Consider the following 288,358-nt stretch of genomic DNA (forward strand, 5'->3'; position numbering starts at 1 on the left):
CAGCAAAATAACACATATGATAAGTTTTGTGTCAGTCTGGTTGGGTTAGGAATGTCAGGGTAAACAGTTAAGCCTTAGTAAATCCCCATGAAATGTCCTAACACAAAATAATAAACTCCATAATGACATCTGCTGTAAGCAGAAAATGATACCTGAGGCAATCAGGATGAAGTGCAACATTTGTATTTAGTCTGCAGCATTGATGCTATTAAAGGGAAGTTTCATGGGCAGTGCGTCCTATTTCCTATATAAGGACTCTGTGGATAAGTCTGCTCACTTTCTACTGAGTCTTGATTCTTCATACGGCTTTTTTAGCTTCTGATTCTTTTCACTTAAGCTTATGTTCTGTCGTCTTGTCTCCAAATTCTGAGAGTGATCAAATCCCTATGGGTTCTAATGACTCTAAAGTTTAGAGTCATTCTGTGGAGCCACTAGTGATCTTCCTGTTGGTCTTCCCTAACCAACAGCTACACAAAAGAGAAGTCTTCAATGTAACATTTGATCCCCAAACTTGGAACTTGTGAGGCTGTGAACTTGCCTAATTCTGGAACTGGGTGAGCATTGTCTTGATGTATATTTTCCATGTATGTATATCTTTAAACGTTCCTGCTTATTTTTCCATAAGTAATACTGCCTAACACATTTGTAATAAAATTTGTTATGAGGAAACAAAACTCATTTTATAAATTGCTTCTCCGGTCTTATTAGGTTTCAAGGCCCCCAAACCTTGTCTCTAGTAGACTGTAGTCTGCCTACATTAGGATTGATAGCTCTACTGGTATTAATACAGAGGGTAATTTAATCCACAGCATGAAGTGGTAATGTTGATAAGCAGCATATCACCACCATGGAGGAAATATTGATGAGAAGAAGACTGAATATTTTGTGTCCTGTATTTTTAAGCAATTTAAATTTTGATCCTATTTACAACAAAGTGTTAAGGGAAAGAGATAAACTCAGAGTTTCATAGTCAAACCTCAGTGGCTGCATAAAAGACCTTTTAAAAACTTGTGTGCCTTTTAAAAACTTATTTTTTGTACTATCAGAGTTGTCAAAAACCAAATGCAGAATCTTATTAAAAGAATGGCTGAATTACAATGTCAATTGCATTCTCAACTTAAAATGTTTTGAAGTTAAATTAAGGGCAATATTGGACAGAAATGGGGCCTACAGGCAACATCCATATAGTTGCCATGTGGACAGCAGAGTCAATGTACTTATCAGAATAGTTTGACTTGTATGGAGTTATAGTGTTGATTATTTAGGTAGGGAGTTCCAATGAAGGAAACAAATGGGAATCTACTAAATGTTTATTTGATCTGTACAAGAAGAATTCTAGGCTGGTGTATAGCAATGTATCTTTATTTATTCAATCAATCCCCACATTTGAGCCAGTTTGTTGACCCCCAAGCCCTTGAATTAAGTACTTTGTAGGAATGATCTCACATACTGTCATAATTTTATACTGTTAGTCTTTCTCAAGCCTTCCATAAAGAAATCTACAACCTTTTACAAGAGTGACTATTCAGTGGGGGAAAGAAAATTGTGTTAGGCTGGGTTGACTAAGAAACAAATCCAATAACATCATATATGTGTAAGAAAGAGCTTTGTATCAAGAAGCTTTATGTTTTAGAAAAAGATCCCAGTCCACTCCAACTCAAGTCCATAAATTTAATACTAATCCAAAGTCCCTCTTCCAACTTCACATAACCACATGCAATGATGCAGAATGTAGGAAGATCACCTGCCAGTGGGCACAGTCTTTTGGATCCAATGGCGGAGTTCATCACAGCGATCTCTCTGGTCTCAGGTTGGCTCACCAGCAGGAAGGTGAAGGCAGAGAGAGGTGGGTGGGCAGGTCTCCAGAGAGCCATTTATCTCAGATGCACCTCTAAAGTAAGTCTTCAGTCTTCAACTTGATTGACAGGCTACCCACGACCCATATCTTATTGCAAGTACCATGTTGGCACAAACTCTGTTACAAAAATCATCAGAATTGGGGTAAATTACTGAACAGTGTCTCTAAATTTACACTAATTCCTTTAGACTCAAAATGTTTTGCAGACTTACTAGTCAGAATGCTTACTGGAAGCATATGGAGGTCAAGTTATTAATAAAATCCTAGCAAAATTAATCTCACAGTGGGTCTAGTGGGTCCCCAAATACATCTTATAGTGATTACCCTAATTCCAAAGAACCCCAATATTCAATATCTGGCATGCGGAATAGGAACTATTATACTAGGAAAAGTTAAGTACAAATACTAGAATTTCCACTATCTAGAAAAATAGAAAACCAAAATAAACATTGTATTCCCAGAAAGATTAGTAGTACTACCCAAACATGTAGGATACAGGTGTGGTTATTCCTATCACATTCCAATTTAATTGTACAAAACTCAGGACAGAATAAGTGAATTCTTTTTTATTTAATTCGGTGGTATGTCCAGTAGCAGCTGCTATTCTAGATGCATGCCCATTGCTTGTTTAAATTAATACAGTACATGGTCCACATTTATTAGTCTGGTCAATGCCTTTTTCCTAAAATTTTGTTTATAAGAGTCACCACAAATAGCTTACTTTCATCTGTAAATGACAACATTTACATGCACCTTTTTACCTGAGGGGAACTTCAACTCTCCAGCACTGCTGTCTGAAGCACAGAGACATTGTCTACAAAATGTCATGCTGATCCATTGCATTGCATATGTTGACTAAGATGTATACCTAAGTGACTCCACTTATTCTGTAAGAAGTATATCTAAGTGACTCCACTTATTGGTTTATATTAGAAGGTTGAAAATTAACCTAACCAAAATTCAGTCTCTTTTCTCCATCACTGAAATTACTAAGTGTCCAGTGATGTCAGGCATGTTGAGATATTCCTACTAAAATACAAAACAAGTTATGGCACAACTGAAAAAGAGGCACAACACCTGCAGCGTCTTTTTAGATTTTGGTGGCTACATGTCCCTCATTTGGGCGTGCTACTCAACCTATTTATCAAGTGACTTGAAACTTTGCAATCTTTGAATCATGTCCTACAAAAAAGAAAGATTTGGAGAAATTTCAGGCTACTGTGAAGTCACTCTGCCACTTCAGTCATATGATACTCAGCGATCCAACAGTTCTTTAAGCATCTGTGGCAGACAGAGATGCATTTTGGAGTCTCTGGAAGGACTCTGTTGCTAAATTGCAGCACAGAACCTTAGGATTGGGGGCAAAGCACTGCCATCTTTGTACAAGCACTGCCATCTACTTCCCCCTTGAGAAACAGCTGTGACATGTTACTGAGTTTTAGGAGAGATTGAATCTCTCACCATAAGCCACTAAGTAACCCTGCAACCTGAATTGATCATCTGGAACTTGGTGTTGTCTGATGCACAGACTTATATAGTTAGACATACACAACACCAGTACATAATTTAATGGAAGTGGTAGATATGAGATCAGGTTTGAGTTGTACCTGAAGCAATAAGTAAGCTGCATGAGGCAGTGACCCAAATGACTATAGTTTCCACGCCTGGAATTCTATGCATTCAGTCATTATTTGACTGACTAAGGCCATGATATTTTTCATAACAGATCCTTTTCTGAATCAGATAGCAGTGTACTGTTGCAGCCATTAAAAATGATCTCTATTGATATTTTACTTACATGTGATATTATTTCCACCATTAGGTGAGGAAATTATTTCCTCTATATATCCTCATAATCATTTTTTATGTTTGTGCCCATTGATACAGCCATTTTGTCACCATTTCCTTATTTCTTCTGGATTTTCATAATTTGTGGGAGGGATTTTTGTTATCATTTCAGTAGGTGTTGTTGTGACATTCTTGCATTCCTTAGTTATATTTGAATTTTTTCTTCTTTACCTAAATAGAACTACCAGATGTTTGCTTATTTTGTAACTATTTCTAAATAAACAAACTTATTGTTGATTCTTTTATTTAACTTTCCATTTTCTGGATCATAATGATCAATTGAAATTTATTCCAGATTTGCAAATTGGATCAGCATTAGGAATTCAATGTGATACACTTCATTAATATAAAACAAAAGTAAAACAAGTGATTTTATTAAAAAACACTTAATTTTAACTCTATTAAAAACCATTTAATAAAATTCAGCATTCTATCCTGATGAAAATACTCAACTAGCTGGGAATTGGTAAAAGAGCAATTATTATTTGGAAGTTCTATAATTATCCTATTATGTTTATTTTGAAAATGTCTTGATTAAAATCGATAGCTCTGGTTTCCTATTTTCAATCTCAAAATTTGTTTTACTTTTGATATTTTAAAATATCAGTTGATTTAGAATACTGTTGCTGTGTATGATAATCTAAGGTTGTTGTGTACTATCATTTATTCACTTCGCAAAGAACTCCCCTTAATTTTCTTGTAAGATTTGTCTATATTTTTCTTCTCTCGTCTTCCTTTCTAAAATGTATTGAAAACATTTATTATACTGAAATGTGTACAACCCATTATTTTTTTTAAATAGCAAATTTGCTGTGCCATAGTTTAACCTGGTTCATTAGGACAGATTGATGCTCAATACTGCTCAGTATAGCTTTACGCTTGATGAGATTTTAATTTTATTTTTATTCCACTTTTAAACCTGATGAGGGATTAAAAATATCATGTAACATGAAGTGGAATTTGTTTCCAGAACTTGCACATGGGAGCAGATGAAGGCAAGAGTGGAGCACATCCTGGCCTACCAGGCCATGAGGACAATGTTCCCGATTAGAAGAGCCAGTCCACAGAAAGGACCACATGGCCAGCACCACTAGGAGACATGACGCCCCTCACTGACCCATTGCCCTACAGGAGACACCACCAGAGACACAGTGTGGGAATTTCACCCGATCTGATCCTGCCACACCCAGGCAAAACACTAAGGGGTGCAACAGAACATCAAGGGAATGGAATGGCAAGTCCCCAGGGAATGCTGAAGGTAGACTTTAGGTGAGGCAAGGGCATGGTGGCCCAAAAGACTTGACTGGAAAGCACTCCTAAAGGCCAAAAAACAATCCTTGAACTAACTACAAGCTTTTCTTTCTTGTTGTCATTGGTTTGCCATTGTTGTTTTGCCGTATATTGTTGCGTGGTTGTGTTCTGTCTTGTTTTTGTGCATGTTATTATCTCTGGAGGTCTGTCTAAATAAGATAGGCTGGGTGAACAATCTGGAGGAGGAAAATATGGGACCGACAGTCCTGGGGGTACATGGGAGAGGAAGCGGTGGGTGGGTGGGGAAGGTAGCGGTGTTAACAAATCCAGGGACAAGGGAACAACAAGTGACCAAATTGGTGGTGAGAAGAGTGTGGAGGCGTGGTAGGGCATGATCAAGGTTAATGTAACCAAGAGGAATTGCTGAAACCCAGGTGGAGACTGAGCATGATAGTGGGACAGGAGGAAAATCAAAGAAAATAGAGGAAAGAGCTGGGAGGCAAAGGGCATTTATAGAGGTCTAGATAAAGACATGTGTATCTGTAAATATATTTTATATTAGGATAGGGAAATAGATATATGTGCATATATTTATAGGTTTAGTATTAAGGTAGCAGAAGGACATTGGGCCTCCACTCAAGTACTCCCTCAATGCAAGAATACTTTGTTCTATTAAATTGGCATTCTATGTTGCTCACCTTCCGGACATAACCACTGAAGAAAAATCAGATGAACAAGCAAATGTGTTGAAGAAAGCTGATGGTGCTGCCTATCATAGAGACAGCGACTGCTGTCTTAAAGGCTTGAAGGTAAACAAGCGACTATCTAGCTCAGAAGAAACAAAGCCCACATGGAAGACACACTTTAGTTTGTGTGATCACGAGGTGCCTAAGGGATCCGTTATCAGGCATCAAAGAACTAAAATCATATAATTGTGTGCTAACCTCCATGATATACTTGCTGAAGAGAAATGGGTGCAAAAGCAAATGTGGCTAAGAAAGATGATGGTGCCCAGCTATCAAAAGATACAGTGCCTGGCGTCTTAAATGCTTGAAGTTAAACAAGTGGCCATCTAGCTCAGAAGCAACAAAGCACACTTGGAAGAAGCACACCAAACTGTGAGATCACGAGGTGTCAAAGAGATCAGGTACCAGGCATCATCAGAACAAAAAGATCTTACCATAGTGAATGAAGGGGTGGAGTGCGGAGCTGAGACCCAAAGTCCATTTGTAGGCCACTGAATACCCCTTTACAGAAGTGTCTCAGGGAGGAGATGAGCCAATCAGTGTGCGATGTAGCAACGATGAAAATACAACTTTCTTCTAGTTCCTAAATGTTTACTGCCCCTCCCACTACACAAATGCAAACTACTATCATGATCCCAATTCTACCTTGCAAGTCTGGCTATACCAGAGGATGTACACCGGCACAGACAGGAACTGGAAACACAGGGAATCCAGGGCGGATGATCCCTTCAGGACCAGTGGTGTGAGTAGCGATACAGGTACGGTAGAGGGAGGGTGTGTTGGAAAGTGGGAATAGATTACAAGGATCTGCATATGATCTCCTCCCTGGGGTATGGAAAATAGAAAATGGGTGAAGGGGGATGTCGGACAGAATAATAATTTATAAATTATCAAGTGTTCAAGAGGGAGGTGGAAGTGAGGAGAGAGGATAAAAAATGAGGACTTAAGTGGAGAGCAAATGTCTTGAGAATGATGAGGGCAATAAATATACAAATGTGCTTTACACAATCGATGTATGTATGGACTGTGTTAAGAGTTGTATGAGTCCCAAATAAAAAAAATTTAAATCTGCACACTGACAAACCAACAATGGAAACATGTTGAGATAGTGCTGCTTTATATTAAAGAGTTAGCCCACTTTTAGGATTGTTGAATGTCAATGCTGTCACCCTTTATTTTGCTTTGTGAAAAAAAAATTTCTAACACAAAATTCCTTGTTCTGATTTCCCTCTAAACAAATGATTAAATAGTACTTTTAAGCCAGAACACTGGACAGAGAATATAATGAAAGTGAGATGTGTGAAAGGCTCTAAGTAGTTCATGGAAAATGGAATTCTCAACATTTTAAAAGTTGAAATTTGGGGTCTCTTACAGCTCTCATCAAAATCCATACATAAATCTATTTTGTCGAACACATCTGTACATACATATATTGTCACTACCTTTTTGTAAACATTTTCTTTCTATTTGAGCATGAGCTCATTATTTTCTCCCCTCCTTTCCTTGCATCCTTCCTCCATGGCTTCTTGATAATTTATAAATCTTTCTTTGTTTTTTTCTTCATAAGGTTTTCTTTAAAATTTAGTCTATTACACTACAGGACTCATAAATATTTGATGAATTTTGGAAAGGTATTGGGTGAAACGAGATGGTAGAGAATGGAGAATTCTTTAAAAAGTACTTGGAATATTGCTTCTCGGCCTTTTGGCTAAGATCAAGGTTAGTAAAAGTACTTGGTACACAAGCATTTGTTTTTTATGAAAGAGGCATTCTTTTTTTATAACAAATCAAGCCATTATGTGTTATCTAAGAAGTCCATAATTCATAGCTAAAATATTCATGATTGCCCAAAAGCTTGAGATTTGAAGGGAGAGTCAGAAATTTTTACAGTATATTCTAGTAGTTCAGGAAGAATTTCATCTTCTTGATAACTAAGCCTTTTTAACACCAAGGCAGAAGCTGTCAAGGATATTACTTCCCCTCCCTGCTGAGGCCACTGATTTTTAGTGTCTATGGTAGGATAGGCTTTTAAAAGTACATGAGAAGGGACAGGAGACCCCGATGAGTTTGTTGCTAAAACTGGAAGCAGAAACAAAATATTTATGCAATAAAACTGAGAAACAGAGCACAAAAGTCTTTGTACCTGTTAGGATTTACACTGATCCTCTCACCAATGTACTCCTGATAAAGCTTCAAGCCAATCTTTCTGGCTTGATTCCAACAGATGCACACATTTAGACATGATTTCCTCTGAGAAGTTACAGATCTTCACAGCCTGACTGCTGGCTCACTATCATCACAGTTTTCCCTGAAGATTCCATCATGGCTCCACATACACTTGCCCTTCTCAGCCCCTGATAGTCAGGAGAAGGTCCAGGCAATAAAAGTCAAATAGGCAAAGAAAGATAGTGCCCACAGTGTTTTTACATTAATGTTCAACCCATATACAGTGTAAAAGTAAGGCTGCGTTTAGGAATTTATGTATTGGCCTTTGCCAGAGAAACAAATTGCTGTGTCCACAGTTGTCCTATAGGCTGACGTAGGCACAAAATTATGGGACTGGATTCATGGATCAGGACCACACAGGTGGCTTATCTCTGGACATTGGCTTCTCCACTCCTCCCTGCTATCCATCTACACACCATCTGTAACTAGATGGATAATCACTGCCATATGCTAGATGGATTCCCTCAGACTGTGGATTAGACCTCCTCCCATAAGAGCGTATTGGAATTTCTTTCATGGTTAGCTCTGTATTTTGTGCAAGGTCTGCTTCCTCAGTTAAATATGTTATTGACCTAAGGATATTGTGTAGTATAGCACTCAGAAGATTAGATGACAGAGTGCTTCTTTGCCACTTTGTTAGTGAACTGTTCTAGAATTTTCCTGACTGGTTTGGTGAAGTCCTTAACGCAACCATATGTTTGAGAGTATTATATACTGTCATGGCTCCTTTGATGATGTGTACTATCAGTTACAAACTATTGTAGTGGCTTATGTGTTGCTCTGGTGCTGTAAGCTATGTCACTGGTAACAGTAAGGCCCTCAATGAGATAGCTGCAGCAAAGAGCTCAAACAATTATGAGCTCAGACAAGAATCAATGTGGTTGAATTGTGGTGCTGGCTAAGAATCTTCAATTTGCCATGGACTCACAAGAAGGACAAACAAGTCTGTCCTGAAGAAGTAAGGCCAGAGATCTCCTTAGAAGTAAGGATGGTAAGATTTCATTATATATATATTCATTATATATATATAGATATATAGATATATATAGCTATATCTATCTATCATCATAGGAATAATTGGGACAATGGCACAGACCAAGAGATGTTTACGTCTTTTGTGCATAACGTTGTTATGGATAAGAACTGACTCAATGGCATATAACAGGAACAACAACATCCTATGAATAATTGTATTGCTGTTGGGGTTTCTATAGGCTTCAACATTTCTATAAACCAAAAATATGTTCGGAGAGATATATCAAGAATACCACTTAGAAGCTAGGTTGTTGAGCCATTGTCTCATGTAATTCCACCTCATGGACAGATTTTCTTTTTACCATTTCAGATATTTTTCAGAAGAGACTAGTCTCTCAAAAAGGACGACATGCTTGGTAAAGTGGAAGGGTAGTGGAAAAGAGTAAGGCCCTCAGTAAGATAGCTACAGCGCAGAGATCACACATAATTATTCTGATATGGCACAGGATCAGCTAGTGTTTCATCTGCTGTAAATAAGATCACTAAGAGTGGAACTGACTAGGCAGCACAACCACAACAGCACTTCTTCTATTACCTCCATTGCCTGTATCCACGCCTCCTTTTCCTGGCCCTTCTGATATTTGTCCTTAAATAAATGAAGCCAAGTTGATTTGCATGGCTGATTATTCTACATGTGCCTATCTAATGTTATTTTTCCTTCTATGTTATAGATGTTAGGTTCCATTGAATTACTTCCAACCCAGCAAACAAGAACAGAATGAACACTTTCTGGCCCTGCACTATACTCAGAATTGGTTCTGTGGTGCTTGAGCCAATTGTTGGGACCCCTGTGTAATTTCATCTCATTGACACTTTATTTATTGATATTTTTTTACTGCTCCTCTAATTTGCGGAGCATGATGTTATTTCCCAGGGAGAGTTTCTCGTGTTACTATTTCTAAAATATGTAAGAAAAAGTTTTACCAATTTCGTTAAATTTTTTTAACCTTTTATTAGGGACAACTCATCACAATCTATACATGTACATACGTCAATTGTATAAAGCACATCTGTATATGTTTTTGCCCTAATCATTTTCAAAGCATTTGCTCTCCACTTAAGTCCTTTGCATGAAGTCCTCTTTTTCCCCTCCCTACCCGCTCCCCACTCCCTCATGAGCCCTTGATAATTTATAAATTATTATTTTGTCATATCTTGCCCTATCTGGCATCTCCCTTTACCCCCTTTTCTGTTGTCCATCACCTAGTGAGGAGGTCACATGTAGATCCTTGTAATCGGTTCCCCCTTTCCAACCCACTCACCCTCTACCCTCCCAGTATCATCCCTCACACCTCTGGTTCTGAAGGTATCATCCGCCCTGGATTCCCTGTGCCTCCAGCTCCTATCTGCACCAGTGTACAACCTCTGCTTTATCCAGGCTTGCAAGGTAGAATTCGGATCATGGTAGCGGGCAGGGAGGAAGCATTTAGGAACTGGAGGAAAGCTGTGTTCTTCATTGGTGCTATGTCACACCTGACTCACTCATCTCCTCCTCTAGACCCCTCTGTGAGGGGATCTCCAATGGCCGACAAGTTGGCTTTGGGTCTCCACTCTGTACTTCCCCCTTCATTCACTATGGTAGGATTTTTTTCTGATGATGCCTTATACCTGATCCCTTTGACGCCTCAAGATCACACAGGCTGGTGTGTTTCTTCCATGTGGGCTTTGTTGCTTCTGAGCTACATGGCCACTTGTTCACCTTCAAACCTTTAAGACCCCAGACACTATCTCTTTTGATAGCCAGGCACCATCAGCTTTCTTCGCCACATTTGCTTTTTTAAGGCACACCCTTGCCTTATTTTTTGCAAGATAGATTTGTTTTTACACTTCCATGACACTTTCAAAATGCTTATTCTTCACCAGCACCATAATTCAAAGTGCGCTGATTCTTGTTCAATGTTCTTTATTCAGTGTCCAACTTTCACATGCACATGAGGTGATGAAAAATATCAGGCATGCCTTATCCCTCAAAACAACACCTTGGTTTTCAATTCTTCTTCCTTTTCAATTCTTGAAGAGGTTGTTTGCAGCAGGTTTACCTGATGGGCTACAATTTTTGATTTCTTGACTGATTTTCTTTTATGTCCAAGTGACTTTTAAGAGTGAAAAGAAGTCTTGGGAAGTATAGTCTCAGATAGTCCACATTGTCTCTGGAAAGTATATAAGGCTGCATAGGTAAGGCACTGGAGAGTCTGCAACTATATATGGGCTGATCCTGGGAAGGTGGAGAGACATGTGTAAATGCCTGGAAATAAGAGGGAGTAGAAGGGAGAGAGAAAATGCAGGAGTCTGCTTCTGCTTTTATCCTTTCCCACTCCTACTTGGGGCGCATGGTTGAGAGTATTGTCAGCGTTTTAGTGGATGCCTTTAAGTATTTGTATGACATAGGGCTGCTCTGTTCTAGTACCCATGACCAGGTGGCTTTAAGCCGTGCGTGCTTAAGTTTTGGGTCTTTTCACTGTAGGGCTCTCCCAAAGACTTCTAATGTGAGCCTGATTTATTTTATGCTTGATCTTCGTCAAAAGGCCAAGAAGCGATTAGGCCTGATTTCTTTTAAACCCTATTATTGACTGCTGCTTCCAAAAGAAATGATTGTGGATTTAAACAAGACACATTCCTTGACAACTTCAATCTTTTCTCCATTTATCATGATGTTAACTATTGGTGAAGTTGTGAGGATTTTTGTCTTTACATTGAGTTGCAATCCACACTGAAGGCTGCAATACTGACAAGTGCTTCTTTCTCCTCACTTTTTGCAATCAAGGTGTGTCAGCTGCTTGCCACAGGTTGTTAATAAGCCTTCCTCCAATCCTGATGTCACATATTTCTTCAGACAATTCTCTGCTACTTGGATTATTTGCTCAGCATATGCACTGAGTAAATACAATTAAAGGATATAACCCTGTCACACAACTTTCTGGATTTTAAACCATGCAGCATTTCATCATTCTGTGGGTATAATGAAGTGCTCTGGAATTCCCATTCTTCTTTCATGGCCAACAAAATACTAGTAAACATCTTTTTGATATTCTCTCCTTTCAGTCAAGGTCCATCTGACATCAGCAATGATATCTCTTGTGTTACTGGAAAAATGTGTTTGCTATGAACAAGTCATTGGTCTTATAAACATTTTAGCATAAATTTGAAGAACAATAGTAGTCAAAATATTTCTTTAAAGTTGGATGATACAATTATATCACACAGTATTACAGGATAGATCTGAAAATGTTCCTTTTTACTATGAATGCAATTCCATTCCTCTTGCTTATGTCATTCTCAGTATAGTAAACAATATGATTTTCTGATTCAAAATGGCCAATTGAAATCCATTTCAACTAATTCATTTCTAGGATAGTAATATTTATGCATTCCATTTTATTTTCCATGATGTACAAGTTCTAATTATTAGTAGATGTTTTGAAGGTTTTTCTATTTACATTGAGTTGTTCCTCGTTAACAAGTAAAAATACAGAAGACTTCCATTCCCACATACTTTACACATTGACAGTAAAATGGTCAATAGTTATATTTCAAGTGCTTTTGACTTGAGGGGCTCATTCTCCATCACTACTTCTAGTAATGTTCTGTTTCTTTTCCTTAGGCTTTAAGTATCTGACAATATTTTCACGCTATGTGTAAGTTTTTCAGTGTCAAGTTACTATACGAAGTGGGTCCACACAAAGCATGAGAGACAAAAGCTTCCCATCTTCCCTTTAAATGAGTATTTTGGGGTACTTCTTCCAAGGCAGATTTATTTGTTCTTTTGACAGTCAATGATACTTTCACTGTTCTTTTCCATCACCAAAATGAAATGTATTGATTCTTCTTCCTCATTCAGTGGCCAACTTTCACATTCTAAAGAGGTTATTGAAAACCCCATAGCTGTTGAAAACAACAAAAGATCAGGTGCACCTTCATCCTCAAAGTAATACCATTACTTTCAAACACTTGAAAAAGTTTGTGCAGTAAATTTACCCAAATGCAATGCATCATTCATCTCTTGTCTAAAATTTCCATGAGCATTGATGGTGAACCTAAACAAATTGAAATCCATGTCAAATTTAATACATTTTCTTGTGTCATGATTTTATGAGACCTGGGAGCTAGTGGTTATGTATTGGGATGCTAATAACAAGGTCATGTTTTGGATCTGCTATCAGAAAAGACCAGTTCTTTGAGCAAACGTGGCAAAGAAAACTGATGGTGTCCAGCTATTCAAAGATATAGCATCAGGGGTCTTAAAGGCTTGAAGGTAAACAAGTGGCCATCTAGCTCAGAAGCAACAAACCCCACATGGAAGAAGCACACCTGCCTGCACAATCACAAGGTGTCAAAGGAATCAGTTATCAGCCATCATCTGAACAAAATATCTTACCATAGTGAATGAGCGAGGGATTGGGGAGTGGAGACCCAAAGCCCATTTGTAGACCACGGGACATCCCCTTACAGAAGGCTCTGGGGGAGGAGATGTAGCAACAATGAAATATACAATTTTCCTCTAGTTCCTAAAGGCTTCCTCCCCACTCCCCCACTGTCATGATCCGAATCCTACCTTGAAAGTCTCAGTAGACCAGATGATGTACACTGGTACAAACGGGAACTGGAAACACAGGGAATCCATAGTGGTTGGTCCTCTCAGGACCAGTGTTGTGAGTGGTGATACTGGGTGGGTATGGAGAAGGTGAGTTGGAACGCGGAACAGATTTCCAGGATGTACATGTTACCTCCTCCCTGGAGGACAGACAACAGTAAAGAGGGTGAAGGGAGACGTGTGGCAGAGCAAGGTATGACAAAATAATAATTTATAAATTATCAAGGGTTCATGAGGGAAGGGGGAGTGGGGAGGGAAGGAAAAAAATGAACACCTGTTGCCAGACACTTGGGTGGACAGCAAAAATATTTTGAGAATGATGAGAACAACGAATGTATAAATGTATTTACATAATTGATGCATGTATGGATTGTGATAGGAGTTGTATGAGCCCCTAATAAAATAATTTAAAAAATGAAAATGTTATCATGTTAGTAATAGGGCAGCAAAAGTTAAATATCCCTTGGCAACATTGTGCAAAATTGGGCTCAAACATATCGATTAAGAGGTTGTCCCAGGGCTGGGCATTGTTTCCTTCTGTGCTACATGGTAGAGTCACTATGGTTCCAAAGTGACACCACATAACAACACCACTCCACCAACCATCAAGAGAAAGATAAGGCTTTCTATTTCTGTAAATAGTTATAGTCTCAGAATCCCAGTTTCTAAGGAGAAGCTTTACCTCCTCCTGGAGTGTCAACTATGAATCTGAATTGACTCAATGGCAATGAGTGATAGTGAGATTTCCTCGGGGTCCAGTTGTGAGGGTTTTGCTTTCCTTTACATTTAGTTGTAATCCACACTGATGGCTGCAACTCTTGATCTTCAAGTCTCTCTCACTTTCAGCAAGCAATGTTGCATCATGTGTATATTGCAGGCCGTTACTCAGCTTTCCTCCAATCCAGATACCACCTTCTTCTTCATATAAGCCATCTTCTTTGATTATTTACTTAGCATATGGTGAAAGGATGCAACCCTGGCACACATATTTCCTCACTCAAAACCATACAGGATTCCCTTGTTACGTTGTTTGCACAAGTGATACTTGATGCATATACTAGTTTTGCATGAGCAGTACTTAGTATTTTGGAATATTTTCTTCTCAAGGTTATCTATAGCTTATTATGGTTCACACAATCAAACACCTATGTTTTGTCTATAAGTACACATCTTTTTGGTGTTCTGATTTATGCCAAAAATCCATCTGATGTCACCATGTTCTCTTCTGACTCTAGCTGAATTTCTGGCAGTATTTCCCTGCCTGTATTTCCACAATTCTGTTAGTTGATGCTTAACAAAATTTACTTGCATGTGATGTTAATGATATTGTTCTATACTTTGCATGTTCCGTTGTTTCATATTTTGTTGGTGTGGATGCAAATATAGATGTATTTCAATCAGTCAGCCCATAGCTGCTTTCCAAATACCTGACATAGAAGAATGAGTGTTTCCTGTGTTTTATCAGGTTGTTTAAATATTTCCATGGTATTTCAACAATTCATGGAGCCTTCTTTTATTGCTAATGCCTTCAATGTAGTTTACATGTCTTCCTTCAGTTAATTGGTTCTTATTATATGTTACTTCTTGAAATGGTTCTGTCATCTACATCTTTCTTTGAACTGTGTATTTTTTCAACCTACTTTTGATGTTTCCTACATCATACAATATTTTCCCCATAGAATCTTGGGATTTTTTAACTTGAGGCTTGAAATTTATTTAGTTCTTAAAGTTTAATATATGCTCAAATGTTCTTCCTTTTAGGTTTTCTAAAAGGTTTTCTCTAGTTCTTTGGACCTTTTATTATAATACTTTGTCTTCTCAAGTTGCCCATTGAAATTCTCTTTTCAATTATTTTCTCCATCATTTCTTCCATTTTCTTTAGCGATGCTACCTTTACAAGTATGTTTCAAAGTCTCTTCTGACAGACACTTTGGTTATTTTTTTCTTTCGTGTCTTTTAAATTGTCTTTTACTTTCATAATGTATGATGATTTTGATGTCATCCCACAGCTCATCACATCTTCAGTAATTAATGTTCAGTGCTTAAAATTGTTCTTGCGACCCACTCAAAATTTGTATTTTTCCTATTTGATGTTTGTTTTGATTTTTTTCAGCTTCGCATTGTTCCTATGTATAAACACCGATTGTCTATTCCACAGGAGCCCTCTCAATGAGTTTAAGCTGCCGATACTTATCGTTTCCATCATGATTTCCTATAGATGTAGTCGATTTTATATTGTCTATTCCATCTAGAGAAGCCCATATGATTTTGTTTTGTCAAACAAAAAGAAAGGATTTGTGATGAAATAATTTGTCGGACTTGCAATACTCTATAATGTGATCTCCAGTTTCATTGCATGGAGGCTATATTTCCTTACTACCATTCCTCCCTTTCTGTTTCTAATTTTTGCATTCCAATCACTAATAATTGTCAATGCATTTTAATCGCATGTTTGATTAATTTTGGATTGAAAACACTAATAAAATTCCTCAATTTCATTAGCTCTTGCTTTAGTGCTTGGTACACTAATTTGTATAATAGTAACACTAAGTGAATTTACTTATTTGCAGATAGTTATTTTCCTTTCACAGTCAGCATTGCACTGCACGATAAACCTTTTAAATAGTGACTTTGAAATATAATTAATAAATTAATAGTGCAATCATATTTTAAAAGTTGTACCATCATCCCCACAATCAGTTTTAAACATATTCTTCTTTCTTATTCTCACTGCTATTAGCTCAAACACTATTCATTAATCGCTTGACTGTTTTTATTGCCTTGTTCAGGGTTCAGGGTTTGTGCCGTTATTGAGTATAAGAAGCGAAGTCTTCTCTTTCTTCATGTTATAAGCACAAACAAGCCTGGGAGAGTTGGGTTAGTCAGTTTTCATACTTTATAAAATTGGTAAGGTAATTAAACTAAATGACCTACATGAAATACTTAACAGTGTGCGTGTGTGCTGTATTATTTATTAATATTACAATTCTTATTTTCAGTTACAGGTAGGGATAATTTTTCGGGCATTTAAAAAACTTTTGCTTAGAATTGTTTTGGTTAATAAAAAGGGGAAAGTGAATTTCTTCTCTTTTACTATAAAAGTAAGATATATATGTATGTAAATATAATATATATGGATTCACACATATTTGACTCAAGTAAAATGTGTCCACTTGTGATATCATTTAAATATATTTATATTAATTAGAATTTTGTCATAATAACTAATTTAAAAGGTCAAATGAAACAACAATCCATGGCAGATATTAAGAGGCACGTGCATAAGTAAAAGGTATCGCAGATAATAGTTTTTAGTAATATAATGGGATTAACCACTAAGATTAGATTTTACCAATATGTCCCTAGAAGTGAAGAAATGATGTTGCCAGGTGGCACTCTGGGTTACCTGCTGGAATACGAAGCCAAGGTTGGTGCTCCAACCCTTCAAACACAGCTCTAAGGAAAATGAGGCTGACTGGTCCTAATTAGTTTTAATCTTGAAGTCCTATATATGGTTTGATGACAGCGGTGTTCGTGGGATCCACATATTAATTGATTAAAATAGATTGCAGTAACAGTCACGATGGTTCTTCTGCAAAGGAAGACAGTAATGAATATAAGTCTAGTATGTTTAATTAAGTTGATTAGTGCTTACTTTTACTTCACACGCTCAGTTTCTGGCTGAAGATGCCTACCTAGTCTTTGTGGTTTTCCCTCCCGCCTCCGGAATGCAGAATGGATTTACCTACTGTTCCACATTTACATAATTTTAATGCCAGCTTTCATTTGCGTTAGCATTAATTGACCCTTTCCCTATACGTTAAAATGATTGACTGATTTGGACACAGCTCTAGTGTCCAAACTTGATTTGCGAAAGGGTTGTCTGCAAAATGTGAGACTGCGTCATAATGGAGATGTTGAAATCAGTTCCTTCCAATGAAATGTTAAGAGTTCCCATATCGCGAGAACTAAGACTGCGCGAGATCTCAGGTTAGTCGATGCTCGCTGCTGAGGTGGTGCTTCCGCGTCTCTCGAGGCAAGTACATTAATACGAATGAGGGAGATCTTACTAATCCATTTTGCCTTAACCTTGAAGATAAGACGTGTGAGCACTTCTAGCTCTCTGAACTTGAGGATTGTGAAGTAGGTTGCGTAGGGATGGCGCTTATGTAAACCTGGTGTTTTCTACTTTCTCCCCCCGAACTTGCCCACGTGTAAAACTGCCCCCTTCCGCCACAAGTTTTAAAGTATATTTGTGTTTTTCCCCTCAGGATTGCGGACTTTGATTTTTGTGGTAAGTCATGCTACCTGTTTTGTCTGGTGGACTCTGATTTTTGTCTGGTAACAGGGACTCAGTTTCTCAGAAACTTCTCAAATTTATCTCGGCACGGTCTTTTTTCAAATTCAGGGTTTCTTTTCCTCTCCTGATAGCTGGTAGCTGCCCTGAGTGGCTTGTTTACTTTTTTTTCTGTTTGCACAGTTTTGTGTGTTTTGTGCACCCAGTTTATCCCTCAACTTTAAAGTCTTTGTTTTTAATATAAAATATTTTACTAGTGTCTCTTTTGTGCTGTGCTTCCCTGTTTTTCTCAAACCTTTTTTTTCATTTTCTCTTATTAAATCATTGTCCTTATAGTAGTTTATCTTGTTTTTACCCTGGTCCTTGAGTCTCATTTTTCTCACCATTCTGCCATTCTTTTGAATGTAAACTGTTTTTGTCTTCTAAGCCCACACTGTTCTTTTTTGGGGTTTTTTGCTTACATATTTTCTCTTTCCTTCCACGGACTGAGGTGACTGAGGTTTGTAGAAAATTCTGCTATATTTTAATTTTTTCCCTTCATACTCCTTCAAGCTTATTTATAGTTTAATCTTGGTTTCATTATTGGTGTTTAACCCCTTTTTCTAGCTCTGTCATTTGTCTGTTATCTCAATTGGAGTTGTAATCAGTATAGTCAAGCACTTGACTATTACCTGAATGGCTGGAACCACCTTAGGAATCACATTTCTATCATAATACACAGTAGATTGACTTGAAACAACTGCCGGTGCTTTGTTTCATTGCTAACATTTTTCATGATTCCAGGAGTCTTTATTTATGTCTCGACTTATTTTACTCTCTCATTGTTGTCTTACTTTATTATTTTTATTTTCTGTTATCGTTCCTTTCTTTAAAAATCACAAATTCATCAATTTATCATTTTATTCTTTTAAAAAAAGGTTTGTTTCCTTTTGTCAAGTCAATCTACTTTCTTAGTCTTTTGAGTTATTTCTTTTGCTTTTCTATTGCTCTTTTTCACTCAAAGTTTATTGTTCTTCCTCATCTACTTTTGCTTTCAGTGTTGCTGTAGCTCATTCTTCATGTACATTTCAGTTTAAATCTGTCTGTGCTCTTCATTCTTCCTTTCTCCCCCTCTTTTATCACTCTCCTGTTTTCTTTAAAACCCTCCCCCACCCATGTAATTTCCTCACTTCCTCATACCTCTTCTCTGACTTTTAAAAAATTTACTTCCCTCATATTCTTATTTTTGCTTTATTTTACTATTTTGTGTTCATTTTCTGAGTTTTTGTTTAAGTCTTGCATGTGTTTTGTGTAGCTTCTGATTTAAAACTTTTTTTTGACTAATTTAATCCTTAAGGTGGCGTAGTGGGTTTTATGGTAACTGCAAGGTCATCATTTGGAAACCACCAGCTCCTCTGAAGGAGAAAGCCTTTCTACTCCTGTAGAGAGTTAAAGTCTCTAAAACTTCACAGAGGCAGTTCTGCCCTGTTCTGTAGAGTTACTATGAGCAACATTCACTTGATGCCAAGGAGTTTCTAAAATTTTTATTCAGAATTGTCTCTTTCATAGTGTATGGTTTATATGCTATGCTTTTGGTTCTCACTGTTACATTCAAATGTATGATTGTTTTTCAGCTCATTTTTTTTGTGGTCAAATTAGGGGTCTTGGCTGATATTTGGGTTGGCTTATACTTGAGTATGTACGATAGTTTGTTGGTTAATCTCCTCACCTTTCTCCCTTTCTATTAGTAAGCTCCAAAGTCTGTTCCCTTTTGACCAGTCTTTATCCTGGTATTTATCCTTGTAGTAGGTCAGCATAATATTCTGTAGGTCCATCCATGAGATGAAGTAGGTGCTTTATGGTTTCATTATTATTATTTTTAAGCTCCTAGTATTTTCCCCCTTGCATTAACTGTCCTTTAATGCTATTATTTATTTATTTCTACTTTGCACTCGCTTGTATTTCTATGTGTTTTGCTTGCTTTGTTTCAATTACCCCTATCTTCGATCATTTTTTCTATACTTGCAATCCCAGGACATACAACGATTAAAAAAAAAACTTTCTTTTGCCCTTTACCTCTCATGTTTATTTCTGATGTTTAGATCTTTCTGTGTTTTGTGACTGGTTAAAAATGTGTTTTTCCTGACCTGATCCCACCACACCGAGGCAATGCACTGGGGGAGTGCAGCGGAACAGCAAGGGAATGGAGTGGCAAGGTCCCCAGGGAATGCTGAAAGTGGACTTTGGGGCCAGGGCGTGGTGCCCCAACAGACTGGACTGGAAAACGCTCCTAAGGGCCAGCAAAGATCCCTGAACTAACTACAAGCTTTTCTCTTGTGAACTGTTTTGTTCTGTTCTTTTTCAGTGGTTTGTTTTGGTTGTTTTGTTGTCTGGTTGTATACTGTTGCTTTGTGTTCCTCTGTCTAGTTTTCGTGCATGTTAGTGACTCCACAGGTCTGTCTGAATAGGACAGGCTGGATGAACTATCTGGATGAAAAACAACGGGACCGACAGTTCCGGGGGGACTTGGGGTGGGGGGTAGGGGGGGTAAGGAAGTGTTGTTAACAAACCCAGGGACAAGGGAAAAACATGGGACCCCAAAGGGTAGAGAAGGGGGAGTGGCAGGCCTGGTGGGAAATGATCAAGGGTAAGGTTGCTTAGAGAAGAGGTATACTCTAGCCCAGGTGGCAATGAAGCATGGTAGTAGGGCAGGAGGAAGGTCAAGGGAGATGGAGGAAAGAGCTAGGAGTCAAAGGGCATTCATGGAGGTCTAGACAGACATGTACATGCAAATATATATAGGAGGTTGGGGAAATAGATCTTTGTGTCTATATTTATAGGTCATGTATTAAGGTGGCGGAAGGACCTTGGGCCTCTACTCAAACACTCCCTCTATGCATGTATACCTTCTTTTATTAAATTGGAACTCTATGATGCTCACTCTCCCGACACAACAGCTGGAGCCAAAATGGGTGAACAAGTAAATGTGGTGAAGAAAGCTGATGGTGCCCGGCTATCAAAAGAGATAGTGACTGGGGTCTTAAAGGCTTGAAGATAAACAAGCGGCCATCTAGCTCAGAAGCAACAAAGTCCACATGGAAGAACACACCAGCCTGTGTGATCGAGTGGTCCCAAAGGGATCAGTTACCAGGCATCAAAGAACAAAAAATTATATCATTGACTGCACACCTCCATGATAGGATCGCTGAAGACAAATGGGTGCACAAGCAAATGTGGTGAAGAAAGCGGATGGTGCCCGGCTATCAAAAGAGATAGTGTCTGGGGTCTTAAAGGCTTGAAGGTGAACAAGCGGCCATCTTGCTCAGAAACAAATAAGCCCACATGGAAGAAGCACACCGGCCAGTGCGATCACGAGGTGCCCAAGGGACCAGATATAAGGCATCATGCAAAAAAAAAAAAGATATAAGTGTGTGTATGTATGTGTATTTATGTGTATATGTATATATGTTTGTGTATATATATATTATATTAAATGAAGGGGGAAGTGCAGAGTGGAGACCTAAGGCCCAAGTGTCAGCCAATGGAGATCCCCTCATAGAGGGGCTTAGGAGAGGAGATGGGTTAATTAGGGTGTGAGGTAGTATCGATGAAGAACACAGCTTTCCCCCAGATCCTGGATGCTTCCTCCCCCCAACTACCATGATCCGAATTCTACCTTGCAGGGCTGGATAGGACAGAGGCTGTACACTGGTACATATGAGGGTTGGAGATACAGGGAATCCAGGGTGGATGATACCTCCAGGACCAAGGGCGTGAGGGACGATGCTGGGAGAGTGGAGGGTGAGTGGGTTGGAAAGGGGGAACTGATTACAAGGAGCCACATGTGACCTCTTCCCTGGGAGAGGGACAGCAGAGAAGGGGGGAAGGGAGACCCCGGGTAGGGCAAGATATGACAAAATAACGAGGTATAAATTACCAAGGGCATATGAGGGAGGGGGGAAAAGGGAGGGAGGGGGGGGGAAAAAGAGGACCTGATGCAAGGGGCTTAAGTGAAGAGCAAATGCCTTGAGAATGATTGGGATAGGGAATGTATGGGTGTGCTTTATACAATTGATGTATGTATATGTATGGATTGTGGTAAGAGTTGTTGGAGTCCCTAATAAAATGTAAAAGAAGAAAAAAAAATAAAAAAAAAATAAAATTCTGAAGAAAAAAAAATGTGTTTTTCTCTCTTTGGCCTCTCTTCTGTTAACTCTTAATTTATGTTAATATATGTGTTCTAAATCATGTATGTGCAAATTCTTGGCCTATAATTTCTCTGTCTCTACCTTTATGAGAATTATTTTACTTTACTTGATTTCACTGTGTATTTGTTCTCTTTCCCTCTGTTTTCTCATATTGGCTTTTAAATTCTTACTGGTATTTAAAAAAATTTCTTTGACTTTTGCTTTTATCACTTGTGGTTTCAAAAAACATTTAATCTTTTACAATAGATACTATATGGAAGCAGAGAACTTTCTTATTTTACTGATACCTATAATTTTAGGATAATCAAATATTTATAGAACTAAACATAGACTCAATGGACACATAATGAACATTTCTTATATTAAAAGTCGGTTGGTGGTGAAAATAATTTGTTTATCTGTTAACTGAAAGGCTGGCCTATTGAACTCAGCCAGTGCTGCTGAAGAAGTGAAGCTTGACAATATGATTGTATAAAAAGTAAAAGCAAAGAGAACCCTAGAAAGCAGTCCTACGTTGTCACATTTAGTAACTGAATTGGTAACACCTTTACAGCACTGAGTATGTTTTTCTTAATTAAATTTTTATTAGGTTACATTGGCTTATTTCTACTTCCTTTACTCCATTTCTTAGTACGTATATATATTTATTGTCTCTGCACCTTTTTGCTGCTTATCTGTCTATGATTGTGGCAAGTTTTAAAATGACATACATATCAGTACCTTTTCTTTATTAGCTTGTATTTCTGAATTCCTCATTTGACTTTTATTATCTTTCTCTCACTAGCTCATATTCATTCTGATTATATTCTCGGTGTTCCTTCCAATTTTTGCATGTGTGACATCAATTTACCATTTCCACTATGTTGTAACTGTCATTCCAGTGTATGGTTTCTCTTAAGTCTGATCTTATTCTTACTGTTTTTTACTTTGTAGTAACTGTTCATTTTCCCCCTAGCTCCTCTCAAGAGTTTCTCATTTTCCTTGAAATTAGAGAGTTGACTTGTTATGCTGTGGTGTTTTTCTTTTGGGGTCTGCCTTGTTTGGGTTTCTCTCAGATTCTTGAATTGTTTGTTTCTACTCCTTTATGGTGTTGGGGAAGGTCTATTTCATAATTTATTTTAGTATTTTCTTTGGTTTTAATGGTTGGTTGTTTCCTCATGCTTTAGGACCCCTGTGAGACTTTTATTGTTCCCAGTAAGCCTTTTACTGTAAAAGACTTTTATTGTTCCCAGTGAGACTTTTACTGTGGATATGATATCCTACATCCTTAAACTTTCTTTGTATTCCTTTGATTCATTTGTTGCTTTTTTCTCTTGTTGGAAGCAGTGCTTGCAAGCTCATACATTTGGTTTTCCTTCCATTCTATGAATCATTAAGGTCTTTTATTGTGTTTCTAATTCTACTGTTGCTCTTGTGGAATGACTTTTGGTGAAGGATTTCTATAGTTTTGAAATTCCTTTCCTACAGCTTTTGAAGGCACTTGAATGAGTTTTGACTATATTCTATTTCTGACAATTGCATGCAAGGCCTGTTTTTCAGTGTACTCCATTGGTCTTGGGTGATTTTCATTGTTTGTGTTTGTTTTTCTTGATTGTTCTCTGTGTGTGTGTATTCATTGTGAATGCTGATGTTCCTGTGCAATTGTGGTGCAGTTACTAGTGGCAGAGGGGAACTGCCCCTGAACAAAACAGCTAGCGAGGTTTTCTACCTGTGCATGGACACTGGAGACTTTAGAAATATTAGCTGCAGCTGGGAAGAGGGTAGGCAATAAGATAAGGGAAGAGGCACTCTGTGATGGCCAGCAGTGTCTTGTACTGGTAAACACTTCCAAGAGTCTCACTGATCAGTGGAGGAAGAGAGCCAGCAGAGGCATTGATCCCTGGTGCATGCCTTAAGGGTTGCCACTTTCAGACACAGGAGTTAATGAAAATAAACGCAGAATTTAGAGAAGGGGAAGACTAGAAATAAAAGGAAAATAGAATTTATGTAAATAAGAAACTTTTAAAGAGGGGTAATAAAAATAAGTTTATTAAGAGGGGTAATAAAAATAAGTTTAAGGAAAATATGTTTTACAAGACGTAGATAACAAAGAGTTGTTTGGAAAGAGAATAGTATAGCGAACCATCAAACAAGAAAACGTGTACACACATGTGCATAGTAAAATTATAAGGGGAAAGATAAAAGATGAGAAGAAAAACAATGAAAAAGAAAGGTAGCATTGCTTGGATAAGGTTGCTAAATCCTTTTGTTTTAGCAGCATGCTCATGTTGGTCTGTGTCATTGGAATGCCCAGTGTGGAATCAACAAAAGCTGCTTGTAGCAGCCAGCTGGGATTGCTAAAAATAAAAGAGAAGGGGGGATGGGGTAGGTTAGGAGAGTGGTAAAAGAGAAAAACAATATTTTATGACTGGCTCAAGAGGTGTATAAAAATAAGGGAAATGTAATGTAAGGGGGGTAACAAAATGAATATGTATACTGAAATATTTTTTACAAGGGAAAGAGGGCACAGTAAGAGATGGTTGGGAGAGAGAAATAAAAAATCTTGTGTGAGGATTATATATGTATTTTATCTATAGGTATGTGTCAATATATACACATATCTCTATCACCGTGTATCTCGTCTATCTACTTGGGGGGTGAAAGATGGAACTTCCTACTCCTGTAAAGAGTTATAGTACCTGAAACACCCAGGGGCAGATTCTACTCTCTCTTAAAAGGGCTAGGATTGGTTGTGGTAGTGACTTGGATGGCAATCATTGTGTTAAATATCCTTTTGTCTACAAGCCCTGGAGGAATTGTGGTTATGTACTTGGATCCAATCCACTTACTAAGCAGTTTGAAACTACCAGCCCTGTGGGAGAAAGACTGGACTGGGTTTTCTACTCCTGTAAACAATTACAGTCTCAGAATCCCCGTCAACATTGACTTGATGGCTATGAAAGTTGTTTTTGGGGGATGGGGGTGTGTCTGTATTTTGTTGTTTTAAATTGGTGTTTTCTACTTGAATGTCCATTGAAGGGGTCCACAGAACTCACATGCAAAACTCCTGATTAAAGTATTTGTTAGGAAGTTTACCAATTGTAATGCCAGTAAAAAATAATGCTCAGGAAAAGAAAACAATGCTCAGGACATGTTGCAAAGTTCTTTCAGGTCTGATAATAAATGTCGAAATGGGCACATTCTCCTGTAAATTTCAACTCAAAGGCAATCAACTAAAACTGCTGACTCAGTAAACACAGCTCCCTTAATTAATTTTACAAAAACACACCCCTGGAGTAAACCTCAGCTATACTTTTCATGGGTAAGCAAGCCCAAGTTTCCCAAGTAAGTTCCAGGAAGTATCACATTCCACAGGCCAACCTTCTGCACAAAAGTACTTCGCTGTATTTGCTTCCTCTGATTATTGGTCCACTGCTCTGATCCATGGTCTGGATCTTAATGCTGCAGCTGTACCTCTGCTTATGCAGTTATCTTTTGGATCCAGGAGGTTCACTGCATGGGGGTGAACCTTGCTTATACACATATCACATACATATATGTGTCTGTATGTATGCATGTATGTATATCTACCTATGTCTCTGTATCTACCTATAGTTATGCATATATATCTACCTATATCTATAGTTATGTATCTGTATCTACCTATAGTTATAGAAATATATTTTTAAGTATTTATGTTTGCCAAGGCTTTATTCCCATCAACAGTGTTGTCTTTCTTAACACTCTAGTCATTTGATCTAATGCTGTTGGTTCTTTCATCTACCTCCACATATGCATATGTATGTATACATCATCTGTTTCTATCTACATCTATATATATCCCTGTTTTCAAGCTACGAAACGCGGAGCTATAGGTATTTAGAAGAAATAGAATCTTAAAAAAGAAAAATAAGGACTTGGAGAGAGAAGAAGAACATAAAAAGAAGAGAAAACAAAAAGAGAAGCTGTGGGGTGGTTGTGATGTTAAATTTTGCTATAGCAATGTACATTCTAGGGTCTATTTTGACCTGCGTGAGAAGGGGGAAAACATGGTTAGGTGGGAATGTGTTATGTCAGAGTACATGTACATTTACTTGTTAGGGGTACATGTTTTCTTTGAGTTCAGGGCACATGGAAGAAGGAAGGTAGCAGAAATAAATACTAACTTTAATAATCAGGAAGTACTTAGCAGGGTTGTGGCATTTTACAATCTGTTTTCAGTTTATTATCTCCACTAAGCCACCAGAGGTTTTACAGGTGTGTGTGTGTGTGTGTGTGTGTATGTGTATGTGTGTGTGTGTGTATGAATATGAGAGAGAGAGAGAGAGAGAGAGAGAGAGAGAGAGAGAGAGAGAGAGAGAGAGAGAGAGAGAGAGAGAGAAAGCAAGGGTGAGACCTGCAGAGAAGCAGCTTGGGCTACTGGTTAGTGGTTAATAACGTACAAGAATGGAATAAACAGCTAGCAGCTGTGCTCTCTACTTTTGCTTTGTTCATTTCCACAAGTTAACTTGGAGTAGAAGAAAGCTTGCACTACTACTTCTCTTTGGATTTTTTGGTCATTGTTGAAAAAGTCTTCCTGTGCTTGTGTCCGGGAGATCCTGTTTCCCTGGAAGTCACACCGACTGTAACTGAAACTTGATTTCCATTTTTCTTTCCTTTCCTCTAGGTTATTTGCTTTTTTGTTTGGACATGTATTCATTCATATAGTAAATGGCATTATTCTCATGCCTACTGCTGTTCTACTCATCCCTCTAGGGTAGATTCAGTACTGTTAATTCTTATTCATCTACTTCTACATATTATTAAAATGTAAAAACATTGCTTATTTTCTTCTAGTTAATTATCTACTTCATATCTAGCTTTAACTAAACTTATTAGATATCTCTATTTAACCTCCTTTAATCTAGTAAATTGGATTAAAACTGGATTATCTTTAATATTATAGGATTTAATAGAAATGGCTGAAGAAGACTCATCTTCCTTTTCTGCGGACTCTGAGGACCAGGAACAGTTTAAAGATGAAGGCTTGATAATTTTTTCTAGTCCTACAGAACACCATGTAGATTACTTAAGAAAAGTTCTCATGACCTTGTCCAGTTTTGCAGAAAGTAAGCCTTCCAGTGGTACTGCCAAAAAGTTGGTAATCAAAAACTTTAAAGGTAATCTAATTAAGAATTAAATGTTTAAGTTTTGGTTCTTCATACTCCATTTTAAATTTTAACTTCATCTTTAGCTTTATATTTTTAACTTTCATGCATGTTAGAAATGACATTGGTTTTGGCCTTTGATTCTTGGATTCTAGACTTGACATTGCCACAGGATATACTGTGATTTTACACATCATATCTTTGTTTCCCCTCTCAAAGTAAATACTTTAGAGTTCTTAAATAATATTGACAATTTTCATTAACATATTTGTGTTAGCATCTTAATCATTAGAAATATGGTATAAAATTGTGAGGAACACATTGAATTGAGGTAGACAATCAGTAGTAGATATGCTGAGGTTATGCCTTAAAGTGCTCTTCTGAAATACTTTATAGCTTAATCTCTTATTTATTTCTTAGACAAACCCTTAAGATTGAAAAATTACAGTGAAGAAACATGGCAGAAATTAAAAGAAGCTATCTGCGCTATTCAGAACAATACTTCTATTAAATACAGCTTAGAAGAACTCTACCAGGTACATGTTAACAATTTGCATGCAATTGTAAAGATTTTTGTGACTTTGTAATAACTGATGAATTCTTTACATGTTTGTACAGTCATTTTTCAAAGTTATGCCGGTTTAGCAGGCCTAGTTTAAATTTTTAATAGGAGTCTAGAACGACTGTTAAAACTGAAAGTTATATGAAGTCCTAAATGAATTTCAAGGCTACTCAGGTCCTTGATACTAATTTTAAAAAATCATTTTATTGGGGGCTCGCACACTTCTTAACACAATTCATCCATCCATCCATGTGTCAAGCACATTTGTACATTTGTTGCCCTCATCCGCAAAACATGTGCTTTCTACTTGAGCCCTTGGTATAAGCTCTTCATTTTCCCCCTTCTTCCCTGTATCCCCCTCCCTCATGAACCCTTGATAATTTATAAATTATTATTTTGTCATATCGTACACGGTCCTACATGTCCCTTTACCCACTTTTCTTTTGTCCGTCCTCCAAGGAGGAGGTTATATGTAGATCCTTGTAATTGGTTCCCCCTCTCCACCTCACCTTCCCTTCACCTTCCAGGTATCGCCACTCTTACCACTGGTCTTGAGGGATTATCCTGTATTCCCTGTGTTTCCATTTCCTATCTGTACATCCTTTGGTCTAGCCAGATTTGTAAGGTAGAATTGGCATCATGATAGTGGAGGGAGGAAGCATTTAAGAACTAGGGAAAAGTTGTATGTTTCATCGTTGCTACCCTGCACTCTAGCTGGCTTATCTCCTCCCTGTGACCTTTAAGTAAGGGGGTATCCAGTTGCCTACAGATAGGCTTTGGGTCTCCACTCTGCACCCACTGTCATTTACAATGATATAATTATTTGTTCTTGGCTGCCTAACACCTGTTCCCTTTGATATCTCATGGTCACACAAGCTGGTGTGCTTCCTTCTTGTGGGCTTTGATGTTTCTGAGCTAGATCACTGCTTGTTTACCTGCAAGCCTTTAAGACCCCAGACGCTATCTTTTGATAGCCAGGCACCATCAGCTTTCTTCACATTTGTTTATGTACACATTTGTCTTCGGCGATTGTGTCAGGAAGGTATGCATCATGGAATGCCAATTTAATAGAACACAGTGTTCTTGGATTGAGTAAGAACTTGAATCAAGGTCCAATGTCCATCTGCTGCCTTAATACTAAAACTGTAAATATATGCATATAGATAAATTCCCCCACCATCCTATATAAATGTATTTACATATGTACATGCCTATATTTAGACGTCTATAAATACTCTTTGTATCCTCGTTCTTTCCTCCATTTCCTTTTCCATTGCTTTTGTCCCTCTATGCTGCTCAGGCTTCATTTGGGCTTCAGTAATTTATCTTGGTTACATTGCCCTTGCTGAATCCCTACTAGGCCTCTCACACCCTCCTTGCCACTAGTTTTGGATTATTTGTTGCTCCCCTGGGTTGGTCAACACCACCTCCTTTCCCTGCCTCCCCCTCTCCCATGCTAGTAATTTTTAAAGTATTTTAGATATGAATTGTCATGAAATATTTATAGCTACTTTATTATAGTTTTGATAGTTTGATAATATATGTATAACATGTATTAGTCTTTGTCATAGCATGTTGCCATAAGAAACTATTGTCATGTCATCAAGCAAATATTTCCTATGTTAATAAAGTAAAATCTAAGATGTAATATTCAAGAGTAATATTTTTAATTTGATCTGTTTTATGATCAATCAATTCTCAGATATCCAGAATAACTCTTTCTTATCCTGTGTTAATTTCTTTGTATAAAGGAATTCAGAATCTTCGCTCTCTTTTCTATTTTCAGTTAAGTGCTCTACAGGCAGTTCCCTGCAATTTTTTTCCTTTTCCATTCTAGATATACCATTTGATAATATAGCCCATTTTATTTTTGAAATGATTTGATTGGGGGCCCTTACAAATCTTATCAGAATCCACACATACATCTATTGTCTCAAGTACACTTGTACATATGTTGCCATAATCATTTTGAAAGCATTTTTTCTCCACTTGAAATCTTGGTATCAGCTCCTCATACTTTTACCCTCCCTCCCCCTCATTCTGTCCCTCATGAACCCTTGATAATTTACAAATTGCTGGTTTTTCATATCTTGTACTGTTTGATGTCTCTCCCTCCCACACAACCTTTCTCTTGTCCATCCCCTTAGGAGGGGTTTATAGGTAGGTCGTTAACTGGTTTCCCTTTTCTCCCCCCACCTTTCCTTTCCCCTTCTGGTATGACTACTCTCAATATTGATCCTGAGGAGTTAGCTGCCCTGTATTCCCTGTGTTTCCTGCTCTTATCTGTACCCATGTACATTCTCTGGTGTAGCCAGATTTTTAAGATAGAATTTGAGTCATGGTAGTGGAGGGGGTGAGGGAGGGAGAATATATTAAAGAACCAGAGAAAAGGTATATGTTTAATCGGTGCTATACTGCACCCTGACTGGCACATGTTCTCCTCACGACCCTTTTGTACCCTTTTGTCCAATTGCCTACATACTGGCTTTGGACTTCCACTCTGAACTCCCCCACTCATTCACATTATGATTTTTTGCTCTGGGTCTTTGATGCCTGATACCTGATTTCATCAACACCTCATGATCACACAGGCTGGTGTGCTTCTTCCATGTGAGCTTTGTTGTTTTACGGCTAGATGACCCCTTGTCTATCTTCAAGACTTTAAGACCCCAAATGCTATATCTTTTGATAGCCGGCACCATCAGCTTTGTTCACCACATTTGCTTCTGCACCCACTTTGTCTTCAGTGATTGAGTTGGGAAGGTGAGCATCTCAGAGTGCTGGATTATACGAACAAAGTGTTCTTGTGTTGCGGGAGTACTTGCATAGGGACCCAATGTCTCTCTGCATCCTTAATACTAAACCTATAAATATAGATCTCTCTCTCCATCATCACATATTAATATATTTACATATTTAATGCCTTTATTTAGATCTCTATAAATGCTCATTGCTTCCTAGTTCTTTCCTCTATTTCCTTTTACTTTCCTTTGTCCACTGTCATGTTCAGCCTTCATTTGGGTGTCAGGAATTCTTCTCGGTTACATTATCCTTGATCAAGCCCCACCAGACTTCCTACACCCTCCTCACCATCTATTTTTGGTCACTTATTATTCCCTTGTCCCTGGGTCTGTTAACACCCACTTCCTTTCCCCTGCCTCCTCTTCCCCTAGACCCCCCTAAACTGTTGTTTCATTGTCCTCTCTTTCAGCTTGTTTATCCCACCTATCCCATCCACAGAGACACACAGCGACAACAATATGCACAAACACAAGACCAAGCAGAACAAAGCAGCAATAGAAAATAAAACAATAGCTCCCAACAAAAACAAAAAGGCAATGAAAAAATATAGCCTAAAAATAGTTTAAGGTCTATTTGTTGTCCTTTATGTATGATTTCCAGTCGAGTCTGATGGTGCACATGCCCTAGCCCCACACTCTGTTTTTGGTGTTCTCTGGGGACTTCATTGCTCTGTCCTCTTGCTGCCGCATTGCACACCCCAGTGTCTCCTCTGGGTGTGGTGGGTTCAGGGAAGGCATAATTCCTGCAATGTGTCTTCAGTGTTGTCCCCCATGGTGCTATGGGTCAGTGGGAGCGTTGTGTCTTGTGGTGGGGCCGGCCCTATGGTCCTCTCTGTGCATTGGCTGCTCTGAGCAGAAATACTGTCCCCAGGGTCTGGTGGGCCAGGATTCATTCTTTTTTTCCTCCCACCTTGTTGGCTACTGTGTGCTCTGCTCAGACATGTCCCTCTGAGCTGTAGCTTCAGTGCTGCCCTCTGAAATGTATTCTTTGTGTGGGGAGGATGGTGCTGTCCACTTAGTTGGTAGTGGGGCCAGCCCCTCAGGCCTCTTTATTGGTTCCCTGCTTCACGTGTTGCGTTCTTGTCTTGGAGCACTGGATAACCCATTTTCTTTTAGACATATATTTTCATTTTAATCTGTATGAAGTTACTGCTCATACTACATTTTTTTGAAAGTGCTTACCTTGAATTAGAATTGACATGATGGTAATGGGCTTGGTTTCTTAGTATAATGCAATCTGAAAAATCTGGTGAAAGACCTGGCAAATGATCTGATCATTTATAAACAAAGCTCGATGTTCTAAATCTTGATAAAGTGAAACCCACTGCTGTCTAATTCATTCCAATTCATACTGACCACCTAGGGTAGAGTCATACTTCCTGATAGGTTGTATTCTTTCTAGAAGAAAATTGTCAGGGCCATGGTACCACTAAGGTTTATATTATAACTTTATGGTATACTTTTTTGAGGAATAAAACTGACCACATTTCGCGGATTTCCAGTAAAATAGTGCCTTGTATAGATATGTTATTCCAGATCCTTTAAAAAAATACAGGCAGTCAAATGAAACAGATGGAGGGTCATCTTAAATTTCTGTGTGTGATAGAAAGGGCACAGAAAAGACTTCAATACTAATAGAAAAAGCTGAATAGAAAATAATAGAAAAAAGTTGTTAGAGGAGACAGATGGCCATTGTGAGTTGTGAGCTGGTTGACATTGCTTTAACAAGCAGAATCCATTTAGGACAGCTACCTGTCAGCACAAGCACCTGTGTTATTGACTAGGAAGCAACTACATCCATACCACTCCTGTGCAAGTTGATAATCACTATACAAGTACTCAGCCTTAGACAGATTTACCCGCAGTTATGTTACATGAACATCAAACAGAACTGTGCATGCACTCCTCTTCTCATGACAGCTTAAATTTGATAATTGGTGAGTGCTTATGAACATTACCAACATTACAATGATCAGTTAAATACAGATATGATACTTGAATTTTTTGGAGACAACCGACAATTTCAATTCATGCTGAGACCAATTCAAAAGGCACTTAAACAAGTGACAGAGTTATAAAGCTAGAATATACATATATATGGAGAGAAAACTTTTCATTATATTTCTTTCCACTTTCTTTTTTTTAATAAATATTTTATTAGGGGCTCATACAACTCTTATCACAATCAATACATATACATACATCAATTGTATAAAGCACATCTGTACATTCTTTTCCCTAATCTTTTTCTAAGCATTTGCTCTCCACTTAAGCCCTTTGCATCAGGTCCTATTTTTTCCCCACTCCCTCCCTGCTCCCCCTCCCTCATGAGCCCTTAATAATTTATAGATTGTTATTTTGTCATATCTTGCCCTATCTGGAGTCTCCCTTTCCCCCCCTTTTCTGCCATCCGTCTCCCAGGGAGGAGGTCACATGTAGATCCTTGTAATCAGTTCCTCCTTTCCAAATTACTCACCCTCTACTCTCCCAGTATCGCCCCTCACCCACTGGTTCTGAAGGTATCATCCACCCTGGATTCCCTGTGCCTCCAGCTCCTATATGCACCAGTGTACAACCTCTGCCCTATCCAGCCCTGCAAGGTAGAATTCGGAAAGCTAGAATATATATATATATATATATATATATATATATATATATATATATATATAAACAACTTATTGGGGCTCATACAATTCTTATCACAGTTCATACATATACGTACATCAATTGTATAAAGCACATCTGTACAGTCTTTGCCCTAATCATTTTTTTCTCCTCTTTTCTTTTTTTACATTTTATTAGGGACTAAGCTAGAATGTATTATTGAGAAAGAAATGACATTGAATTTATTTGATTAAAGGAACGCTGTGTAATGCCATTCATTAGCTTCAGAGAAAAAGCGGTACTATAGACAACATCAAGAAGGTGCAGAAACAGAAGAATGCAGGAAAGTTCTGTTAGAACAAAAACAATAAACTTAAAACTAAAATCCATAGAAAAACAGCAAGAAGGAATTGCTAGGATTAGCATTAAGATTTCAGTAGCAGAATTGATCAGTTAATCCTAATTTATCAGTTAGTACCATCAAGTTTGTTTTGAACCATGGTGATCAATACTAAGCAGAATAAAACATTGCCTGGTCCTACATCGTACTGCAAACTGTTCCTGTGGTCGAGTCCATTGTTGCCGCCACTGTGTCAATCCATCTTGTTGAGGGCTGCCTCTTTTTCATTGCTCTTGACTTTACCCAGCATGATGTCCTTCTTCAGTGATCTCTCCTAACAAAGTGTGTCCAAAGTATGTAAGGCAAAGTCTCCTGATCTTTGCACTTCTAAAGAGGACTCTGGCTATACTTCTTCCAGGACAGACTTGTTTGTCCTTTGGACATCCCATGATACCCGGGATATTCTTTGCTACCAACACAGTTAAAACTCATAAAGTCTTCTTAGTTTCACATGTTATGAGGCAATGGAAAATACCGTGGTGCACCTTAGTTATTAAAGTAATATTACTGCTTTTCAATTCTCCCCAGAGGTTTGTGCAGCACATATACACAGAACACTGCATCTTTTGAACTCATGACTGCTGCATCCGTGAGCCTTAATTGTGGATCCAAGCAAGGTTAATTCCATGACAACTTATAAATCTTTTCTCCATTTATTGCATTGTTACTTATTAGTCCGTATGTGATGATTTTGGTCTTCTTTATTTTATTTGAAATCCATACTGAAGGCTGCAAGTGTTTCAAGTCCTCACTTTCACCAAGCAAGGTTGTGCCTTCTGCACATCACCAGGCGCTAATAAGCCTTCCTCCAATCCTGATGGTGCATTCTTTATATAATCCAGGTTGACTTATTACAAGTAGAATAAGTATGGTGAATAGGGCCAAACCTAATGCTCACCTTTCTTGATTTTAGACCATACAGTATGCTTTTTTTGTGTGTTCACACATCTGTCTTTTGATCCCTGTAGAAGTTCCACATAAGCACAATGAAGTATACGGGAATTGTCATTCTTCTCCAGGCTATCCATAGTTGGTTATGATGTACACAGTTGAAATCCTTGTCATAATCAATGAAATACAAGTAAACATATTTTTAAAAAATAAATCATTTTATTGAGGGCTTGTACAACTCAAATCACAATCCACAATACATTCATTGTGTCATGCACTTTTGTACATTTGTTTCTCTCATCATTCTCAAAACTTATGCTTTCTACTTGAGCCCTTGGTATCAGCTCCTCATTTTTTCTCCTCCCTGCCCACACCTCCCTCCCCCCATTAACCCTTGAATCATTTATAAAGTATTGTTATTTTGTTATATCTTACACATCTTTTTGGTATTTTCTGCTTTGGACCAAAATCCATCTGACATTAGCAGTGATATCCCATGTTCTCAGTTCTCTTTTGAGGATATCCTGCACCTCTCGCAGCTCCCAGTCAATATATGTTCACAACTGTTGCTGATCTTCCACAGAATCTTACTTGCATGTTTTATCAGTGATACTGGTTTATAGTTGGGGCATTCGAGTGGCTCACCTTTCTTTGGAATAGGTGCACATATTGATCTCTTCCAGTCAGTTGGCCAAGTAGCTGTTTTCCACCTGTGCTGGTATAAATGAGAAACGTAATTGCTTCCAGTGCTTTATCTTCCTGTTGAAACATTTCACTTGGTATTCCATCAACTCCAGGAGCCTGTTTTGGCTCATGCTTTCAGTCACGTTTGGAATTCTTCCTTTACTATCATTTAGCTCGTGTAGAGAGGCTATTTGCTGAAGTGGTGAAATGTGTTGGTTTTGGTGCAGTAATTCTGTGTATTTAGTCATCCTTTAATGCTTCCTGTATAATTCAATATTTTGCCCACAGAATCTTTCCATATTGCAACTTAACACTTGATTTTTTCCTTGAGTTCTTTAGTTTAATATATGTGGAGTGTATGCTTCCCTTTCTGTTTCTAACTAGATGTGTGTATATTTCCCCTTAATATTTGAGTTTGTCTTCTTGAGCAACCCTTTGAAATTTTCTTCAATTCCTCATCATTTCTTCCAGTATCCTTTGTTGCTCTGTAATCAAGAGCAAGTTTGAGTGTTTTCTGATGGCACTTTAATCTTTTCTTTCTTTCTTATGTTTTAATGACATTTTTTTTTCATGTAGAATGTTATTGATGTCATCAGGTCTCTGTCTTTAGTGCTCAGTGCAGCCAATCAGTTCTTGAGATGTTCTCAGATGTCCAGTGTATTTTGGCTCTCTAGGATTTAAAAATTTTTTCTTCATCTTCTTTATAAACTTACTTATGAGCAATTGATATTTTGTTCCACAATCAATGCGGGACCTAGTTTTAGCTGCCTATACTGAACTTCATAATCCAACTTATCAGTGGAAGGACAAACTTTTGAGATTAGAGAGTTATAATATTGATAAATTTCTCAATACTAGTTGGCTATAATATCAAATGTTGGAGCCAAAAAACAAATCCAAAAATGAACAAAAATACTGTAGAATTTTGAGAAATATCATTAACTTATGTATGAATGGGATTCCAAATTCAGAAAATAATAATAAAACTATCTAGGAGTTCCTTGGAGAACACTCTTAATATTATGAAGATGAGAAGATATTCAAGAATCTAAATGAACCCAAAACAAAAAATCACCAAAGCCATGTTATAAACAAACTTTCCCAAACCAAAGACAAGGAAATAATACTGAAAGTGGTTTGGGAAAAACAAAAAACTGAAAAGGAAAGGCAAGAAGACTACTGTGGGGTTTCTTTTTTAAAAACAATCATTTTATTAGGGGATCATAGAACTCTTTTTACAATCCGTACATACATCATTTGTGTCCAGCATATTTTTATATTTATTGCCATCATCATTCTCAAACCATCCAATCTCCATCTGAGCCCCTGGCATCAGCTCCTCATTTTCTCCTCCCTCCCTACCTCCCCCTCACCCCAAACCCTTGATAATTTATGGTGCCCGGCTACCAAAAGATATAGCACCTGAAGTCTCTGAAGACAATGGGTGCACCATGTCATATCTGACACCATCCAACGGCTTCCTCACCCAATTCTCTGCTGTCCATCCTCCAGGGAGGAGGTTACATGTAGACCTTGTAATCTGTTTCCCATTTCTTCCTCACCCTCTCTCCACCTTCCCGATATCTCCACTCTCACCACTGCTGCTGAGGGGCTCATCTGTCTTGGTTTTCCCATATTTCCAGTTCCTATCAATGCCAGTGTACGTCTCCCAGTCCAGCTGATTATGTAAGGTAGAATTTTGATCATGATAGTGGTCTGGGGGGAGGAAGCATTCAAGAACCAGAGCAAAATTGTGTGTTTCATTGTTGCTACACTACACTCTGACTGGTTCATCACCTGCCCACAACCCTTCTGCAAGCAGATGTCTAATTTCCTCCAGATGGGCCCTGGGTTCCCACTTTGCACTCACCCTCATTCACAATGCTATGATTATTTTTGTGTGTCTTCTATGCCTGATACCTGATCCCTTCGATGCCTTGTCATCTCACAGGCTGCTGTGCATTTTCCATGTGGGCTTTGTTGTTTTTCAGTTAGACAAACTCTTGTTTATCTTCCAGCCTATGGGACCCCAGATTATATATTTTGACAACTGGACACCATCAGCTTTCTTCACCACACTTGCCCTTGCACCCACTTTGTGTTCAGCGTTTGTGTTTGTGTTGAGGTAGCCTTTTGTGCTTCTTCCATGTGGGCTTTGTTGTTTCTTAGATGGCCACCTGTTGTCTTCAAGCCGTTAAGACCCCTGATGCTGTATCATTTGATAGCTGGGCACCATCAGCTTTGTTCGCAACTTTCGCTTTTGCACCCACTTTGTCCTCAGTGATCTAGCTGGGACAGGCCGGTGTGCTTCTTCTAAGTGGGTTTTGTTGTCTCTCAGCTAGATGGTCGCTTGTTTATCTTCAGGTCTTTAAGACTTCAGGTGCTATGTCTTTTGTTTGCTGGCCACTATTAGCTTTTTTCACCACATTTGCTTGTGCATCCATTGTCTTCAGAGACTTCAGGTGCTATATCTTTTGGTAGCCGGGCACCATCAACTTTCTTCACCACATTTGCCTGTGCACCCATTGTCATCAGCGATCGTGCCAGGCAGGTGAGTATCTCAGACTGCCGAATTGTTAGAACAAAGTGTTCTTGTGATGAGGGAGTACTTGAGCAGGGGCCCACTGTCCATCTGTTTCCTTAATACTAAACCTATACATATATGTACATAGATCTATTCCCCCCCCTTTGTTGTATATAAATATATTTACATCTTTTTATGTCTGTATTTAAATCTCCATGACTACCCTTTGCCTTCCAGTTCTTTCCTCTGTTTCTTTGTAACTTCCTCTTGCCCTACTATCATGTTCTGCCTTCATTAGGGTTTTAGGAATTCCTCTCAGTTACATTGCCCTTGATCCAGCTCTGCCAGGCCTTCCACACCCTCCTTGAAATTGATTTTGGATCACTTGTTATTCCCTTGTCCCTAAGCTTATTAACATCCTTTTCCCCCCCCCCCCCCGCCACCCCACCTCCATATCCCCCGGGCACTGTCAGCCCGCTGTTCTCTCTTCTGGCCTGATTACTCCACCTATCCCTTCCAGGTAGACACGCTATGTACCATCACAAGATTTAGTACACGAAGCACCAACAGAAAGTAAAACAATATCTGCAACAACACACACACACAAACACACACACATATGAATTGTTCAGAGTCTGTTTGTTTTCCTTCACAGGTGCTTTGCAGTCAAGTCTTATGGGTGCCATGCCATGGCACCTCCTCTATCCCTGGGGACTTCATTGCTCTGCCTCCCCCGCCACTCTGCTGCATGCCCCCAGGGGCTGGCTTCAGCGTGGTGAGCTCATGGCGGGCACAATTCCCACTGTGTGTCTCTAGTGCTGTCCCCAGTGGTGCTATGGGTCAATGAGGAACACTGTGTCCCATGGTGGGGCTGGCCCTGTGGTCATCTCTGTGCATTGCTGTTCTGAGCAGGAACATTGTCCTCAGGGCTTGGTGAGCCAGGATGTGCATCAGTCTTTTCTTTTTTTCCCCCTGTACCCCCTTGTTGGCTCCTGTGTGCTCTGACCAGACCAGTCCCTCTTCCCCTTTTCTTGAGCTGTTGTGTCAGTGCTGTCCTATGACGTGAATTCTTCTTGTGGGGAGGGTGGTGCTGTCCACTTAGTTGGTAATGTGGCCAGCCCCTCAGGCCTCTCTGTTGGTTTCCTGCTTCATGGCAATGTGTTGTGTTCTTGTCTTGGAGCTCCGGGTTGAAGTCTTATTTCGCCCTGTGGAAACACAATCAACACCCTCCCCATGTGTGGGTTAGTGCCCTGTTCCCCCGGTTCCCCATACCTTTTTCCATCCTCCCTTTTAATGGGTTACCATATGTATCCCTGGGTTTATTCTGGCCCCTGCCATATTACCTGGGCCTCATCCCAGGGTCATATGTATACAGCATCTTCTTCCCTATGCTCCTCTTCAATTTTTTTTGAGCTTACCTCAGCAGACTCATGTAGTATTTGTCCTTTTGTGCTTGGCTTATTTCACTTAGCATAATTTCCTCCAGTTTCTCCCATGCGGCGAGGTGCTTCATGCGTTCATCACTGCTTTTTAGCGATGCATAAATACTCCATTGTATGTATGTACCAGAGTTTTTAATCCATTCGTCTGTTGATGGGAATTTGGACTGTTTCCAACTCCTTGCAATTGTGAACTGTGCCGCGATGAACATTGGGGCACAGATGTCTGGCCCTGGTTTGTTTTTTGTCTCCTGGGTATATACCCAGTAGGGGGATTGCTGGATCATAAGGTAGCTCAATTTCCAACTGTTTTAGATATCGCCAAATCGATTTCCATAATGGTTGTACATACCTACAGGTCCACCAGCAGTGGACAAGAGTACCTATCTCTCTGCATCCCCTCCAATACTTGTTACTTTCTAATTTCTTGAATTGGACTGTCTTTGAGGGTGTTAGGTGGTATCTCATAGTTGTTTTAATTTGCATTTCTCTTATGGCTTGAGATCTGGAATATTTTTTCATATATTTATTGGTCATTTGGATTTCTGCCTTGAGAAAGTCCTGCTCAGGGGTCCTTTGCCCGCCTCCTGAGTAGACAATTTTTTTCTTGTTTTAGTTTAGCAGTGTATTGTAGATTTTAATAATAAGGCCTTTGTCTGATGTGTCATTGCTAAAGATGTTTTCCCATTCTGTAGTCTCTCTTATTACTCTCTTGGTGAATTCTTTCGATGTACGTAAGTGTTTTATTTTTAGTATGTCCCATTTGTCAATTTGTGCCTCCTCCTTGTTGGTGACCTTCCCGATATATGATAGCCAAGGTTCTCAGGTTTGTCCCAATTCCCTCATTGATAGCCCTAATAGTTTGGGGCTTTACCTCGAGGCCTGTGATCAACTTTGAGTTTATTCTTGTGCATGGTGTGAGGTAAAGGTCTTGTTTCATTCATCTGCAGCTACGTATCCATGTTTTTAGCACCATGAATTGAAGAGGGCATCTGCTTCCCATTTGATACTTTTGGGCCCCTTATCAAAGATCAGTTGTCTGTATGCTGATGATTTTATTTCTGGGTTTTCAATCCTTTTCCATTGGTCTGAATATCTATCGTTATACCAGCACCACACTGTTTTGACCACTGTGGCTGTATAGTAGGTGCTAAAGTTGGGTTAAGCCAGCCCTCCGGCTTGGTCCTTCTTCTTGAGGAGTTCTCTGCTAATTCTCGGTTTCTTCCCCCTCCATATGGAGTTGGTAATCTGTTTTTCTAACTCTTTGAAGAAAGTTGCTGGAATTTGTATAGGGATAGCCTTGAACTTATATAGTGCCTTGGGTTGAATTGATATCTTTACAATACTGAGTCTGCCGATCCACGAGCATGGGATCTCCTTCCATTTGTTGAGGTCATCCTTAATTTCTTTCAATAGTAATTTCTGGTTTTCCTCATACAGATCTTTTGTTTTTTGAGTCAGGTATATCCCTAGATATTTCAATTTGTGCTTGGTTATTGTGATGGGTACCCCCTTTTTGATCTCTTCTTCTGTGTCCTTGTTCAATGTGTATAGTAGTGCAATAGACTTCTGTTGATCTTGTACCCTGCTACTCTGCCACAGTCCTCTATTGCTTCCAGTACTCTTCTTGTGGAACTTTTAAGATTTTTCATATATAAAATCATATCATCTGTGAGTAATGATAGTTTCACTTCTTCCTTCCCCAGATGAATACCTTTGATATCATTTCTTTGCCTTATATTGTTGGCTAGGACCTCCAGCATGATGTTAAATAGGAGTGGGGACAGGGGACATCCTTGTCTAGTCCCCTTTTTCAGAAGAATTGATGTTGTCTTTTCTCTATTGACTACCACAGTGGCTGTTGATTTTTCATCTATAATTTATATTATATTGAGGAATTTTCCTTCCATTCCTATCTTCTTGAATGTCTTAAACATGAGTTAGTGTTGAATGTTGTTGAATGCTTTTTCTGCATCTATTGATATTATGTGGTTCTTATGTTTCTTTGTTTCAATGTGACGAATAATACTAATGGTCTTTTGTATGTAGAGCCATCCCTGCATCCCTGGTATGAATCCCACTTGGTCATGGTGAGTTATTTGGTTTATATATGTTTGTATTCTCTTGGCTAGTATTTTGATAAGAATTTTTGCATTGATACTCATTAGGGAAATTGGTCTGTAGTTCTCAATTCTTGTGGAATCCTTGTCCGGTTTAGGTATTAGAGTTATACTTGCTCCATAGAAGGAATCTGGAAGTTTGCCATCATTTTCTATGGTCTAGAAGAGTTTGTGTAGGTTTGGTGTCAGTTCTTACCTGAATGCTTGATAGAGCTCACCAGTGTATCCATCTGGTCCTGGTGCCTTCTTGGTTCCTAATTCTTTGATAGCCTTGTCGATTTCTTTTATTGATATGGGTCTGTTGAGGTTCTTGATGGCCATTGGGGATTATCTAGGGAGGGATTGTTTTTCCAAGAATTCATCCATGTCTTCCAAGTTTTTAATTCACTGGAGTACAGTCCTTCATAGTTCTGGGTAATTATCTTTTTGATTTCACTATGGTCCATTGTAATAGTCCCTCTTTCATCCCTCATCCTTGCTATTGAGATGTGTTCCTTCCTTTCTTTGGTCAAATTTGCAAGAGGTTTGTCTATTCGGTTTATCCGTTTGAAGAACCAGCTTTTAGCAGCATTGATTTTCCCCCCATAGTTTTCTCATTTTCTCTTTCCTGAATCTCAGATCTGATTCTTATCTCTTTCCTTTTTCTGTTAGTTGGATTGTCTTGCTGACTCTGCTCTAGTTGCTGTAAATTTTGTGCCCGTGTATCAATCATAAGCCTCTCCTCCTTCTCTATGTGTGCATGTAATGCTATGAGACTTCCTCTGATGACTGTCTTTGCTGTGTCCCATAAGTTTTGGTATGTTGTGTTTTCATTCTTGTTGGTTTCTAGAAATTTCTAATTTCATCTCTGATCTGAGGCAGTATGCTCTCCTTTTGCAATAGTTATTCATTCTCCAATGGTTTGCCCTTGATTTCTTTATCTTCCTTTTGTTTTTTTTTTCCAATCTTATTGGACAGTGGTCAGAGAGAGAGGTCTCTATGATATCAATGTGCTTGAATTTATGTAGATTTGACTTACGCCCGAGCAGGTGGTTTATTTTCATAAATGTACCATGTGGACTTGAATAGAATGAGAATTCTTTTTTGTTTGGGTGGAGAGCTCTGTAGATATCTATCAGGTCAAGTTGTCTAATTGTACTGTTTAGATCTTTCGTCTCCTTGTTGAGTTTCTTTCCGAGTGATGATCTTTCTCAGAGAGTGGTGTATTGAAGTCACCAACTATAATTGTTGAGGCTGTGATTTCTTTCTTCATCCTTTTCAGTGTTCGCTTGAAGTATTCTGCTGGCTGCTTGTTTAGTGAGTAAATGTTTAGAATGCTTATTGGTTCTTTATGCAATGCTCCCTTGAGCATTATATAGTGTCCATCCTTATCTCTTTTCATGGTTTGCACGTTGAGGTCAATTTTATTTGAGATTTTGATTGCAACCCCTGCTCTTTTTGATTTAGAGTTTGCCTGATAATGTCTCTATTCCTTGATTCTCAGTCTGTTTTTATCTGTAATGTTGAGATGTGTCTCCTGTAGGCAGCAGATCGACGGTTTGTGTTTTTCAAGCCAGTCTATTAGCCTCTGTCTCTTACGGCCAGAGTTCAAACCATTAATATCCAGGGCTATTACATCTATCTGTGGACCTTGTGATGTCATTTTATCTCTCTCGTGGTGTGTGTTTTCCTACCTCCCTTTCTTTTCTGTGGGTTTTGCATACATGTGTTTGTGGTTCATTCTTGCCTTCTTTCCATCGTTGAGCCAGTTCTATCTTGGGGGCTGTTTTCCCTTTGATGGGTCTCTGAGTGGTGTTGTTCTGTGTGGCGGTCTCTTGTATGTGCTTGGCGAGTGTTGTTCTTCCACCCATCCTGGGTCAGCGAGGATCTTTTGTAGTGCTGGGTTCCTTTCAGCATATTCTTTGAGGCTTTCCTTGTCCAGGAAGACTCTCACTGCTCCATCAATTTTGATAGATAATTTGGCTGGATAGAATATTCTTGGGTTTGCATTATTTTCCTGTAATTTTTGGAATATGCTGCTCCACTGTCTCCACTTCTTCATCGTGTCTGCTGACAGGTCTGAGCATATTCTTATCTGCTTGCCTTTATATGTGGTTGCCCGTTTTTCCCTCACTGCTGTCATAATTTTCTCCTTTTCTTCAAAGTTGGTGTCATTTTCCGGGGTGTATCAGAGCCCTGGGCTCTCTTTGGGAAGCTGGTGCTGGTGTTGCAGCTGGTTGCTTTTAGCCCACTGTCTTGTTGTGTTTCGCTGTTGTCCTACTGGGGATTCCCTCTGGACTTGGTCTGTGGTTTGTACTCCAATCACCTTCAGGTCCCCTTAGGTGTTGTTTGCAGCTGTGCACACTGAGGTCTGATACAAAGTATTTTCCCCAGTGCTTTAGGTGATGGGTTGGGGGTTGGGTGATCTGTTTCTGGCTGGGGGCATTTCCCCCAGGTAGGCAGGTGGGAGTGGAGCCCCTGACTGGTGTGCAGATACACTGCTTGGAGCCCAAATGGTGGGACAGAGTGAGCAGGGAGAAGGGCGAATGGAGTGAGCAAGCCAGAATGGCTTGGGTTACTATGCCACAGCTGCAAAGACTTCTGCCAGACTTGGGTCCTCTGCCTGGCAGGCCTGAAGCTGTGTGTGGCAGGATGGAATCTCTGAGCGCGCGCGTGCGTGCGTGCGTGCGTTTGTCCCCGCGCAAGGGTTTGCGCTTGTATGGGGTGAGGGATCAGGGTAGGGGATGCCCAGGAAGGGGGCTAACTTTAGGATCTGCAAGGACCCCTGTGATGGGCGGGCACCTCTGGACTGAGGCCTCTCAGCATGCAGCATCTCTGATTGGCGGTTCTCTCTCGGGTGCAGGGGGGAGGGTCTGGTCCGCTGGACCTCGAGGAGTGCCTCGTGGGTCCGGAATCTGTTGGGGGTGTGGGTTATGTTGGCTGGAGCACACACACAGACCCCGTACACCCTGAGGCGGGGTGAGGTTACTGACTAGTGGGTTTGCACGGAGCGCCGAGGCGGGCGCAGCCTCCGCAGTGCACCTGGCTGCCCTGTGGCGCTGGTCACAGCAGAGCGGGCTCCCTGAGCGTCGTACCAGAGACCGTGAGTGTCCACGGAGCCCTGGCGATCAGATAGTGGTCCACGTCTGGGTCAGAGAGATGTTCTGAGTGGTCTTGGCAACCGAACAGGCAGATTTGATACCCCTAATCCGCCCCCAACTCTCTCCACTCACCGATCTCCTCACAGCTCTGGGCGTGAGCTACCTATCTGGCGGCCATCTTCCTGGAGGGAGGTCCCCCTAGTGTGTGATTTCTAAGCAGAAGAAATTGCAAGCAAAAGGAGTCATTCCCAACAAAATTTTCATTACATATATTTATTAGATTTTATGGTGAAACTAGTACATATGCAGACAAACTGAAATGAGAAAAGCTTGTAAGAATCAAGTCAATCTTATGAAAAATACTAAAGTTTTTCAGCCCCAGAAATGACAGTAACCTGAAATTAATTAACATGCATACAAAACCACCCAGAAGTCAATAAGAAGTAACCGAAGGAAAATATACCTAGAAGAATATGTAGCGAATAAGAAGAATTAATTGTAAATGAGGACACACAAAACTTCCAAACAGAGTTAAAATTAAGCCAAATTCAAGCCGGAAAAAAACCTTTTAATACGAGACTGAAATGCTAGCCTTGCTGTCTTTTTCCAATTTGCCAAAATGGAGCTGGGTTGACCAGAACCAAAGGTTTTGGGAGTAGGAGGTTGATTTTGGGGAGTTTAGGAAAATTCTCCTTGGGGAGATCTAGATTTTATCAATTTATTAAATTATTGAACTCTGTTCATTGGTGTTCAGAGGAATAGGATAATGAGTCATTATAAAACTAGACTGCATGAAGATGAATATGGCATCAGGATTTGAGGAAGGCTCATTAAGGACTAGTGACATACCGGTGACATAACCTTACTAAAAACATAGAAGATTTTAGTTACTTGCTGATTAAGATGGTACTCCCCAAAAGTCCTCACAATTAGACCAAAACAGAACATCATGATAACCGTAGGACAAATTGATGTTGCCAAGCATTTCATTGTACTTGAATCCACAATCAATACTCTTCAAAAGAGTAGTTACTATAATATATTGCTTGTTCAAGTAAATGTGATAGAAGACCTATTTAAAATACAAAAGAGCAAAGATGTGCAGTCTGCATTTAGGAAAAATGCAAGTTTTGGGGAAAATATTAAGATTAGGAGACAAAAAGAAGTTAAAAGGAACCAAAGCAGCACTGTAAATCATGTGTTATATTTCTCATTGACACAATCACAAAATTAACCTTTGTTTAGAGGAACGAGCAAGAACACTGCCATTGTAGAAAAATACCAATGAAACCTGTGCATTTTTATACTAAATCATGGACTGGGAAATGTCAAAATGCATTGAGCATCCCCCCAAAAAACTGTTCCCATAACTTTTAACTCCTGAGCATTGGAGAGGAGGATTGTGCTGTGCTGTTCTACCAATATCTGTTAAGACTTGGCTTATGTAGAATTATTCAAATAATCAGTTTTCTTATTCACCTTCCTTGTAGATATTCTGCCCATTATTGGAAGTCTTGTGTTGAAATCTTCAACCATTGTTTTAGAACTTTCCCTTCTTCCTCTCATTGTCAGTGTTTTCTCTGTTTATACCTGTACTTATATGAAAATTGCTAGGGATTTGTTAACATTTGTTGTGAATTGATAATTTCCTTAGTGTATGATGTTTTTTTTGCTTTTAGTAATTTTCACGTAAAAGTCTATTAAATCCCAATTACAATTAATCAGCCTTGAAAGTCTATATAATCAGTCTTATTATAGCAGCTGACCAGGGGTGTGAGGGATGATGCTGGGAGAGTGGAGGGTGAGTGGGTTGGAAAGGGGGAACCGATTACAAGGATCCACATGTGACCTCCTCCCTGGGAGATGGACGGCAGAGAAGAGGGAGCGGGGGAGGGAGACTCCGGATAGGGCAAGATATGACAAAATAACAATCTATAAATTATCAAGGGCTCATGAGGGAGGTGGTAGCGGGGAGGGAGGGGAAAAAAAAGAGGACCTGATGCAAAGGACTTAAGTGGAGAGCAAATGCTTAGAAAATGATTAGGGCAAAGAATGTACGGATGTGCTTTATACAATTGATGTATGGATTGTGATAAGGGTTGTATGAGTCCCTAATAAAATGTTAAAAAAAATAGTGGCCAAAATTGCATGAAAAATGTCCCCATAATTTCACTTTTAAAATACTACTGTCTTTAAATCTAAAGCAGAACTTATTAAAGCACAACATTTTTTTTTACATTTTATTAGGGGCTCATACAACTCTTATCACAATCCATACATATACATATACATACATCAATTGTATAAAGCACATCCGTACATTCTTTGCCCTAATCATTTTCTTTTTTTTAAATTTTTAAAAAATCTTTTTATTGGGGCTCATAAGGCTCTTATCACAATCTGTACATACATCAAATGAGCAAAGCACCCTTATACATTCGTTGCACTCGTCACTCTCATAATTCACCTTCCACTTGGGCTCCTGGAATCAGCTCGGTTTCCCTTTTTTTCCCCCCATCTCCCTCCCTCCCCGATCCCACCCCTGGTCCCTTGATAGTTTATAAATAATTATTATATCTTATCTTACACCCCCCGGCGCCCCCCCTCACCCGCCTCCCCCTTGACAATCTCCCAGAGAGGAGGTTACACATAGATCTCCGAGATCGGTTCTCCCTTTCTACATGCCCTTCCTTCCTGGTGTCGCCACTCCCACCGCTGGTGTTGAAGGGTTCGTCTGTCCTAGATTCCCTGTGCCTCCAGATCCCCACTGCACCGCTGTACATCCTCTGGTACAACCAGGTCCGCAAGGCAAGGTAGGATTGGGGTCATGATGATTGGGAGGGGAGGAAGCGTTCAGGAACTAGAGGAAGGTTTTGAGTTTCATTGTTGTCACACTGAACCCTGTGTGGCCCATCTCCTCCTCACTACCCCTCTGGAAGGGGTGTTCAGCTCTCTACAGGTGGGCATTGGGTCCGCATCATGCACTCCCCCTCTTTCACGGTGATGTGATTCTCACCACCACCCCATCTTTGATGTTGGAGACCTGGTCTCCTCTGTCCTTCATGGTCACCTATGTTGGTGTGCTGCTTCCGTGTGGGCTCGGTTGCTTCTGGGCTAGATGGCCACTTGTTTGCTTTCAAGCCTTTAAGTCCCCAGACGCTATATCTCTCAGTAGCCGGGCACCATCCGCCTTCTTCACCACACTTGCTTATGCACACTTTCGTCTTCAGCCATTATGTGAGGAAGGTGATCACACAATGATTGTTTTTGTTCCTTTGTATCTGCTACATGGTCCATTCAACACTTTGTGTTCGCTTAGGCCGTGTGCTTCTTCTCTGTGGGCTTTGTTGCTTCTGAGCTAGATGACCGCTTATTTGCCTTCAAGCCTTTAAGACCCCAGACGCTATATCTTTTTTTGATAGCCGGGCACCATCAGCTTTCTTCACCACATTTGCTTACACACACGGCTGTCTTCAGTGATCATGTCGGGAAGATGGGTATCCTGCAATGATGCCATGGACAAAGATCTTTTTCACAGTTAAATGGGCACTTGGTCTTTGAGAGTCTTCTCGTGAGACAGCCCTCTCTTTGGTTCCTCAACTCTTCCATTGACATTGTGTGCCTTTGCACTCATGGCTGCATTCACCTCTTCCACAGTAGAATAAGTGACTACACCTTGAAGTGCTTGGTCTTGATATTTCTCATTACCACACAATCTGTGAACCTACCCCATTGCTCAAAATGTCGCTGCCAACTCACTCTTGCCTGTTGTTTAAAAGCTGAAACCTTTGATAAAGATTTTCTGCAGGGGTTCCGACTCTTTAAGAGACTCTGACTTACACAGGATGGCAGGGAGGGGTTTGGAGGGGGCACACAGAGGAACACTCTTAAGGAGCTTCCTCTGCAGCTTCCACAGGTAGAAAACCACAGTTATTTCTTATCTCAGGTTTTCTTGAGTATATTTAAAATATATGGTCTTCTCTGAATTTTTCTACTTGGAATTTGTTGAGCTTTTTGAATGTGTAAACTTATGTTTTTTTTGTCAGGTTTGAGAAGTTTTCTTCCATTCATTAAAAAAAACCAAAAAACCTTTAACTAGGTGAAAATTTACAGAACAGATCATTAATCCTACACTCAACAATTCATACACATTTTTTTAGACCTCTCATCCATCGCAGCCCTTTAGTGTAGCACCATTTATATTTTTGTTTTCTTGATCCATTATTAGTACTTTTCGAAGTCCCTGGCATTGTGTTTGGGTGTTTACATTTTTTTAAAATGGATGATTTTTCTACCACAGGGTTGGATTTTAGTTCCTGCCCGCATGCATGATAGCCATAGTCTATTTTCATCCCATCTATGTTTGGTCCGTTATCCTGGTTTCTCTTATGCTTTTGAATATTCTCCCATGTTTTCTTCCACCCAAGACTTTCTAATGTGATCTTCTTAAAAGTAGTTGCCATTATTATTTTATATACTTTCTGATTCTCATTTTTTTACTTCTAGACCAACCATAACATGTTTTTTATTGGGTGACTTCTCATAGGTCTTGTAAGCTCTATTAAATTTTTAATCCTTCTATAAATAATTTCCCCCAGATTTTTCTATAGATTTATTAGGAAAAGAGAAAACTATTCAATAGGGGTTCACTCTTGTCCTATTTATGTTGAGACTAAATATACCCAAGAAAGCTTAAAAGTCAGTGACTTCATGCCTTTATGATTCCCCATTTTAGAAAACCAGTTTATAAATTTCCATCAGTCAGTACTCTGAGGGAACAATCATGTTCTTTGATGTAAAGAATCTTCATAAAACTTGAAAATTTGAGGATCTGGATTCATAATAGAAATCCAGCCTAGATTAGGGAATTGCCAAGGCTGCTGTGCTACATTTGATTTAAGATTTGGTTAGCCCAGCGCTTGTCATACAATATAGATTAACTTATACTGTTTGGAAGCTTGGGAGTACACTCACACCTTCTTGCACTTCTAATTGTCTGGCCCTGTACTTACTCTTTTTCTCCAAAGTTCCCTTGGCGAGGTTGTGTCTTAAGACTCAGAAGAACTCTTTGAACTTCAGATCTCTAACTTCACTGTCATCTTTCAGATCAGATGAACAGGTTCCAAAGAAACATCCAAATTCAGCCTAAGTCTTTGCTGCATCATTCCACTTCCCTTTAAGAGTGGACCCATACAAAATGAGTGTGTTAGTCCAATTGCCTGTTCTTTTTAATTCGCAGCCTTAGAAGCGGTTTGCGTTTATAGGCATAGCACATTTCCTGCCAAGATTCAGCTAAAGACAAATTGCTTGCTCAAAATTAGGGAACTAAAAACTTTTTCCTCTGGTATTTCCTAGGAGAGGAAAGGGGTGAAAGGGACACGATGGGTTGGATGATAGGTAGGTGCTAACTTGAGGGAAGGGAAAAATAATGTCCTTTAAGAGGGTTATGGGCAAAAGCAGTGAGGCAAATGGGGAATAGGACAAGGCATTGGGTGTTTGATAGGGGTTTGATAAGTTGTTTAGTTGCTGAATGCAAAAATGATGTTCTTGTATATAAACCTCCACCTAATTAATGGTAGAAAGGTTTTTAAACAGAAAATGTAAACCTTAGAATTTCTAGAGATGAAAACACGCTACTAAGTACACGATATTTTAATTATTATGAGAGTAGATATTTATTGTAGCACTTTAGGAAAATATAGAAAACAAATAAGATAAATGTTTTCTATAATCTGGTAATATTGTAACTTCTGGATGTATATATGTTCATAAATGTAGTTCAGGTAGGGGAAGCTTCTGAATGTTTCCTTTGAACGAAATTGTGAATCCTGTGCATTGTACTGATTTCTCTTGGCATTTTTAATAAAATATTTTTCCAGTCCCCCCTTCCAGAAAAAGAAAAATAATTACCATATACACTCGTGTATAAGGGGGTTTGGCTTATACACGGCTCAGTGGTACCCCAGCGAGGTGTAACATCTTTCTGGGACCCCTGAGGTAACTGGATGAGCGCCCATTTTCTCGCGGGTGATTGCCATTTCTCCACTGTTCATTCGAAGCCCCACTGACACTGCAGGGCTTTGAATGTTTGTTTACTCAAATCTAACTAATCAGAGCTGTCCTACTATGTGTATCTTTGAATAAGCCTTTTAAAGCCGTGTACAAAGGATGTGGCATGAGTGGATGTCATCTGGTCAAGCCCAACTAACAAAAGGAGGAAATCTCATGAAGCCTGACATAGAGTTAATAGCAAAGTGGGTTCAAGATGGGTGGGAAGACATTCCAGAAGACATGGTGCGACGTGCCTTCCAGAAATGTAGTATTACAAATGCTATGGGTGGCAGTGAAGACTGCGCTTTGTATGAAAATGACAGCAGTGATGGTAATGACGGCGATCTCAATGAGGACAGTGTCTATGATGACCTCACACCAGCTGAAACTTTGTATTGGGATATGGATGATGATGAGAATCAAATTTTGAAGGATTTTAACTCTTTACATTTTAGCTTGGTTGCTGATTGAGCTCAGGGAATCATTGTTGATACCTTATTGTTTTTGTTGAACCTATTTCCCACTTAGGACTGTGCTGGTTTACTAATGTTAAATGACTTGTTGTCCTTTTATTTATGTTTTTTATTAAAAATAAGTATTTAAATACATTACCCCACTGATGTCTCAATTTTTAGCAATTTTATTTTAATTTGCTTTGATTATTGAAACTCACCAATAGCTTCTGCATTTTCCACCCTAGGCTTATACTGAGTCAATCCGTTTTACTGGTTTCCCAGGTAATAATTAGGAACCTCGGCTTATACTGGGATTAACTTATATTTGAGTATATAGGTAGGTCTAATCTGTGATATGTTCTGAAATATTTAAGACTTAAATCTTTAAAAATCTTAGTAACTTCTGAGATAATTTGTTCTAAGATGAGATGTCTTATAGCAGAGAGCTTACTTATTAGAGGCATATGTTGAAACCAACTATTGTATAAAATTAGCAATCCATCAGAAAAATGTGGTGTATTTCTATATGCCAATGAATTCACTCAGAATTTTGACATAATTCAAATGATAATTAAAATTTTGTTAAATGGTTACAAAAAACTAACAACCTTTTGCATTACTTAAGTCTTTCCCAGGCATGCTCTGGTACAACACAAACTTCTGTCAGATGTGACTATCCAAACTGTCCAAACATCATGCACAACACCTGGGTGGCAGCAGTGCACTGCACACCTCCCACTGCGGCCTGGCTGGTGTACGATGTTTGGAGCATCTTAAGGAGTATGAGTAGGATCGGGAGTAGCAGGAGGAGGGAATAGGAATCAGCGTGAGTGCCTGGCTGGGATGAGGTCAGCTGAAGTTGTGCAGCCAGCCTGAACATCTCGTTGGTGCACACTCAGGTATCGTTGATGTTCTTTAGTAGGAACATCTGGTGATAGCCCATGACACGGGATCTTCATTGGCCTTCAGCTGGCCCACAGCCTTGCTGAGGATGCAGCTATCTGGCGTGGGCTTATGGTCCTGTGACATCATGCTGTGCTGGATTTTCTGGAACAGAAAGCTACACAACTTTTCCACAGTGGCAGCTTTCCCCTGGAACTGCTGTCCTTCCCACACAAGGCATGAGGCGTCAATATAAATTGCACCCGATTGGGTTCTGTCATCAAATAACTGGTAGTAATGCTGAATGAAGCTGGACCCAATCTGTTACCAAATCGGCCTGTCTCCAATTCTGGGGCAACCCATCATTAAGATTTACTAAGTCATTTTCCTTTAAGGAAATGTTTCTGTTATAAAAATTAGCACAATTTCATTTATGGTGAATATCTTATTTCATTGAAATATTTTGCTGTATTGTGGGGAAATGCAAATCTTTTTCACAGTTTCTATCAATATGAAATAAAATTTAATTTTCTCTCCCACACACAAGAGGTTAATCTGTTAGTAATTCTGGGTGAGTCTTCACAGCTTCTCAAGTACAAACATTCTTTTTAAAAAAATGATTTTATTAGGGGCTCATACAACTCTTTTTACAATCTGTACACACATCATTTGTGTCCAGCACATTCGTACATAGGTTGCCATCATCATTCTCAAAACACCTGCTTTCTACTTGAGTCCTTAGTATCAGCTCATTTGTCCCCTCAGTCCCCACTAACCCCTCACCCTGAATCCTTGATAATTTATAAATAATTACTATTTTATCATATTTTACACCATCCAATGTATTCCTCACCCAGTTCTCCACCTCCTCCAGGGAGGAGGTTACAAGTAGACTTTGTCATCTGTTTCCCCTTTCTCCTTCACCCTCCCTCCACCTTCTCATTATCGCCACTGTTCTTGAGGGGCTCATCTGTCCTGGATTCCCTGTATTTCTAGTTCCTATCCATGCCAGTGTACATCTTCTGGTCCAGCTGGTTATGTAAAGTAGAATTGGGATCATGATAGTGGGCGGGGGAAGAGAAAGCATTCAAGAACGAGAGGAAAATTGTATGTTTCATCATTGCTGCACTGTACTCTGACTGGTTCGTCACCTCCCAATAAACCCTTCTGCAAGTGGATGTCTAATTTCCCCCAGATGGGCCCTGGGTTCCCACTCTGCACTCGCCCTCAATCACAATGCTATGTTTTTGTTTTTTTTTTTTGTCTTTGATGCCTGATACGTGATCCCTTCAATGCCTTGTCATCTCACAAGCTGGTGTGCATTTTCCATGTGGGCTTTGTTGTTTTTCAGTTAGATGGCCCCTTGTTTATCTTCCAGCCTATGGGGCCCCAGATTCTATATATTTTGACAACTGGGTGCCATCAGCTTTCTTCACTGCATTTGCCCATGCACCCACTTTGTCTTTAGGGTTCATGTCAGGGTTGTGCTTCTTCCATGTGGGCTTTGTTGTTTCTTAGTGAGATGGCCACCTGATTGTCTTCAAGCTGTTAAGACCCCTGATGCTGTATCATTTGATAGATGGGCACCATCAGCTTTGTTCGCAACTTTTGTTTTTGTATCCACTTTGTCCTCAGTGATCTAGTTGGGATAGGCCGGTGTGCTTCTTCTAAGTGGGTTTTGTTGTCTCAGCTAGATGGTTGCTTGTTTATCTTCAGGTCTTTTAAGACTTCAGGTGGTATATCATTCATTAGCTGGGCACTATCAGCTTTCTTTACTACATTTCTTTGTGCACCCATTGTCATCAGCGATTGTGCGAGGCAGGTGAGTATCTCAGACTGCCGAATTGTTAGAACAAAGTGTTCTTGTGACGAGGAAGTACTTGAGCAGGAGCCCACTGTCCATATGTTAAAACTTTACCTTTAAATATATGTACATAGATCTGTTCCCCTGTCATATATAAATATATTTACATCTTTATATGTCTGTATTTAAACCTCTATGACTACTCTTTGCCTCCTAGTTCTTTCCTCTGTTTCTTTGTAGTTTCCTCTTGTCCCACTATCGTGTTCTGCCTTCATTAGGGTTTTAGGAATTCCTCTCGATTACATTGCCCTTGATCCAGCCCTGCCAGACCTCCCACACCCTCCTTGAGACTGATTTTGGATCACTTGTTATTCCCTTGTCCATGGGCTTGTTAACACCCACTTCCTTTCCCCCGCTCCCCTACACCCATGACCCCCTGGAACTGTCATCCCGATGTTCTTTCTTCTGGCTTGTTTATTCCGTCTATCGATTCCAAGTAGACATGCTATGAAGTACAAACATTCTAATGCTTAAGGTTGTGTGTGTGGCTCAGCTTCAATGTTTTAGGCCCTTTATTTACCTGACTTCAAACAAAAAGCCATTTTTTGTGGGAAATTGTTAACTCTGTTTTTAGAAAACATAAGTATAGGCTTAAATTTTATTGGCACTATCCCATATTTCAATATTCATTCATCTTAAGAGTTTTACACTCACAGTCACATCAGTTTTAAGACATTTTATTCTTCTTTGGACATAGTGTAGTTATTTTGTTTTAATTGTTGCAAAAATTACTCAATAAAACCTTCTCTTCCTCAATAACTTCTATATGTATAACTCAGTGCCATTGATTATATTTTTTGTGCTGTGCATCCATTTTTATATCCTTTTCCAAATTATCCTTTCACCATTAACTTAAACTCAATTTACCCTAAGCAAAAAATTCTTCATCCTTTATCCATGGTAACCTTTAGTCAAATTTGGTTTCTTTCTTTTTTAGTAGTTTTCTTGATATTAATTTTACATACCATACACTTCCAAACTTAAATAATTTTAAAATCAGTTCTAGTGATCTGCCTGCTTCCACTTTTATTATCTGCTACCCAATTCTCCAACTTCATCACTGATAAATCATTGCATCAGTTATTGTCTCTATGTATCATTCCTTCTGTGCTTCATAAACTGTGGAACCTGACAGAAACAATTAAAAACAAGACAAAATAAAACAGAAGGAAGGAAAATACAAGTAAAATAAAAATAAAAGGTAAGAAAGAAAAGACCACTAGCCATATTAAGTAAGCCAGTGAGGCAATTTCTGTTGTGGGAAAAGTGAGAAATATTTAAGCCTTGAACAAATTCAGGTTCGGCCAAGAGACAGTTCAACTGCTTAAGTATCATATTATACCTTAGTTCCATCCACCGTAATCAAGTTTAAAGTAATCTCAGTCTAATTGTAAAGCTGTACCATTTCCTTGCCCATAGCCAGAGGGGATCTGGTAGAGGTGTAATCTGACAGGATATACACTGGAGATGGATTTTGGTTTTCCACTGCCCTCCATAGCCTTGTACAAATTGGGTGTTCACAGTTTAAACTCTGATAACAGTCCCATCGTCTTATTTAGATTTTATCATCTTTGGATCGCACTACTGACACCCCAATTAGAGGTGTTAAAAAAAACTGTTTGAATTCAAGCTTTTAAGACCCCAGACATTATTCCAGTTGGCAGTTGGGCACCATGTGCTTTCTTCCACTTTGCTGTAGCACCCTTATCTTCAGTGATCGCGTCATGAAGGGGAGTATTGAGCAGGACCATGTTATCTGAACTATTCTTAGACTGTGGTCAGAATTAAGTAGCTCAGTGTCCACCTGCTTGTCCATGGCTAGTTCATACCCTTTTAAAAAACACTCAACATCACTATTTTTTTTGTACCCAAGGCTATTCCATGCATATGCCTCTCACTTTGGTGTACCCTCTGAGAACTATTTAATTCCAGGAACCTGGCTTGGGAGCTCTTTTACCGCTATTTTACAAGAGCACCCTCATTTGGGACAATCAGATTTGTTGCTTTACTAGTCTTCTTAACATATCCCTCACTGTGAATACTGGCATTGGCTAATTTAACTGTGTGCTCTCTGAGGAAGCTTAACAATAGGCCTTTGCCTGAAGTTGTCAGCTGTTATTCTTTGTGTTTTTTTTTTCAAGAAAGAAGAGCATGTAGTTCGTTCAAAGACTGTTTGTTGGCCTTTAGGAATGTTTTCCAGTCCAGTCTGTTGGGGCACCACGCCCTGGCCCCAAAGTCCACTTTCAGCATTCCCTGGGGACCTTGCCACTCCATTCCCTTGCTGTTCCGCTGCACTCCCCCAGTGCTTTGCCTCGGTGTGGTGGGATCAGGTCAGGTGCAATTCCCACACTGTGTCTCCGGTGCTGTCCCCTGTATCGCCCTTAGTCACTGAGGGGCATCATGTCTCATAGTGGGGCCAGCCATGTTGTTCTCTCTGTGGACTGGCTGCTCTAATCAGGAACATCATCCTCACGACCTGGTGGGCCAGGCTGTGTTCCACTCTCTCCTCCTGCCCTTCATCTGCTCCCGTGTGCTCTGATCAGATATGTGCCTCTCATGGAGCTGCAGAGTCAATGTCATCCTTTGAAACAAATTCTTCTTGGGGGAGAGCTGTTATTCTTTGAACACCTCTGTTTCCATTGCCAATCATTGTTGCCTAGGATGGATGCACTGAATTGGGTAGGTAGTAGAATATGGAACAGTTAAGAATAACTGACTTCCTATTATTCCTACCATTCCTAGCTCAAGTTTTTTTTTAAATTCACCATTTGTTTAAACTCTTCAGTATCTAGAAATCTGAGATAATTGCTTTCATCTATTACTTGTAATACATACTAAAAGTAAACTCTTCCGTATTCATTTGTAATATCTTTATGTTCATTTCATTTTTAGCTTTAGAGAAGTTCATTTCAACTTCTCTCACTGTGTCTTCCAGCTGCATTTACTTTTCTATGTTAAAGAACAACTTTCAGAGTCTCTTCTAGTACACATTTCTCCATATCACAGGCTGTCAATGAGTCTTCTTCAATCCGTTTGTCACATTTTTCTTCATGTAATCTGGCTTCTCTTCATTATGTATTCAGCAAACAATTTGAATTAACTATGCTGAAATGTTAGAACCGTGATGGATACTACTTAGTATCCCCGTGTTCTGTTGAAACAACTGCTTATTAGTCTATGTATAAGTTCCACAGAAGCACAATAAATTGTTCTAAAATTTCCATTATTTGCAGTGCTGTCCATAGATTGTTGTGTTCCATGCTGTGGAATACCTTTTAATTGTCTATAAAATAATGAATAAACTTCTTTTTAGTGTTCTGTTTTCAGACAAGAGATATCTGATGTCAGCAGTAGTAACCCTTGGTCCACCACCTCTTCTGAATTCAGCATGACTTTTTGGCAGACAACTGCTCACGTACAGCTCTAACTGTTGTTAAACTCTGTTTAACATAATTTTAATTGAATTTATTACTAGTGTTAGTTTTCCATAAGTTTAAATTCTGTTTGGTTACCTTTATTTGAGATGGACACATATCTACATCTTTGAGAGTTTTTTGTCAGTTAAGACCAACATAGGCATGTTAGTGCTTTCTGTGCTTCTTAAGTTTGCTAAACTTCAGTTGCTATTTCATCAGTTCCTGGATCTTGGTGGTTTTTTTAAATTTAATTTAATTTAATTTTATTTTTTTAACAATTTATTGGGGCTGATACAATTCTTTTTACAGTTCATACATATACATACATCAATTGTATAAAGCACATCTGTACAGTCTTTGTCCTAATCATTTTTTTTCTCTTTTCTTCTTTTACATTTTGTTAGGGACTCAAACAACTCTTACCACAATCCATACATACACATACATCAATTGTATAAAGCACATCCATACATTCCCTGCCCCAATCATTCTCAAGGGATTTGCTCTCCACTTAAGCTCCTTGCATCAGGTCCTCTTTCCCCCCCCCCCTCCCCTTTCCCCCCTCCCTCATATGTCCTTGGTAATTTATACCTCGTTATTTTGTCATATCTTGCCCTACCCGGGGTCTCCCTTCCCCCCTTCTCTGCTGTCCCTCTCCCAGGGAAGAGGTCACATGTGGATCCTTGTAATCAGTTCCCCCTTTCGAACCCACTCACCCACCACTCTCCCAGCATCGTCCCTCACACCCTTGGTCCTGAAGGTATCATCCACCCTGGATTCCCTGTACCTCCAACCCTCATATGTACCAGTGTACAGCCTCTGTCCTATCCAGCCCTGCAAGGTAGAATTCGGATCATGGTAGTTGGGGGGAGGAAGCATCCAGGATCTGGGGGAAAGCTGTGTTCTTCATCGATACTACCTCACACCCTAATTAACCCATCTCCTCTCCTAAGCCCCTCTATGAGGGGATCTCCATTGGCCGACACTTGGGCCTTGGGTCTCCACTCTGCACTTCCCCCTTCATTTAATATAATATATATATACACATACATATATACATATACACATATATACACATACATACACCCACTTATATCTTTTTTTTTTGCATGATGCCTTATATCTGGTCCCTTGGGCACCTCGTGATCACACTGGCCGGTGTGCTTCTTCCATGTGGGCTTATTTGCTTCTGAGCTAGATGGCCGCTTGTTCACCTTCAAACCTTTAAGAACCCAGACACTATCTCTTTTGATAGCCGGGCACCATCAGGTTTCTTCACCACATTTGCTTGTGCACCCATTTGTCTTCAGCGATCCTATCATGGAGGTGTGCAGTCAATGATATGATTTTTTGTTCTTTGATGCCTGGTAACTGATCCCTTTGGGACCACTCGATCACACAGGCTGGTGTGTTCTTCCATGTGGACTTTGTTGCTTCTGAGCTAGATGGCCGCTTGTTTATCTTCAAGCCTTTAAGACCCCAGTCACTATCTCTTTTGATAGCCGGGCACCATCAGCTTTCTTCACCACATTTACTTGTTCACCCATTTTGGCTCCAGCTGTTGTGTCGGGAGAGTGAGCATCATGGAGTTCCAATTTATTAAAAGAAGGTATTCATGCATAGAGGGAGTGTTTGAGTAGAGGCCCAAGGTCCTTCCGCCACCTTAATACTTGACCTATAAATATAGACACAAAGATCTATTTCCCCAACCTCCTATATATATTTGCATGTACATGTCTTTGTCTAGACCTCCATGAATGCCCTTTGACTCCTAGCTCTTTCCTCCATCTCCCTTGACCTTCCTCCTGCCCTACTACCATGCTTCATCGCCACCTGAGCTAGAGTATACCTCTTCTCTAAGCAACCTTACCCTTGATCATTTCCCACCAGGCCTGCCACTCCCCCTTCTCTACCATTTGGGGTCCCATGTTTTTCCCTTGTCCCTGGGTTTGTTAACACCACTTCCTTACCCCCACTACCCCCCCCACCCCAAGTCCCCCCGGAACTGTCGGTCCCATTGTTTTTCATCCAGATAGTTCATCCAGCCTGTCCTATTCAGACAGACCTGTGGAGTCACTAACATGCACAAAAACTAGACAGAGGAACACAAAGCAACAGTATACAACCAGACAACAAAACAACCAAAACAAACCACTGAAAAAGAACAGAACAAAACAGTTCACAAGAGAAAAGCTTGTAGTTAGTTCAGGGATCTTTGCTGGCCCTTAGGAGCGTTTTCCAGTCCAGGCTGTTGGGGCACCACGCCCTGGCCCCAAAGTCCACTTTCAGCATTCCCTGGGGACCTTGCCCCTCCATTCCCTTGCTGTTCCGCTGCACTCCCCCAGTGGTTTGCCTGGGTGTGGTGGGATCAGGTCAGGTGCAATTCCCACACTGTGTCTCCGTTGCTGTCCCCTGTATCGCCCTTAGTCACTGAGGGGCATCATGTCTCATAGTAGGGCCAGCCATGTTGTTCTCTCTGTGGACTGGGTGCTCTACTCAGGAACATCATCATCACGGCCTGGTGGGCCAGGCTGTGGTCCACTCTCTCCTCCTGCCCCTTCATCTGCTCCCGTGTGCTCTGATCAAATATGTCCATCTCCCATAGCTGCAGAGTCAATGTCGTCCTTTGGAACAAATTCTTTTCGGGGGAGGGGCAGGAATCCACTTAATTTATGGTGCTGGGGCCAGCCTCCCAGACCTCTCCACCGGTTCCCTCCTCCACGCCGGGATATTGCATTCACACCTTGCGACACTGGGTTGAAGTCTGGTCCCACTTTCCCTGTGGGGATATAAACCATACCCCCCCCCCCTTTGGGTGGATTAATGCCCCATTTCTGTCATGCTCATTGTACTTACCTCAGGGGACTCATGTTGTACCTGTCCCTTTGGGTCTGGCTTACCTCGCTTAACATAATTCCTTCCAGCTCTTCCCATGAAATAACGTGTTTCATGTGCTCATCGGTGCTTTTTAGTGCTGCATAATACACCATTGTGTGTATGTGCCAAAGTTTGCTAATCCACTAGTCTATCGATGGAAACTTAGGCTGTTTCCAAGTCTTTGCTATTGTGAATTGTGCCGCAATAAACATTGGAGCGCATATGACTGGTCGTGTTTTATTTGCTGCTTCAAACGGGTATATGCCCAGTAGAGGGATGGCTGGGTCGAAATGTAGATCAATTTCCATTTTCTTTAGGTATCGCCAGATTGCTTTCCACAGTGTCTGTACAAATCTGCACGACCACCAGCAGTGGAGGAGGGTTCCTACTTCACCACAGCCCCTCCAACACTTGTTGCTCTCTGATTTACTGATCTGGGCTAGCCTCAGGGGTGTTAGGTGGTATCTCATTGTTGTTTTGATTTGCATTTCTCTTATGGCAAGGGACTTCGAGCACTTTCTCATATATTTATTGGCCATATTGATCTCCTCTCTAGTGAAAGTTCTTCTCATTTCTTTTGCCCACTTCCTTAGGGGGTTAACTGTTTTCCTCTTTTTGCAGGTCATGATGGTGTTGTAGATTTTAGTAATGAGCCCTTTGTCTGACGTGTCATTACTAAAAATCCTCTCCCAGTCTGTGGGTTGCCTTGTCACCCTCTTGGCAAAGTCTTTCGAGGTGCACAGGTGTTTTATTCTTTTTAGATCCCATTTGTCGATTTCCAGATCACCTGTGTGTGTCCCCTTCCCTGTTGCAGTGAGCCTATGTGCTCCCTGGGCCAGTGCTCTGAGATTAGTCCCGATTCCCTCCTTAATGGTCCTGATGGTTTGGGGTTTGACTTCTAGATCTGTGATCCACCTTGAGTGTATTCTTTGCATGGGGTGAGGTAGACGTCTTGTTTCAACTTTCTACATGTGGATATCCATTGTTTTCCAGCACCACTTATTAAAGAGGGCATCTGCTTCCCACTTGACGTTTTTGGGACCCTTGTCGAAGATCAGTTGTCTATATGCTGATGATTTTACTCCTGGGCTTTCTATTCTTTTCCACTGGTCTGAGTGTCTATCATTGTGCCAGTACCATGCTGTTTTGACCACTGTAGCTGTGTAGTAGGCATTGAAATCAGGTAGGGCGAGTCCTCCAATTGTGTCCTTCTTCTTGAGGAGTTCTCTGCTAATTCTGGGTTTCTTCCCTCTCCATATGAAGTTGGTGGTCAGTTTTTCCAATTCTTTGAAGAAGGTTGATGGTAATTGGATTGGTATAGCATTGAACTTGTAGAGTGCTTTAGGAAGAACTATCATCTTTACTATGTTCAGCCTACCTAACCATGAGCAGGGGAGGGTCATCCATTTTTGAAGATCACTTTTGGTTTCCTGTAATAGGGTTTTATAATTATGCTTATAAAGGTCTTTAGTATTTTTTGTTAAATATATTCCTAGGTATTTCAGTTTGTTCTTGGCTACTGTGAAGGGTACTTCCCTCTTAATCGCCTCTTCCATGGCCCTGTCCGATGTGTATAGAAACCCTACCGACTTCTGTTTATTGATCTTGTATCCTGCTGCTCTTCCGTATTCCTCTATTGCTGTAAGTATTCCAACTGTGGAGTTTTGGGGGTCTTCAATGTATAGGATCATGTCATCTGCAAATAACGATAGTTTCACCTCCTCCTCTCCCAACTGGATCCCTTTGATGTCCTTCCGCTGTCTTATGTTGTTAGCCAGAACCTCCAAAACGATATTGAATAGAAGAGGGGACAGGGGGCATCCTTGTCTTGTACCCTTTTTCAGTGGTATTGTTCTTGTCTTTTCTCCATTGACTATGATGTTGGCTGTTGGTCTTTCATAGATAGCTTGTATGAGCTTGAGGAACTTACCTTCCAATCCTATCTTCATGAGTGTTTTGATTAGGAATGGATGCTGGATGTTGTCAAATGCTTTTTGTGCATCTATGGATATTATCATATGGTTTTTATCCTTTTTCTTCTCGATGTGGTGTACGATATTGATGGATTTTCGGATGTTAAACCGTCCCTGCATCGCTGGGATGAATCCTACTTGGTGGTGGTGAATGATATGTTTGATGTTCCTTTGTATTCTATTGGCCAATATTTTGTTAAGGATTTTTGCATCTATGTTCATTAGAGATATTGGTCTATAATTCTCTACACCTGTGGGGTCTTTTCCCTGTTTGGGTATCAAAGTAATGCTGGCTTCGTAAAATGAGTTTGGGAGCTTGCCGTTCTTTTCTATGTTCTGGAATACTTTGTGGAGGATCGGTGTCAGCTCTTCCCTGAATGTTTGGTAAAATTCTGCTGTGTAGCCATCTGGCCCTGGGGCCTTTTTCCTTGGTAGGTTTTTGATGACACTCTCTATTTCTTCATTCGCTATGGGTTTGTTGAGGTTCTTGATCTCTGTCTCAGATAATCTAGGGATAGATTGTTTTTCTAAGTATTTATCCATGTCTTCCAGGTTTCTGAATTCATTAGAATACAAACCTTCATAGTACTTTGTGATTATCCTTTTTATCTCATTGGGGTCTGTTGTTATTGCCCCCGATTCATCCCTCATCCTGGCTATTGATGATTATTCCTTTCTATCTTTGATAAGCTTTGCCAGAGGAGTGTCAATTTTATTAATTCGTTCATAAAACCAGCTTCTAGTTGCGTTAATCCTTTGCATTGTTCTTTTGTCTTCCCACTGGTTTAACTCCGCCCTGATTTTTATTATTTCTTTTCTCTTGCTATTGGAGTGGTAGTTCTATTGACTCCGTTCTAGTTGTTGGAGGTTTTGTGTTAACATATCTGTCATACGCCTTTCTTCTTTTTTCATGTATGCATTCAGTGATATCAAGCTACCTCTGATAACTGCCTTTGCAGTGTCTCATAAGTTTTGATATGTTGTATGCTCGTTCTCATTAGTTTCTAGAAATTTCCTGATATCCTCTCTGATCTGGACCTTAACCCATTCATGTCGCAGGAGATCGTTGTTTATTCTCCAATTGGTGGCCCTTGCTTTTCTGGGTGCCCTCCTATTAATCTCCAGCTTTATGGCATGGTGGTCTGAGAAAGACGTCTGGATAATATCTATGTGTTTGAATTTACTCAGGCTGGCCTTGTGCCCCAGCATGTGATCTATTCTTGAGAAAGATCCGTGTGGATTGGAGAAGAATGTGAAACCTTTGGCTCTTGGATGAAAGGCTCTATAGATGTCTATCAGGCCCTGTTGCCTAATTACATTGTTTAGCTCTCTGGCCTCTTTGTTGAGCTTCTTTCCCTGTGACCTGTCTTTCTCTGATAGTGGAGTGTTGAAGTCCCCCACTATTATTGTTGTTTCCGTGATTTCTTCTGTCATTTTTTTAATAGTTTGTTTGACTAAGTTTGCCGCACCATTATTAGGTGCGTAAATATTCAGTATGCTTATTGCTTCCTGGTTTACTGAGCCTTTGAGCATTATGTAATGTCCCTCTTTGTCTCTTTTTATGTTTTGGATCTTGAGATTTTGTCGGAGATTAAGATAGCCACTCCTGCCTTCTTGGAGTTACCATTTGCTTGGTAAACTTTCTGCCAGCCCTTTATTCTCAGCATATGCTTGTCTGCTTGCTTAAGGTGTGTCTCTTGCAGGCAGCAGATTGATGGGTTATGTTTTCTAATCCAATCCTCCAGCCTCTTTCTTTTAACATATGAATTGAGCCCATTTGTATTCAAAGTGATTATTACAATCTCTGGCTTCATGGTTGCCATATTCTGGTTTGTGTTTTGGGTCTTTGCCTATCTTCCTTCATATCAGTGTACTGCGTTTGATTGGAGGGTTTCTATCCTGTCCTCTTTTCCATCTGAGACCGTGTTGTCCTGGTAAGTGTTGCTGGCATGTTGACTTCTAGATGGAGATGGGCTATATGGTGGTCTTCTGGTGGTTCTAGTTGGAGCTTGATCTTCTGGCCATAGTGAGTCAGCCAGTATGTTCTGCAGGGTCGGGTGACTTGCAGTATATTTTTTGAGTTCTTCCTTGTCCTGGAAGACCCTTATCTTACCCTCTATCTTAATGGATAACTTGGCAGGGTATAGGATTCTGGGGGAGGCATTTTTATCTTTCAGGTTTTGGAAGATGTTGCTCCATTCTCTCCTCCTCTTCATGGTTTCTGCTGATAAGTCTGAGCATATTCTTACCTGCGCTCCTTTGTATGTGACTGTCTTCCTTTCTCTTGATGCTCGTAAAATTTTCTCTTTTTCCTCTAAGTTGGATAATTTTACAGTTATATGCCTTGGCGTGTTCTTCTTGGTGTTTAGCTTAGTCGGCGTCCTCTCTGCTTTCTGTATGAGAGTCGGATTCTCCTTTGTTAGGTTGGGGAAATTTTCTTCCAGGAATTCCTTTGCTATCTTGGCGGTCGATTTGTGTGTTATGTTGTCTTCCGGTAGACCGATTATTCGAATATTATTCCTCTTCATAGCATCTGTCATTGATCTCAGGCTGTCTTCTGTTTCTTTAATTTTCCTATCTGATTGTTTTTCTCGCTTGCTTCGTTTGGTTTGAGCGTCCTCGAGTTCACTGATACGGTTCTCAGCCTCCTCAAGCCTAGATATAGCTTCTGTGACCTTTTGTGTGGCCTCTGCTACCTCCTCTGTTAGTTTCTGCAGTTCCTTTTGGTGGATAGTATTCATCCCCTCTATTGTGGACTTCATCCCCTCTATTGTGCATTTCATCCCTTCTATCGTTGCATCCTTATTTTGGTTTGCTTCTCTTAGCTCCTGTATTACTGCAAGCAGAGTTCTGAAGATTTCCTTTTGTGGCTGATCTATATCTGTTTCTTCTATGAGTGACGTTAGGTCTGTTAAAGTGCCTCGTTTCTCTGATTTTTTTGTTGGGAGTGATGTGGTCTGTTGATTTTTCCTTGATCCTTTCATAGGCCCCATGCTTCTGGGAGATAGGAGTAACCTTATTGTGTGGAGGCTCAGGCCACTGTGCCGTCTCCTGGGGTGGCTGGGGCGGGCTGCGGCAGGCTTAGGGCTGGCACTGGGGACCCAACAGGGCCCCAGGTGGTGAGAGCTGGCTGGAGCTCACTGACGGCTCCTCAGGGACTGCAAAGCCGAGACCCAGGCTCCACTGCAGGTGGAATGTTTGATCTGCCCGGGCTGTGAGCGGGCGCGGGGAGGCCCCTTGGATAGCTGCGCAGGCAGCTGCGGGACACTGCAGGGAACAATGGTGTTCGCTCTCCGCCCTTTTGGCGCGAAACCGCAGGGGGTAATGGCGCCGGCAACGGAGGCTTGGTGCGAAACCGCAGGGGGCAATGGCGCCCTTCCTCTGCTCAGAGTCGCGGCCGCCGGGGTCCCCGCAGCACCCTGGGGAGGGCACCTACTCTTGTGCCTTGCGCAGGTAGGGGCCCTTGGTGGGCAGACTCAGCAGTGCGGGGCCCGGCGCTCTGCGGAAGCTCAGGGTCAGGGACAGGCGCGGGTTGGGCTATGGCTCCTGTTGGCGGGAAGTGCTCAGCGCAGTGTCCCCGCCAGGAGTGGAGCTGGCGCTAGGCTGCCAGGGGCTGGCGGGGGCGGGCGGGGGTGGGAGGCCGGCGCACGGAGGGCAGGTGGAGAGGTCTGCGGCAGCGGTGCGGGTGGATGGTCCCCCGTGGGGGTCGCCAGACAACCCGTGGTCCGCTCCCCTGAGCTTGGATGAATGGATGGAGGGACGTGGGCCCGAGGGCAGATCGCTGCCCTGCGGGGAGAGGGGAACTGCGGGAGAGGAAAGCTTCTCTCCCAGTGGGGATCTGCGAGTGGGGAGTGAGACTCTGGAGTAGGGGAGCGTGACCTGCTGCGCCTGTCTAGGCAGGGCAAGCAAGCGGCTCTGGGCTGGCGTTCGGTTTGGGGATGGAGCCTCGGCCGGTCGCCAGCGAGCTCACGGCAGCTTAGTGGCCAGAGATGTCCCACTAGTCCGGTCCTCTTTCACCTAGACCCCTGCTCCGGACAAATACGTGGGGTAGGACTGGGGAGCTGTCCCAGGGGGATATTTCACTCACCAGACTTACTATTCAGCTACCTGGTCGCCAATCCCGCTTTGTTTGGAGGAGCTCTCAGAGTATGCCGGTGTCCCTGTCGGCCATCTTCCCTGATTCCCCCGGTGTTTTTTTTTTTTAACAGTGCTTTAAATGCAGTTTGGATTTCTCCAGTACTATCATATGTTGTTTATCTTTAGTACTAAAATATACTTGATCATATGCTACCTCTTAAAATAGTTGACTATTGACCATTTTTTGTTTTGTGAATACAGTGACTCTGTATTCTGTTTTTTTTTTTTAATGTTTCCTGTACCATTCAAATTTGCCCACAGAAATTCATTATTTTAACCTGAGGCTTAATTTTTGTCCCTTCAGTTATTTCAGCTTGAGATATGCTTAGTGTATTCTCTTTTAATTTTCTAACTTTAGATATTTGTATGCTTCAGCATATACTTTTTTTAGAATTCCTTTGAAAATTTTAACTCTTACTGTTTTCTTTCCTTTTTTTGCCCTTTTGCTTCAACTATGATGTTTTTGATGTAATTCCACCCACTCACCTGGTCAGTTATATTCTTGAGATAGTCTCTTACATCAGATGAAATTTACTCAATGTTACATTTTGACTTTTGCTAAAGTGTTTTAATTTCCTTCAGTGTGAACCTGGGCTTTTATGTAACCAGATGTTGGTTTGTTTAGTTCTTCCCTTATTTTGGCTGATGATATTGAGCTGCTCCATCATCCCTTTTCACATGTACAGTTAGTTTGATTCCTGCACAGTTCATCAGTTGAAGTTCACATTTGTAAACTCTGGTTTATGTTGTTGAAAAGAGTTATTTGGAGTGAGTAAGCCATTTATCTGCAAAATTCAGTTCTGTGTTTACCATTATTTCTATCATCAAGGCCATCTTTTCCAAATCCTTTCTGTCCCAAATTTTGCAGTCAAATCACCAGTAATTATCAAAAGCATATTCATTACACATCTAATAAAGTTTATACTGCAGAATTTGGCTTCTATAACTTCATTACCTTTGGCTTTCATGTTTGGTACAACTCTAAATAACTGGTATTCCTTTATTATGCTTCAAGATCCTGCAGTGTTCCTTTTGCCATTTCTTTTTTTTTAGTTTTTCAACTTTTGTGAATTCAGTAAGGGTTTCTATTTTAGACCACCATTTTGATATTCAACAATTTATCAAACCTCTCCAAAGCTTTCTTTGTTTCTCTTTGCTTCTCTTCCTCTTCTGGAATTATCTTCTCCTTCATCATAGCTAAATATTTCCCTGCTTATCCTAGATTATTGCTTTTATTCTCTATATTTTTCATCCCACGCATTGACATCAGAGTCTGTTCTTTTTAGTGTGAACAGCCTTCATCTTGATTTTTTTAATATAAGAATGGTCTCATATAATATTTTTCTCTTTATGTGTGACCAACCTCAATCAGCAAAATGTCCTCAAAGTCTATGTCATGAAGTACTTCAGTTTCATTATTTTTACGTAATGATATAGCTTAAGTTTATTGTGCCAACCTGGCCAATAAACACATGTGGGGTTAATTAAAGGGTGGAGAGATAAATGGCTCATTGAACCTTGCCTTTCTAGTTCTCCGGTCTCTTGCTTTGTGACGGTCTAACCAGGGTGCAGCTGACTTACCCAATTCAGGCAAGGCTCACTTTCTGCAAGACATGCCCAAGGAGAAGCCACCTGGACCTACCCCAGTGCAGCCCTAGGTGCTGTAGCAGTCGTGTGGAGACCCATGCCAGTGATGAGATGCTTACATGTTCACTGACTTGGCTTTCCTCCTGCAGTTGGCATCATTGCATGTGTTTTGTTAAGATGGAGGAGGACTTTGTGGATTGGTATTGGACATATAGGTTACTGTTGGATTTGTGGGCTTCGGCAGCACTGGCTTGGGATATTGTCTTGATGTGCACTTAACCTTTATATACAACTTACTTATACATGAGTTTCTGTGTATTTCGTTCTCTAATGTACCCAGACTAATACACACATCATTCAATTTACATACCTACCAAAGTTTATACTTTTTTTCCATTGTAATGATGGGCTGATAGGGGTTATTTCCATCTTACTTTTAAAAATGATGCTGCTGTGAACACAGGTGTTGCTCAGTCCCTTTTCAATTTGTAGTTTGTGGCACAATAAACAAGGTTATTGACCAAACCACAATGACCAACTAGTTTATTTAAGCTTGATATGGTATAAAACTGTAGACCTTATCTATTTTCTTTCATTTTTGATGGTTTCTAATTTTCCAAGTTAATATTTTGATCAGTAATTATGTTCTGAATCACTGCTATCCTTAGAGGGTTTAGTGAATAATTCTTCTGAAGTGGACAGGCTATTTGGTCTGTTCTCAGTGTCGAAGCTCTGCATAAACCTGTTTTAACTTCGTGTGACCCTGCTGGTATTTGAGATACTAGTGAAATAGCTTTTGGTATCATCACAGCAACACCCAGACCACCACAGTAGAAGCAACTGACAGACAAGTGGTAGAATGCTCCTTCGAGGTAAGTATGGTGAGACTTTGTCTTGCACACTTTGCACATAGTAATAGGAGAGACCAGTACCTGGAGAAAGATAAAATGGTTGGTAAATCAGAGGGCATATGAGAAAGGGAAGTCTCTTGAAGAGATGGATTGACATGACCTAGTAGCTGCAGTGGTGAGCACAAACATAAGACAGTTGTGAAGATAATAGCATCGGGTTTTGTGGGTTTTTTTTCCATTTGTCTTTTTAAAATACCATTTAAAATAATTTAATTATAATTATTAATACTTATTTCATCGCTTTGTTATTTATTCTGCAGCTTTAAGCTTAGAATTGTACCTCTTGTTCCTTGAATTATAAAGCTAGCTTGCTGATTTAAAATTTATTTTTTAAATTATTATTATTTTTTTTAACCTTTTATTAGGGACTCATACAACTCTTATAACAATCCATACATGTACATACATCAAGTGTATAAAGCACATCTATACATTCTTTGCCCTAAGTTTCTTTTTTAATGCAAGACTATTAAAATTTTCTGCATAAGTTTTCATTTTCATTTATATTAAAATATTTTAATTTTGAATTGGTGAAGTATTGGGGGAAGGAGGGCCCCCCCACAAATCATCATTTGTCTGGTAGGTTCAATTGTATGGTGATAATAAGTAAAGATTGTAGTGAAGTCATAGAGCACATGAGAGATAGAAGAGAGATTGAAATGATGGGAGTCAGACACATTTCATGGTAGCAAGCTCACCTCAGCCCTGCTTGGTGCCCCACATGGAGAGAGCTCGAGAGCAGGAGAGCTCAACTTTATTGCTAAGGGTTATAACCACTTAGGGGGATGTGATTACAGGTAACCACACATCACAGGAAGAGAAAGTACAATAGGCATACACACCATAGGAAGGCGATGTATGATAGGCATAAGTGTGACAGGAAGGGGATGAGCTAGGGATATGCACAGAGGAATGGGAGGGACTAGAGTTGTACATGTAACAAGATGGGCAGACCCTAGACTCATGATGGTGACCTAACCTTGGTCACCCTTGGGTGGGCTTTACCTCTCAGGGGTCTCCTATAAGGAAATAGTCAACTACTATCCTTATCAGTAGGGAGTGAATCCTACTTGTTGTGGGATAAACAGTGATGACCTCTTGTTCTAGATGGCTGACAACTTGGGAGAAATCTTTGTTTCCCACAGTGAAGGTATAAGTGTAGATAAATTTTCTGTTCAACAATTCATACACCTTTGTCTTCTGTCATAAATTTCAATTCCGTTTGAAGTATACCCCACTCCCACCTGAATAATGTTTCTATTCAGATTCCTTTTCTAACTACTCTAGGATAAAAGCTGCCTTTTTGCTTAAATACAGTATATATTCTAAGGCGTACATCCATAGTTTTACTTTCAGGTAAGGAAGTCTAATGAATCAGGGGATCTTTGTCCACTGAAGAATATGCAGAAATGATACTTAGATTATAAAAGGCCTGGGCAAATTTATTCTTGTTTTCAGAGTGAAGGGAGTGATGATTACTCCTTAGAAATAGGCTGCCTTTCGTAGCAGATGTAAGGAAGGATTAAAAACAAACAGATAAACAAATTTTATTGTAAATTTGATGAGGCATTTCAGATAGATGGCCATTTTAAAATCCAGCAACATATCAACCATCCTAATGACTTGTCCTGTTTTCTTACCCCCATCTCACACTTGTTGAATATTATTCCCTCTTCACCCAAGTTAATACATGTCTTTCCTCTTTTCTCTACCTCCCACCATGTGTAACCATAAAAGTCTATATATTTTAGTGTGAAAGGCTTTTTTATTGCTTTTTATACAGTGGTCTCATAAAATACAAGTTAAGGTTGACTAATTTCACTCAGCATAATGGCCCCTAAGACCATCTATGTGAAGGAATGTTTCATATTCCACTTTGTGTACGTACCAAAGTTTATTATCCATTCTTATACTGATGAGCAATTGTTTTCGTTTTATTGCTGCCCTGAGTACTACTTCTGTGAATACAGGTATCCATAAATCTGTTTGTGGTATGTTTCTTAATTCTTTAGAGTATGTACCAAGTAGAGTTACCACTCGTTTGTCAGTTTGTTGTACTGTGGTGACTTGTGTGTTGTTGTGGTGCTGAAAGTTTTGTCAGTGGTACTTAATATACCAGCAGGGTCGTTCAGAGTGAACAGGTTTCAAGGGAGTTTCGGGACAAAGAACAGATTACTAGAGAGAATTGGCTTTCCACGCTGGAGGAAATAGTCACTGAAAACCTTAGGCATAGCATGGAACTTTTTCAGATACAAAACACTTAATGTATGAGGCTGAACATTGTCAGACCTAGTGCCAGAAGGTGTGCCCCTCAGTTCAGAAGGCATCCAAAATAAATTAGAGTCTACCATGGTGATGTGAATGGAATGAAGCCTGTGGATGAAAGCCTTTTGGCATCTTCATTTGTCAATGAGGCATAACTCAAAAAGAGAATAATACATCACTACAAACATCTATGAATAATTAGAACTTGAACTGTATACAGTATTAAAGGAAAATTGGAAGCCATAAAAAATTAAAAGAAATTGCTTAAAGATCAATATTCTGGGGTTAGTGAACTGACCATTTTGAATGAGAAAATCATATTGTTTGCCAATCACAAGGATATATTCAGGAGGAATTGGCTTGCATATAGTGTCAAAAGGACATTTTAAAATCTATCTTGAAGTACAATACATACAATAAACATACAATACAGATGCACTGATAATTTTTGACAATTGGGATGTAAAAGTTGGAAATAGAAAGGGTCAGTAGTTGGAAAAAATGATCTTGAGGCTAGAAATGAACCTAGAAATTGCATGGTAGAATTTTGGAAACCAACATCTTGTTCACAACAGCACAGATGGTGACTATAAACATGGAGTCTCCAGGTGGAATACACAGAAATTGAATTGCTTTGATTTTGTGGAAAGAGACAAAGAAATTCATTATTAGAAGCTAAAATCATACCAGGGACTGACTCTGGAACAGGTAATCAATTGCTCATAGGTAAGTTCAGAATAAAGTTGAAGGAAAAAGTCCATGACAATCAAAATATGGTCTTGTCTCTGTCCCATTCGAATTTTGAAAACATCACATGAACACTTTTGACATATTGAACAAGAATGACATAAAACCAGAGTGCTGTGGTGTGACGTAAAGAGCATTACAGATGAAAAGAGCAAAAGTTCGTTAAAAAGATAGGAAAGAAAAGATTAAACTGGATGTCAGGAGAGACTGGAACCTGCTCTTAATCAAAGGGTAGCTAAAGAAAATGGAGGAAAGAGTGAAATAGAAGAGCTGAATAGAAAATTTCAAAGGGCAGCTCAAGAAGACAATGCATCAAATGTGCAAGGATTTAGAGTTAGAAAATTAAAAGGGAAGAACATGCTCCGTAAATCTATAAGTGAAAGACCTAAAAAAATCAAGTCGAGTTAAATATTGAAATATTATATAGGAAAACCATTGAATGATTCAGAAAATATCCAAAGGAGATAGGAAGAATACAGTTATTGGACCAAAAGAAGTAGTTGACATTCCATCATTTCAGGTGGTAGCCTATGAATATTAATCAAGGGTTCTGAAGGAAGTAAATTCAAGCCACACTGAATGCATTAGCCAAACAAACTTCAAATGAGGGAATATCAAATGAAATATGACAACAAACTGATGAAGGAAAGACAGCTAGAGATCCCTATTTGTACTGATTTCCAAAAAAGGTGATCCAACTGTATGCTGAAACTATAGAACAATATCATTGATATTGAAAGTAAGTAAAATTTTGCCAAGGGTCACCCAACAACAGTTGCAGCAATATGTTGACATGTAGCTGCCAGAGGCTCTGACCAGATTCAGAAGAGAACTTGGAACACAGGATATCAATGCTTATGTGAGGTGGATCTTGGCTGACGGCAGAGAACACCAGAAAACAATACCTGTATTTTATTGACGATGCCAAAGGATTTGACTGTGTGCATCATAACAAACTATGGATTTCTTTGAGAATGGGAATTCTATAACTCTTCAGTGTTTTCCTGTGAAATTTGTACATGGATCAAGAGACAGTTGCATGAAATGTATATGGGTACAGTGCAAAATGAAGAATGGTATGTGACAGGGTTGTATCCCCTCACCAGATTTATTCAGTATATATGTTGAGTAAAAAATAAGAGAAGCTGGATTATATGAAGAAAATGTGGCATAAGGATTGGAGGAAGACATATTAGTAATCAATTATACAAATGACACAACCTTGCTTGTTGAAAGTGAGAATTCAAAGCACTCGCCGATGAAGATCACAGATTGCAGCCTTCAATACTGATTACAACTCAATGTAAAGAAGACCCAAACCCTCACAATTGAACTTATAGGTAACATGATGATACATGGTGAAAAGTTTGAAGCTGTCAATAATTTTTTAATGTTTGGGCCTACAACCAATGCTCATGAAAGCAACAGTAGATTAAAAGATGTGCTGCGAGAGGACCACATAGCTGGCCCTGCTATGAGACATGATGTCCCTCACTGACCCATGGCCCTGTAGGGGACAGCACTGTAGACACTGTGTGGTAATTGAGCTCGACCTGATCCCACCACACCTAGGCAAAGCATTGGGGGAGTGCAGCAGAACAGCAAGGGAATGGAGCAGCAAGGTACCCAGGGAATGCTGAAAGTGGACCTTGGAACCAGGACATGGTGCCCCAACAGACTGGACTGGAAAACACTCCTAAAGGCCAACAAACGATCCTTGAACTAACTACAAGCTTTTCTTTCTGGTGTGTTTTGTTTTGTTCTTTGTCAGTGGTTTGTTGTTGTTTCGTTGTATACTGTTGCTTTTGTTTTCCTCTGCCTTGTTTTTGTGCATGTTATTATCTCCACAGGTCTCTCCAAATACGTTAGGCTGGATGAACTATCTGGAGGAAAAACAATGTTACTGACAGTTCTGGGGGAACTTGGGATAGGGGGAGGTGGGGTTAAGGACGTGGTGTTAACAAACCCAGGGACAAGGGAACAACAAGTGATCTAAATTGGTGGTGAGGTGGGAGTGGCAGGCCTGGTAGGGAATGATCAAGGGTAAGGTAACGAAGAGGTATAGCTGAAACCCAGGTGGGGACGGACCATGATAGTGAGACAGGAAGAAAGTCAAAGGAAATAGAGGAAAGAGCTAGGAGGCAAAGGGCATTTATAGAGGTCTAGACAAAGACATGCACATGCAAATATATATATATGAGGATGGGGAAATAGATCTATGTGACTATATAGGATTAGTATTAAGATGGCGGAAGGATCTTGGGCCTCTATTCGAGCACTCCCTCAATCCATGAATACTTCCTTCTATTAAACTGACATTCTATGATGCTCACCCTCCCGACACAATTGCTGAAGCCAAAGAGGGTGAACATCAAATGTTGTGAAGAAAGCTGATGGTGCCGGCTATCAAAAGAGATAGCATCTGGGGTTTTAAAGGCTTGAAGGTAAACAAATGGCCATCTAGTTCAGAAGCAACAAAGCCCACATGGAAGAACACACCAGCCTGTGTGGTTCTGAAGGGATCAGTTATCAGGCATCAAAGAACAAAAAAATCATATCATTGAGTGCACCGCTCTATGATACGATCACCAAGGGCAAATGGGTGCATAAGCAAATGTGGAGAAGAAAGCTGATGGTGCCCAGCTATCAAAAGAGATGCAACAAAGTCCACATGGAAGAAGCACACCAGCCTGTGTGATCACGAGATGTCGAAGGGATCAGGTATAAAGGCATCATCAGAAAAAGAAAAAAAATCTTACCATAGTGAATGAAGGGGGAAGTGCAGAGTGGAGACCCAAAGCCCATTTGTTGGCCGCTGGAGATCCCCTCGCAGAGGGGTTTAGGGGAGGAGGTGAGTCAGTCAGGGTACGATGTAGCACCGATAAAGAATACAGCTTTCCTCCAGTTCCTAAATGTTCCCCCACGCCCCCAACTACCATGTTCCGAATTCTATCTTGCAAATCTGAATAGAGCAGAGGATGTACACTGGTGCAGATAGGAGGTGGAGGCACAGGGAATCCAGGGCGGATGATACCTTCAGGACCAGGGGTGTGAGGGGTGATACTGGGAGGGTAAGAGGGTAAGTGGGTTGGAAAGAGGGAACCGATTACAAAGATCTGCATGTGACTTCCTCCCTGGGGGACAGACAACAGGAAAGGGGGTGAAGGGAGATGCCGGACAGAGCAAGATATGACAAAATAATAGTTTATAAATTATTGAGGAATCATAAGGGAGGGGGGAGCAGGGAGGGGGAAAGAGGACTTGATGCAAAGGGCTTAAGTGGAGAGCAAATGCTTTGAAAATGATTAGAGCAATGAATGTACAGATGTGCTTCATACAATTGATGTATGTATGGATTGTGATAAGGGTTGTATGAGTCCCTAATAAAATGTTTAAAAACAAAACAAAGCAAAAAAAAGATGTGCTGCATTCCATAAATCATCTGCCCAAGACCTATGTAGAATGTTGACAAGCAAGGATGTTACTTTGAGGACTAAGGTGTACTTGATAGTTCCTAGTATTTTCCATTACCTTATTATATACATGTGAAAATTGGGTATTGAATGAAGAAGACTGAAGATTGATGCATTTGAATTGTGGTTTTTGAGACAAACATTAAAAGTACCATGCATTTGTAAAGTAGAAACTGGTCTGTCTCAAAAGGCGTGCAGCAGAGTGCTCCTTAGAGGTCGGGATGGTGAGACTTTTGTCTTAACACTTCATAATACTTTGGATATATTTTCAGGAGATACCAGTCCCTGCAGTAGGACATCATATTTGGTAAAGCCTAGGTCAGTGAAGGAGGTAAATGCCCTCAAGAAGAAGGATTAACACCATGGTTCCAACAGTGCGCTTTTGATAGGAACAACTGTAGTTTGGTACTAGCCTGGGCAGTGTTTTGTTTTGTTGTGCAAAAGATCATTATGTGTCTGAACTGACTTGATGGCACCTAACAAGAATATAAGGTCACGGAGTCACAATTGAATCAATGACAAGGAATTTAATACATTATTCATGAAGACCTGGGCTATCATTCAAAAAAGGATGGAATACATTTTGGCAGTGGGATTTTTCTCTTTTGAAATGGGTGTATGCAGTACAAAATAATACAATTCTGGTAATTTCCAGTTCCTTGTCATGAGTTCTAAACATTCTTAAGTTACTTTGCAGAACATGGTCATGTCTCCTGCACACAAATAAAATCAGTTTCTGATTAGCTGTCACTGAAGGATAATAGCCATTTGCTCCTCCATCTTTTTAGGTCAAAAGAGAAACTGAGGAGTATAGTCATTCAACAAGAGTGTCTTTGAACCAATTTATCTGTCCAGATGGGGTTCAGTTAAGCTAGGAGAATTTTTATTCTCATACTGACTCTACCCTGTCTCAGTGTTACTTCGTTATAGAGTTGTCTGTAATTGGCTGGGAATTGATTCATGGGCATGATTTCAGTTTCAGACCTGAAGGGTGACAAGAGCACCACAGACAGGAATTCCACTGCCCCTTTCAGGCCAGTAAACCACTTGCTGCTGTTTTATAAAAATGAATGTGAATAGTGTTCTTCACTTTGCTCCCATGCTGTCTAGACCTTTCAATGTGCTCCCTTCCAGAGTAGCTGTCCATGAACTATTTCTTTGGGTCTTGATGATGTAGATAGATGTTCATGTGGTCCATTAAGACAACTGAATTAAATATTTCCATAAAGGTTCGATTTCCTCTATTATTCTTTGCACTGGATAGGGAAAGACCAATAGTTAGCTCATGAGCTTTTAAGCCCCTACTTCACTACTTACCAAAATAGGATATAGAACATAATCTTTGTGGATTGTGTTTGGTTTCTGGAATTTCTTATAAGTCCTGGTGCTGATTAGTTATTTGTATCTATTTAAAAATCTTTTTTCTTTCAGTGTATGACATTTTCTGTTGTTTCCTTGACATCTTGGTGTTCATTATTAGAGGTGTTAGGGAGGTGGACTGTGTCAGGTTAGTTAACTCTGGTAGGTCGTGCAGTGGAAGAATGGTAAACACTTTAGAAGAAATATTTGGGGCAGAATGTTGGAATGTTAGTGGTAATTTCAGATATCAGTAAGAGGAAGGGTTAGAGAATGAAGAACAAAAAGGAAATTCAAAATGTGAAGAACAGGTAATGTTAATTGGTGGGTTAAACAAAATAAGCTAGACAAAATATTACCTTGTTTTGCAATGACTGAGGAAATGCTAATATTTGAAAAAAAGAGGAGTGTCAGCATTTCGTCTTATGAGGATGAGGGAAACAGAAGAATTAATGTGCAAAAGATATGAAATAAAAGTTTAATGTTAAAGAGGAGACAGAAGTATTAATAATTATAATAGAAAAAATAATACAGAGTAAGAAGCAGACAAGCTATTAGTATATGTTTGTTTGGGGTGTAAACTTTGCCCAGGAGCTTTGTATCTGATGTTTGCAAGAGAGATTTGTTTTCCTGAAGACTGCATAAGGGCTTTGTGTGGATTCTGGACTTGGGCTTGGAGCACACTGGCTGAGGACCTGTCCAGCAGTTATGTTTAGTATTTGTGGGTAGTGGTTCCTCCTGTTCAGTAACTTGGGGTGACTTTATATTATTTGGTGCCCTGGAGTTAAGGGGGTTGGTGGAATGTCAGAATATGAAGAAGTTTCTTTGTGTTATCTTATGGTATGTGTATGTGAATGAGATGAACTTAGTATTCCAAGAGCGAGAGGTTTGAAAGAAAGATTCAGGGATGTTTTGGGACTGGACTCTCATTTTGGTGATGGTCTAGGAGAAAGAGGTGAGGGATAAATGGTCCCCCGGTGGGGGGGGGGCGGAAGTCTGCTGCTGTGAACCACAGTGTGTACTAGATACTAATTGAGCTCATAATTGAGAGATGGAGTATTGCTAACTTGTGGATTGATGATGTACATGGGGGGGGGGAGTTAAAGTGAAAAAAGGTAAATACTACTCTTTCCCCTTAGTTAGACTTAACAGATGGAGAAGAATGAATTATAAGAGTAATGCACAATTTTGTTTTGGCTGAGTGTTCTGTATTTTTTGATTTAGGTTAGTGATCTTAAAGGTATGGGCTTCTGGTAGCTCAGGCCAGAAGAGGCAGGGTTCACTTTTCTGGGATTGGAGGTCACACAGACAGGTGGGTCTAAACTGCCAACTACCCAGCTGGTTTAGGAGGGAGGGGGAAGCAGGTTGTTGCTCTCAGTGGCTTCGGGTGGTCTGTTGGGTTCCTGGCTAGGGAGTGGTTTCATGAGACATCTGGGATTCTATCCAGTAACTCATCAAGAGGAACCCACTGGTCCTTGGGATTAACTTTGTTGGGTGGGGGTGGTGCTCCCCTGGCTTGTGCGGAAAGTAAACTTATTCACTATTTAAGGACACTCCAAGCTGCTCTGTTGTTACTTTCACAAGGTTCAATATGCTGTGTTTTCCTTGGTATTGATAAGGGCTGCATGGGATCAGAAAGGACATCCTCTACTTGGGTAGAAAGCTGAACCTATTTGTATTTACATCTGCCCCAGGCTCGTCAAAACAGATCTCAAGTCTTTGCAGCTCTATTGGTCAGGCGAGTTACAGAGGTCCTGTACTGGGAAAAATTTTGTTAGGCCACGTTGACTAGAGAAACAAACAAATTAATTAACGTTCATGTATTTATTTAAGATCTTTATATCATGGATTAATTGGCTATCAATCCTTGAGCTCTTGTTTATGAGTGCTGTCTTTCAAGCCAGAGGAAGATTTCAGTTCTTCAGGATGCATAATACCCAGATATACACTCTGAAAATTAACCAGATATTTTTCTTCAGAATCAAATATTGGAAATTGCCTCATGAGAGATTTGGGTCATTTCAATCTTTCTCCGATGCAGTCATCCAACTGCAGTGATGTTAACAGGAATGGTGCACATTGCAAGACACGATTATCATTTGAAATTTGTGATTTTTATTTAAGTTTAATTTCTCATACTTAATAATTTTAACATTCACATTAGACTTAATTAGCATGAATGACATTTCTGTTCATTAATTCTTGTGAAGTAAGATCGTAAGTTTATTTAGTAATAATGTGGAAAAGAATTAAAAATAGTTTTAACTTTATTTTTTAATAAGCACTTTTACTTCCCAGAATGCTGAAAACCTATGCTCCTACAATTCATCTGAAAATATATATAAAAAATTGAGGCAACTTTGTGAAGATCATATCAAAGCGCAAATACTTCAATTCAGAGAATATCCTTTTGGAAACGCTTATATTTAAATTTTGCTAACTGTTAATATGTATTTTTAGACTTTAATTATGGCAGCAAGAAAGAGAAGACTTCCTATAAGTTAACTTACATTTTAAAAGCTTTTTCCCCTTGTGCCCTATTTTTGTTCTATTTAGTTGTCAGCAAATGAAATAACATATTGGAGGCAGATTGCCTTATTACCATTAGATTTATAATTTCTTAAATGTAGCACTTCTAGACTTTGACTAAACAATATCTTTTGTTAAATATGATTATGATTAGAAGTCACATTTTCTTTTTCCAGAATATGTGTTAGTTTGAAAATGTGTATTTTTCTTAACATTCCCTCATGGCTTCTTTGGATAGTGAACTTTTTCTAAACAAAATGGATAAGTGCTGGCAAGATCATGGCAGACAAATGGTAGAGTGTAAAAACTGTTCTTTTTAAAGTTGGGATACTACTAAATGTCAGCTTTGTTTACATATTGACATGCTTCCAAAGAGTGTGGTTAAATTTTCTTGTTTCTTAGCAGCAATTGATATAGTGACTCTATTTCTATTTAATGTAATTGTGGTATTTACAATTATGACTCTTACAGTAAAAACTGGATAGCCAGTTTTTCGTGTGAAAATAATTAATAATTTTATTAAATCATGATCCTTGCATATGTGAGTTTTTTGTATTTTCTGTAATGAGATGGGGAATTTCTATGAAGGAATATTTGCTGTGCACTGAGTGACATATGGAGGGTTTTCCTCTTTTTATATGACTAACCATTTTTTCCTATTGCTAAATTATTCATTTTATGAGAACCACAGATAAACTGTGGTTTTATGTAATTGAATATATTATACATTTTTTGGAAATAAGTGAAATGAATGTATCCTTTCACATAAACCATTGCAATGTTTGTTACCAATAATACTATTTGAAACATCCAAGCATTAAATTGGAATTTTGGAGAATGGAATGCACTAGAATGAATGTCAAGACTTTTCTACTTAAAGACCTTTCTTTGAAATAAGTGGTGAGATAGCAAGAGTGAACTTTTCATTCATGTCAGCATTGGGAGGATCAAAGCTTTGCGGACTACTGTTTTCAAAATTTTCTATGATTGTACAAAACCATGCCGTGCCATGGTGCTATAATGGCTTACATGATAGGCTGCTAACCACACAACTGAGAGTTCAATCGCACCATAGGTGCTTTACTCTGGAGAAAGATAGGCTGTCTACTCCTGTAAATATTTAAAGTTAAAAACACTAAGAGGTTGCTCTTCCCTATAGGGTTTTCATGAGTCAGACCTGGGTAAAGTGACTCTTGAGAAAAAGTGAGCCAGAACTACAAGGCTAGTATATTTTTGAATTTTAATGAATTTATAAAGTACACCTGGTGGTATAGTAGTTGTGCTTCGAAGTTGCTATCATTGTGATGGATCTCTGAGCCACTCTGTGGGAGAAAGATGAAGCTTCCTAGTCTTTTAAACAGTTAAAGTCCTGGAAACCCACAGGGGTGGTTTTACCCTGTCCTGTTGAGTTTCTTCTTGGAGAGAAAGATGAGGTTTTTTAAATAGTTACCTCTTGAAAATCGTAAGGGACAGTTCTATCCTCTTCTATAATATCCTTAAGAGTCAGAATTAACTTGATGTCAGTGAGTTTGGTTTTGGTTTTTAATTGTGTTGCTATATCAGAGTAGAGTGAAAGTCAGTGAGAGTGACCTTACACTTTAGTGTTATCCTTGTGGATTAAAAGTTACTTTTGTCAATGTTATGTTTTCAAAGTAGGTCTCTTATTTTACCATTTAACAATTAACATAATTTTTGTTATAGAAGTGGTGTTAGAATTAATTAAAATATCACTAGCAAGATTATTTCCTGAATTTTAATTACTGTAGATAATGGTAAAAAATAGTTCAAATTAGAAGGAAATAACTATGTCAAAAAAATTTCTCTTGGTTCATATCCTTGATTTAGCAGAATGGTAGCACAAATATCAAAAATAATTGTTTATAAAATTAAGATTTCATTAGATAGCTGATAATTTTAAAACAATGTTCTTTAATAATGTATTTTTTTTCTCCCTTAACAGATCATGATTAGGAACATTTTTCTGTTCCTAGATAGAACTTATGTTTTCCAAATTTCAGTGATGCCTTCCATTTGGTAAGGATGGCAACGAGTACTTTAAAATTTTGTATTTAAGTTATGTTATTCTTTTAATATTCTTGGAGTGGATTCGTAGGTTAAGTATTGGGGCTGTTGACTGCAAAGGTAGCAATTCAAAAATACCAACTATTCCATGGGAGAAAGATGAATCTTCCATTCCCATAAAGTTTTATAGTATTAGAAACCCAAGGGAGCAGTTCTACTCTGCCACAAGATTAGATTTGAGTCTGAATTTACATAATGACAGTGAGTTTATTAAGAATACTGTAATAAAAACTATTAAGTGTTTAAGTCTGTATATATTTTTAATTCAGTTAAGAACTTAAGGGGAATAAAGTAAATGACTAGTATAATGAAATATGTAAAGACTTGGAGTTAGTAAACAAAAGTCAAGAAAATACACAGACTTTCTCAAATTGCAAAGCTGAAAAAATATTTAAGCTTTGAGTTGTGTATTGAAAGATTTTATAGTCAAGGTTCTGAACGATTCAGGAAATATCAAAGGATGATGGAAGATTCAATCGCTGTATCAAGTCAGAATGCCTAACGTTCAGTCATTTCAGGAGGTATCATGGAAAATGTTGATAGTCTGGAGTGAAGAAATTCAAGCTAAAGTGTTAAAGGCACTGCCAATAAGCAAGGCTCCAAGAATGGAGGAAACAGTAGTTGAGAGGTTCAACAAATCTGTGCAGTCCTCAAAGTGCTCATTCATCGATGCCCAGAAACTTAGAAAGGAATGATCTGGCCATCTGACTAGAAGAGAGCCATGTCTGTGCCTACTCAAAGAAAGGTAGTCCAACAGAATGTGGAAATATTAAACAGTCTTATCCAAGTAAAATTTGTCTGAAGATAACTGAAAATGGTTACAACAGAACATTGTCAGAGAAGTATTAGAAATAAAAACTTGACGCAGAGGGCATGTGGAATGAAGCACGTGTCAGTTTAATGTTGTGTGAAAGGAGGGACTTCCAGAAGGTTGTAAGGTAGGCTCAATGCTTTATTGAGCAATCCAAGATACTTAACTGTATGGATCATCACACATTATGGATTATGTGAAAACCATGTTGTAGACCACTAGATTTACATCTCTTAGTGTGCAAACGATAATGTTCATATTAAGTTGAGGCATTCTAAAATTAAAAATTTAGGGAATCTGTATAAGGCAAAGTTAGAAACAAGCTATGCTAAACACTGTTTTATTTCTTAGAGACCTTAACTCTTATAAAGTTGAAACAAATCTTATTGTGTATTGTATATTCTATAATGTACACTATTAATTGATTAGTTGGAAGAAGATGCTTTAAGAAAATAATGGAATACTAAAATTAAAAGATAATGGAATTTTTCATGAACTTTTGAAGCCCCCATTCTTGTTTCTAATTTTATTTCTGATACATTATTTTTCCTAACTCCATAAAAATTCTGTTAACTATAGTTAATGTAAGATACAGAAATGTTAATACTAATTAAAGTTATTATAATTACTAATAAACATAGTTAAATGTTCAGGATTGAAATTTGCCTGCAGCATTTATTTAGATGCTTTTTTGCCTTTTAGGGAGATTGGGCTAGAATTATTTAAAACATACATAATTTGTGATGAGAAGATTCAGAAAAGGACTGTTGATGGCATTCTTCTGTTGATTGAAAAAGAACGAAATGGAGAAATGGTTGACAGGTGTTTGATTCAAAGACTTTTATCTATGCTTTCTGACTTGCAGGTGAGCAATGGCTTAACTCTTAAAACATGGTGACGCATTTCTGATCTTTTATTTTAAAGGCTGATTTTAACTGTCATATGTTACTCCTTAGATTTATGAAGAGTCTTTTGAAAGTAAATTTTTAGAAGAAACAAGCAGATTCTATGCAGCAGAGGGGAAAAAGCTCGTAGAAAACAGAGAGGTATTTCAGATGAAGATGACATTATAAACCCTTGCTTAAATTGTGTATAAAGACATGTTTTTTCATATATAATTTAACTACTTTTTTATGCTGCTACTTTTCATGTCTTTTGGGGGGGTCAGCTTAGCTATAACCTTGCCAACCTTGTTTGTAGTTTTCGGAACCAGGCTTTGGTTCTCATTAATTTTCTGTCCTGTTTCTCCCTTCTCTACTCTGATCCTTACAGCCTCATTAGTCTATTTTCTTGTTATGTTTTGTGTACTTGTTGCTATAAAGTAAAGGATGTTACTGATTTGAGATCTTTATATCATAGGTATAAATTTATATAATAGTTATAAATTTATTTCAAGGAACTGTTTTACTTGGTGGCATTACCATGAGCTTTAATGTGTGTATTTTTGTTTTAATCCATGTCGTTGCATTTTTGTTTTTCTCTGTGCAGCTGCCTTTGATCCACTAGTTATTTCGGAGTATGGTGTAAATTTCTACTTAATTGTAAATATCCTCTATCACTGTTTTCCAGTTGCCACTGTGTAGGTGTGTGTCAGCCTATGGCCTGTTTCACTCTGGTGTGTGTGTGTGTGTGTGTGTGTGTGTGTGTGTTTGTGTGTATAGCAAATGACTTATTGAATGATCCTAAGGTACTAGAGAAGAATGCTTATTGTCCTGTTTTGTCCTATTTATTTTTTAACTCTAATTGCTTTAAATGTAAAATCATCCATTATTTGCTTAATGTTTTATTATTGAAAGTTTTGAATATTATAGAATGTTTATAAATTCATTTCATTCTTTGCATTGTATATTTTGTGATTTTATGTTAGATTTTTAAACTATGCCTGTAAATGAAGGATTTTACTCCATTTTTCTATATTTTGCCCTTTTAATGGTAAAAATAAGTCAAACATAATGATGTATCTTTTGAGCATGAAAAAATAAAATCATGTAAGAAAATGATCTTTTTGCTTTTCTTTTGTTTGCAATTCTTCCACATGAAATCTTCTGACTCTTGGTAAATAATAAAGTTAAATTCCTCTTTTCAGATTCCAGAGTGCCTTTACCACATCAACAAGTTCTTAGAAGAAGAAATAGACAGAACCTACCTACATATGAATACAAGGTAAGAACTGTATATTTACTTAGCATTATTTGTATTTAAATGGAATAAGAATGTTTAAAGTATTAGAATAAAACTTTAAAACTTTCCCTTTCTCCCTTCTGTTTCATCAAAGAGATCTCACTGATAAACAGAAAACTGTTCTTCAGTATTTTTTCAATTGCTAAAAAAACAAAGCTGAGAAATTATGTGTAGAAATTTTATTATTCAAACCGACATGTTTGTTACTAATTATTTTTTAGTTTATAGTTGAATACGTAAAGAGAAAAAATAGCTACTTGATTATAGAAACCTTTGCTAACAAAAATATCAAAATATGAAGCTTTTGTTTCATTGAAGAAAATAGCATAGGGAATGTTTATATTTTCAGGTACTTTATTCAGCTCCTTGGTTTCTCTTCTTTGTACTGCTCCATGAGTTTTCTTCTTCATCCTGTTAATCATTACCCCTGCATTTCATCCAGGTCAACAGTGATTAACCATCTTTATTTGCCATTTCTCCCTTTTCCTTCCCCCTTTGCAAACTCCAAACTCTGTTGCCTTGGCAGGAAATTATTCACTTTATTTCATTATTTTCCGTATAACAAGCTATTGTTTCTTGATATAACATTTGTTTATACTTTTCTCTAATACCTCACTAAACAATTCTGTAGTCTTAGATTTATGCTTTATCAAAATAGAAGCTTTTTCTTTTTCATGGGACTGAAATAGTTATATTTTGAAATGTTCTTTGACTTTTGGAAACAAGAAGTCTTAAACAGGCCTTATTGTACTGTAAGAAATGATGTAAGATTTCCTTACATAGTTTTCATATGACAGCCTTACCTCTCCTTGACATACAAGCACATGGATTAGCCTGATAGGGAAAACATTCCTCTCCATACTGTTACTGATTTTTCTCTAACCCATAGTTTTCAGTTTTTAAAAAATTTCATTCTAGCAAATCACAGTAATTTCCTTTGTCCTTCCAGAGAGTTGACCCCTTTGCAGTCTCAAAAAAATTGTCAAAACCTTTGGAACTGACCCTTCTGCTTTGAAGTTAACTGGTCTAGTAAAATTCTTTAGACCCTTTGCCGTTATTGGCTCTTACTTTTGAGACATTCTTAAAAACTAATATAAATGCATTACTGAGACACCTTGTCTATAGCCATTCACAGGTCCCAGAGACATGTTCCTATAGGTCTTATTTTAAATAAACCTGGTTATGTATGCACTAGAATTCTAGTAAAAATAATTTTTACTTTTTGTTGTATTAGTGTCAGAATACATTTTTGGATCAGCTAGTATTTCATATTCTTTATTAAAAAATATGAAAAAATCCAAAACCCATCTCATTTTTTCTGACTAAAGGAAAATGTAGAATGGACCCACAGGGTGTCTAAGACTCATCTTTACCAAAAGCAATGCACATTTTTCTACCACCAGATAGCTGGTCACATCAATCGCTTAACCACCACTAAAAGTGTAGAAGGTTTGTATTAAATTTTACTCAAGTTAGAAATATGTGGAACCTAAAGGAATGCAAGTTTTAAAACTTTGATGTTAAGAATTATTTTAATCTAAGGATAAAAAATTTATATATTGACTTCTAGTTTTACTATGTTGCTTTTAGATATGCCATTTATAACCTATCATTGAGAGAAGGCAAAGCTTGTTATAAATTTTTATCTTCCTTAAGATCAAATTAGCAGATATATATAGTGCAACATATTAGTACAATTTAAAATGTGAAGACAGATATGGTAATCATTCATACGTTAATTAAAAGTTTTTAATAGAAATTTGAACCTTTACTATTAAAAGATTAGTGATTTTTTCAAGAAATTTAGTAATTTTTTTTAACAGGAAACTACTAATTCCTGTTGTAGAAAAGCAGCTTCTTGGTGAACATTTATCAACAGTTCTTCAAAAAGGTAAAAGAAAAACATATGTTTAGCAAATTAACAAATCACAATACACTGGGACTGATTTAATGATAGGCATGTACTCACCGACATGGAGTCATTTCTGACTGAGAAGAACCATATATTACATAGAATTGAACTTCTGGGTTTCTGAGAGTGTACTTTTTTTTTAAAATGTAAGTAAAACGTCTCCTTTTTCTTTTGTAAAGACATTGGCAGTTTCAGACTGCTTTGGGTTAGCAGCCCAACCCTTGACCCAGTATGCCACCTAGGGGTCAATGAAATAGAATTTAAGTAAATTCACATAGCACTGGTTAATTCATATTTTACTAGGGTTCTGTCTATTAAATATAGATAATCTATTAAAAATTCAAATGAGCAAACTAATTGAAATTTTTAAAATTAGACACTTCAATACCACTTTCAATAAAAGATTCTTAAATAAACAAAAGCACAAGCAAACAATTAGATAAAAGATTAATTGGATTTTTATCAAACTTAAAACTTTTATGCAGTAATGAAATTCATCAAAACAAATAGTAGATGAATGAACACGCAGGCTTAACAGGCATGGGAGAAAGAATGGGAGATTATGATCAAGTACACACATGTGTGGTGTGTATGTGTGAGACCATGGACACTGTGAAGTAGCAGAAACAGCAAATATATAGGTAAATGGACATAAACAGATAAACTATATAGGAAACAAACAAGTATATCTGTGAAAAGATAAAATGGAGACCTTTATTATCATCACCCAAAATAAGACGAAAGGCCAATTGTAGAACAAGTGCTCATCTGCAAGCTCAGGCTAAAGTTGAAGAAAATTAAAACAAGTCTACAAAACTAAAACACAACTTTGAATACAGTTCCAACTCCCAAATCGGAATCATATCTACCTAAAGAGTAGCATTGCTTGTTTTCCAGTTTGTTTTCCTTACTTTGGTGGCTGGTATGTTGCTGAGATCCTGGAAACTATGTCATTAGTATTTCAAATGCCAGCAGTGTCACTTAAAGTGAACTGGTTCAGAGAAGCTTCCAGACTTAAGAAAGACTATGATTTAGATATCAGCTACCCTACTCAGAGGAAGGAATCACTGAAAACCTTATGCAGTTTCCAAACATTGTCAGGTACTGAATTCCTCATGAACAGAAACAGAACGTTGGCAGAGGATGGGCTCTTGGGATCACAGGGCACCTGAAATGTGACTCGGGAACAGCTTTCTCTTAATTAAATACAATGTAAGGATATGAATGGAGTAAAGCCTGTGGGATCTTCATTTGGTGATAGGCATGATGCAAGGAGAAACAGCTGCAAAAATTTACCAATGAACAAGTACTTGGAATGTCCAAAGTATGAATCTAGGAAAGTTCAAAGTGGTCAAGATTGAAATGCATAGTGATCCATATCCTAGGCATTAGTGAGCTGAAATCTACAGATATTGGGCATTTTGAGTTAGAAAGCATAACACTAACTATGCTAAAAATAACACAACCAAGAATTATGCCATGACTTTCATTATCAAAAAGTATATTATAAAATCAGTCATGATTACATTGCTCTCTGTGAAAGGATTGTATATGTAACTTCAAAGATTTGCAATAAATATACGTTAAATTTATACACCAACCACAAAAATTAGTGATGATGAAAATGAAGAATTCTATCAGAACTTCAGTTTGAAATTGATCAAACATATAATAAATGCTAATTATTGGCAATTAGAATGCAACAATTGGAAACAAACTTTCTTTTCAACAACAAAAGGTGGCAGTGCACATGAACTTCTCCAGAAGGAATACACAAATTATATTTAGCATGTGTGGGAAGACATGATGAAGAAATTTAATAGCAGCTAAAAGCAAATCAGAGGGCCAATTGAGGGATAGATAATCAATTACTCATATGTAAGTTCAGGATAAAGCAGAAAATTAAAACAAGTGCAGTAAAATCAAAATATAACTTTTGAGTCTTTCCCACCTGTATTTCAAAAAATGCCTCAAAAACAAATTTGAAATATTTGGACACTAATGGCAGAAGACCTGGTGAGCTATGGCATGACATCAAAAATGTCACGAAGGAGCAAAAGTTGATTAAAAAGAAGATAAAGAAAAGATTAAAGTGGATGTCAGATGGCACTCAGAAATTTGTTATTAATCATAGAGCAGCTAAAGCTAATGAGAGAGCTGAATAGATATTTTCAAATAGCAGCTCAAGAAGATAAAGTCAAATATGAAATCTGAAATGACCTAGAATTAGAAAACCTGAATGATTATCTGATCAGCAAATCATATACTGAAAAAAACTTTAGATAAAATCCTTTTGTTGCAATATTGAAAGATTCTAGGGTAAAATGTTCAAAGATTCAGTAACAGAAGATGGAAAGAATATACAGTGTACCTAAAAGCAGTAGTCGGCATTGCAACATTAGCAAAAGCCATGATGAAGGAAGAAGATCAAGCTACACTGAAAGCATTAACCAAACACAGGGCTTCGGGAATTGATGCAGTACAAATTCAAATGTTTCAGAAAGCGGAAGTGCTGAAATCAAGTTGTCTGTGCCAGGAAATTCTAACAGTTTCTTGGCCAACTGACAGAAAGAGATCAATTTGTAGCTATTCAAAAGAAAGGTAATCCAATTGGATGCTTAGACTATAGAACAATATGACTGATATCACACTCGAGTACAATTTTGCTGAAGATCATTCAACAATAATTTGAATAAGACATTGACAGGGAGCTGCCATTGTTTTAGGCCAGATTCAGAAGAGGACTTGTAGCAAGGATATCAATGCTGGTGTCAGATGGATCTTGGATTAGAGCAGAGATTATCAGAAAGATGTTTACTTGTGTTTTATTTGCTGTTCCAAGGCACTCAGCTATGTGTGCCATTACAAGCCATAGATAGCCTTCAGAAGAACGGGAATCCAAACCATTTCATGGTGCTGACTTGTAACTTGTACATGGATCAAGACACAATTGTGCAAAGAGGACACTGCATGGTTTAGAATTAGCAAAGGTGTGTGTCAGGGTTATATTCTCTTACCATACTTTTTCAATCTTTATGCTGAGAAAATCAGAGAAGCAGTATTATATGAAGAAGAATTGGGTCTGGATTGGAAGAAGCTTATTAACAGAGATATGCAAATTAATAACTTTGCTTGCCACAAGTGAGGAGAACTTGAAGCATTTGCTGACTAAGATCAAGGATTGCAGCCTTCAGCATGGATTACAAATCAATAAAAAAAAGTAAAGCTTCACAACTGGCCAAATAATGGTAGTGGAGAACAGTTTGAAGTCAATAATTTTAACTTGTTTGAATCCATAATCAATGCTCACGAAAGCATAGTCTGCAGATTTAAAAAATGAGTTGCATTAGTTAAATCTGCTGCATGAGACTCCTCTATAAAACCCTTTTCGAGTATTGAAAAACAAGTAGTTTACTTTGAGGGCTAAAGTGAGCCTTACCTAAGCCATTGGTATTTTCCTTTACTTCATGTGTGTGTGAAAGTTGGACTTGAATAAAGAAGCAAGAAAAAGAGTGGATGAATTTGCCTTAAGGTGCTGGAGAAGAATGTTAAAAATGTCATGCATTGCTAAAAGGACAAACATGTTCTGGAAAAAGTAAAGCCAGAATGCCCTTTAGAGGCAATAGTTGCTTTTGTAAAACTTCATTTTACGTATGTTAGGTATGTTGTCTGGAGACATGAGTCCCTTAAAATGACATCATGTTGGGTGAAACAGAGGGACAGTTGACATAAAGGTCGGCTCTCAACAAGATGGATTGACAACGTGGCTGCAGCCAGGGCCTCAAACATAGTTAAGAATTGTGAGGATGACTCAGGACTGAGCATTGTTAATTTTATTGTGCCTAAGGTTTTTATGGGTTGGATTGACAAGATGACACCTAAGAACAGCAACATCCTTATCATTTGTGCAGTGAAATGGACTGGTGTTGGCCATTTTGAATCAGATAATTAAAGGCTTAATATGCTATGAATGACATCATTATATTTATGTCAAAAATAACACTAAAAGATTATCTGGAAGTCTATTTCTGTCTGAATCCAAGCAAATCCAGTGCATATAGTATTATTCAAATTTCTGCACCAATATCCAAGGCTAGTGATGGATAAAGTGAAGACTTTTACCAACCTTCAATCTGAAATTGATCAAACATGCAACCAACATACATTGATTATTACTGATCACAAAATTTTTAGGGGAAAAGTTGGGAATTTGGATTGCAACTTAATGTAAACAGACCTGAAATCCTCACAAGTGGACAAATAAACATGATAAATGGAGGAAGGTTTGAAATTGTCAAAGATTTCTTCATGCTTGGATCTTCTATCAGTGTTCATAGAAATGGTAGTCAAGAGATCAAAAGATGTATTGTACTGGGTAAATGGGTTGCACAAGGTCTCTTGAGAGAGGGAGGTCAGTAAGGTGGACCTAACTGAAGCCATGGTATTTTCAGTTGCCTCATATGCATGCTAAATTGGACATTGAATAAGGAAGACCCAAAAATAATCAGTGCATTTGAATTGTGATGCTGGGATAGCATATTGAACATATTATGGTCTGTCAAAAGGACATTCAAATCTGCTTTGAATATATATGGCTAGAATGTTTCTTATAGTTAAGAATTGTTACACGCACTTAGGACATATCATAAGACCAGACCCTGGAAAAGGACGTAGAGGGGAAGTGTAACCAGGAAGTCTCTTGTGGTAGTTGACTTTTTTTGTGAAGACACTCCTGGCAAGGGGTGGAATGAAACTTGTCAATCAGATCACAGCCTGAAGCTGTCTCCCCAGTTGTTTGGTCTTTCCCCCCCTCCCTGCTTACTGTCCATAGGAGCTGCCAGTGCTCTGCCATGTTTCCACCAACCTTGAATCCACACAACTATGCACCCAATGACCTATGGTCTTTTTGCATTCTGTATCATTAATCTGAAGAGAAATTTATAGACTAGTACCAGACTTAGTGACTTGAGTTGGATTGGACTGGGATATTTACTTGATAAACAGTCACTACTTGATATTAAAGCATGGAGTCAACTTTGCCTTACAGAGCCCTCAACAGGATGGATTGATACAGTGTGTGCAACAATGGTCTCAAGCATCGGGACATTTTTTAGAGAATGACACAGGATGGGGAAGAGTTTTGTTCTGTTGTGCAGATGGTCACTATGAGTAGGGAATGCCTTGATGGAGCCTACCAATAACATAGAACTTTAAGTACTGTTTAGACAAGGAAAATATACAGTGTAGGATAGGATCTTAGACCACATGGGTTGTTGTCTCATAGGTAAGGTGACCAGATTTTAACATTGGTAAAGCGGGACACCAGCGGACACTGCTGATAAAACTCATATCCTGGAAAAATAGCCACATGGCAGTTGAAAACCCTATACCTTAGCTTGTCATGCATTCTTTCCAAAAATCGGGACTTTTTCAAAATGCTGCCGGACATGGGAAAACTTGTTAAAAATCAGGATTGTCCCACCAAAAGCGGAATGTCTGGCCACCTGACTCGTAGGGATTAAAAAGGTAATGACTTGATAAGAGTTAAGCAAACAGTGAGGATTGGAGATAGGGACAAACTTTAAGTAGTGTTCATTCACAAAGGCAGCACTACTAAGACATTATGTCATAATGAAGCAGAGTGTGTGAAAATCAATGGTAGTTTGAGTTGCCATTTATGGGCACCCTTAAAGCAAAATATTTATATTGAAATCTAATGCCTTCGAAATCTATAAACTGGGGATGATAGCTATCTGTTGCTTTTCACACTAGGGTGCTTCAGTCTTGAGAGTCTTTAATTTCTTTTAATATTTTACAGTGTGTTTAAAGTTCAATTTTTTAGTGATATTTTCAAATTGGACCCTTCTGGTCTGGCTTATGCAGGATACTCACTTCTAAATTACAGAGATTAGAACATGTGACATGCGTCATAAAGGCCAGGCTAGAAACTCAGTCAGAATGTTTGATTAAGGACAATACCAGGCATAGTGACTTACTAGGGGGTCCTTTTTAATATTTTTTCCTAGTGGAAAGTTGCCCAACCTGGTTTATTTGCTAACAGAAGTTTACTGGCCACCCATGTAAGAGGGTCTGTTGAATTGTGTTGACTGTAGAGCAGTTTAATACGACAGAAACTAATTGGTCTTTTTTTCCTTTCTCCCAAGATGAGAGATTTTCCCAACCTGAATTGGGGCCTTTTATGTTGAAGTGGGTAGTAAGATGTATAAATAAATATGGATCATGAACACCATGTGGCACACTACCTTGTTGCTTTTGATAATGGATTAGTAGATCACATTACCTAAGAACAGGTTCCTATTTTATCTTGGTTGTCATCCATAGAGTAGTGGCCTCATAAAATGTTTGTCCATTTGTGAGTTGATGTTACTCAGTATAATAAATTCCAGGTCTATCCATGTCATGAAGTACTTCATAGTTTGTATATTTTGTATGTACCAGAGTTTCATTACCCATTATTTCATTGACGGTCATTTGGAATATTTCCAGCTTGTTGCTCCTGTGAAGTGTGCTCTGATGAACAAGGAAGAGTGTATGTCTGCTTATGACCTTCCTCTTACTACTTTGGGGTATACGAGGGGGTACTCAAAAGAAGTCCTGCTGGGAAGAGCTATCATAGTATGCAGGTCTCCAATAGGCGACCATTGAACAACTCACTGTGAACAACATCACCCAGTGATGTCAACTGGGAAAGTTTTCTCTAGTCATAGTGAAATTTTTCATAAAAGCAGTTTCATTTGAACCTCATTTTTGTGGTGGTCGATTTAAGAGAACAAAATACAAAGTGTTATTTCCTGCACAGGAAGAATGCCACAGAAACTGTTCTGATGTTGAACACAGCTTACAAGCACAGCATTATGGGAAAAACTCCCGCGTACGAGTAGTTTTCTTGTTTATAAAAAGATGAAATGTCAAGTGATGACAAAACTCATTCTGGACATCTGTCAATTTCCTGAACTGTTGAAAATTTTGACAACACTTGTGTACTTGTGCTTGAAGTCTCACGTTGAATGACTGTTGAAGAGATGGGGAAGTTACCTGGACTATCTCAGAGCTCAGTTCAGCTGATTAATGGAAGATTTGGGAAAGAGAAGGATTGCTGTGAAATTTGTACCTTGGGTTGTGGCTGACCAGGAAAAACAGCATAGACTTCCTATGCATTTAAAGAACAGCTCCGAAGCAATTCAGCCTTTTTCAAAGGTGGATACTGATAAGGAGACTTTATGGTATTCTGATGACTCCGAAAACAAACATCTAACAAGCCAGTGGAAGACACCATCATCACCTCATGCCCCTCAGTTCTTCAAGTGAAATCAAAGATCAAGATGATGCTCACTTGTTTTTTTGATGAGTGCATATGGAGTTTTTTTGATATAGAGCATTTGGAGTTTGTTCCACCAGTCAGACTGTTAAATCAACCTTTCTATTCAGAGGTTCTGAAAATATCACAGTGTGTGTCAAAAAAGGCTTTATTTGTGGCATATGGGGACCGATTTTGCTACCACAACAATGAGCCTGCTCCTGCAACCAGCTCCATGCACCATTTTTTGGCAAAACAAAAACAAAAAAATTTAGCATGCCTCTCTTGACTAATGCACTTGACTCCCCAGACCTTGTGACTTCTTTCTGTTTCTGCAAATGAAGATGGACATGAAGGGACATGAAGAAAGATACGAGGGAGATGCTGTCAACCATTCAAACAGATGAGTTTGAAAAATGCTTCCAAGAACACAGGGCACAGGGACTACATAAGCTATCGGAAATAATGGAAGGGTACCAATACAGATGAGACACAAATAGACAAGTGGGATATACTGAAGATAAGAAACCTGTGCACATCATAAGAATTCACCAAGAGAATAATAAGAGAGCCCACCGACTATGAAAACATCTTTAGCAATGACACATCAGACAAAGACCTTATTACTAAAATCTACGATACCTTGCAAGCTTACTATAAGAGAAAAAACTCAATGCCCACCAGGAGGTGGGAAAAGGACCTGAACAGAAGTTTCACAGAGTTTGAAATCTGAATGGCCAGTAAAATATGAGAGAATATTCCTGATCATTAGCCATAAGAGAAATGCAAATCAAAACAACTATGAGATACTAACTAACAATCTCAATGATAGCCCAGTTCAAAAAATCAGAAATCAATAATTGTTGGAGGGGCTGTGGTGAGATAGGAACTCTCATCCACTGCTGGTGAACCTGTGGGTATGTATAACCACTATGGAAATTGATTTGGTGATTTCTAAAACGGAAATTGAGCTACCATACGACCCAACAATCCACCTACAGGGCATTGAAACAAACCATGACCAGATATGTGTGCTCCAAGGTTCTTTGCAGCAAATTTAACAATCGCAAGGAGTTGGAAACAACCCAAGTTTCCCTCAACAGATGAATAGATTAAAAAACTGGTACATACATACAATGGAGTACTATGCATCACTAAAAAGCAGTGATGAATGCATGAAGCATATTGCCTCCTGGGAAGTAGTAAATGAAATTATGCTAAGTGAAGTAACTCAGGCACAAAAGGACAAGTACATGAGTCCGCTGAGGGAAAGAGGAACCAGACTTAAATCCAGTGTTCTGGGATGTGATTGTGACATGCTGGCATAGAGTGGGGAGCCAGTGGAGGGGCATAAGGGCTCAGTTCCCATACCAGTTAAGTGAACAATTGCCCCTCCCCCCAGAAGAATTTAGAGGATAGCACTGAAGCTGCAGGTAGGGCAGAGGGACATGTCTGATCAGAGCACATGGGACCAAATGAATGGGGAGGAAGAGAGTGGAGCACAACCTGGCCCACCAGACCTGGAGGACAATATTCCTGCTCTGAACAGCCAATGCAGAGTGGACCATATGGCTGATCTCACTACGAGACACGCCATCCCTCACTGGCTCAGGACCCTATGGGGGACAACACTAGAGACTCACTGTCGAGATTGGCCCAAACTGATCCCGCGACACCAAGGCAAACCACTAAAGGCATCCATCAGCGCAACTGGGGGAGCAGAGCAGGTAGCTCCCGAGGGAGTACAAAGGATAGACTCTTGGGACAGAGTGTGGCACCCCATTGGACTTTACTGGAGGATACCCCTAGAGTTAAAAAATCTTGATCTATTTACAGGTTTTTGTTTCTTTTAAAATTTTTTTTCTTTTTAAAAATCATTTTATTGGGGCTCATACAACTCATCACAATCCATACATACATCAATTGTGTAAAACACACTTCTACATTCGTTGTCCTCATCATCTCTTATGAGTCATTGGTTTTCCTTTTTGTTATAATTGCTGTGTTCTCATTTGTCACCTCTTTTGAAATGCCTTGTTTTTTGGTGCATAATATTACCTCTACAGATATATCTAGATAAGATAGGCTGGATGAATAGTCTGGAGAAGAAAACCATGGGTCTAATGGTTCCGTGGGGACATGGGAGAGTGGGAGGCGGGAGTGAGGAGATAGTGTTGACCAACCCAGGGACAGGGGAGCAACAAGTGATCCAGAATTAGTGGCAAGGAGGGTGTTAGAGACCTGGTAGGGTTTTAGCAAGGACAATGTAACAGAGAAATTACTGAAACCCAAATGAAGGCTGAGTATGATAGTGGGACAGGAGGAATGTAAAAGGAAATAGAGGCTAAAACTAGGTGAGAAAGAGTATTTATAGAGCTCCAAAATACAGTTATATACATTTGTAAATATATTTGTATAGGATGGTGGGGAATTGATCTACATGCATATATTTATTTGGGTTAGTATTAAGGCTGCAGATAGACATTGGATGTCCACTCAAGTACTAAGTCAATGCAAGAACACATTGTTCTATTAAATTGGTATTCCATGATGCACACCTTCCTGACATGAGCACTGAAGACAAATGTGTGCATAAGCAAATGTGAAGAGAGCTGATGGTCCCCAGCTATCAAAAGATCTAGTGTCTGGGGACTTAAAGGTTTGAAGGTAGACAAGTGGCCACCTCCAGCTCAGAAGCAACAAAGCCCCCATGGTAGAAGCACACCAGCTTGTGTAGACCATGAGGTGTTGAAAGGATCAGGTATCAGGCATCAAAGAATAAAAATCCTATCATTGAAATGAGGGTGAGTGCAGAGTGGAGACTCAAAGCCAATCAGTAGGCAACTGGACAGCCCCTTACTGAAAGGTTGTGGGGAGGAAATGAGCTAGTCAGGGTGCAGGGTAGCAATGATGAAACAACTTTCTTCTAGTTCTTAAATGCTTCCTTGCCCACCCCCCGCAACTATGGGGATCCCAGTTCTACCTTAAAATCTGGCTAGACTAGAGGATGTACATTGGTACAGATAGCAACTAGAAACACAGGGAATCAGGACAGATGACTCCTTCGGGACCAGTGATGAGAGTGGGGATACCTAGATGGTGGAAGGAATGTGGGGTGGAAAGGGGGAACTGATTACAAGAATCTATGTATAATCTCTTCCCTGGGGGATGGACAACAGAAGTGGGTGAGAGGAGATGTCGGACAGTTTGAGATATGACATAATAATTTATGAATTTTGAAGTGTTCAAGAAGGATGGTGGAGTGGAGAGGGAGTAGGAAAATGAGCAACAGATACTAAGGGCTCAAGTAGAAGGCAAATGAGAATGATGATAGCAACAAATGTACAAATGTGCTTGAAGCAATAGATGTATGTATGGATTGTGATAAGAATTGTACGAACTCTTAATTAAATGATTTTTTAAAAAAGAATGTTTCCAAGAATGGAATCACAGATTAAACAAATGTATTGTGTATAATGGAGAGTACTCTAAAGGTGAAAAGTTGTTTTGTAAAAACATCATTTTCAGCTCTCTTTGTTTTTTGTTGTTGATTGCTTCTGTCATCAGTTCAGCTGGAGTAATAGTCTTCAAGCTCACTCATTCAAGATTCCTTTTTCTTTCATTCTGCTCCCTTTGGAATAAGAATAGGTTTTTTCATTTAGTTTTATTCTTCTCATGAGTATTCCCCATGTCTCTTAAAAGAACTTAACTACGATTATATTGAATCCTGTTTCTGAGCATTTCAAATCTTGTTTTTCATGGTGTATCATTGGATTTGGGTAATGTTTGCTTCTTTGTTTGTTTTCTTATTCCCCCCCCCCTCTTTTTTTACCCCTCTGTGGTTGAGTCCTGTTTCCACTGCAGGCTGTGGTGCCGCTCTTATTTGTCTGTAGGAAGTTTGGTTGCTTAAAGGTGATTGACTGAGTGTAGTGACATTCAAGAGATTTAATATGGGGGAAATGGAGATTAAATGAGAGCTAGGTTAGTGGGGAATGTGGTAGGAAGAAGAGAATAAAATTAAATTAATAATACTCTCATGAGTATTTCCCACTTCTCTTAATAAGCCAAAATGTTTATTAGAAAAATAGGAAATATATTTTAAGAAGTGTAATAGTAATTAATAGGTATAGTGGAAATACATTTCACAAGCAGGGCAGGAGAACAATGTAAGATGATAATCATACTCCACTCTCTCTCTTTCACCAGGTCCATAATTTAAATGAATCATTTTTTCTTCAGTCTTTTTCATTTAATGTCCAGTTTTCACATCCATATAGCTAATAAGGTCACTGAAATACTGTGGCTTGGGTCTGGCACATATGAATATTTAAAGTAACTTACTGACTTTTAAAGAGCTCTTGTGCAATAGATTTATCTCACGTAGTGGCTATCTTGAAACTGCATCTGTAACGACTGATTATAGATCCAATCAGATTATAGATTGAATCACTGAGAACTCCAGTCTTTTCACTGTTTATGAGGATGTTATCTGCTGGATTTTGCTTTTCTTTACATTGGGCCATACTTTATATAAAATGCTACAATCCTTGATTTTTGAATAACAAGTTAATAAGCCTTCCTTCAATGCTGATGCTGCATTCTCTTCACATAATCTTTGATTATTGCTCAGCATAGATTGAATAAATATGGTAAGAGATTGCAATGTTTCCACACACTCCTCTGATTTTAAACTGCAGTCGTCTCTTCTATTTGAACAGTTGCCTTTTGACCTATGTATAATTTCCAAGCACAGTGAAGTGTTTTTGAATACTCATTCTTACCATACTTTGTTACAGTTCACACAATTGCATGTACTTGCATAGCTAATAAAATGCAAGTAAATATTTTTCTGGTGCCCTCTGCTTTCAGGCAAGACCCTTCTGACATCAACAATGATATCCCTTGCTCCACACATTCTTCTGAATCCAGCTTGAACCTCTGGCAGCATTCCTGTCAGTGTTTTGCTGCAGCTGTGATTGGATGATAGTCAGCAAAATTTTACCTGCAATTTATTAACAATCATGGTCTGTAATTTGACCATTTTGTTGGGCCACTTTTTAAACTATGTTTCAAATTTCATGGCATAGACAAGTGAGGATTTCCAGTGCTTCTTTAGCTTGTTGAAACATTTTAATTTGTATTGCATCAATTTCTGAAGTCTTGCTTTTAGCTAATATATTTAATGAAGCTTGAATAGATTCCTTCATGCCATTCAGTACCAGTTATTGCTCATAGATAACCTCCTGAAATGGAGGAATATGGACTAGGGCATTTTCGTACTGTGACTCCTGTGTTCTTTCTATCTTTGGATGCTTCCTGCATCATTCAATATTTTGCCCACCCAGTCTTCGAGTTTTGCAACTGAGGTTTCAATTTTTTCTTGAGTTCATTCAGTTTCAGATATGCTGAACATATCCTTCCTTTTTGGTTTCTAATTCGAGGACTGTGCACATTCATTATATATTTTTTGTTTTGTTTTAAACGTTTTATTAGGGGCTCATACAACTCTTATCACAGTCCATCCATACATATACATACATCAATTGTATAAAGCACATCCATACATTCCCTGCCCCAATCATTCTCAAAGCATTTACTCTCCACTTAAGCCCTTTGCATCAGGTCCTCTTTTTTTCCCCTCCCTCCCCGTTACCCCTTCCATCATGTGCCCTTTGTAATTTATACATCGTTATTTTGTCATATCTTGCTCTATCTGGAGTCTCCTTCCCCCCCTTCTCTGCCGTCCCACTCCCAGGGAGGAGGTCACATGTGGATCCCTGTAATCAGTTCCCCCTTTCCAACCCACTCACCCTACACTCTCCCAGCATCGCCCCTCACACCCTTGGTCCTGAAGGTATCATACACCCTGGGTTCCCTGTGCCTCCAGCTCTCATATGTACCAGTGTACAAACTCTGCCCTATCCAGCCCTGCAAGGTAGAATTTGGATCATGGTAGTTGGGGGGAGGAAGCATCCAGCATCTGGGGGAAAGCTGTGCTCTTCGTCGGTACTACCTCGCACCCTGACTGACCCATCTCCTCTCCTAAACCCCTCTATGAGGGGATCTCCAGTGGCCGACACTTGGGCCTTGGGTCTCCACTCTGCACTTCCCCCTTCATTCAATGTGGTATATATATACACACACACACGCGCGCACACACATACCTGGTCCCTTTGGCACCTCGTGATCGCACTGGCTAGTGTGTTTCTTCCATGTGGGCTTTTTTGCTTCTGAGCTAGATGGCCGCTTGTTTATCTTCAAGCCTTTAAGACCCCAGACACTGTCTCTTTTGATAGCCCGGGCACCATCAGCTTTCTTCGCCACATTTGCTTATGCACCCATTTGTCTTCAACGTTCCTATCATGGAGGTGTGCAGCCAATGATATGATGAATTTTTGTTCTTTGATGCCTGATAACTGATCCCTTTGGGATCACTCGCTCACTCAGGCTGTTGTGTTCTTCCATGTGGGCTTTGTTGCATCTGAGCTAGATGGCCGCTTGTTTATCTTCAAGCCTTTAAGACCCCAGTCACTATCTCTTTTGATAGCCAGGCACCATCAGCTTTCTTCACCACATTTACTTGTTCACCCACTTTGGCTTCAGCAGTTGTGTCGGGAGAGTGAGCATCATAGAGTACCAATTTAATAAACGAAAGTATTCATGCAGTGAGGGAGTGCTTGAGTAGAGGCCCAAGGTCCTTCCGCCACCTTAATATGAAACCTATAAATGTAGACAATTAGATCTATTTCCCCATCCTCATATATATGTTTGCATATACACGTCTTTGTCTAGACCTCCATAAATGCCCCTTGACTCCCAGGTCCTTCCTCCCTCTCCCTTGACTTTCCTCCTGCCCCACCACCATGCTCCGTCCCCACCTGGGCTACAGCTATATCTCTTCTCTACGCAACCTTACCCTTGATCGTTCCCCATCAGGCCTGTCACTCCCCCCTCACTACTATTTTGAGTCCCATGTTGTTCCCTTGTCCCTGTGTTTATTAACACCACTTCCTTACCCTCCCCCTCCCCCACCCGGATCTGCCTGTCCCCCCGTAACTGTCTGTCCTATTGTTTTTCCTCCAGATAATTCATCCAGCCTGTCCTATTCAGACAGACCTGTGGAGACACTAACATGCACGAAAACAAGACAGAGGAAAACAAAGCAACAGTATACAACCAGACAATAAAACAACAAAAACAAACCACTGACAAAGAACAAAACACTTCACAAAAGAAAGGCTTGTAGTTCGTTCAAGGATCGTTTGCTGGCCCTCAGGAGCGTTTTCCAGTCCAGTCTGTTGGGGCACCACGCCCTGGCCCCAAAGTCCACTTTCAGTATTCCCTGGGGACCTTGCCACTCCATTCCCTTGCTGTTCCACTGCACTCCCTCAGTGATTTGCCTCGGTGTGGTGGGATCAGGTCAGGTGCAGTTCCCACACTGTGTCTCCGGTGCTGTCCCCTGTATCGCCCTTAGTCACTGAAGGGTATCATGTCTCATAGTAGGGCCAGCCATGTTGTTCTCTCTGTGGACTGGCTGCTCTACTCAGGAACATCACCCTCACGGCCTCGTGGGCCAGGCTGTATTCCACTGTCTCCTCCTGCCCCTTCATCTTCTCCCGTGTGCTCTGATCAGATATGTCCATCTCCCGGAGCTGCAGAATCAATGTCATCCTTTGAAACAAATTCTTTTCAGGGGAGGGGCAGGAATCCACTTAATTTTTGGTGCTAGGCCCTACTCCACGCCGGGATAATGCATTCACACCTTGCAGTACTAGGTTGAATTCTGGTTCCACTTTCCTTGTGGAGATATAAACAATACCCTCCCCTTGGGTGGATTAGTGCCCCATGCCCCCACTTCCCTTTTCTTCCTTATATTCATCCTGTTGTTTTCCTTTCCTCACCTCCTCCACTGTTGTCTACCATGTGCATCCCTGATTTTGATCTGGTCTCTGCCATACTACACCGTCTTCTCCCCAGAAATGTTTGTATACAGTAGCTTTTTCCCCTATGCCACTTTTGCATTAAAAAAATTTTTTTAATTAAAAAAAATTTTTTAATACTTAACTCAGCGGGCTCATGTTGTACTTGTCCTTTTGTGCCTGACTTACTTCGCTTAGCATGATTTCCTACAGTTCTTCCCATGCCGCTATGTGCCTCAAAGGTTCATCAGTGCTTTTTAGTGATGCGTAGTACTCCATTGTATGTATATACCACAGTTTTTTAATCCAATAGTCAGTTGATGGAAATTTGGATTGCTTCCAACTCCTTGCAATTGTGAACTGTGCTGCAATGAACATTGGAGCACGGATGTTTGGTCTTGGTTTGTTCCTTGCCTCTTCTGGTTATATGCCCAGTAGGGGAATTGCTGGGTCATATGGTAACTCTATTTCCATCTGTTTTAGGTATCACCAGATTGATTTCCATAGTGGCTGTACATACTTACAGGCCCACCAGCAGTGGATGAGAGTTCCTGTCTCCCCACAGCCCCTCCAACACTTGTTGCTTTCTGATTTTTTGAATTGGACTACCTTTGAGTGTGTCAGGTGGTACCTCATTGTTGTTTTAATTTGTATTTCTCTTATGGCTAAAGATCGGGAACATTTTCTCATATGTTTGTTGGCCATTCGGATTTCTGTCCCTGTAAAATTTCTTTTCAAGTCCTTTGCCCACTTTTCTAGTGCACTATTGGTTTTTTTCTTTTTGGAAGCTATCAGTATTGTAGATTTTAGTAATAAGACCTTTGTCTGATGTGTCATTACTAAAGATGTTTTCCCAGTCTGTGGAATCTCTTATTACTCTCTTGGTGAATTCTTTAGATGTACACAAGTGTTTTATCTTCAATACATCCCATGTGTCGATTTGTGCCTCCTCAATGTTTGTGTCCTTCCCTATTTCTGATAGCCTGTGTGTTCCCTGCGCCAAAGTTCTCAAGTTGGTCCCAATTCCCTCATTGATGGCCCTAATAGTTTGGGGTTTAACTTCAAGGTCTGTGATCCACCTTGAGTTAATTCTTGTGCATGGAGTGAGATAACGGTCTTGCTTCATTTTTCTGCATTTTTTCCAGCACCACTTGTTAAAGAGGGCATTGGCTTCCCATTTGATATATTTGGGGCCCTTATCAAAGATCAGTTGTGTGTATGCTGATGCTTTTATTTCTGGGTTTTCAGTTCTCTTCCATTGGTCTGAGTATCTGTCATTGTACCAATACCATGCAGTTTTGAGAACTGTGGCTGCCTAGTATGTGCCAAAGTCAGGTAAAGCAAGCCCTCCCACGGTGTCCTTCTTCTTGAGGAGTTCTCTGCTAATTCTGGGTTTCTTCCCTCTCCATATGAAGTTGGTAATCAGTTTTTCCATTTCTTTGAAGAAAGATGATGGTAATTGTATCAGGATGGCATTAAACTTATATAGTGCTTTTGGCAGAACTGACATCTTAACTATATTAAGTCTCCCAATCCAAGAGCATGGAATATTCTTCCATTTGTTGAGGCCGCTCTTGGTTTCTTGTAATAGTGTTCTATAGTTTTCCCTATATAGACCTTTTGTTTTTTCAGTCAGGTGTATCCCTAGATATTTCAATTTGTGTTTGGCTATTGTGAAGGGTACCACCTTTTTGATCTCTTCTTCTGTGGTCTTATCTGATGTGTATAACAGTCCGATGGACTTCTGTTTGTTGATCTTGTATCCTGCAACTCTGCCAAACTCCTCTATTGCTTCCAGTACTCCCCTTGTGGAACTTTTGGGATTTTCCATATATAGAATCATATCATCTGCAAATAACGATAGTTTCACCTCTTCCTTCCCCAGACGTATACCTTTGATGTCACTTCTTTGCCTTATGCTGTTAGCTAAAACATCCAGCATGATATTAAATAGGAGTGGAGACAAGGGGCATCCTTGTCTGGTCTCCTTTTTCAGTGGGATTATATTAGTCTTTTCTCCATTGACTATGACTTTGGCTGTTGGTTTTTCATATATAGCTTGTATTGTCTTGAGGAACTTTCCTTCCCTTCCTATCTTTGCTAGTATCTTAAACAGGAATTGGTGTTGGATGTTTTCGAATGCTTTTTCTGCATCTATTGATGTAATCATGTGATTCTTACACTTTTTCATGTCAATGTGACGAATAATACTAATGATCTTTCGTATGTTGAACCATCCCTGCATCCCTGGTATGAATCCCAATTGGTCATGGTGAATTATTTGTTTTATATACTTTTGTATTCTGTTGGCTAGTATTTTGTTAAGGATTTTTTCATCAATGTTCATTAGGGATATTGGTCTGTAGTTCTCTATTCTTGTGGGATCCTTGCCCGGTTTGGGTATCAGAGTTATACTAGCTTCATAGAAGGAGTTTGGGAGTTTGCCATCTTTTTCAATATTCTGGAAGAGTTTGTGTAGGATTGGTATTAGCTCTTCCCTGAATGCTTGGTAGAATTCTCCAGTGTAGCCATCTGGTCCAGGGGATTTTTATGTTGGTAATCCCTTGATAACCTTTTCTATTTCTTCTATTGCTATGGGTCTGATGAGATTCTTGATGTCCGCCGAGGATAGTCTAGGGAGGGATTGTTTTTCCAGGAATTTGTCCATGTCTTCCAAATTGTTGAATTCATTGGAGTACAATCCTTCATAGTACTGTGTAACTCTCCTTTTGATTTAATTAGGGTCTGTTGTAATGACCCCTCTTTCATCCCTTATTCTTGCTATTGAGATTTGTTCCCTCCTTTCTTTGTTTAGGTTTGCCAGTGGTCTATTGATCCTGTTTATCCTTTCAAAGAACCAACTTTTAGCGATATTAATTTTTTCCATAGTTTTTTTATTTTCCCTCTCCTGAATCTCAGCCCTGATTTTTATAATTTCTTTTCTTTTGCTATTAGTAGGGTTGTCCTGCTGACTCAGCTCTAGTTTTTGTAAATTTTGTGTCAGCATATCCATCATGAGTCTCTCTTCCTTTCTTAGGTGTGCTTGTATTGCTAAGAACCTTCCTCTGATGACTGCCTTTGTTGTGTCCCATAAGTTTTGGTACGTCGTGTGCTCATTTTCGTTGGTTTCTAGAAATTTCCTGATTTCATCTCTGATCTGCACCAGTATGCACTCCTTTTGCAGTGGAGAGTTATTCATTCTCCAATTATTTGCTCTTATTTTCTTTGTCTTCTTTTTGTTGATTTCCAGTCTTATGGCACAGTGGTCAGAGAGAGAGAGGTCTGTATTATTTCAATGTGCTTAAAGTTATGTAGATTTGCCTTATGCCCCAGCATGTGGTCTATCTTCGAATATGTGCCATGGGGACTTGAAAAGAATGTGAATTTTTTTTTATTTGGATGAAAAGCTCTGTAAATATCTTTTAGGTCAAATTGTCTAATTGTGGAGATTAGCTCCCTAGTCCCCTGTTGAGTTTCTTTCCCTGTGATCTATCTTTCTCAGTGAGTGGTGTGTTGAAGTCGCCCACTATAATTGTCGAGTCTGTGATTTCTTTATTAATCTTTTTTAGTGTTTGGTTGACGTATTGAACTGGTCTCTCATTCGGGGAATATATGTTTACAATGCTTAGTGGTTCATTGTCTATGATTCCCTTGAGCATTATATAGTGTCCTTTCTTATCTCTTTTAATGGTTTGCACTTTGAGGTCAGTTTTATCCAAGATAAGGATTGCAACCCCTGCTTTTTTTGTATTGCTGTTTGCTTGGTAGGTCCTTCTCCAGCCTTTGATTCTCAGCCTATTTTTGTCTGTAGCCTTGAGATGTGTCTCCTGTAGGCATCAAATTGATGGGTTGTGTTTTCTAAGCCATTCTGCTAGTCTCAGTCTTTTAATGCCTGAGTTCAGGCCATTGATATTCAGGGTTATTATCTCAATGTGTGGACTCTCTGATGCCATTTTATACCTTTTTTGTTGGGAGTTTTCCTACTTTCTTTTATCGTTAGTATGTGTTTTGTGTGTGTTTCATTCTTGACTTCTTTCCATCCTTAAGCCATTGCTATCTTGGGGCCTGTTTTCTCTTTGTTGTGGTCTGGGTGAAGTTGTTCTATAGGTTGGTCTCTTATTTGTGCTTGGGGAGTGTTGTTCTTCTGCCCATACTGAGTCGGCGAGGATCTTTTGTAAGACTGGGTTTGTTGTAACGTATTTTTTGAGTTTTTCCTTGTCTGGGAAGACTTTTACTTCTCCATCGATCTTGATCGATAATTTGGCTGGGTAGAGTATTCTTGGATTTGCGTTGTTTTCCTTCAACTTTTGGAATATGTTACTCCACTCTCTCCTTTTTTTCATAGTTTCTGCTGATAGGTCTGAACATATCCTTATGTGGTGACCTTTCTATGTGATTGCTTTTTTTGCCCTAGCGGCTCTCATGATTTTCTCCTTTTCCTCAAAGTTGGATAGTTTAACTATTATGTGCCTTGGGGATTTCTTCTTGGGGTCCGGTCGTGCTGGTGTTCTTTCAGCCTCCTGGATGGTTGCTTGGTTTTCACTCATTAGGCTGGGGAAGTTTTCCTCCAAGAATTCTCTCGCTACTGTTCCAGATGGCTTCTTTGTTGTGTCTTCCCCGGGTAGGCCAATAATTCTAATGTTGTTCCTCTTCATAGCATCAGACATAGCTCTTAGGTTTTCTTCGGCTTCTCTGATGCTCTTATTAGATTTTTGTTCACGTTTATTAAAGTCTGCTTGGTTGTCCTCCAAGACACTGATGCGGTTCTCTGATTCCTCCAGTCGATTCTCAAGGAACATGATTTTCCTATTGTTTTTCGTTATTTCCTCCAAGCTCCTGTATTTCCCTTTGGTGTATGGCTTTTATCTCCTCTATCGTTTCATCCTTTTCTGTATTGTTTCCTTCATATCCTGCATGACTCCAAGCAGCATTCTGAGAGTTTCTTTGTATGGCTTCTCAATGTCTGCTTCTTCTATGTATGTTGCTATGTTCAGCACATCTTCTGCCTTTGTCTTTTGTTTCTCCTGTTTTTTCGTTGAGGTCGTTGGGGCTGATGGCTGTTTGCGTTGAAGTGTTTTTGAGGGGCCAGGTGCCATTTTCTAATCTCTCTCTGGAAGACTTATAGGAATGCTTCTTTGAACTGCCTACAGCTGATTTTGCTAGGTTATTAACCTACCACTTTATCTTCCTGTGGCTTCCCTATTAGGGGAGTGCCCCAGATGGCAGGTTGGCTGCCTGCTCCAGTGTTGCAGGGGCTGGGCTGAAGTTCCTGCTATTGGTTTGAATATTGATATGTGTTCGCTGAGCTGGCTTATGTCCCCAGGTACACAGGCAGGAACTCCCTGGTGAGGAGTCAGAGGAGTATCCCCTGGAGAGCAAGCAGGCCTTTCCCTAGCCTTGGGCTATCTATGCAGGGTGGAGCTCACCTAGCTGGCTGTGGCCCAGGTGCAAATGCCCTAGGGCAATGGGAGTATCCTGTAAGTCTGCAATGGAGTATGAGAGAGCAGTTCAGGAACAAAAGGGGGAGCAAAATTAAACAGTGAGACCGGACTGTGCCAGGGTACAGGGAAGCGAGGGAAGGAAAAGCAACTATGCAGCTGAGTCCCACTCCCTGCCTGTGGACCTGCAAGGGCCCACTCCCTGCCCCAAGCCCCAGCGGCAATCCGCAGCTGAGCCCCAAGAAGAGTCACAAGAAAGCTGCTGAGCAGCCCCCAGAGAAGTGGGGGTGCAGAGAGCAGAGATGTTAACTTGCACCGCAGTGTAGCTGAAGCTTGATCCCTGCCTATGGAGCTGTGGGGGTTTGGGTTCAGTCCCGGCTCAGCCCATGCGGCGCAGCAAGCTGTGGCTAGCCCGGAAAAAGCCCCTGCACAGCCCTCCAAGGCTGCGAGGGAATATAGAGCAGAGACACAAACAGAAGCAACAATGCAGCTGAACACCAATCCCTGCCGGTGGAGCCTCAAGCGCCCTGTCCTTGCCTTGAGGCAGGCAAGGGAAAACTGGCTGTGCCGAGGCCAAGCCCTGCTATAGGCTCCAAATGGTCCCGGCTTTTGCAGACACAGTGGCTAGGCTAGGGTCGAGCCCCAGTCGGCTTCCACTGAGGTAAGCCAAAAGCCCCCAGCCCCTCAAAGCCCCGTGGATCTGAGCCTGCTTATCTTTATGATGCGCCCCCTGTGATCCAGTGGCATTGAATTTCTCTCTGAGCAACTCTCCTGGGCTGGATTCTGCGGAGTCCCTCTGGTATGTGTTAACTCCGTCGCCATCTTCCTGGAAGTCCCATGATATTTTATTTTGTTGTCTTTTGCTGTCCTTAGAAAATTTCTGTTTAGCTTTTTGATTTCATGATTTCTGAGCTACTGTATGGTTGAGAGCAAGTTCCAGAGTCTCTTATGACCCACCTGCATCTTTTATAATTCTTCTTGCCTTTTTACTTTCTTTATATATGATATTATTGATTTCACTGTACAGTTTGAGTTTTTTGAGTTAATTTTGTCAAATTTGTTCTTGAGATGTTTTGAAATTTCCAGTGGGACAGTCTCAAGGCTGTATTTTGACTCTTAAGGACAAGTTTTAATTTTCTTGAGCTTCATCCTGAATTTATATATGAGCAATTGATGGTCTGTTCCAGTCATCAGCCCCTGGCCTTCTTTTAGTGCTGATATTGAGCTTCTCTATTGTCTCTTTCCACAGGTATACTTAATTTGGTTTAGTTCGTTTAATCTGGAGAAGTCCATGTGTATATTCATCATCTATATTGTTGAAACAGATATTTACAATGAACAAGTTGTTCATCTTGCAAAATTCTATCCTTGGATCTCCAGCTTAATTTCAATCACTTATTTTCCAACTACCCTTCCTTCCTCTTTGTTTCCTGCTTTTGCAGTCCATTTGACCATAATTATCAGTGCATTTTGATTTCATGTTTGATCAACTTCATTATGAAGTCCTGGTAGAATTCTTCAATTTCTTAATCACTAGCTTTTGTTTTTGGTGCACACATTTTTTCTTTATCAACACCTTTTTTCTTTATTCTTTTAAAAATAATTTTATTGGGCTCATAAAACTCTTATCACCATCCATACATACATCAGTTGAGTAAAGCACCCTTATACATTCGTTGCCTTCATCATTCTCAAAATTTGCCTTCTGCTTGGATTCCTGGAACCAGCTCATTTTCCTTTTTTCCCTCCCCTTTCCTCCCTGGGCCTTAATAATCTATTAATTATTATTTTATCTTACCTTATACTGCCCAGCGTCTCCCTTCACCTACTTTTCCATTGGCCATCCCCCAGAGAGAAGGATATATGTAGATCCCCGAGATCGGTTCCACCTTCCTACCCCACCTTTCCTCCCAGTATCACCACTGTCACCGTTGGTCCTGAGGGGTTCATCTGTCCTAGATTCACAGTGTTAACTAGATCCCAACTGTACTGCTGTGCATCCTCTGGTCAACCAGGTTTGCAAGCTAGAATTTGGATCATGATAGTTGGGGGGAGGAAGTGTTTAAGAACTAGAGGAAGGTTGTGAATTTCATTATTACTACACTGAACCCTGAGTGAATCATCTCCTCTCTACTACCCCTCTGCAAGAGATGTCCAGTTGTTTACAGATGGACATTGGGTCCCCATCATGCACTCCCCTCATTCACAATAATAGGAATTTTTTTCCCACCTATGTTGCTTGAAACCTGTTCCCCTTGGCCCGTCGTGATCACACATGTTGGTGTGCTGCTTCATTGTGGGCTTTGTTGCTTCTGGACTAGATGGCCGCTTGTTTACTTTCAAGCCTTTAAGTCCCAGATGCTATATCTCTCAATAGCCAGGCACCATTAACCTTCTTCTCCACTCTTACTTATGCACACATTCGTCTTCAGCGTTTGTGTGGGGAAGGTGATCACACAATGATGGTTTTTGTTCTTTTGGGTCTGCTACCTGATAGCTTCAACACCTCGTGTTCACTTAAACTTGTGTGCTTCTTCTCTGTGGGTTTTGTTGCTTCTGAGGTAGATGGCCGCTTTTTTTCCTTCAAGGCTTTAAGACCCCAGATACTATACCTTTTTTTTAAAAAAAAATCTTTTTATTGGGGCACATAAGACTCTTATCACAATCTGTACATACATCAATTGAGCAAAGCACCCTTATACATTCGTTGCACTCGTCATTCTCATAATTCACCTTCCACTTGGGGTCTTGGAATCACCTCGGGTTCCCTTTTTTCCCCCATCCCCCTCCCTCCCCGATCCCACCCCTGGTCCCTTGATAGTTTATAAATAATTATTATATCTTATCTTGCACTCCCCGGCGTCTCCCCTCACCTGCCTCCTCATTGCCCATCTCCCAGAGAGGAGGTTACACATAGATCTCTGAGATCGGTTCTCCCTTTCTACTCCCCCTTCCCTCCTGTTGTCGCCACTCCCACCGCTGCTGTTGAGGGATTCATCTGTCCTAGATTCCCTGTGCCTCCAGATCCCCACTGCACCGCTGTACATCCTCTGGTATAACCAGGTCCGCAAGGCAAGGTAGAATTGGGGTCATGATGATTGGGAGGGGAGGAAGCGTTCAGGAACTAGAGGAAGGTTTTGAGTTTCATTGTTGCTACACTGAACCCTGAGTGGCCCATCTCCTCCTCACTACCCCTCTGGAAGGGGTGTCCAGCTGTCTACAAATGGGCATTGGGTCCCCAATACACACTCCCCCTCTTTCACGGTGATGTGATTCTCACCACCACCCCACCTTTGTTGTTGGAGACCTGATCTCCTCTGTCCTTCACTGTCACCTATGTTGGTGTGCTGCTTCCGTGTGGGCTCGGTACTTCTGGGCTAGATGGCCGCTTGTTTCCTTTCAAGCCTTTAAGTCCCCAGACGCTATATCTCTCAGTAGCCGGGCACCATCAGCCTTCTTCACCACACTTGCTTATGCACACTTTCGTCTTCAGCGAATATGTGAGGAAGGTGATCACACAATGATTGCTTTTGTTCCTTTGTATCTGCTATATGGTCCATTCAACACCGTGTGTTCGCTTAGGCCATGTGCTTCTTCTCTGTGAGCTTTGTTGCTTCTGAGCTAGACGGCCGCTTATTTGCCTTCAAGCCTTTAAGACCCCAGATGCTATATCTTTTTGATAGCCGGGCACCATCAGCTTTCTTCACCACATTTGCTTACACACACGTCTGTCTTCAGTGATCATGTTGGGAAGATGGGTATCCTGCAATGGCTGTTTAGCAGGGCGAGGTGCTATTGTGGGGGATTATGCATGAGGAGGCCCAATGTCCATCTGCTACCCTACTACTGAACCTATAAATATATGCATATAAATCTATTGCCCCCTTAATCATAAATATATTTACGTATGTACATGTCTGTATTTAGGCTTCTCTGTATGCACTTTGCCTCCTACTCCTTTCCTCTATTTCCTTTCGCTTTCCTCCCGACCCATTACCATGTTTAGCCTTCATTCTGGATTCAGTAATTCCTCTCAGTTACCTTGCCCTTAATCACTCCCTACCAGTCCTCCCCTCCCCTCCCTCCTCTGGTTTTGAACCACTCGCTGTTCCCTTGTCCCTGTGTTGGGCGACACCTCCTCCCTCCCCTACCTCCCACGCTCTCATGTCCCTCCAGGACCGTTGGTCCTGTTGTTTTCTTCTCTCATTATTTGTCCAGCCTATCTTGCCTAGGTGGACCTGCTGACATAGTAATATGTGCATACAAATGCATATGACTTTGACTGTGCCCAAGTGGCACATAAGAACATGGCTTTGACAGAAGCAACATTGACACGCTGATAAGCAGAAAAAAGCCACTAACATACAAAATTTACAAAGTAAAAAACAAAACCAATTAAAAAAAGACTAAACAAAAAGATAGCAAATATTAAAAGAAAAATTGCTAGTAGTTCAAGGTCAGTTCGTTGGCCTTTAGGAGTGTTTTCTAGGTGTAGCTTGTGAGGCACCAAGTCCTGGCCCGGAACACCATCCTTTATACTCCCTCAGGATCCCTTTGCTCTGCTTCCTCCAGTTCTCCTTTGCACGCCCCCAGTGTTTGCCTCAGTGTGGTGGTGGCAGCTCAGTCACCCATCCCCATTGTGTCTCAGGTGCTGTCCCGTGTAGGGCCATGTGTTGGTGCAAGATGTCCCATCTCGTAGTGTGGTCAGTTGAATGGTCCTCCCAGTATGATGGGGCCTTCTCGCTATCTCTCTATCTTGGGCTTGGTGGACGCAGGTGTACTCCACTACGTCCTTTCTCCTTCTTTTGTTTCAGCTTCCTTCTGGATGTGGTGTGGTGGGTCAGTTCCTTTCCCACTCCAGACGATCTATTTTTGTTTTCTGTGGTATTCCTTTCGAGTGTGGGGGTCGGCCTAATTCTGGTTTGGGCCGACTTGTCGTCCAGCCTCTTTGTGTAGACCTCTGTACTTTGCGTTGCCCTCCTTGTTTGGTGTTTCGTGGTGGGGTCCGTATGCATGTTCCAGCTCTGTGGGGACACAACCGATACTCTCCCCCGGGTGGGTTAGTACCCTGCCCCCCCATCCATACCATCCATTCGCATTCTCCCCCTCCCGGTTCTCCCTCTCCCTACCCCACTACACCTTCTTTATGCTGGGCTCTCATGTACCTCCCTAGGTGTGGCCTGCCCTCCCTCCAACTATCTATGCTTCCTCCCATTTATTGTGGATTGGATGTTTATTCTTCTATTTCTGTCATGCTGATTGTACTCACCTCAGGGGACTCATGATGTACCTGTCCCTTTGGGTCTGGCTTACCTTGCTTAACATAATTCCTTCCAGCTCTTCCCATGAAATAACGTGTTTCATGTGCTCTTTGGTGCTTTTCAGTGCTGCATAATACTTCATTGTGTGTATATGCCAAACTTTGCTAATCCACTCGTCTATCGATGGAAACTTAGGCTGTTTCCAAGTCTTTGCTATTGTGAAATGTGCCGCAATAAACATTGGAGCGCATATGACTGGTCGTGTTTTATTTGCTGCTTCAACCGGGGATATGCCCAGTAGAGGGATGGCTGGGTCATAAGGTAGATCAATTTCCATCGCCAGATTGCTTTCCACAGTGTCTGTACAAATCTGCAGGACCAGCAGCAGTGGAGGAGGGTTCCTACTTCACCACAGCTCCTCCAACACTTGTTGCTCTCTGATTTACTGATCTGGGCTAGCCTCAGGGGTGTTAGGTGGTATCTCATGGTTGTTTTGATTTGCATATCTCTTATGGCAAGGGACTTCGAGCACTTTCTCATATGTTTATTGATCTCCTCTCTAGTGAAAGTTCTTCTCATTTCTTTTGCCCACTTCCTTAGGGGGTTAACTGTTTTCCTCTTTTTGCAGGTCCCGATGGTGTTGTAGATTTTAGTAATGAGCCCTTTGTCTGATGTGTCATTACTAAAAATCCTCTCCCAGTCTGTGGGTTGCCTTGTCACCCTCTTGGTGAAGTCTTTCGAGGTGCACAGGTGTTTTATTCTTATTAGATCCCATTTGTCGATTTCCAGTTCACCTGTGTGTGTCCCCTTCCCTGTTGCAGTGAGCCTATGTGCTCCCTGGGCCAGTGCTCTGAGATTAGTCCCGATTCCCTCCTTAATGGTCCTGATGGTTTGGGGTTTGACTTCTAGATCTGTGATCCACCTTGAGTGTATTCTTGTGCATGGGGTGAGGTAGACGTCTTGTTTCAACTTTCTACATGTGGATATCCATTGTTTTCCAGCACCACTTATTAAAGAGGGCATCTGCTTCCCACTTGACGTTTTTGGGACCCTTGTCGAAGATCAGTTGTCTATATGCTGATGATTTTACTCCTGGGCTTTCTATTCTTTTCCACTGGTCTGAGTGTCTATCATTGTGCCAGTACCATGCTGTTTTGACCACTGTAGCTGTGTAGTAGGCATTGAAATCAGGTAGGGCGAGTCCTCCAATTGTGTCCTTCTTCTTGAGGAGTTCTCTGCTAATTCTGGGTTTCTTCCCTCTCCATATGAAGTTGGTGGTCAGTTTTTCCAATTCTTTGAAGAAGGTTGATGGTAATTGGATTGGTATAGCATTGAACTTGTAGAGTGTTTTAGGAAGAACTGTCATCTTTACTATGTTCAGCCTACCTAACCATGAGCAGGGGAGGGTCAAACATTTGTGAAGATCACTTTTGGTTTCCTGTAATAGGGTTTTATAATTATGCTTATAAAGGTCTTTAGTATTTTTTGTTAAATATATTCCTAGGTATTTCAGTTTGTTCTTGGCTACTGTGAAGGGTACTTCCCTCTAATTGCCTCTTCCATGGCCCTGTCCGATGTGTATAGAAACCCTACCGACTTCTGTTTATTGATCTTGTATCCTGCTGCTCTTCCGTATTCCTCTATTGCTGTAAGTATTCCAACTGTGGAGTTTTGGGGGTCTTCAATGTATAGGATCATGTCATCTGCAAATAACGATAGTTTCACCTCCTCCTCTCCCAACTGGATCCCTTTGATGTCCTTCCGCTGTCTTATGTTGTTAGCCAGAACCTCCAAAACGATATTGAATAGAAGAGGGGACAGGGGGCATCCTTGTCTTGTGCCCTTTTACAGTGGTATTGTTCTTGTCTTTTCTCCATTGACTATGATGTTGGCTGTTGGTCTTTCATAGATAGCTTGTATGAGCTTGAGGAACTTGCCTTCCAGTCCTGTCTTCCTGAGTGTTTTGATTAGGAATTGGTGCTGGATGTTGTCAAATGCTTTTTCTGTATCTATGGGTATTATCATATGTTTTTTATCCTTTTTCTTTTCGATGTGGTGTATGATATTGATGGATTTTCGGATGTTAAACCATCCCTGCATCGCTGGGATGAATCCTACTTGGTCGTGGTGAATGATACGTTTGATGTTCCTTTGTATTCCATTGGCCAATATTTTTTTAAGGATTTTTGCATCTATGTTCATTAGAGATATTGGTCTATAATTCTCTACACCTGTGGGGTCTTTTCCCTGTTTGGGTATCAAAGTAATGCTGGCTTCGTAAAATGAGTTTGGGAGTTTGCCGTTCTTTTCTATGTTATGGAATACTTTGTGGAGGATCGGTGTCAGTTCTTCCCTGAATGTTTGGTAAAATTCTGCTGTGTAGCCATCTGGCCCTGGGGCCCTTTTCCTTGGTAGGTTTTTGATGACACTCTCTATTTCTTCCTTCGCTATGGTTTGTTGAGGTTCTTGATCTCTGTCTCAGATAGTCTAGGGATAGATTGTTTTTCTAAATATTTATCCATGTCTTCCAGGTTTCTGAATTCATTAGAATACAAACCTTCATAGTACTTTGTGATTATCCTTTTTATCTCATTGGGGTCTGTTGTTATTGCCCCCGATTCATCCCTCATCCTGGCTATTGATGTTTGCTCCTTTCTATCTTTGGTAAGCTTTGCCAGAGGAGTGTCAATTTTATTAATTCGTTCATAAAACCAGCTTCTAGTTGCGTTAATCCTTTGCATTGTTCTTTTGTCTTCCCACTGGTTTAATTCCGCCCTGATTTTTATTATTTCTTTTCTCTTGCTATTGGAGGGGTAGTTCTGTTCACTCTGTTCTAGTTGTTGGAGGTTTTGTGTTAACATATCTGTCATACGCCTTTTTTCTTTTTTCATATATGCATTCAGTGATATCAAGCTACCTCTGATAACTGCCTTTGCCGTGTCCCACAAGTTTTGATATGTTGTATGCTCGTTCTCATTAGTTTCTATAAACTTCCTGATATCCTTTCTGATCTGGACCTTAACCGATTCATGTCGCAGGAGATCGTTGTTTATTCTCCAATTGGTGGCCCTTGCTTTTCTGGGTGCCCTCCTATTAATCTCCAGGTTTATGGCATGGTGGTCTGAGAAAAACATCTAAATAATATCTATGCGTTTGAATTTACTCAGGCTGGCCTTGTGTCCCAGCATGTGATCTATTCTTGAGAAAGATCCGTGTGGATTGGAGAAGAATGTGAAACCTTTTGCTTTTGGATGAAAGGCTCTGTAGATGTCTATCAGGCTCTGTTGCCTAATTACATTGTTTAGCTCTCTGGCCTCTTTGCTGAGCTTCTTTCCCTGTGACTTGTCTTTCTCTGATAGTGGAGTGTTGAAGTCCTCCACCATTATTGTTGTTTCCGTGATTTCTTCTTTCATTTTTTTAATAGTTTGTTTGACGAAATTTGCCGCGCCATTATTAGGTGCGTAAATATTCAGTGTGCTAAGTGCTTCCTGGTTTACTGAGCCTTTGAGCATTATGTAGTGTCCCTCTTTGTCTCTTTTTATGTTTTGGATCTTGAAATCCATTTTGCCGGAGATTAAGATAGCCACTCCTGCCTTCTTGGAGTTACCATTTGCTTGGTAAACTTTCTCCCAGCCCTTTATTCTCAGCATATGCTTGTCTGCTTGCTTAAGGTGTGTCTCTTGCAGGCAGCAGATTGATGGGTTATGTTTTCTGATCCAGTCCTCCAGCCTCTTTCTTTTAATGTATGAATTTGCATTCAGAGTGATTATTACTATCTCTGGCTTCATGATTGCCCTATTCTGTTTTGTGTTTTGGGTCTTTGCCTATCTTCCTTCATGTCAGTGTGCTTTTTTTGTGTGGAAGGTTTCTATCCTGTCCTCTTTTCCATCTGAGACCCTGTTGTCCTGGTACATGTTGCTGGCATGTTGGCTTCTAGTTGGAGATGGGCTATATGGTGGTCTCCTGATGGTTCTTGTTGGAGCTTGTTCTTCTGGCCATATTCAGCCAGTATGTTCTGCAGGGTCGGGTGACTTGCAGTATATTTTTTGAGTTCTTCCTTGTCCTGGAAGACCCTTATCTTACCCTCTATCTTAATGGATAACTTGGCAGGGTATAGGATTCTGGGGGAGGCATTTTTATCTTTCAGGTTTTGGAAGATGTTGCTCCATTCTCTCCTCCTCTTCATGGTTTCTGTTGATAAGTCTGAGCATATTCTTACCTGCGCTCCTTTGTATGTGACTGTCTTCCTTTCTCTTGATGCTCGTAACATTTTCATTTTTTTACTCTAAGTTGGATAATTTTACAATTATATGTATTGGCGTGTTCTTCTTGGTATTTAGCTTTTACGTCGTCCTCTCTGCTTCCTGTACGAGAGTCGGATTCTCCTTTGTTAGGTTGGGAAAATTTTCTTTCAGAAATTCCTTTCCTATCTTGGCTGTTGATTTGTGTGTTATATTGTGTTCCGGTAGACCGATTATTCGAATATTATTCCTCTTCATAGCATCTGTCATTGATCTCAAGCTGTCTTCTGTTTCTTTACTATTCCTATCTGATTGTTTTTCTCGCATGCTTCGTTTGGTTTGAGCGTCCTCGAGTTCACTGACATGGTTCTCAGCCTCCTCAAGCCTAGATATAGCTTCTGTGACCTTTTGTGTGGCCTCTGCTACCTCCTCTGTTAGTTTCTGCAGTTCCTTTTGGTGGGTAGAATTCATCCCCTTTATTGTGGACTTCATCCCCTCTATTGTGCATTTCATTCCCTCTATCGTTGCATCCTTATTGTGGTTTGCTTCTCTGAGCTCCTGTATTACTGTAAGCAGAGTTCTGAATTTTCCTTTTGTGGCTGATCTATATCTGTTTCTTCTATGAGTGACGTTAGGTCTGTTAAAGTGCCTCGTTTCTCTGATTTTTTTGTTGGGAGTGATGTGGTCTGTTGATTTTTCCTTGATCCTTTCATAGGCCCCATGCTTCTGGGAGACAGGAGTAACCTTATCTATGTTGTTGTTAAGGATTCTGTCAGGCGATTGCCTATGACCTACTGTAAGGGTGGGTCAGACTGCTTTGTAGACCGAGTTCCCTGTCCGGTTGGTGACCTGCCGCGCGGAGATGTTTCAGCAGCTGGAGTGGGGGCTGGGGCCTCAGTGCGTGCCCTCAGGCTGATTTGACCAGGTGTGACAAGGTACCCTTAGTGACCCCCTTTATGAAGATTGGGATTAGTAATAAAAAGGATTTAAAAGGTTAATGATATAAAAATACTTTGTAACAGAATATTGGGCAGGAAGAAAAAATTGGAGGGAGATGTAAGAGAATCTATAATAGAAGAGGGACAAGCTGTGATACTAGTAGAGGTGGGAGGAGAAGAAAGAAAAGAGAGAGAAGGAGAATCTATAGCAAAGGGGCAGAAGAGAAGTACAAGCATTAATGAAAAAGTAGGAAGGAAGGAGAGAGAATACAGCGCAGACAGTAAAAGAAAGGGAAGAAGGAATAAATAACAAACAAACAAAAAACACAAAAAAGCAAAAAAAAATCCTATGCTAGATGATGTGTATGTCTGAAAATTTCCCCCTTTCCCTCTAAGCGCTGGTGATGCCTAATAGAGCGCAGAGGTGGCTGAGTTCGTATTGTCCCACGATGTGGTGCTGATCTATGTGTTGTTGGGAATGCTCTTCAGCTCAGCAAGCCCTCCCAGGTCCGGCCGCTCCCTACTGGCAGTCCTCGTGCTCTAGCTGGGAAGTGCTAGGGCAGCTAAGGGTACTGTGTGGAGGATCAGGCCACTGTACCCGTCTCCTGGGGTGGCTGGGGCGGGCTGCAGCAGGCCTAGGGCTGGCACTGGGGACCCCACAGGGCCCCCAGGTGGTGAGAGCTGGCTGCAGCTCACCTATGGCTCCTCAGGGACTGCAAAGCCGAGTCCCAGGCTCCACTGCAGGTGGAATGTTTGATCTGCCCGGGCTGTGAGCGGGCGCGGGGAGGCCCCTCAGACAGCGGCGCGAAACTGCAGGGGACAATGGTGCTTGTCCTCCGCCTGGCTCTGAGCTCAGAACCGCGAGGACAGCAGAGGCTTGGCGCGAAACCGCAGGGGCAATGGCGCCCGTCCTCCCCTCAGGCTCAGAGCCACGGCCTCTGGGGTCCCCGCAGCACCCTGGGGAAGGCACCCACTCTTGTGCCTGGCGCCGGGAGGGGACCTTTGCGGGCTGACTCAGCGGAATCCCAGGGTGGGGGACAGGCGTGGGTTGGGCTATGGCTCCCACCGGTGGGAAGTGCTCAGCGCAGGGTCCCGGCTGGGAGTGGAGCTGGCGCTAGGCTGCTGGGGGTGGGCGGGGGCGGGCGGCTGGCGCACGGAGGGCAGGTGGAGAGGTCCGCGGAGGCAGAGGTGCGGGTGGATGGTCCCCCGTGGGGGTCGCCAGACAACCCGCAGGTCCGCTCCCCGGAGCTTGGATGAATGGAGGGAGGGACGTGGGCCCGAGGGCAGATGGCTGCCCTGCGGGGAGAGGGGAACCGCGGGAGAGGAAAGCTTCTCTCCCAGTGGGGATCAGCAAGTGGGCCGCTGGTGTAGGGGGTGCGTGACCTGCTGCGCCTGTCTAGGCAGGGCAGGCAAGCGACTCTAGGCTGGGGTCTGGTTTGGGGGTGGAGCTTAGGCTAGTCGCCAGTGAGCTCGCGGCAGCTTAGTGACCAGAGATGTTCCAGGAGTCCGGTCCTCTTTCACCTAAACCCCTGCTCACGACAAATGCGTGGGGTGGGACTGGGGTGCTGTCCCAGTGGGATATTTCACTCACCAGACTCCTACTATTCAGCTACCTGGTCACCAAACCCGCTTTGTTTGGAGGAGCTCTCAGAGTATGCGGGTGTCCCCGTCGGCAATCTTCCCGGACCTCTCCACTATATCTTTTTTGATAGCCGGGCATCATAAACTTTCTTCACCATGTTTGCTTATACACATGTCTGTCTTCAGCAATCATGTGGAAGTTGGGTATCATGGCATGACCATTTAACTGAGCAAGGTGCTATTGTATTAAGGGAGTGCGCGCAAGTCCACCTGCTACACTACTACTGAACCTATAAATATATGCACATAGGTCTATTTCCCCCATAATCATAAATATATTTGCATATGTACATGTCTGTATTTAGGTTTCTATGTATGCACTTTGCTTCCTACTCTTTTCCTCTATTTCTGTTACTCTTTCCTCCTGTCCCACTATCATGTTCAGCTTTCATTCTGGTTTCAGTAATTCCTCTCAGTTATCTTGCCCTTGGTCACTCCCTACCAGTCCTCCCATCTCCTCCCTGCCAATGGTTTTGAACCACTCGTTGTTCCCTTATTCCCTGGGTTGGCCAACACCTCCTCCCTCCCCCTACCTCCCACACTCTCATGCCCCCCGGGACTTTTGGTCCTGTTATTTTCTTCTCCCATTGCTTGTCCAGCCTATCTTATCTAGGTGGACCTGCAGATATAGTAATAGATGCATAAAAAATGCAGATCGCTTTGACATGGTACACACATTTTAATAATAGTTCTTAGTGGATTTCCTTGAAGGTGAATGGATATATTTCTATTTGAGTGACTTGCACTACAAATAGGCTATTGATCTTTGTGTTCAATTTCATTTTTTCATGACTTCTGACATTCTAATTTTCCTAGATACATCACTACTCGTAGTTAAAACTATTTGTAGATTTCCCCCCAACTGTTTCTTCTCCCCTTAAGTTGTGCCCCATAAGCAAATAAAGATCTTGAAGACTCCACGTCCATGTTCATTACTTCATTCACATCATCATGGTCAGCTATACTTTCAGAAAACAGATCCTCCCCATTTACATTTTGAGTAATTTCTGACTTAGGGGTGCTCATCATCAGGCATATCTTTTGACAAAGTTCTGCTTCTATCATGAGGCTTTCAGTATCTGAGAAAATTTAGAAGCTGTGAGTTAGGTTTTCAGCAGCTGATAGTTCCAAAGCGGGAAATCAAGTTCTTTCTCATGACATACTTCCAGCATTCCAGTAACACACAGACACTATAGTATTAAAACTGGCAAGCAAATGGTATAATATGGATAAATAGATATATGCTTATCCACGTGTATATGTATCTGTATAATGGTATGAATAACACATAGATAATTGGCTCAGTTATGGAAAATGTTTTTAGCCATAAGCTCACATTCATTTTTTAGTTTTATAGGTAGGATATAAGTGATGTGCAGTTTATAAAGTTATATTCTGAAACCTAGTTTTGTGTGTTGTGTCTTGGCACTTAAAAATTTGCTTATGATTATTTAAGTTTCACCTTTAAATGGTGCAAACAAGGAAAAAGAAACATATATACCACCCAAATGATCTACATCAATACAGCTAAGAAAGTATATGAATCCATCTGCTCTGGGACTAGAATTATATTGTGCCTGGTTATTGCCACAGATTCATCTAATCAAGATCACACAGATGGGCCCTGACACACTAGGAGAAAAATGTGGAGTGGAATTTCAAAAAGTGTTTTCAAAATCAAAAGCATGACAGTGTGGGTTGAGACTGAAGACAATTGCACTAAGATAATTTTTTCAAACCTTGATTACATTGTAGCTAAATGACAGGTTGAATTTTGTCCTTGGGACTGAATGGTCAACAGACACTTTAAAACAAAAATGAACCATAAAAGGGATAGGAGAATGAGATTAATGAAAGTGGCACAGTCATAAAGGAAATATTGTGAATAATATAATCAATGTCACTGAATCCTTTAGGTAGAAATTATTTTAAAGTAATCCAAGTGGTTGCATAAAATTACAACACAATAGTATATTATCTTAAAAATTTGTTTTAAATATTGCAGGAGTGAGTAGTCGAAAAGAAATCCAGAAGATAAATTTATTTACAATACTATTTAGAGAGTGTTTTTAATGAGGAAAAGATAGGTGCAGGGTCAATCATATGGGAAAAGATGAAGCTGGACTCATACATTTTAATATACATGAAATATGTTCAAAATGGAACAAGTTTAACTGTAACTTCTTTCTTTTAGACTCAGAGATATTTAAAATAAGAAAGTGCATTTCTTTTTTGTTGTACATGTGTATACATATATTTATGTGTGTTTGCATGTATAAAGGTATCACAGTTGTAGCTCTACATTTCCCAGAAATGTTAAGGTATTTATCTATGGAGGATTTACTCAATCCTTGTTACTGTTTTTGTTAGATGTTGTTGAGTTGGTTCTAACCCTGTGTAGAACAACATGGAAACACTGGCCTGTACTGTCCTTTTCTCCCAATTCCTATGATTGAAACCATTGTTGCAGTCATTGGTCAATCCATCTTGCTTTTTTGTGACAATCTAATTTTGAAAGCATGCCATAATCTTCAGAAACTGATCTCATCTAATAAACATAACTGCAGTATGAGAAGAGAGTCTTCCATCTCACTTCTAGGGAACATTTGAGGTTTATGTATTTCAAGACAACTTAAAAAAATTGTTTTCATGTGCTTAATGGTCTACTGACTATTTTCCAACGCCACTATAAAAATACCTCCATTCTAAATTGCTCTTCACTGTTTATTGTTCTTTCAGGTACATATGATGCAGTTAAAAATAATCATGGCAGGAGCCAGCTTACTGTTGTCCTCAAAGTAACACTTTGGCTCTTTGATGCTTTTAAAATTAGCCCTTTGAAATAGCTTAGCTTTTGACTAAGAACTGCCTTGGTAACTTCAGTATTCTCTCCCCTTGTGTTGTTACTTTTTGGTCCATTTGTAAGAATTTTAATATATACTAGTGTGGATGTAGTTTTAAAATCTTCATCAGTAAGTACTTAAGTCATCTTTGTTTTCAGAAGTCTCAGTTGTTATTGTCTACACGTTACAAGGTACTTCTGAGTTTTCCTCCAGTCCTGATAATAGTGTAGCATCATAAAGTCTTATATTTATAGTTATTTGTTCAGAATATACAGTAGATAGGTAAATTTAAAAGAATGTTATCTTGACATGTTATATTTCATAGTTTGAAATCCTTCCCTAGCCTCTTATTCTGTTTGAATGACTACCTTTTTTACCTATGCATTGGTTTTGCATGAGAACAATTAAACTATTTTGAAATTTAATTAAACTATTTTGGCAATGTTGTCTCTAGTTCATTACCATCTTCAACAGTCTAGTGACTATTACTCTGCTGGTATTCTATTCTTTTCTCAGTATTTCTTCAGTTAAAATTCATCTTAAGTTAAAAGCAATATAAGTAGTTCCACATTTTTTCTAAATTTGACTTGAATTTCTGGCAACTCCCTGTTAATCCTTGCTGTAACTTTTGAATTATCTTCCACAAAACTTTACCTTCTTGTATTAGTAATGATATTGTAAGGAAATTTTCATATTCTTTTGTACTTTTCTTTGGAATGGACACAAGCAAAAAGATTTGCTAGTCAATTAGCTTAAATGAACACCCAGTGGTCCACAAGTTTGTTGAAACATTGTAATTGGTATTCCAGCAATTCTTGCAGCCTTGGTTTTTTTTTCAAGGTCTTCAGTGCAATTTAAACATAGGCACCTATTATCACATTTGATCTCTTGAAATGATTGACAATTTTAGTACTGTGATTTTATTCCTATGCGTTGATTTTTTAAAAATTTGGAATTGGGTACAAGTTTACCAAACAAATTAGGTTTCCTTTTAACAGTTTATACATTGTGTTTTATGTCAGTGGCTACAATCCCCAAAGAGATATGTAATTTAGCCCTTTCCCTCTCTTTTTCACTGGTTTAAATTCCTCCCCTTTACCTAATAGGTCAACATTTGCCTTTGCGTAACTGCTGCCTTTCTTATCTCAATTGATTTATTTTTTTATCTTCCTCTTGTTGCTGTTTCCCTCATAGACCTTCCTTTTGTTTTACTGAGACTTGGGTTCATTTCCAAACCCGAGGAGTGACTCAGGACCCAGGTCTCTAGGGCTCCACCAGTCTCTCTAAAGGGTAAGGGTGGGTCTATATATACCTCCATGCTTCTTGGTTCCTTCCATAGGTTGTCTACAGAAGCTTTCAATATTGTAACATGAGACTTGAACTTTCTCTTCATTTCTTTCAGCTTGAGAAATACTGAGTGTTTTCCTCTCTCAGATCTTCATATATTTAAAATTGGTGCAACACAGGTGTGCTCATTTATCTAAGCTAACTGACTGGAAGATAAGCTTGCTAGTGCCCATTCCAAAGAAAGGCGACTTATGTAAATAATTTCTTTCTTTGAGCCAGTTTTTGAAATTTTTTGTGCAGCTCTTTTATGTCCTCATTTATTCCCTTGTCATCATTTCTCCTTTCATAATAGCTCTCCTCAGAGCCTAACTTCAATTCTTTATTGACTTTAAAAAATATTTGTGTATGTCCTTTTCATGTATTTATCTATTTTGTGTGCTTTTAATGTATATTCTTGATGCTATCATAACATATGTCTGATCCCACTCGTAAGCCTCACTTCACCGAATGTCTTCATATGATGGTCAGTTAATTAAGGTGTGAAATATTGCATCATATTTTGACTGTTACAGACTTAGTTGCTTTTCTTCTGCTTCTCCCTGAAATTTAATATGAGCTCTTGATAGTCTGTCCCACAGTGGACTGCTGGCTCTATTGGAGCTCATGATCTTGAGCTTCTTTCTTATATCTCAGAGGTTTATATGATGTCTGTTTATTTCCTCTGTCAGGGCGTATGTATATAATAATTTATTATGTTGTTGAATAAAAGTATTTGCTATGAATAAGTCTAGTGCTGGAAATTTAATAATTTTATCTTCCATGTTGGTTTTTATCACCAACTCATCTTTCTCAGTTTATCTAATATTCCTTGTTTTTGCCATCTTTAAAATTATAATCACCAGAAATGTTGATTCATTGGATTTCATGTTTAGTAATTCCAAATTGCAAAATTTCATAGAATTCTTAAATTTCATCTTTGGCTAAAGTGCATACATTTGAATAACACTTCTGTTAATTGTATTTCTTAAAGGTATGTGAATTTTGTTCTACCATTGTCAGCCTTGCATTTCAAGTTAAATCTTATATTGTTCATTTGTTGATTAATCAATAGTATTTCTCTTCAGTTTTGTGATTATCACTGTGGTAAGCCATAGATTGTCAGGCTCCAAATGGCCAAAACCAGTCCATTTCACTTTATCAGTGCCTAGGACATCAATCTTCAAGAATTCCATTTCATTTAAAAAATATTTTATTGGCATATAAATTGGAACAACTTTAAAGTAGATCAAAAGGGAGGTCAAATAATATAGTGTTAACATTTTAACTGAACTATAGCTAGCATCTTATTTTTTATTATTTTTATTGTCTTATTTTCATATGAAGGGAATTTTAGTCTCAGATTATTATTGGATTTTCCCTGTCAGCATCATTAAAACTGCCTGTTTTACAAGGAGGCACATCGTTCCAGTAATACTTTGAGTGTTTTGAACCAAATGGGCTCATCTTCTAGCATTGTATCAAGTAATGTCCTATTGCTATTCAAAGGTTTTCAGTGACTAATCTTCTCAGATGTGTACCACTTACTCTTTGTTTCCAGTCCTTTTGAACTTTTCCATCATGGGTGACCCTGCTGGTATTTGAAATATCAGAGAGTAAGATTATAAAATAGGAACAACAGACAAGCCACACAGTTCAACAAACTGACAGAGAAGTGGTGGAATAGTTATTTATGTTGTTGTTATGTACAGTTAAGTGGGTTACAAATCATAAGCAACACTTTGTACAGCAGAGCAAAACACTGTTTGGTTCTGCACCATCCTCACAATTGTTATTAAATTGGAGTACCTTGTTGTAGTCACTGTGTCAATCCATCTGCTTTTGTTCACTGCCCTCCACTTTACGAAGTATGAATGATGTTCTCTAGGGACTGGTATGTCCTGACAAAGTGTCCACAGTACATGAGATGAATTCTCACCATCCTCCCTTCATAAGGAGCATTCTCACTGTAGTTCTTCCAAGAGAGACTTGTTGGTTCTTTTAACAGTACATGATACTTTCAGTATTCTTCATCAGTAACATAATTCAAACCCTTGATGTTTGATCATGGTAATTAGAGGAGAGAATTTCTTCCATGCAGTTGGATGATGAATAAATATTTTTAAAAGAAATGAATTGTGAGTGTTCTTTTGCATTTTGATATTTTCATTCTTGTTGATTAATATTTCATTTGCCCAAATACTTGCACACATATTTACTTTTGGGTGATAGGAAAAAATAATAATAATCAATAAATATTACTTATAAACTGCAAGAACAGATAATATACCAGGAGATTCTTAATTCCAGAAAATTATATATTGTCCAGTCACATCTATTTTACTCTTCAGTTTACTATATTTTTATTCAATTGAATACATATTTTTGAAAGATAGCTATGAACTGATTAGAGAAATTCAAAAGAAAAACCTATGTCGGCGCCACCTTTGAACCCGCCGTGCCTGCCTGTGGTGCAGGGGCGTAAGCTGCAGCGCCAGAGCAAGTGCTGGCACATAATTGGGGCCATGAGCTACATGGAAAAAAAAAGAAAAACCTATGCAACTATACGTAATACTATTTTAAGAGCATAAATTTGAAGTATATATCATGTATACTAGAATATAAGCCGACCCGAGTATAAGCCGAGGTACCTAATTATTACCTGGGAAACCAGAAAAACTGATTGACTTGAGTATAAGCTTAGAGTGGGAAATGCAGGATGTGAATTAACACAGAGACCAGAGGGGAGAGACAGAGCATAGCCACAGACACATCCTTACCAGTTCAGCTGCCGGCGTAAATGAATCACTAATGTGCATCTGCGAATTGGAGCCATCCACATCATAGGATGACTCTGATTAGTTAGATGTGAATAAACAAACATTCAAAGCCCTGCAGTGTCAGTGGGGCTTTGAATGAACAGCGGAGAAACGTCAATCACCCTCAAGATGTTACACCTCCCTGGGGTACCACTGACCCGTGTATAATATATACATTAAAACTATTTCTTAATTTAACATTATTGAAATTCTTATCACTTATAAGTGTAGAACTTAAACATTTAAAATAAAAAATTTGTTGAAATGAATTATTTTAATATATTACTTGGGGTGAATAGTTGACTTGCTAATTATGTTTTTATGTTTCTAATGTACAGGCTTAAGTCATCTTCTTGATGAAAACAGAATTCAAGATTTGTCTCTACTGTACCAGCTGTGTAAGAGGGTAGAATGTGAAGTTCAAATTCTTCTTCAACCCTGGAGCGATTACATAAAGGTATTACTAAATGTCACTGTATCAGTTCATAGATTTCTTGGTTTCTTTGTCTATCTAAAGAAAACCTGATGATGCTGTGGGTTAGATGTCGAGTTGCTGACTCCAAGGTCAGCAGTTGAAAACACAAGCCGTGTTGCAGGAGAGAGATGTGGCTGTTTGAACCTATAAAGATTATGTGTTAGAAACACTACATAGAGTTGCTGTGAGTCAAAAATCCATGCAGTAGTTTGATTTTTATCCATTTAAAAGCATGATTTCTTTGGAACATCTCTGACCTTATATAAGAATTAAAAAATTATAGAAAGGCCAAGAAGATATCCATGTGTATAACATCTATTTCCTTTCTTTATAAAAATAAGATTTATTATTAGTGTCTTCACAATGTTGCTCAGCCATCTCAATTAGTTCTGGAAACACGTCAAAATAAATTATCACTCAGTCTCCTTGGTCAGTGAATTGGAGAACTCTTTTTCATCTTTATAAAGTTTCTTTCTTTATTTTCTGCCTTTCCTTTCTGCCTTTCAACATTTCCTGGCGATTCGTATCGCTTCTCCTATTGTTGTCAAGGTGTCTATTTCCTTTTATAATTCCGGGAGGATTTTACTGATTATTTTGAGGGTCTTTAATTGGGTGTATACATATTTGTTATAGTTTGTGTGGATTTGTAAGTTTGTATGGTTTGTATATGGTTTCTATAGTTCGTAAGTGATCTGACACAAAATTGATCATAAACATTGGTGAAGACCAGGAAATATTTAATATTATTATGGTCACTTGTAGCATGATTTATGGAATTTAACAAAAACATTTCCAATCTTTAGTTTTTCTCGGTTTGGAAAATTTGATTTCCCCCTCTCTGTACTTATGCCAGGTTAATGAGAGAGTGCCAGCATGACTGAAGATGAAGGCTATTAATTTAACATACTTTCATAATACCATGCTACAGATTGCCCTTTAATCTTTACAATGTTCTCTCTAAAAGCAAGACTGTTCACATCTCAGAACTATGATGAGAGTTGGATTCAGCAGAAACATAATCAATGTGTGGATCCTACAAAAGATCCTGGGCTTCTATAGCCTACTGAAAACTCAATATTCAGATTTAATCTCTGAACTGCTTCCCACCACCACCTGTTTGAATTACATATGCTGTTGAGGTTCATTTGCATGAAGTTAGTTGACGCTTCAACTTGATCGCTGCTTGTTTTAAGCCCCCAGATGCTGTTCATTCTGTTAGCTGTACACCATCCTCTACTGTAGCACCCATCTCTTCAGTGATCTCATCACGAAGGTATCAAGTTGGGCTCTGTCACAAGAACAGATTGTTCTTAGATTCAGGTTACAATTAAGTGTGAGCCCCAATCCATTCATATATATGTACACACATATGATTTATATATGTTTTAGTTTGACTCTAGTGAGATCATCATTTTATGATTCATAACATTATAAATAATCCAAATGGTGTATAAGATAATTCTACTACTAGCATTATTTTTGCCAGTGATCTATAATTTAAAGCATAATTGAGAAAAGAAAATTACATATGCATAAGCCAGCTTCTCAGACCAAAATACATGCAGTATGGTACAAAGTAAGAGTGCAAGTGACTGGGTGCTGTTTCCATGAACAGTGAGGTTAAGCATAAGGTGAAACTTTCACTAACATTCACAGAGGCCTACAAGACAAGCCAATGTCCTAAGAAAATCAAAGAGAAGAATATTAAAGTGTGTGGTAGTCCTGGGCATCGCTGGGCACCTTCACTCAAACCCAGAGATTTGAATCAAAGTCCAATGATCACCAATTCCATAACCTTGGAATAGCAGTCATCTACTTCTCGGGGCATTTCAGTCTTAAATCCTAGAGTATTGTCAGTTCACTAAATTTTCTACAGGGTAGAGCCCAATTTGCTTAGTGTGTTTTCCAAATTGGATCCTTCTGGTGTGACCTAAAATTTTGTGCATCTCAAAATGACAGAATATGATGTCCAGTTGTCAAGAGCATGAGGCATAGTTTACCTAGAGAGAGAAACCGAGTAAAAAATGTCCAGGTGGGACATTTATTGGATGTTTCTCCCCTGTGGTTCCAAATAAGTTATTAAGTGCTTATAAAATTCCCTCACCTGCCCCGCAGTGGCAATTACCCCACTAGTTTATCCATCAATAGAGGTGTACTATCTATAGTTGAGTGTAAATCAACCCAAATATCAACTGAGGCACCTAATTTTACCACAAAACTACGTAAAATGTGCTGAAAAACTCGTCTTATACATGAGTATATACTGTAATTGCTTTTTCAAGACCTACCTTCTCCACTCCCATGCTTTCATTTGAGTTCCTAGTAAAGTTTGTTAATGACTCTTGTAGAACTGTCTGTTGATTTAGTATGACCTTAACACAGTGTGGTATGGCAGCAAATACTGGTCTTTTCATCCCCATATCTTGAGAAGTTGACCCCAGCTGAGGTGAGGTCTCCCCCATCTAAGTGGTCTTTAAAATGTACAAATAAAGAGGATGATATATGGTTCTTAGAACTGGGAGGTTCACTACTTCATTGCTTTGGAAACTGAAAGGAGAAACCTGCCTTTGCCTTGCTATTTATCCTTATCCTTATATGGGCTCAAACATATTTGACATTTTGTGATGGATTGACATCACTGAATATAATGGTTTCCAGGTCCTCACCTGTCATGAGGTGTTTCAGGATCTCATCACTACATTAATTTTTTATGTGACGTTTATGTTCTTCAAAATGCATGCATAGTCTCATTTTTTTCATTCTAGTTGTTTCAGTTCCATTTTTCTAGTTTCTTTACTTCCTTACATTCTCATGTTTATAGTAAAGTAATTGTTGACAGGAGTATATATGCTTTGTAAAGAGTGAGCACAGGACTTGCGCATGGTACATACTTATATATTTTTCATCAGACAATTTCAGAATTTACTTTCAGTTCAATATTTGAAGAGTATTTGGGGGTAATAATTTCAGGCAGTTCTCCATTCTCAACCAACTCATTACGTCTACTTGTAAGCTTGTGTTTGCTTGTTTCAGAGTCCGTTTATTGATGTCCTTAGTAGAATGGTAGCTATTTCTTTTTTTTTCGTTTGTTGGTTTTGGTTTATCTTTTTATTGGGGCTCATAAGGCTCTTATCACAGTCTGTACATACATCAATTGAGCAAAGCACCCTTATACATTCGTTGCACTCATCATTCTCATAATTCACCTTCCACTTGGGTTCCTGGAATCACCTCGGGTTCCCTTTTTTTCGCCCATCCCCCTCCCTCCCCGATCCCAACCCTGCTCCCTTGATAGTTTATAAATAATTATTATATCTTATCTTACACTCCCCGGCGTCTCCCCTCACCTGCCTCCTCATTGCCCATCTCCCAGAGAGGAGGTTACACATAGATCTCTGAGATCGGTTCTCCCTTTCTACTCCCCCTTCCCTCCTGGTGTCGCCACTCCCACCGCTGGTGTTGAGGGGTTCGTCTGTCCTAGATTCCCTGTGCCTCCAGATCCCCACTGCACCGCTGTACATCCTCTGGTATAACCAGGTCCGCAAGGCAAGGTAGAACTGGGGTCATGATGATTGGGAGGGGAGGAAGCGTTCAGGAACTAGAGGAAGGTTTTGAGTTTCATTGTTGCTACACTGAACTCTGAGTGGCCCATCTCCTCCTCACTACCCCTCTGGAAGGGGTGTCCAGCTGTCTACAGATGGGCATTGGGTCCCTATCACGTACTCCCCCTCTTTCACGGTGATGTGATTCTCACCACCACCCCACCTTTGTTGTTGGAGACCTGGTCTCCTCTGTCCTTCATGGTCACCTATGTTGGTGTGCTGCTTCCGTGTGGACTCGGTTGCTTCTGGGCTAGATGGCCGCTTGTTTGCTTTCAAGCCTTTAAGTCCCCAGATGCTATATCTTTTTGATAGCAGGGCACCATCAGCTTTCTTCACCACATTTGCTTACACACACGTCTGTCTTCAGTGATCATGTCGGTAAGATGGGTATCCTGCAATGACTGTTTAGCAGGGCGAGATGCTATTGTATTGGGGGATTATGCATGAGGAGGCCCAATGTCCATCTGCTACCCTATTACTGAACCTATAAATATATGCATATAAATCCATTGCCCCCATAATCATAAATATATTTACATATGTACATGTCGGTATTTAGGCTTCTCTGTATGCACTTTGCCTCCTACTCCTTTCCTCTATTTCCTTTCGCTTTCCTCCCGACCCATTACCATGTTTAGCCTTCATTCTGGTTTCAGTAATTCCTCTCAGTTACCTTGCCCTTGGTCACTCCCTACCAGTCCTCCCCTCCCCTCCCTCCTCTGGTTTTGAACCACTCGCTCTTCCCTTGTCCCTGTGTTGGGCGACACCTCCTCCCTCCCCTACCTCCCACGCTCTCATGTCCCTCCAGGACCGTTGGTCCTGTTGTTTTCTTCTCTCATTATTTGTCCAGCCTGTCTTGTCTAGGTGGACCTGCTGACATAGTAATATGTGCATACAAATGCATATGACTTTGACTGTGCCCAAGTGGCACATAAGAACATGGCTTTGACAGAAGCAACATCGACACGCTGATAAGCAGAAACGCCACTAACATACAAAATTTACAAGGTAAAAAACAAAACCAATTAAAAAAAGACTAAACAAAAAGATAGCAAATATTAAAAGAAAAATTGCTAGTAGTTCAAGGTCAGTTCGTTGGCCTTTAGGAGTGTTTTCTAGGTGTAGCTTGTGAAGCACCACGTCCTGGCCCGGAAGACCATCCTTTGAACTCCCTCGGGATCCCTTTGCTCTGCTTCCTCCACTGCTCCTTTGCACGCCCCCAGTGTTTGCCTCAGTGTGGTGGCGTCAGCTCAGTCACCCATCCCCCATTGTGTCTCATGTGCTGTCCCGTGTAGGGCCATGTGTTGGTGCAGGATGTCGCATCTCGTAGTGTGGTCATCTGAATGGTCCTCTCTGTATGATGGGCCCTTCTAGCTGGTTTATCGACCTTGGGCTTGGTGGACGCAGGTGTACTCCACTACGTCCTTTCTCCTTCTTTTGTTTCAGCTTCCTTCTGGATGTGGTGTGGTGGGTCAGTTCCTTTCCCACTCCAGACGATCTATTTTTGTTTTCTGTGTTATTCCCTTCGAGTGTGGGGGTTGGCCTAATTCTGGTTTGGGTCAGCTTGTAGTCCTGCCTCTTTGTGTAGACCTCTGTACTTTGCGTTGCCCTCCTTTTTTGGTGTGTCGTGGTGGGGTCCATGTAGAATGGTAGCTATTTCGACCTGACACCATTTAATTCTTGTCTCAGGGCAGATGAAGCTATCCTTTATGTTGACTTGGCCTGAAGACAAGTTTTTGCTTTCATTTTCCACTTTCTCTTTTCACTCTGCTGTTGACAAATGATGACATGTAATCTTTTCTTAAGAGAGTTATTTTTAATAACTCACATATTACCAAAACTAAGATGGAGAACATAATGAGTAACTGTATTTTACTACTTAATTGAGATGTTCCATGATAATATGTTGCTAATTTTTAAAAGAAGAAACCTAATCTTGTGAGGATTTGGTCTAAGAATTATCTATAATAAGCCCACTGTGTGTTATGTGTTATATGTAAACACATGCTCTCCATGTGAATGATGATATAAGCATTAATTTCTCAGTGCACTATCACTACTTAAAAGAGAGGATATGCATATATACACAGATTTATATAGAGATAGATTTAGTGATTGCCATATTCAAACTCATGTCTGTCAGATTCATTGTGTTCCAAGGTATTTCAGAAACTCATTTTTATTGCTTATCACATTTTACTTATCAATTCACACATGATTGGCACTTAGCTTTTCTTCCATCTTTTTTTATTATGAATTTAATTTTTCTTCCATCTTTTTGTATTATGCATTTGGCTGCTGTGAACCTTGGTATACATATATCTGTTGACATCACGTTTATTATTAGAACCTTAGGGTATATCTATGAGTGGATTTGTTGGATTATTTGACAGCATTTCCTCTAAGTTATTTCTTTTAACTTGTAAATTGAAGGTTTACAGAAGGCATCAATTTTACATTCAGTAGCTAATGCACAGTTTCTTTTCAATCACTTGAATGTTACATAGCTTATTCTACTCCCTTTTTGCATTTACTTTACTTTCTTTCTTGACCCTTTTGAATAATTATCCATTGGAAAAGGTTGCCATTTTGATCCCAAATAGTTACTTATATGAATAATTGAGTAATACTGTTATTGCTTCCCTTATACAACTATTGACTAAACCTAGTTGAGGAAGTTCACTGGCAGATCCAAAGGGTGACTGAGGGTCATAATCTTAGAGATTCCATCATTCTCTAAAGAGTCTCAAGTATGTAAAAGAAACATGATCATAATTGAAAATAGCAATAGACGACATCAAAATAATAAGACTTTAACATGCCACTTTAACAATGGGACAAAAACTCAAACAATAGAACAGATACAGAAGATCTTTAAAAAAATAATCAACACATTTGAACCAATGCATATATACTGAACACCAAAGTAAATTACAATGCACATTTTCCAGTGCATATAAATCATACGTTAAGTAATAAACACCTCTCAATAAATTTAAAGGAATAAAAATAATGCGAAGTATTTTTGTGACTACCACATTTTAAAATTAGAAATCATTAATAAAAAGGTGGTGTAGGGGTGGATCAAAAGTACAGAAACTAATAGTCTGCTAAAAAATTATTGTTTAATTTGTTAAACAGAATAACTCGTAGCAATAAAAGAAACTGATAAAAAACTAGGACAGAGCTGAAGTCAAAAAAGAAGAAAAAGCAAAACCATAACATATATTCATTAACCCCAACAATTAGAAGAATAGCAAACAGAAAGAAATGCAAAAATAAAAATCCGCCAGCTTCGAGATGAAATAATAAGGCCTAAAATATAAATGGAACAGAAAACAGTGAATCAGTGAAAGAATAAGTTGAACTAGGTATTGATCTTTGAAAAAGATGACCACAATAGATAAAATACTGCATATTTAAGTAAATAAAAACTAAGCTAATAGCTCAAAAAAAGCAATGAAAAGGAAGAACAACATCCTAATGTCATTAACCAATATAAAAAATAGTAATAACAAAATAATATTATAGGAAAATCTATTCCAAACATTTTATACATGGGTGAATGGAAAAATTCCTACAAACCCACTACATAAATTAACGCAGCCGAATATGGAGAACTTAAGTAGAACTACACTAAAGATGAAATTGTGGAACTCAAAATAGAACTCCTTCCCTCCTCTCCCCACCCCAATATGTCTTGATTCTATTGTTCAATGAAGAATTGACATCAATTCTACTCAAAATATTCCAAAATTTAGAAGCATATGAATACTTTAAATTTGTTTTACAAACAGACATAACTGGTATGTCAAAGCTAGGCAAAGACAACATTAAAACAACCTTATAGGCCAGTACACCTATGAACAGACGCAAAAATCCTCAACAAAATCATGGTTATTAGAATGAACATAACATTAAGTATATATGTGTGTATATATATATACATATATACATATATATATATAATTACACACACGCACACATACTAGAAAAGGAGGGGAGAGGAGGGTGAAGGGAAGTTCAATTAGGTAATAGATTAGCTTAAGTTGGGAAAAGGAAAAAGCAATATACAATTATTGTATTAAATATGCAATTGCATTTTATTATATATAATATATACAAATATAACTATTTTATATTAAAATGTATTTTTATTTTAGAGTACCTAACTATAAATTTAGGTATTTTATATAGTTGTATATTTTAAATAATTATATTAAAATATAAAATAATATGTTAAAATAAGGGTATGAGTTAGCTCAAGATAACTTACAGGAAAATGCGAAGAGGTGCATGCAACACACTGAGAACCAAGATATATATTATTTTATAAAATACTGGGCTTCTTTATTAGTATACTCTAGAAGTGCACACGTAGGCCAGAGAGGCAGATGAACACTGATAATCCTGGATAGATCTGACAGATAATATTTCTATATACAAATTGCATATGTGTTTAATAAACATGTTTGCCATGCATAACCAAATATATAGAGTTGAAAGAGATTTGTTGTTTGGGGTTAGGCAGTCTAAAGAGATAGTGAAGTGAGTAACTAGGTTACCATATACACTTGTGTATAAGCTGAGTTATTCAACTCAGTTTTTATGCTGAAAAAGCCCCCCTTCGGCTTATACTTACCTGTTCTCTGCTGTAGTGCGGTGTTATCCAGTCTCTCCTGCTGATCTGGGGGTGCCTGCAGCCTCTTTGGGTGGTCCGATGACTTCTAACACCACCACTCTTCTTTTCTCCTGCACACAGGCCCTCTCCGCTGTGTTGTCTGTGGCATACTGGGAAAGAACCTGCTCGCTTCTGTGTGCTGGTACCTGGGGTGCACCACATCCTTGTCAGATGAATGCTGGTGCCACTGTTCTTCTTGTCCTGCTCTTCTCCAGGGCAGTGACCAATGACGTAGCCTTTACTGTCTTACCCGTGATTAGTCATGCGCCCTTGCTCCACCCAAGCATTGCTGAATGCAAGTGAAGGTATATCTGTGGTCTTGGATACACAGTACATTTATATACAGTATTTAATATATATATGTATATGTATATACATATATTATTAACCCCTCTCTTATTAACCCCTGTCTTGACCCAGTGTTGACTATGCTTGCATAGACCAGCCTGTGTTAGAGCTCATAGTATACACGCTGAATTGTGTACACGTGTAAGGCAGCGTATGTAGTAATGCAGCACATGAAGTAACAGCGTGTATACTCTTGATACCATATTGATTTTGTTGACCCTCTTTTCCACTTACAGAGCTAGTTTTTCTTTGAAATAAATATTCAAAATACATTTAACATACAGATGCCTTAATTAATGTAATTTTATTGGTATCTAGTTTCATTTCGAAATTTACCAGTAGCTGCTGCATTTCTCACTGAGGCTTCTTCAATAAGTTTCCCCTGTTTTCTGTGGTTAAATTAGGTGCCTCGGCTTATACTTGGCTCAGCTACTACTCACGTATATATAGTAATTAAATGTCATATATAGTTGTTTATAAAGTGCATTTATTTGCACCTCCTTGTCTAAGGGGAAAAAGCAAAGACAAAATGCAGATAAGTACTTAGTGCAAATGACTAATTGTCCTTCCACATTTCAACCACATTGATTCTAAGACAAGACTAGATGTTGGCCAGGTTCCCCAACCAATTTCTCTGAAAGGGATCCCATTAAAAGGGCCTAGCTAGAGTGGAACAGCATGTGAAAAAACTCAAAATTATAAATATCACAGGCCTAACAAAGTTTAGTGAAGCCCTTGGGACTGTTGTTTAGAATCTCCAGATAGTATATCCAAAGTATGTAAGACATCTTTCTAAGGACCTCTGGCCAGCACCATAATTCAAATGCATCCATACTTTCTTCAGCCTTCTTTATTCAATGTCCACCTTTCACATACACATGAGGCAATTTAAAACACCTTGGCTTGTGCACCTTCGTCCTGAAAGTAACATCCTGACTCAATACTTTGAAGAGAATTTACGCAGTAGATTTTCTCAATGCAATATTTCATTTTGTCTCTTGGCTGCTGCTTTCGTGAAAATTGGGGAATTTCAGAAAGCAAACTCTGCTTGCAACTTAAACCTTGTTACCTATTGGTCTAGTTGTGAGAACTTTGGTTTTCTTTTTTCTTTTAAATAATTTTATTGGGGACTCTTACAACTCTTTTTATTTTTGCTCTTACAACTCTTCTCACAATCCATTCATCCATCCATCCATTGTATCAAGCGCATTTGCACATTTGTTGCCATCATCATTTTTTAAAAAAACATTTTCTTTCTACTTGAACCCTTGGTATCAGTTTCTCATTTTCCCCCTCCATCCCAACCTTTCCTCCCTCATGAAGATATGCTAATTTTAGAAGTTATTATTATTTTACATGTCTTACACTGACGATGTCTTCCTTTACTCACTTTTCTGTGTTCCATATCCCTGGAAGGAGGATCATTGTGATAGGTTCCTCCTTTCTCCCCCCACCTTCTCCTTCCTCTCCTGGTACAACTCATATCAATATTGGTCTTGAGGAGTTCTGTCTTGGATTCCCTGAGTTTCCAGCTCTTACCTGTACCCATGTACATGCTCTGATCTAACATGATTTGTAAGGTAGAATAGGGATTATGATAGTGGGGGTGGGGAGGAAGCATTAAAGAACTAGAGGAAAGTGTTATGTTTTAATTGTGCTATATTACACCCTGACTGGCCCGTCTTCTCCCCTTAACCCTTCTGAAAGGGATGTCTAGTTGCCTATGGATGGGCTTTGGGTCTCCATTCCACACTCCCTCCCCTTCATTGATATGATTATTTTTGTTCTGTGTCTTTGATGCCTGATACCTGATCCCATCGACACTTCACAATTACACAGGCTAGTGAGTTTCTTCATTGTGGATTTTGTTGCTTCTCATCTAGATGGCTACTTGGTTATCTTAAAGCCTTTAAGACCCCAGCCGCTATATCATTTGATAGCCAGGCACCATCAGCTTTCTTTCACACATTTGATTATGCACCCACTTTGTCTTCAGCAATTGTAATAGGAAGGTGAGCACCACAGAATGCTGTGTTATTAGAACAAAGTATTCTTGCACTGAGAGAGTTCTTGTGTATAGGCCCAATGTCTGTCTGCTACCTTAATACTTGTAAATATATGTACATAGATCTCTTTCCCCATCATCATATAAAAATACATTTACATATGTACATGCCGGTATTTAGACCTCTATTAATGCCCTTTGTCTCCTAGTTCTTTTCTCTCTTTCCTTTTACTTTCCTCTTGTCCCACTATCATGTTTACCAGCTTGATCTAGGACTTTGGGGTTTTTTTATATTGAATTATAATTCATTCTGATGACTGAAATCCTTAATCTTCATTAGCAAATGCTTCAAGTTCTTGTGTCATTTTTATGTATGTTTTTAATAAGTCACATCCAACTCTGATGCCAATTCCTTCTTTTATATAGTCCAATTTATTTAATTATTTGCTCAGCATATAGATCGAATAAATATGGTGAGGAAATACATCCCTGATGCATGATTTTCTTGACTTTAAAACATGCAGCATTCCCTTTTTCTTTTCACACAACTGTCTTTTGGTCCATGTATATATTCCTTGTGAGCACAATGAAGTGTTCTACCTTCCCATTCTCAAAGCTTTCTGTAGTTTATGAACTTCACACTCATATGCCTTGATATAGTTATTAAAACACAAGTAAACATCTTTCTTGGGTTATTAACTTTCAGCCAAGGTCCATCTGACATCAGCAATGATATTCTTTGTTCCATGTCCTGTTTTGAATTTATCTTGGACTTCTGGAAGCTTTCTGTCAATGTATTAATGCAACCATTATTGGATATTTTTCATGTGATACTAATACTGTTTTATAATTTGAGTTTTCTGCTATCATCTTTCTTTGGAATAGGTACAAAGATAGCTCTCTTCCAGTCAATTGGCCAATTGGTGTTCTTCCAAATTCCACTGTCGGAAGTGAGGGAGTGCTTCCAGTGTGTTGTAGAGACTTCATTTAATTTTGGAAAACAAAATGTTCATAGTTGTTGAATGGAAAACAACTTTCTTTTAAACTTGCATTTAAATGATCATAAAATATTAGGAGATATAATTCGGGTAAAAATAGTTCCCTTTTGTCAACAATTTACATGTCTGTAATTATTTTAAGAAATCAATATTTTTGCTAGTATTTTTAAAATTAGGCTTCCTACATAACTGCATATTGGAATTTGTTATTAACATTTTATTTTCTAAAATTAGTTTGGTAACTACTTAGAACAACTTTGGATAATGTTCTTTTTCAGAAATTTGGCAGTACTATAATTATTAATCCTGAGAAAGATAACACCATGGTGCAAGAACTTCTGGATTTTAAAGATAAGATTGACTATATTATCAACACTTCTTTTCTGAAGAATAATAAATTTATTGTAGCTATGAAAGAAGCTTTTGAAACATTTGTTAATAAACGACCTAATAAACCAGCTGAGCTTCTAGGTATGGTTTTCAATCTCATGAAATACTCTTTCACCTTTATCTTTAAGATTAAGACAAAATTAATGAAACTGTTAGTAATTGAAAGAAACAGTTGCTTTATGTTTGTTTGTTTTCTTCAGGCACGACTTTTGGCTCTTTCACAAGTGTGATAGAGACTGGAGATTTCTCTGTCTATAACATATTAACATATAAAATTACCTTTTACCAATTAAGATTGAATTTCTTGAAGGGTCGTTGTCATTATTAGGATCCTCTTATTAAAAAAACAAATTGTCTCTCTCTTTGTGATAATATGATGTCCTTGTGTTGCTATGATATTGTAAGTTTGTGCCACTGTCGGTTCAGATTCCAGCACAGACACCCAAAGTGAACTGGTTTCAGTGGAGCTTCATGTTTAAGAGCAGACAAGGAAGGGGTTGGCTCACTTGAAGAAAGCCTTGTATAACTTCCAAACATTGTCAGATACTGAAAGCCTAGTGAATGCAAACATTATCAGAAACAGTGCTGGAGGATTGGCCCTTCTGAGTCAGTGTGACAGCAGAGGAGTGAATCTCTTAGGGTGCAGTTGATCATGATGGTGTGGGTCATTTAAAGCTGTGGGTGTGGAGCCTTGGGGAACTTCGTGTGCTGATGTGGCATGAGTAAAAGTAAAGAGAAACCACTGCGAAAATCTGCTGATTGAAATTTGGAATGTGCGAAGTATGGATCTAGGAAACTGGAAATGGTCAAAAATAAAATTAGCAATATCCTAGGCATTAGTGAACTGAAGTGGACTAGTATTGGACATTTTGAATCAGAAAATCATAAAATCTACTATGCCTGCAATAACACAACCAAGAGGAATGATTTGGCATGATTGTCCAAAAGGAAAAAGCCAATTGTGAAGTACAGTGCCATCTTTCATAGGATTATAGCTATCTGCCTTCAAGGAAACCCATTCAGCACAGTTATTATTAAAATCTATTCACCAACTACAAAAGCTGTAATTGAAGAATTCTACCAAGAACTTCAGTCAAGATGCATGTACAATTCTTGGCAATTGGAGTACAAAAATTTGAAACAATGAGGAAGGGAGTACTTGGAAAATAAGGACTTGGTGATAGAAACAAAGCCAGAGACTGATACTTTTTAAAAACCAAAATCATGTTCTTCACAAATAGAACAACAAAATAAGTGACTATGCACATGAGCTTGTCCAGGTGGAATATAAAGAAATCATATCGATTACATTTGTGGGAAGACACAATGAAGTTCAGTAACAACAGCTAAGACCAGTCTGGGGCTGACTGTGGAACAGACCATTCATTGCACATATTTACAATCAGAATAAAGCTCAAGAAAATTTACAAGTCCAGGAGAACTGAATTAAAGTGTCAAGTGTATCCTATCTGAGTATTTACTTCAAGAATAGATTTGATGCATTGAACACAAGTGACAAAAGACCTGATAAATTGTGGGAGAACATCAAGAATTTTACTTATGAAAAAACAAAAGGTCATTAAAAAGATAGGAAGAAAGAAAAGGTCAAAATGGATGTCAGAGAGAATCTGAAAATTTCTCTTAATCTCAGAGTAGATAAAGCAAATTGGGAAAAAAAATGACAACAAAGGACTGGATAAAATATATCAAAATACAGCTCAAGAAGACAAAACTAAATATAATGAAATGTGAACAGACTGAGTAGAATATGAGGAATAAATTAAAAGCTTCACTGAAAGCATTAGTTAGAAAGATAGCTTCAAAAATTGGTGGAATACCAATTAAAATGTTACAACAAACTGAATAAGCACTAAAAGCTCGCAGTAGGTGGTGCCACAAAATTTTGATGATAGCAACTTGACCAATTGACTGACAGAGATCCATGTTTATGCTCATTCCAAATGGAGGTGATCTAACAGAGTCAGCAATATCATTGATATTACATGCCAGTAAAATTTTGCTTAAGCTCTTTGGTCAAAGGTTTCATACTACATTGGCAGGTTCAGAGGTTTCAGAAGTGGACTAGGAATAAGGATAGCATTGCTCATGGCAGGTAGATCTAGGTTAAAAGCAGGGAATACCAGAAAACATTTACTTGTGTTTTAATGGATATGACAAATCATTTGTGTGGGTTGTAACAATTCATGGAAAACCTTGAGAAGAATGTGATTCCAGAACACTTCATCGTGCTCATTTGGAATTTGTATGTGGATTGGGGTGAACAGAACAACATCATAAAAACAGGAAAGGTTCAGCAGGTTGTATCCTGTCACCACATGTATTAAATATGTTTGCTGAGCAAATCATCAAAGGAGCTGGTTTATATGAAGAAAGATATGGGAGTAGGAGTACAGGAAGGTTTATTAAGAAGCTGCAGATGATAAAACCTTTCTTGCTAAATGTGAGGATGAACTTGAAGCCCTTGCTGATGAAGATCGAGGATGTTAGCTTTGAAGTAAAAGAGACCCAAATCCTCACAACTGAACCAATAGGTAACGTGATAAATGGAGAAAATGTTGAAGTTGTCAAGGTTTGTGTGTTGATCATGGAAGCAGCAATCAGGAGATCTTAAGACATTGCATTAGGTAAATCTGCTTTACAAACCTCTTTAGACTTTTGAAAAGTTAATATGTTACTTTTGAGGGTTAAAGGTGCACCTGACCCAGCAGTGGTATTTTCCATTGCCTCATAAGCATGTGAAAGTTGGGCATTGAATAAGAAAGCCTGTAGAAGAATTGATGCATTTGAATTGTAACACTGGCAAAGAATATTCAAAGTACCATGGACTTGTAAAAGGGCAGAGTGATCTATCTTGGAAGAAGTACAACCAGAGTGCTCCTTAGAAGAAAGGAGAGTGAGACTTCATCTTCCATATTTTGTGCACATAGAGGGGAGTTAATGGGATAAAGTTCTTCAAGGAGATGAAGTGTCAGTCACTATGGGTATAATGTGGGCTCAGGTATAGGAACAATTCTGAGGATGGTGCATTACTGAGCAGTATTTTGTTCGCTTGAGTAGAAGGTCACTGTGGATCCGAAACCATTAAATGTCACCAAAGAACACCAACATTATTTTTAAATATTACTGAACACATTCCTAGACACCAAATAATATAGTGGCTACTTAGTAAGATATAGATTCTAAAGTATTTCTCTTGTTGATAACACCTTTTGAAGATTCAACAGGTTCATTTATTTTTATATACTGTTGGTGCTTTTATAAATATTTTCATTTATGAATTTAGCAAAAGCTTCTTAAGATTTTGGATGATCATTATTTATATAATATCACCAGCTTTTAGATTTTCTTTTATACAATCTATTCAGCTCTTCATTTGTATTCACCAAATTAGTAATAAAATTATTCTGTTGTGACATTTGTACACAGATTTTGGAAATATTAAGTAAATATAAACTATTTGGCCTCTTATTCTTCCATTGATTTTCCTATATATATACACACATATTTATTTTCTTTGTTATATTGGAACCAGATAGATATAATTATCATAAAAGTAATTGAGGAAATTGTTTCTCTTCACAGTATGTATTTCATATTTTTGTAACAAATTATTTTTGTATTTTACATTTTAGCCAAATTTGTGGATTCAAAACTTCGTGCAGGTAACAAAGAAGCTACAGATGAAGAACTTGAAGCATTATTTGATAAAATAATTATTCTATTTAGGTTTATTTATGGTGAGTGATTTGCTCTTATTTTCATGCAAAAAGTTGCTTTAATTAGAAAGTAAATATGGAGATGTTGTACATTGCAATATAGTGAATTCATATTTTTCTACTGTCTGAAAACATTTGTAAAAAACCTATGACCTAAATTTTACACTTTTAATCAGTTTAATTTGTTCAATCTATAGAATTGTGTACATTTACATTGCCTGTAACATTTGCCATTATAACCTGAGAACATTTCTATCAACCCAAATGGGAACCCATATTTGTTAAGTATTCATTCCTCATGTCTGTTTTTACCCAGTGAGAAATGGGGAATGTTTTTTCTTTGATAGGATAATATTCTGTTACACAAACCTATCACATTAGAAATACCTTTACCTATGGATGGGTAATTACACTGTGTTCATCTTTTGGTTATTGTAAATAGTGCTGTTATTCACATGATTTGAATATGAGATGTCAACATGAGGATAGGGCCACTATGCCAGCCACTGGGGGCATACAGCAGAGCAGCATGGGGAGCAGAGCAATGAAATCCCCAGGGAATGCCAAGGACAGATGTGGCACCAGGGCATGGCACTCCATCAGATTCAACTGGAAATCACTAGTAAAGGACCACAAAATAGACCCTGAACTACTTACAGGGTTTGTTGTTGTTGTAGCTATTGTTTTATTTTCTATTGTTGCTTCATTGTACTCAGTCTTGTGATGTTGCATATTGTTGTTGCTGCATGTCTACATGGAAGGGATAGGCGGGATAAACAAGCCGGAAGAGAGAACAACAGGATGATAGTTACGGGGTGACATAGGAGAGGGGAAGGCGGGGTACAAGCGAACAGGTGATCCAAAATCAGTGGCAAGGAGGGTGTAGGAGGTTTGCAGGGCTGGGTCAAGGACAATGTAACTGAAATGAAGGCTGAACATGATAGTAGGACAAGAGGAAAGTACAAAAAATAGAGGAAAGAAGTAGGAGGCAAAGGGCATTTATAGAGATCTTAATACAGGCATATACAGATATAAATATATTTATATATGACAAGAGAGAAGCATCTATGTACATATATTTATAGGCTAGTATTAAGGAAACAGATGGACAGTGGACCCCTACTCAACTGCTCCCACAACACAAGAACACTTTGTTTTAACAATTCGGTAGTCTGGGATTCTCACTTTCCTAGCATGATTGCTGAAGACAACAGCGGCACAAGTAAATGTGGTGAATAAAGCTGATAGTTTCTGGCTATGAAAAGATATGCCACATATACTCTTGTATGAGCCGAGTTTTTCTGTGCTGAAAAACGGGTTTGGCTTATACACGGGTCAGTTGTACCCCAGCGAGGTGCAACATCTTGCGGGTGATTTCTGTTCCTCCGCTGTTCCTTCAAAGCCCTGCTGACACTGCAGGGCTTTGAATGTTTGTTTACTCACATCTAACCAATCATAGCCATCCTATTACAGTGGACGGCTCCAATTCGTAGAAGCACCCGTAGTGATTCACTTAAGCCTGCAGCTGAACTGGTAAGGATGTGTCTGTGGCTGTGCTCCGTCTCTCCCCTCTGGTCTCTGTGTTAATTCACATCCTGCATTTCCCACCCTAGGCTTATACTTGAGTCAATCAATTTTTCTGGTTTCCCAGGTAATAAGTAGGTACCTCGGCTAATACTCGGGTCGGCTTATTTTCGAGTATATACGGTAACATCTGGGGTCTTAAAGGCCTAAAGATAAACAAGTGGCCATCTAGCTGAAAAACAACAAAAAATCCACATGGAAGAAGCACACCAGCCTGTCCAGACTCAATCGCTGAAGACAAGGCAGTTGACTAAGCAAATGTGAAGAAAGCTGATGGTGCCTGGCTATCAAATGATATAGAGTTACAGGTCATATAAGCTTGAATATAAACAAGCAGCCCTCTAACTGAAACAACAAAGCCCACATGGAAGAAACACACCAGCCTATGAGATCACAAGGCATCGAAGGGATCAGGTATCAGGCACCAAAGACCAAAACAAATCATAACATTGTGAATGAGTTGGAGTGTGAAGTGGGCATCTTGGGCCCATCTGGAAAATTGGATATCCCCTTGCAGAAAGGCCGTGGGGAGGAGACGAGTCAGTCAGGGTGCCTTGTAGCAATGATTAAATACATAGTTTTCTTCTAGTTCTTGAATGCTTCCTCCCACCACTATCATGACCCCAATTCTAATACATTCAGTTGGACTGGAGGATGTACACTAGTACAGATAGGAACTGGAAACACAGGGATTCAAGGACAGGTGAACCCCTTAGGACCAGTGGTGAGAATGGCAATACTGTGAGGGTGGAGGGAAGGTGTGGGACAAAAGGAGAACAGATTACAAGGATCTGCATATAACCACCTCCCTGGGGGACGGATAGCAGAGTAGTGGATGAAGGGTGACTTTGGACGGTGTAAGCTATGACAAAACAATAATTTATAAATTATCAAGAGTTCATGGAGGTGGAGCTGGGAGAGAGAGGAAAAATGAGCCGATACCAAGGGCTCAAGAAGAAAGCAAGTAATTTGAGAATGATGAGGTAAACAAATGTACAAAATTGCTTGACACAATGGATGTATGTATAGATTGTGATAAGAGTTGTAAGAGCCTCTAATAAAATGATTTAAAAATGAAGCCAAGGCAAATATACTGTTGTTTCAGTTTATATATGCAACAAGTTTATTACACGTAAAATGTGTTAAATATATTTTTGTGATCAGCGGATGGCTGCATACCAGTAATACATTTATGTAAATCTTGTTAGGGTACCTTCAAAAATGGCAAACCCCCTGCCCCAAATGGATTTTCGGTGCCTTCACTGGGCCAGTTAAATTCAAGACAAAGGGTTCAGCCCAGAGGGTTATGGCTACTATGGTTTTGGGGTTTTGAAGGACACAAAACAATCACTGGGGCACTGATGTTAAGAAGACAGTCCAAGAAAGTTGTACCAAGGAGTTTTTATTCTTCCTGTCACGATAATGTTCTTCATTATGAAGTTGCTTTGGTAAACCTTCTGCTCTGCAGCCCTGATCTTTCTCCCTCAGCCTTCTGTTCATTTCCCAAATCTAGTATTTAAAGTGTACACAGTTTCATTCCCATGAGGGTGACAAAATTACCAGTGGTAGAATTGAAGAGTACATAATTCTTCAAGGAAAGCTTAGATTGTATATCTGTGTTCAAAAGTGTATAGAGAAAAACATTGTTTTAAGTGTATAGGCCTAGATAAAAAAGTATATTGAGAAGTAATAGCTTCCCTTTTTATATCTTTGATTTACAAAAATATTGGTATGCTTTTGCTGCAGTACTTTATTGTTTACCCTCTTAAATTGTTTTGATGTTATAGACTATCAATATTTATAAATTTTAAAATTCAGCATTAAAGGTTTATTTCTTTAAATATTGCAGGGAAAGATGTGTTTGAAGCTTTCTACAAAAAAGATTTAGCAAAACGGCTCTTACTTGACAAAAGTGCTTCCATTGATGCTGAGAAGTCAATGCTGTTCAAACTTAAACGAGGTGTGTGTCTTGACTGACAACTCAGTTTCAATTATTTCTGTATAAGGTTAATCTTTGATGCTTAAATATAACTTCATTTCAGTGCTTGTGCCTCTTTCCCTCTTCAGCTTATTTTAACTTTTACTTAGTGAGTTAGATAAATGTAAATGTTCTAAAACTATGTGGCTTTCTACTATAGCTATGCTATCTTCTAAATGCATGCCTATTAACAAGTTAAACTATTGATTTAGTATTTTAAATAAATTGATTACTTCTGTACATACAAGATCTATGTCATACACATTACATATTTACATAGACAGAGAGGATCACCCTCGGCGAGGTAACAAAATGGCCACAGTAGTGTTTTCAAACATGACGATGTGAGGACGACACAGGACCAGGCAGTTTGTTTGTTTGTTTGTTTTGTGTTGTACTTATGTTATGAGATAGAAACAACTTGATGGAGCATAGCAACATACTTACATAATTTTACATTGGTTCTGTGGTAAGTTTTATGAAGAAGAATCGAGAGGCCTTATAAAAGGGGAATTTATCCTGGTCAGTGAGTGATGGAAAACTTATATAAGGTAAGGTAATAGAAGATGACCATTTCACCAAAGAATGGACTATAGTGTAGTTGAGAACCTGAATGTCTACAGTAACCAAAGTGGATAAAGAATGGGAATATACTGAATGATGAAGTTAGAAATGGAGATCTGATTTTCATGATGCTTAGTTTGCTAATACTGCTAATAAAAGATACCAGAAGTGAGTGGCTTTCACAAAAGCTTAATGTCTTACTGTTCTGGGAGTCCAAATTCTGAAGCCTAAAGTAGAATCTGTATTGTTTTGATGCTTTGTGTGGTCTCTGATTTTACATTCGCTTTATGTGCCTCTGTCTCTTTTTTCACTAGATGTGACTCAAAAGTATTTAGATTTAAGACTTTCTTGATATCCCATTTACATTACGCTATTTGAATACCATGGATTTCCAAAATGACAAAACACCTGTCTTGGAAGTAGTATGGCCATAGAACTCCTAAGGGGCAAAGCCACACTTGGTCTTACATAGTTTGGATATATCATCAAGAGAGCCTTGTTTCTGGAGAAAGAATCATCATTTGTAAAGAATAGGGGCTTTGGAGAATATGAAGACCCTCACAAATTGGAATGATACAGGAGCTGCAATAGTCTCAAACATAACAATTGTGAGCATGGTGCAGGACAGGCAGTGTTTTATCGTGCTATACATGAATAGGAATGCTTGGGTGGAAATTGACCAGGACACCTAAGAACATTTCAAAACAGGGTCATGTTTATAGCTACAGGTTTATACTTCCACATGTCTTTTCAGTAGGCACAATTTAATTTACAACACTGATTACATTATGAAAATAAGGCTGTTATTAAAATGATTTTAAATATTCATGTCTTGAAGCCACTTTGGTTTTGCATACATATGTTGGCTACTGAGAGAACCATTAGATGCCTAGAAAATGGATTTTCTGGAGTCATCACATTATTACTTTAGGATGATTTAGATTTGTGTAAAGGATGATCAAATTGGACATTATACATTGAATGTGTATATTGAGGAAGAGGATATGTGACAAGAGTTCCAGGTTGCTTTAACTAGGTAGAGTACAAAAATTCTAGTATTTTGTAATAGAATTTTGGTATTGATAACCAACATTCTTGTAAATTTCCTGGAGACATACTACTAGGTATATGCCACACTAATGGAAAGGAGATTACATAAAAGCATCAATACCAAGAGGAGAGGCTCTTTAATGGATGTTATAGAATTTACTTATCCAGATTTAAACATTGAACTTTGTTCAAAGAATAAACCGGCAAAGTTCTAAGATAGTTTGGGCTAGATATGTCTTTTAGATATTGTTTCCAGATGGGCATTACACATGGTACAGTGAGCTAACAGAAACAGAAGTTATTGGACCCTTAATAGTCTGAATAAGATGATGTAGAATTAAAAAAAAAGTACAAGAAAAAAATGTGGACACTGGCCTAGGGAATTCCGTTTTGAATGTCCTAAAGATAAATGTGAGTCAGCCTAGAAGGTAAGAATATTTAGGCAGAGTGGGCAAAATATCAAAAGAACTGTTTTTCAAGAGAATGGAATGTGTGTCTAATCCTCTTAAGTGTATATAGTCATGTATTAAGCATATGAATTTTAGCCACATCAAAGTAACAGATTTATCCGGTGTAATTTCATTTAATCAGTTGTGAAAGGTCTTTGGTGTATTGGGAGGTATCATCTAGGATCAAAGGAACAACTGGTAATAATATGTTTACAACTATTTAAATAACTTTGCAATGTTTTTGTTGTTTTTATTAGGTGTCCTCAAGTCAGTTCAGACCCATCGTAACATTATGCATGACAGAAAGAAATACTGCACAATCCTGTGTCATCCTCATAATTGCTTCTATGCTTTCTTTGTTTTTAAAATGTCTCAGAGTATATCAAAAGAAAAGGAATGAAAGAATGAGGGAGGGAAGAGGGGAGGAAGAAATGGGAAAGAAGGAAAGAAAGCAGATCGCCATGGATTCAGTTCTGACTCATAGCAGCCCTATGCACAAGCAAATAGAAAAAACGAACCTGGCCTATGCCATCCTGACAATTGTTATATTTCAGCATATATATCAATATGCTTCTGTGTCAATCTATCCTGTCGAATTTTTTTGGTCTCTTTTTCCTCTCCTGCTGCTTTTCTAAGCATGATGTCCTTCTCCAGAGACTGGTCTCTTTTGACAACATATCCAAACCACAAGGTGAGAAGAAATCTCATCCCCACCTGTAAGGAACATTTTACCTGTACGTCGCTCAAGACAGACTTGTTTGTATTTTTAGGCGGTCCAAGGTACTTTGAATAATCTTCGCCAGCACTATAGTTAATATACATCTATTCTTCTTCAGGCTTCCTTAAGCAATGACCAACTTGCAAAGGCATATGAGATAATTGAAAAAATACCATGGTGTAGGTCAAGTGTACCTTAAGTTATCATAGCATAGCAGATTTATCCAGTGCCACACATCATTTGATTTCTTGATTGCTGCTTCCATGAGCATTGGTTGTGGATCCAAGGAAGGCAAAATCCTGGATACTTAAGTCTTTTCTCATCTACTTAGTGGTCCATTTGTGAGAATTTTGGTTTTGTGTATATTATTGTATTTCATAATGTAGGCTACGAACCTTGACCTTCATCAGCAATTGCATCAGGTTCTCCTCATTTTCAGCAAGCTAGTTTGGGTCATCAGCAAATCAGAGATTGTTAAGAAGCCTTCCACTAATCCTGAAACCCATTTTTTCTTCATATAAATCCATGTTCTCTGATTATTTGTTTAGCACGCAGATTGAATAAACCCTGTTGCACCCCTTTCCTGATTATAAGCCAGGCAACATTCCCAATGAATACAACTGCTTCTTAGGTACAATTTTCTTGTGAGTATGAAGTAGTGTTTGGGTTTTCCCAGGGTTATCTATAGTTTTTTATGGTCCACACAGTCAAATGTCTTGGCCTATTAATACAAGAAATTTCTCACAATCAGACCAATAGATGACATGGTAAATGGGGCAGTTTGTCTTGCTTGGATCACAATGAATGTTCATGGAAACAGTAGTCAAGAGATCTAATGGTGAGTTGTGTTAGGTAAATACTGCACAAAACCTCTTTAGAGTATTGAAAAGCAATGATGTTACATTGGAAACTAAGGTGTGCCTGATCCAAGCCATGGTATACTCCATTGCCTCCCTGTGCAAATGAAAGTTAGACATTGTTGAGGAGTACTGAGGAATTGATATAGATGATATTGTTGAATTGTAATACTGGAGAATAATATTGTTGAAGTATAACCAGTTGCTCACAGAGACAAAGATAGCAAAACTACTTCTTATGTACTTTGGACTGTTAGGATAGACTTACTCCATGTAGAAGACATCCAGTCCCTGGGGCACTGAAAAAGAGAAAGATCCTCAAAGAGTGGCTGCAACAATGGGCTCAATCATAGAAACTTGTGAGGAGGGCTCAAGACTGCAGTGTTTTCTTCACTTGTGCAGAGGGTCACTAGGTATCAGAACCACTTAAGGGCACCTAATGATGTGTGGTGTTCTCTGCGTTTTTTCAGGATCCTCTGATACCAGCAGTGATATCCTTTGTTTCACATTCCCTTGAGGATTCAGTCAGAGCTTCTGGCAGGTCCCTGTCAATGTACTGCAACAACAACCATTATTGGATGGATGAACTTTAACAAAATTTTACTTACATGCGATATAAAAAACGTGCTACAATTTAAACATTTGAGTCACATTCTTTGAAATGTGTATAAATAAGGATCTCTTCAGGTAGCTGTCTTCCAAATTTTCTAGCACAGAAGAGTGCGTCCAATGCTTTATCAGTTTGTTTAAGCATTTCAAGAGGTATTCCATCAATTCCTGGAGCCTTGTTTTTGGCTAACACTTTCAGTGCAGCTTGGACTAGGGTTCTTGCTCATATGCTACTTCTTGAAAAGGTGGAATGTCTGCTAGTTTTTCTTGGTACAAGTACACTGTGTATTCTTCCTACCATGTTTTGATGCTTCCTGCATCATACAATGTTTCCTGTAGAATCTTTAAAGATTCCAACTTGAGTCTTGTACTTTTTTCTTAAAATCTTTCATTTAAAATTATGGTATGTTCTTCCATTGTGGGTTTTCTAACTGCTTTTCGAGTTATATTTTTCTGTTTTCTCAAGCTAACTTTTGAAACCCACCATTTAGCTATTTGATTTAATAATTTCTCCATGTATCTCAGCCACTGCAAGATTAACAGCAAGTTTTGTGGTGTCTTTAGGCACACATTGATCATTTCTTTCTTTCTGTCTTTTAAAGGACATTTTGCTTTCATTATGAATGTTGTTTCTTGATGTCATCGCACTGCTCAGCAAGTTTTCTGTCCCTAGATTTCAGTGTGAAATCTGTCCCTGAGATGTTTTGAAATTTAGGTGGGCTATGCACAGGTTGTGTTTTGGCTTTCTTGGACTTGTTATAATTCACATATGAACAATTGAGAAGTGTGCTTCCTATTCAGCCCCTGACCTGGTTTATCTTCAAGGTTAATCCATAATGGTATTCATAATTTCAATGAAAGTTCATGAAGGCATGTATTGAGCATGACCACATCATAAGAAGTAAATTGTGCTTAGATTAGAGTTTAAGATCTTGATCTTAAAATCCAATCATACAACTTTATATATATATAAATTTTCTTAATAATAAATAATCACTAAGCATTTGGTAATTTGTTTTTATTATTATGAAAAGATTATTTTATTGGCAACTCTTAAAATTAGTACAATCCACACATCAATTATATCAGGCATATTTGTAATATTATCTTTTTTTTAGACATTCACTTTCTATTGAGCCCTTGGTATTAGCTCCTCTTTTTTTTCCTTCCCTTCCCTCCCTCGTGGCCCCTTGCTAGATTATAAATTATTATTATTTTTATATTGCACACCACTGTCTTCCTCCCCCTGTGGTTTCTGTTGTTCTTCCCCCTGGAGGTGTGTGGTTATGTGTTGATCATTGTGTTCAGTTCTCCCTTATTCCCCTTCTCTCCACAACTTCCCCCTACCCTTCTGTTATCAGTATTCCTATTCATGTTCCTGGATTCCATGTGTCGTGAGCTTTTATTTCTTATCAATAACTGTGTACATGGTCTGGTCTAGTCCACTATCTGGGGTCATGACAGTGGGGGGTGAGGAAGCCTCAAGGAACCAGAGGAATATTGTATGTTTCATTGGTGCTTTATTGCACCCTGGTTGACTCATCCACTGTGACCCTTTTGAGTGGGGGGGTGTTAAATTGTCTACTGATGGACTTTGGGTCTCTGCTCTGACCCCTCCTCCTTTGTCTCAACAATATGTACTTTGTTTGTTGTGGATCTTCTGTGCCCCTACGCCACAACTGGTGTGCTTCATCCATGTGGGCATGTTGCACCAGCTGGTGTGCTTCATCCATGTGGGCATGTTGCTTCACTGCTGGATGGCTACTTGTTCAACTTCAAGGCTTTAAGATCCCAGATGTTTTATCTTTTAATAGCCAGGCACCATCTGCTTTCTTTACCATAATTGCTTATGAGCTTGTTTTGTCCTCTGCTCTTGTTCCAGGGTGAGGTGGAGGGGTGAATATCACAAAATACCAATTAGTTAGAACAACATGTTCTTGTATTGAAGGAGGTATGAGCTCAGTGTATTGCCATATAAATATGTGGATTAATTTTTATGGATTAATGTATTTAAATATGTACGTACCTATGCTTATACCTCTATACATAGCTTGACTTCCTAGATTCTTCTTCTGTTTCATTTTGCCTTCTTCAGGTCCCAGCATCACATTCCCCCTCCTTCTGCTTCTTAATACTTTCTCTCAGCTAGACTGCTATTGCTTTCAACACCCACAGGATCTCAACATCCTCCTTGCTGGTTTAAATTCACTAGTTGTTCCCCTGTCTGGTATTGCTTGCTCACTGCACCCACTCTCTCTCAGCCACCTTCTCCCCACAAGACCCTCTAAGACAGTCAGCCCTGTTGCTTTCTTCCTGAGCTTGTTTCTCATGCCTGCCTTATGTAAGTAGCTAAACCAACAATGATATAGTCCAAACAATTAGAAAGCAAAAGATTGAAAAAAAGAGAAAGACACATGATTCCAGGCCTGTCCGCTGACTTTTATGACTGTCTCCCTGCTGGTCATGGGGGAATTCCAGGAGCTGTTTGGTAATTCTATTATCATTATTTTAGCCAGTAACCTAGCATTTAAAATAAACTATTAAACTAAAATATGTAAACTATATTCATGTGTAGCAATGTTTTTACATTAATATCATAGAATGTTTAGTTGTAGCTATTAAAAACTGAACACTTTAAGAGAAGAGTGAGAAGTAGATACAAGGCAAAAGAACATAGCAACTTTCACTCAGGCTAAACTATATTTTCAGGGTTAAGAGAGTTGAATGAAAGTCCATTGACTTCCAAATCCACAACTATGGGATAACACTCAACCTCTTTTTCTCATATTTGTCTTTCATCCTTAAATCCAAATGCGTATTTCAGTTCCTTTAATTGGAAGCAGGTGTGTATAAGGTAATGTTCAGATCACTCAGTAGGGTTCCCAAATCCAATCTTCTAATCTGGCCTATGAAGAATGCTGTACACCTCAAAAAGATGAAATGTATAGCCCAAGAGCCCTATAACACACAACCTGAGTCACCTAGAGCTGAATAGAAAGTTAAAATTGCAAGGTTTGGTCACTCAGGTTTAGGAGGTAACGTTAAATATTTTTCCTAAAGACAGAGACTGGCCCTTCTAGTTTAGACTCCAGCAGTTCAAATCACCTTCTCAGAGACAGGCATTTTCCTTTTCCTTCTGATCAATGAATTTCCATTCACATTTACTGACCACCTATTTTATGAGTGTCTATTAATATGGAGTATCAATGGGGGTTGGCAGACCTCTCCGCTCTACTCCCTCTGAATAAAAAAACTGACCCAAGCTGAGATTAGGCCTCTACTTAAGAAATGCATTTTATACAAATAAGGGAATGATCATTGGATCATAGGCATTAGACACACACACCACTGCATTTTTTGGCTTGTGTCTTACATGCCCTCAGAACAGATGCCTGTCTTTGTTTTAGTGTTTAAACTTACAGCAGTGGTCTCATACAATAACTGTCCTTTATGAGTGACTAACTTATCAAAGCATAATGTTCTCCAGGTTTGTCCATGTTTTGAAGTACACATAGTATTCCATAAAACTGTTGCCAATTTTTCCTATGGTGAAAAGTGCTGACATGAGCATGTGAGTGTATACATCTCTCAGTGTGCTGTACATCTTAATTTTCACATTTTATTCGTTTTCTTTTTTGTGTTCTTATTTTTTAAACTAGCCTGTCATTATCAATTTAATGTGATAACTCATTGTTTTGATTTCTGTCTCCCAGATGCCTAGTGATTGTGAGCATTTTCATGTGTTTTTAATCATTTGAATATAATTTTTGATAACTCATTTGTTCATGTATTTTTTTCCATTTTGAATTGATTTTTCTCTTATTTAGGGATTGTAGTATTAACTGTATTTTAGAGATTAGTTTCTTGTCCGTTGTGTCATTGCTGCATTTTTCTCCTGTGAGCTCTCTTTTTACTCCCTTTGATGAAGTATTTTGGTGGGTATTAATGCTTTATTTTAGTAAGTCCCAGTGATATATTTTTACTTTTATTTTCAGTTGTGTGTTTTTCCTTATTTCTACTTAGTACTCTGTAACAAAGCCCTAATTTTGTCCCTCTTTTCTCATTGATGATCTTTATAACTTGGGACATACATTTAGGTCTTCAATCTATGTTGAGTTTGTTTTTTGTACATGGGGTATTAAGTGATGGATCTTCTTTCAATTTGCTCCACCTATGGAATTTTAATCTATTTCCCTTTCAGTTTACGTATGTTATTTTACGCAGCATTTTATGGGTCTTGTTTTCCAATACACTCTTCTACTCTGTCTCTTTATTGATGCACTTAATCCATTGGCATTCAATGTCACAATTGATATGTTCAGATTTATTGCTGTCATTTTGCTCTCTGTGTTTGTGGTTGTGTGTGTGTTTAGTGTCTTTGTTACTAATTCTCTGTGTTGTTTTGAATGCTGTTTTCACTGTATTACTTTCTGAGGTATATTTTTCTGTGGAGGAATGCATATTCTAAGGTTTGTGAATTCACATGGAAAAGGACACCAGAGAGGAAGTTGGGAGAGGACTAGAATAAACTAATAAATGTATTATGGTATTTTAATTGTGGATTTCCAATCTTATAGTATTATGATCTGAGAATACTGGTTGTTGGATCTCGATGTTTTTGAATTAGTTACGGCTACCTGTGTGGCCTAGCAAGTGGTCTATTTTAGATAACGTACGATATGCACTAGGGAAGTTCTCTCTATTCAGAATGTTGAACTGGTTAATTGTGTTGTTCAACTCTTCTGCTTTATTTTATTTTTAAATTGAGTTTCTTTCTTGATGATATCTTTCTTTGAGAATGATGAATTGAAATGTTCTAATATTATTGTCAATTTGTTGATTTTTTTCTTCAACTCTGTGGTATAGTCTGAGGTTTTTTCTTTGGGGGCATATATGTTAATTATGGTTATATTCATCCATATAACCTGGTGTGTTGTGCCTTTACTCATTACGTTGAGTCCATTATTTCCTTTAATTATGATATTTACCTTGAAGCCAATTTACTGGAGAGTTATATTGCTACACTTGCCTTTAATTTGTTATGTTTGCCTTTGGGTTCATGATGTGTTTTTGTAGGAAGCATGTGGATGGGACTTGTTTTCTAATTGAGTCTGTTTTTATCTGACTTTTTACTGGTACATTGAGTCCATTTATATTCAGTATTATTATTGGTAAATTCACGTCTGTTCCTGTGATTTTGCTGTATTCCTGTGTGTGTTTGTATAGGCCTAGGGGATGATTGATGTGTTTGTCCCCCCTTTAATCTCATGTTATTGGGTACTGTTTTAATTTTAATGGTTACTGGATGGTGTTGTTTGATTTGATGCTTTCAGATTCGTTTGCTGCTGTTGATCCTTGTCCAGAGTGATCTGCTTACTATTTTTTTAATGTTGTTCCTCTCTTTATAAATTCCTTAAGTTTTTCCTTGTTTAGAAATATCTTTATTGCTCCTTTTTATTTAAGTGATTATTTTCCTGGATATAGGATCTTTGTTGACAGTTTTGGTTTGGTTTGGTTTTTCCTTCCAAGTTTGATATATAATATTCTATTGTTTTCTTACCTGCAGAGTCTGCTGAGAAGTCTTTTAGCTTATCTTTATGTGTTTTTCTTTGTAGGTGACTGCTCTTTTTCCCTAGCTTCCATCAGGTTCTCGCCTTTTCCTTGAACTTAAAAGAATTTGAATAAAATTTATCTTGGTGTTTTTCTTCTGGGGTCTATCTGATTTGGGGTTCTTTAAGTTTCCTTGATAAGTACCTTCTCCTCTTTTTGTGATAATGCGGAAATTCATCCAAGAACTCTCATAAAAATTTTGGGAGATTTTTGTTTGTTTGTTTGTTTTTATTTTTTTGGGGATTACCGATGAAACATAGTTTCTCTTGATAGTGTTCCATCTTTCTCAGGTGTTCTGTAGAGTTTTTTTCTTTTTTAATGGATTATTTTGTCTGTGTGTTCACTGATTCAGTTTTCCTCTTTTCTATTCTATTTTCCAGGTCTTTCTCATACTGTCTTATTGTTTATCTTCTTGATTTCATTAGGTTGTGAGCTTTTTGGTTTTTCAAATTTGACTGTTCTTTTTCTTGGTTCATCCCCATATCATTTGAAATGGCTAAAAATAATATAAAAATCATTCTTTTGAACTCTATTTTTGGTAGTGCCAGCATCTCATTTTCAGAGTAACCCATGGTATTCTAGAGGTTTTCCTAGTAAATACATATAATAATTTTTAATTTCATAATAAGTATTTATTACTATAAATGTAAACATATTTAGAAGAAGTTAACTTGAAGTAAGAGGAGACAGAAAATGGAAAGTTTAAGGTTCTAAAATGATGACCAGAGAACAAAGAGTACAAATGGGGCATGGGGATTGGAGGATAAAAGTAGGGGGCAACTTGGGTTGAATATGGTTAAGAAAAAAATAGACTTCTGAATTGTGTGAGATAACCTCCCAAACATTTGGGATGTGGTTAAGGATTCTGTTCCTAAAGGGTTATGCATGCGAGTGGGTCTGTGCCCCCTGATGTCTGAGTTTGCCTGTGTTTACAGCAGCCACAGGGGTGTGTAGTCCTTAAGAAGGATGAAATGGGAACCAAAAAGGAGTATAGATTGATTTACAATTAAATAAATGTGGAAGTAAAAATAGAAGCTGAGGAACTACAGGTGTGCTTGTGGATTTGGAGAGGTGTGCTTGTGAAAAATTTTGGATCTGGGTAAGGATTTCTGCTGGGGTAGGTCCTAGGGTTAGGGCCTTACAAAGTTAGGAAGTAGGAGCCAAAAGGGAGATAGATTTATTTACAGTAAAATACAGTAGGAGCAAAAGCTGAGGCGCAGAAAACATAAGTAAGTGATTTGGGTGGAACTTCCTTTCTTTGGCAAGGAGGTGGGCAAAAGGAAAGCTGTGGCTAGGAAACTGAGAATTTAAGAAAAAGGCAAAAATTGATTCTTGAACTGTCAGGATGCCCACAGGTCGTCCTCCAGGCAAAGATCCTGGGCCCAGCAAAGTGAGGATTTTGAGGTGATTGTTTTGGATAGCATTTAGGCGGGATCTGTCTCAGGTACAGGGAGATAGATGCCTTTGATGATGGTAGGTATCACAGAGTTTCAGCCTATGCTGCTGATGTCCCATTTCAACAAGAAAAAGGAGGAAAAAATAAAGTTGGTGCACTTCACTTTCATGTTCAGCATTAAATTTAGGAAGCATATATTCACTTCTGTTTGGGACCTCCCTGTAATTTGCAGAGGGACTTCTTTTGTGGTTACAACATTCCAGCCATTTCTCTTTCTCTTCACCTTCCCCCACTCCCAGTTTTTATTTCTGCTTTATGTAATTTGAGTCTTCTTTTATGCTTTCTTTAGGAATTGAAAGTTTTTTATTTTTAAAATAATTCAATTTATATTATTTTTATTGCATATACACAGCAGAATATATGCTCATTGAATGCTTTCTACGTGTAGATTACCATGACAGTGATTTGCTGTAAGAGGAGGCGGGTGTTACCGTTCTTTTGTGTATTTTTGTACTTGTAAATCTATCACACCTTTTTTGTCAAATCATTTACTGATAGCATTTGCATTAAACAACTGTTAACCCTTTAATCCATGCACTTTCTCTATCACTGTAATACAAAATGCAGTGCTCTATTGCAATAACTCACCCATTTCCCCCCTCCCTGATAACCGCCAATAACTACACTTTATTTCTATTCAAGTTGGTTGTCTTAAAGGCCCACACACATGTTGGTTTCTTTGTCTTTTTCTCTTTATCTCTTCTTGAATTATTGCTACTCAGATCTTTCATATTTTTTTCTCATGGATTTTATTCTAATTTTCTGTTTATTATAGATACTGATATATGAATTAATTAATATTAATCAATCAGTTTTATTTTAATTGGCTTTCTGCTTAGAGATTTTGTCTGCAAAAGACAATAGTGAATTCACCAGCTATTGTAATGTAACAATTTCTTTTTCAGATATGTCTATTTTTGTTTCATACAATACCAGCCCTTATTTCAATATATGTATATTTCTAATGACATACTGAATATTTCATACAATATTATCTCTTAATTAGATATATATTTTCTAATGACATATTACTGAGTACTTCTGTGTAAATGTAAATTATTCATATTCCTACTTTATGTAAGACAATAATTATTCAACATGCAGATTTAAATTAAATCTATTTTAATCACCTGCTTATATTTACAGCTTGGTCATCTTCACAACAGCACCTACAAAATTGCAATTGTATATTGGACTCAAATTGTATTTCTACAAGGTAGTGCTAATTTTGACTTGCTACCCCTGCTTGGTCTTTGGATCACCAGCATTACCAAGGACTTTGTTATTGCAAACGTAAACTCCCAGGAGTTAGCCATTTTCATAAACTTGTTTATTTTCTGGATGCTTTCGATGGGCTTTAGTTGTCTGGTAATATCTTTCAGAGTTGCCATATTTCAAACTGGATTCCATTATGGCTGCAGATCCCATGCCAAGGCCCCGACAATTCCTGTCTGAGAGAACATGGTGATGGTGACGGCTTTGCTGAAGATCTTTCAGACAGGCCTTACCAAATGGCAACTCTTTTGGGGACTACAGAGTCTGATCATTCTCCCGAGGAGCAGTTGGTGGTTTCAGACCATGATCTCGCAGTTAGCAACCCAACACATAACCATGATGGCACTCTGAACTACAGGTGGTTTGTTCCACATTGAGCTGTGGACCTCATTTTATTTAATAATAAAGTGTTTCCCCACTCTCTCTTCCCCTAGATGTATTCAATTTGTGTATAATCCCTCTAGAGATGCTCACTTGCAGAGTGACTGTTTAGGATGCTGAAAATTGGGATGAAATCATCAAGGGTCTTAAAGAAACATTTTATCATATGATCTCCAGGACTCTCTTTACTAACCATTGTTTCCTCTTTGCACGTTTGAAAATTTTCAGAAATTCACAAAATTCTTCACTTTCCTCATTACTAGTTTTAGTGGTTCATGCATAAACTTGAAAAATAGTTGCATGGACTGAATTTTCTTGTATGTGGATAAGTCACTATCCTCTTAAAGTGGTTCAGAATATATCTTGAAATGACATTTTTGAGGTGGATGTGCTTCTTCGGTATGGACTTAGCTGACACCTCATTTAGATGGATTCTTGTTTTAAGACAAGCTTTTAAGACCCCAGAAATAATAATTGCTAGTCAGCCACTGTATGATTTCTTCATCACACTGTTCTCTAACACTCATATATTGCCAGTGATCCCTTCATATTTATAAGTATTGAGCAGGGCCACATCATCAGAACTGAGTGCTTTTATGCTGTGTGAGCTCAGTATCCGTTCATATTCCTCAAATTTACACATAATACATTTCCAGCATACTGGCAGCATTGTTAGCAGTTTGAGAGAAGGATAAGTAACTTCCATGGGGCCTCAGGTAGTTCTGATAATAGTATTGTTTAAATAAAATGGTATTATAGTTATGATTTAAAATACAGTTGTTATAATGAGACTAACTATGGGAACATTTCTTAGACTAAAATATTTGGTATGTTTACTTAGAAATGTCAAAGAATTTAAGCCACTGATCTTGTTTAAGAAAACAGTGAGGGCTATATTATAGTGCACAAAGTTCATTAATACTCATTCACTGTAGCAAAACTTGTCTGCAGAACTGAGACAAGATTTAAAAGGCTAAGAAAATATTACAGTGGCCAATAATGGTCATCTTAATTTGCCCCTTATTAACCTCAAAGCAAAAAATGACTTTTCTCATTATGGTATAAATAGCTTGAAGTTCAAAGGAATATAGTAGTTCTTTAATATGCAACAGGTGTGGCAGATGTGTTTAAGGTAAAGTCAGATTCAGTTACGGGACTTCTGATTCAAATCCCTCTCATGTGGCCTGTCTTATGCTGCTATACATCTCAAAATGCAAAATCAATATGTCTTTTAGTAAGAGCCCTGTACCACTAAAGGCTGAAATGCATTCAATTAAAATTGCTTGATGAGACAGATAATAAAGGGAGGATTCTCCTCTTGGGGTCCATAGGAGCAGTTTCAAATTTTTTCTCCAGGGTAATCCTGCCTTTTCTCCGTGCTGTACTCACCAGCACAGCATTTCATTGTCCTTAGTTGCTGTACATTCAGGATTAAGTTTCAAAAACTCTTCTGACATCTATTTAGTCATTCCTTTCTTGTCTTCTTAGGGATGCTTTGCTTTCCTTAGGTGTAGTATCTTTGATGTCATCACAGAACTTGTTTTCATTTGTTAGTATTTATTGCATCAAATATTTTCTTGAGAGGGTTTCTAAATTCAAGTGAGATATGCTTAAAAGTGTGCTTGGGATTTGGTTAAATTTCTTCAGGTAGACTTGAAACTGCAGAGGAGACATTGATGATCTGTTCTATGGTTGGCTGTTTGTCTTGTAACTGATTACTTTGAGCTTATCATCTCTTTCCACAGATTTAATGTTTTATTTTTGTTCTTTCTATGTGATGGCTCCTACAGCAATAATTTGCATTTAATATTATTGAAAAAGACATTTGCAGTGACCAGGTTTTTTGTCTTTACCATGAAATAAAGTCTCCGTTTTTGAGTGTTTTGCAAACATGTGCTCATCTTCTGGAAGTATGCCAGGCAATGGTCAACTGCAAATCAGAAAGTTTTTTGTGGTCAGTTTTTTAAAAAGCAGGTAGCCAGTCTGTTCTTCCTTACTTGGTGCTGGTTAAGAAAAATTAATGTGATTTCATCAGACATATACATCTTTTAGAGACCAGAGGGCCTGCTTTTGTTATTAAGCAATGGCAAAACGTAACACAAAACATAACGATTTCAACCAGTTGGGTGTGTACTATTTAGTTGTCAATCAGACTTACTCTATTATTCAGCTAATATGTTACCAAAATCCACCCCGCAAAAAACTAACAATGGAAAAAAGCCCTAGTCCATCTTAGCCATTAAGTCCCTTTACTATGTCCCTCTGTCTTCTGGGCCTCCTAATAAATGTGTGAATCAGAGATAATATATTTAACTTCCTTGTCATTAAATGAAATTAACAAGACTTTTATGGTTTTCAGAGTACTATTTGTAAAAACAAGAATGAAAACATTCGCACTACACTTGTGAGAAACAAAATATATTGTTTCCCTTTTCAAATAGGAAACAAATAGTTGTGTAAATGTTTTCCAATTGTCCTTTCTGTTATAAGTACAGGAATATTACTAATAGGTGCCTGATGAAAATTTTAGTCATGTCTGTATATATGACTCTTGTGTTTGTGATAAGAAAATAAATACATGTGTACGTATATAAAGTATGTCTGTTCATTAATAAAGGGCCTCTCATTGTGCTGTTGATTAAGTTTGATTGCTAATTGCAAGGTAGGTGATTCAAATTTCCTAGGGACTCTGAGGAAGGCATTTGCAAGTATCTGCTCCTATAAAGATTTATAGCCATAAAACCATATGTAGATATACTGTACTTTGGGATTTATGTTAGATGGCACTGGCTTTGTGGTTGTTGTTTTTTGTAATTGATGGAACAGGAATCCTACATGTTTCCTTTAAAATTTTCTTAACAAAAATTCAAAAATTTTTGTAGAGATAGATCTATGATGTGCCTTTACCCTTTCGATAAAGAGTTTTTGTGAGCATAATAGTGAAGGATATTACTCTGTAGTAGGAACTTCATAAAAACTTTCATCTGATGTATTTCCAGCTCTCCCTATTTGGGTATGTGGAATTATACTGTATTTGTCATTTAGACTTTAAGTTCTTTGGCTTAGTATAATGCTTTCAGTGTTCAGTTGTGTTGTAATGAACTTTATGCTCACAGCTGAAAATATTGTATGCATTTTTTAATTCATTTATCTGATAATTGGCTGTTTTGGTTTGTTTCCCCCATTGGTATTATGATAGTTTTATACTGCCATCAACATGGATGAGTTTTTCTATTTGCATTCTCACCAGAAGTAGTATTTTCTTCTTTTCGTGTAGTAGTTTCTAATAAGTATGAAGTAGTGTTTCTTTACTTTTTATTTCGTTTTCCAGGCCAGCAAATCTGGCCTTTGTTATGTTTCTTCCCCAACTTTTTTTCTTACTCGACTGTCATCATTTTTTAGAGTAGTAAGAAGCACTCTCTTGTAATTACCATTTAGTACTTTTTGTTTCAGGGTGGTGAAGACAGGTTTTCATGTTCCATTGGTCCTTTAGGTTGTTTCTTCATTAATTTTCTTAATGCTTATTGAGCCAGAAAGGAACAGATCAATAGTTGCATTTGAGATGGTCACTTTAAAGCATTTTAGACCCCATTTACTACACAGAAAAGTAGGATACAGAACTTTGCCTTTGTGAACTGAGTTATACAGATTGACACTGCTGTCCCTGAGAATGCTATCCTCAGCCCCCAGGCCCAATTACAGATAGCCTCCTAGTGCTTGGCTATGACTGAGAAGTTAGCATAGCTTTCCTCCCGTCTATGCTCAGCCATATTTATCAATTTGCAACCACAGTAAATACATGTTTATGACTATTCCGTCTTATATATCTTTATTTTAATGGGCGCTCTTTTTCTGTTGAGCTTGGGTTGACTTATAATAAATACTATGATTATTTATTATTCATGACAATAAAATAAGAAACTGAAGTGATTTTTTTTCAGTTGATCTCATGTGCTGTAACTCTAAAGAATTGATATAATTAGTTAAGTAGTTCTCAATACTTTGGCATTTTCTATATATTAGATCATACTGTTGGTAATTTTGCATTCACTTTTCTGGTCAACCTTATTACTCTGGGCAAATGGATAATGATTTGCATTATTATGTTTAATAGCATTGGTGAGAGAGAGATCCAGATCCTTTTTCTTATCTGTAGAGGAAAGCTTTTGATGTTTCTGTAGAGTTTGCTATTTATGATGTTATAAAATTTCATTCCTAGAATTAATGTATTTTTCCTCATTAAAATATATCTCTTTGATTAGTCATTGAGATAATCAGCCTTTGGATACATTCTGCTAACATTTTGTCGAGCACTTTGTATCTATGTTCCTTTGTGTGTGTGTTTGTATGTGTGTCTGCAGTGTGTGTGTGTGTGTGTGTGTGTATGCGTGCATGCGCGCGCACCTGTCCAGCTTTGATATTACCATACTTTTTATATAAATAATTTAGGAATTAGGAAATGTGATATATCCCCGAAAGTATTTGAATAGAATTGATGTTCACATCTCTTTAAAAACTTGGTAGAACTCTCCCCCACTATACTTACAAGTTGCAACTTTTAGTTAGAAATATTTTTATTATGATTTAATACTCTTACTTTTATGGATTTGCTGATACTTTAACTTTTACTTGAGTCCATATATATAGCTTTATGTTTCAGGAATATACCCATTCCATGTAGACTATCTAATTTGTTCGAGTAGTTTTTCATAATACTTTATGAAGGATTTTGCTTTTGTAGATCTGTTGTACTGTAATATAATCATGCATAAGCTGAGTTTTTCAACACACTTTCATATAGTTTATTTTTGTGGTGATATTAAGTACCTCGGCTGTTTTTTGGGTCGGCTTATACTGAAGTGTATACAGCAAGTTTTCCTGATTTAAGAATTAATTTACATGGAACATTGAAATATCTCCAAGAAATTTCCAAAACATAAATTTTATTTCAGACAGACTATTAGATTTACCTCTCATCCTATTTGCATTGATGGTCACATATTACTGCTTATTTAAAATATTTTCCAGAGTGTGGAATTGCTTTCACAAATAAACTTCAAGGAATGTTTAAAGACATGGAACTTTCCAAGGATATCATGATTCAGTTTAAACAGGTAAACCTGAACTAAATACAAAGAACATTTATTGTTTTTAAATTGAAATAGACTTATGTATGTGATACTACATTTCTAGAAGAAATAAAAAATGAATCAGACTATTGTTTTGTGGACTTTTAAGATAAAACCTAATTGGAAACTCTGGGAAAATAATTACAGTACTAGGCATATGAATATAAACTATAAAATAGTTTTACACATACACACACGCTCAATGTGGCATAATAGCCCCATAATTTGCTTTGAGAGCTTTCTTGATACAAGATTGGATTTTAAAAATTGTTATAGGAAATAGACTTAGAATTCAGTTACTTGAACCTGCTCATACTTGTTGTAATTTGTTAATTTTATTCAGAATAAAAATGTATATTTTACTTTGTAAGGAAAGATGTATATGCAGTAATTTTCTATTCAGTATTGAAATTTAAAACATTTTAAATCTATAAAGTTGTCACTGTTAGACATTTTAACCATGTTTATTGTTTCATTTTTAATGTATGCTTGCCCTTTTGTAGTATATGCAAACCCAGAATGTACAAGGAAACATCGAGTTAACTGTAAACATTCTGACTACCAGCTTTTGGCCAACCTACATCCCTAAGGAGATTCAATTGCCCTTAGAGGTAAGAAAGTCATTGTTTAAGAATATGGCTCAGAGAAAGCAGACTAGTTTTAATAAAATCTTTTAACATTTACCATATATTTGGTTTCTATGAGAGGAGCGTTTCGGGTATAGGGATTATACATTTGGCTGATAATCTTAAGATCATCCGTTTGAAACCACTCAACCACCCTGTTATAGAAAGGTGAGACTTTCTACTGCTGTAAAGTCTATGTTCTCTGGAACTAAACAAGGACAATTTATTTTGTCTTCTAGAGTTCCTATGATTGAAAATGAGTGAAGTTTTGGTTGTTTTGTTTTGTTTTAGAGTTTTGGCTACTAAATACGAGGGGATACCCACCCAAACAAAAAAAATGAAACGGATTTTTTCAAAGTTATGTATTAAAAATTTTTACAAAACAACGTTAGCACCTTCAAAGTATTTTCCATTACACTTAATTCATTTGTTAAATCTGCAATTCCATTCTTAGAAACATTTTTCTTTTAAAAAATAATCAATTAATGGGGCTCTTACAACTCGTACCACAATCCATATGTACATCCATTGTGTCAAGCACATTCGTACATTTGTTGCCCTCATCATTCTCAAAACATTTGCTTTCTACTTGAGCCCTTGGTATCAGCTTCTCATTTCCCCCTCCTCCCCTTTCCCCCTCTTTCATGAACCCTTGATAATTTATAAATTATTATTATTTTGTTATATCTTACACTGTCTGACATTTCCTTTCACCCAGTTTTCATTCCCAAGGAGGAGGTTATACGTGTGTCTGTGTAATTGGTTTCTTCTTTCTACCCCACCTTCCTCCACCCTCCAGGGAAAAAGAAATCTTATGACAGTCGATCATTCAATTGTTTTAAGCACACATGTACATATGTTTCCATCAACAATTCAAAAACAATTTCTTTCTACCTAAGCCTTTGTATCAGCTTTTTCCCCCCCTCTCCCTCTCCTACCCTTTGTGGATTCTTGATCAGTTATATACTACTTTTACTATTTTGTGTCTTAAGATGTCCATTCTTTCCCTCTACCACATTACTGTTATTTATCCCCCTGAGGGTGGGGTATATGTCCAACTTTGTTATGTTTTCTCCCTTTCTCTTTCTACACCTACCCCTATGCCCCCACCTACTCTCATGATATTGTTCCAACTACTGTTCCAGAGGGTTTTACCTGTCCTGAATTCCATGTGTTGAGAGCTCTTATCTGTGCTGATGTGTATACTCTGGTCTAGCAGGATTTGTGTAGAGCTGAGTCATGCTAGTCGGTGGGAAAGGAACCATTCAGGACCTAGAGGAATGATGTGTGTTTCTTTGGTGTTAAACTACACCCTAGTTGAATTATTCCTTCCTTGTAATCTTTCTGTGGGGGAGTGCTCCAAAGCCCTCTCTTTCACAGCAATATAATAGTTTTTTGGGGGAAGTTTTTGATACTTGATACCTGTTTCTGTCAACATCTTGTGATCACACAGCTGTTGTGCTTCTTAAATGTGGGCTTATTTGCTTCCCTGATGGATGGCTGCTTGTTTAACTTCAAGCCTTTAAGACCCCACATGCTATATCTTTTGATAGCCTGGCACCTTCCACTTTCTTTACATTTGCTTGTGCACCCATTTTGTCTTCAGCTATCATGTCAGGAAGTTGGGTATCAAAAAGTGCCTTATGTTTAGGAAGACCTTAAGGAGAGGCCCAAAGTTGATCTGCTATCTGAACACCTAACATATACATATATGTACATTGGCCTCTATCCCTTTCATTAAAAATTAATATGTTTACATATATACATGTCTATACCTATACCTCTGTAAAGACCTTTTGCTTTCTACTTCTTTCCTTTATTTCACTTTACATTTCTCTGCCCCACTATTGTGATGACCTTCCACGAGGCTCTCATTAATTCCTCTTGGATGTATTGCACTTAACCAAATCCTACCACGCCTCTTCATCATAATTTTTAAATCTCTTGTTGTTCCTTTATCCCTGAGCTTCTTGGTTTCCCGTTCCCATTCCCACCCCCTTCTTTCTCATCACTCCTGGAACTGCTGGTCCTGTTGTTTTCTTCTTGGGATTGTTTGTTGTGCCTATCTTATATATACAAAACCATAAATAGTTCCCGCCTGGTCTGCTGACCCTGATTTGGAAACGGTTTTCAAACTCATCTGTTTGGATTGCTGACAGCACCTTCCTCATTTTTTCCTTCACCACATCAGTATCCTCAAATTGCTTCCCTTTCATATTCCTCTGAATTCTCTGAAACAAAAAGAAGTCACATGGAGTGAGGTCAAGTGACTCAGGTAGATGGTGCAAGAGAGGCATGCTGCGTTTTTGCCAAAAACTGGTCCATTGAGATGGCTGCGTGAGCAGGCATGTTGTCGTGGTGGCAAAACCATTCCCCCACTTGCCAGTTCAGGCCTTTTTGTTACACACTGTTAAGCAGTCTTTCAGACCTTTAATTAGAAAGCTTGATCAACAGTCTGACCTGGTGGAATGAATTCCAAATGAGTCAACATTTTCATCTGTTCTGGGAGTTGATAGACAAGAAAACTACTCATACACTTAAGTTTTCCATAGTGCTGCTCTTGTTAGCTATGTTCAGCATCACAGCAGTTTCTGTGGCATTTTTCCCAAACAAAACAAAATTTCACAGCCACACACTTCTCTTAAATCAGGCATCACAAAAAGGTGAAACTGCTTTTAAGAAAAAAATTACTGTGACCAGTCAAACCTTCCCAGGCTAGGACACTTAGTGTACTAAGTCAGATTGAGTTGCTTGATGCTTGCCTAGTAGGAAAAATGCATGCTACAGAGGCTCCATCCACGCAATGGAATTTTTTTCTGTTTTTTTGGGTACTTTCTCGTATATACCCTCAGTGTTTGCAGGTTCAAAATGTTTTGTTCTAAAAATAGGGATAGCAACATCATATGGTTTAGGATTTGAAGAGTCTATTTGACTACATAGTAATGCCTATATATGTACCCTGGTAATTTGTCATTGAGTTTTTGGCCATCATTTTTCTTGTTAGGTGCTATCAGTTTGGCTAAGGTCCCTATGCAGAACAGGGAAAAAACAAAAACATAGCAGTCTTGAGCAATTCTCAAAAAATGTTCCTATGTCTGTGCTCATTAATGAAGCTACTGTGCCAATACATCTCAATAGTGGTCATTCTCTTTCATTTTTACTATGTTTGAATGAGCGAATGTCCTACTCCAAGGATTGATCGATCTCTCATGACATGTCCAAAGTATGTAAGAATATCTCTTCCCATTCTTGCCTCCAAGGAGCTCAATGACTATACTTCCAAGACAGATCAGTTTGCCATTTTAGCAGTCCATGTTACTCTGAATATTCTTCTCCAGCACCACAGCTCAAATACATCAATTCTTCTTGGATCTTTTTTATTCAGTGTTCAACTCTCATGTGCATAAAATGCAACTAAAATACTGTGCCTTACTGAACACAGCAGACCTTTGCATGAGCATTGATTGTAAATCTAATGAGGACAAAAATCCTTGAAAACTTCAATCTTTTCTCCATTTATCATAATGTTATCTTTTGATCCAAAAGTGAACACTTTCATCAGAAAATGCTTCAAGTCCTTCTTACTTGCAGCAAACAAAGTTGAGTCATCTGCAGATCACGGTTGTCAAGCCTTGCTCCAAACCTGATGGCATATTCTTCTTCATTTTTTTATTTGCTTGTTATACACATTATATAAGTGTGATGAGAGGATACAATACTGATCCGAGCAGTTTTATTGATTTAAAAAAGTCATTTTATTGGAGACTCATACAACTCTTCTCACAATTCATATGTACATCAACTGTATAAAGCACATTTGTACATTTATTACCCTCATAATTCTCAAAACATTTGCTCTCCAAGTAAATCCTTGGCATCAGCTCCTCATTTTCCTCTCCCAATATCCACTCCCTCATGAACCCATGATAATGTATGAATTATTATTTTGTCATATCTTACACTGTCTGACATCTCCCTTCACCCAATATTCTGTTGTCCGTCCTCCAGGGAGAAGGTTATATGTGGATCTTTGTAATCAGTTTCCCCTTTCTACCCCACCTTCCCTCCACCCTCCCAGTTTCGCCACTCTCACTACTGCTCCTGAAGGGGATCATCCATCCTGGATTCCCTGTATTTCCAGTTCCTATCTGTAGCAGTGTACATCCTCTGGTCTAGGCAGCTTTGTAAGGTAGAATTGGGATCCTGATAGTGGAGTGCAGAGGAAGAATTTAGGAAGTAGAGGAAAGTTGGTTTTTTCAAAATAATTTTATTGGGGGCTCATACAACTCATCACAATCACCACTCTCACCACTGGTCCTGAAGGGATCATCCGTCCTGGATTCCCTTTGTTTCCAGTTCCTATCTGTACAGGTAGCAATCTTTTGGTCTAGCCACACTTGCAAGGTAGAATTGGGATTATGGTAGTGGGGTGGGGAGGAAGCATTGAAGAAGTGGAGGAAAACTGTATGTTTCATCATTGCTTGAATGGCTTGTCTCCTCCCTGTGACCCTTCCACATGGAATGTCCAGTTGCCTACAGATGGGTTTTGGGTCCCCAATCTGCCCTCCTCCTCATTCATAATGATAGGAATTTTTTTTCTCTGATGCCTGATATCAGATCCCTTTGACATCTCGTGGTCACAGTGGCTGGTGTGTTTCTTCCATGTGGGCTTTGTTGCTTCTGAGCTAGATGGCTGCTTGTTTACCTTAAGACCCTAGACACTATATCTTTTGACAGCTGTGCACTATCAGCTTTCTTTGCCACATTTGCTTATGTACCCACTTTGTCTTCAGTGATTGTGTTGGGAAGGTGAGCTTCATGGAATGCCAGTTGAATAGAACAAAGTATTCTTGCATTGAGGGAGTACTTATGTCCATTTGCTTCTGTAATAATAAACCTATAAATATATGCACATAGATCTACTTCTCCATCCTCATATCAGTACATTTACATATGTAAATGTCTTTATGTAGACTTCTATAAATGCCCTTTGTCTCCTAGCTCTTTCCTCTATTTCCTTTTACTTTGCTCTTGTCCCACTATCAGCCTTCATTTGTGTTTCAGTTATTCCTCTTGTTTACATTACCTCTGAAAATGCCCTGTCAGGGCTCCTACACCATCTCCACCACTGATTTGGATCACTTGTTGTTCCCTTGTCCTAGAATTTGTTAGTACTACTTCATTTCCCCAACCTCCCTTTCTCCATTGTCCCCCCGGACCTGTCATTCCCCTTGTTTTCTCCTCTGAATCGTTCATCCAGCCTATATTATTTTGACAGACATGCAGAGATAATAACATGCACAAAAACAGAGTAAAACAAAGCAACAAAATTAAAACAAACAAGAATAACAACAAAAAACCATTGACAAAAACCCACAAAATAAAACAAAAAAACAACAACCAAAAATTCAAAGACTGTATGTTGGCCATTAGGAGTGTTTTCAGGTCTAGTCTGATAGGGAGCCAAGCTTTGGCCCCAAATTCTATTTTTGGTATTCCCTGGGGACTTCATTGCACTGTTCCCATTGCTGTTCGGTTGCACACCCTTAGTGTTTTACCTTGGAGTCAGATCGGGTGGAATTCCCACACTGTTTCTCCAGTGTTGTCCACTGTAGGGCATTAGGTCAGTGAGGGATGTCATGTCTCATAGTGAGGCCATCCATATGGGCTCTGTGGATAGGCTGCTCTGAGTGGGAATATCATCTTCAAGGATTGGTGAGTCAGGATGTGCTCCACTCTCTTTGCCTCCCCTTTAATTTGCACCCAGATGCTCTGATCAGACATATGCCTCTCTCTCAGCTGCAGCTTCAGGGCTGTCTTCTGAAATAAATTCTTCTGGGAGGAGGGGCAGATGTCCATGTAGATGGGATTGGGTCCAGCCCCTCAGACCTCTCCACTGGTTCCTGACTCCATGCTGGCATGCTGCATTCCCATGTGGAGCACTGGGTTCAAGTCTGGTCCCTCTTTCCTGTGAAGATATAAACAATACCCTCCTCTTGGGTGGGTTAATGCCCTATTTCTTACTACCCATTTCTTTTTTTTCCCTTTCCCGCCTCAATTGTAGTTGGCTACCATATATATCTCTGGATTTGGTCTAACCCCTACCACACTGCTTGGTTCTCACCCCAGGAATGTTTGTATACACTAACTTTTTCCCTATGTCCCTTTTACATTTTTATAACCTTGCTTCAATGGACTCATGTTGTATTTGCCCTTTTTTGATTAGCTAGCTTACTTCACTTAGAATGTTTTCCTCCGGGTCTTCCCATGTGGCAATGTGTTTCATACATTTGTCCCTGCTTTTTAGCGAAGCATAGTACTCCATTATATATATGTACCAGTTTTTTATCCACTTGCAGTTGATGGAAATTTGGCTTATTTCCAACTCCTTGCAATTGTGAACTGTGTCTCAATGAACATGGGAGCACAGATGTCTGGCTGTGGATTGTTTCTTGCCTCTTCTTGAGTAAATGCACAGTAGGGGGATTGCTGGGTCATAAGGTAGCTCTTGTTTTCTTTGTATTCCTTTTGTTGATTTCCAGCCTTATGGCACAGTGGTCCGAGAGAGATCTATATGTAGATTCACCTTATGTCCCAGCATGTGGTCCATCTACGAATATGTGCCATGTGTACTTGAAAAGAATGATTTTGTTGGTATTTGCTAGCCTATATATTCCCTGTCCCAAAGTTCTCAAGTTTGTCCCAATTCCCCCACTGATGGTCCTAATAGTTTGGGGTTTTAGTTCAAGGTCTGTGATCCTCCTTGAGTTTATTTTTGTGCATGGAGTGAGATAAGGGTCTTGCTTTATTTTTCTGCAGGTATATATCCATTTTTTCCAGCACCACTTATTGAAGAGGGCATCTGCTTCCCATTGGATATTTCTAGGGCCCTTAACAAAGATCAGTTGTATGTATGCTGATGATTTTATTTCTGGGTTTTCAGTTCTTTTCCATTGGTTTGAGTATCTGTCATTATACCAATACCATGCTGGTTTGACAACTGTGGCTGTATAATATATGCTACAGTCAGGTAAAGCAAGCCCTCCCACTTGAGGAATTCTCTGCTAATTCTGGGCATCTTCCCTCTCCATATGAAGTTGATAATCAGTTTTTCCATTTCTTTAGAAAGATGAGGATAATTGTATTTGGATTTCATTAAACTTATATAGTGCCTTGGGTACAACTGATGTCTTTGCTACATTGAGTCTTCCAATCCATGAATATGCGATAGTCTTTCATTTGTTCAGGTTACTTTTTGGTTCCTTATAATAGTGTTCTGTAGTTTTCCTCATAAATCTTTTGTTCTTTTAGTTAGGTATATCCCTATATATTTTAATTTGTGCTGGGCTATTGTGAAGGGGGGTACCACCTTTTTAATCTCCTCTTCTGTGGTCTTAGCACTCTGATGGACTTCTGTTTGTTAATGTTTTATCCTGCCAGTCTGCCAAACTCCTGTATTGCTTCCAGTCCTCCCCTTGTAGAGCATTTGGGATTTTCCATACATTAAAAAGTCATATCATCTGCAAATAACAATATTATCACTTCTTCCTTCTGCAGACAAATACGTCTTTTCTTTGCCTTATGTTGTTAGCTAAAACGTCCAGTATGATGTTAAATTAGAGTGGGTAGAACGGGCATCCTTGTCTAGTCCCCATTTTCAGTGGGTTTGTGTTAATCTTTTTCTATTGACTAGCATGTTGCCTGTTGTTTTTTCCTATATAGCTTGTATTGTCTTGAGGAATTTTCTTTCCACTCCTCTCTTCTCTAGTGTCTTAAACAGGAATTAGTGTTGGATGTGTTGAATGCTTTTTCTGCATCTATCGATATTATCATGTGGTTCTTTCAGTTTTTCATGTCAATGTGGCAAATGATACTAATGGTCTTACATTGAACCATCCCTGCATCCCTGGTATGCATTTGGTCATGGAGAATAATTTATTTTATATACTTTTGTATTCTATTGACCAATATTTTGCTAAGAATTTTTACATTGATGTTCATTAAGGAGATTGGTCTATCTTTCTCGATGCTTGTGGGATCCTTTCCCAGTTTTGGTATCGGTTATACTAGCAGCGTGGAAGGAGTTCAGGAGTTTGCTGTCTTTTTCTATGTTCTGCAAGAGTTTGTGTAGGATTGGTGTTAGTTCTTCCTTAAATGCTTGGTAGAATTCTCCAGTGACCACTAGGTGTTGAAGGGATCAAGTATCAGGAATCAAAGAACAAAAAATCATATCATTGTAAATGAGGGTGAGTGTAGAGTGGAGACCCAAAGTCCATTTGTAGGCAGCTGGACCATCTTACAGAAGTGTTTCATGGAGGAGACAGCCAGTCAGGGTACTATGTTGCAACAATGAAACATACAACCTTCCCCTAGTTATTAAATGCTTCCTCCTCCCACTATCATTATCCCATTTCTACCTTAAAAATCAAGTTAGATCAGAGAATGTACATTGGTACAGATAGGAGGCTGTGATTTCTTTTTTCATCTTTTGGAGTGTTGGATTGACGTGTTCAGCGGGTCTCTCATTCACGAAATATATGTTTACAGTGCTTAGTGGTTCTTTGTCTACCATTCCCTTGAGCATTATACAGTGTCCCTCCATATCACTTTTTGTTGTTGTTTGCACTTTGAGGACAATTTTATCCAAGATTAGGATTGCAACCCCAGCTTTTTTTTTGAATTTTTTGCTTGGTATGCTTTTCTCCAGTCTTTGATTCTCAGCCTATTTTTGTCTGTAGCCTTGAGATGTGTCTCCTTGTAGGCAGCAGATTGATGGGTTGTATTTTCTAAACCAGTCTGCTAGGCTCAGTCTTTAAATTCCTGAGTTCCGTCCATTAGTATTCAGGGTTATTATCTCCATCTGTAGATTCTGTGATGTCATCTTTCACCTTTTGTGTTGGGTATTTTCCTGTCTTACTTTCTTAGTAGTGTGCTGTGCATGTGTATGTTTGTGTATCATTCTTGAGTTCTATCCATCCTTAAGCCAATGCTATCTTGGGGTCTGTTTTCTCTTACTTGCTCTCTGGATGAGGTGGTTTTATGTGGCGGTGTGTTATTTATGCTTGGTGTGTGTTGTTCTTCTGCCCATACCAGGTCAGCAAGTATCTTTTGTAGGGTTGGATTTGTTCTAACATATTCTTTGAGCTTTTCCTTGCCTGGGAAGACACTTACTTCTCCATTTATCTTGACAAATAAATGGGTTGGATTGAGTATTCTTGGGTTTGCATTATTTTCCTTCAATTTTTTGAAATGTTACTCCACTCTCTCCTCTTCTTCATAGTTTTCACTGAAAGGTCTGAGCATATTCTTATTTGGGAACCTTTATATGTGATTACTTGTTTTTCCCTAGCCGCTCTTACGATTTTCTCCTTTGCCTTAAAGTTGACTAGTTTAACTGTTAATATGCCTTGGGATTCGGTCTAGTTAGTTTTCTTTCAGCCTCCTAAATGATTGCCTTGGTTATATTCATTAAGCTGGAGAAGTTTTCCTCCAAGAATTATCTCACTATTGTTGCAGATGACTTCTTTGCCGTGTCTTCCTCTGGTTAATCCAATTATTATGATGTTGTTCCTCTCATAGTATCAGATATAGCTCTTAGGTTTGCTTCAGATTCTTTGATGAGCTTATTAGATTTTTGTTCTTGTTTGTTAAAGTCTGCTTGGCTGTCCTCCAAGTCGCCGGTTAGGTTCTTTGCTTCCTCCAGTCGATTCTAGAGGTCTGTGTATCTGCTACTGGTTTTTGTCATCTCCTCACTACGCTCTTGCATTTCCCTTTGGTGTATAGACTTTATCTCCTCTATCATTTCATCCTTTTTCTGTACTGTTTCCCTCATATCCTTTATGACTCCAAGCAGCATTCTGAAAATTTCTTTCTCTGGTTGATCAATGTCTGCTTCTTCTGTGAATGTTGTTAGGTTCAGACATCTTCTTCCATTGCCTTTCCTTTGTCCCATTTTTTCATTGAGGTCATTATGGCTGTTTGAGTTGTGTTGTTTTAAAGGAGCCAGGTGCCATTTTCCAGGGAGTTGAAGAGCCCTACTTTCTCCGGGAGACTTGTAGGAATGCTTCTTCTAACTGCCTACCGCTGATTTCACTATGGAGTGAGCCTACCACTTAATCATCCTGTGTCTTCACTCTCAAGGGGAGTGCCCCAGAAGGCTGGTGGGTTGCCTGTTTTGGTGTAGAACACCAAGAATGGTGGGCAGAATTGCCCTGGCCAGGTAGATCACTACAGAGGTTGGGCAGAAGTTTCGGCAGCAGTTTTGAACATTGGAGAGTGTTGGCTGAGCTGCCTTAGGCCACGTGAAGCACTAAGGTAGGCAGGAGGATGTTTCCTCAGTCAAATGGGCCCAAAGAGAACAAATAGGAGGTCCCACAGCCACACAGGCAGGAATTCCCCAGTAAGAAGTTGGGCGCTATATCCACTGGTGGAGGTCAGGTGGGCTTTCTCCAGCCTTGAGCTACGCTGCACAGGGTGGAGCTAACCTAACCTTGTTTGGGTAGGCATAAATGTCCGAAGCTAAGGGAAGTGGTCCGGAGGACAGCAGTGGTGTTTGAGAGAACAGGGAAAAGACAAAGAGGAGAAAACATTTAAAAACTAAGCCTGCTGAGACTGAGGGAATAGAAAAGAGCGAAAGGAAAGTAGCTGAACTCTGATCCATGCCCATGGGGCTGTAAGGGCTTAATCCCTGCCCTGAGGTGGTAGCAAACTGTGGCTGTGCTGATATAAAGCCCCTGTCCAGGCTCCAAATGGTCCCGGCTCTGGTAGAGACAGTGACGGGGTTAAGGTCAAACCCTAGCCAGCATCTACTGTGGCAAACCAAAAGACCCCAGCCCCTCAAAGCCTTATGGATCTGTGCCTACTTATTTTTACAATGCTCCTTCTGTGATCCAGCAGTGTTGAATTTCCTTCTTAGTAACTCTCCTGGGCTGGTTCCTGTGGAGCCCCTCTGGTATGTGTTATTCAGTTGCCATCTTCCCAGGAGTCCCCTAAAACCCTTTACTCTAAAAAAATATACCCAAAGGCTTAGGCCAAAATCCGAAAGCTCCCAGTTCTAAATTTGTCACATGTGAATCTATGAAATTTACACTGCAAGTCAAGTGTTTGCAAAATACACTGTGAAATAGACATAAGAAATGGACACAGTTATTGTTACTTTTAGGTGCCTTTGTGTCTGTTTCCACTCACAAGGACTATATGAACAATAGAACAAAAAACAACTATCCTGTCATCTTTACAATTGTGTGGTCCATTTCACAGTAGATTCTGACCATGTTTTGTATGCTATATTGATCAGCTCCATTATCAATTGTCACAAATATAATTAATTTGATACTTATGCAACTCCATCTAGTCAGATACACTTTTCTCTGTACCACTTATGTTGTGGAAATATGTATTTACAATGAACAAGTTGTTGGTCTTGCAAAATTCTATCATTCTAGTTTTGTTCTGTCACAAAGACCATATTTTTTCCTGTTTTTTTTTTAATTAAATACTTTTATTGGGGGCTCTCACATCTCATCACAATCCATACATTCATCCATTGTGTCAAGCACATTTCTTGTGCCCATCATTTTCAAAGCATTTTCTTTTTACAGGAGCCCTTTATATCAGCTCTTCATTTCCCCCCACCTTCCCTCTTTCATGAACCCTTGATAAATTATAGATCATTATGTTCTTATCTTACACCCTCCTCTGAAACCCTTTACCTATTTTTTGTTGTTCATCCCCCTGAGAGGGGTTATATGTCTATCCTTGTGATAAATTACCCCTTTCTCCCCTCACCTACCCTTTCCCTCCTGGTATTACTATTCTCATTGTTGGTTCTGAAGGATTTAACTATCCTGAATTCCCTGTGTTGTGGGCTCTTATCTGTAGCAGTGTACATGTCCTGGTCTAGTCAAATTTGTAAGGTAGAATTGATGTCATGATAATGGGGGGAGGGGAGAAGAGAAGAAGCATTAAAGAACTAGAGGAAAGTTGTATGTTATATCGGTGCTATACCACACCCTGGCTGGCTTGTCTCTTCTTTGACCCTTCTGTAAGGGGACGTCCAAACGTCCAATTGTCTACAGATGTGCTTTGGGTCTCCACTTCGTGCTCCCCCACACCCACTATTTCAAATTGGTATGATTTTCTTCTGGGTCTTTTAGCCCTCATACCTGATCCCATTGACACCTGATGATCACACAGACTGGTGTGCTGCTTCCATGTGGGTTTTGTTGCTTCTTGCCTAGATGGCCACTTCTTTTTCTTCAAGCTTTTAATATAGATGTGATATCTTTTGAGAGCCAGGCACCATCCGCTTTCTTTGCAACATTTACTTATACACCTATTGTGTCTTCAGCGACTGTGTTGAGAAGATGAACATCAAGATAGCCAGATTATTAAAACGAAGTGCTCTTGTGTTTAGGGAGATTTGAATCAAGGCCAATTGTCCATCTGCTACTTTAAAACTTAGCATATAGATATAAGTACATAGATATACCTCCCTGTTGTTATATGTAAGTATATTTACATATGTACATACCTGTATTTAGATCTCTATAAATGTCCTTTGCTTCCTAGTTCTTTCCTCTATTGCCTTTTACTTTCCTCTTGTCCAACCATCATGTTCAGCCTTCATTAGGGTTTAGTAATTACTCACTGTTACATTCCCCTTGATTAAGTTCCACTAGGCACCCTACACACTTCTCTCCATTGACTTTAGTTCACTTGTTCCTTTGTCCCTGTGTTGGTTAACTCCCCCTGCCTTCCTCCCACATCCCTTCTCCCATGTCCCCCCAGAACCCAGTCTCGTTTTCAACTCCAAATTGTTTATCCCATCTATTTTATCTAGATAGATATGCAGACATAGACATGCAAAGACATTAATAAGTGCAAAAATGAGGCAAAGCCAAACAAAACTACAAAGGAACACAAAACAACTACAAAAAGAAAGCCAATAACAAAAATCAAAAATAGCATATCTAGCTGCAGGTCTATTTTTTTTTACATTTAGGAGTGATTTTCACTTGAATCTGATGGGGTGTCACACTATCTCCTCAAAGTCTATTGTTGGTAGTCCTCGAGAATTTCATTGCTTTGACCCCTTCCTGCTCTGTTGCATGCCATCAGTATTTTTCCCCAGTGTGTTGGGGTCAGATCGGGCACTCTGTGTGCTCTAATCAGATGTGCCTCTCTCCCCAAGCTGCAGCTTCAGTGCTGTCCTCTGAAGTGCACTTCTGGGGGGAGGGGGGGGGAGGTCCATATGGTTGGGTCTGGGAAGACTCTGCAGACCTCTCTATTGGTTCCCTGGTACATGCTGTTATGTTCTTTCCAGTTCTTGGTGCACCAGGTGGAAGCCTGGTATTTCTTTCCTTCTCCTGTGGAGATATAAACGAAACACCTTCGGGTTCTTTAGTGACCTGCTTCCTACCTCCCCAAGCTCTCAAGGCTTGAAAATAATTCTCTATTCTCTGAGACCATCAATTGCCCTGACCTCCTGATTGAATTTGGTGGCCAGGATCTTTGGATCAGCAGGCCTAACTCCACTCCAAGTACCTTCAGAAGTGTCTTAGCTCTTAGCTCTGACTCTTGGTTCCAGGTTCTCTCCATGTTTCCTCCTTCCTTCTAGATCCATTGTACTGCTTCTCACTATCAGCTTCTTTTCTCATGTAACAACTTTCATTACATTTTTCTGAGACCTCACCAGAATTACCTTTAATATCTATCATATTACTAATAATTTCTTCAAATTTCATTTATTATTTTCTTGACTGTGAATGCTTCCATGAACATTATTTGTGCATCCAAGCATGACAAAATCCTTGGCAACTTAAAACTTTTCTCCACTTTTTTTTTCTTCTTCTTTTACATTTTATTAGGGACTCCAACAACTCTTACCACAATCCATACATATACATACATCAATTGTACAAAGCACACCCATACACTCCCTGTCCCAATCACTCTCAAGGCATTTGCTCTTCTCCTAAGCCCCTTGCATCAGGTCCTCCTTTTTTTCCCCCTCTCCCTCCCTTTTCCCCCCTCCCTCATATGCCCTTGGTAATTTATACCTCGTTATTTTGTCATATCTTGCCCTATTCGGGGTCTCCCTTCCCCCCTTCTCTGCTGTCCCTCTCCCAGGGAAGAGGTCACATGTGGCTCCTTGTAATCAGTTCCCCCTTTCCAACCCACTCACCCTCCACTCTCCCAGCATCGTCCCTCACGCCCTTGGTCCTGGAGGTATCATCCACCCTGGATTCCCTGTATCTCCAACCCTCCTATGTACCAGTGTACAGCCTCTGTCCTATCCAGCCCTGCAAGGTAGAATTCGGATCATGGTAGTTGGGGGGAGGAAGCATCCAGGATCTGGGGGAAAGCTGTGTTCTTCATCGATACTACCTCACACCCTAATTAACCCATCTCCTCTCCTAGCCCCTCTATGAGGGGATCTCCATTGGCTGACACTTGGGCCTTGGGTCTCCACTCTGCACTTCCCCCTTCATTTAATATAATATATATATACACATACATATATACATATACACATAAATACACATACATACACACACATATCTTTTTTTTTTTTTTTGCATGATGCCTTATATCTGGTCCCTTGGGCACCTCGTGATCGCACTGGCCGGTGTGCTTCTTCCATGTGGGCTTATTTGTTTCTGAGCGAGATGGCCGCTTGTTCACCTTCAAGCCTTTAAGACCCCAGACACTATCTCTTTTGATAGCCGGGCACCATCAGCTTTCTTCACCACATTTGCTTATGCACCCATTTGTCTTCAGCGATCCTATCATGGAGGTGTGCAGTCAATGATATGATTTTTTGTTCTTTGATGCCTGGTAACTGATCCCTTTGGGACCACTCGATCACACAGGCTGGTGTGTTCTTCCATGTGGACTTTGTTGCTTCTGAGCTAGATGGCCGCTTGTTTATCTTCAAGCCTTTAAGACCCCAGTCATTATCTCTTTTGATAGCCGGGCACCATCAGCTTTCTTCACCACATTTACTTGTTCACCCACTTTGGCTCCAGCAGTTGTGTCGGGAGAGTGAGCATCATAGAGTTCCAATTTAATAATAGAAGGTATTCCTGCATTGAGGGAGTGTTTGAGTAGAGGCCCAAGGTCCTTCTGCCACCTTAATACTTGACCTATAAATATAGACACAAAGATCTATTTCCCCAACCTCCTATATATATTTGCATGTACATGTCTTTGTCTAGACCTCCATGAATGCCTTTTGACTCCTAGCTCTTTCCTCCATCTCCCTTGACCTTCCTCCTGCCCTACTACCATGCTTCATTGCCACCTGGGCTAGAGTATACCTCTTCTCTAAGCAACCTTACCCTTGATCATTTCCCACCAGGCCTGCCACTCCCCCTTCTCTACCCTTTGGGGTCCCATTTTTTCCCTTGTCCCTGGGTTTGTTAACACGACATCCTTACCCCCCCCTACCCCCCACCCCAAGTCCCCCCGGAACTGTCGGTCCCGTTGTTTTTCCCCCAGATAGTTCATCCAGCCTGTCCTATTCAGACAGACCTGTGGAGTCACTAACATGCATGAAAACTAGACAGAGGAACACAAAGCAACAGTATATAACCAGACAACAAAACAACCAAAACAAACCACTGAAAAAGAACAGAACAAAACAGTTCACAAGAGAAAAGCTTGTAGTTAGTTCAGGGATCTTTGCTGGCCCTTAGGAGCGTTTTCCAGTCCAGTCTGTTGGGGCACCACGCCCTGGCCCCAAAGTCCACTTTCAGCATTCCCTGGGGACCTTGCCACTCCATTCCCTTGCTGTTCCGCTGCACTCCCCCAGTGCATTGCCTCGGTGTGGTGGGATCAGGTCAGGTGCAATTCCCACACTGTGTCTCCGGTGCTGTCCCCTGTATCGCCCTTAGTCCCTGAGGGGCATCATGTCTCATAGTGTGGCCAGCCATGTTGTTCTCTCTGTGGACTGGCTGCTCTACTCAGGAACATCATCATCACGGCCTGGTGGGCCAGGCTGTGCTCCACTCTCTCCTCCTGCCCCTTCATCTGCTCCCGTGTGCTCTGATCAAATATGTCCATCTCCCATAGCTGCAGGGTCAATGTCGTCCTTTGGAACAAGTTCTTTTCGGGGGAGGGGCAGGAATCCACTTAATTTATGGTGCTGGGGCCTGCCTCCCAGACCTCTCCACCGGTTCCGTCCTCCACGCCGGGATAATGCATTCACACCTTGCGACACTGGGTTGAAGTCTGGTCCCACTTTCCCTGTGGAGATATAAACAATACCCTCCCCTTGGGTGGATTAATGCCCCATTTCTGTCATGTTGATTGTACTTACCTCAGGGGACTCATGTTGTACCTGTCCCTTTGGGACTGGCTTACCTCGCTTAGCATAATTCCTTCCAGCTCTTCCCATGAAATAACGTGTTTCATGTGCTCATTGGTGCTTTTCAGTGCTGCATAATACTCCATTGTGTGTATGTGCCAAAGTTTGCTAATCCACTCGTCTATCGATGGAAACTTAGGCTGTTTCCAAGTCTTTGCTATTGTGAATTGTGCCGCAATAAACATTGGAGCGCATATGACTGGTCGTGTTTTATTTGCTGCTTCAACCGGGTATATGCCCAGTAGAGGGATGGCTGGGTCGTAAGGTAGATCAATTTCCATTTTCTTTAGGTATCGCCAGATTGCTTTCCACAGTGTCTGTACAAATCTGCACGACCACCAGCAGTGGAGGAGGGTTCCTATTTCACCACAGCCCCTCCAACACTTGTTGCTCTCTGATTTACTGATCTGGGCTAGCCTCAGGGGTGTTAGGTGGTATCTCATGGTTGTTTTGATTTGCATTTCTCTTATGGCAAGGGACTTCGAGCACTTTCTCATATATTTATTGGCCATATTGATCTCCTCTCTAGTGAAAGTTCTTCTCATTTCTTTTGCCCACTTCCTTAGGGGGTTAACTGTTTTCCTCTTTTTGCAGGTCATGATGGTGTTGTAGATTTTAGTAATGAGCCCTTTGTCTGACGTGTCGTTACTAAAAATCTTCTCCCAGTCTGTGGGTTGCCTTGTCACCCTCTTGGCAAAGTCTTTCGAGGTGCACAGGTGTTTTATTCTTATTAGATCCCATTTGTCGATTTCCAGATCACCTGTGTGTGTCCCCTTCCCTGTTGCAGTGAGCCTATGTGCTCCCTGGGCCAGTGCTCTGAGATTAGTCCCGATTCCTTCCTTAATGGTCCTGATGGTTTGGGGTTTGACTTCTAGATCTGTGATCCACCTTGAGTGTATTCTTGTGCATGGGGTGAGGTAGACGCTTGTTTCAACTTTCTACATGTGGATATCCATTGTTTCCAGCACCACTTATTAAAGAGGGCATCTGCTCCCACTTGACGTTTTTGGGACCCTTGTCGAAGATCAGTTGTCTATATGCTGATGATTTTACTCCTGGGCTTTCTATTCTTTTCCACTGGTCTGAGTGTCTATCATTGTGCCAGTACCATGCTGTTTTGACCACTGTAGCTGTGTAGTAGGCATTAAAATCAGGCAGGGCGAGTCCTCCAATTGTGTCCTTCTTCTTGAGGAGTTCTCTGCTAATTCTGGGTTTCTTCCCTCTCCATATGAAGTTGGTGGTCAGTTTTTCCAATTCTTTGAAGAAGGTTGATGGTAATTGGATTGGTATAGCATTGAACTTGTAGAGTGCTTTAGGAAGAACTGTCATCTTTACTATGTTCAGCCTACCTAACCATGAGCAGGGGAGCTTCATCCATTTGTGAAGGTCACTTTTGGTTTCCTGTAATAGGGTTTTATAATTATGCTTATATAGGTCTTTAGTATTTTTTGTTAAGTATATTCCTAGGTATTTCAGTTTGTTCTTGGCTACTGTGAAGGGTACTTCCCTCTTAATCGCCTCTTCCATGGCCCTGTCCGATGTGTATAGAAACCCTACCGACTTCTGTTTATTGATCTTGTATCCTGCTACCCTTCCGTATTCCTCTATTGCTGTAAGTATTCCAACTGTGGAGTTTTGGGGGTCTTCAATGTATAGGATCATGTTATCTGCAAATAACGATAGTTTCACCTCCTCCTCTCCCAACTGGATCCCTTTGATGTCCTTCCGCTGTCTTATGTTGTTAGCCAGAACCTCCAAAACGATATTGAATAGAAGAGGGGACAGGGGGCATCCTTGTCTTGTACCCTTTTTCAGTGGTATTGTTCTTGTCTTTTCTCCATTGACTATGATGTTGGCTGTTGGTCTTTCATAGATAGCTTGTATGAGCTTGAGGAACTTACCTTCCAATCCTATCTTCATGAGTGTTTTGATTAGGAATGGATGCTGGATGTTGTCAAGTGCTTTTTCTGCATCTATGGATATTATCATATGGTTTTTATCCTTTTTCTTCTCGATGTGGTGTATGATATTGATGGATTTTCGGGTGTTGAACCATCCCTGCATCGCTGGGATGAATCCTACTTGGTCGTTGTGAATGATATGTTTGATGTTCCTTTGTATTCTATTGGCCAATATTTTGTTAAGGATTTTTGCATCTATGTTCATTAGAGATATTGGTCTATAATTCTCTACACTTGTGGGGTCTTTTCCCTGTTTGGGTATCAAAGTAATGCTGGCTTCGTAAAATGAGTTTGGGAGCTTGCCGTTCTTTTCTATGTTCTGGAATACTTTGTGGAGGATCGGTGTCAGCTCTTCCCTGAATGTTTGGTAAAATTCTGCTGTGTAGCCATCTGGCCCTGGGGCCTTTTTCCTTGGTAGGTTTTTGATGACACTCTCTATTTCTTCCTTCGCTATGGGTTTGTTGAGGTTCTTGATCTCTGTCTCAGATAATCTAGGGATAGATTGTTTTTCTAAATATTTATCCATGTCTTCCAGGTTTCTGAATTCATTAGAATACAAACCTTCATAGTACTTTGTGATTATCCTTTTTATCTCATTGGGGTCTGTTGTTATTGCCCCCGATTCATCTCTTATCCTGGCTATTGATGATTGTTCCTTTCTATCTTTGGTAAGCTTTGCCAGGGGAGTGTCAATTTTATTAATTCGTTCATAAAACCAGCTTCTAGTTGCGTTAATCCTTTGCATTGTTCTTTTGTCTTCCCACTGGTTTAACTCCGCCCTGATTTTTATTATTTCTTTTCTCTTGTTATTGGAGGGGTAGTTCTGTTGACTCTGTTCTAGTTGTTGGAGGTTTTGTGTTAACATATCTGTCATACGCCTTTCTTCTTTTTTCATGTATGCATTCAGTGATATCAAGCTACCTCTGATAACTGCCTTTGCAGTGTCCCATAAGTTTTGATATGTTGTATGCTCGTTCTCATTAGTTTCTAGAAATTTCCTGATATCCTCTGTGATCTGGACCTTAACCCATTCATGTCGCAGGAGATCGTTATTTATTCTCCAATTGGTGACCCTTGCTTTTCTGGGTGCCCTCCTATTAATCTCCAGCTTTATGGCATGGTGGTCTGAGAAAGACGTCTGGATAATATCTATGTGTTTGAATTTACTCAGGCTGGCCTTGTGCCCCAGCATGTGATCTATTCTTGAGAAAGATCCGTGTGGATTGGAGAAGAATGTGAAACCTTTTGCTTTTGGATGAAATGCTCTATAGATGTCTATCAGGCCCTGTTGCCTAATTACATTGTTTAGCTCTCTGGCCTCTTTGCTGAGCTTCTTTCCCTGTGACCTGTCTTTCTCTGATAGTGGAGTGTTGAAGTCCCCCACTATTATTGTTGTTTCCGTGATTTCTTCTGTCATTTTTTTAATAGTTTGTTTGACGAAATTTGCCGCACCATTATTAGGTGCGTAAATATTCAGTATGCTTATTGCTTCCTGGTTTACTGAGCCTTTGAGCATTATGTAATGTCCCTCTTTGTCTCTTTTTATGTTTTGGATCTTGAGATCCATTTTGTCGGAGATTAAGATAGCCACTCCTGCCTTCCTGGAGTTACCATTTGCTTGGTAAACTTTCTTCCAGCCCTTTATTCTCAGCATATGCTTGTCTGCTTGCTTAAGGTGTGTCTCTTGCAGGCAGCAGATTGATGGGTTATGTTTTCTAATCCAATCCTCCAGCCTCTTTCTTTTAACATATGAATTGAGCCCATTTGTATTCAAAGTGATTATTACAATCTCTGGCTTCATGGTTGCCATATTCTGTTTTGTGTTTTGGGTCTTTGCCTATCTTCCTTCATATCAGTGTACTGCGTTTGAGTGGAGGGTTTCTATCCTGTCCTCTTTTCCATCTGAGACCGTGTTGTCCTGGTACGTGTTGCTGGCATGTTGGCTTCTAGATGGAGATGGGCTATATGGTGGTCTCCTGGAGGTTCTAGTTGGAGCTTGATCTTCTGGCCATAGTGAGTCAGCCAGTATGTTCTGCAGGGTCGGGTGACTTGCAGTATATTTTTTGAGTTCTTCCTTGTCCTGGAAGACCCTTATCTTACCCTCTATCTTAATGGATAACTTGGCAGGGTATAGGATTCTGGGGGAGGCATTTTTATCTTTCAGAATTTGGAAGATGCTGCTCCATTCTCTCCTCCTCTTCATGGTTTCAGCTGATAAGTCTGAGCATACCCTTACCTGCGCTCCTTTGTATGTGACTGTCTTACTTTCTCTTGATGCTCGTAGAATTTTCTCTTTTTCATCTAAGTTGGATAATTTTACAATTATATGCCTTGGCGTGTTCTTCTTGGTGTTTAGCTTAGCCGGCGTCCTCTCTGCTTCCTGTATGAGAGTCGGATTCTCCTTTGTTAGGTTGGGGAAATTTTCTTCCAAGAGTTCCTTTGCTATCTTGGCGGTCAATTTGTGTGTTATGTTGTGTTCCGGTAGACCGATTATTCGAATATTATTCCTCTTCATAGCATCTGTCATTGATCTCAGGCTGTCTTCTGTTTCTTTAATTTTCCTATCTGATTGTTTTTCTCGCTTGCTTCGTTTGGTTTGAGCGTCCTCGAGTTCACTGATACGGTTCTCAGCCTCCTCAAGCCTAGATATAGCTTCTGTGACCTTTTGTGTGGCCTCTGCTACCTCCTCTGTTAGTTTCTGCAGTTCCTTTTGGTGGATAGTATTCATCCCCTCTATTGTGGACTTCATCCCCTCTATTGTGCATTTCATCCCTTCTATCGTTGCATCCTTATTTTGGTTTGCTTCTCTTAGCTCCTGTATTACTGCAAGCAGAGTTCTGAAGATTTCCTTTTGTGGCTGATCTATATCTGTTTCTTCTATGAGTGACGTTAGGTCTGTTAAAGTGCCTCGTTTTTCTGATTTTTTTGTTGGGAGTGATGTGGTCTGTTGATTTTTCCTTGATCCTTTAATAGGCCCCATGCTTCTGGGAGACAGGAGTAACCTTATTGTGTGGAGGCTCAGGCCACTGTGCCGTCTCCTGGGGTGGCTGGGGCGGGCTGCGGCAGGCTTAGGGCTGGCACTGGGGACCCAACAGGGTCCCAGGTGGTGAGAGCTGGCTGGAGCTCACTGATGGCTCCTCAGGGACTGCAAAGTCGAGACCCAGGCTCCACTGCAGGTGGAGTGTTTGATCTGCCCGGGCTGTGAGCGGGCGCGGGGAGGCCCCTTGGATAGCTGCACAGGCAGCTGCGGGACACTGCAGGGAACAATGGTGTTCGCTCTCCGCCCTTTTGGCGCGAAACCGCGGGGGGTAATGGCGCCGGCAAAGGAGGCGGTTGGCGCGAAACCGCAGGGGGCAATGGCGCCCTTCTTCTGCTCAGGCTCAGAGTCGCGGCTGCCGGGGTCCCCTCAGCACCCTGGGGAGGGCACCTACTCTTGTGCCTTGCGCAGGGGGGGGGCCCTTGGTGGGCAGACTCAGCAGCGCGGGGCGCGGCGCTCCGCGGAAGCTGAGGGTCCGGGACAGGTGCGGGTTGGGCTATGGCTCCTGTTGGCGGGAAGTGCTCAGCGCAGGGTCCCCGCCAGGAGTGGAGCTGGCGCTAGGCTGCCAGGGGCTGGCGGGGGCGGGCGGGGGTGGGAGGCCAGCGCACGGAGGGCAGGTGGAGAGGTTTGCGGCAGCGGTGCGGGTGGATGGTCCCCCATGGGGGTCGCCAGACAACCCGCGGGTCCGCTCCCCTGAGCTTGGATGAATGGAGGGAGGGACGTGGGCCCGAGGGCAGATCGCTGCCCTGCGGGGAGAGGGGAACTGCGGGAGAGGAAAGCTTCTCTCCCAGTGGAGTTCCGCGAGTGGGGAGTGGGGAGTGGGCCGCTGGAGTAGGCAGGGCAGGCAAATGGCTCTGGGCTGGCGTCCGGTTTGGGGATGGAGCCTAAGCCGGTCGCCAGTGAGCTCACGGCAGCTTAGTGGCCAGAGATGTCCCACTAGTCCGGTCCTCTTTCACCTAGACCCCTGCTCCGGACAAATACGTGGGGGATATTTCACTCACCAGACTCTTACTATTCAGCTACCTGGTCGCCAATCCCGCTTTGTTTGGAGGAGCTCTCAGAGTATGCGGGTGTCCCTGTCGGCCATCTTCCCCCTCTCTCTCTCCACTTTTTATGATGTTATGAGGACTTTGGTCTTCTTTACACTGAGTTGAAATTCATACCGAAGGTGACCTTGAGGCATGCGCACCTAGTTTTGCTCCAAGTTTGAGGAGTGCCTCAATAGTCCCAGGGAATCTTCCAATCTTGATCATAGTCATCCAGTTTCACAATATCTACCTTGTTTGTTTTTGTAGTTTGTTTGAACTTGAGGTTTTGCTCTACATTATTCTCCCATTTTATTATAGTCCCTTTCTTGTGACATTTATTATAACGGCCAGTAATGGTAATTGAAACCATTTAATACTTCTGGTCCCAGAGTAAAGTAATGTATACCTTATGCAAATAAGATTTGTATTAGAGTCTTGGTTTTGTTGTTAACCCCCCCCCCCATTTTCTCTGGATAAATAGAGGTGGATAGTTGTATCTTACATTTTATTCAATGAATTGTTTTTCACATACAAACAAAACACATGGGGGAGGGGAATCAAAGCTTACCTCAGCTTTCCATTCAATCTTGTATACAGTAATAATGACACTCCTTTTTCAAGTGTCTTGAATTCCTTGTTTACCTTTTTCTAATCTATGCTAAATCAGTTATCCATAGGACACTTTCTATGAGGTTTACAAAAATCACATGGAAAGTCGGTAGTTACTAAAATTGTCATCTTAGTGGGATTTTTTAAGGAAGGGGGAATTCAGGAATTTCACATTTATATTACTCAATGTGTGAACAAAAAGAAATGGCAATCATTTCTTGTCTCAGACGTTCTGTCATACTATTCCCTTAAGTATAAATAGCTTTCAGTATGTCAGATGTGTTATGTCATTGGCGGTCATCTTCTTGAATTTTTGCTATTTATTTTTCAGTATATAACCCCTAAAATTGATGAACATATAGGGACAGCAAGTAGAATGAGGGTTTTGGGATGGGGGTCACCTATACAGTGGTGGTGGTGATGGGGGTGTAAAAGGGAGCTGTCAAGGAGTTCAAGAATGAAAGGATTGCTTGAAACTCATTCTGTTAGCAGTTGTTAAAATACTGCTGATGTGATTGACGTATGGAATGATATATCTGTATTGACTCTCAAATAGTTTTTTAAAACCATAGATTTATTTTTAATGCTACATACAAGAAACGTGATTTTTAAATGATGTCTTGTGAGAAATACATTACTTCATATCTTTATTTTAGATGGAAAAACTTCAGCAAACTTTCAAGAATTTCTACTTAAGCAAGTACAATGGTCGAAAGCTTCAGTGGCAGTCAACGCTTGGACATTGTGTTCTTAAAGCTGAATTTAAAAAGGTGAGCAATGCAGTTTAAACTATTGATTTTGTTTCATTATGTTTTCAACTTAACAATATACTTAAATATCTGCTTCCTCGTGGGAAGAGAGAAAATTGTTGACTTCTCTGAGTGTGTGTGTTCATTGTTTACTTTTCATGTCTATCACTTTTGTATAAGCTTAGGGCTTAATAATAATACTTGCTTGTTCTGATAGTCAACCTTTTTAGGTACAGGGCCTATTCAGTTTCTGCCAACAAACTATGTGTGTTTTTTTTCTTTGAAGTACCTACTTGACTGAAGTTTCTATTTCCTATCCCTTCTTAGAAAATGTTAACAAACTCACTATACCCCATAGGAATCACATATATTGCATATTTTTAACTTAGGGAATATCTTTAGACCACCCTTAAATATTGTTATTTTATCTCTTGATTGTGGTAAAACAATTGTGGGGATTTCTTGAATAGTTGTTAGGTTTCAGGTCTTCCTATAGATGCCCGCAAAGTAATGGAAAAGTAGCTATTTTAGAAAATCGTCAGGAAATTCAGATTTGGTGTCTTCTATCCTGAAAATATAGCGTCCTTTGAGTTGTGGAAGACTCATGCTAAAAATTCTCCCACAAACAATTGAGAATATGAAATAACAGAGAAAACAGCACTATCAGAGGAATGGTAGAGATCCTGAAAGTTGTTGCAACCAGGAAATGCTCTATTCCAAAGGTGTTCCAAGAAGTGTAATAACTTAGAGCTGGTTGCTTTAAGAACAGTTGAGACATTTTCCAGCTAAGGAAATGATCTGCTCCTAGAGTTGTACTGGCTAATGAAGTAAGAAAATTCATGTTTTACGCTTTTCAGACACTTGAACATTTCATCGCTTTTAAAAACTGTTTTATTACCACTTCACCCACATGTCATATAATTAATTGATTCAATAGTATCAAGAAGAATTGTACAATGTCACCATATTCAATTCTATAACATTTTCTTCTTCCGTATAGCCATTGTTATTCATGTGGTTTTTTTCTAATTGTGGCAAAAGTATACCAACAGAAATTTAGTGGTATTGCCCTCCCCATAGCTATCTAGAAACTTGATGTTCACAATTCAAGGGTAATATGTTTTCCTTAGTCATATTTGGATTTTGTTCTTTTCAATTTTGGATCACACATACTTCTTCTACATGGACTTATTCAACTTGTTATCATGCTGAACCTAAGTGTAACTTGTAATTTTGAGTTGTACCTTATCATCTAAAGACTATATAAGCATTAATATAAATATAATCCAGCAAAATATTAAAAAGCAGTTCTACAGAAGCATTCATAGGTATCAGAAATAAAGGAGAAACTGGAAATGGGTGTACATTTGAGCTCTAACTCATGAGAACTAACTTTGATGCTGATTCGTGTGTGTGTGTGTGTGTGTGTGTGTATGTGTGTTGATAGAGGAGATGGGTGAAATTTATCATCATGAATATTATGTCCTGTTCCAAGGTTTATTTATGCTACTATGTATGCTTCCAAGGTTTATTTATTCATTCGTTCACTGATGGACTTTTAGAGTTACTTCTATCATTTTCCTTTAACAAATAATGCTGCAATCAACATGAAGTTTTGAGTAGAAGCATGAATAGACATGCAAGCTGAAGAGGTGTGGAAGAGAGTAGGAGTGACTGTTGATGTTATATGTCACCATTGTTACAGTTCCAATCCATAGTAACCCTAAGCACACCAGAACAAAACACATCCCAATACTGGCCATCCTCAGAAGTATTTCAGTGCCTTAGCCCATTTAAATTATTTCTTGTTTTTAGCTGCCCATCCACTTTACCAACAGAACATGTTTCTCCAGACCATATATCCAAATTATGTAAGATGAATTCTTACATATAACGAGAATTGTAACTATACGTCTTCCAAGATAGATCAATTTGCCCTGTTAGAAATGCATGGTACTTTAAATATACTTCTCCAGCACCACAATTCAAATGCATCAACTCCTCTTCAGTCTTCTCTATTCAGCATCCAACTTTCACATGCATATGAGGCAATGAAAACTACCATGACTTGGGACAGGCACAACTATTTCTCAAAGTAACATCTTTGCTTTTCAATATTCAATAGGCCTTGTGCAGTAGATTTATCTAATGCAACTTGGATCTTGTTCATTTGACTTCTGCTTTCATGGGTATTGGTTGTGGATCCAAACAAGACAAAAACCCTAGACAACATTAACATTTAAGATTTTAGTCTCTACATTGATTGTAATATGTATTGAAAGCTGCCATCCTTGATCTTCATCAACAATTTTTTAGTCCTCCTCCCTGTCAGCAAGCTAAGTTTTGTCACTTGTTTATCCCAAGTTATTCATAAGCCTTCCACCAATCTTGCCACATTCTTCTTCTTATACTTCAGTTTTTCTGATGATTTGATCAGTATAAGAGACATTCCTGACACACACATTTCCTAATCAGACAGTACTCCATTCTTCTGTTCACACAATTACCTTTTGGTCAGAGTTCCACATAAGTGTAATGAAGTGTGCTGGAATTCCCATTCTTCTTAAGGCTATCCATATTATGTTATGAGCCACACAGTCAAATGCCTTGGTATAGTCCATAAAACACAAGTAAACATATTTCTGGTATTACATGCTTTGGCAACTGAAGATCTTGTAGACTCCACTCCCACGTGCTTTACTCTACTTGTGCATTCACTTTGAGAAAGCAGCTACTCCTCAGTCACATTCCAAGTGCCATCTGACCCACGGGGCCCATCTTCTGGCAGTATGTCCTACAATGTTCTATTTTCATTCATTAGGGCTTGCTTTGTATAAGGTTTTCAGCAGCAGCTTCTTCCAAAGTGAGGAACTGAATCCTTCATTGTTGTGTGTTCTTTTTCTGGAAGCTCTGCTGAAATGATTCACTTTTGTTGACCTTGCTGGCATTTGAAATACCAGTGGCATTCAGCATGAGAGCAGAGCGCAAGCCACTACACTACTTACTGTAAACTATTTACAAGTTTCATACAGAAATTTGTAAATGTGTTTATACCTTTTTTGTATTTATATCTATAAATGTGACATGGTACACAGGACAAAATTATGAGAGCTTAAACATACCAACTACCTGTAGTGAATTCGTTAGTAGGCCTCTGGTCAGACTTAGGAATATAGCCTTAGGATACACTGAGGGCATTTGACATTATGTGGATCACAAAAACAAGGTTCTGTATCCTAACTTGGATGAGTAGCAACTGGTATTTTAGAGGCTCATAAACAACCATCTGAGGTACAGCTAGTATACCCTCTCCATCCAGAGGAAAGAAGAGCTAAGAAAATTAAAAATCCTGTGGAAACAGTCTAATAAACTTAAGGTGAATTCAACACAACCCTGAGAACAGAAGAACTAGATTGTGTGTGGTCCCAACTGCTAAGTAAGGAAACATATTAGAAGGTTCTGGATAGAGTAAAAGGAAAATACAGTTCCAAAACACAATACATAAAAGGAACCAGTTTACTTGGTGGGATAGAGACTGGTTGGACCCCAACAACCACGACTCTTAGTTACCTCTCAGGTTTCAAACGGAAATTAATCCCCTGGTTTAATTTTCAGCCAAACAGCACACAATTGATAAGGCATACAGTGACACTGGGAGCCCATGTGTCAGTGGTTATCTGTTAGACTGCATTCTGCAAGTGGGACACCACCAGTCACTCCTTGGGAGAAATATGGGGCTTCCTATTCCCATAAGCAGTTACCACCTTGAGACCTCACAAGGACTGTCCCACCTGGTCATATAGGTTGAGTATGAGTTGCTATTAAATATGTGGTCATGAGTGAGTGATAGTAAAACTAGAGATTGGTACTTACACATTAAAATAATCAACCAGATAGGATCAAAAGGGTCACGCTTACTCAAGGCCAAAGTTCTGATCAATTTTAAAGGAAGGAATGATGGAAATAGGAAAGTCAGGGAGGAATAAGAATAATATTGGTACATTGAGGGGATTATAGTGAATGAGATGTAACAAAATGAACATGCAAATGTTTGAATGTAAAACAATTGTTTTATCAGGAATTATCATAATGCTATTTTCTATCAGGGAAAGAAAGAACTTCAAGTCTCCCTATTCCAAACATTGGTACTATTGATGTTTAATGAAGGAGACCAGTTCACTTTAGAAGAAATTAAAGCAACTACTGGTCTAGGTAAGTATTGATTGTAAATATTTGCATTTGTGACTTAATGAAAATCCTAAATATGTTCTTTTTCATTTAGAGGATAAAGAACTAAGAAGCACTCTACAATCATTAGCCTGCGGCCGAGCTAAAGTACTCATCAAATACTCAAAGGGTAGAGATGTAGAAGACTGTGATAAATTTTCTTATAACGAAGAATTTGAGCACAAGCTCTTCAAGATAAAGATCAATCAAGTCCAGAAGAAAGAAATGGTATTTAGTATTTATCGTTCTTTATTGTATCCCAACATCTTAAAAAGTAAATATATATGTGTATATATAGAAATTAACTTATAATCTTAATTAGATTAACACATTTTATTATACAGCAACTTACACTTAATTGAATTGCATTAGATTAATTTGCATCATGAGCATTTTGTACTATATAACATTTTTAATATTTCACTATTTTACTCAGCAATATCTTTCTGATTGTTTCATATAAAAATTCTTCAATTTCATGCTTAATTTTCTGTAGAAATGTCTAGCAAAGAGCATAAATGGCCCTCATTAAATATTTCTAAATAAAAATTAATATATAAAGAGGTAAGATTTTATCTTCCATGCAATATCTTGAATATATATTGAGTTTACATGTATTTAGGAAGAATACATGTTTGAGGATTCATGCATGTAGATTTTTGTTAATCCTTATTAATGAAAAGGGTCCTGGTTTTCTGTGATTTATGCTTTGGGAAACTAAGTGCATAGCAATGGCTCAGATCCAGCACCTACTTGCTGCAGAAGAAAGATGATTACAAACAATTTATATCCTAGGCCCAGTATGGTTCATAATCAACTTGCAGTGTCAAGAGGTTTGGTTTGGGGTTTTTAGTAAAGATTTCAAATGGATAAACAGGTTGGCTCTTACATATATGCAAAAAAAGATTTTGGAATCTTGAAGCATTTTTGAGTATACAGAATACCTTTAGTAGTGTGCCATTATTTTCCACCTGTAGTATGTAGCCCCCTTAAATTTATTAGAATTTCGTTAATTTATTTTGGTAATGCTTTATAGTTCTAAATATGAAAGTTGTCAATTTCTCTGGTTAAATAATTTTTTAATTTTTGGAAATGTTTTAAGTAGAATTCCTTGCTTGATAATATTTTCAAATTTTTTATCCTTGATAAGTAAAAAGATAAGTGATTATATACTGACCTTTTTTACCTGCCCTTTTGCAAGAAATCATTTATAAGCTGTATGGTACTTTTCTTATGTATTCTGTGAGTTCTTCTCTATATCATGTTATCAATGAACATGGGCTAGATTAATTATTTTCCTTTCAAATTAGACACTTCTTTTTATTGTCAATATTGAGTAGCCATCATGAGATTATACATCTTTGTTATTTTCATTACCTTAAAACATTCCAAGTTTTCTCCAATGAGTGTGGTTTTATGATCTTTTCTATAGTTATTTGCATCTAACCAACGATTTTTCTACTTTGATTTTTTTTTCTAGCCAAAAAGAGAGTATGGGGCCTGACTTTTAATTTTGAATTAAATTACAGTTACAGAGCAGATTACAGTTTTATATTCAATGGTCCGTTTATTGGAATTACCTCCAATCACCTTTCTTCCTTGTCCTCCCTGCCTTTATTCTTAATCCTCTAAACTTTAATTTTGGATAAATACTCTTTTAATGTAATTTGATTAATTACTACAGTGAAGAGGTGATTTTTGTTCCAAACTTGAAAGGTGACCAAGATTATTGATCTTGAGTCCCACTAGTTTGTCTCTAAGGATTAGGCTCATTGTGTTATTTCCAAGGTATATTTCACATTCTTCTCCAACTCAGGAGCTTGTAATGTGATATATTTCGAAGATTTAGTAGTGTTACCCATGCACTGTCTAGTTCTTTGGGCTTTAAGATTGTAGAGATTGATGTTTCTATTGGACTAATTTTTTTTAACAATTTATTGGGGCTCATACAATTCTTATCACAGTTCATACATATACATACATCAATTGTATAAAGCACATCTGTACAGTCTTTGCCCTAATCATTTTTTTCTCCTCTTTTCTTTTTTTACATTTTATTAGGGACTCATATAACTCTTATCACAATCCATACATATACATACATCAATTGTATAAAGCACATCCATACATTCCCTGCCCCAATCATTCTCAAGGCATTTGCTCTCCATTTTAAGCCCCTTGCATCAGGTCCTCTTTTTTTTCCCCTCCCTCCCTTTTCCCCCCTCCCTCATGTGCCCTTGGTAATTTATACATCGTTATTTTGTCATATATTGCCCTATCCGGAGTCTCCCTTCCCCCCTTCTATGCTGTCCCTCTCCCAGGGAAGAGGTCACATGTGGATCCTTGTAATCAGTTCCCCCTTTCCAACCCACTCACCCTCCACTCTCCCAGCATAGTCCCTCACACTCTTGGTCCTGAAGGTATCATCCACCCTGGATTCCCTGTACCTCCAGCCCTCATATGTACCAGTGTACAGCCTCTGTCCTATCCAGCCCTGCAAGGTAGAATTCGGATCATGGTAGTTGGGGGGAGGAAGCATCCAGGATCTGGGGGAAAGCTGTGTTCTTCATCGGTACTACCTTGCACCCTAATTAACCCATCTCCTCTGCTAAACCCCTCTATGAGGGGATCTCCATTGGCCGACACTTGGGCCTTGGGTCTCCACTCTGCACTTCCCCCTTCATTTAATATGGTATATATATACATATACATATATACTTATACACACATATACACATACATACACACACTTATATCTTCTTTTTTTTTTGCATGATGCCTTATACCTGGTACCTTGGCACCTCGTGATCGCACTGGCCGGTGTGCTTCTTCCATGTGGGCTTTTTTGCTTCTGAGCTAGATGGACCCTTCTTCACTTTCAAGCCTTTAAGACCCCAGACACTATCTCTTTTGATAGCCAGGCACCATAAACTTTCTTCACCACATTTGCTTATGCACCCATTTTTCTTCAGCGATCCTATCATGGAGGTGTGCAGTCAATTATATGAATTTTTGTTCTTTGATGCCTGGTAACTGATCCCTTCGGGACCACTCGATCACACAGGCTGGTGTGTTCTTCCATGTGGACTTTGTTGCTTCTGAGCTAGATGGCCGCCTGTTTATCTTCAAGCCTTTAAGACTCCAGTCACTATCTCTTTTGATAGCTGGGCACCATCAGCTTTCTTCACCACATTTACTTGTTCACCCACTTTGGCTCCAGCTGTTGTGTCGGGAGAGTGAGCATCATAGAGTTCCAATTTATTAAAAGAAGGCATTCATGCATTGAGGGAGTATTTGAGTAGAGGCCCAAGATCCTTCCGCCACCTTAATACTTGACCTATAAATATACACACATAGATCAATTTCCCCATCCTCCTATATATATTTGCATGTACATGTCTTTGTCTAGAACTCCATGAATGCCCTTTGACTACTAGCTCTTTCCTCCATCTCCCTTGACTTTCCTCCTGCCTTACTACCATGCTTTGTCGCCACCTGGGCTAGAGTATACCTCTTCTCTAAGCAACCTTACCCTTGATCATTTCCCACCAGGCCTGCCACTCCTCCTTCTCTACCATTTGGGGTCCCATGTTTTTCCCTTTGTCCTGGGTTTGTTAACACCACTTCCTTACCCCCCTACCCTCCCCACCCCAAGTCCCACCGGAATTGTCGGTCCCGTTGTTTTACCTCCAGATAGTTCATCCAGCCTCTCCTATTCAGACAGACCTGTGGAGACACTACCATGCACGAAAACAAGACAGAGGAAAACAAAGCAGCAGTATGCAACCAGACAACAAAACAACAAAAACAAACCACAAACAAAGAACAGAACAAAACAGTTCACAAGAGAAAAGCTTGTAGTTAGTTCAGGGATCCTTTGCTGGCCCTTAGGAGCATTTTCCAGTCCAGTCTGTTGGGGCACCACGCCCTGGCCCCAAAGTCCACTTTCAGCATTCCCTGGGGACCTTGCCACTCCATTCCCTTGCTGTTCCGCTGCACGCCCCCAGTGCTTTGCCTCGGTGTGGTGGGATCAGGTCAGGTGCAATTCCCACACTGTGTCTCCGGTGCTGTCCCCTGTATCGCCCTTAGTCACTGATTGGCATCATTTCTCATACTAGGGCCAGCCATGTTGTTCTCTCTGTGGACTGGCTGCTCTACTCAGGAACATCATCCTCATGGCCTGGTGGGCCAGGCTGTGCTCCACTCTCTCCTCCTGCCCATTCATCTTCTCCCGTGTGCTGTGATCAGATATGTCCATCTCCCGGAGCTGCAGAGTCAATGTCGTCCTTTGGAACAAATTCTTTTCAGGGGAGGGGCCGGAATCCACTTAATTTATGGTGCTGGGGCCAGCCTCCCAGACCTCTCCACTGGTTCCCTACTCCACGCCGGGATGTTGCATTCACACCTTGCGACACTGGGTTGAAGTCTGGTCCCAATTTCCCTATGGAGATATAAACAATACCCTCCCCATGGGTGGATTAATGCCCCATGACCCCACTATACTTTTCTTCCTTGTATTCATCCTTTTGTTTTCCTTTCCCCACCTCCTCCACCATTGTCTACCATGTACATCCCTGGTTTTGGTCTGGTCTCTTCCATACTACACAGTCTTCACTCCTCAAATGTTTGTATACAGTAGCTTTTTGCCCTACGCCAGTTTTGCTTTTTAAGAAATTTTTTAATTCTTACCTTAGCAGGCTCATGTTGTACTTGTCCTTTTGTGCCTGACTTACTTCGCTTAGCATGATTTCCTCCAGTTCTTCCCATGCCGCTATGTGCCTCATATGTTCATCACTGCTTTTTAGTGATACGTAGTACTCCATTGTATGTATATACCACAGTTTTTTAATCCAATCGTCAGTTGATGGAAATTTGGGTTGCTTCCAACTCTTTGCAATTGTGAACTGTGCCGCAATGAACATTGGAGCACGGATGTCTGGTCTTGGTTTGTTCCTTGCCTCTTCTGGGTATATGCCCGGTAGGGGAATTGCTGGGTCATATGGTAACTCTATTTCCATCTGTTTTAGGTATCACCAGATTGATTTCCATAGTGGCTGTACATACTTACAGTCCCACCAGCAGTGGATGAGAGTTCCTATCTCCCCACATCTCCTCCAACACTTGTTGCTTTCTGATTTTTTGTATTGGGCTACCTTTGAGGGTGTCAGGTGGTACCTCATTGTTGTTTTAATTCTCTTATGGCTAAAGATCGGGAACATTTTCTCATATGTTTGTTGGCCATTCAGATTTCTGTACCTGTAAAATTTCTGTTCAAGTCTTAGCCCACCTTTCTAGTGCGCTCTTGGTTTTTTTCTTTTTGGAAGCTATCAGAGTATTGTAGATTTTAGTAATAAGATCTTTGTCTGCTGTGTAATTGCTAAAGATGTTTTCCCAGTCTGTGAAATCTCTTATTACTCTCTTGATTAATTCTTTAGATGTACACATGTGTTTTATCTTCAGTGTATCCCATTTGTCGATTTGTGCCTCCTCTGTGTTTGTGTGCTTCCCTATTTCTGATAGCCTGTGTATTCCCTGCACCAAAGTTCTCAAGTGGGCCCCAATTCCCTCATTGATGGCCCTAATAGTTTGGGGTTTAACTTCAAGGTCTGTGATCCACCTTGAGTTAATTCTTGTGCATGGAGTGAGATAACGGTCTTGCTTCATTTTTCTGCATGTGGATATCCATTTTTTCCAGCACCACTTGTTAAAGAGGGCATTGGCTTCCCATTTAATATATTTGGGGCCCTTATCAAAGATCAGTTGTGTGTACGCTGATGCTTTTATTTCTGGGTTTTCAGTTCTCTTCCATTGGTCTGAGTATCTGTCATTGTACCAATACCATGCAGTTTTGAGAACTGTGGCTGCCTAGTATGTGCCAAAGTCAGGTAAAGCAAGCCCTCCCACGGTGTCCTTCTTCTTGAGGAGTTCTCTGCTAATTCTGGGTTTCTTCCCTCTCCATATGAAGTTGGTAATCAGTTTTTCCATTTCTTTGAAGAAAGATGATGGTAATTGTATCAGGATGGCATTAAACTTATATAGTGCTTTTGGCAGAACTGACATCTTTACTATATTAAGTCTCCCAATCCAAGAGCATGGAATATTCTTCCATTTGTTGAGGCCGCTCTTGGTTTCTTGTAATAGTGTTCTATAGTTTTCCCTATATAGACCTTTTGTTTTTTCAGTCAGGTGTATCCCTAGATATTTCAATTTGTGTTTGGCTATTGTGAAGGGTACCACCTTTTTGATCTCTTCTTCTGTGGTCTTATCTAATGTGTATAACAGTCCGATGGACTTCTGTTTGTTGATCTTGTATCCTGCCACTCTGCCAAACTCCTCTATTGCTTCCAGTACTCCCCTTGTGGAACTTTTGGGATTTTCCATATATAGAATCATATCATCTGCAAATAACGATAGTTTCACCTCTTCCTTCCCCAGACGTATACCTTTGATGTCACTTCTTTGCCTTATGCTGTTAGCTAAAACATCCAGCATGATATTAAATAGGAGTGGAGACAAGGGGCATCCTTGTCTGGTCCCCTTTTTCAGTGGGATTGTGTTAGTCTTTTCTCCATTGACTACGACTTTGGCTGTTGGTTTTTCATATATAGCTTGTATTGTCTTGAGGAACTTTCCTTCCATTCCTATCTTTGCTAGTGTCTTAAACAGGAATTGGTGTTGGATGTTGTCGAATGCTTTTTCTGCATCTATTGATGTAATCATGTGATTCTTATACTTTTTCATGTCAATGTGACGAATAATACTAATGATCTTTCGTATGTTGTACCATCCCTGCATCCCTGGTATGAATCCCACTTGGTCATGGTGAATTATTTGTTTTATATACTTTTGTATTCTGTTGGCTAGTATTTTGTTAAGGATTTTTTCATCAATGTTCATTAGGGATATTGGTCTGTAGTTCTCTATTCTTGTGGGATCCTTGCCCGGTTTGGGTATCAGAGTTATACTAGCTTCATAGAAGGAGTTTGGGAGTTTGCCATCTTTTTCTATATTCTGGAAGAGTTTGTGTAGGATTGGTATTAGCTCTTCCCTGAATGCTTGGTAGAATTCTCCAGTGTAGCCATCTGGTCCAGGGGATTTTTATGTTGGTAATCCCTTGATAACCTTTTCTATTTCTTCTATTGCTATGGGTCTGTTGAGATTCTTGATGTCCACCGAGGATAGTCTAGGGAGGGATTGTTTTTCCAGGAATTTGTCCATGTCTTCCAAATTGTTGAATTCATTGGAGTACAATCCTTCATAGTACTGTGTAACTCTCCTTTTGATTTAATTAGGGTCTGTTGTAATGACCCCTCTTTCATCCCTTATTCTTGCTATTGAGATTTGTTCCCTCCTTTCTTTGTTTAGGTTTGCCAGTGGTCTATTGATCCTGTTTATCCTTTCAAAGAACCAACTTTTAGCGATATTAATTTTTTCCATAGTTTTTTTATTTTCCCTCTCCTGAATCTCAGCCCTGATTTTTATAATTTCTTTTCTTTTGCTATTAGTAGGGTTGTCCTGCTGACTCAGCTCTAGTTTTTGTAAATTTTGTGTTATCATATCCATCATGAGTCTCTCTTCCTTTCTTAGGTGTGCTTGTATTGCTAAGAACCTTCCTCTGATGACTGCCTTTGCTGTGTCTCATAAGTTTTGGTACGTCGTGTGCTCATTTTCGTTGGTTTCTAGAAATTTCCTGATTTCATCTCTGATCTGCACCAGTATGCACTCCTTTTGCAGTGGAGAGTTATTCATTCTCCAATTATTTGCTCTTATTTTCTTTGTCTTCTTTTTGTTGATTTCCAGTCTTATGGCACAGTGGTCAGAGAGAGAGAGGTCTGTATTATTTCAATGTGCTTAAAGTTATGTAGATTTGCCTTATGCCCCAGCATGTGGTCTATCTTCGAATATGTGCCATGGGGACTTGAAAAGAATGTGAATTTTTTTTTATTTGGATGAAAAGCTCTGTAAATATCTATTAGGTCAAATTGTCTAATTGTGGAGATTAGCTCCCTAGTCCCCTGTTGAGTTTCTTTCCCTGTGATCTATCTTTCTCAGTGAGTGGTGTGTTGAAGTCGCCCACTATAATTGTCGAGTCTGTGATTTCTTTCTTAATCTTTTGGAGTGTTTGGTTGACGTATTGAACTGGTCTCTCATTCGGGGAATATATGTTTACAATGCTTAGTGGTTCATTGTCTATGATTCCCTTGAGCATTATATAGTGTCCCTTCTTATCTCTTTTAATGGTTTGCACTTTGAGGTCAGTTTTATCCAAGATAAGGATTGCAACCCCTGCTTTTTTTGTATTGCTGTTTGCTTGGTAGGTCCTTCTCCAGCCTTTGATTCTCAGCCTATTTTTGTCTGTAGCCTTGAGGTGTGTCTCCTGTAGGCATCAAATTGATGGGTTGTGTTTTCTAAGCCATTCTGCTAGTCTCAGTCTTTTAATGCCTGAGTTCAGGCCATTGATATTCAGGGTTATTATCTCAATGTGTGGACTCTCTGATGCCATTTTATACCTTTTTTGTTGGGAGTTTTCCTACTTTCTTTTATCATTAGTATGTGTTTTGTGTGTGTTTCATTCTTGACTTCTTTCCATCCTTAAGCCATTGCTATTTTGGGGCCTGTTTTCTCTTTGTTGTGGTCTGGGTGAAGTTGTTCTATAGGTTGGTCTCTTATTTGTGCTTGGTGAGTGTTGTTCTTCTGCCCATACTGAGTCGGCGAGGATCTTTTGTAAGACTGGGTTTGTTGTAACATATTTTTTGAGTTTTTCCTTGTCTGGGAAGACTTTTACTTCTCCATCGATCTTGATCGATAATTTGGCTGGGTAGAGTATTCTTGGATTTGCGTTGTTTTCCTTCAACTTTTGGAATATGTTACTCCACTCTCTCCTTTTTTTCATAGTTTCTGCTGATAGGTCTGAACATATCCTTATGTGGTGACCTTTCTATGTGATTGCTTTTTTTGCCCTAGCGGCTCTCATGATTTTCTCCTTTTCCTCAAAGTTGGATAGTTTAACTATTATGTGCCTTGGGGATTTCTTCTTGGGGTCCGGTCGTGCTGGTGTTCTTTCAGCCTCCTGGATGGTTGCTTGGTTTTCACTCATTAGGCTGGGGAAGTTTTCCTCCAAGAATTCTCTCGCTACTGTTCCAGATGGCTTCTTTGTTGTGTCTTCCCCGGGTAGGCCAATAATTCTAATGTTGTTCCTCTTCATAGCATCAGACATAGCTCTTAGGTTTTCTTCGGCTTCTCTGATGCTCTTATTAGATTTTTGTTCACGTTTATTAAAGTCTGCTTGGTTGTCCTCCAAGACACTGATGCGGTTCTCTGATTCCTCCAGTCGATTCTCAAGGAACATGATTTTCCTATTGTTTTTCGTTATTTCCTCCAAGCTCCTGTATTTCCCTTTGGTGTATGGCTTTTATCTCCTCTATCGTTTCATCCTTTTTCTGTATTGTTTCCTTCATATCCTGCATGACTCCAAGCAGCATTCTGAGAGTTTCTTTGTATGGCTTCTCAATGTGCTTCTTCTATGAATGTTGCTATGTTCAGCACATTTTCTGCCTTTGTCTTTTGTTTCTCCTGTTTTTTCGCTGAGGTCGTTGGGGCTGATGGCTGTTTGCGTTGAATTGTTTTTGAGGGACAAGGTGCCATTTTCTAGTCTCTCTCTGGAAGACTTATAGGAATGCTTCTTCGAACTGCCTACCACTGATTTTGCTAGGTTATTAACCCACCACTTTATCTTCCTGTGGCTTCCCTATCAGGGGAGTGCCCCAGATGGCAGGTTGGCTGCCTGACCCAGTGTTGCAGGGGCTGGGCTGAAGTTCCTGCTATTGGTTTGAATATTGATAAGTGTTGGCTGAGCTGCCTTATGTCCCCAGGTACACAGGCAGGAACTCCCTGGTGAGAAGTCAGAGAAGTATCCCCTGGAGAGCAAGCAGGCCTTTCCCTAGCCTTGGGCTATCTATGCAGGGTGGAGCTCACCTAGCTGGGTGTGGCCCAGGCACAAATGCAATGGAGTGTGAGAGAGCACTTCAGGAACAAGAGGGGGAGCAAAATTAAACAGTGAGACCGGACTGTGCAGGGGTACAGGGAAGTGAGGGAAGGAAAAGCAACTATGCAGCTGAGTCCCACTCCCTGCCTGTGGACCTGCAAGGGCCCACTCCCTGCCCCAAGCCCCAGCGGCAATCCGCAGCTGAGCCCCCAGAAGAGTCACAAGAAAGCTGCTGAGCAGCCCCCAGAGAAGTGGGGGTGCAGAGAGCAGAGATGTTAACCGGCACCACAGTGTAGCTGAAGCTTGATCCCTGCCTATGGAGCTGTGGGGGTTTGGTTCAGTCCCTGCTCAGCCCACGCGGCGTGGCAAGCTGTGGCTGTGCCCCGAAAAAGCCCCTGCGCAGCCCTCCAAGGCTGCGTGGGAATATAGAGCAGAGAAGCAAACAGAAGCAACAATGCAGCTGAACACCAATCCCTGCAGGTTGAGCCCCAAGGGCCCTGTCCCTGCCCTGAGGCAGGCAGGGGAAAACTGTGGCTGCACCAAGGCCAAGCCCTGCTACAGGCTCCAAATGGTCCCGGCTTTTGCAGACACAGCGGCTAGGCTAGGGTCGAGCCCCAGCCGGCTTCCACTGAGGTAAGCCAAAAGCCCCCAGCCCCTCAAAACCCCGTGGATCTGAGCCTACTTATATTTATGATGCACCTCCTGTGATGATCCAGTGGCATTGAATTTCCCTCTGAGCAACTCTCCTGGGCTGGATTCTGCGGAGTCCCTCTGGTATGTGTTACTCTGTTGTCATCTTCCAGGAAGTCCCTGGACTAATTGTTTAACATTGCTACTTGTCTTTCAGTTTCTCATTATGTGGTGGCTTGTGCAGTGCTGTGATTCTTAAAGTTATGTCACTTGTACTTAAAACTCTAGTAAGGTTATCCAAAGTGAACATGTTTCAGAAGAGCTTCCAAACCAAGACTGCAAAGAAGGAATACATGGTCCACTTTTAAGGAATTAGCCAGTGAAAGCCTTATGAGTGTCAGTGAAACTTTGTTAGATACTCTCATAAATAACAACAATATCAGATGCAATGCCCAAAGAACTCCTTTCTCATGGAAGAGTTGACCACGTGGAGAGAATAAAACTTTTATGACTTTCATTTGGTAATAGAACACAACTCAAAATAATAAACAGTTGTAAACATCTACTAATAATTAGGGCATGGATTATGCTAAGTATGAATTTAGGAAAATTGAATTAATACAAAATGAAGTAGACCACATAAAGATCAATATCCTTATGTATTAATGACAGTGTAGAAACATTAGAACTACCCCCTCCCCATGTATTTCCAAGATGGTAGCACTTTACAAGAGTAGAAAATTCCATATTTATTCCAAGGATTGTCGGTGTTTTTAAATTATTGACCTTGCACCTCACAAATCAACACATAATGACTAAACCACCAGATGTTCCATCTGAAATGGATGGATATTGGTCCACTTGATTCAAGTAATCATATGGTTTACTACTTCAGGAGTGACAAATTCCGGAGAAATGATGTCACATTTATCATCAAAAAGGACATTTCAAGATCTACATTGAAGTATAATACTATGTGTAGTAGAATAATATCTATCTACATATTTAGAAATTCTGTAAATAAACTTAATTGGATTTATAAACCAGGCATTAAGATGTGTGCTGTAGAAAATGAAGAATTTAATAACTTCAATCTGAAACTGATCAAGCTGTAAATCAAGGTGCATTGTTAACTATTGGCATGTAGAATACAAAACTTGGAAATAGAAAGGAAGGAAAAGTAGTTGGAAAATATGAACTTGGTGAAAAAATTGAAGCTGGAGAGCCCATGACACAATTTTACAAGACAAATGACTTAGGCATCGCACGTAATTTTTTCTTCATAACAACATATGGTGACAATCCATATTTACTTCCCCAGATGGAATACATAGAAAGCAAATTGACTACATATGTGGGAAGAGATGCGGGAGAAGCTCAGTACTACCCCTTAAAATAAGGCTAGGGGCCAACTGTGGAAAGACCACCAATTGCTCTTATGTATATTCAGATTGAAGATGAAGAAAAGACAAGTGCAAAAGATAAAAAATATGGCCTTTAATATATCCCATTTGTATTCCATGAATATCCCAAGAGCAGAATACTAATGAAAGAGGACCTGATGAGCCTGCTGTGCAATGACATCAAGACAATGATATATGAGGGAAGCAAAAGATAATTAAAAATTTATTCCATAGTATAGCATGTTTTTAAAATATATTTAAAAGCAGCACATTTTAGAACACTGAGATACTGTAAGCCAATTTTCCTAATAGAATTACAGGGAAATCAAACAACAGGTATTGGAAAGATCATTGAATCATTGAAGAAAGAAGACACAATTTAAAGATTTCTTGAAATAAATGTAAAGGAAAATGCAGCATACCAAAACCTCTTGGACATGACTAAAGCATTACTTAGAAGGCAATTTACAGCAATAAAAACATACATCACACAGACAGAAGAAGAAGAGGGTCAATTTATTACAGAGCGAATCACTATTCAAAGTATAATACATACAATAGAATATTATACATTCTTAAATAATTATAAATGTCAAATAACTGATTAAGTGGGCAAAATAAAAGGACATGATGCTTAGAAAAGTTAGTCTAATTTTCCATAAAGTTAAATATTTTATCATCATTTTAAGGGAAGAGGTCCAAACTGCCCTAAAGGCACTAACCAAAAACAAGCTCCAGGTATTGATGAACTAGCACTAAGACGGTTCAACAAAACAGATGAAGCACTGGAAATTTGAATGACAGCTTCCTGGCCAGCTTACCAGGATGTAATCATATTTGTGCCCATTCCAAAGAAAGGAGATCCAATAGAATACACAAATTATAAAATACTGTCATTAATATTTTTCTAAAAATCATCAGCGGTTGCAGTAGTGCATTCAAAAGAAGCTGCCAGAAATTCAGGTTGGGTTCAGACGAGGTTCATGAACTAGGAATATCATTGCTGATGCCAGTGGATTTTAGCTTAAATTGGAGCCAAAATTAATCCCAGAAAGATACTGCATTCAAATGGATAGAGAAAGAAAACCAGTGGCATTCATATTTGTTTACAGAAAGTCTTTATATCAAGAAAGGTTCCCAGTCCAGTCCAACTTGACTCCATAGGTCAATTGCTAGTTGTTGCCCTCCTCAGACTCATGACTCTGCAGACCAGTGATGCCAAAAGATACAGTGGGAAGCAGGGATATATCACAGACCTGTGGTGCACAGCCCTGTGGATCCATGGTCAATGGAGGCATGGCTAGGCACCAATAATTTTCAGGGTTACAGACCCACAGTTAGTTAGTCTGGAGGCAGCCACAGAGTTCCAGGAAATAGGAAGGTAAAGAGGCAAAGAGGGAAAGGTCTGTTATAAAATGAGCAAACCTCATAGAAATGGATGTGACCTGATAAACAAATTGGACTACTGTCTTGACTGACAGTTTACACAAGTGCAAGTTGACATAAAGTCTTAACTGCCACGGACCACCCCTTGTCAACTTGACACCTACACACAACTCTTTAAGCTACACAACTCTTAAATACAATGCTAAAATAATACTCTTACTTTACAGGGTAAAACTAAAATACCTACAAACAAAAATGCACCAGCCCCAAAACAAACAAATTGGCTGCCATTGTATCAATTCTGGCTACTGATGTGCCTATAGGGCAAAGTATAAATGATCCTTTGGGTAATTCTATAGGAGTAGAATATCTCATCTTCCTCCCATGGAGCTGCTGTGATTTCAAAATTCTAACCTTGTTAGTAGCTCAACACATAACCACTACACTACCTGGGCTTCAAATATGCACCAGCACTATTTAAATTATTCATTCTGTAAGTAAACAAAACTATTCTGTGATTTACAATAACAGTTTTGTGAACACAAATACCTAAATTCTATAATCTTATCAGATCTTCCATCCATGAAAGTTGGTAAGCCAGCCACTTTATGCCTTTTTAAAAATTTATATTTAAATTTTTAAAAATTTGTACCAAAAGATCATTTTATTGGGGGCTCTTACAACTCTTTCTCATTTTAATAACTTTTTATTGGGGGCTCTTATAGCTCTTTTTAAAACATCATTTTATTAGGAGCTCATACAACTCTTCTCACAATCCATACATGCTTATAACTTTTTTTTGCTTGTAACTCTTATAACATACCAGACATGAATTGTATCCAGCATATTTGTACATATGTTGCCATCATTTTGTAGACATTTACATTCTATTAAGCTCCTCAACTCCTTCCTTGTGACCCCTTGATAAATTATAAATTATTATTATTTTCATATCTGGTCCTGATTGCTGTCTCCCTTCCCCATGGTTTATGTTGTTCGTTTCCCTGGAGAGAGAGGACGATCAGTTCCTCCTCTGCCCCTCCTTCTTCGCCTTCCCCTTCCCCTTCTGGTATTGCTATCCCTATTCCTGTGCTGATTCTATGTGTAATGAGCTCTTAACCTCTTTTCTGTGTCTTTGTATGTGCTCTGGTGAGAGGCAGCACTTGGGTCATCATGAGGGGTGAGGAAGCCTTAAGGACCCAGAGGAATAGTTTGTGTTTCGATGGTGCTTTACTGTGCCCTGGTTGACTCATCCCTTCCCTGTGACCCTTATGTGGGGGGATGTCCATTGTCTACAGATGGGCTTTGAGTCTCTACTCCACCCTACCCCCCTCGTTCTCAACAATGTGTTTTTGTTTGTTTGTTTGTTTTAGGTCTCCTGATGCCTGTTACTTGATCCCAGCAACACCTCATGAGTGCACTGCCTGGTTTGCTTGTTCCATGTGGCCTTGCTGCTTCTCAGCTTGCTTGTTTAACTTCAACCCATTAAGGCCCAGACATTATATCTTTTAATAGCTGGACACTATCGGTTTTCTTTACCACATTTGCTTATGCACCCATTTTGTTTTCAATGATTGTGCTGGGAGGTTTAGTATCACAGAATACCAGTTAGTTAAGACAAGGTGTTTTTGTATTGAGAGAGGGTAAGAACAGAGGCCCAAATCCATCCTAGGATAATACCTCTATTTTAATGTATTAAATGTATTTACATATATACACCTATGCTTATAATTTCTATCCATAGCTTTGCTACCTAGATTGTTCCTGTTTCATTTACCTTCCTGTGGCTCCACTCTTACCCTAGTACTTCCTCTCAGATTGTTATTGCTCCAACACTCTGAGGATCTCTACACCCTCCTTGCTGTTGATTTTAATTCCCTAGTTGTTCCACTGTGTATGGCATTGTTTGCTCACTGCTCCATTCCCTCCCCCTTCCTCCCCATACACACCTTCTTCCCCAAGTCTCTCTGGGACTCTCAGTCCCCTTGCTTTGTCCTGGAGCTTACTTCCCATGCCTGTCTTATATAAATAGGCGAACAAACAATAACATAGACCAAACATAAAACAAAAGATTGAAAAGAAAAAAAATAGAAATATGTACATAATTCTAAGCCTGTCCACTGAATTTATGTCTATCTTCCCACTGGTTCTGGGAGGATTCTGGGAGCTGCCCTTCCTGGGCTGAATTCTATTTTGGGGGCTCTTTAGGGACTTTTGGGACTTGGCTTTGCTACCATTGCCTATCTATTTTGTTACCTTTTTGATTCAGACTGGGGATTCAAACTGGACTAAACTCCTCGCTGTTTGTCCCCAGTATTGTCCTCTGTCACAATATGGTCTAATAAAAGGATGACATGCCTTGAGCTGTTACTGGCCCTACAGTTCTCTCTATTCCTTAGCAGTTCCATGCAGGGATGTCATCCTCTAGGTTTGGTGTGTTGGTATGAGGTCTAGACCCTTACTCTCTTTTCTTTCCTTCTTGGTGTATTTCCAGGAGGGCCTGGTATGTCGACTACTCTCCCTAACCTGTAAGTATAGTGGTGTTCGCCATTGCACAAACTTTTAGGGAAATGGTCAGTTTCACATTGATTGGAGCCAGCCTTGTAGGCCAGTCTTTTCATGCATTTCTCCAAGTGGTTACCCTCAAGGTTCGGTGCACCCTGTATGCATGCTCCCAATTCTGTGGACATAACCAATACACTCTGCCTGATTGGGGTTAGTGCCCTGTTCAGCAATGCCATCATCTCATTTTAAAATTTGTTTTTCACCCCTTTTCTCCCTCCCCACCTTCCCCCTTCTTTGTGTTTGAATAACAAGTACCTCCATGGGTATGGTGTGACCTCCATCTGACTCTTGGCTTTTCTTCTATACCTGCTGTGCTGATTATACTTAGCTCAGGGATTCTTATTGTACTTGTCCTTTATGATTGGCTTACTTCATTTAGCATAATTTCCTCCAACTCTTCCCATAAGACGATGTGCTTCATGTGATGATCCGTGATGTTTAGTGATTCCTAGTACTCCAATGTGTATGTGCTAGTTTTCTTTTCTTTTTTATTTATTTATTTTTCCAATCATTTTATTGAGGGCTCATATAACTCTTATCACAATCTATATATACATCCATGTATCAAGCACATTTGTACATTTGTTACCATCATCATTCTCAAAACATTTGCTTTCTACTTGAGCCCTTGATATCAGCTCCTCATTTAAAAAAAATCACATTATTAGGGGCTCATACAACTCCTATCACAATCCATACATACATACAATTGTGTAAAGCACATTGTACATGCGTTGCCCTCCTTATTTCCAAAATACTTCCTCTCCACCCAAGCCCCTGGAATCAGGTCCTCATTTTTCCCTTCCTTCCTAACTCTCTTCTCCTTCATGAACCCTTAATAATTTATAAATTATTATTTTGTCATATCTTGCTCTGTCCCACGTCTCCCTTCCCCCACTTTTCTGTTGTATGTCCCCCAGGGAGAAGGTCACATGTAGATAATTGAAATAGGTTCCCCCTTTCCAACCTACCCTCCTAATATCCTCCCTGTATTGCCATTCTCACCTGAGGGGATCATCTTCCCTGGCTTCCCTGTGTTTCCAGTTCCCATCTGTACCAGTGTACATCCTTTGGTCTAGTCAGACTTGCAAGTTAGAATTCAGATCATGACAGTGGGAGAGGGGTGGGGGAGGAAGCATTTAGAAATTAGAGGAAAGTTTTATTTTTCATCATTGCTACATGACACCCTGACTGTTTCGTCACCTCCCCAAAACCCTTCTGTAAGGGGATGCTGGAATCAGCTCCTCATTTTTCTTTTTTTTCCTCCCCTCCTTCACTCCTCCCTCCTCATAAACCCTTGATAGTTTATAAATTATTATTTTATCATACCTTACACTGCCTGGAGTCTCCCTTCACCCACTTTTCTGTTGCCCATGGTTATATGTAGATCCTTGTAATTGGTTCCCCCTTTCTACCCCCACTTCCCTCTTCCTTCCTGGTATCACTACTCTCACCAATGGGGTTCATCTGTCCTGAATTCCCTGTGTTTCCACTTCCCATCTGCACCACTGTGATTCTGTGGTCTAACTAGATTTGCAAGGTAGATTTGGGATCATGATAATGGGGGTTGTGGGGGGAAGAAGTGTTTAAGAACTAGAGGAAGATTGTGAGTTTTATCAGTGCTACACTGCACCCTGAGTGACTCATCTCTTTCCCACTACCCGTCTGCAAGGAATGTCGACTTGTTTACAGATGGGCTTTGGTTCCTCATCGTCCGCTCCCCTCATTCACGATGATATGATTCCCCCCCATTAGGTGCTTGATACCTGGTCCCCTTGACCCTTTGTGATCACACATGCTGGTGCGCTTCTTCCATGTGGGCTTTGTTGCTTCTGGGCTAGATGGCCACTTATTTACCTTCAAGCCCCCAGACGCTATATCTCTCGATAGTCGGGCACCATCAGCCTTCTTCACCAAACTTACTATGTACACATTCGTCTTCAGCGATTGTGTCGGGGAGGTGGGTATCATGGAATGACCATTTAGCTGAGCAAAGTGTTCTTGTATTAGGGAATGCACACCTGGAGGCCCATTGTCCACCTGCTACCCTAATACTGAACCTATAAATATATTCACATAGGTTTATTTCCCCCATAATCATAAATACATTTACATATGTACATGCCTGTTTTTAGGCCTCTGTGTATGCCCTTTGCCTCCTACTTTTTTCCTCTATTTCTTTATGGTTTCCACCTGTTCCACTACCATGTTCAGCCTTCATTCGGGTGTCAGTAATTCCTCTCGGTTACATTGCCCTTGGTCACTTCCTACAGATCCTCCCACCCCCTCGCTGCCACTGGTTTTGAACCACTCGATGTTCTCTGGTCCCTGGCTTAGCCAACACCTCCTCTTTTCTCCCACCTCCCACACTCTCATGTCCCTCCAGGACTGTTGGTCCCGTTGTTGTCTTCTCCACACTCTTTACCCAGCCTATCTTATCTAGATAGACATGCAGAGATAATAATATGCGCATACAATTGCAGATGGCCTTGACAGCACCAAACAAAGTGTACCAGAGTTTTCTAATCCATTTGTCTATCGATGGAAAATTAGGTTGTTTCCAATCCTTTGCGATTGTGAATTGCACTGCAATAAACATTGGAGTGCAGAGACTGGTTGTGGTTTATGTCTTACTCTTTTGGCTATAAGTCCATTAGAGGGATAGCTGGATCATAAGGTAGTACCATTTTATTTGCTTTAAAGATCGCCAGATCTCTTTCCACAGAGGTTGTATGTATCTACACGACCAGCAGCGGTAGAGGAGAGGTCCTATCTTGCCACATCCCCTCCAACATCTGGTGCTCTCTAATTTCCTGATTTGGGTTAACCTCAAGGGTGTTACACGACATCGCATAGTTTTAATTTGCATTTCTCTGATGGTTAATGATCAGGCACACTTTTTCCTATGTTTAGTGGCCATTGGGGTCTCCCTAGTAAAACTCTGTTCAGGTCTTTTGTCAACTTCTTCAGGGAGTTAACTGTTTTCCTCTTGGTGCAGGTTTTGTGTCATTGCTAAAAATGTTCTCCTAGTCTGTGGGTCTTGTTACCATCTTGATGAAGTCTTTTGACCCCCAGAGGTGCTTTATCCTTAGTACATCCTACTTGTCAATGGCAGGTTCACTTGTGTGTGTACCCTTCCTTATTGAATTAGTTTATGTATTCTCTGAGCCAAGGTTCTTAGGTTTGTCCCGATTCCTCCATTGATGGTTCTGATAGTGTGAGGTTGTATTTCTAGGTCTGTGATCCACCTTCAGTTTGTTCTTGTGCATGGGGTGAGGTAAAGAACTTGTTTCATTTATCTACAGGTGAGTATTCATTGTTTCCAGTTCCACTTATTAAAGAGGGCATCTGCTTCCCACTTGATGCTTTTTTGGGCCCTAGTGAAATATCAGTTGTCTATATGCTAATGGTTTCATTTCTGGTTTTTCTGTTCTTTTACATTGGTGAAAATTTCTGTATTAAACAACTACCATGCTATTTTGACCACTGTGGCTGTGTAGTAGGTGTTAAAGTCAGGTAAAGCAATCCCTCTGAATTTGCCCTTCTTGAGTTATCTGGTAATTCTGGGCTTCTTCCCTCTCCCCATGAAATTGATGTCCAGCTTTTCCATTTTTTTAAAGAAGTTTGTTGATACTTGAATCAGGATACCATTAAACATATAATACCTTGGGTAAGATGAAATCTTTACTATATTGAGACTTCCATTCCATGAGTATAGGATATTCTTCCATTTGTGTAGTCCGCTTTTGGTTTCTTGTAGTAGGATCCTGTAGTTTTCCTTGTATGTATTTTTTGTTGTTATTAAATATATCTTTAGATATTTCAATTTGTTCTTGGCTATTGTGAAGGGTGTTGCCTTCTTGATCTCCTGTTCTATGGCCTTGTCCGATGTGTATAGGAAGCCAGTTGATCTTGTATCCTGCCCCTCTACCATATTTCTCTTTCAATGTCAGTACTCCTGTTGTGGAGCTTTGGGGTTTTTTAATGTATAAAATCATTTGGTCTTCAAAGAGCGATAGTTTCACCACCTCCTTTCCTAGTTTGATACCTTAATGTCCTCCACTGGCTTATGTTGTTAGCTAGCACCTTTAGTATGATGTTGAATGGAAGTGAGGACAAGGGAGCATCCTCGTTTAGTCTCCATTTTCAATGGGATGTTTTTGTCTTTTCTGAATTGACTATGATGTTGGCTGCTGACCTTTTTTAGATAGCTTGTATTAACTTGAGAACTGTCCTTCCATTCCTAGCTTCTTGAGTGTCTTAATTAGGAATGAGTTTTGGATGTTGTCAAATGTTTTTTCTGAATTTATTTTTATGGGTATTATTATGTGATTCTTATACTTTTTCTTATTAGTGTGGTGTATAATATTGATGGATTTTTGTATGTTAAAACATCCCTTCATCCCTGGGATGAATCATAACTGATCATGGTGGATAACATGTTTTATATTCTTTTGTATTCTATTAGCCAAAATGTGGTAAGGAGTTTTGCATTTGTGTTCCTTAGAGAGATTGGTCTATAGTTCTATATTCATGTGGGATCCTTGCCCTGTTTGGGTATCAAAGTTATACTGGCTTCGTAGAATGGGTTTGGGAGTTTGGCATCCTTTCCTATACTCTGGAATACTTTGTGGAGCATTGGTGCTAGTTCTTCCCTGAATGCTTCATATAATTCTCCTGTCAACCTGTCTAGTCTGGGAGCCTTTTTTGTTGTTAGTTTCTTGATTACCATATCTGTTGCTTCTTTTGCTATGAGTCTGTTGAAGTTAGAGACATCTATATGGGATAATCTAGGGAGGGATTGTCTTCCCAAATATCTGTCCATGTCTTTCCCGCTGTTTAAGTCATTAGAATACAGACTTTTATAGTACGTTGTGCTTATCCTTTTAATCTCAGTGGGGACTGTTGTGATTTCCTCTGTTTCATCCCTCTTCCGGGTCATCGATGTTTGCTCCTTCCTTTCCTTGAGTAGGCTTGCCAGCAGTCTGTCTCTTGATCATTTCAAACCACAGATGTTTTGCTCTAATCCTTCTTTTCACTCTGTCTTTGGGAATATTCATAAACTAAACCAAAGTCATTGACATTGAGTTAATTTCAACTAAACAAACCCAGAGGACAGAGTGGAACTGCTCCCAATGGTATCCATTTTGGGGGATCCAGTAAGGTATTTAATATTTCCTCAATAATTATTTACAGAAACATGTAGCCCCATATTTCCCCTGGACTTACAAAAATATATCCCTTAATGTACATCAAAAGGTTTCTTTGAGGGGAACCCATACATGGGGGTAAAATATTTGACAATGCCACAGTGGAAAAAGACCAATTTGTAAAATCTGTGGAATACTGAAATAACTCAGTAAGAAAAAGGTGAACTGAAATGTGAGCAAAAGACTTCACCAAAGACAAAATTGAAATGGCCAACAAATTTGGAGAAATGCTCACAATCAATAACTGTCCTAGTAATACAATTCAAAGTAATAAGGAGATACGAAACCAAAACAGAAAATAGCAAGTGCTGGAGGGATGGTGGAAAGATTGAAACCTCATACATTGCTGGTGGGACTTGCAGCCATGGAAAGTGATATGACACTACTGCAAACAATTAAGCTTTCCATAGATCTAGCAAACCCTCTGTGAGTATGTAGCCTAAAGAAGTGAGAGTCATAACACTAACAGACTTGTGCATAAACATGTTTCTGGAACCCTGTACACAATAGTAAGAAGGTGGAAACAACCTCAACCTCAACGCTCGTAAGTGTAAGGCTGGTAAAGTGGAATACTGTGCAACACTAAGAAAAAGTGACAGAAATCTCAACACAACTGGATATGGCGAATATTAGGCTGAGTGAAATTAGTAAAACACACAAATAGGGTACAAGACCACAATAATAAGGGGCGAAGCCTTATAAAGTCTTTTATACCAAAGGGAACAGACTTTGGATTTGTCCAAAGCAGGGCGGTCAAGGGAGGTAGGACAAACCAATTGGCTAGACATTCATGAATAATGACTTTGGTAAATGAAGATGGTGATGCATAATAGGGACACTAAATCAAACAGTTGGGGAGGAGCAAGTGGTGGGAATCTTGAGTAGTAGTTTAGATTCAGGAATGCAAAGTAAGTGATCTGGAAGGAAAACACACCCCCTAAGTTAGAGAGGTTCTTTTAATTCTGAAAATTTGCATTTTGTCCTTTCATATTTACAGAGAAAGCTGATTATGGATATTGCATCGACTCTGATATTAATAGTTGGTATTAATTTCTTGACACTATTCAGCTTGTCCATGAACATGGAAATGTAATCTTTTTATTCAAATCTTAAAATCTGTGTCATGAAAGGTGTTCGACTTTGATAAAAAGTCTTTAGTGCATTGAGATAATCACAATTTTAATTTTTATTGGCTAAATTAACATGGTGTATTTCCTTGCTAATTTCATGTTAACTTCATATATGTGTATGTATTGTGTATTTCATTTTGATAGGATTTTAAAAGTTGTTTCTGCATTTAGATTAATGAAACATATTCTGGAGTTAAATATTAATGTATTAAAACATAATCACTTCAGTACTGATAAATGTTTAAGGGCTGAAATGGTGATTTCTATAAATATTTGGTAGATTTTGCCTGTGAAGATGTATAGGTTTGTTCTTTGTGGGGCAATTTTTGGATTAGTGCTTTTCATGTGTTACAGATTTATTGGAATCTGCTATTTCTTTTAGAAGTAATGTAGGAAAAGCATATTGCTAGAAACTTGCTCATTTAGTCAATGTTAGCTCATTGCTTCTCATAAAATTATTCATTGTTTTTCTGTGATTATTTTTGTTCCTGTAAAATTAAGTACTATGTTCTACATTTTTTTATTTTGGATATTTTTATTTTCCTTTGTATGTGTAGGTAAAAAAGTGTTTGATTTCATTGAACTTAAAAAAATAATTTTATTGGGGGCTCTTGCGATCTTATCACAATCCATACATACATCCACTGTGTCGAGCACATTTGTACATTTGTTGCCATCATCATTCTCAAACATTTGCTTTTTACTTGAGCCCTAGGTATCAGCTGCTCATTTTTACCTCTCTCCCTCACCCTCCCTTCCTCATGAACCCTTGATAATTTATCATTTATTATTATTTTTCATATTTTACACTGCTTGATGTCTCCCTTCATCCGCTTTTCTGTTTCCATCTCCCTGGGAGGGGGTTCTATGTAGATCATTGTGATCCATACTTCCTTTCTCCCGCCACTTTCCTCTTACCCTTCTAGTTTTGATACTCTCAATATTGGTCGTGAGGGGTTTGTCTGTCTTGGGTTCCCTGAGTTTACAGCTCTTTGTCTGTACCCCATGTACATGCTCTGATCTAGCTGGATTTGTAAGGTAGAACTGGTCATGATAGTGCTGGGCACGGGATGGGAGCATTAAATAACTAGAGGGAAATTTTATGTTTCATTGGTACAATATTGTACTCTGACTGACTGACTCATCCCTTGGTTGTGACTCTTCTGTAAGATGTCCAGTTGGCTACAGATGGGCTTTAGGTCTCCACTCTGTACTACCCCTCATTCACAATGATGATATTTTTTTGTTTTAAGTCTTAGATGTCTGATATCTGAACCCATGGACACCTCATGATCACAGAGACTGGTGTGTTTTTTTTTTCATGTGGGCTTTATTGCTTCTAAGTTAGATGGCTGCTTGTTTATATTCAGGCCTTTAAGACCCCAGTTCCTGTATCTTTTAATAGCCAGGCACCATCCGCTTTCTTCACCACATTTATTATGCACACATTTTGTCTTCAGTGATGTGTCAGGAAGGTGAGCATCATGGAATGCAAGGTTATTACAACAAAATGTTCCTGCTTTGAGGGCGTACTTGTGTAGAGAACCAATGTCCATCAGCCACCTTAATACTACACCTATAAATATATGTACATAGATCTCTTTTGCTATCATTATATAAGTTTGTATTTACATATGTACTTTTCCTGTATTTAGACCTCTGTAAATGCCCTTTGCCTCCTACTTCTTTCCTCTATTTCTTTTACTTTCCTCTTGACCCACTATCTTATTTGGCCTTCATTCAACTCTTGGTAGTTCCTCACAGTTACCTTGCTCTTGGTCAAGCCCTACCAGGCATCCTGCCACCCTCCTTGCCATCAATTTTAGATCACTTATTGTTCCCTTGTCTCTGGATTTGTTAATACCACTTTTTTCCATCACCTCCCCATCTCCCATGCCTTCCACCCCCCTGAAACATCGGTCCATTGTTTTTTCTTTGGATTATTTATCCTACGTATCTTATCTAGATATATTTGCAGAGACAGTAATAAGCAAAAACACAAGACAGAGCCTAACAAAGCAACAAAAGAAAACAAAACAAAAACCAACAACAAAAAAGAGAGAAGCCTATAAATAGTTCAAGGTCTGTTGTTTGTTGACCTTTAGGAGTATCAAGCCTGATGGCCATGCCATGCCCAGGCCCCACCGTCTCTTTTTTGTGTTCCCTTGGGACTTCATATCTTTGCTTCCCTTGCTGTTCTGTTGCACATCCTGTGTTTCATCCCAGTGTTGTGGGGTGAGATCAGGCACATTTGACACACTCTCCAAACTTCAACCCTATGCACCAAGACATGAATACAACATACTGGCATGAAGCAGGGGACCAGTAGAGAGGTCTGAGACGCTGCCCCAATCCCAAGTACATGGACATTCCCCTCCTCCCGGAAGAATTTACTTTTTTGAACTTTTAAAAAGTTAAGAGTTTTGTTGTTTTTTTTCCTATTATTTTCTTACATTCTATATCATATCTATTTTCAGATTTTTGGGTTTTTTTATTTGCTGCTTGTGATTTTTTTCTTGATATTTTCATAGGTGATGTAGTTTTCTTCTTGTGTGTGTTTTTTCACATTTATCACCATTTTTTACGTAGATATTTATAGCTACAGATGCTGTTTGTGCCTTGCTTTTGCTGTACCTTGTAACTTTTGATAGCAGTTTTTCATTTCTGTATGACTTCTGTTTTCTCGGTTTAGTTCTCTCTTTACATTTTAGTTGCTTATTAATAAGACTAGTAGTATTCATAGAAAATAAGCCAAAACATACAAAACTCAGAATTATTATAAAACAGACTTAAGTATGCTTTCGCCTTTATTTTTAAATCTCATATATTTTGTATGACTTTAGTACTTTAAGATTTACTGAGGCTTGATTTTTAACAATTCATTTGCTCTACCCTGGAGAATAATTTAATGGGGGAAATGTATATTGTGCTGTCTTTGGTAACATGCTTTACATATCTCTGGCTTATTGTGTCCTGTATGAAAGTCCTGTGATTCCTTTAGAATCTTTTGTGTATATTCTGTCATTTTTGAGAGTAGTATAATGAAATCTTTACAATTTTATCAGTATTTCAATATATATGTTTATAACCAAAATGTGATTCCTCTCTTTGTCTTTTTGTTGTCTAAATTTGAATAATAGTTGTATTAACTGATCATCCTTGTAACCATATAAACAGCAGTGTATTTCAAAGTAGATCTTGAATATTTTTTAGTGATATGATACCATGCCTCCAGGATCTGTCAATCTCACCATAGTATACTATGTAATTCTCTAATTCTGAATGATCAATGCCAGTTAATTTCAGTTTACTCATGCATAGGACACTTTATCTTAAAATTAACTGATCTTTATGAGTTACAATCCATACGCTTCTTGGTCTGATACTGAATGTTTGCGTGCAGTTGTTTTTCCTCATTTTCAATGATGACATATCAGCAATGGAAGGTTCCAAAAGTTCGTTTCATGCCCATCATTAAAGTTGTCTTTACTTTTAGAAGGTAGCTCTGTCCCACTTGAAATTTTAAGGGTCTTCTTATCTGAGACCCTAACACTATATCTGTTAATTTTAAACTGAAGTTCTTAACGGTTTTAAGTGATTAAAAACTTAGACGTGGACATTCTCACGGATAATCTATTACTTCAGTGGAATTTGTGCTGCAGTGTGAGAACTCTGCTGAAACCTCCTCAACATAGTGACTCCCTGATATTTCAGTTTCCAGTGGAATAATTTTTTTCCAAAATAACAGCACATAAAATGCCACGGTACATCACAGCAACAACCATGTGACAGTATTTAAATGAATGGGGCCGGAGGGAGTGGGGCAAGAATCTCACTGTCCTGGAGTTGATTCTGGCTCATTTGATTGCATCGGTTAAAGCAGAACTGTCCATGTGGTTTTCTGAAGTTGAAAGTCTTCACAGGAGTGAGAAACTTCATCTTTCTGTTATAGAGCCCCTAGAGGGTTTGAACTAAACTTCCCTTAGTAGTCCCAGCATAACTACTGTGCCTCCTGTGCTCCTGGACGTAAATTACTGTAGATATAAATATGTCATAGTATTTAGAGTAGACTAGTCTTTGACCACGTAACTAGCCACCACATCCTCTCTAAGCAGACATGTTTTCTTAGATATGTGCTATTGTTACTTGTATTCCTCTAACAATCTAACCCAAAATATATTTCAAGTTAAATTGTGTAATTTGGGCAAAGTTTAAATGTTATAACTTTAAAATATCCACCTCTTATTTCTATGTCATGGGTTTCATTAGGTACAAGAAAAACAAACTATTTCAACAGAAAGAGTTTTCCAAGATAGAAAATACTACATTGATGCTGCAATTGTTCGAATTATGAAGAAAAGGAAAACACTTAACCATAATGCACTTCTGTCTGAATTATATAACCAACTAAAATTCACATTACAGGTAAACATATTTACCCCAACTTAATATTAATGAAGTAATATTAAAAGAAAAAATGCTGGTATGCAAATTCACGATAAAATTGTACTTATATGTATAATTATAATATGTATGTTTGTATGATTATTGGTATGAGTAAAGCACAAATTTACTTCAGTTAGACTAGATTGTACTGTTCTTTTTAGGAATTACAGGTACTACATGGGTTAAACACTTCGTTGCTAACCAAAACTTCAACCTCCAGTTGCTTCCTGGAAGAAAAAGGAGGGAATCTGCTTGTATAGAGATTGATGGCCTAGCAATCTTTATAAAACGGTTCTACTCTGCTCTGTAGTGACACTATTACTTGGTATCTACTAGATGACAGTAGGCTTGATATGGATTTATAATGTTTTTATTAAGGTATCAATTTGACAGGCAGGAAAAAATAGAACAAATGTGAATTGAGTATAAGGGAGCTCAAATGTTAGGGTGTTAAATGTTAACCTAATCATATCTGCAACAATCTACTTTCCAGTGCATTCTGCATGGTAGCAAGGATATGTACACCCCTGGTCCTTAGTCAAAAGGGCTTTACCATGAGTTTAATCCATGTGTATTTCCCATTCACTTTTTTTTAACTGACAGCTTTAAAATGGTTCAAAAGAGTGATCAAAAGATAAGATAGTACATTTTCACCTAATTACATCAGCTATAATCAGCTTTACAAGGCAGTAAAAGTACATCTTTAAACTAGGTAGGAAATTAAGTAAGTGTGATTATTTTGTAATCATACTTCCCTCAAAAAAGGCACAATTTTTACTTTTCCCTAGGGACTGAAGAGTAGCGAAAGGCAAAACAATAGTCCATGGCAACTGAGATTCTTGACATAATAATATAAAATAAATAAGTTTTCCTGTTTGTGTTTGGATAAAAGAGTTTATTGGTGTAGTCTTTGACACTAGTTGCCATTAATGATTATCATCATTGTTTTATTTTTCGAATTTTATTTTTAACTTGAATAATTATTTCTATCACTTTAAACTGGACAAATTTATTCTTATCCCAGTTCCCTCACCACACCTTGACTGAGTTATTTTTTATGTTTTTGTGAATCATGAACAGGTTTTCCCTTTTATACCCCATTGACAATTAGTCTGTACATTTGGAGTGTGTTCCCTATTGAAATAACCAGGCCTAAGGTATCAACTACCCACTCTTTGAGAACCTTTACTATAGTTTAGCAATGTTTGAAGGATATTTTTATTTTAAATTGTGGTATTGGGTGAAAACACTAATTTACTTTCCACTGAACAATTCGTGGATATTTTGTCTTGTGACATTGATTGAAATCCTTATCATCTAACAGCATTCTTCCTACTTACCGTATATACTCATGTATAAACAGAGGTTTTATGGCATATTTTTATGCAGTTTTTGTGTGGTAAAATTAGGTGCCTCGGCTAATATTAAGGTTGGCTTATACTTGAGTAGATATGGTACTTGGTTAGCATTTCCCATTGTTCTTTTCTATCTTTCCCTTGCATCCTGAGTTTGAACCCTGTATAAAAGATCACTTTGGTAACCTTCAGTTGATTATTCTAAATTTTATAAACCTTTCATTTGCCTGAAAGGTGAGGCACAGGTTATTTCAGTTCTAGACTAAAAGGTTGCCTGAAAGGTAGAGTTTTAGGAGGAGAAGATAAATACTAAATGTAAAAACAGATGTTTAATGTGTTTCCAAAACACATCCACTCTTTTCCCCCCCAATTCTACAATTTCTATATGTGTAATTTATTGCCAAATATTATATACTTTGTGTTCTAAAACCATTATTGTTACCCTTCTCCAAACTGTAGTACCACCATTAACAAACTCAATGTGCCCTACGCAACAACTCTTTCTCCTACCACCATGGTAACCCTTCAATGAAGTTTGGTTACATTTTTCCCATTTTTAAATAGTTAACATTTAGTACTCATAGATCATACACTTCCATGGTTAAATTGCTTTTAAAAGAGTTTTATATCCATTATGATCATTACTTATATGTTCCCTCCAGCTGTCCTGCATTCATTGTTTGCCCGCTAAATCCCTTCACCCTCAGCCTCACACCCCCATGTCCCTAATACACCATTGCATCAAGTTATTATTTCTCTGCATCCACTCTTATGTGCATCACAAACTGGGAAACCCAACAGAAACAACAAACTAAAACTAAAATCAGCAAGAGGAGCAAATAATAATAATATTATGAAGATTAAAATACAAATAAAAAGTAAGAAAAGACCACTGTCAATATTTTAAAAGCCAGAGAAGAAATTTTGGTTATAGAACAATTGAACATATTTAAGCCTAGAGCAAATGCAGGTTGGGTCAAGAGAGGGAGGTCAGCCGACCGAGTATCATTATTCCATGGTTCGATACACCATCATCAAGTTTATAATAATCTCTGTCTGATAGTAAGGCTGTTGTGAGTGCCTTACCAGTGGACAGGGAGGATCTGCCAAAGGCTTAATCTAACTGGATAGTCTGGACAGATTTGGGGCTCCCACTGCCCTCCTTTGCCTTCTACATTTTTGGGTGTTTATAATGTAAGCTCTGGTACTTTTCCCTTTGGATGAAATAACTTTCATCATATTTGAAAACATCCATTTTACTTGGATCTTTATTTTTAATTATATATATATATATATATATATATATATATATATATATATATATATATTACGTACCCTCCGTATATAAAGGAGCCCCAGTAGTGCAGCACTTAAACATGTTGGGTACCATCTGGAAGGTAAGTAGTTAGAAACCACTAAGCACTGCAAGCAAAAAAGTCTGGGCTTTCTACTCTCATAAACAGTTACATGTCTAAGGAACTCACAGGGGCATGTCTACTCTGCCCTATATCTAGTCACAATGAGTCTCAATGGAGTCAATTCCTTATATAGATTTAGCTATATTAATTACCAGTTAGTATAATACAAATTGTATTTTTATAAGTATGTAAATGTGTCATTTGTTTTGTGGATTTGAGAGGAGGATGATAAATGCTTTCAATTTATTTGTTTTAACCTTGAGAATTTACTTTATTTTGTAGCCCAGTGACCTGAAGAAGCAAATAGAATCCTTAATAGAGCGAGGCTACATGGAAAGAGATAAAGAGAATCCAAACCAGTACAAGTATATTGCATAAAGCTGTGGCCTGCATTTTCACTTGCTAATGGATATTTCATGGGTCTGTTAATTTACTTTTTAAGTTCTACTGGTTTTTAAATAAAAATATGCTAAAATATAAGAATATTGAAAAGACTTTCCCCAAAACATTCCCTTGTAAGAATATTTTTATATACATTCTATTTTAAGAATATAATTGAAAATATCTAAATGCCCTTTATTACACTGCTTATTATATAACATTTTAAGATAAATTGGAAATGTTATGATCTAATTCCACTTTCCTTCATGCTAATTTAGTCATGATGATTACATGCAGTGCAATATTACATTCTTATAAGAATTAAGTCCAAATAACAACTAAAGACTAGAAATAAAAGGGTTCATATATTTGAATGTTTTAAATTGTGAATTTAAGAATTAAAGGTAATATTTGTTCTTGTATTGACTTTTCTAGCTGAAATCTTGGAATCATTAAAAAGTACTTTAGCATAGCAATCAGCTTAAAATTGTCCTTCTAAAGGGAATAACACATTTCAGACATATAATAAACAATTTACCTTAGTTACATGTTTAATTGTCTGTGAAAATTAACTTAGAACCAAATGAAGAAAACGTAGGATTTTAGTTTAGACAAGCAGCTATTGTTACTATTTTCAAATTTAAGTGTGTGTTCTTCGTTTCTTAAATAACGAATTACACAAGAGTAATATTAAACTTACCCTACACACACACACACACACACACACAAAGGAATACTCCATTAGATCTTACTCTATACCATGTTGTCCTTTAAGCAATTCTAAAATAATATAAGAAATATTTTGAAGTTTATTTTAATCCAAGTTTAAATTTCACCTGACAAATACTTTCAGTGATGCCTCATAACTGATCCCTTTGACACCTCATGGTCACACAGGCTGATGTGCTTCTTCCATGTGGGTTTTGTTGCTTCTGAGCTAGATGACCGCTTGTTTACGTTCGAGCCTTTAATACCCCAGATGCTATATCTTTTGAAAACTTTCTTTACCACATTTGCTTATGCACACATTTGTCTTCAGCAATTGTGTCAGGAAGGTGTGCACAATGGAATCCCGATTTAATAGAACAACGCTTTCTTGCTTTGACTAAGTACTTGAGTGGAGGTCCAATGTCCATCTGCTGCCTTAATACTAAACCTATAAATATATGTACATAGATCTATTTCCCCACCATCCTAAATAAATATATTTACACATATGCATGCCTGTATTTAGACCTCTATAAATATCCTTTGTGTCCTAGTTCTTTCCTCTTATTTCTTTTTACTTATCTCTTGTCCCACTATCATGCTTAGCCTTCATTTGACTTTCAGTAATTTCTCTCGGTCATATTGCCTTACTGAATCCCTACCCTCCTTGCCACTAATTTTGAATCACATGTTGCTCCCTTGTCCCTGGGTTGGTTAACACTACCACCTTACCCCCGTCCACCCTCTCCTATGTCCCCTTGGAACCATCGGTCCCATTGTTTTCTCCTCCAGACTGTTCATCCAACCTATTTTACCTAGATAGATCTGTAGAGATAATAATATGCATCAAAAACAAGGCATCACAAGACAGGTGACGAATGAGAACACAGCAATTACAACAACAAAAAAACCAATGACCCATAAAAGAAGAAATTAATTAAAAGAAAAAAATTTAAAAAGAAAGAAAAACCTGTAAATAGATAAAGTTTTGATTTTTGAACTGTAGGTGTGTCCTCCTGTCAAGCTCAATGGGTGCCACACTCTGGCCCCAGAGTCTATCCTTGTAAATGAGGGTGAGTGCAGAGTGGAGACACAAAGCCCATCTGTAGGCAACTGGACACCCCTTTATCGAAGCGTTGCAGGGAGAAGATGAACCAGTCAGGGTGAGGGTAGCAACGATAAAACATTTAACTTTCCTCTAGTTTTTAAATGCTACCTCTCCCAACTATCATGATCCTAATTCTACCCTACAAATCTGGCTAGGCCAGAGGATATACATTGGTACAGATAGCAACTGAAAACACAGGGAATTCAGGACAGATGACTCCTGCAAGACCAGTGGTAAGAGTGGCGATACCAGGAGGGTAGAGGGAAGGTGGGTTAAAAAGGGGGAACAGATCACAAGGATCTACATATAACCTCCTCCCTGCGGAATGAACAACAGAAAAATGGGTCAAGAGAGATGTCAGACAGTGTAAGATATGACAGAATAATTTATGAATGATGAAGGGTTCATATAGGAGGGGGTGAAATGAGCTGATATTAAGGTCTCAAGTAGAAAGCAAATGGTTTGAGAATGATGATGGCAACAAATGTACAAATGTGTTTGACACAGTGGATGTATGTTTGGATTGTGGTAAGAATACAGGCCCCCAATAAAATGATTTTTATGGACATTTCTCTATCTTTTAAATTGTGAATTGATTAAATATTTATAAAGCACATCATTAATTTGACTTTAAAAAATTCATACACATTTAGTTTCCATCTCATTCATTGTAATTTCTCAATGTAAAATTCTAATTCTTTCCTGTGTTAACTGATCTCATTCCTCCTTTGTATCCATTCTGAACTTCATCCTTGGATTAAATGCTACCCTTGTAGGCATAAATGAAGGTATGAATACTTCATTGGTGTTACTATATCCCTTGTAGACCTGCCTGAGGTTTGGCTGATGTCAATGGTGAGAGTTTAGTTTCTGACCTGGCTGAGTGGCATAGTCTAGGAGATTTCAACAGTCTATAAATAATCAGAAATCTGATGTTTTCTAATTTTGAGTGTTGTTCCACATTTCTTACTCACTGTATTCAGGATCTTCTTATATGATCCCTGTTAGAATAGTTGGTAGTAGTATATGTCCACCATCTAGTTCTGGAATCAGGATTGTGGATATTGGTGTTTGTATTGTCCATTAAATTTAGCTTTGATTTTCATCACTCTTCTTTCCTCTATTCAGGGAGAAACTAAAAATTGTACCTGTGGAAGAACCAGCCTTCACAACTGATAAAGTTCTAGGGAGCAGTTGTGTAATTGAAAGGAAATAAAGGACAACAGATAAGGCATGCAAGGGCTCACCTTTTTATGGAGTCTGGAACCAGAGAAGGAGAAAATTTATTTTCCAACAAGCTTATATAATCTTGGAGTATGCAAGCCTCATTATACACATATGTGACAAGAAGGGGAGGTACACTATGAGCATACATGTGACAGGAAAGCACATAAACAAACAGAATGGGCAGGTCCGAGAGTTAGAATGGCAGCTTAACATTCGCCGTCCGTAAGCTGAATTGATGGTAGGTGACCCAGACCTCTTTGCCAGGAGAACAATATATGATCAATATCAGATAGCAGTAGGCCATACTTAGGGTGGAGGGGACAATAGGACCTGAACACTAATAGCAGCCTCTGGGTGTATGACAAAGAGGCATGTGCTTATAAGCAGTATCTTAAAATTGGCATCAATACAAGAAACTTTCTTTGAAAGGATTATCAAAAGACAATACTGGCAGACTTAAAGGGAAAATGAGAACAGATGCTAATATCCAGAATAAAAGATGAAAAGGTTGACATTACCTTTTCAAATAAAATGTTTTAAAACTATTCAAACAAATCCTACAATCTAGAAGAAAGGAACGGATACTTGAAATACATCACCCACTCAAATATCTGCAGATAGGTATTGGAAAACTTAACAGACGACTAACCAAAGAAGAAATAGAACAGGTCATTAAGAAACTACCAACCATGAAAAGTCTAGGATCACATGGTTTCACAGGAGAATTCTAATAAGTTTTAAGAGGAGATTTGACACCAATACTATGCAAATTATTGCAAACCATAGAAAAGCCGACAAACTCACAAACATTCTTTGAAGCTAGCATAACACTGATAACAAAACTAGGCAAAGACCTCACTAAAACGCAGAATTAAAGACGTGAAAAGCCTTTTAAAATTCTGGCCAATAGAATTCAACATTAATAAAAAGAAAACATTCACCATGACAAACGGATTCATTCCAGGGATGCAGGGATAGTGCATTATTTGTGGAAAACAATCCAAGGCAAAGAATAAAAATTATATGATCATATCAATACATACAGGAAAAGCATTCGACAATATCCAAAACCAATTTTTGATCAAAACAAAAAAAATAATAAGATTCTCAATACAATAAAAGCTATATATGAGAAACAGTCAATATCACTCAATGGGAGAAAGATAGAACCATTTCTACTGAAAACACCACTCTTAGCATCATGCTGAAAATATTTGCTAGAACCATCAGACAATCGAAATCCAGATAAATAGACCAGGAAGAAAAATTCTTGTAATTTATAAATAATATCTTACTTCCACCATCACCACCACAGATTTGTGCCCCATCTTGACACACCTCGCAGACCAGCCATCTAGACCCTCACCCCTTTTCCCAGAGGCATGCCAGGCACCACAGCACAATCAGGCAGATGGCAGAGGCTGCAGGCCTGCCTTTGTGCTCTGCACAATGCCCCAGCAGACCTGTCCACACACACATATCCCATAGGTGACTGCCCATCTCTTTACTCCTCACAAATCTGCACACCAGTCCACTCCATGGTCCTTCCCCCATACACACAGCATGCACAAATGCATACAGCCCTTAAGGAGACCAAGGTGACAGGGAATCCCCAGGAGGACAATGGAGAAACACAACCCCACAATACAGTTGGCTAAAGACAGCCAACTGAAACACCAACACCAACCTCCCAAAGAGAAAGCCCAGGGCTCTGAGGCACCTGGTAAAATGGCACCTAGTTCCAATAAACTGACCAAAAAACAGCAAGGTGCTTCCACAGTTTCAAAAAGAAAAGAGAAACAAAATCCAATGCCAGAGGACCGCCTGGACGTAACAGCAGCCATAGAAAAGGCAGAGGTTGACCTCCACAGAAAGAAATTTCAGAATGCTGCTTGGAGCCACAGAACATGAGGGAAGCATTACAGAAAAAGGATGAAATAATAGAGGAAATAAAGGCCATTCACCAAAGGGAAATACAGGAGTTAAGGGGTGAGATAACAAAAACTAATAGCAAACACAGACTTCGCCCAGAGAATGGAGGAGGCAGGCAACCACACCAGTGACCTAGAGGATCCACAAGCAGAAATTAATAAACGTGAGAAAATGTCTAACAAGTCCATCAGAGATAATGAAAATCTCAGAGCTATGTCTGACGCTATGAGAAAGAACAATATCAAAATTATCTGCCTGCCGGAGGAATGCACATCAAGGAAACCAACATCCAAAATAGTGATGGAATGCTTGGAGGAAAACTTCCTTAGCTTGATGAACAAAAACCAGGCAACTATCCAGGAGACCAAAAGAACACCAGCTCGACTGGATCCTAAGAAGTCACCAAGACATACAGTTGCTAAACTATCCAACTATGAGGAAAAGGAGAGAACTATGAGAGCAGCTAGGGAAAAACTGGCAACCACATATAAAGGCAAGCAGATAAGAATGTGCTCATGGCAACCACATATAAAGGCAAGCAGATAAGAATGTGCTCAGACCTATCAGCAGACACTGTGAAGAAGACAGTGGAGCAGCATATTCTGAAAATCACAGGGAAATAATGCAAACCCAAGAATGCTCTATCTAGTCAAATTGTCTATCAAAATTGATGGAGAAGAGAGAGTCTTCCAAGACAAGGAAAGTCTCAAAGAATAGGTTAAAAGGAACCCAGTACTGCAAAATATCCTTGCTGACCCAATATCGGCAGAACAACACTCATCAAGCATAGAACAACTCCACCCAGAGACTACCAAAGGGAAAAAAGCTCCCAAGTTAACATTAACCCAACAATATAAAGGCAAGAATCAACGACAAACACATATATGTATAATCCATGGAAAAGAAATAGAGGTAGGAAAACACCCAACACAAGAAGGAAAAAAATGACATCATGGGTTATTCGGGTTATACAGATATATGTAATAACCTTGAAAATTAGTGGTTTGAACTCAAGCCTTAAGAGATAGAGACAAATAGACTGGCTTGGAAAACACAACTCCTGGATCTGCCTTCAGGAGACACCTGTCAACATTACAGACAAAAATAGGCTATGAATCAATGGCTGGAGAAAAATATACCAAGCAAACAGCAATTCAACAAAAGCATGGGGTTGCAATCCTAATCTTGGATAAAATTAACTGCAAACCATAAAAAGAGATAAGAATGGACACTATATAGTGTTCGAGGGAACGTTAAATAAAGAACCACTAAGCATTCTAAGCATTTACACACCGAAGAAGCTTCTAGAGGAATATGTCAAGCAAACACAAAAAACATGAAAAAAGAAATCACAGCCTCAACAATTGTAGGTGACTTCAATACACCTCTCTCTGAGAAAGAGATCACTTGGAAAGAAAGTTAACAAGGAGGCTAAAAATATAAACATTACCATTAGACAATTTTGACTTGATAGATAGCTACAGATTTCTCTACCCAAATATAAAACACTTCACATTCTTTTCAAGCACACATGGATTATATATGAAAATAGACCACATGCGAGGGCATAAATTGAACCTACATAAATTTAAGCACATTGATATACAGATCTCTCTGACCACTGTGCCATAATTGGAAATAACAAAAGGAAGATAAAGGTAAACAATTGGAGGATGAATAACTCTCTTGCAAAAGGACTGCGTACTGGCTTAGATCAAAGATGAAATTAGGGAATTTCTAGAAACCAACGAGAATGAAAACATGACATACCAAAACTTATGGGACACAGCAAAAGCAGTCATCAGAGGAAGTATCATATGAACACAGAAGGAGTATAAGATTATGATTGATACACTGGCACAAATTTTACAGCAACTAGAGCAGAGTGAAAAAGACATTCCAACTAATATCAAAGGAAAAGAAATAATAAAAATTAGATCTGAGATTCAGGAGAAGGGAAATAAGGAAACTATGGGAAAAATCAATGCTGCTAAAAGTTGGTTCTTCAAAAAGATAAATCAAATTGATAACCTCTCACTAATATGACGAAAGAAAAGAAGGAACACATTTCAATAGCAAGGATGAGGGATGAAAGGGAATATTACAATGGACCCTAGTGAAATCAAAAGGATAATTACATATTACTATGAAGGACTGTACCCCCAATGAATTCAAAAACTTGGAAGATGGGCAAATTTTTGGAAAATCAATACCTCCCTATATTATCCCTACTGGCTGTCAAGAACCTCCACAGACCCATAATAATAGAAAAAATAGACAAGGTTACCAAGTGATTACTCACCAAAAAATCACCTGGACCTGATGGAGAATTCTATCAAGCATTCAGGGAAGAACTGACACCAATTCTACACAAATTCTTCCAGAACATAGAAAAATATGGCAAACTCCCAGATTCCTTCTAAGCAGCCAGTACAACTCATACCTTAACCGGACAAGGATCCTACAAGAATTGAGAACTACAGACCAATTCCCTAATGAATATAGATGCAAAAATCCATAACAAAATACTAGCCAACAGAATACAAAATTATATATAAAAAAATAATTCACCATGACCAAGTGGATTCATACCAGGCATGCAGGGATGGTTCAACATACGAAAGACCATTACTGTTTTTTGTCACATTGAAATGAAAAAGTATAAGAACCACATGATAATATAGATAGATGCGGAAAAAGCATTTAACAATATCCCACATCAATTCATATTTAGACACTCAAGAAGAAATGGAAGGAAAATTCCTCAATATAATACAAGTTATATATGAAAAACCAACAGCCAATGTGGTAGTCAATGGAGAAAAGACGAGATCAGTTCTTCTGAAAAAGAGGACTAGACAAGGATGTCCCTTGTCCTCACTCCAGGTTACAAGATCAACAAACAATTCTATTGCACTACTGTACACATCAGACAAGGACACAAAAGAGGTGATCAAAATGGGATACCCTTCACAATAGCCAAGCACAAATTGAAATATCTAGGGTTATACCGGACTCAAAAACAAAAGATCTGTATGAGGAAAACTACAAAACACTATTAAAAGAAACCAAGGATAAACTAAAAAAATGTAAGGAGATCCCATGCTCGTGGATTGGCAGACTCAGTATTGTAAAGATGTCAATGTTCTACCCGAGGCACTATATAAATTCAATGATATCCCAGTCCAAATTCCAGCAACTTTCTTCAAGGAGTTGGAAAACCAGATTACCAACTTCATATGGAGAGGGAAGAGACCTAGAATTAGTAGAGAACTCAAGAAAAAGGACAAATTTGGAGGGCTTGCTTTACCCGACTTTATCACCTACTGGACAGCCACGGTGGTCAAAACAGTGTGGTATTGGTATAATGATAGATATTCAGACCAATGGAAAAGGATTGAACACCCAGAAACAAAATCATCTGTGGGAGGAGGTCAGATGTTTACAGAAATCCCTGAAGGCAATCACTGCCAGACTGCTGTCTCACCCCATCACAGGGGTGGGCCTGCTCCTTGCTGCTGGAGACAATGGATTAGTGGAACAGTTTGGAACAGCCCAAACTGGCTCTGTGACATCCAAAGTTAGCCTGCCATCATGTATCTAGGATCCGCCCATCTTGCCACATGTATACTCCTAATCCCTCCTCTTCCTATTATGTGATACCCCTAGGTCACCCCCTCCCATTACTGTATTACCTATAGCACAGTCTCTTCCTGTGATGTATGTCTTCAGCTGTAATTAGGGGTTTGCATGTCCCCAGAGAATATAAAAGCCTAGGATAGCATTAAAGACTCTCCACATGGACCACCAAGCAGGGCTGAGGTGAGCATTCAAGCATGAATTGTGTCTGACTCCACTTACTTCAATATTTCTCTTCTATCTCTCATGATCTCTATAACTTTACTATAATCTTTACTTAAGATTGCTGTACAATTGCACCTACCAGACCTGTAATGATATGTTAGGGGCTGGCTTCCCCTGGCAATCGCCAGCATACAGACAACTGACCTTTGACAGGGGCCCAAAAAATATCAAATGGGAAGCAGATAGCCTCTTCAGTTTGTGTTGTTGCAAAAAAAAAAAAAACCCAAATGAAAACGATATGTGGCTGCAGAAAAATTAAGCAAGACCCGTAACGCACTCCATACACAAGAATAAAAAGGTGGATCACAGATCTTGATGTAAAATCTCAAACTATTAGGGCCATTAAGGAGGGTATTGGGACAAACCTGAGAACCTTAGCACAGAGATTACATAGACTATCAGAAATCAGGAAGGACACCAACACAGAGGAGGCACAAATTGACCACTAGGATATACTAAAGATAAAACACTTAAGTACAACTAAAGAATTCGCCAAGAGAGTGATAAGAGAGACCACAGAATGGGAAAACATCTTAGCAATGACACATCAGACAAGGGTATTTTTACTAAAATCTACCATGCTCTGCTAGCCTACAAGAAAAAAAAAGTCCACTCAGGAGGTGGGCTAAGGACCTGAGCAAGAGTTTCTCAAGGGCAGGAATCCAAGCGGCCAATAAATATATGAAAAAATGTATCAGATCTCTAGCCATAAGAGAAATGCAAATTAAAACAACTATGAGATACCACCTAACACCCTCAAAGATATCCCAATTCAAGAAATCAGAAAATAACAAGTGTTGGAAGGAATACGGAGAGATAGAAATTATTGTCCACTGTTGGTGGGCCTGTAGGTATGTACAGCCATTATGGACATTGATTTGGCAATATCTACAACAGTTGGAAATTGAGCTACCATATGATCCAGCAATCCCCGTAGTGGGCATATACCCAGAAGAGACAAAAAACAAGCCACGGCCAGACATCTATGCCCCAGTTTTCATCATGACACAGTTCAAAATTTCAAGAAGTTGGAACCAGCCCAAATTTCCATCAACAGAAGAATGGATTAAAAATCTCTGGTACATACATACAATGGAGTATTATATTATGCATCCCTAAAAGGCAGTGATGAATACATGAAGCACATCGCCACATGGGAAGAACTGAAGGAAATTATGCTAAGTGAAGTAAACCAAGCACAAAAGGACACGTACTACATCAGTCCACTAAGGTAAAATCAAAAAATTAAAAAGGGGCATAGGGAAGAAGCTACTGTATACATACAGCCCTCGGGTGAGATCCAGGAAACATGGCAGGAGTCAGGGATACATATGGTAGCCCATTAAGAGGGAGGATGGAAAAAGGTGTGGGTAGCTGAGGGATCTAGGGCTCTAACCCACACATGGGGAGGGTGTTGAGTGTGTCTCCACAAGGAATGAAGGACCAGACTTCAACCTGGGGCTCCAAGACAAGAATGTTACACACTGACATGAAATAGGGAACCAATAGAGAGGCCTGAGTGGCTGGCCCCATTACCAACTAAGTGGACAGCACCACCCTCCCTGCCCTGCTCCAGAAGAATTCCCTTCAGAGGACAGTACTGAAGCTATGGCTCAAGAAGAAGGACCTGTCTGAACAGAGAACACAGGGAGCCAATAAGGGGAGGAAGAAGGGAAAAAAAAGAGTGAAGCACATCTTGGCTCTACAACAGCTCAGTAAGAAAATGACCCACTTAAGATATGGGGAGAAACATGAACATATAAAATTATGTACAAATGGCTAATAAACATATGAAAAAATTTTCACAGTCACTAGTCATCACAGAAATACAAATGGAAAACACAATGCAAAAAACAAAGGACAACAAACCCTGGAGATATGGAGAGATTGGAACTCATATTCACTGTTGGTAGACTTGTAAGGACATACAGTCATTATGGAAATAGATATGACCCTACTTCAAGAAACTGGAAATTGAAATGTCATAAGATCCAGTGATAGCACTATTAGTATATACTGAGATATCAAAAATAGGATGTATGTTCTCTCATGTTCATTAGCAGCACAGTTTACAATAATAAGAAACTGGAAGCAGTCTAAAAGCCCAACAGTGGAAGAATGGATAAAGAAACCATGGTATGTACACACAATGAAATACTACGCATCCCTCAAAAACAGTGAAGAAAGCATGATACACCACGTGGCATGGAAGAACCTGAAAACCATTATGCTGAGTGAAGTAAGTCAATTACGAAAGGGTAAGTATTGTTTGAGTCCACTGTTATAAGAAGAAGTGCCAAATAAACAAATCTGAGACACTAATTCCCAAATAAAAGGGTAGAAAGGCAGGCTACCTATAGACTATGAACTATATATCACCTACACACCCTCAAACCCCTTTAGCTGGGGTCACTCCTTCTACAAGCGAGAGAAGGGAATAGGCCATCCACTTGATACTATACAAAATTGAAACAAGGATGTGACAAATGAACAATCCCTCCACAGGAAAGAGATGAGAATCTTACTGGAAAATCAAGTTAAGATCAGCAGAGGGCAGCATCTTCATGTTAAGGGAGCACTGATATTTTTATTGCTGAGTATGGTGGATAAATTAAGAAAATCAACCAAAAAGAGAATAAACTTTATTGTCTGTTCCTAGGTAGACACTACAAATATGTTTCTATCCAACCTTGGTGACCAAGCACTAAAATAGAAGATATCATTGATGCTGGTATTACTGACAATATCTCTCAAGGGCTACATCAGAAGGACTCAGTGTAAAAGCTTGACTGAAGGAACTGCTCCCTACCTCAAAACAACCTGCATCCTTGGACCTAGGACTTAAATACTCTGAGGAGAGAGGAAGCAAAGGGTAGCCATCCAAGAATGTGGAAATGAAGGTCATTGGACCTTTGGTGGACCCCTGGATTAGTGGATGTCCAATGAGGGGGGCCCCAAACCACCAAATGTTTAGTACAACAATACCCTGCTTGCAGAAATATCACAGGTTTTAATCTAGTAGGCAAGGATCTCTACTTGTATGCAATGACATAGGAAAATTTCCTCTAGCACCATCCTCTTGCCCCCCTCAGTGTAAACACAGCTTAATCAATAAATCTGTGCAAAGCAACAGCTCCTGGATCGCAGGTAAGAGTTGGACTATACTCATGTAAACTCCTTCTGTCAACAGTATTTAAAATTCTGTGTCATTGCATAAATTATTACTGTTATCAGTATATTTGCTTTGTACTTCAGGGAGATGTTGCCAGTGTTTTTCTTTGTTTATTGTTTTGTTTTATGTCTATTGTTTGTTTTGGCTATTCTTGTTGACTTTGTTTTTGCTTTTGTCATAATCTGACTCCCAAACACACAACAGAGTTGTCCATAAATGGTGGACAATCATATGGATTCTGTGATCCCATCTAATTATAGTCCCAATCAAAGAATGATTAGTTCTTAGAACATAACGTTTCTTACCTTCATGAGGAGATTACTGAAGACTACAGTGCTAAGCAAAGTGTGTTGAAGAGCAGATGTTGCCCAGCTATCAATAAGAATAGTGTCTGGGGTCTTAAAGACTTGTGTTCAAACAAGCCATCGAAGCAAGGTGTCAACTAATTCCACACAGAAGAAGTGCACCAGCCTATGGTCAAACACAGATAACATTCAAATATGAAAGGAAAAGTGTCAAAGCTAGGAGGAGTAGAACAGTGGGATCCCAAATCCATCTTCAGAGTATCTAGTCAGATTAAGCCTCTGGCAGATCTCCTCTAACCACGGGTAAGGAAATTTAACAGCTGTACTATCAGACAGAGATTATTGTGAACTTGACTATGGTGGATTAAACCCTAGTATAATATGATCTCCCACTCAATCCAACCTAAATTTGCTCTCAGCTCAAATATTTCTCTTATTCTCTGACAGAAATGTCTTCTCTGGCTTTTAAAATAGTGATGGTGGTCTTCTCTTTTTTATTCTTACTCTTTCCCCCCTCCTCAAAAAATAAACCATTTTATTGGGAGTTAATATCCACACCACTCCAAAGTTCAGTCACATCAAGCATTACTGTACAATTGCTTTGGCAATGTTTCAAAACATCATTTTCCTTCTTGAACACATTGACATCAGCTCCCTTTTCTACCTATACCCACTGAACCCCACCCCCTCCAAAACTCTTACTGTACTTGCTGTACAGCTTCATCAATCCTGGGTTCATATACTGAAAAACAAATACATATAACAAAAACTTCAGAGGGTGACCCCAAATGACATAACACATCTGAGAAAAACCCCAACATGAACAAACAAAATACACATAATATTGCAAATCAGATCCAGCCTGGTGGGCTTATTGAACCAGGAATGAAGTGAAAAGGTTTTGTCTATTCAAGTCAGGTTTCTCATTTGTTCTTCTGTAGTCATCTCTACAATGCACACTATTTGGTAACCAGTTTTTCCCCATACCCCTGTTATGAGATATGGAATCACCAGAGGCTATTTCCTATGTAGATCCCACAAAAGTTTCTTTGGCTCCCATTGTTATCCATAACCTTCTGCAAACCATATTCTTACAATTTAGTCTCTGATAGCTATTCCATCCTTCAGATATGGATTATATAGTTCGTAGTCACTGAATTTGGTGTGCTTCTTCCATGTGGACCCAGTTGACATCTTACTTAGATGCCAGTTTGTTTAGAAACAAGCCTTTAAGACCCCAAAAGTTATTTTTTCTGATAGCCAAGCACCATCTAATTTTTCACCACCCTGTCTTATAGCACTCTTATCTTCTGTGTTCCCTTCCTGAGGGCAAGCATCAAGCAAGGCCATGATGTAAGAACTCTTTGTTCTGAAATTGGAGCTAGGATTTAGTGTGAGCCCCAAACCCATCCCAGACCTATGTTTTTGTTATTGTGTTTTTAAAAATCATTTTATTGGTTCGTACAATTCCTATCACAATCCATACATCCATCCATTGTGTCAAGAACATATGTACATTTGTTGCCATCATCATTCTCAAAACATTTGCCTTCCACTTGAGTCCTTAATATCAGCTGCTCATTTTCCCCCTCCCTCCCCACACCCCCCACCCAGCGAACCCTTCATCATTCATATATTCTTATTATTTTGTCATATATTATACTGTCTGACGTCTCCCCCTGCCCTCTTCTCTGCTGTCCCTCCCCAGGGAGGAGGCTATGTGTAGATTCTTGTAATCAGTTCCCCCTTTCTACCCCACATTATCTTCACCCACCAGGCATCACCACTCTCGTCACTGGTTCTGGAGGAGTCATCTGTCCTGGATTCCCTGTGTTTCCAGTTGCTATCTGTACTTATGTACATCCTCTGGTCTAGCAAGATTTGTAAGGTAGAATTGGGATCATGATAGTGGAGGGGAGGAAGTATTTAAGAACTGGAGGAAAGTTATATGTTTCCTCATTGCTACCCTGCACCCTGCCTGGTTCATCTCCTCCCCCACAACCTCTCAGCAAGGGGTGTCTAGTTGGCTACCATTGGGCTTTGAGTCTCCACTCTGCACTGACCCACATTTTTCAGTGATATGACTTCTGTTCCTTGATGCTTGATACCTGATCCCTTTGACAGCTCGTGCTCAAATGGGCTGGTGTGTTTCTTCCATGTGGGCTTTGTTGCTTCTGAGCTAGATGGCCACTTGATTATCTTTGAGCTTTTAAGAACTCAGACGCTATCAATTGATAGCTGGGAACCATCAGCTTTCTTCACATTTGTTTATGTACACGTTTGGCTTCATTGATCGTATCAGGGAGGTGGGCACCCACTGATATGGTTTTTAGCTCTTTGATGTCTGACAACTGGTTTCTTCTAGACCTCGTGGTCAGCCAAGTTGGTGTGCTTCTTCCATGTGGGCTTTGATGCTTCTCAGCTAGATGGCCTCTTGTTTATCTTCAAACCTTTAAGACCCCAGATGCTATATCTTTTGTTAGCTGGGCACTGTCAGCTTTCTTCATCACATTTACTTATGCACACGTTTTTCTTTAGCAATTGTGTCAGGAAGGTGTGCATCATGGAATGCCAATTTATTAGAACAAAGTGTTCTTGTATTGAGTAAGTGCTTGAGTGGAGGCCCAATGTCCATCTGTTGCCTCAATACTAAACCTTTAAATATATGCGCATTATCTGTTTCCCTACACTCATATAAATATATTTGCATATGTACATTCCAGTCTTTAGACCTCTATAAATACCCCTTTTCACGTAGTTCTTTATCTTCTTTTACTTTCCTCTTGTCCCACTATCATGCTCAGCCTTCATTTGGGTTTCAGTAATTTCTCTTGGTTACCTTGCCCTTGCTGACTCCCTACCAGGCCTCTCACACCCTCCTTGCTACTGATTTTGGATCACTTATTGCTCCCCTGTCCCTGGGTTGGTCAGCACCACCTCTTTGATCCCTCCTCCCCCTTTCCTGTGTCCCCCCGGAACCATTGGTCCCATTTTTTTCTCCTCCAGACTATTCATCCAGTCCATCTTATCTAGATAGATCTATAGAGATAATATGCACCAAAAATATTCAGACCAATGGAAAAGAACCAAAGACCCAGAAATGAAAACATCAGCATACAGGCAACTGATCTTTGATAGGGCCCAAAAATATTAAATGGGTAGCAGATGCAATCTTTAATAAATGGTGCTGTATAAAATGGATATCTACCTTCAGAAAAATTAAACAAGACCCTTAGTTCACTCCATGCACAAGAATAAACTCAAGCTGGGTCACAGACCTTGAGATAAAACCCCAAACAATTAGGGCCATCAATGAGGGAATAGGGACAAATCTGAGAACCTTGGCATGGGATTACATAGGCTACAAGAAACAAGGAAGGATACAAATACAGAGGAGACACAAATAGACAAGTGGGATATACTGAAGATAAGACACCTGTGTTCATCAAAAGAATTCACCAAGAGAGTCCACAAACTAAGAGAGCCCACCAACTGGGAAAACATCTTTAGCAATGACACATCAGACAAAGGCCTTATTACTAAAATCTACAATACTTTGCAAGCTTTCAATAAGAGAAAAACTAATTGCCCACTGAGGAGGTGGGCAAAGGACCTGAACAGAAATTTCACAGGGGCAGACATCCAAATGGCCAATAAACACATGAGAAAATGTTCCCATTCATTGGCCATAAGACAAACGCAAATCAAAACAACTATGAGATATCACCTAACACCCTCCAGGATAGCCCAATTCAAAAACTCAGAAAACAACAAGTGTTGGAGGGGCTGTGGTGAGATAGGAACTCTCATCCACTGCTGGTGGACCTGTAGGTATGTACAGCCACTATGGAAATCAATTTGACGATTTCTCAAACAGATGGAAATTGAGTTACCATACGACCCAGCAATCCCTCTATTGGGCATATATCCAGAAGAGGCAAGAAACAAACCACGGCCAGACATCTGTGCTCCAGTGTTCATTGCGGCACAATTCACAATTGCAAGGAGTTGGAAACGACCCAAATTTCCATCAACAACAAATGGATTAAAAAACTGGTACATACATAGAATGGAGTACTTTGCATCGCTAAAAAGCAGTGATGAACACATTAAGCATATCAACGCATGAGAAGAACTGGAGGAAATTATGCTACATGAAGTAAGCCAAGCACAAAAGGACAATTACAACATGAGTCCACTGAGGTAAGTTTATATATATATATATATATATATATATATATATATATATATATATATATATATATATATATATATATATATATATATATGAGAGAGAACAGAAAGGTAAGTGCAAAAGGGGCACGGGGAAAAAGCTATTGTTTACAAACACTCCAGGGGTGAGGTCCAGGTAGTATGACAGGGGCCAGACCAAATCCAGGGGTACATATGGTAGACAACTAAAATGGGGGTGGAGGAGGAAAGGGGAAAGAAAAAAAGAGATGTGTAATGGGGGAATAGGGCACTGACTCACCCAAGGGGAGGGTATTGTTTGTGTCTCCACAGGGAAAGAGGGACCAGATATAAAGCCAGTGCCAGACGAATACAGTGTGCCAACAAGGAGTGGGGAGCCAGTGAAGGGGCCTGAGGGCTCAGCCCCCATACCAGCCATGTGGACAATTGCCTCTAACTCCAGAAGAATTTACTTGAGAGGACGGCACTAAAGCTGCAGCTAGGGGAGTGGTGCATGTTCAATCAGAGCAAATGGGAGCAAAGAAGGAAGAGAGTGGAGCACATCCTGGCTCATCAGGCCTGGAGGACGATATCCCTGCTCTGAACAGCCAACAGACAGAGTGGATGATATTGCTGATACCGCTATGAGACACACCATTCCTTGATGGCCCAGCACCCTAAAGGGGACAACACTGGAGACTCAGGGTCAGGACTGACCCAGACTGACCCTGTGACACTTAGGCAAACCACTAAAAGCATGCGGCAGAGCAACCGTGGGAGCAGAGCAGGGAGGTCCCGAGGGAGTACAAAGGACAGACTCTGGGGCCAGAGCATGGTGCCCCATTGGACCTGACTGAAGGACACGCCTACTCATCAAAAATCAGACCTTGATCTATTTGCAGGTTTTTCTTTCTTTTAATTTTTTTCTTTTAATTAATTTATTCTTCTATGGATAATTGGTTTCCTTTTTTGTTGTCATAGTTGTGTTCTCTGGTACTAATTTTTAAAGAACTGTTGTGAGAGGTCAATATAGGTTAACTCCATTCTGGAGTACCTGAGTTATTCAATTGTACAGAGTCAATCCTCTCATGACTTGATGCTCTTTACACAAGCAAGGAGCATTCCCTGAGACTGTCAGTCACAGGTTTTCCAGAATAATATATATATATATATATATATATATATATATATTTAAAACCACATATGGCATTGATGTAGCAAAACCACAATTGTCTGCCTACCAAGAGTTCAACAGTCTTTGGACATCTGTGTTCTGCTTCCTCAGAGAGCATGAATTTTCAGTCTTATTCTGCAGCAGGTTACAAGTCTGTCTGAAGTAGAGCCCAGTTCACCTATTGGATTTTCCACAACTGATTATTAGAACGGGAATAACCACCATATAATAGGAAAAGGAAAGTGGACTCGGGACGTAGGTTTTAATTAGCAGGTATAATTAGAGATAATGACCTACCCTGGTGTTCAGAATGGAATGAAAGTAAAAGGAGAAGGGAGATATGAAGACAGAGTGAGGACAGAATAGCTGAAGGTAAGAAAGGAGAGAGGCAGAAAGAGGAAGAGTCAGAGGAATGGATGTGCGGCCACATGAGCGGGTGAAGAAATTCAGAGAGAGCACGTGAACAATGGAATCTGTGTTAATAAACTTTTAGGACAGAAATAAATCATTATGTCTAAAAGTAGCCTGCACAGCTGCCCTATTGACTATGGCACCAGCAGAACAGTGAAGAGAGCAGAGACGGTTTCTGTGCAGGAATGGAGAAGTGGTTAGAGACACAGGTTAAGATTGAGAACCGCCCCTTCACTAAGATGGACCTTATACCAATCTCTCTGATGCTACCTTTGGAGAATGCATTGCACCCTGAAGATCCAGGATTCAGTGCCCCAGTCTTCCACCAGGACTGGGTCCCTGGGATGTCCCCAGAATCCTGGATCAATGTGGCCCATCTTCCTGCCATTTTGTTTTTTTATTGTTTCTGTTGGCGTTCCAGTTTGCGAAGTCCAGAAGTGGATGCATAGAGAGAATAATTGATGTAATGGTTTATTGGGCATATGAGGGTGGAGTGAGGGCTAGGGGGTGGAGATTTGGGGAGCAAACAATGCAGGAGTGGGGAGGGAGCACTAAACTGATTGTAATGGTGTATTTACAAATCTTTTAAAAAGCAGTTTTATAGTGGAAATATGATATGTGAAAATTATAACAAGAAATTGACTAAGAAAGAAAGAAAGAGAAAAAGAAAACAAACTTGACCAATGGTTTCCATGGGTGAAGGAGGCAGAGGTTTTGTTTAGGGAGGCATTGAGCATACTTTAATAGTGGTGGAATAATTTGGAAAGGGATATCAAAAATATATCTATAAGGCACAGAATATAATTAGTGGCAATAGAAATTGTTGAAGAATGTTTTGTTGTGTGTGTTTTTGCCTCAATTAAAGAATAATTACATAAAACAGACAATTAGTTCACATGATGCTTCCCCATCCAATACTTGCCTTCATGAAGATATTACTGAAGATAAGGGTGCTATAGCAAAGTGTGTTGAAGAAATCAGATTGTGCCTGTCATCTTGGGTCTTAAAATATTATCTTAAAGCAAGTAGCCACATAATGATAAGGTAGCTAGTCCTACATGAGAAAAATCACAAAAGTCTAATGATCACTGATTGCAAATAAGAAAATCCAAGATCAGAGAATGAAGATCTATGCTAGGTTAAATTCTGAGCATCCAGATTGCAGAAGGTTGTGACTGCAAGTGAAAACCCAAAATCTATTTGCGGAAACCCACAGTAAATAAGCCTCCATTGAACACTCCTTCATCACTGGCAGCAATGGGAAAAGTTCTGTTCACAGAATACATTAGAAACTGAATTTCTGCAGTTATAGCTAAGTTAAAGTTTAACCTCTATTCATTTATTTCTTTGAGCCCATTTGCAATGTTTATTTCTATTATTCTCAGTTTTCTTTTGGAATTAAAAAAGAGCAACCAATATAACTGAGCAAGTTGTATAGAGAATGTTAAAGGAAAACCTTGTTAACCTTCACCGAAAAGTTGTACTTTATTTTTTTAATTTTAAAGTTACCATAACCAAGATCAGTAAATACATCACATTTGCACAAAGACCGATAAACTTGAAAGAAAATCAACAAAGATAAAGAACTGAACAGCACATTAACAAAATTAAACCCTTAGACATGTATAATTTGCTTTACTCAACAACAAAATTATATTTCCTCCAGTGTACATAGAACATATTTCAGAATAGATCTTATGGTGGAACATAAAGTATTGATATGTTTTAAAATATTAGAAACTATAAACCATCTTTTCAGATCACAATACTAAAAAACTAGAAATAAAGGATTGACACAACAAAAATAACAACAAAGCAATTACATAGGAATTGAACACTTAAGCACCACTTGGTAATTGAAGAAATAAAGATGAATTTTTTAATTTCTTAAAATAAGTGGGAAGAAAAACACATCATATAAAAATTTCTGGGACAGAAAGAAAGCAGTACTCAAGGGGAAATTTATAGTAAGAAGTGCACACATCCAAAGGAGAATAGTGCTACTGATCACACAGTGAGTGAATCCTTTTCCAACACTTAGAAGGGAAACACACCAGGAAAGAGAAAACAACGTGCAAATAATCTCTGAGAATGACTTAGTAGGTAACTACCACCAGCTCACCAAGAACCAGCGATGGAGGCAGTAATGTAGAGGAAGAGGAAAGGTAAATGCAACTACAAGATGCCTAGTCCTTCCTCCTACTGGAAAAGGCTGCTGATCTAACAATAGACTTGAAGAGCCTCCCAACTTTGTAGCTAACTTGCACTCCATACACCATCCCTTGGATTGTCCAGGCAGCTTCCTCCTGCCTTAGCCGCTGAATGTCCCCTGATGACATGCAAGTCACACACTCTTGACTAGGATAAGTCCGGTTGCAACCTCACATTCCTGCCAAAAGTCAGGCTAACTTGAGCACTGTGGACAACTCACAACCCAATCGCCCAGACAGTACCCCATTTAGACCAACCCTGTGCATCCACAACAGCTCGCTCCCTGAGAAGGTGCATGGGTCCCTCCTCCCCAAAGAAAGGTGTCTGTCCCCTCTAAGAGAGTGTGATCACACTTGCTTTGACTTAAGTTGCTTGAGCTCTGTTCCTTTGGGGTAAAAGGTGTCTGGCTTTGCCACCTTCTCCTCAGACCCTTCGCAGAGACCACTGCTATAAGCTGTTCGCAGCCCAGATCAGTGAAACAACTCAATCTCCAAAATTACAAGATTTCCAGCATCTTAGCTCTCACAGCCCCACTTGACACCCCAACCCCAGGCCAGTATCAGTTTAAGGTTATTCCAGTCAGTTCAAGCACCAAAATGAGTGGACTCACTCATTCCTAGGTCCTGATTGTAATTGGTCAATTAATCTCTGGCCTTGGGGCCCCCAGCACATTCCTGAACTCACCTAGAGTTTAAATTCCCAGCTTATTTTGCCCCATCTTGTTTCCCTTTCTTTAAAGCAAAACCTTGTACTATTCTTATAATTCCCTTTTAATTAGTATTAATTTCCTGGCTTTTTAAATTTTTAAACTTTTCCCCCCAGCAATCTTCACATTCTTTAAATTAGCAACACTCTACTCTCCCAATTAGTACCTCATTTAGATCATCCTGGATCCACACATTTTTCTGAGCAATGACCTGCCTGCTGGAACTACCTGTGCCTTGCCTTTTCCTCCATGAGCATACCATCATAGGGCTCTTCTTTCTCCTCCATGGATAGTATCCAGAGACCACTTGCCTCTTCAAAGTCATGAATCCCAATACCACCACATCCATATACACTTAGCACCAAATATCCCTGAGAAACTTTTCTCTCTCCTGCCACTCCACTTGATTCTTTCACGTCCAGACCATTGCCCATTCTAACCCTGCTCCAGACAACCCAGCTACCCAACTGGGAGGAGGAGTGACTTGACCTTTTACACTAATTCCAGCTGCCTAACTGATCCTTGTTACTGGTGCTTCCACCCCAAGTCCTGAACCCACCCAGGCTTCCAAATTTATTTCTGGGAAAACATATCTCTCTGACTCACATCAGCTACAATGCTTTTGGGCAAAGCTTAGACTATAACCAAACACCAACATCTCTTACCTTTTTTCCTTTCCTTTCCAGTCTCTTTAAAGCAAATGTTTGTACTTGTTTTTATAATTCATTTTCAATTAAAACCAATCTTTCATTCTTTCAAAAATAAATGTGGTGGGAAAAAAAAAGAGGACCTGATGCAAGGGGCTTAAGTGGAGAGCAAATGCCTTGAGAATGATTGGGGCAGGGAATGTATGGATGTTCTTTATACAATTGATGTATGTATATGTATGGATTGTGGTAAGAGTTGTATGAGTCCCTAATAAAATGTAAAAGAAGAAAAGAGAAAAAAATGATTAGGGCAAAGACTGTACAGATGTGCTTTATACAATTGATGTATATATATGTATGAACTGTGAAAAGAATTGTATGAGCCCCAATAAATTGTTAAAATAAAAAAAATAAAAAAATAAATGTGGTGAAGGCTCATGGTGCCGGTTTTACTTACTGTGTGTGGTGTCAGAGAAGTACCCACAGCCTGCGCAGTGTGTAGTCGGTGGGTCCAGCGGTTCCTTTTCCCTGAGACTCCTTGCACCTCTTCAGCTCAAAGCAGCAGCAAGGACCAATCTGACTGAAGCTCTCTCAAGATGACCAAGTAGCCGGACTACATCCTGGAGACCACTGAGAACACAACAGAACCCACTGTAGCCAACTTTCCCAATTACCTCTCAGTCATGTAAGGTTTCATGAAGGCCCTGGTGCTGGTCAAGCAGGTGGAAGAGCAGGCCAGCAAACAAATCAGCAGCAAGAAATAGCCCCAGTGATGACCATGAATAAATTTTAAAATACTGAAAGTTTCCCACAAACTTTTTGAAGCCTCTTTGTACATCTATCACACAACTTTTGCCTGTTCAGTCTTTACAGGCTTAAGCCTTGACAGCAAGAACCTATTTATTAGCTATCATACCATGATCCATGTAGTTTTCCAATATTTCTACCTTATACCCCACCCACCACCCTTTCTCTGTACTGACTCTAGTAACCACTAATAAACTTTGATGTCTATAAAAATATTGGGTGAAAGAGGACAACTGATAGTGTAAGGTATGAAATAATAATAACAATATATAACTGATAAAGAATTCACAGGAGTGAGAGGGTAAGGGAGGGAGGGGTAAAAAGCGGAGCTTATAACAATGGCTTAAGTAGAAATGTTTTGGAAATGATGATGGCAACATATGTACAAATATGCTTAATACAATTGATGTATGAATGTTATAAGCACTATAAGAGCCCCCACAAAATGATTAAAAATTAAATAAAAGAAACTTCTGGCAAGATGGTAACCCAGTAACACATACCAGAGAGACTCCACAGAAATCAGTACAGGAGAGTCACTAAGGACATTATATGCTGCCAGGTCACGAGGAGGAGCATCATAAACATAAGTAGGCACAGATCCACTAGATTTTGAGAAGCTGTAGATTTTTGGCTTAGCACTGTGGAGGCTGGCTAAGGCTTAACCTTAGCTCAGTCCCAGTCTCAGCCAGAGCCAGGCTCCTTTGGCTGGTACAAGGACTCTTCAACACAGCCACAGTTTGCTGCTGCAAATGGGCAGGATTTAAACCCCTCCAGCCCCACATTCGGGCAGTCCAGGCTAAGCTATATCTTTACTTTTGTTTCTTTCTCTTTCCTGCCATAGTCTTGGAGGGCTCAGTGTTTGTTTTTTCCTCTTTACTCTCGCAAACCACTGCAGGCCTCCAGGCCACTCCCCTTATCCCAGGGCAAATATGCCTGCCCTCCATCCAGCTGGGGAGCTCCATCCCACCCACCTTCTACTGCAGGGGAATTCATGCCTACCCTCAAGACAGTTTAAGTGGCTCAGAAAGTCCCCAAAACCCATAACAATGGAAGAAATAGACAAGGTTATCAAAGGACTACTAACAAAAACATCCCTGGACCAGATGACTTCACAGGAGAATTCTAAGAAGTGTTTGGAGAAGAACTGACCACAATCCTACAAAACCCTTCCAGAACATAAAAAACGACAGCAAATTCCCAAGCCCTTTTTTGAAGCTAGTACAACTCTGATACCTAAACTAGGCAGGGATCCTGCAAGAATCAAGAAGTACCAACCAATATTCCTAATAAACATTGATGCAAAAACTTTTAACAAAATGCTGGCCAAGAGAATACCAAACCATATAAAACAAATATTTCACCTTGTCCATGTAGGATTCAGGGATGCAAGAATATTTCAACATACGAAAAACCATTAATATTATTTGCCACATTGATATGAAAAATTATAAGAACCACATGATAATATCAATAGATGCATAAAAACATTCGACAACATTCAACACCAATTCCTGTTTAACACTCAAGAAGATAGGAATTGAAGGAAAATTCCTCTAGATAATACAAGGTATATCTGAAAAACCACCAGCCAATGTGGTAGTCAATGGAGAAAAGACAAAACAATCCCACTGAAGAAGGGGACCAAGAAAGGATGCCACTTGTCCCCACTCTTATTTAACATCATACTGGAGGTCCCAGCTAGCAGCATAGGCAAAGAAAAGACATCACTGTTGTTCTCCTGGGGAAGGAAGAGGTGAAATCTCATTATTTGCAGATGATATTATTTTATAAATTGGAAACCAAAAGCTCCACAAGGGGAGTACTGGAAGCCAAATATGAATATGGCAGAGTGGCAGGATACAAGATCAGCACAGAAGTCTATCAGACTGTTACACACATCGTATAAGACTACAGAACAGGGGATCAAAAAGCTAGTACCCTTCACAATAGCCAAACACAAATTGAAATATCTATTGGTATTCTTGACTAAAATAAACAAAAAATACTTCTATGGGGAAAAGTATAGAACACTATTACAAGAAACCAAGAGTGGCCTGCACAAATGGAAGAATATCCCATTCTCCTGGATAAGAAGACTCAATATAGTAAAAATATCAGTTCTACCCAAGGCACTATATAAGTTTAATGGTATCTCAATACACAAATACCATCATTTCCCTTCAAAGAATTGGAAAAACTGATTAACAACTTCATATGAAGAGAGAAAAAGCCCAGAATTAGCAGAGAACTTAAGAAGGAGGACAGAGTGGGAGGGCTTGCTTTCCTGACTTTAGCATCTATTATACTGCCACAGTGGTCAAAAGAGCATAGTATTGGTATAATGACAGATGCTCAGACCAATGGAAAAGAACTGACAACCCAGCAATAAAATCGTCAACACAGAGATCACTGATCTTTGAAAAGAACCCAAAATTTATAAAATGGAAAGCAAGTGGTGCTGGAAGGAAAAAAGGGATATCTACCTTTTCAACAAGTGGTGCTGGAAGAAAAAAAATGGATATCTACCTGCAGAAACATGAAGCAAGACCCTTACCTCACTCCATGCTCAAAACTGAATTCAAGGTGGATCACAGACCCCAAAGTAAAACCCTAAACCAGGGCCATCAATGAGAGAATTGTGACAAACCTGAGAACTTTGGAGCAGGAAATACATAGGCTATTGGAAATAGGGAAAGACACAAAGAGGAAGCACAATTTGACAAGTGATATCTGAATATAAAACACTTGTGTACATTGAGGCAATTTACCAAGAGAGTAATAAGCAATAAGAGCCCACAGACGGGGAAAACATCTTTGGCAATGACACATCAGACAAAGGCCTTATTACTAAAATCTACAGTACCCTGCTAGGTTCCAAAGAGAATAAAAACCTAATTTCCCACTGAGGCAAAAGAACAGAAGTTTCACAGGAGTAGAAATCTGAATGGCCAATAAACATATGAGAAAATGTCCTGATCATTAGCCATAAGAGAATGCAAATAAAAATAACTATGAGATAACACTTAACACCCTCAAAATATCCCAATTAAAAAAATTAGAAAGTAACAGGTTTTGGAGGGGCTGCAGTGAGATAGGAACTCTTGTCCATACCTGTAGGTATGTATAGCCACTATGGAATCCATTTGGTAACATCTAAAACAGATGGAAATTGAACTACCATACAACCCAGGAATCCCCTTACTGGGCAAACAATGGCCAGATATCTGTGCTCAACGAATTGGAAACAGCCCAAATTTCTATCATTGGACAAATGGATTAAAAAACCGTGGTATGTACATATGTCCCTAAAAAGCAGTGGTGAACGCATGAAGCACATCTACATGGGAAGAACTGGAGGAAATTATGGTAAGCAAAGTACAAATGTGGACAACATGTGTCCACTGAGGTAAGCTTAAAAATGCAAAAGGTGCATAAGGTAAAAGATACTGTATACATACCTTCCTAGGGTGAGGTGCAGGTACTATGGCAGGGGCCAGACCCAATCCCAGGATACATATGACAGCCAACTAAAAAAGGAGGGGGAATTTTTTTTTAAAGACATGGTACCAGGGGAACAGGGTATTAACCCACCCAAGGGGAAGGTGTTGGTTATATCTCCACAGGAGAAGGGAGAGAAGGACCAGGCTTAAACCCAGTGCACCAAGACATGAATGTAACATACACACATGAAGCAGAGAGCCAATAGAGAGGTATGTGGGGCTGGCTCCAATCCCAACTATGTGGTCACCTAGCCCTCCCCCGAGAAGAATTCACTTCAGAGGACAAAACTGAAGCTACAGCTCAGGGAGAGCAGCAGGTCTGATCAGAGCACACGAAACAGAGAGGGAAGAAAGGAGAGTGGAACACATCCTGGCCCATCAAGGCGCAAGGACAATAATCCTGCTCAGAGCAGACAATGCACAGAGAGGACAATAGGGCCAGCCACACCACAAGCAGTCCCTCACTGGCCCATAGCACTATGAGGGACAACACTGGTGGCACAGTGCAGGAATTGTGCCCGCGCTGACCCCACCACACTGAGGCAAAATGCTAAGGTTGTGCAACAGCTGTAAAGGGAGCAAAGCAATGAAGCCCCCAGGGAATACTGAAAATAGATGTTGGGGCCAGGGCATGGCACCCTGTCAGACTCAACCAGAAAACACTCCTAAAGGTCTACAAGCAAACCTGGAACTCTTTCTAGGCTTTTCTTCTTTGTGTCATTGTTTGTTCATTTTTGTTTTCTTTTGTTGTTTTTGTTTGTTTTGTACTGCCTTGTTTTTGTGCTCATTCGGGTCTCTACATGTCTATCTACATAAGCAAGGCAGGTGTGGTTCTTACATAATTGGCGTCGATTTGGGACTTGAGAAGATTAAGAGTGAAGGGGTGGAGTCTAGTCTGTCATTCAGGTCATAGCCAATGAGACCTCTGTGAAGACATGATCTTCCCTTGAGGATTCTGGGAATTCCTATATTTCCTCATTGGTGGTGGAAAACTCTCTCTTGGTTCACTCCCTGAGAAACTCTCTGCTAACAAGCACATGGCATATGCTAGTGCCCTGAGCAGGAGATAACATGTAGAGACTCCACCCAGCACTAAGTTGCCTCTACCGCTACTGGATCCACAAGACTTTGCACCCACTGGCCTGTGATCTTCCTGCATTCAGGGTCATTGCATGTATTTCATGAGTCTGAGGAGGAATGTATACATTGGTATCAGACATATGGGCTAATTTGGACTAATGGACTTGATCTGGACTAGGCTGGGATTTTTTCTCATTATTCAGTTGCTCTTGTATGTAAACCTCTTTGTTGTACACATGAGTATGTCTATGAGGGAAAATATGGGACCTACGGTTCTGGAGGTAGGTGGGAGAGGGAGAGGTAGGAGAAAAGAAGTGGGTGTTAACAAAACTGGGGCAACAGAACAAAAATTATCTATAATAGATGGAAAGGAGGATATAGAATGCCTGGTAGACCTTCATCAAGGGCAATGTAACCAAGAGGAATGACTCAAACAAAATGAAGACTGAATATGATAGTGAGATAACAGGGAAGTAAAAGGTCAACAAAAAAATCCCCTGGACCAGATGGCTACACTGGAGAATTCCACCAAGCATTCAGGGAAGAACTAATACCAATCCTACACAAACTTTTCCAGAACATAGAAAAAGACAGCAAACTCCTGAACTCCTTCTATGAAGCTAGCATAACTCTGATACCAAAACCAAGCAAGGATCCCACAAGAATCGAGAACTACAGACCAATAAATATCCCTAATGAACACTGATGGAAAAATCCTTAACAAAATACTAGCCAACAGAATACAAAAGCATATAAAACAAATAATTCACCATGACCAAGTGGGATTCATACCAGGGATGCAGAGACGGTTCAACGTACGAAAGACCATTAGTATTATTCGTCACATTGACATGAAAAAGTATAAGAATCACATGATAATATCAATAGACGCAGAAAAAGCATTCAACAACATCCAACACCAATTCCTGTTTAAGACACTAGCGAAAATAGGAATGGAAGGAAAGTTCCTCAAGACAATACAAGCTATATATGAAAAACCAACAGCCAAAGTTATAGTCAATGGAGAAAAGACTAACACAATCCCACTGAAAAAGGGGACCAGACAAGGATGCCCCTTGTCCCCACTCCTATTGAATATCGTGCTGGAGGTTTTAGCTAACAGCATAAGGCAAAGAAGTGACATCAAAGTTATTTGTCTGGGGAAGGAAGAGGTGAATCTATCATTATTTGCAGATGATATGATTTTATATATGGAAAATCCCAAAAGTTCCAAAGGGAAGTACTGGAAGCAATAGAGGAGTTTGGCAGAGTGGCAGGATACAAGATCAACAAACAGAAGTCCATCGGACTGTTATACACATCAGATAAGACCACAGAAGAAGATCAAAATGGTGGTACCCTTCACAATAGCCAAAAACAAATAGAAATATCTAGGGATATACCTGACTGAAAAAAAAACCCCGAAAGATCAATATAGAAAAAACTATAGAACACTATTACAAGAAACCAACAAATGGAAGAATTCCCATGCTCTTGGATTAGGAGACTTAATATAGGTAAGATGTCTGTTCTGCCCAAAGCACTATATAAGTTTAATGCCATCCCAATACAATTACCATCAGCTTTCTTCAAAGAAATGGAAAAACTGATTACCAACTTCATATAGAGAGGGAAGAAGCCCAGAATTAGCAGAGAACTCCTCAAGAAGAAGGACACCATGGGAGGGCTTGCTTTACCTGACTTTGGCACATACTATGCAGCCACAGTTCTCAAAACTGCATAGTATTGGTACAATGACAGATACTCAGACCAATGGAAAAGAAATGAAAACCCAGAAATAAAAGCATCAGCATACACACAGCTGATCTTTGATAAGGGCCCCCAAAATATCAAATGGGAAGCCGATGCCCTCTTTAACAAGTGGTGCTGGAAAAAATTAATGTCAACATGCAGAAAAATGAAGCAAGACCCTTATCTCACTCCATGCACAAGAATAAACTCAAGGTGGATCACAGACCTTGAAGTCAAAACCCAAACTATTATGGCCATCAATAAGGGAATTTGGACCAACTTGAGAACTTTGGAGCAGGACAAGTACAACATGAGCCCGCTGAGGTAAGTATTAAAAAAATGCAAAAGTGGTATAGGGGAAAAAGCTACTGTATACAAACATTTTTGGGGTGAAAATTGTGTAGTATGACAGAGACCAGACCCAAACCAGGGATGCACATGGTAGACAATGGTGGAGGAGGGGAGATAAGGAAAACAAAGGGATGGATACAAGGAAGATAAGGGGAGTGGGGGCATGGGGCACTAATCCACCCAAGGGGAGGGTATTATTTATATCTCCACAGGGAAAGTGGGACCAGTCTTCAACCCAGTGTCGCAAGGTGTGAATGCAATATCCTGGCGTGGAGTAGGGAACCAGTGGAGAGGTCTAGGAGGCTGGCCCCAGCACCAAAAATTAAGTGGATTTCTGCCTCTGCCCCCGAAAAGAATTTGTTCCAAAGGATGACATTGACTCTGCAGCTCCGGGAGATGGACATATCTGATCAGAGCACACAGGAGCAGATGAAGGGACAGGAGGAGAGAGTGGAGCACAGCCGGGCCCAGCAGGCCGTGAGGATGATATTCCTGAGTAGAGCAGCCAGTCCACAGAGAGAACAACATGACTGGCCCTACTATGAGAAATGATGCCCCTCAGTGACTAAGGGCGATACAGGGGACTGCACCGCAGACACAGTGTGGGAATTGCACCTGACCTGATCCCACCACACCGAGGCAAAGCACTGGGGGAGTGCAATGGAACAGCAAGGGAATGGAGTGGCAAGGTCCCCAGGGAATGCTGAAAGTGGACTTTGGGGCCAGGGTGTGGTGCCCCAACAGACTGGACTGGAAAACGCTCCTAAGGGCCAGCAAACAATCTGAATGAACTACAAGCTTTTCTTTTTTGAAGTGTTTTGTTTTGTTCTTTGTCAGTGGTTTGTTTTTATTGTTTTGTTGCCTGGTTGTATACTGTTGCTTTGTTTTCCTCTGTCTTGTTTTTGTTCATGTTAGTGTCTCCACAGGTCTGTCTGAATAGGACAGGCTGGATGAACTATCTGGAGGAAAAACAACGGGACCGACAGTTCCGGGGGACTTGGGGTTGGGGGGTAGGGGGTAAAGAACTGGTGTTAACAAACACAGGGACAAGGGAACAACATGGGACCCAAAATGGTAGAGAGGGGGGAGTGGCAGGCCTGGTGGGGAATGATCAAGGGTAAGGTTGCGTAGAGAAGAGGTATAGCTGTAGCCCAGGTGGTGACGGAGCATGGTAGTGGGGCAGGAGGAAGGAACTGGGAGTCAAAGGGCATTTATGGAGGTCTAGACAAAGACATGTACATGCAAATATATATATGAAAATGGGGAAAGAGATCTATGTGTCTATATTTATAGGTTTATTATTAAGTTGGTGGAAGGACCTTGGACCTCTACTCAAGCACTCCCTCAATACATGAATACTTTTTAAAAATTAAATTTGCACTCTATGATGCTCACTCTCCCGACACAACAGCTTGAGCCAAAGTGGGTGAACAAGTAAATGTGGTGAAGGAAGCTGATGTTGCCTGGCTATCAAAAGAGATAGTGACTGGGGTCTTAAAGGCTTGAAGATAAACAAGCGGTTATCTAGCTCAAAAGCAACAAAGTTCACATGGAAGAACACACCAGCCTGTGTGATTGCGTGGTCCCGTAGGGATCAGTTATCAGGCATCAAAGAAGAAAAAATCAGATCATTGGGTGCACACCTCCATGATACGATTGCCAAAGACAAACGGGTGCATAAGCAAATGTGGCGAAGAAAGCTGATGGTGCCCGGCTATCAAAAGAGATAGTGTCTGGGGTCTTAAAGGCTTGAAGGTGAACAAGTGGCCATCTAGCTCAGAAGCTAAAAAGCCCACATAGAAGAAGCACACCAGCCTGTGCAATCATGAGGTGCCAAAAGGCTCAGGTATAGGCATCATGCAAAACAAAAAGAATATGTATATACGTGTGTGTGTGTGTGTGTGTGTGTGTATACACACACACACACCATAGTTAATGAAGGGGGAAGTGCAAAGTGGAGACCCGAAGCCCAAGTGTCAACCACTGGAGAGTCCCTCATAGAGGGATTTAGGAGAGGAGATGGGTCATTCAGGGTGTGATGTAGTACCGATGAAGAACACAGCTTTCCCCCAGATCCTGGATACTTCCTCCCCTCAACTACCATGATCTGAATTCTACCTTGCAGGACTTGATAGGGCAGAGGTTGTACAGTGGTGCATATGGGAGCTGGAGGCACAGGGAATCCAGGGTGGATGATACCTTCAGGACCAGGGGTGTGAGGGGCAATGCTGGGAGAGTGGAGGGTGAGTGGGTTGAAAAGAGGGAACTGATTACGAGGATCCACATGTGACCTCCTCCCTGGGAGATGGACAGCAGAGAAGGTGGGGAAGGCAGACTCCGGATAGGGCAAGATATGACAAAATAACAATCTGTGGATTATCAAGGGCTAATGAGGGAGGTGGGAGTGGGGAGGGAGGGGAAAAAAAGAGGACGTGATGCAGAGGGCTTAAGTGGAGAGCAAATGCTTTGAGAGTGGTTAGGGCAAAGAATGAATGGATGTGCTTTATACAATTGATGTATGTATATATGTGGATTGTGATAAGAGTTGTATGAGCCCCTAATAAAATGTTTTAAAAAATAAATTAAAAATATAAAAGAAAAAAAGAGGCATGTAAAAGGAAACAGAGGAAAAAATTAGGAGGCAAATGACATTTATAGAGGTCTAAATACAGGCATGTACATATGTAAATATATAATGATATGGAAATAGATCTCTACATATATTTATATGTTAAGTATTAAGGTAGCAGATGGACATTGGAACTCTACTCAAATACTGCCTCAATGCAAAATTTTTTTCTAAAAACCTGACATTCCATGATGCTCACATTCCCAACATGATTGCTGAAGACAAATTGGGTGTGCATAAAAAATGTAGTGAAGAAAGCTGATAGTGCTCAACTATGAAAAGATGTAGCATCTGGAGTCTTAAAACCCTGAAGGCAAACAAGTGACCATCTATCTGAGAAGCAACCAATTCCATATGGAAGAAGTACACCAGCCTGTGTGATCATGAGGAGTTGATGGGATCAGGTATCAGGCATCAAAGACCCATCTGTAGACAATTGGACATGCCATGACAGAAATGTCACAAGGAAGAGATGAGCCAGTCAGGTGCAGTATAACAACAATGAAACGTACAATTTTCCTCTAGTTGTTTAATGCTTCTTACCCCCATTATTTGGATCCAAATTCTATTTTACAAATTGGGATAGACCAGAGCATGTACACTGATACAGATAAGAGCTGGAAACACAGGGAATCTAGGACAGTTAAACCCCTCAGGGCCAATAATGAGAGTTGAGATACAGGAGGGTAAGAGGAAGATGGAGTTAGAGAGGGGGAACCAATCACAAAGATATACATATGTCCCCATCTTCCGGGTGGATAGACAACAGAAAAGTGGGTGAAGAGAGATATCAGTCAGTGTAAGACATGAGAAATAATAATAGTTTATAAATTATTAAGGGTTCATGAGGGATGGAGGGAAATAAAAATGAAGAGCTGATACCAAGGGCTAAAGTAGAAAGAAAAAGCTTTGCAAACGATGATGGCAATACATGTATAAACATGCTTGATATGATGGATTCATGGATTGTGATACAAGCTGTACAAGCCCTCAATAAAATGATTTAAAATAATAATAAAATAAAAGTTATATCAGTTTCAAAATAAATTATAAAATATTTCAAAACAATTGTTACAATTTTCAAATTAGCACCACTTGATGCTTTTATTCTCTGTCCTCTACTACTTTCCCTTCAGTTTTTTACATCTTTCCTCTCTCCTTTATTTCTCTCTCTTGTTACCTCTTTGAAAGTGTCTATTAGTCTTCTACTACACCACTTAAAAGTGTAGTAGGATTCACTTATGGATGCATGAATCATTTAACTTGGAAGATCAATGAACGTAACTCTTCTGGTCTCTTTTACTCTGGGAGCAGTAGGTGTTGGGGCAAACATGGCTAAGTCAAGAACCACAATATGCACAACCAGTCCCAAAAATGGTGCAGAAAGGGCATCAAGAAACCTGTTACAACAATAGATTCACACAAAGAGATTCATATTGCTCTCTTAAGGAGGGTTCAGAAGTAAGGCTACAGTTCTCAGCGAAAATCAGTGTCACTATCCCATTGTCCATCCCTACATATTTTAACGCGACACCTCACCTCCCCAAGACTTCTCTCAAATACCTTCCTTCCCCCCCACCCCATTTAACTGGTCTACTGGTGCCACAGACAATAGGAAGTAAGCTCAGGCTCCTCTTAGGCATAATGATTTATATTTGTCCCCCCAAAAATACAAAATCCCTTTGTTCGCTCACTCCAGACTTTCTTTGCGTTCTTGTGTGACCACACATTCTTCTGTCTCTCCTTCTCTCTACTTCTCCATTCCTGACTTTCAGCTATTCTCACTATACTACCAGGCTCCCCTCACCTTACCTGCTTTACTCTCATTCTAATTTAAACTCCCAAGGAGGTTGTTAACTCTAATAAGACCTCTTCATTGAAAACAACTCTCTGACTCCACTTTTCCTTATATTCCAGTTCTAACACACCCAATATCCTAAGGAATATATGCTTTGCCAACACCACCAGTGCCAGGGGGGACATGTGTGCTGAAGCCATCAGGGCTCTTGTGAAGGCATAGGAGGTCAAGCCTAGGATCCCAATGGGTATCAACCATAAGCACAGTTGACTGGCCTGCACTGCCCACCCCAAGCTTGGAAAGGAGGCTCAGTCACATATTGTCAAGAATTCTGATGCTCTTCTGGCCAAGACTCAAAGCAAGTCTGACATTCCAGCCAAGGTCTGGACTCTAGCTCAAGCTCCCAAAGGTGCCTACTCTCCTGATCCAGGGTCCAAAGGTGCTCAGCCTCCCCCAAAGCAGAATTCTCTGCTGATGGGAGACACTGGTGTGAGCCCTGAGCTGCCATCCACATGGAGCTGGAGTGCTCCTGTGCTATTTTTACAAATAAATGTAAGGCGAACAAGAAACAAACAAAAACAATCAGTGTAATCCCCAACATAAACAAGGAAAAGACCAAGAACCACATTTGACATCAAAATTTGTAAAAAGGCATTTGTTAATATTCAACATCAAGTTTTTAAATGAAAACCTCAACAAAATAAAATGGAAATTCACATCCAAAGCCACATAAGAAAAAACAATGGCCATCATTGTACTCAGTAGAGACAAACTACATTCCTTATAAATGGGAACCACTCATATTCAACATCATGAGAGAAATCTTAGACAACATTCGACAATAAGAATAAATCGAGGACACCTGGGGCCTAATCTGGTTTTTAAGATGTTCTTTTCTTCTTCATTTATCTCTAATGTATTTTGTCATATTGGGTAGCCCCTGAACTTTTGATATGTGTTTTTTGTTTTGCGGTATATGAAATTCAGGATTGATGAATCTATGGAGACAGCAAGTAAAATGAAGGGGTACCGTGGGAGGTGTGTAAAGCTGGCCTGCATCACCGTAGAGAACAAAGCCCGCAGACCGGGGCACTAGAACTGCCTGTGGCCGGCGCCCCTTCCAATGCTGACACAGCCCCGGGTGCAACAGTTGGTGCTACTGCCTACTGGGAGCACAAGAGGCTGGACTTTGCCCTCCTGCTGGAGCGGCTTTGCCCTCTCCCGCGCAATGCAGGATTTCCAGCGGCTGTCAGCTCCGAGCTCAGAGCCTGCCATGACACATTATTCCCAGGGTTGGGGCAGGCGCCATTCCCGCTGTTTCCTGACATAGCTGCTGTCCAAACTGACTCAGACCACGCCACTGAATAGTCTGCTCCATTCACAGGGCGGGTGGCTCAAGCAATAAACGCCCATCTGGCAGGGAGCCTAAGACACGGCTTAGCAGCCCCTCTGTCAGTGTGCTCCGGCAGGCTCTCACCACTGTGGGGCCCTGCGGGGTCCCCAGCACCAGCTTCTAAACCTGCTACAGCCAGCATAGGAACTGGTGCTGCGGCATGTACCTCCCTCAGCACCCCTTGTGGGCTGGGCCTTTTTGGGTCAGTGCCGGAGACCCGCCTCTGTGTCACTTTTCCTACCTGTGTAGCCTCTCCCCACAGGCTCATGTCTACAGGCCTGCAAGGACCTGGGAGTGCTTGCTGTTTTGAAGAGCATTTTTGCACCAATAGCTGGGTTCTGGAGCCCAGATCAGCACCACATCCCATTGCAGTGAGGCCTTGCCCACCTCCACCTTCTATTATCTCTCCTCTTTTATAGCTTGTCCTTCTTCGTCTCTCTTCATTTTTTATTTTCCTCCTAAAATTTTATTAAAAATGACTTTTAAATTTTTAACCTTTTAAATGCATCTTTTTTATTAATTAAAAAAGGGGCCTCTAAGGATACTCTGACAGACCAGGTCAAAGCAGCCTGGGGCACTCACTGAAGCTCCAGTCACCACTCCAGTTGCTGAAACAACTAATCACTGTGGGTCACTAAGCATTTGGGGAATTCTACCTATACAGTAGTCTGACTCTAGGTCATAGGAAGTTACCTGAAAGAAACCTTAACAGTAAAAAAGATAAGGTTCCCCTGGCCACCCAGAAACATGGGGCCTATAAAAGGATAGACGAAAATTCAACAGATCACCTCACACCCAACAACAAACAGAGACAAAACATAGTAGCAGAGCTAACATCTCTCATAGAAGAAACAGAAACAGATCTGTCACAGAAGGAAATCTTCAGAAGTGTGCTCCCACTAATACAGGAGCTGAGGGAAGCATCCCAGAATGAGGATGCAATGATAGAGGAAATGAAGTCCACAATAAAGGGGATGAAGTCCACAATAAAGGAGATGAAGTGCACCCACCAAAGGGAACTTTAGGAGCTAACAGATGAGGTAGCAGAAGCCATACACAAGGTCACAGAATTTGTAATTAGCCTTGATGAGGTAGAGAACCATATCAGTGATCTCGAGGAACTCAAAGAGACCTAAGCAAATGAAAAAGACAGTCAGATAGGAAAATTAAAGAAACAGAAGATAGCCTGTGATCAATGACAGATGCTATGAAGAGAAGTAATATTTGAATAATTGGTCTACCAGAGCCCAACACAACACACAAGTTGACAGCCAAGATAGCAAAGAAATTTATGGAAGAAAACATTCCAACCCTAGCAAGGGAGAACCAGGAACTCATATAGAAAGCAGAAAGGACGCCAGCTAGACTAAACCCCAAGAAGAACACGCCAAGACATATAATAGTTAAAATATCCAACTTCAAGGAAAAAGAGAAAATTTTACAAGCAGCAAGAGAAAGGAAGACAGTCACATACAAAGGAGTTCAGGTAAGAATATGCTAAGACCTATCAGCAGATACCATGAAGAGGAGGAGAGAATGGAGCAACATCTTCCCAAAAAAAGTCTCCCCCAGAGTTCTGTATCCTGCCAAGTTATCCATTAAGATAGATGGTGAGAAAAGGGTCTTCTAGGACAAGGAAAGACTCAAAGAATATACTGCAAGACACCTGACCCTGTGGAAGATACTAGAGACCACCATATAGCCCATCTCCATCTAGAAGCCAACATGCCAGCAATAATTACCAGGATATCAAGGTCTCAGATGGAAAAGAAGACAAGATAGAAACTCTCCACTCAAACACAGCACACTGATATGAAGTGAGATAGGTAAAGACCCAAAACACAAAAGATAGTATGACAACTATGAATCCACAGATAGTGAAAATAACTCTGAATTCCAATGGACTCAATTAGTAAATTAAAAAAGAGGCTTGAGGACTGGCTCAGAAAACATAATCCATCAATCTGTTGCCTGCAAGAGACACATCTTTTTTTTTAAAACAATTTATTGGGGCACATACAATTCTTATCACAGTTCATACATATATATACATCAATTGTATAAAGCACATCTGTACAGTCTTTGCCCTAATCATTTTTTCTCCTCTTTTCTTTTTTTACATTTTATTAGGGACTCATACAACTCTTATCACAATCCATACATATACATACATCAATTGTATAAAGCACATCCATACATACCCTGCCCCAATCATTCTCAAGGCATTTGCTCTCCACTTAAGCCCCTTGCATCAGGTCCTCTTTTTTCCCCTCCCTCCCCTTTCCCCCTTCCCTCATGTGCCCTTGGTAATTTATACATCGTTATTTTGTCATATCTTGCCCTATCCGGAGTCTCCCTTCCCCCCTTCTCTGCTGTCCCTCTCCCAGGGAAGAGGTCACATGTGGATCCTTGTAATCAGTTCCCCCTTTCAAACCCACTCACCCTCCACTCTCCCAGCATCGTCCCTCACACTCTTGGTCCTGGAGGTATCACCCACCCTGGATTCCCTGTACCTCCAGCCCTCATATGTACCAGTGTACAGCCTCTGTCCTATCCAGCCCTGCAAGGTAGAATTCGGATCATGGTAGTTGGGGGGAGGAAGCATCCAGGATCTGGGGGAAAGCTGTGTTCTTCATCGGTACTACCTCGCACCCTAATTAACCCATCTCCTCTCCTAAACCCCTGTATGAGGGGATCTCCATTGGCCGACACTTGGGCCTTGGGTCTCCACTCTGCACTTCCCCCTTCATTTAATATGGTATATATATATATATATACATATATACATATACACACATATACACATACATACACACACTTATATCTTTTTTTTGCATGATGCCTTATACCTGGTACCTTGGCACCTCGTGATCGCACTGGCTGGTGTGCTTCTTCCATGTGGGCTTTTTTGCTTCTGAGCTAGATGGCCGCTTGTTCACCTTCAAGCCTTTAAGACCCCAGACACTATCTCTTTTGATAGCCGGGCACCATCAGCTTTCTTCACCACATTTGCTTATGCACCCATTTGTCTTCAGTGATCCTATCATGGAGGTGTGCAGTCAATGATATGATTTTTTGTTCTTTGATGTCTGGTAACTGATCCCTTCGGGACCACTCGATCACACAGGCTGGTGTGTTCTTCCATGTGGACTTTATTGCTTCTGAGCTAGATGGCCACTTGTTTATCTTCAAGCCATTAAGACCCCAGTCACTAGCAAGAGACACATCTTAAGCACACAGACAAGAATATGCTAAGAATAAAGGGTTGGCAGAAAGTTTACCAATCAAACTGTATCTCCAAAAAGGCAGGACTGGATATTTAATTTCCAACAAATGGACCTCAAGATCCAAACCATAAAAAGAGGCAAAGAGGGACACTACATGATGCTCAAAGGTCCAGTAAACCAAGAAGCACTTACACTCCAAATAATGGCATGGCGAATTTTGTCAAACTATTAAAAAGATGAAAAAATAAAACACAGACTCAACAATTATAGTAATTTACTCTTACACTCTGCTTTCAGGGAAAGAAGCTCAGCAAAGAGGACAGAGAGCTAGACAATGTAATTAGGCAATAGGGCCTGATAGACATTTATAGAGTTTGCCATCCACATGCAAAGGATTTCACATTCTTCTCAAGTCCACCTGGATCTTTTTCAAAAATAGACCACATTCTGGGACACAAGTCCAGCCTGAGTAAATTGATACACAGAGATATTATCCAGACATCTTTTTCAGACCACCATTCCATAAAGCTGGAGATTAATAAGAGGATGTCCAGAAAAAAAAGGGCAACCAATTGGAGGATGAACAATGATCTCCTGTGACATGAATGGGTACAGGCCCAGATTAGAGTGGATATTTGGAAGTATCTAGAAACTAATGAGGATGAGAATACTGAGTATCAAAAGTTATGGGACACTGTGAAGGCAGTTACCAGAGGTAGCTTGATATCATTAAATGCATACATGACAAAATAAGAGAGGCATATGACAGATACATTGACACAAAACCTCCAACCACTAGAACAGGGTCAGTAGAACAATCGCTCCAATAGCAAGAGAAAAGAAATAATAAAAACAAAGGAAGTGTTAAACTAGTGGAAAGACAAGACAATGTAAAAAATAAATGCAGCTAAAAGCTGGTTCTACGAAAGTATTAACAAAATTGACAGTCCTCTTGCAAATCTTTCCAAGGATCGAAAGGAGCAAACATCAATAGCCAGGATGAGGATTGAATCATTGGCAATAACAACAGACCCCAATGAGATTAAAAGGATAATCACAAAGTTACAGGAAGGTATTCTAATGAATTCAAAAACATGGAACACGTGAATTAATATTTGGAGAAACAGTCTCTCTCGAGATAATCTCAGAAAGATCAAGAATTTCAACAAACTCATAGTGAAAGAAGAAATAGAAAGGGTCGTCAAAAACCTACCAACAAAAAAGCCCCAAGGCTAGATGGCTTCACAGCAGAATTCAACAAAGCATTCAGGGAAGAGTTGACACCGATCGTCCACAAAGTATTGCAGAACGTAGAAGAGGATGGCAAGCTCCCAAACTCATTTTAAGAAGCCAGCATTACTTTGATACCCAAGGAAGGCAAAGACTCCACAGGTATAGAGAATTACAGACCAATATCTCTAATGAACAAAGATGCAAAAATCCGTAACAAAATATTGGCCAAAAGTATATAAAACATATCATCTACCACGACTAGGTAGGATTCATCCCAGGGATGGTTTAATAACCGAAAATCCATCAATATCATACACCACATCGAGAAGAAAAAGGATAAAAACCATATGATAATATCCATAGAAACAGAAAAAGCATTTGACAACATCCAGCACCCATTCCTAATCAAGATACTCATGAAGATAGGATTGGAACGTAAGTTCCTCAAGCGATACAAGCTATCTATGAAAGACCAACAGTGAACATCATTGTCAATGGAGAAAAGACAAAAACAATCCCACTGAAAAAGGGTACAAGACAAGGATGACCTCTCACCCCCTTCTTTTTGTTGTTGTTGTTGCAATTTTATTTATTTATTTAATATTTTATTAGGACTCATACAACTCTTATCACAATCCATACATATACATACATCAATTGTATAAAGCACATCTGCCTAATCTTTGCCTAATCATTTTCAAAGCATTTGCTCTCTACTTAAGCCCCTGCATCAAGTCCTCTTTTTTCCCCTCCCTTCCTGCTTCCCCCTCCCTTATGAGCCCTTGATAATTTATAAATTATTATTTTGTCATATTGCCCGCTTCTATTCAATATAGTTTTGGAGATTCTGGCTAACAACATAAGACAGCAGAAGGACACAAAAGGGATCAAAATGAGAGAGGAGTTGTTGAAGCTATAACTATTTGCATACGACATGATCCTGTACATTGAAAACCCCAAAGGCTCCACAGCTGGAGTACTTACAGCAATAGAGGGATACGGAAGAGTAGCAGGATACAAGGTCAATAAACAGAAGTTGGTAGATTTTCTATACACATCGGACAGGGCCATGGAAAGAAGGGATTAAGAAGGAAGTACCCTTCACAGTAGCTAAGAACAAACTGATATATCTGGGAATATATTTTAAAAAAAACACTAAAGATGTATACAAGGAAAACTATAAAACTCTAGTAAAGGAAAGCCAAAGTGACCTCCACAAATGGAAGAACACCCCCTGCTTGCGGATTGGAAGTCTTCACATAGTAAAGTAGACAAGTCTACCTAAAGCACTTTACAAGTTCAATGCTACACAAATCCAATTACCATCAAACTGACCACCAACTTCATATGGAGAGAGAAGAAACCCAGAATTAGCAGAGAACTCCTCAAGAAGGACACAGTTGAAAGACTCGCCCTACCTGATTTTATGCCTATTACACAGCTACAGTGGTCAAAACAGCATGGTACTGGCACAACAACAGGCACTCAGACCAGTGGAAAAGAATAGAAAGCCCAAGAAAAAAACCATCATCATATAGACAACTCATCTTTAACAAGGTTCCTGAAACCATCAAGCGGGAAGCGGATGCTCTTTTTAACAAGTGGTGCTGGAAATAATGGATATCCACATGTAGAAATATGAAACAGGATATTTACCTCATCCCATGCACAAGAATAAACTCAAGGTGGATCACAGACCTAGAAGTTAAACCTCAAACCATCAGGACCGTCAAGGAAGGAATTGGGACTAACCTCAGAACACTGGCCCAGGGAGCTCATAGGCTCACTGCAATAGGGAAGGGTACACACACAAGTGAACCTGAAATAGACAAATGGGATCTAATAAGAATAAAGCACCTGTGCACCTCGAAATACTTCACCAAGAGGGTGACAAAACCCACAGACTGGGAGAGGAGTTTTAATAATGACACAGAGGACAAAGGGCTCATTACTAAAATCTACAACACTATCATGACCCATAAATAGAGGAAAACAGTTAACCTCTTAAGGAAGTGGGCAAAGGAACTGAAAATAAGTTTCACTGGGAGGAGACCCATATGGCAAGTAAGCATATGAGAAAATGTTCTAGGTCATTATCCATAAGAGAAATGCAAATCAAAACAACAATGAGATATGACCTAACACCTCTAAGGCTAGCCCAAATCAGCAAATCAGAGACCAACAAGTGTTGGAGGGGCTGTGGTGAAGTAGGAACCCTCCTCCACTGCTGGTGGTCGTGCAGATTTGTACAGCCACTGTGGAAAGCAATCTGGCGATACTTTAAAAAAGTGGAAATTGATCTACCTTATGACCCAGCCATCCCTCTACAGGGCATATACCGGGTGGAAGCAACAAATAAAACACAACCAGTTATCTGTGTTCCAATGTTTATTGCGGCACAATTCACAATCACAAAGACTTGGAAACAGCCTAAGTTTCTACTGATAGATGAGTGGGTTAGTAAATTCTGGCACATGCACATGGAGTACCATGCAGCACTGAAAAGCATGGACAACCACATGAAACAAGCCATTTTGTAGAAAGAGGTGGAAGGAATCATGTTAAGTGAGGTAAGCCAAACTCAAAAGGACAGCAATAACATGAGTCCCCTGAGGTAAGTACAATTAGCATGCCAGGAATAGAAGAATAAACACCTATCTGGCAACAAATGGGTGGAAGCATAGATAGTTGGAGGGAGGACAGGCCACACCTAGGGAGGTACATGAGAGTCCAACATAAAGAAGAGGAAGTGGGCAGGTGGAGGGAGAAGCAGGGTGGGGAGAAACAGAGTGGATGGCACGGGAGAAACAGTGCACTAACCCACCCGGGGGAGAGTATTGGTTGTGTCTCCACAGAACTGGAACATGCATACAGACCCCTCCATGGCATGCCAAACCAGGAGGGCAATGTAAAACGTGGAGGAATCTACAAAAAGACTGGACCATACACCGGCACTAACCAGAATTAGCCCAACCCCCACCATGGAAGGGAATAACACAGAAAATTAAAATAGATAGTCTGGTGTGGGAAAGGAACTGACCCACCACACCACACCCAGAAGGAAGCTGAAACAATGGAAGGAGGAGGAAGGGAGTGGAGCACACCTGGGGTCACCAAGCTCAGAGGACGATAGCCCAGCTCAGAGGGCCCAATATACAGAGAAGACCTTATAACCATCCCCACAGTGAGATGCGACATCCTGAGGAGGTCCTGAGGGAGTATGAAGGATGGACTTTGGGGCCAGGACATGGCACCCCATCAGACTCATCCGGAAAACACTCCTAAAGGTCAACAAACAGATCTTGAACTTCTAACAGGGTTTTTTTTCCTGTCTTTTTCTTTCTTTTTTTACTCTTCTTTTAAATTTTGTACGTCAGTGGTTTTTTTGTTTGTTAGCTTGTTGGTGTTGCTGCCATTGTCACCATGTTCTTATGTGCCACTTTGGTGCTGTCAAAGCCATCCACAATTTTATGCACATATTACTATATCTGCAGGTCCACCTAATAAGATAGGCTGGACACACAATGTGAGAAAAAAATAATGGGACCAATGATCCTGGAGGGACATGAGAGTGTGGGAGGTAGGGGAAGGGAGGAGGTGTTAGTCAACCCTGGGATGTGCGACTGAGTGGACCCCACCACACTGAGGCAAAGCACTGGGAACAACAAGTGGTTCAAAGGGAACAACAAGTGGTTCAAAACCAGTGGCAGGGAGGGGATGGGAGGACTGGTAGGGAGTGACTAAGGGCAAGGTAACTGAGAGGAATTACTGAATCCAGAATGAAGGCTGAACATGGTAGTGTGGCAGGAGGAAAGCGTAAGGAAATAGAGGAAAGGATTAGGAAGCAAAGGTCATACATAGAAGCCTAAATACAGACATGTACACATGTAAAAACATATTATGATTGTGGGGGAAATAGACCTATGGTTATATATTTATAGGTTTAGTAGTAGGATAGCAGGTGGGTATTGAGCCTCCTCGTGTGCATTCCCTCAATACAAGAGCACCTTGCTCAGCTAAATGGTCATTTCATGATACCCACCTTCCTGACATGATTGCTGGACAGAGGTGCATAAGCAAACGTGGTGAAGAAAGCTGATGGTGCCCAGGTATCAAAAGTAACACAAGGTGTTGAAGGGATCAGGGAGCAGACACCAAAGAACAAAAACCATCATTGTGTGATCACCTTCCCCACATAAATACTGATGAGGAATGTGTGCATAAGTAAGTATGGTGAAGAAGACTGATGGTGCCTGGCTATTGAGAGATATAGCATCTGGGACTTAAAGGCTTGAAAGTAAACAAGTGGCCATCTAGCCCAGAAGCAACAAAGCCTACATAGAAGATCACATGTTGATCATGAAGGGCCGAGGGGACCAAGTTTCAAGCACCAAAGGCGGGAGTGAAAAAAATCATATCATCGTGAATGAGGGGAGGGCATGATGGGGACCCAATGCCCATCTGTAGACAACTGGACATCCCTTGAAAAGGGTAGTGGGGAGGAGATGAGTCACTCAGGGTTCAGTGTAGCAATAAGGAAACTCACAATCTTCCTCCAGTTCTTAAACGCTTCCTCCCCCCAATTATCATGATCCCAATTCTACCTTGAAAACTTGGTTAGACCAGAGGATGCACAATGGTACAAATGAGAATTGGAAACACAGGGAATCTAGGACAGAAGAATCCCTCAGGACCAGTGGTGAGAGTGGCGCTTCTGGGAGGGAAGACATGGTAGAGAGGGGGGACTGATCACAAGGATCTACATAAAACCCCCTCTCTGGGATATGGGCAACAGAAAAGTGCGTGAAGGGAGAAGCCAGACAGTGTAAGATACGATAAAATTATAATTTATAAATTATTAAGGGTTCATGAGGGAGGGGGAGGTGAGGAGGGAGGGGCGGGAAAAGGGGGAAATGAACTGATTCCAGGAACCCAACCGGAAAGCAAACTTTGAGAATGATGAGGGCAACGAATATATGAGTGTTTTACACAATTGATGTATGTATGGATTGTGATAAGAGTTGTATGAGCCCCAATAAAATGATTTTTTTTAAAAGAAGCCCTCTCTGGTAATTCACTAAATGGCTTGTGGCAAAGTTGGACCTGAAATCCCTTGCTGCAGCCAAGTGAATGTGGGATCTTTTTCTCATAGTCAGTGCATCATGAAAAGCAGAGATAGTGTTTCACTATTTGTTCAATTAGCACTAGTATTATTTGCATGTAATTTCCCCCAAAAGGCTTTTTGTCAAGTAATCTACATATAATATATTTCAATAATTGAATCACATCAAGCAGAATTGTAAAATCACCCCAACATCAATTTTAGAGCCTACTCCCACCTTCCCATCAAATTGCCTTTAACATGCGCTCCCTCTCCCACCCATCCTCATTATTTACTCCTAAAATTCACTTTCCTTCCCTACCATCTACCACCCTCTGCAGCATTCCCTATACCCCTTGTAGCACTTATTATAATTATGCATTCAGTCCTCCGGTGCTTCACAGCTGGGAGACCCAACAGAAAACCAAATGGCTCTAAGGTGGTCAGTAAAAAAAAATAGTATATAGACAGACAACTATGCTAACAATCGCATATACTTTTTATACCCCTCCCTCTATTTGCCTATCTGTTTGCTGTATTGTAGAGGCTACTGTGTTGCTGTGATGCTGGAAGCCATGTCACTGGTGTGTCAAAAAGCAGCAAGTGGACATGTGCCAGTGGTGCTTTCAGATTAAGAAAGGTCTATAAAGGTCTTGGCTGCTCACTTCCTAGGAAATAGCCTCTAAACATCTATGCATAGCTTGAAAACACATCGGATACTGAAGGCCTACTGAATGAAAGCAGAACATTGTCAGAGATAATGCCAGCAGAGAAGCCCCTAGGATCAGAAAACACTCAAAATTTGACTATGGAGGAGTTGCCTGTGGAAATTGAGGCTTTAGGCTCTTCTTTTGCTGGTGGGGCACAACTCAAGGAAAAGATAGAAGGTGAAAAAAAATCTCTTAATGTTTGGATCTTGAAATGTGTGAAATATGACATTTGGAAGTGGTCAAAATGAAATGGAGTAAATGAAGATCAATATCCTAGGCTTTAGTGAGTTGAAATGGACATGTTTCAGTTAATTTGATTCATAAAATCAAAGATTTAATATGCTAGGAATAGCATGACATTGTCACAAAGGATCTTGCTAAATTCATCGTGAAGCACACTGCTATCTTTGATCAGATTATATCCATCCTCCTTAATGGAAACCCAATCAATACATCTATAATTCAATCATATGCACCAACCACAAAAGCTAGTGATGAAGAAATTAAAGGATTCCACAAAGGACTTCATCATGAAATTGAGCAAACATGCAATCAAGACACATTGATAATTATTGAAAACTTGAATGCAAAAGTTGCAAACAAACAGGAAGTAATGATAGTTGGAAAATACGCATTTAAACATAGCAATGGAGCTGGAGATCGCATGATAAGATTTTTCAAGACAACCCTTCCAGTACAATGTTGAATAGGTGTGCTGGAAGTGGACATCCTTGCCTTATTCTCAATTTTTGGAAGAAACCACTCAATCTTTCACCAATAAATATCATTAAGTATGTGGTGCCTGTAGTTCACTTATTGATGCCTTTTAGCAGTTGTGGCAAATTGAAGAAGTTACCTCTTCTGCTGTTCTTCTACGCTTTGTCAAACTGGGAGATGATAGCAGTGATTCTTGTTGCAAACAGGTCAGTTAATAGACATTCGCTATAAGTTCGTTCTTTACATAGTCCTGTGAGACAGGTGTTGTTATAGTAAAGACGTGAATTAATTTTGCCTCATAGCCACTCCAATTACAAAAGAAATGGACACTGCCTAATCCTGAGCCATAGTCATAAGTATTGTTACATCTAAATTCACACTGTAGTCTTTGTGTCAATTCATCTTGTTGACTTTACAAAGCATAAAAGTCCATCGCCATGGATTGATTGGTCCTTCTGAATGATTAGTCCAAAATACATGTGACAAAGTTTCACCCTCATCACTTCTAAGGAACATATTGGCTGTTCTTCTTGCATAAAATTTTTGTCCTTTATTGAACAGGGTATTGAATAATATTTTGATCAAGGTCATAATTTAAAGGCATTAGTTCTTATTTGGTCCTTGTTCATTTTCAGCATTTGCATGCATCTAAAGTGATTTAAAATATCCTGCTTAGTTCTGGTCACCTAAGTCTTCAAGTTAACATCTTTGCTTTTTAACACTTTAAAGATATCTTCTGTTGCAATTTTCTCAGTGCAATATATTGTTTGATTTCCTAAGTGCTGCTACTATGAGCATGAATTGTGTATTCAACTAAAGGAAATCTTTGACAACTTCATTTACCATGATGTCATTAAATATCCCCCAAATTGATATACTAATAAGTGCAATTTTTGTTATAACCTCAACAAGAGTTTTCATCTTGACAATTTTATTCTAGCACATATAGTATGGCAAACACACTGTACCAGCTGAAACAATTGGGAGTGGGGAATGAATTTGGAGAAATCAGTCTACCCAATTCAAGATATGTATGTAAAGTTACTTTCATATGTATATGAATATTAGACAACGGATAAAAATCATGGAAAAATGATTGTAATGCTGAAAAATTACGTTAAAATTATCATGAATAGCATAAAGCACAACCACATCTCTCTAGGAAGAGGTAGAGCCAAACTGCTCCTTAGGGGGTGGGGGGTGGGGGGAAGCCTGATGTGACTTGGTCTCATAATGTTGTGTAAAGTGGAAGGGCGGCGAAAAAGAGGGAGGTCCTCACGGAGATGGATTGACACTGTTGCTGAAACAATGGGCTCTGGCACAGGAACCAGTGTGAGGATGGTACAGGATGAAGCAATGTTTTGTTCTTAGGGTCGCTAGGGTTAGGAAATGACTACATGGCACTGAACACAACAACATGTACAGCAATGTTTGGAATTGGAGGAGGCTTGATATGTAATGAAATAGAGAACCTCAAAGTACTCACAAAAATATGTGAATTGGTTTTCCAAATAAAGCTGCAGAAGTAATTCAAAGCTATTAGATGTTTAAAAAGAAATAAGAGACATCTATGTTGACAAATAAGAGAAAAATTGTCATTTCAACACATGGTTTTGAAGCAATTGGATATAAAGGCAAAAATCTCACAAACTAATTAAAATGTATGATGGCTTAAATATAAAATATATAACTATAAAAATACGTAGAAATCTTCATTTCATGGTCTAGAATATTCGTGGCATAAATTTCAGCAATAGCATTCACAACAGAAATGAATGATTACCGTATATACTCATGTATAAGCCAAGTTTTTCCAGCACAAAAATGAAAAACTGGACTTCGGCTTATACATGGGTCAGTGGTACCTCAGTGAGGTATAACATCTGTTCCTCCACTATTCATTCAAAGTCCTGCTGACACTGCAGAGCTTTGAATGTTTGTTTACTCACATCTAACCAATCAGAGCCATCCTATGTTGTGGACGGTTCCAATTCACAGAAGCAGCCCTAGTGATTCACTTACTGCAGCAACAGAACTGGTAAGGATGTGTCTGTGGTTGTGCTCCATCTTTCCCCTCTGGTCTCTGTGTTAATTCACTTTCTGCATTTCCCACCCTAGGCTTATACTCGAGTCAATCAGTTTTTCTGCTTTCCCAGGTAATAATTAGGTACCCCGGCTTATACTCGGGTCGGCTTATATTTGAGTATATATGGTAATTGGTATTCTTTAAAATTATTGTATTTTCCCCTGTATAATACCCTTTAAGAATATAAATACTTACCACCTGGGGGAAATATTTGGGAACCATACCAGGCCAGTCAACTTATTCTGGCTCTTCTACTTATGATCTTTATAACCTTAACCAAATTACCAGGTAAGATTTTAAAAATAAAGTTCTTTTAGAACACAGAGGGGAATAGATAACTCTAATAATACAAATATGCTCAAACAACTCTTAAGAGGCTGGGATATATGTAATAAAATTTATGACACTAGAAAAGCAATCGTCAATTTTGCCAGGCTGCTGGGCTTTAAATAAGTCATCTCAGAGGCAGAAAAGGAAAGATCTGGCTACCACCAGAAGACATGATAGTGAAACATCTTACTTGGACCTAGAGGTCCTGTGCTAGAAACCTCCTACACCCAGAAGGCAAAAAGTTGCAACATATAGTCAAGCTGAGAAAACGTCAAGAATGTCCAAGAGGTCAAGGTCAGAGAGTCCTGCCTGTGGACATGACGGAAAAGAGGTTAGACTCATCAAAGAACTATATCTGAATCATTTCTTATACTGAATTATTACCTATTGCTTCCCTAATAAAACTCATAATTGTGGAGAAACGTAAGTATTTAAGAGATATTTCTCAACATAATAAAAGGCATATATGCAAATCCAATAGCCAAAATTTTGCTCAGTGGAGATGAAATGAAATAATCCCTTGCTAATGGGAGCCAGATAAGGATATCCTCTTCCATTTCAATTTTGTGCTGCATTCCTATTCTATATTGTGCTGGAAACCTTAACCAAAGCTATTAGATTTCTAAAAAAGAAAGCAAAGACAACCATGGTGACAAATAAGTAAAGCTGGTGATATACACAGAATTTTTAATATGTGTAAAATTAAAAACACCAGACAAGATAATGGTTGGAATAGTTGATAGAATTCACAGCATCACAGGACAAATGATAAGCATACAAAAATTAATTGTGGTTATGTTATTAGGGGGTATCAACTTGGTTCTGACTCATAACAACCAGATGGGCATTCTGCTTTGAGCCAAAATCCACCTGGCATTAGTAATGATATCCAGTGTTCCACTTCTGAATCCAATATGAACCTCTGTTGGTTCAATCAATGTACTTCTGTAACCATGGTTGGATTATCTTCAGGAAAATTTGCATGCAGGTTGATATTAGGATAATTTTCTATAATTTGTTGGGTCACTTTTCTTTGCAATGGGTACATATATGGATTTCTGGGCAGTCAGTTGGTTATGTAGCTGTCTCCCACAATTTCTGATGTAGAGGAGTCAGTGCTTCTTCAGCTTGTTAAAATATTTCCATAAATTTTTCTCTATTTGTGGGCTAATGCTTTCATGGCACCTGGGGTTCTTCCTTCATTAATATTGGTTGTTTCTCACATGCTACCTCTTGAAATGGTAGAATGTCACTCTTTTTGGTACAGTGACTCTGTCTATTCTCTTCAACTTCTTTTGATTCATCCTGCACTATTCAACGTTTTGTCCATTTCTTCCTGTTGCTTTAGCTACTCAGTGAATAAGAGCAAGCTATCTAGTGTCTTCTGGTATTTTTTCCCACTTTGATCTTTTCTCTCTTTCCTGTTTTTTTAATTACTGTTTGTGTTTTTTCTTATGTGTGGTTCTTGATGTCCTCCCACAGCATCAAATATGTTCTTGAGATGTTCTCAAAATTTGGGTAGAATATACTCAAGATCATCATATTTTGACTCTAGTGGACTAGTTTTCATTTCCTTCAACTTCAACCTGAACTTAGAAATGGGCAATTAATGTCTACTCCACATTTAGATGACCCTGGCTTGGTGTAGCTGCTGATATTGAGCTTCTCCACAAATGTAGTCAATTTGATTTCTTTGTATACCATCTGGAGAAGTGCATGTATATAATCACCCTTTGTGCTGTAGCAAAAAGGTATTTGCTATCAAGTCATTGGTCCTGCTAAACTCTATTGTGTTATCTCCAGCTATGTTTCTATTACTAAGATCATACTTTCCAACAACTGTTCCTCTTTGTTTCCAATTTGCATTCTAATTGCCAGGTAAAAATACTCTATCTTCATTTTAAGTTTAATCAATTTTAGACTGAAGATGTTCATAGAATTCTTCAACTTCTTCATCACTAGCTTTAGTTGTTTTTGCATAAATTTGAGTTATATTGCATTGACTGGATTTCTTTGTATGCAGATAGACATTATTCTATCACAGATAGAGTTATACTTCACGATATCTTGAAGAGTGTTTTTTTAATGATGATGAATGCAAAACAATTCCTCTTGATTGTGTCGTTCCTGGTATAGGAACCATATGATTTTCATATTCAAAATTACTAATACCAGTCCATTTTGGGTCACTTATTCCTGGAGTATTAATCTTTATGAATTTCATTTCATTTTTAATGAGTTTCAGTTTTCCTAGATTTGTACTTGACTGGTTAAATTTCCCTTATTAATTGATTTTGCAGCTGGTTTTTCTCATTTTGAGTCAAGCCCCATCAGCAAGTGAAGATCCCTAAGCTTTACTCCCACATGCTTTCTCTCATCCACGTTATTATGGTTAATTCTAATTTGAGAAGGCAGCAGTTGTTTTAGCCATATTTGGAGTGTATTGCCCACCTTTAACTAGGTATCTACAAATTAATAAAGAGAATTGTGTAAGGGAAAGGGATAGGAAGGAAGGAAGGAAAGAAAGAAGGAAGAAAGAGAGGGAGGGAAAGAGGGAGGGAGGGAAGAAGGAAGGGGGAGGAAGGAAGCCCTTTAAAGTACAATGCAAAAAGTCGTATAAACTCATTACCATCAAGCTGATGCTGATCCATAGTGACTCTATAGAACAGAGTAGAATTGTCCTTTTGGATTTCTGAGAGTGAAGCTCTTTATGCCAGTAGAACATCCCATATTTCTCATGTGGAGTGGTTGGTGGTTTCAAACTGCTGCTCTTTCACATCACATCTCAATGTGTAACCACTTGCCACCAGGGCTCCTCAAAGATTACATACTTAGAGAGTAATTGAACTAGAAAAATAAAAGACTTGTACCAGAAAAACTACAAAACACTATCATACAAAATAAAGAGACCTACACAAATTGAAAATCTTAGCATAGTGAAAAATGTCAATACTATCGAAAGTAATATATAAATATCCCACAATTGTGATCCAGACCCTCAATTCATTCTTTGGAGTTGGAAAAACTAATTACCAAGTTTATATGGAAGAGAAAAAGGCCAACGTTGAAGAAAAAAATGAGCTACTGTATACAAACATTTTTGGGGTGAAGACTGTGTAGTATGGCAGAGACCAGACCCAAACCAGGGATGCACATGGTAGACAATGTTGGAGGAGGGGGGTGTAGGAAAACAAAAGGATTAATGTAAGGAAGAAAAGGGGAGTGGGGGCATGGGGCACAAATCCACCCAAGGGGAGGGTATTGCTTATATCTCCACAGGGAAAGTGGGACCAGACTTCAACCCAGTGTTGCAAGGTGTGAATGAAATATCCCGGCATGGAGTAGGGAACCAGTGGAGAGGTCTGGGAGACTGGCCCCAGTACCATAAATTAAGTGGATTCCGGCCTCTCCCCCAAAAAGAATTTGTTCCAAAGGACGACATTGACTCTGCAGCTCCGGGAGATGGACATATCTGATCAGAGCACACGGGAGCAGATGAAGGGGCAGGAGGAGACAGTAGAGCACAGCCTGGCCCACCAGGCCATGAGGATGATGTTCCTGATTAGAGCAGCCAGTCAACAGAGAGAACAACATGGCTGGCCCCACTATGAGAAATGATGCCCCTCAGTGACTAAGGGCGATACAGGGGACAGCACCGGAGACACAGTGTGGGAATTGCACCTGACCTGATCCCACCACACCGAGGCAAAGCACTGGGGGAGTGCAATGGAACAGCAAGGAAATGGAGTGGCAAGGTCCCCAGGGAATGCTGAAAGTAGACTTTGGGGCCAGGGTGTGGTGCTCCAACAGACTTGACTGGAAAGCACTCCTAAGGGCCAACAAATGATCCTTGAACTAACTTAAAAAAAAAAAAAGACCACGAGCCATTTTTTCTTTTCAGGCTGCTGGTCCCTGCACAGGTTGTTGTTGTTCTTCTTCTTTGTTAATAAACTTTTCTATTTCTTTCAAAAAAATAAAAGAACAAAGTAAAAGGTCTTTTACTTCTTCAAACAGTATTCAAACAACTCTGTACTGTACAAGGAGAGTTATGTAGACAAATAGAGCAGAAAGAAAAACCCCAAAATAAATCCATCCATGTACAGAATATTTAATTTTTTTAAAATTGGGGGCTCTTACAGCTCTAATCATGATCCATACATATAATTGTATCAAGCACATGTGTTCATATGTTGCCATCTTCATTTACTTTCTGTCTATTTAAAAATAGGTTTTTATTTGTTTTACAGATGTGCTCTGTGAAATGTGTATTTGATTTCCTAACTGCTACTTCAATGGTCATTGATTTTATATACAAATAAAATATAATTTTCACAACTTCAAAATGTTCTACTTTTCTTATTGTACAACTTATTGGTTTTAAATGTGAATGTTTTTGCTTTCTTTATAAGGAGGAGTAGGTTTCCCTTATCTTCTTCACTTTCAGCAAACACGATCATGTCACCTGAAGATCCCAGATTGTTAATGTGTCTCCCTATAGTCCAGACACCACATTTTAAAAATGTTTAATCTATCATTTTACTTGGGAGGTAGTTGCTGAGAGTTAGCTTCTGGAAGATATCAAGCTTCTTGGATTTCTTGATCAGCAAACAAATTGAAATATCATAATAAAAGATTACAACACTGACAAACAGCTTTCCTGATTTTAAATCATAGTGTTGTTGTTAGGTGCCTTGGGTTGTTTGCAACTCACAGTGGACCCATGTATAACAGAAGGAAACACTGCCAGGTCCTGTGCCATCCTCATTATTGTTCTTGTGTTTAGGCTCATCATTGCAGCAAGTGTGTCAGTCCACCTTGTTGAAGTCCTTCCTCTTTTTTTGATGCCCTTACCTTTAATCAAGCTTGATGTCGTTTTCTAGATGGTCTCTTCTGATAACATGTCCAACTTCAGGCATTTTAAACCATGTAGAATTCTTGTATCCAATTAGGTAAGCTTTGTATGATCACAATTAAGTGTTAATAATGAATATATTATGCATAATATGTATATATACACATAGACAGAGAGCTTTGGAATTTTCATTGTTTACAATATCATCCATAATTTTTTCTAATTCACAAAGTAGAGTGTCTTTGTGTAATTCATAAAGCACAAGATGTGTACTTAAATATCTTCAGGTATTCTCTACTTTCTGATAAGGTCCAGCTAATCTCAGGAAAGGTATTCTGAATCACACATGAAGTTTTGGCAGTTCCCTGTTGCTTGATGTATCACTATTGTAATTTTTGAATTATCTTCAGAGAAGTTTTGTTTTTCTACAATAACAATGATATTGTTCAATAATTTATGTATTCTTTGGGTAACCTTTCTTTGGAATGGACACAAATAAAGATTTATTTCATTCAGCAGATGATGTAAGGTGTTGATGGGATCAGGAATAAGACAATTTAATTTTGACAAGTGGTTAAAATGCATTAAGTGGTGAAGAGATAAATAGTACTAGAAATTTTGGAATTCCACTTGCAAATTACTGATATAAGACTCATACACTTATGTACTCATCACTACATACACAGAATAACCCAAGATGGATTAAAGAAGATACTGAAACTATAAATATCATCAATGAAGATAAAAACCCTAACTTAAGGACCCCACGTAATTGAATAAACACACTATCAACCATAATTAAAAAAACAAAATACATGGCTGGAAACAGGAAACAAAAGAGATGACTGAAAACTCCTAAAACAATTGTGTATATCAAGATTTAATTAGAAGGATAAAAAGATACCTCACAGACCTGGAAAAAATGGCAATGACATATCAGACAAGGGAATAAAGTTTCATGTCAGTGGAGGACTTTAACATGTCAATAAAAGAAAATACCATCTGCCTTTAAAAATGGGCAAAGTACATGAATACATGGTTAAACAGTGAAAATTTATATGTTAACAAGCACATCAAGAAATGCACATGATTATTGGCTTCCAAGAGAGTCAGACTAGAGACGCCAGAACATGATTGTTTGGAAGTCAACGAAAAAGGTTATGCTAGCTGACTGTACAGATATTACCTGGGTCAGATTTTAAAATGTCCACCATCAGGAACAGTTTCATACCAAATGGTGCATAAAGAACAGCGTAAGAACTACTACCACAAACCTTAGTCCCCAAAGAGGACTAATAGTTCCAGGATAAGACCTTCATATTGAACCCTGATATTGGGTCCCATTACACATGCATCCCTTAATTCACATGGAGCCATTTAGAAATGTACAAGGTCTTTTGATTTCAACAAAAACAGGTTATAAGAAATGTTTCGGGAGGGAGGGGGGGGGAAAGAGGACCTGATGCAAGGGGCTTAAGTGGAGAGCAAATGCCTGGAGAATGATTGGGGCAGGGAATGTATGGATGTGCTTTATACAATTGATGTATGTTTATGTATGGATTGTGGTAAGAGTTGTATGAGTCCCTAATAAAATGTAAAAGAAGAAAAGAGAAAAAAATGATTAGGGCAAAGACTGTACAGATGTGCTTTATACAATTGATGTATGTATATGCATGAACTGTGAAAAGAATTGTATGAGCCCCAATAAATTGTTAAAATTAAAAAAAAAAGAAAATGATTAGGGCAAAGAATGTACAGATGTGCTTTATACAATTGATGTATGTATATGTATGGATTGTGATAAGAGTTGTATGAGCCCCTAATAAAACGTTTAAAATAAAAAAAAAACAATGTACAAAAAAAATGTTTCTGAGTTTTTCAAGTTCCAAACTGTCAGGTGGCTGATACACTTCCTCAAACCAAACTGACTGCCAAAGTCAGTGAAATGCTGGCCGATAGCAGAATAGATCTTTCCCTATGAGTTTCTGAGACTGTAACTCTTAATGAGAGTAGAAAGTCCTTTCTTTCTTCCATAGAGTTGCTGAAGGGTTGAACCTCTGACTTTGAAATTAGCAGTCCAATGTGCAACCACTATGCCAGCAGGGCTCTTGGTATACTTTCTAGAAAAATTATACCCCTAGAAGCTACAAGAAATGAAAAGATAGACAGGAAAGTAAGGTGAGCTGTCACCTTGGTTTCACTTTAATGCATAATCCTAGTGACCTTGATTACCCATATAGAGTTCACAAAACACACTAACAAAAATATAAAATATGGGATCAGTTACCAGGTATCAAAAAACAAAAATTCATATCATTGTGTGCTCACCTTTGATACAATCGCTGAAGACAAATGGGTGCATAAGCAAATGTGGTGAAGACAAGTGGTGGTGCCAGGCTATCAAAAGCTATAGCATCTGGGATCTTAAAGGCTTGAAGGTAAACAAGTGGCCATCTAGCTCAGAAGCAACAAAGCCCACATGGAAGAAGCACACCAGCATGTGTGATTATGAGGTGTCAAAGGGATCAGATATCAGGCATCAAAGAGCAAAGAATAAAATCATTGTGAATGACGGGGAGTGCAGAGTGGTGACCCAAAGGCCATTTGTAGGCAACTGGACATCCCCTTACAGAAGGGTCATTGGGAGGAAGAAAGCCAGGCAGAGTGCATTTTATCAATGATGCAACCTACAACTCTCTTCTAGTTCATAAATGTTTACACCCCTGACTATCACAAATCCCAATTCTACCTTACAAATTCAGCTAGGCCAGAGGATATACACTGGTGCTGAGAGGAACTGGAAGAAAAGGGAATCCAGAACAGATGATCCCTTCAGGACAAGTGCTGAGAGTGGTGATACCAGGAGGGTGGAGGAAGGTGGGGTGGAAAAGGGGAACCAATTACAGGGAACTACATATAGCCTCCTCCCTGGGGGACGAACATCAGACATTGTAAGACATGACAATAGTAATTCATAAATTATCAAGAGTTCATGAGGGTTGGAGGAGTGGGGAGGGAAGGGGGAAAATGAGGAGTTGATGAAAAGGGCTTAAGTGGAGAGCAAATGTTTTGAGAATGATGAGGGCAACAGATGTCCAAGTGTGCTATACACAATTGATATATGTATGAATTGTGATAAGAGTTGAATGAGTCCCCCCAGAAGTTATTAACACACGCGTGCGTGCACGTGTGTGCTTGTGTGTGTGTGTGTGTGCGTGTAAGATTTATAGAAGAGTAGTGGATTCACTATCCTTGAAAAGAAAGAAACCAAGGGAGAGAGAAAACCTGTTGTTGTCATCAGGGACCATCAAATCAGATCCTAACCATAATATCCCTGTGTACCGCAGAATAAACTAATACCTTGTCCTGCACCAGCCTTATAAATGTTTCTATGCTTGAACCCATCACTGCAACCACAGTGTCAATACGTCTCACTAGGGGCTTTCCTATTTTTTGCTGCCCCTCAAACTTATGAAACATGATTTCCTTCTCCCAGGACTTGTCTCTCCTGACAATAAATCCGAAATATGTAAGATGAAGTATCGTCTTCCTTGCCACGGAGAGCACTCTGGCTGTACTTATTTCAAGGCATATTTGTTTAACCTCTTAACGGTGCATATATTTTCAATATTCTCCTCTGGCACCACAATTCCAGTGCATCCTTTATTTTTCATTTTTATTCAATGTATAACTTTCACATGTGTATAGGCCTTTGCAAATTCCGTGGTTTAGGCCAGGTGCACCTTAGTCCTCAAAGTAACATCCTTGATTTTTAAAACTCTAAAGAGGTCTTATGCAGCAGATTTACCTAATGCATGCCATCTTTTCATCTCTTGACTGCTGCTTCCGTGACCACTGACTGTAGGTCTATGCAAGACAAAATCATTTACAGCTTCATTGTTTTCTTCTTTCATGAGAGTGGTCCTCAACCTTCCTAATGTCATAACCCTTTTTTGGTCTTTGTTGCATTGAGTTGCAATCCACACTGGAGTATAATCTTTGATTTTCATCAGAAAGTACTCCAAGTACTTCTCATATTCAGCAAGGCAAAGGCTGTGTTATCTGTATATCTCAAGTTCTTAAAAACTTTCTTTTAATCCCGATGCCAAATTTTTCATAGGATCCAGTTTCTGATTATTTTCTCAGTATATACATCAAATAAGTATGGTAAGAAGATACAGCCATGTTGCACACCTCTCTTGATTGAACCATGCATTATTCTCTGGTTTTGTTCACACAACTTCCTCTTGATCCATGTACAAGAATCTCACGAGAACAATGAAGTGTTCTGGAATTCCCATTCTTTTCAAGGTTATCCATAGTTTATTATGGTCTACACAGTCCAATGTCTTCACATAGCCAATAAAACATAAGGAAACATGTTTCTGGTATTCTCTGCGTTGAGGCAGAATCCATCTCCCATCAGCAGTGGTAATCCTTGTTTGATGTCCTCTTCTGAATCTGGTCTTAGCCTATGGCAGTTCTCTGTCCATGTACTGCCGCAGCCATCGTTGGATGATCTATAGCCAATTTTTACTTGCCTGTGATATCAAATATATTGTGCCATAATTTGAGCATTCTGTTGGGTCACCTTTCTTTGGAAGGGTATAAATATTAATCTTTTCTAGTCAGCTAAGTAGCTCTCTTCCCAATTTCTTGGTATTGACAAGTGCATCAAATACTTGTCTTAGCTACTGATAATTATGTTCTCTGGCACCTCTTCTCACAATCATAGTCAATTTAATTTCTTTGTAGTTCACACAGGGAAGTCAATGTGTATAACTGCCTTTGTGTATTTGAAAAAAAATACGAATTTGCTATGAACAAGTCATTGGTTTTGCAAAATTCTGTCATGCTCCATTTCTATTAAGAAGTCCATATTTTCCAAATTTTAGTCCTTCCCATTTCTTTCCAACTTTTGCATTCCAGTTACCAATAATTATAAATGCACGTTGACTACATGTCTGATCAATTTCAAGCTGAATTCATCAGAAGAATTCTTCATCACTAGTTTTTGTGGTTGGTGCATAAGGTTGAATACTAGTTGTATTGACAGGATTTCCTTTAAAATGTTGGCTACAAAATCCTATCACGGACAGCATTGTGCTTCATGATTGATTTGGCATTGTCCGTCCTCTTACATGTGCTATTCCTATCATAGAAAGTCATATGCTTTTCTGATTCAAAATGTCCAGTACCAATCTACTTCAGCTCACTAATGCTTAGAATATTGCACTCTTTATGTTCCTTCTCTTTTGAACACTTCCAATTTTCCTAGATTCATCACACATTCTAAGTACTGATTATTCGCAAGTTTTTGCAGCTGTTTCTCCTTACTTTGAATTGTACCCTACCATCAAAAGAAGATCCTGAATGCTTTCATTAACTCACTTCACCATGGTTGACTCCATACTGAGAAACTAGTTCCTCCTGTTACACTTTGAGTGGCCTCAGACCAGAGGGGTTCAATCTCTGGCACTCTCTCTGACAATGATCTGCTTCCATTCCTCAGATCTTGAGTATCTGAAAGTGTTTTAAAATGGCCCACTTGGTTTTAGTAGCTGCTCCTGCCAAATTGGACAGGTGAGTACTTCTTCATTGTCCATTCATAGTCCGGAAGCTCTGCTGAAACCTGTTCATTTTGGGTTAAACTACACATGTGCCACAGCAGTATGACAAGCTGACAACTGGTGGAAATTATATGAGATATAAAATATAGGCTATAAAGCCATTTTAAAAATTGTCTTCAAGATTACTAGTTCATCTTACAATTTTGCACTTTCAAAGTGTTATCTAACTTTACTGTCTTAATAATAACCTTCTAGTTTTATAGTTGTTTTTGTATGGTTTATAATGTTTGTTATTGTTCTTTGACTGTATCTTTTGTGTGGTTTCTGTTTTGTCTGATTATTCATGCTTTTCCTTAGTTCTTATGTATTTCCTTATCCTGCACCTTTCTTTCCTTCCCTTGTTTCTTTTTTAATTCTTTTCTTTTTTGCCTCCTGTAGCTTTCTCAGTCCTTTTTGGTCCATGTGTTGTTGGACGTTACCTAAGAATAAATCATACTTCTGCGTGTCTTTTCTGTGGTTCCATTGCCTAAGAAGTTTTAAAGATTATTATTCTATGATGGTGGGACAGGAGGAAAGTAAAAGGAAATGGACAAAAGAACTAGGAGGCAAAGGGCATTTATAAAGGTAGCAATACAGGCACATGCATATGTAAATATATTTATATATAAAATGATAGGGCCATAATGCTATATACATATATGTTAAATAATAAGGTAGCAGATGGACATTGGGTGTGTACTCAAGTACTTCCTCAATGTAAGAATACTTTGTTCTAACAAGGTGTCATTCTGTGATGCTCACTTTCCCAATACGATCACTAAAGGCAAAATGATGCATAAACAAATGTGGTGAAGAAAGGTGATGGCGCCTGGCTATCAAATGATATAGCATTTAGAGTCTTAATGTCTTGAAGGTAAACAAGCAGCCATCCAGCTGGGAAGCAACAAAGCCCATATGGAAGAAGCAAACAATCTGTGTGATCATGAAGTGATGATGGGATCAGGTATCAATCATCGGAAGACACAGAACAAACAATCATATCGATTCAAATGGAAACAGGTGTGTGTGCATGGAGTAGAGACCCAAAGTCCATCTCTAGACAGTTGGATATCCCTGCACAGAAGGCTCACAAGGAAGGAACAAGCAAGACGGTGCACTATAGCACCGAAGAAACCACATTCCTCTAGTTCTGCACTTTCATGACCCCAATTCTATCTTAAAAATCTGGCTAGACCAGAGCATGTAGAGAGGTACAGATAAGAACTCTCTACACAGGAATTCCAGGAAGAAAAATTACCTCAGAAACAAAGATTGGAGTAGCTGTACCAGGATGGTAGGGGGAAGGTGGTGGGAGAAAGGGGGGGACTGCCACCTCCAAGGGGACAAACAACAGAATCATAGGTGTACACAGTTGGTGTAAGGTATGAAAATAGTAATAATTTATAAATTATCAAGGTTTCTTGAGGGAGGAAGGGAATAAAAACTTGAAAAGGTGATATCAAAGGCTCAAGTAGAAAAGAAAATGTTTTGAAAAGGGTGATGGCAACATATGTACAGATGTGCTTGACACAATGAATGTATGGATTGTTAAAGATATGTAAGAGGCCCAAATAAAATGATTTTCTAAAATTATTATTCTGTATATTTGTCATGTCCTTGTGACATTTTAACTTGTTTCGTTGTGTGAATTGAAGTTGTGAGTTGTCATATTGCTTGCTTGTTTTATAATTTATTTTAATTTTCCACTTGTTGATCAGCTGGTAATGGAAAAGGTAGCCTTTTTCTATTTGAAGCTGATGCAGATGTGATGGTGGCTGAGTGGCTTGGAGAGAGTTGATTCCATCTATCAGAGTGAAAAATAAATAATAGAAACCAAGGACAAAAATGAACACAACACACACTGAGCAAATGAACACAGAACACACACATACTGTAACCCAATCCAGCTGCTGCTTTTGGTTTTTCAGTATGAGAACAAATCTATCAAAGTCCTGGAGGGTGTGCACAGGTGGTACAGTCACAGGTGCACAAAAGTGGGTGGTGACAGTGTCTCTGGTGATCAGGATGGTAGGGATTTAGGAATAAGTCTACCCCTGCAGGGTCCTGTGTCTTTCTGCCAATGATTCACCAAAGCAACAGGGGAGGAGGGAGCAGAGGATACAGAAAAGTAAAAACTGACAGCCAGAATTAGACCACGTGCCCTGCTCAGAAGTGACTCCTCTGTCCTCCTATGGGAGGGAGGAGGTCCCAGCACGAAGGCTGCCCTTTGGAAATTAGGCAAACATTCCCCAAACCAGAGCATAACCGTACATCCATCTGTCCGTGATGTGGCTTTCGAGTTTGAAGTCCAGCGAGGTTCCACTCTATGGCGAAGGCTGCATTTTCTCCTGGCACCTAGGATTGCCCGGCTTGTGCCCCGTCCCCCACCCCCGTGCCACCCCGTTTCAGGTCCGTGTTCTGGAGCTCCTGAGGTTCAGGCCAAGCCTCTTAGAGCTAGTGCTGGAAGAGATCACGGTGGATTTGGAGCAGGCTGAACTCAGGCTGTGTGTGACTTCTCCAGCTCCACCTTCCTCTCGGTTAACAAGAGCCATCTGGGAGAAAGCGACCTTGGGAACCGCTGGCTGCCTAACTCCCGAGAGGAGCCTGGGGATGCTCATGTCAGAGGCACGCCTGCCCAGGTCAAGTGGCCTTGGCCTTGCTCTCCATCACGGGGTTTAGAGGACCGCTGAGACCTCCCTGGAGGCACAGAGTGGCCATGTCCATGGGGACTTTAGTTCATGCCCCGTCTTCAGCCTGCGCCTGTGAGTCTGCTCATGAGGCTATAGGTCTTCTGGTGTGGTGCACACCCCCAGTGTGGGAATGGCTGTTAACCATGAGTCCTGCACATGCACAGGGAGGCTCGAAGGGGTCAGCGAGTGGGCGGGCCTAAAATTTCATCACCCTCACTTCAGTGCTTGGCTTAGAGCAATGGAATTTGGAGGGAACGGCCTTCACAGCCACTCTGCGCTTTCAGGCATGGGCTTTGGCCGAGACCTGCATTGGTTAAGAAGAGGCACATAGGGGATGGGGAGCTCATAACTGTATGAACATACATGCTCCAAGCTGTGGGGCTCATCATGGGGTGGGGGACAGGTTGTGGAGGTGGCACATGCAGGGAGATGCTCCCTCCCAAGCAGCCACCGGTTCTAACTGAGAGTCAGGGTCTGTCTCAGAGTTTGTTTACCCTGTCCCGAGAGTCTGACATGCACCTATATCGGTGCAACTGAAGATGAAAGGCTGACTATCCAGGTGACCAGAGGCCTCAGAGAAAATGGTGTAGCCATCAACTTACCAAAGACCCACCAGAGAAACCCCGTGGAGCAAGAAGAGGTCAGGAGTAGTTTGAATGTCTTGAAGAAGCACCTGGGAAACCTAGGGCAGAGGAGCTCCGGTGGCATAGTGGTTACCAGTCAGCCTGCTAATCACAAGGTCAGCAGTTTGAAACCACCAGACGCTCCTTGGGAGAAAGATGAGGCTGTCTACTCCCAGTAAGGCGTATCATATCAGAAATGCACAGGGCAGGGTTCCATGCCCTGTAGGGTCAGGAAAGGCTCCGCAAAGACCCAATGGTGGCAGTAAGGTTGAGGGTGGTTTTCTGTTGTTCTTGAGAAACCAGCATTCCTGGGATCAGTCCAGCTCAGAAATACTGCTTCGGGCCAGCAACCTGTGGCACTGGAAGCTTAAACCTTAAACAACACTCCCAGATGACGACAGAGCAAGAGACTGGTGCACTGCAGTGTAGAGGCACGGGGTTAGAACACACATGCCCCGTAAGAAACCCTGTGGAGGTTTTGCCCCACAGTTCCCCTCTGCTGTGGTTTTACTCAAGGGACCTTCTCTTACGCGTACCAGTTGAAATGCACCAGGTGCAATGCTCTGCTTTCTAATACCCACATTCATGCTATGCTCTGCTTCCTAATGCCTCCAAAACATTCTGCTGAGACACTATTTGACTTCCTCCCCTGTCCCCAGAAAACAGCTCCTCTCTGTGTAGGTTTCCAGCTCTCTTTACTGAAGAGGAAGCATGGATGAGCCAATCACAATTCTCTGGGACAACGTCCCCAAACCTGGAGAAGCAAGCTGAGGACTTGCTTTAAAATGGGGAGATAACAAGTTCTTTACTTGGACGGCATAAAGGGGCAACTGGTGAGGGGAACATTGATTGTGTGACCATTTAATATATTGGATATAGAGGTCATTGGTTATGGGGTCATCGGTTATGGTGACCACTGATTACAGAGGCCATGAGTTATGGAGAATATTGGTTATATAAGCCATTGGTAATGGGGGCCATTGGTTATGAAACCATTGGTGAGGGAGATCATTGGTTTTGGATCATTGGTTATAGGCATCACTGGGTATGGGTGTCATTGATTATAGGGACTGTTGGTGTTATGGGGACTACTGATTATAAAGGCCATTGAATATAAAGCCCATTGTTTATGGAAGTAGTTCTCAAACTTCCTAATGTCGTGACCCTTTTAGAATTCCTCCTGTTGTTTGACCCCATATGTGGGTGTATCTGCATGTGGGGCAGACCTGCATGGAGCCGGGTAGAGGAGTGATGTCTTGAGCCCTAAGACCATTGGAAATATGGTCTTAGACGACCCCTGTGAAAGGGTCATTCTATCCCCAAAGAGTCGTGTCCCATATGTTGAGAACCACTAGCTTACGGGGACATGGATTGTGGGGGCCAGTCACTATGGGCATTGGCTATGGTGATGACTGGTCATAGGGGCATTTATTAAGGAGACCATGGGCTATGGAGGTCATTAGCTGTGAACGGCATGGACCATGCAGGGCATTGGCCATGGAGGGAGCAGTCTATGTAGTGCCTTGACTATGGGGATCACTGGTCATGTGGACATAGGTTATGAGGACCATTGTTAATGGGACCATTTATTGTGGGGATCACTGGCTTGGAGGTGCCCCAGGGAGCATCACAGCGAGACTTAGAGAGGCCAACACACTGTGAGATGGGGAGCCCAGGTGAGGTGAATGTGGATGTGGGAGCATGCTAGGGGCAGGTCTACAGCAAGAGGATTGCAGACAGGAAAAGGGTGTGCCTCTTGGGTGCTGAAGGCCACACTAATCCTTTCACATAGCACCATGGCAGCTTTGACCCCAAAACAAAAAGACTTCCGGCCTGAGTGATGGTGCTTGAACCCAGCTGACAAGAGCCCTCTGGGGTTGGGTGGTAATTCTTGTGGGTTCTCCACGGCCCCAAGTCTTTGCAGAAGCAGGTCCCACCTGGGTCTTCCTTGGCACAGCTGATGGCTTGAGCCACAGAACTTGGGACTGTGGTAGGTGCTTCCACTGGACCACTGGACCACTGCAGTCCCTTCTGTTACTGGGAGTGATTTGGTTGGTGTTCACCTCACCAGAACTGGCAATGCACACAGGCTCAGCCTGACTTTGAGTCAACTCCACACTGACCATAGGAGCCCTGGTGGTGGTGTGGTGGCCCAGTGGGCTGCAATCTGCATGCTGTGGTTCAAAGCCACAAGCCACTCTAAGGAAGAAAGATCTGGCTATCTATTCGCATGAAGCAGTACTATCTCAGAAACCTGACAGACAGTTCCATAGGGTGGCTCAGCGTCGGCAAGGACTCGGTGGCTGTTAGTTGACTTGCGTTGAGGCTTACCAAGACACCGCCAAGAGAGCTTGGACAGAAATGTGCATGCTACACAAGGTCTTGAGGGATCTGTTTTAAACCTCCTGTGCAAACCATGCCAAAAACCCAAGTTCAGAACCAGGCCTTTTCTGGAGAGTGCTTCCTGGCCCCGATGACCTCCAGTCAACTGTGAGAAGTCCACACCATACCATGCCATGCCATGCCACACAATGTCATACCTTACCATGCCGAGAGAGTCTACCACTTCGCTTCCTTCCTCTGAGGTGCTCTTTGAAGAAGCCTATTTTTCTAAGGTGCCTGCTGGGTGGGTTCCAACAGCCCACCTCCCAGACCACCACCTGGTCCCTGGGCAGCCCAAGGCCCTTGCAGCCATAACTGTCTGTTATGCTCCACCTCCACGCCATCATTCTGACCACATGCAGCTTTCATGGGGAAGTGCACCAGCCCATGTGCTATACACAGCTATTCTCTGGCTGCCTGTATACCTGACTGCAGATGCTGCTTCTCCCATCTCCCCTCCCACCGTGAGGGGGTGGGCAGACAGACATGTGACCTGAGCCCATGTGACAGAGGACCGCTTTTATTCTTGGGGCTCCATCTCCAGGACATATGTCAGGCCAGGCAAGGGGCCAGGTCCTGGGTGTGAGACCAGGGAAGGTAGGTGCCTAGAGTCCTGGAGCCATGGACCCTGGAAAGAGAGCCTCCAGCTTCTATGCTAGCTAGAAAGCACCCAGGCATCCGGCGTCAGAGCCACGATCCCGATGGCCCACAAGATATGCCTGACATTGGCTGCTGACAGGTGCAGGGAGCTGTTTAGGCCAACAAAAGAAGCTCCAGTTCTTCCCACCCCCTCCCATTTTAACATGGCCAAATCCAGGTGGCTGGCCCCAAATGGGCCTTCTGAGACACAGCCTACAACTGGAAAAACCACCTTGGTGGGTGCTGCCATTTCGGTTCCAACCTATCGCCACCCAAGGCCCAGCACAGTGCGACACTGCCCTCACTCCCAGTCGCCTGGATGTGGGAGCCCCTGGTGCCAGCCTCAGTGTGGGCCCATCTCAGGGAGGGAGGGTCTTCCTATTGCTGCTGCCCCTGCCCTTTATCAAGGCTGAGGTCCTCCCAGGGTGTCACTTTCATGAAGAGCCACCTCACTCCTTTCTAGACCATCTCCTTTGCCTGGGAAATGCGCCTTGAGCATTTCTTCTCCCTGCAACTAAGTTATCCTAAAAAACCTTGTGTAATTAAATTAGCCGTTTCTCCTCCTAAAAAACCAGCTGAAATGGGCAACCCACCTCTTACTCTGTTTTTGCTGTTCTGCAGTGGGAGCAGAAAGCCCCGGGGCTCTTCAGGATAACATGGGACTCTCTTTCCGGGAAGCTAGAAAGCCAGTTTGCTCTTCCTTCTCCCTGGAGGCTGCAGTCACACGTTCTGTGTCCAGTTGGAGGCAGCGCCACATGCTGGCCGTGGTGAGTAATTGCAGGCTGTTCTTGCGGAGGCACCTCTGGAGGAAGCCAAGTTCAATCTTCAGACAGCAATCAGAACTAGGGAACCAGCCAACGTCTATCTTCTCTAGATAGACACGCAGAGATAGTAATATGCACAAAACAAGACAGAGATAAACAAAACAACCAAAGAAAACAACAACAGAACCAATGACTAGAAAGAAAGAAAGAAACAAAGAAGGGAAGGAAGGAAGGAAGGAAGAAAGGAAGGAAGAAAGGAAGGAAGAAAGAAAGAAAGAATAATAGAAATAAAGAAAGCAAAGCCTGTAAATAGTCCCAGGTCTCTTTGCTGACCTTTAGGAGTGTTTTCTGCAGAGTCTGATGGAGTGCCACACCCTGGACCCAAAGTCTCTCTTTGGCATTCCCCAGGGACAGCTTCACCTCTATTAATGGAGATTTCCTCTTGGCAACATTTTTAAGAATTGGGGTGTTGGTGGGGGGTTCACTGCCCTTCAT

The 288,358-nt window shown here is 39.6% G+C and overlaps 1 protein-coding gene and 3 pseudogenes across 1 annotated transcript; 3 read left to right on the forward strand and 1 right to left on the reverse strand.

Moving 5' to 3' along the window:
* The first annotated feature begins 7,391 nt into the window (after nt 1–7,391).
* LOC142435718 (U2 spliceosomal RNA) lies at nt 7,392–7,545 on the forward strand (annotated as a pseudogene).
* A 19,430-nt stretch (nt 7,546–26,975) lies between these two features.
* Nucleotides 26,976–221,928, forward strand: LOC142435539 (cullin-4B-like). The gene is made up of 20 exons (XM_075539764.1): nt 26,976–27,177; nt 27,586–27,701; nt 78,563–78,668; nt 79,019–79,086; nt 80,754–80,827; nt 82,389–82,551; nt 82,643–82,732; nt 83,773–83,849; nt 85,691–85,758; nt 125,859–125,977; nt 137,908–138,100; nt 141,673–141,777; nt 145,190–145,300; nt 163,316–163,401; nt 163,920–164,027; nt 187,703–187,816; nt 191,902–192,007; nt 192,078–192,250; nt 218,601–218,756; nt 221,833–221,928. Exons 1-20 carry the CDS (start codon nt 26,976–26,978, stop codon nt 221,926–221,928), a joined length of 2,331 nt encoding a protein of 776 aa, XP_075395879.1.
* Nucleotides 51,450–52,021, reverse strand: LOC142435613 (nuclear transport factor 2 pseudogene; annotated as a pseudogene).
* LOC142435725 (small nucleolar RNA SNORA76) lies at nt 125,140–125,239 on the forward strand (annotated as a pseudogene).
* Nucleotides 221,929–288,358: the final 66,430 nt, after the last annotated feature.

Source organism: Tenrec ecaudatus, chromosome Y, assembly GCF_050624435.1.
Source record: "Tenrec ecaudatus isolate mTenEca1 chromosome Y, mTenEca1.hap1, whole genome shotgun sequence".
In the NCBI taxonomy this organism is placed as follows: Eukaryota; Metazoa; Chordata; class Mammalia; order Afrosoricida; family Tenrecidae; genus Tenrec; species Tenrec ecaudatus.

Coding starts and splice junctions, on each gene's coding strand:
- LOC142435539 (XM_075539764.1), top strand. CDS start 26,976: ATGGCTGAAGAAGACTCATCTTCCTTTTCTGCGGACTCTGAGGACCAG. Junction 82,552..82,642: donor CTATGCTTTCTGACTTGCAG/GTGAGCAATGGC, acceptor GTTACTCCTTAG/ATTTATGAAGAGTCTTTTGA. Junction 164,028..187,702: donor AGATTCAATTGCCCTTAGAG/GTAAGAAAGTCA, acceptor TCTTTATTTTAG/ATGGAAAAACTTCAGCAAAC.